The 288,358-nt window shown below is 45.5% G+C and overlaps 3 protein-coding genes, 2 long non-coding RNA genes and 2 other non-coding genes across 12 annotated transcripts; 1 reads left to right on the top strand and 6 right to left on the bottom strand.

Moving 5' to 3' along the window:
* Positions 1-19,285: 19,285 nt before the first annotated feature.
* On the bottom strand, positions 19,286-21,171 carry LOC128627906 (uncharacterized). Its single transcript, XR_008392201.1, has 3 exons — positions 21,058-21,171; positions 20,846-20,901; positions 19,286-19,891 (listed from the first exon to the last, which is right to left on the bottom strand). It is a non-coding gene; the product is annotated as an uncharacterized LOC128627906 (long non-coding RNA).
* A 567-nt stretch (positions 21,172-21,738) lies between these two features.
* Positions 21,739-28,309, bottom strand: LOC128627895 (uncharacterized). Its single transcript, XR_008392188.1, has 3 exons — positions 28,226-28,309; positions 26,421-26,532; positions 21,739-21,900 (listed from the first exon to the last, which is right to left on the bottom strand). It is a non-coding gene; the product is annotated as an uncharacterized LOC128627895 (long non-coding RNA).
* Positions 27,988-28,072, top strand: TRNAR-UCU (transfer RNA arginine (anticodon UCU)). Its single transcript is given in 2 exon segments — positions 27,988-28,024; positions 28,037-28,072. It is a non-coding gene; the product is annotated as a tRNA-Arg (tRNA).
* An 8,071-nt stretch (positions 28,310-36,380) lies between the features above and the next one.
* Positions 36,381-54,453, bottom strand: DNTTIP2 (deoxynucleotidyltransferase terminal interacting protein 2). Its single transcript, XM_037162052.2, has 7 exons — positions 54,321-54,453; positions 51,764-53,388; positions 49,956-50,094; positions 44,314-44,409; positions 43,102-43,266; positions 39,343-39,452; positions 36,381-36,565 (listed from the first exon to the last, which is right to left on the bottom strand). The coding sequence occupies exons 1-7, from the start codon at positions 54,390-54,392 to the stop codon at positions 36,472-36,474; spliced, it is 2,301 nt and encodes a 766-aa protein (XP_037017947.2). The 5' UTR covers positions 54,393-54,453; the 3' UTR covers positions 36,381-36,471.
* Positions 54,454-62,500: 8,047 nt separating this feature from the next.
* Positions 62,501-83,568, bottom strand: GCLM (glutamate-cysteine ligase modifier subunit). The gene is made up of 7 exons (XM_037162048.2): positions 83,043-83,568; positions 78,711-78,776; positions 77,129-77,213; positions 73,597-73,656; positions 72,378-72,580; positions 70,657-70,771; positions 62,501-66,401 (listed from the first exon to the last, which is right to left on the bottom strand). Exons 1-7 carry the CDS (start codon positions 83,166-83,168, stop codon positions 66,232-66,234), a joined length of 825 nt encoding a protein of 274 aa, XP_037017943.2. The 5' UTR covers positions 83,169-83,568; the 3' UTR covers positions 62,501-66,231.
* A 52,830-nt stretch (positions 83,569-136,398) lies between these two features.
* Positions 136,399-266,079, bottom strand: ABCA4 (ATP binding cassette subfamily A member 4). 6 transcript variants are annotated; one of them, XM_037162045.2, is made up of 50 exons: positions 265,941-266,079; positions 257,653-257,746; positions 256,496-256,637; positions 253,803-253,942; positions 247,478-247,605; positions 240,685-240,882; positions 227,378-227,467; positions 224,439-224,679; positions 223,292-223,431; positions 222,558-222,674; positions 221,686-221,883; positions 202,728-202,933; positions 201,937-202,113; positions 199,788-200,010; positions 196,001-196,222; positions 192,904-193,108; positions 188,811-188,876; positions 186,131-186,220; positions 184,227-184,401; positions 182,301-182,432; positions 181,266-181,405; positions 180,663-180,800; positions 179,525-179,718; positions 178,012-178,096; positions 175,323-175,528; positions 174,511-174,559; positions 170,983-171,254; positions 170,253-170,377; positions 169,692-169,790; positions 167,014-167,200; positions 162,939-163,033; positions 161,401-161,433; positions 159,520-159,625; positions 159,324-159,398; positions 158,904-159,073; positions 157,173-157,350; positions 153,157-153,272; positions 152,047-152,194; positions 150,820-150,943; positions 150,344-150,473; positions 149,008-149,131; positions 148,500-148,562; positions 147,380-147,486; positions 145,207-145,348; positions 142,763-142,897; positions 141,913-142,016; positions 141,738-141,830; positions 139,795-140,044; positions 138,408-138,494; positions 136,399-136,729 (listed from the first exon to the last, which is right to left on the bottom strand). In XM_037162045.2, the coding sequence occupies exons 1-50, from the start codon at positions 266,004-266,006 to the stop codon at positions 136,724-136,726; spliced, it is 6,831 nt and encodes a 2,276-aa protein (XP_037017940.2). In that variant the 5' UTR covers positions 266,007-266,079; the 3' UTR covers positions 136,399-136,723. The 6 variants fall into 6 exon arrangements, with proteins under 6 accessions (XP_037017940.2, XP_053524218.1, XP_037017941.2 ...); XM_053668243.1 differs by having other exon boundaries at positions 159,529-159,625; XM_037162046.2 differs by lacking the exon at positions 265,941-266,079 and adding an exon at positions 258,826-258,886.
* On the bottom strand, positions 255,962-256,063 carry LOC119061499 (U6 spliceosomal RNA). Its single transcript, XR_008392207.1, has one exon. It is a non-coding gene; the product is annotated as a U6 spliceosomal RNA (small nuclear RNA).
* Positions 266,080-288,358: the final 22,279 nt, after the last annotated feature.

Here is a 288,358-nt window from a genome sequence, read left to right as displayed (position 1 = left end):
CTATATTTTCAGAAATGGCTGCAATCATATCTCCCATCCCACATGGTATTTTTATTATGTAACCTTGACAGTCGTTCAAGTGGTGGACCTACTTTTCCTCTCCTTGAACCTGAGAAGGACTTTGCAACTTCCTGAACCAACAGGATGGTGGACTGCAGCTAGGTCATAACAATGTCATGCATTCCTGACTTGCTCTCTGGAGAGGCTCACTTCTGTAACCCAGCCTCCATCCTGCGAGAAGCCCAGGAGCCTGTGGAAAGGCCCATCCTGAGAAGAACCGAAGCGCCCAGCCCATACCCAGCTGGGCTCCTAGCCAACAGCAGGGAGCTCCAGCTCGCCAGTGATGTGAGCGAGCCATCAGGACAGCGGTTGAGCCATCAGTTGAGACCATACACAGCAGAGACAAACTGTTCCTACTTTGGCCTGCCCAACCAGCAGATCCATAAGCAAGATAGGTCGATGTTGTTGTTTTAAGTCGCTAAGCTTTGGATGGCTTTTTACACAGCAATAGATAACTAATAGCATCAAAAATCAAACTTTCAGCCACAGGCAGTCCTAGAAGAGTGACGAGAGAGACAAAAGTGACGAAAGGTCAATTCAGGACCTCCAACAGCACAGAAGCAATATTCTAGGTTAAAAGGAGAGGTATTTTTCTTCCAGCTTTCCGAGGCTGCGACAGAACTGGCTGAGACAAGTGTTGGAAAGGAACAGACTATCCGAGCCCTCACCCGATCCCAGACTCCGGCTGAGCATGGCCTTGTAACAAACACTTCCACACTGAGAGCTGCATCAGTCCGATCCTTCTCAAGTTTGAAGACTGAGCACTGTCAGTTACCATCCGTGTTCCTCAGAGTGGGACTGTCACACTACCTCCCACACCCACCCTCCTTAGCACGCGGCCTGGGGAGCTACCTCTTCAGCCACTTTCCAGATGATCCTTTTGTGCCAGTTTAGAAACCTATACTCTACCATCTTCCATGTAACCCTTTGAGACATTTTCTTGGGGTTTATTTCTTACAAAAAATGCTAATTTTTAAAAATGCTTACCACATAAGCAGCCTGTGGCTTTGTTAGGGAAAGGAGCTAGGGTCCCATTCCTCAGCCAGCAGAAGCCCCACACCGTTAGCAACCAGATGGATATGCTGGGCTTGGCGATCAGCTTGAACAGGTGGAGGGAAGAAGGCATCCAAGACAGATGATGGGTGACAACTTAACGTGCAATAAAGTCAGAGATGGCCGTGCGACCAGAGTCTTTTCCAGCTGGCAGAGACCGTTCCCATTCCCCCCACCACCCCCTCAGAACCACACTCTCTGGGCATCCAGCACCCTCACTGCCCACCAAGTCGCCTGCCCAGTGCCAGCCACCGCCTGGCACCCCAGTGAGACCCGCCTCCCTCTCAGTGATGGAAGGATTTAGGCTACAAGGACTTAGGCCAAAAATTTAGAGAGTATATGATTTTAATAAATATGATTGCTGAAAATGTTGTTCAAATATTTTCTCTTGAAGCAAGAGGCAATGTTTGCTAGTGAATGAAGACATGAACTCTAACATGTAAAGACCTATCATGTTCAGAACTCTTTGCTGGGCACTTGCTACAGGAGAAAGTATTTGGGCCCTTCATATCAGACAAAAGCCATAAAATGTTACATGTGAGATGCAAGAGTATGTATATAGTGTTACATTTTTGCAAACACTGTGTGTGCCGATACTCACTGGTGTGCTTATTAGATGATGGGGAAGAACAAGTGCCAAGCCGGTCATGGTGGCTGTGGCCTGGGTGTGGGGTAGGAGCAGGAGGCAGTGGGAAATTATGATGAAATTGCACTTTTTAAAATAAATTTCTCTGAAAACTTTCCTTTTTATGTTGACAGTAATGACAATGTATCAAGAAAATATAATAAGAAATATTAATAAGAAGTATAATAAAATTATTTTAAAATATACACTATTTTTACTTTAAAAACTATCTCGTGGGGTAAATTTGCATATAAAAATGCTATTTTAAGCATATACTTTGGTTGGATGAGTTTTGATAAAAATATATACCCTTACAATTACCACATTAATCAGAATATAGAACATTTACATCACCCCCCAAATATTTCTTGTCCCCTCGCCCCTGCCCAAGCTAACCATTAATCTACTTTCACTGTGGAATTTTGTGTCTGTTCTACATTTCATGCAAATGAGAATAATACGTTATGTCCTCTTTTGTGTTGAGCTTCTTTCACTCGGCATGTTTCCGTGATGCATTCATGTTGTTATGGTATCAGTAGTTTGTTCTCTTTTATTTATGAATGGTATTCTAGTGTATAAATATATGACAATTTGTTTATCCATTCATCACTTGATGGACACTTGGTGTGTTTCCCGTGGGGGCCCTTGTGCATAGAATAAAGTGGTTGTGAGCATCTGTGTACGAATGCTTGTGTGGGAAATGCTTCCATTCCTCTTCAGTAAACACCCAGGAGTGGAACTGCTAGGCTCTAAGCTAAGATTTGATTTCATTTTTTTAAAATGGCGCTTTCCGCCCTGGCTGGTGTAGCTCAGTGGATTGAGCACGGGCCTGCAAACCAGACAATCGCGGTTCGATTCCCAGTCGGGGCACATGCCAGGGTTGCAGGCAGGTTCCCTGCAGGCCAGTTCCCAGAAGGGGACGCATGAAAGGCAACCATACATTGATATTTCTCTCCTTCTCTCCTTCCCTTCCCCTCTAAAGATAAATAAATAAAATCTTAAAAAAAAAAACGGCGCTTCCATTTTGATGCAGCAGTTTTTCTCACAGTTTAGTCTAATAAGCAATCGCGAATACACATAAAGGCCTGGCTCCCCGGACCTCACTGCCGCATTGTTGATGCAAGTCCCACAGGCACAACCGGGCGGAGGAGGACCGCGTGGCTATTTCAACCTTCCAGTTTAGGTTAAGGATTTAGCATAAATGTCTTTTGAGACTCCTTTATTAAAATCACAACAAAGTGATTAAAATGGCACAACCCACGATAAAAAAGAAAATAGGAGAGAGACCTTCGACAGACAGAGATTCCCTCAAATTTCCCGGAGACACAAGGGGCGGGTGCGTGCTGACACGTGCGTTAGGTGCAGCAGCTGCAGCCAGCAGGGCTCAAGCCCGTGGAGGGCCAGACTGAGAGACGCCCCTGCCTGGCCGTGAACGGGATCCCAGAGAGCAGGCACCAGATGCAGCCGAACACCTCTGAAGTTCTACTTAGGCTGCAGCTGACACCTCTGCCCAGATTAGGTAGATGCCGATCACCTGCTCTAGGTTGACTATCGGAGGGCTCGTTTTTCAAAGAAATTGTACGGGACACCTGGGAAGAATTGGGGCAGCCAATATGGAGTCTGGAAGTTCAGAACCGAGCCTTTTACATTCCTGCCCCCTAAAGGGACCCTTAACAAGGACGAGGACAACAACAACAACAACAACAACAAAAACCTGGCTTCCCGCCAACTTCCTCTGGCAAGAAGCCTGAGAGAAAGTGGACAAGTTCTACCTATGCTCTTCAAACTTCCTGTCAGCCTCCTTATTGCCTCAATCTCACAAAAAAAGAAAAATGAAGAACCAAAGTAAACAGACATGGGAGGAAAGTTAGCAAGAGGAAAAAGTAAGGAGAAAATAAACCAATAGGCAAATTGATTCTACAAAAAACAGAAATAAATTCATAGAGCCCTGGCGGGTGTAGCTCAGTGGATTGAGCACGGGACTGTGAACCAAAGGGTCACCATTTCGATTCCCAGTCTGGGCACATGTCTGTGTTGTGGGCCAGGTCCCCAGTGGGGGCCACATGAGAAGCAACCACACATTGATGTTTTTCTCCCACTCTTTCTCCCTCCCTTCCCCTCTCTCTAAAGATAAATAAATAAAATTTAAAAAAAAAAAGCTGACTTCTGGCCAAGATGGAGGCATAGGTAGACACAATGTGCCTCTTTGCACAACCAAAATAAGCACAACAACAATTTAGAAACAAAATAACAACCAGAACTGACAGAAAATTGAACTGTATGGAAGTCGAACAACCAAGGAGATAAAATAGACACATTCATCCAGACCTGTAAGCCGGGCAGAGTCGGGCAGCTGGACGGAGAGGGGTGGTGGCACAAAAAGCAGTGGCACCAGCTTGAAAGGCACCTCAGGCTTGCAGGCAGCGGCTGGCAGACCCAGCGAGGCAGCGATTGTGAAGTGAGGCACTGCGAGCAAGGTGGCTGACCGGGTGGTCCCACATTCACACATAGATAAACCAGGCGAAACTGGTGAGTGAGACAGACCACGTAACCCAGAATCCCAGCACCGAGAAATAAAGCCTCAAAACACCTGTGGGGGTTGAGTTGCTGGGAGAGACTCCCAGCCTCACGGGAGAGTTCGTTTGAGAGACCTACAGGGCCCTTTAATGTACACAAGCCCGCCCACCTGGGAACCAGCACCAGAAGGGCCCGCTTTGCTTGGGGGAAGCAGTGGAAGGGATTGAGGCACAACAGAGAGTGGAGCAAAACACCATTGCTCCCTCTTAGACCTGCCCCCACATACAATGTCACAACCCAGAGATTGGGTTGCCCCACTCTGGTTAACACCTAAGGCTCTGCCCCTCACTATGTAACAGGCGCCACAAGACAAAAAAAAAAAAAAAAAAGGCCCAAATGGAAGAACAGCTGAAAGCTCCATAACAAATACAACTAAGCAATGAACAGATAGCCAACCTATCAGATGCACAGTTCAAAACACTGGTGATCAGTATGCTCACAGAACTGGTAGATTTTGGTCGCAAATTAGATGAAAAAATGAAGGCTACACTAAGTGAAATGAAGGAAAATGCACAGGGAACCAATAGTGATGGGAAGGAAACTGGGACTCAAATCAATGGAGTGGACCAGAAGGAAGAGAGAAACATTCGACTAGAACAGAATGAAAAAACAAGAATTCAAAAAAAATGAGGAGAGGCTTAGAAACCTTAAGGACATCTTTAAACTCTCCAACATCCAAATTACAGGGTTACCAGAAGAAGAGGAAGAGCAACAAGTGGAAAACTTATTTGAACAAATAATAAAGGAGAATTTTCCCAATCTGGCAAAGGAAATAGACTTCCAGGAAATGCAGGAAGCTCACAGAGTCCCAAAGTTGGACCCAAGAAGGAACACACCAAGGCACATCATCATTACATTAGCCAAGATTAAAATGAAGGACTAAATCCTAGAAGCAGCAAGAGATAAGGGGACAGTCACCTATAAAGGAGTTCCCATCAGACTGTCAGCTGATTTCCCAAAAGAGACCTTATAGGCAAGAAGGGGCTGGAAAGCAGTATTCCAAGTCATAGAAGGCAAGGACCTACATCCAAGATTGCTCTATCCAGCAAAGCTTTAATTTATAATGGAAGGGCAGATAAAGTGCTTCTCAGACAAGATCAAGTTAGAGGAGTTCATCATCTTCACCAAACCCTTATTATATGAAATGTTAAAGGGACTTATCTAAGAAAAAGAAGATAAAAACATGTATAGTAAAATGACAGCAAACTCCCAATTACTAACAACCACACCTAAAACAAAAACAGAAACAAACCAAGCCAACAAGTACAACAGGAGCAGAACCACAGAAATGGAGATCACATGGAGGGTTAGCAACAGGGGAGTGGGAGGAGGAGAGGAGGGGAAGGTACAGAGAATAAGTAGCATAGAAGATAAATAGAAAATAGACAAGGGGAGGGCAAGAATAGTATGGGAAGTGTAAAAGCTAGAGAATTAAGACACATGGACATGAACTAAGGGGGGGGAATTCGGGTGGAAGAGGGGGGTGCAGGGTTGAGGGGAATGAAGCAAGGGAAATGGGACAACTGTAATAGCATAATCAATAAAATATATATTTTTAAAAGCCAGAGAAGGGGGGAAAAAGAAAGAAAAACATGACAGAAAAGACAAAAGATATAAAAGGGTGATCTAGAGGTCTGAGATCTAAAGAAAAAGAATTCCAAAAAGAGAAAAAGTTAAAACAGTAGGAAGCTATAAAAGAAAAATAGTAATTGTCTCAGGTGGAGAAGGGCACATGTCTCTGCCTGCCAGGGCCCAGTGAATACCCAGCACAATGAATTTTAAACAATCCACACCTTGACATAATCAAGGTGACATAATCACCTTAGCTGAAAACGTTCAAACACCAAGAACAAGGAGTAGATGCTAACAGCTCCCAGAGAAAAAGAAACAGGCTTTTCTTGAAGGGATTTGATGTTTACCTAGAATTTTATATACAGCCAAGGTATTAATCAAGTGAAAACAGAATTAAGGTATTTGTATTAAGACTCTAAATTTTACCTCCTATATATTTTATCCTGGGCAATTACCAAGGATAGACTCCAGCAAAATGGGAGTGTAAACCAAGAAAGGAGAGAGGAGACAAGCTACAGGGTCTTAAATCACTGAAAGCAGTGATGGGAAACACGATGTGACCACCGAGCTGCAGACCCAGAGAAAACAAGGGCAGGACTGCAGGGCACACAGCTGCCCGGGGCAGAAAAGTAGCTTGAAAAATAGGTCGACAGCTTGGAGAACATAATATGGGGATAAAATAAAGGAAATTGGTGGAATGTAAAAAACATAACATAAATTTGTTCCAGAAACACTCTCTGTTGAGTAGGAACGTTGGTCTTACAAAGAAAGAAAGGTAATCTCAGTTCATGACTGTGCTCCTGTGACCTAATTTACATAGCCAAAACAAAGTGAAAGTCAATTCCTGGCCTTTAACTCTTACAATCAACCTTCAACAAACGTAAACAAACAACGAGGATTTCACAACAAAATGCAAAAGTACAGATCAGGCTGGCGGAGGTTGTGAGGTGGACAGAAGAGGTGAAGGGGAAGGTGGGCTTGCCTGGTCCTCATCTTACTGAGCAGCAGAGAGATAAGATCTATGGTTGGTTGGGGAACAGGAAGTGGGGGTTAAATTGTATTCTTGGAGGCTGAAGAGGAGACCAGGGAAAGCTCTGAGAACAGTGACTTAACTACTCTATTTAGGAAAGTTGGGGGAGGAGGTGAGGGTAGCACAGAAATGGGCCTGACCCCCTCTATCACGTTAGGAAGTCAATATGCTAAAGGTGCTGAAATAATAAATAGCATCTTACTCAGAATTATGGAGGTAACCGCCAAAGGAAGTCTAAATAGAAACGCTTAAAATTTGTCTCGGGGGAGCAGGACTATGGGGGCACAAGGGTGGGCCCGATGACTTGTTTTTCATTATGTCTGGTATTATTTGATCTTAAACCATTTGCACACATTACTAATTAAAATCTTCAACAAGGAACTTCTGAGATAAGGCTGTGTGGAACATATTGTATGCAAAAGTTACAGGGCTAGAAATCAAATTGGCGTTAGAAGTCATCTCTGGGTCTTTGAATAACAAAATGCTTCACTTGTTTATAATATATATATCTTCCATAGCAACTGATTTTTTACTCCTACAATTAAAAAATTATTTTGAAAGAATAACCCTTAAGCTCCTCCTGGGTCACAGGCCACCTGTCTCCAAGGCGAAGAAACAACTTAAGGTGGTCATGCCTGAGTTAAGGGTCCACCCTGCCCCAGTCCCACCTGTCTCTCAAGGCAACTGACCGAGGACAGCCCCATATGACGTCAGGGTCAGGAACCCTAGCATTTCCGTGCAACTTCAGAAACATTTATGAAAACCTCCCCTACCCACAGCAGCAGCCGTCTCCATGCCAGTGCCCCCCCACCCAGTTCAAAGCCCTCCCCAGTCCTCCACGAGTTCCAGGACCCTCCACGGCTGTGTGCTCATCTTCTGGGCCAACAGGACTGACTGCAGGGGGTGTCTAGCCTTCAGCATCTCTGGGCCACACTGAAGAAGAAGAGTTGTCTTGGGCCACACATTAAATACATTGTGACACATAATCACAAAAAAATCTCATAATGTTTTAAGTAAGTTTACAATTTTGTGTTGGGCTGCATTCACAGCCACCCTGAGCCTCGTGTGGCCCACAGGCCGCAGGTTGGACACCCCTGGCAGGGAGTTATTCAGCTCTGGTAGGAAGGTCTCTGGTCTCCCAAACAAACTCGTTCGTGACTAGTGGAGCAGAGTGGGCACTTCATTATAACACACTGCATGTTAGGTAAAGACACAGAGGGCGGAGCTGCACACTAGAGCTGGGATTCACTTATATGCATCTTGTTCATCTGTTCATTTTATAGATGAGAAACCAAGACCCAGAGAGCCACTTGCCCAAGTCTTTTGTCTATGCCAGAATTTTAAAAGGAAGATAACTAGGGAGTCTCAGGTTTGGGTAAGAAATAACCATCTCAACTTTAAATGAGAGGAAAAATGATCAGATAGCAGCACCTGAGGGCAGGAAGTGTAGCTCATGTGGGACTGAAGCAGTGTGAAGCTTCCCTCCCTCCGTGGCTGACTGGCAGGCATAGCTCCCAGGGTCCAGTCCCAGCGTGTGGGACAGTCCTCAGAGATGAGACGACTGGTCCTGCGGGGCAGATACAGGGTCTGAGCCAACATAAACCCAAGGGAGGGGTGATATTCGAAAGCTTTAGCAGGGGAGGGGCCAAAAGGGGAAGGATGAGCGAAGTTCTGACAAGGGTTGAATGCTTCTGGGCTACGCTTGCCGCTGGTTGGGGACATGCGTAGCAGTGTCCTCATTTCAAAAACAAGGGAGTCAGACTCAGGACAGTTTAGCACATGGCTATGAAGTGGTAGAGGCTCCTATCTGGGTCTCCTTCCTCTCAGCTTAAGACTCTTTCTTTTCTGCTTCTCTGTTTTGGGAAATCATTCTTGGGCATTGGGGGCCATGGAACAAAACCCACATCTCCCATGTGCCATTATTTGGGAAGAACTGCAGCTACATGATGCTTAAGTGCTTGCTGCTCAAAGCCAGCAGTCCCATGGACTTCTCTCTGGGTCCTTCGACCAATGCTGGGAAGCCACTTCTTGCCTAAGTGGCTCCAGCCACCTCCCTGGCCTTTGGTCTCCATCCAGGAGTGGGCTAGAGCCTGGCTCACACTGCCTCCCAAGGGCCAATAGTATACTTTTTGAATTGTACTAGCTCACTGATATCATGTTGGTAGCTTGCAATCAGCCATTGTGGGAGGGTCCGAAAGCATGGAAATTGATGAATACTAACAATCAGGGCTCTGCTCTTGTCCCCGCCTGCTGTTAAGTACTGGCTTGGCCAAAACTCTATTAGGTTTTTTCCATAAGATAAAAGAACACATTTTTCAATTTTACCAATAACTGTTGATTTGGGTATTTTGAGTATGTCAGCTCTCACTATTGGCTTCTAGTGGGTAGAGGCCAGGGGTGCTGCTAAACATCTTCCAGTGCATAAGACAGCCCCACAGCAGAGAATTACTTGGCCAAAATGTCAACAGTACCGAGAAACTTCACAAACACTTTTGACATGTTGGATCAGTCACAACCCCTTCTTTTTTTTTTTTTGCATTTCTTTTGGCATACACCACACAAATCTTTTTTGGCACTTCAGTTGTGCTTTTACCTTTCTTGAAATAATAAAGCATAATATGCTGAAAATGTTGCGTATCTTCTTCCAGCTTCAACATTTAAATGGCTGCACAAAAATTCATCAATTTTGATAAGTTTTTTTAAGGCATGCTGATATGACAGCTGTCACACTATGAACTCGCAAAACTGTTTTGAACGAAGTTAAAAACAACTAAGCGCTATTAGAACCACCGTACAGGAAAAACTAAACAAACTTTTTGGCCAACCCGACATTTACCAAGACATCACTAACTCCATCTGGCCACTTCCTGCCTGGAAGAGGACTGAAGATGTTCACATGAAAGCCCACACTGGATTTCAATTCTACACATCCTTTAAATATATTTAGTGGATTGGTCACTTTAAAAATATCTTTGCAAACCTGAATGCTTCGAACCAATTTCAGTGGTAAGTCTAGGCCAAAAGCCTAAGAGAACAAATGGATTCTGTGTGTGACTCAACGCCCCTACCCCACTTAACTGCAGCGCCTAACTGCCTGTTTTCCATGTGCACGGCCGTGCCCTTACTTCAGATGCATCTTCTGTGGGCCCTGTAGGAAGGGCCACCTATCATGTTTCTCTGCCTCTGGTCTTCCCGAAGCCCACCCTCCACCATCTCTCTGCCTGGTCAATCTTTTTGAAAACCTTTCCTCTGGTTATATCCCACATCAGAGGCTCTGCACCGTCTCCTAACTCAGCTCAAATGCCTTAACCTGACTCTCAGCCTCCCCCTTCCCCCACCTGCCTTTGGGCCACTGTTCCCCAGGGAATCTGAATGAGGAGCTTGTACTGAACTGGTCTTTGCCCATGTGAAGTCCTCTCTCTCTAGAAGGCCCTCCTCCACGCCATCTCTTCTGAAACTCAGTTTAGGAGGCAGTTTGTCCGTAATACTGTCTGTCCCTTATCACTATTACCCAGCCAGAGAACTCCAGTCACTGTTGGACCTCTTAGAACACTTCAGGTGAGGCTCTCTAGTGTCCCTTATACCTGTGAAGTTGGGCTGCAGACAACCATCTGCTACACTGATGCAACTCCAACTGTGCTACGACTGCAAGCAACCCCAGTGGGATGTTAGAATCATAAATTCCCAGTCCCATCCCAGGCCTGAGGGAATGGGAATCTAGGAGCAGGTGGCAGAGAGAGCCCTCTAGGCGATTCTAAAGCAAAAATGCTCCCGTGTGCCCAGCCCCCACTGAGATGAGACATATTGCCAGCTCCATTCTGCAATCAGTTAGACCCACTGCTCCTTTGCCCTGTATAGGTGTGAATTACATTCCCTCTTCTCAAAACATTTGCAGCAAAGGCCATCTTCTAGGGCAGGCAATTCTGTTACCAGGTAAGCTGTGTGTGCAGCCCCTCTGCCCAGCTCAGGGCAAAGGTCAGAGCTCCACAGTGGCTGAAGCCATTTTCACTGAGAAGAGGCCTCTCCACGCCCCCCACCCCGAAAGAGGGACCTCTGTCTGCCTAGAATCAGGTGTAGCTACAGGTCCAATCCCTGATGAACCAGAACAGCCTTTTTTTTTTTAATGGGGAGGGGGAGCAGGTGGGCAGTACCTTTTCATTTGGATATAATTCTAAAATTACAGAAAAACTGCAAGTATGGTATAAAAAAAATCTCATGTGCCTTTTACCTAGATTCACCCATCACTTACCTTTTGCTCCATTTCTTTTACATTATCATTCTCGTTCTGTATTTTTCTTAACTATTTAAAAGGAAATTGGAGATAGCATGTTTCTTTACTCCTAAGTATTTCTAAGAACAAGGACACTCTCTTGTGTAGACATAATTATTAACTTTAGTACAAACTTAACATTTATAAAATTTATTATCTGAACTACAGTCCAGCCCCTGGCTGATGTGGCTCAGTGGATTGAGCACCAGCCTGCGAACAAAAGGGTCGCAGGTTGGATTCCCTGGTCGCAGTCAGGGCACAGGCCTGGGCTGCAGGCCAGGTCCCCAGTGGGGGGCATGTGACAGGCAACCACACATTGATGTTTCCCTCCCTCTCCTTCTCCCTTCCTTCCCCTCTGTCTCTAAAAATACATTAATAAAATATTTTTTAAAATAAGCTACAGTCCAAATTAAATTTAATCAGTTGTCCCAACAATATTCTTTACATATGTTTTTTCACCAGCCAAGGACCCAATCAGAAAGCAATCATATATTGCATTTAGTTGTCATGTCTCTTTAGACTCCTTTAATCTGAAATACTTCCTCAGCCTTAACTGTGATATTTTTGACCTTGACATTTTTGAAAGGCACTATCCAGTTATTTGGTAGTGTTCCTGAATTTAAGTTTAGCCTGTGTTGCAGGATTAAATTTAGGTAAGCGTTTTGAGGCAAGAAAATCTCAGGAGACGACGTTCTATTATCTCTGTTTATTTTACCAGGGGGTCCCTGATGTCCGTGTTCCAACAATAGTAATCTGAGCTCTGATTTCTGTAAAGCCTTTTTCGTGAAGACTGCCCTCTACTGGCCACCTACAACATTGCAGTTGCTAAGCCTCTGCTGCAATGGCTGACAAAGGGCCCGAAGTACAGACTCTGACCTTTCACAACACTTTATTGGTTGTGAAACCTCAGGAAAGTCATTCAGCCTTATTTAAACTCCATTTCCTCATCTGTAAAATGAGCGTGGCAGTCTTTGCCGTGCTTCTCTCACAGGGGTGGTTGGGTGTTAAAGGGTCCTACAAAGGTGGTCATGGGGTGTGGTTTTAAACTAATGTCTGCACTGGCTGCTACGATGCCTCCTGAACGTCCCTGAATGCCAAAGCATCCTCTTCAGGACACATGTCCGCTCCCTGCGAAGCCTTCAATGGGTCCCCTGGCAGAGCTACCCTCCTGTGGACGCCATAACAGAGCTACCCTCCTTACCTGAGGCTTGCTTGAACAACAGGTTCCTTTAGGTAGTATTGTGAAGGAGCTCGTAAGGGTCCATCTGGGAGTCACCACTGGTCTGTGCACCAGCCCTCACAGCCACACCCCTTGTGGCTGGGGCCACACTGCAGCTCCCAGGCTGGGGGTCCTGAGAACACACCCTCTCTTCCGGAGCATGCGCTCTTGCCCTCCGACGGCCACAAAACTCAGCGAACTTGTGTTTCCACCCCATTTCGGCGCCACGCTTTCACCTGCGCTAGCCTAGGGGCTTCATGCAGATTCTGACCTAGTCTCTCACCCCATTTTCTTTGCGTCCTTCTCAGATGCTACCTGCCTGCCTGCCTTCTTTCCAACTTTCAATAAATATTTATTGAGCACCAACAAAACGTCAGGCTCTGCATTGGGAGAGCAAGATGCACACTTGCCCCACGGATCTTATAGTGCAGTGGTTAAAAGGGACAAGCAGTGCAGCAACTGCTTTATTGATAAGATTCCCTTGGCTTCTGAGGCGGGCTATTCATGCCCCACGTGACTTGGCCACACTTAGTACCTCCCGCCTAGCTCAGAGCCTCCTCAATATGACTTTATATTTGTGAAGTGCTCTCCCAGGTTGCCACAGTTAGATTTTTGCAGGACCTAAGGAGAAGGTCAGAGAAAGAGAATTACAAGAAATAAGTAGGCCAAGAAAGAGAGAGAGGAAAGAAATATTTTTCAGCATGAAATTATTTAGTCCTTTCTTTTCTTACTCAGGTTTCCTCTTTAGAGCAGCAGCATCTGGAGTAGTGAACTCAAGACATTCTCTGAAGCACCTGTGACGTCTTCATGTTTGGGGCTCTTGGGAGTCTCGAGAACTCAGTAAGTGGAGTTCTGAGGAAGTTCTGCTCAGAGGAAGGAGCATCACACAGACAGGGGCCCTGGCCCACAGCGAATGGCCAGCCTGCCCAGCTCCCCTCATCTACAGGACTGGAGGAAAGTGACATCTCACTCATGTGAGATGCACCACTGCCTGACTCATCTGTTTCACAGGCTGCTTCTGAGTGACAAATGAAATAAAACATGGAAAGGGCCGTGCACTATTTGTGTAGAGAATCCCTATATGCAACAAATGTCTAAGAAACCTGTTTGGGCCAGCAACTTGAGTAAGGAGTCACTTTGTAACATAATTTTGCAGTGGTTTGTTAGGGAGCAACCATGCTTGCCTCCAACTGGTTAAGAGCAGGTTAGAACAGAGTGCAGGTTCAGCAGCCATAGTCAGAGTCTGTGTTAGGTTTACAGTGGTTCAGTTCACACCTGCCCTGCTTCCTCGTTTATGTGTGCACTCCACGCACAAAAACATGCTGGGGAAGAATGTGAATGGAACATTCACGGCTTCATCATTACTTCTCAAAGAACAGGTAGGTGAATAATTGGGCATCCTGCTATACAAAGGGCTGAATGCTATCTGGGAAAGTAAAATAGAGAATTCCACAAGGGTAATGACTATGCCGTCTTCTTCACCACTTTATACCCAGAACCCAGGGCCACACCTGGCGCATAGTAAGCACATAAAAGTATTAGCTGCAGTGGAAGCCCAGCATGACCTTTTATTGTAGCGTAACTTCTGCTTGGGGATTGACAGGAGAATAGAGTTTATGTGTTTTTGTGACCATTTCTCCCAAGCAAAACTTTGAAACTATGCTGCAATGTCTACCTTTGCTTTAATTGGTGACTACTTAATAAAATATTTTAGAAATTAAAAGTCTGTTTAAACAAGTAATTAATGGTAGAGTTGAAGGCATTTAAGCTGTTGCCCATTGAGTCCTTGACTGACAATGTCAAAACAACCATCATGGCAAAGGCAAAAATATTCCGGAATGCAACAAAAATGAAGACAGAACAAAACAAACATCCTTTAAACTATCAACTATAATTATAAAAACGAGTGCAAACTTGTATTTTGCTGAAGTCCTGAAACTGCCTTCAGGGGCAAGAGAGCAAACATTACATTAAAAAACCAAAAGAAAAAAAGCAGCTATAATAATAGAACTAGTTTGTCTTGAGCCTAGGAGGGCGATACCTTCCTGGATTGTTCCACAGCGTTTACTCTTCAGCCATCTGTTTCCCTAGTCCCTCTGCATCCTGTTAAACCAGTGCTGTCCTGGGAACAGGAATCTCTGCTACGACTTCACAGCATTGCTTCAGCTTCCTGTCCTGGTTCTGCAGGGGCTTCGCTTAGCCTCGCGTGTGAGTGTGCACTTGCATATCGGAGGAAAGGGCATCAAGGCAGGGGTCGAAAAAAATCACCCCCAGGGCAGGCCAGCCTGGTCTGGACTTGCTTTCTGTTTTGGGGGGCCAAGAGCCAAGCATTCCTAGAGTGACTATTTCATGTTTGTTTGGTTTTCCTTTTTAAGTAACAGTTGACGTACAATATTAGATTAGTTTCAGGTGTAGAACATAGTGATTCGGCACTTACATAACTTATGAAGTGACCACCCCAACAAGGGGTTAATATCCAAAATAAATAATGAACCCATACAACTTAACACCAAAACAAACAAACAATCCAATTAAAAAATGGGTAGAGGACCTGAATAGATATTTCTCCAAAGAGGACATTTAGATGACCAATAGACATATGAAAAGATGCTCAACATCACTAATCATCAGGGCAATGCAAATTAAAACCCCAATGGGATATCACCTCGCACCTGTCAGAATGCTACCAACAACAACAACAATCAACAAACAAGCGCGGTGAGGATGCAGACATCAGGGCACCCTGCGCACTGTTGGCGGGGCTGCAAATTGGTGCAGGCTCTACGGAAAACAGTGTGAAGATTCCTCAAAAAATTAAACATAGAACTACCACATGACTTAGCAATTCCACTTCTGGGTAGGCAGCTGAAGAAAACAGAAACACTATCTTGAAAAGATCTATGAACCCTTCTGTTCACTGCAGCATTATTTACAATAGCGGAGATGGGAAGCAGCCCAAGTGTTCATCAGTAGACAAATGGGTAAAAAAGTGGTGGGACATACACAGGGTCCGGCACAAATAACGCCCCTGTTCTTATTACAGACTCTTTTATTACCAAACCATAAGCATGTAATTCTGTAATAGCGATATCACACTCAAGCACACCTTCTGACATTTTAGGTGAAATGTTCAAGTGAAAACTATAAATTATTACGCCTATATTATTACCCTACCAAACACACTTAAGCAGGCCCTACTTCTGATGGACTCCTGTATAATGGAATATTACTTACCCATAAAGAGAATAAAATCTTGCCATTTGCAACAACATGGATAGACTTAGAGGGCATTATGCTAAGTGAAATAAGTCAGAGAAAGACAAATGCCATATATTTCACTTATGTATGGAATCTAAAAACAAAGTAAGTAACAAAGAAAACAGAGAACAAACTCAGACACAGAGAACAATTTGATGGCTGCCAGATGTGATAGGGGTTGGGAAGATGACAAAAAAGATCATGGGATTGGGGGAAATCACCAGGTATAAAAACAGTCACAGGATGTAAAGTACAGCGTAGGGAATATAATTTTTTAAATCCATGGATTTTTCAAATATACTCACACGAGGATATGCTTACTGATTTTGGAGACAAGGGAAGGGAGGGGGAGAAGGTATCAGTTGGTACCAGATCTGCAACCTAGGCTTGCACCCTGACTGGGAATTGAACTCATGACACTTCAGTTTACAGGAAGATGCTCCAACTGAGCCATGTGGCCAGGGCTCCATAGATTTTTAAAAAGATTTTATTTATTTATTTTTAGAGAGAGGAAGGGAGGGAGAAAGAGAGGGGGAAAAATATCAATGTGTGGTTGCCTCCTGCCTGCCCCCTCCTGGGGACCTGGCCTGCAACCAAGACTTGTGCCCTGACTGGAATTCTAACAGGCAACCCTTTGGTTTGCAGACCTGCACTCAATCCACTGAGCTATACCAGCCAGGGCCATGGATTTTTTTAAAAGCTGCCAATTAGCATTGAGCACTGTGCTTAGTGTTTTATATATGTTACCATGTTATCTCAATAGATTGACCTCACAGCTACCAAGTGAGATGGCTTTTCTGTTCGTTTGTTTGTTTGTTTATGATTTTACAAATGAGCAAGTAGGTCTCGAAAAAGGTTGAGTGGCTTGGCCTTTTACAAGACTCAGAGGTGGCAGAGGTGGAACATGAACTCAGGCTGACTCTGTGCTCACAGCCCTTAGGTTCTTCAAGCTTCCCTTGGTCCCCCACATTCCCTCTGGCAGCTTTCTATTTCTTAAGAGTCAAAAGCAGCCCTGGCTGGTGTGGCTCAGTGGGTTGGGCATTGTCCTACACACAGAAAGGTCACCGGCACGTGTAAGAGTTAACCAATCGGTTTTTCTCTCCCTCTCTTTCTCCTTCCCTTCCCCTCTCTCATAAACAAACAAACAAAATCTTTTTTTAAAGGGATAGAGAGAGTCTAAAGTACCCCAGCAGATTTATCATTAAAATTTTTAAAGCTGGGAATCACAGGATGAGATCAGCATGTCTACAGGCTCCTCCCTGCGTGTAGGAAGACACTGATGGAGGGAATACCAGTGAGGGGGCCGCTGTCTTTCCTTCTGGAGGAGTCCGCCCTCAGAAGCCTTCCTCTCCCTCTTACCCTGAAAGGATTATTGACTATTTTAGAAATGCTGAAAGAAAAAAAAGACATAAAATGTGTAAGATGAAATTGTCACCCAAAAGACTGTGTTTCTGTTCTGCATTGTTGCCATCAGTGTTGAGAATACCTGGTCCCAAGCATCCTCAGTCTGGTTGAGCAGCAAAGACAACAACAACAAAAAACCCACGGGGCTTGCCTAACACACCTACAAAGTGTCTTACTGTTGTTCATTTGTCTGTCACCCATGACTAGAAGGTAAACTAGAATCCGAGAGACAGCACCTTGTCTTGTTCACTCTGTTCTAGCAGACATTCAACAAATGTTTGTTGAGTGAACAAATGAACTCTGGGCTGTCGGGCCAGGCCTGGTCCACATGGCCTGGCGCATGCGCTGCCCTAATCTTGCGGGCTGCCCCTGCCAGTCCATTTAGGGACCCCAAAGAATAAAACAGCATGAACAGACGCAACTTCTCTCCACATCTTTCTTCAGAATTCCCAGTGCTGCTGCCCCTCTGTAAAGGATGCTTGGCAGCTCTCCCAGTGAGTGAGGGGCCAGAAGTAGGGGCACATCCACAGCCAGCTGGCGGGTGGAGGCTGACTCCCACTAAGGGAGCCAGAAGGGGGCTGTCCTTTCTTCCGTGCAGGACAGTTTGTCTGAGAGGCTGCCCTGGAGCCCTCGGACACGGGCATTACATTCTGCCAGCACCTGAGGACAGCTCTCAGTGTCAGGAGAAATGCTGAGCAGGGGCCTGGCGGCCTTCCTTCCACCCCGGCCGCCCTTAGGCTGAGCATCACCCCCTCACCTCTGTTCCTTTCTTTGTGGCCCTTTTTCCCTCCTGCCCTGTTTCCCGGCTTTATTCCTCCCTGGCTTCCTGTCACACTCACCTCTTTGTCTCCTCTCTCTACTCCTCAAATGACATTTTTCTGGTGCCCTCTGTAAACCCAAAGATGCCTGCCAGGGCCTTTCCTCTTCCTCATTTCTTCCGTCTCATAAAAAAAATGTACTCAATCTGGATTTCAAGTCTCCTTCTGGCACCTGGTTCTGTGCGCCCAGGTGGCCTGAGGGGCAATCCCTCCCCATGGGGTTGCTCAGCTGCCCCGAGGAAGGTTCTGAGAGGCAGTTGTGTCAGACCTGGATTTTGTTCCACGCCATAACCCCTCCCTCCAGCAGTTCATCAAAACTCATGTACTGACTGTGACCCCTTAGTGGGTTTAGTCAGCTCTGGAATGGATTCTCTAGTAACATTTAAGTAGACGATGTTTTCTAAGCACCCAAGGTCAAATTAGGGAGCCGGTATCCACAAAGGTCACTCAATACAAGATAAAACATTTGAGTGAGAAACCTACGTCCCCAACTCGACTTCATGGCTCCAGTCTCCTCTCCAGAGGGCTGTCACCTCTGAGCCTCCCTCTTAGCCGATGGCTCCCCCAGCACACACATCAGCCAGCAGTTCACTCACCGAGGGCGGCCTGGCCTTTGGGACCCAGCCTGCCCCTCTGCTCCCTGGACACATTGTCCCTCCTACCTGCAGTGAGGTAGTGTGTTTTGCAGTTTAAGTTCCTCCCTGGTGTAGAAAAAGCAAGCGAGGCATTTAAAAGTCAAGTTCTCTTCAGAGAGAGAACCAAAAGTCACCTCAGCAGAAGATAGTTTTTTGTTTTTTCTGGAAAGCAAACATGGTCACACTCCCTGCCTTTCTGCATTCTCTGCCTGCCTCTTCCAGTGGGGATTCCAGATGCCCTCTATTCTCCAAGCTCAGTCTCTCTCCTTCCCCAGGGCCAAAGCTTTGGAGTCAGCTCCCACTGCCAGAGTATTTCAGACAGCCCCAGGCCCCAGGGAGCAGAAGAGAGAGTGACATTTAGAGGGCATGCAACATGAGAGAGGCTTGTTCTGCTTCCTTGCCCCATTTCTTTCTGGGCAACTCAGCTGACCTGGCCCCTCCGTATGTGTGCCTACTTCGGGATCCAGCCGAGTCCGTTTCTGCCGAGTCCGTCTGCTTACACACCAGCCCTCTGCTGCTGCCCCAGCCGTACACAGTTCCAGCCCAGTGGTTCCATTTCTGGTTTCTGGCTGGTTTCATCTTTCAAAGCTTCAAAGTGAGAAGAAAATTCTCTCTCCAACTCTTGACACAGAGAAACAGCTCAGGAAATATGAGTTGAATGTGGTGAAGAATAAAAGGAAGGGAGGGAGGGAGGGAAGGAGGGAGGGAGGGAGGGAGGGAGGGAGGGAGGGAGGGAGGGAGGGAGGGAGGGAGGGAGGGAGACTTGGGCTCTTGGGAATGGCCTGCCACCTCAGGACACCAGGCCCAGAGATTCCGAAAGCAAGAGCTTCTTAAGCAAGGTATTCGGGGTGAGTGGACGGTGGGTGGGGAGAGGCAGAGCAGAGGGGGTGAGTTGGCACGTGCTCCAGTGAAAAGGGAGGCCAAGGGCTAGGAGCTCACAGCTTCCCCTGCCAGCCCTGGACGCTCCAGGTCTGCCCCACTGCACTTCTCCCCATGCCCTGGGAATGCCAGAGGCCCCTGCCTCTTTATTTCATTTAGGCTGTTTCTTCTACCGGAGGCATCTTTCCTCTTCACTGCACTTTTCTTATTCCTGCTCCTCTAAGACCAGGTGCAAATTTCCTGCAGGGCCTTCCCACCCGTTCTTTCCCAGAGGCCAGGAGCTCTTTTTACTCTGCCAGCCTTTGCTCACCATCCTGGTTCAGCACTTGGCCGACCCTATTTGTCTGTATGTCTCTCCCTTTGACAGCTCCATTTGTCCATGTGTTCACTCACTCACGCTCCATTGCTGAGGGCCTACTGTGAGCCAGGAAGCGATCCAGCGGAGATGGGGAGAGACCTGGCTCCCAAGTGCTGCCAGGCAGTTCACAGCCCTGAGGGAGAAGGGGACTTCAGGAGTGGTTACCAGATGGTGAACATTCTGAAGAGGAAAGTCAAGGTGCTACGGGAGGTATATATGAGGGCAGCGTACTTTAACCCAGGGTCAGGGTGAGACAGAGAAGGGTTCCCTAAAGATGGAACATCTCAGCTGAAGCCTGGAGGAGGAGGAAGCCGCAGCCAGGAAGAGAGGTAGGGTGTGTGTGTGTGTGTGTGTGTGTGTGTGTGTGCGCGCGCGCGTGAGCGAGTGTGTGTGTGTGTTATGCCAGTGGGAGGAACCCAAGCAGAGTCAAGCAGCTGGTGGAGGGAAATAGCCTGGAGAGTCAGGAAAAGATCGGGGAAGACCAGGAGGGGCGTGTTCAGTACCAGCTCCTGAAAGGGAGGGTCTGTGACTTATTTGCTTTTGTATTCCTGGGGCCCTGCAGAGTAACAGGTGCTCAAGGAGTGTTTATTGAACAAATAAAGAAATGAAAACACATTAGTTTAAAGAAACTGAATTTAAACAGGACATGGGAATTTGAAAAATGAAACAGAACCACCTCTTAAGGCCAGCTGTGCCCCACAAGGGCTGTTTCAATGTTGGCTGCGAGCCGAGAAACAACAGACCCACTCGGCTGGCACCTTAAGGACAGACGTGGCATGAGCTGGTCAAATTTAGCCAGACAAGTGTGCCATGGATCCAAAGCAGACCTATCTGGGGCCAGTGAGGGGAATCTAAGTGATATCTGCCAGGCTGGGACCTTATACCGCAGGGGAGTCTAGCAGACAGTGACCCAGTCAGGGGCTGTCTTGACACCACTGATCAGAGAGGTGGCTCTCTGCTACTCCCACAGTCATGTGGACTTTGAAGACTCAAAGCTTCTCAGAGCCAGGGAGGAACCTAGGAATCATCTGTGTAGCCCTAATTCTACAGATGAAGACACTGAAGCCAAAGAGGTTGAGTGACTTACCCTAAGTTTGTGGTAGGACCAGGCCAGGTCTCGGGTCTCCTGATTCTACATTCGGTCTTCTTATTAGTACGTTTGAAGGGAAGAAAGGAAGAAGGGAGAGGAGAGAAGGAAGGGAAGAAACTGCACTGTGGTCATTTCATAGGGACTAAAGCAAAGAGAAGTCCACAGCCAAGAGTGATGGGAAATACAGTGCGTTGTAACAGACTCCTAACCTGAGTTAAGGCGACATGTTGACAGGGAATGAGTGAGAACGCAATCCTCATCTTTCTCAGCTGAGGGCTCAGTCTCCGGGAAGTTAGTTTCCACCTCATAGATCCAGGATGCCATTGTCTGCAGTTGGGATCACAGATATTCCTACATAAGCCTGTTTGATCCTTACCTGTAGCTAGGAGCTGGGATCTAAGACAAAATAGCCAAAGTCTGAGTCCTTGCTTTTGCATTATTTCCCAATCTCTCTTTTTACCTTCTTTCTAGTAAGAGAACTTATTTTTTTAGCTGGCCACGTGGCTGCCAAGAATAAAGATTTCATTTCCCAGCTCCTTGTGGCTAAGAGTTGCCTGCATGACTAAGTTCTGATCAAGGCATGTAAGCAGAGGGATCAGGTGCAGCTTGAGTTGGGAAGTCAACTCAAAGCAGTGGTTCTCTATCTGGGGAGATTTTGCTCCCCTGTCTGCCAACAAAGGGAACATCTGGCAATATTTCTGATGGTCATACCCGGGAAGGAGGAAGTTACACTGGTACCTAGCGGGTGGAGGCTAAGAATACTGCTAAACGTCCTACAGTGCACAGGACAGCCCCCAACAACAGTGAATTATCTGGTCCAAAATGCCCAAGTACCAAGACTGAGAAACCAAGCCTTAAAGGAAGAGTCATGCTCATCTTGCTCCTTCCTCCATGCAGCTGGCTGGAGTCTGAGCTGGCAACTTTGACCATGAGTTGGAAGCCACATGTTGAGCATGGTGAAGCAACAAGATAGAAGGAGTCTGGGATGTTGATGCTCCCGAAGCTGCCCCATCAGCTGCTTTATCAGATGGCTCACCTCCAGACTTTGTCACCTAAAACAGCATAAAGTTGTAGTTCATGTAAACCTATGTTGCTTTGAGTTTTCTGTCACTTATAGCTAAATCTAACTGATACAACTTCCTCCCTCTTAATCCCCCTCCATCCCCTCCAATTTCAGTGAGCCTCAGCCCATGCATTTCCAGCTCCTGGTCTTCGCATCCTTTTGTGCTCTCAGGTTTCACCTCCAGACTTACTGAAGAGCTATATTCACCATTTCTCACTTTGATCTACTTTAAATTCTGGTATTTGCTCCAAGATCCACCTTATTGCAGTTCTAAGACTATCAGGTCCCGCTCCTTGCAGTTCTAGCCAGTCAGGCTCTCACCAGTCCTAAGACTGTGCTGTGTCAGTTGGGTTCTAAACATTTCTTTGTAACCCATTTTGTGAGTGGAGCCATGTTCTCCCAAACTAGGTGCTGTCTCTAGTGCCTAGTGTACAGTGTGGGTACCAGCCCAGCAGAGTGGAGACTTGATCAGTGAGAGTGGACCCTGGGCCCTACAGGTGCTACCAGCTGGGTCCCAACCCTGGCCATACTGCCGCTGAAAAATCAGTCCATTCACCCATACGTCCATGCACTCTTTCAACACCTTGCATGAGTCATGTTCAAGGGCCTAACACGGAAACTGCTAGAACAATACCCTTTAGATCTTCCATTTCTCATTACTGTTTACCACAGGCTTAAAAATGACAACCACTTGGCTACCAAGTAGGATTTCCCAGTGAAACAGAGGGGAAGGACTAGCCCTCTCTTTACGCCTCTTCATTGTTTCCGATAGAGGACTTGATATTAACTAGGCCTTTCCTTTCTGGGGTTTTAAAGTCTGCTACTGGCAAGCTGAGTAAAAAGTCATAGTGACCCCACTATACAAATGACCTCACAGTTACACAATCACGCTATCAGGGATATATAAGTAAATCATTTGTATTCAAGGACAGATACTTCAGAACAAGAAGGGGAATTTTAATCAGCATATTTGCTACTGCTTGAGACTGTTGACCTGACATCTTGAAAATATAATGAAGTGCATATGATGGATCCCTTCAAGGGGGAAGTGGGCAAGAACCAAAGAACAGTAAAACAAAGAGCGTCCCTGCCGGCCTCCTTCAGACGGACCCTTTCAGACACTGCGCATCGGTCTGCTCAGCCTATACCATTTTCCAGTCTATCTTCTTTACGCCACCCAGGCTGTGTCCTAACCCCTTCTCATTACACTAGTGCATAAGTTGGCCCTAGGTTCAACAGTCCTTTCCAAATGCATCTTCCTCCCTAATTACCCTTCTCAGGATGCGATCTCTCTCTCTCTCTCTCCCTGGAAGTCCCATACTATTGTACCTATCTCACTTAGAAACCTTTTTTACCTTGCATCGCAGTTGGGTAGCTATCACATTTCTATTAGGCTGTAAGCCAGGCACATGGCTTTTTTCTTTGTATATCAACTAGACCCTCAATTGCTCCTTGCTGAAGAGATGAAGTCATAGGGAAACACCAAGTACAAACTCATTGGGATGGGATGAAACTGTCTCCCTAACCATCGGCCCCCATTTTATTTAGCCTGTGCACTGTCTTCTAAATTTATCATTCTACAGCACATCTACACCCATGCCAAAACAAACTAGGACCTCCCCACTGCCTATTGCATTAAATGCACTTTCCTCATCTTGAATCAAGCCTGCCCTTACCCCCTTTGCCAATCTGGCCTCAGTCCTTCCTGCCCAACCTTATCTTCCTCATCTCCAACTGTACTACCATAAGGACCCATCTGTCCCTCTTTTCTATCTTACTGTCTAAATTTCTTCATCCTGGAAACTTTCCTTTTCTTTCCCCTATTTCCACATTGCCATTTAGTATAGTTTGGTTATTGGATTGGCCAAAACTTGGCGTTAAGGGTTTTTTTTTGTTTTGTTTTTAGGATGAAAATGCCCATCATTTAAGTATGGCGAGTAGATTTTGTCTGACAAGAGATGAGTCTTTGTAGTCCTTTAGGGGTGGACTGCACCTTTGTTTTGGGAAACTATATACTGGAGGTAGATGAAAATAAGAGTCCACCTAAGGTTCTTGGGAGAGAACTGAGGAAATCATGAAGCTGAAGGTGGATGTTTTCAGTGTGAGAAACTGAGGGATCTGTTTGGTAGCACACATGGTGTCTATAGTCAAGCAGGAGTCAGGTATGGAGGTGGAGGATGTTTCTCGGGTTGCAACAAATTTAGCTCACACTGTACCTGAATTTTGGTTTGTTCCTGCAAGATGTGGAATTTCTGTATTGAGAGTTGCTTGCTAAGAGCACCAAAAAGTTGTTACATAATTACGATGTGCCAAGACTGAGATAGAACTTTATAAAGATTAATTCCTGTAATCCTCATTACTTCAGGGTTTTTCATATGAGGAAGAGAAGGCTCTGAGAATTTAAGAATTATGTCTTACAAATAAGAGGTAGAGCCAAGATGCCAACATCAGGAACTGGATTCCATCGCCTGCGCTCCTGACCTCTACTACTAGGGTCTTTATCTAATATTTATTTTTAAGAAAATTTATTTATTTATTTTTAGAGAGAGGGGAAAGGAGGGAGAAAGAGAGCAAGAGAAACACCATGTGACACTGATCATGCACCCTGACCAGGGACTGAACCCACAACCCAGGCTTGTGCCCTGACTGGGAATCGAACCAGGAAACTTTCACTTTGCAGGACAATACCCAACCCAGTCTCCCCGAGTAGGGCTCTTTGTTTTTTAAATCTCATCCTTTAAAAATTTCATTTTGGGCTATGTTGTATAATCAGCATATTTATTAAGTGCTTATTATTTGCGAGTGCAAACTCAAAAATATTTTATCTGTACTGTTGTCCAATCACATTTTACCACTTTTTCATATCTTGCATTATTTGCTTATTGCTTCATATTCATAGGTCACATGTCCCCCATGGAATTTGAAGTCTTCTTGAATTGTGTCTTAAACTTCCACTCTGTCTCCCACAATAGACTCAACTGTATCATCCTTAAATACTCACTGAATTGTATTAGACTGGTACTCCAATTACCTTCTCCCTTTGGAGCAAAGCTAGTAAAAATATATAACAATATTGTAAATTTCTAGATTTTTTAGGGAAGGCTGAAGCTGCTTCCAAGCACTGCAAATAGAAAAACATCATAACTTAATTCTGCTGTACAAACATGAAAAGTGTTATTGCAAACTCTCAGAGGTGTACAATGGATTTGAACTTGAAAACACCAAGATGAAGTTGTGTTTAATTTAGGGTTTTGCTGTTCAGGGAACTCAGACTGCAGTCGGGCAGAGATCAGCCTGTTTATAGGTGGTTATAGTCGTGCTTTGGCTCCCTCTGTTGGCAGGAAAGAAGTGGGTTTTTTGTTTGTTTGTTTTGTTTTTACTTGCATGAATGCTCGATTCCCATTGTATAATGGCCACTGTTTACTCTACGCATTGCCTGAGAATATTTAGCTCTCAGATTTGGCAAAGGGGAAGACATAAGGTACTGGATTTTCCCCCTTGGATGACAACTAAATACACATTTCCATTCCCTTTACAGGTTAACATTGCTGCTTCAGAAGCCAGACTCACTATAACCCTCTTATTGTCAGAGAACACATGCAGCCCTTGTTCTGCTGGAGCTTTCCCAATCTTCTAACTGTAGGGCGTGAAAAGTACAACCCAGATTGCTCATAGGGTTTGTCACATAACCCTGTTTTTCCCACACGGTCTGCTGACCATGTATTTTGCTAATGTTTTCCATGATATAAAGGGTGTGGTCTCAACTAGTGATAGGAACCATATATCTAAAATTCTGTTTGATTCATTAATTGGGATTAAGGACATACATACCTTTCCTTAACACAAGGTTTCTTTCAGAATTCCCCTTCCCGAAACTTTTATCTGCTTAAATCGTTATTTACGTCAATGGCTCATCATTGGAGAGTGGCTCCAACACCTCCAGGCCAAATTCCTCTGTACTTATTCCTGCAGGTATCGCCCCCCCCCCCCGCCCCCTTCTGCCTTGTGCAATTCCAAAGATCACTGAAGACTCTTAGATGGCACCAGTGCTTGACACATTACAGAGTTCAATAAAAATCTGTTTAAATATTTAAAGTCATATTCTGTTTTAATGGTCAATTTTGTGCATGTGAGATTTCCCCCATGCATCTGAAGGCATGAGTTTTATTTTCTTGATCTTAAAGCATAATAATGCGACACATAAAATGTTTTCAAGGAACTGTATTTGTATTATGGTGGAATGAAACAGGCCTGGCAGAAATCAGGTCCTTGCCACTTACCATTTGGAGAGGCAACCCACCAAGGGCCCTTCCCATCCTTGCACATTCTTGCAGTGACCAACCTTGAGGGATGAGGGAATAAAGAGCAGGCTTGCTTACTGCATGGTGTAAAATAGTGGGTTCCCCAAGTTTAGCATTTCTCTCTTGTAACGTAACCCATTTTGTGTGCAAGCATACATCTGGGCCTATCTAGTTGACTTCTGTGAGAAATAGGGTTCAGAGAACCTACACAAACATGTTGACAGGCAGGCTACTGCTTTTGCTTCAAGTCTTTCATCTCTGATCCAGCAGTCTTCTGTTCTGTCAGCATCCATGAAATTGTGGCAAGCAGACACGTTAGCCTGCAAGGAGGGTAAAATCTCAGATTCTTCACAGTTCTTAACACTAGCTAGTCCGAACACAGTATATTTAACCTGTTTTGGGGGAGGGTTCCCTTCTTTCTAAAGACAATAGTACCTGCTGACAGTATTGTTGTGGGGTTAAATAAAGTAAGAATGTAAAGATATCTATGGCAGTAGGTATCTTCCAGATACCTGGAAGTTCCCCTTTTTCCCTTTACAACACTGACTGAGACTGGCTGTCGATGTTACACAGGGAGGGCTGGCGTGGATCACACAGCGGGCTGTGACTGATCCTGGTTCAGTGCAGAAGTGGGTAGTGGACCAGGCTGCAGCATGCGCACCGCGGCAGCCCCGTAATATCTACGCAATCAGGCTCGGAACGCTGCAAACTGATTGGAGCTGGAGGCCTGGGTTCTGTCTTGCTGCAGTGGTTGCATAGCAACCACGCCGTTTTAATTTGGGTTATCTATTTCTAGTGGCTTTGGGTTTTACTGCTGGGGATTACTGGGGCACCGAGGAGCCCCCTCGCATCCCCACACCAGAAATAACTCCCCTGATTCGTGACGACCGCTCTGGCTCCGCCACTCGCCACCACCGGGAAACACCGCGGCTGCCCGCGCCTGCTCCCGGCGCCCCCACGCGAGCAGTCAGCTTCACGGGTGCCGCCCACGCAGCCGCGTGCTCCGGAAGCTCGGGCTCTGAGCGGCTGCGCGGCGCCCGCGGGGGCCACTCCCGGGGCTTGGAGGAGTTTTCAGAGGATGCTGCGACACGGGGCTTGTCGTGCCCCTCAGTCCACCAGAGCCCGGATGCCTCAGAAATTCGGCTCTGGGTCTGTGGGGTGCGAAATGCAACCCAAACGCCCGTTTACCGCACCCTGCGCAAATAAATACTCGCAAGCACGCACACAGACGTCTCCTCGGCCCGCGCTCGTAGCGGCGGGCCTTGGCCGCGGGCAGCCAGGGAAGAGCCCGGGACCCGCGCGGGGCCGCCGCTGGGGATCGGCCGCTAACAGGTGCGACGTAAGTGCCCGGCGTTACCGGCCCGGCTTAACGGCGCAACGGCTAGCATCGGGCCCGCGCCGGCCTGGACTGGAGACCCGGTAGGCGGGGCGCTCAGGCACGGAGGGAGCCCGAGGGGAAAAAAGCGGACGTGATTTGTCCTGCGCGGCCGGGTACGGCGGCTCCGGCGGCCCAGAGACTGGGCTGCGGCTGTCCGTCACATCAACCCATCGGGACTCCGCGGGCTCGCGGCGCCGTTTCGCTCGTGGGCCGCGCCGACGTCCTTGGGAGGCGGCCTCCGGGGGAGGACGGATGCTTGCGGCCCACGTTTGGGGGCGCCTGCTGTGCCTGGTGGTGGCCTGGCCTGCGCAGCAGGAACAGCCACAGGGGCGTTTGCCAGGGTGCGGAGTCGTTGCCTCTGGCTTAATGTAGCAGATGCGCGGAAACTCCAACAGGTGGCTCCGTGGCGCAATGGATAGCGCATTGGACTTCTAGAGGCTGAAGGCATTCAAAGGTTCCGGGTTCGAGTCCCGGCGGAGTCGTACCCTTTTCCCCTTGCATTTTTCCCCCCCACAGTGAGATCGTTTCTTTCCTCTCCTTTTCCTAAACCGTTTAACTCCCTACTTACTTATTCCGAGATCTACCTCCCCACCCCCGTCCACCACCACTGCATTCGGCTTCTGCAGCATTTTTACCTGTGGTTTATCGCGCGGCCCCGCAGCACCCGTGCTGCCCCGAGTCGGGTCTCAGGGCCTGCGAACAGCCGCCTCGGAATGCGCTCCGCGAACTGGGAACCGCGGCCCTGGGCGGCGGCGGAGCCCGGCCTCGCGCTTTGGCCTTGAGGAGGGGGCGCTGGGGAGGTGCGTTCTGGGAGCGCCGCTCCCACGCCTAGGTTGTTACTCCCCGGCCGGAAGCGCTGGGGTGGCAGCCCCGGTGCGGCGCGGGAGGACGCGGAGAGGAGTCTGCTCCCCGTGCTGCTCCGTGCGGGCCGACTGCCCCCTCCGCCCAGAAGGCCTCGCAGCGATTACCGACGGAATCCCCCGTGGGGTCCCTCTCCAAAATGCAGCTTTCTGGGCGTCACTCCGGGATTGTAACTCAGTCCGTTAAAGGCAGGGCTAAGGAATCTGTGTTTCTGGTAAGAATCCCCCTCCCCTCCCTAGGACTCCAGTGCAGAGGTCCGAGGTACAGTCTGCCTCTCAGCTCCTCCAGGCGGATATTACTGTCTGTACCTCGGCTGACAACTCAGAGCTTTGCACAAAATTAGGATTTCACCTCACTGAGTGTGAATTCATTCAGTGAATTAGCACTGAATGCGAATGAATGAGTGGAATTTTAAAAATTCATTTTAACAAACTCTAAGGCAAAAATACAAACCCCAAAATTGTCAAAAAAGGTACAGGGAAAAATAAACGTCCTTGTGGTTGCTATATTTCAGCCTTGCAATTCCATTTATAGGCCTTACTGAAAATAGTTTATTGAAAATATTTACAGATTTATGCATACCAGCATTTTTATATCTATAGTCTCACTGTGTATTTATTGACGTCAAGGACGTAGGTGGTACACACTTGGCAGTATACTATACTTGTTCTTTCACTTATTGAATAGGTAGAGCCGCCTTGTTCCACTGTACATATGTTTCACAGCTCCCAATTGTTTAGCATTTAGGTATCCAGTATTTTCCTGTTACAAACAATGCTTCAATGAACATCCATGTTTTCTGATTATTGTACACAAGTGCAAGTGTATTCCTAGAAGTTGAATTACTGGGTCAAATGTTTGTGCATTCTTTGATAGGTATTGCCAAATTGCTCTCGAGATTGTACCATTTTTTTTCTCACCAGCAATGTGTAAGAGTGCCCATTTCCCCACAGCCCAAATGTTATCCAGCAGGTAAAAAAAGATTTCTAGTTGTAGTTTCGTGTCTTTTATTATGAATGAAACTGAGCATCTTTATATCCATAGAATGACTTGTATTTCTTTTTTGTGATATATTTAAAAATTCATATCTTTTTTTAATGAAGATTTTATGTATTTATTATTAGAGAGGGGAAGGGAGGAGAAAGAGAGAGAAACATCAGTGCGATGACCCTCACTCGCCCTCAACTGGGGACTGGCTCCACAGTGGGGAATCAAACTGGCGACTCTTTGGTTCGCAGGCTGGTACTCAGTCTACTGAGCTACACCAGCCAGGGCTCATTTCAGTCTTTAAAAAAATTTTTTATTGTATTGATTTTAGAGCCCAATTTGTTGTTCCAATTATTTACACATTCATTGGTTGATTCTTGTGTCTTACTGGGAATCAAACCTGCAACCTCACTATCAGGGTGTTGCTCCAAAACAGCTGAGCCATTTGACTAGGGCTCTTTTTTGGGATTTATCTGCTGTGATTTTTCTTGAGTTTTGCTATTGCATCATAGGTCATTTTCTTCCTGATTTGTAGTTCTTTACATGTTAAGGAAACCAGCCCTTTGTGATTATAATTATTTTTTCCAGGTTATTTGTCTTTTGATTTCGTTTATGGTATTTTATATTTTGTCTTACAGAAATTCATATATTTGGATTTATCACTTTTATGGCTTCTAGGCATGAGAGTATACTGCCTTCAGATTATTAAATAATTTTGTCATGTTTCATTTTGGTGTTTTTACAGTTTTACTTTTATATGTAAATCCTTATTTCATCTGGAAAGTATTTTTTTTTATAAGGAGGGAGGTAAGTGTTTCACCCAAGAATCATTGATAATGACTGCTCCTCCTTTCCTACACTAAGTCGAAATGCCCCCTTTATCATTTTCTAAATTCCTATATGCACTTGGGTTTCTGGATCTTCTCTTCTATTCCATTGATCTGCCTGTCTTAATTCTGATTGACCAGAATGGTGCTACTTTAATAACACAGTAGGGCCAGTCCTCCCTTATAACTTTTTTTAAAGATTTTTTTAACCATCTATTCTTGAATTATTATTTTTTCCCACATAATGTCAATAATGAACACTTATTTAGTATTTGTTATATACCAGGTACTACTCTGAGTGCTTTATGCATTTTAATGCATTTAATCTTCCTGAAGAGCCCTGCCAGGTAGATATTGGCATCCCCTTTGGTGGAAGAGGCATGTGAGACTCAGTTACGTAACTTGTCTAAGGGTACGCAGCAAATAATGAACAGTGTAGCGGGAGGGGAACCCAGGGAGCCTGGGTCTGGGGGTGAAGTCACAGTCTGTATTGTCTTTTCGTGTGAGCTTTAGTTAAAGCTAGTCTGGTGTAATTTCTAATCTTGGGAGATATTTATGTTAGAGTCATGTTATTTACTGATTAATATAGGGAGAATTGAACTAATTATGATGTTGAGTCTTCCTATTTGAGTATTGGGAAATTTTTTTCTTTTTTAAAGAATACCCATTTCTTTCCATTTGTTCAGCACTTCTATGCTCTTAGGAAAGTGTCAAAGTTTTCTTTATATATATCTTGAGTTTTTAAAACTGTTTCTGGATGGTTTTTTTGTCGTTGTTTTGGTTGGGATCGTCCCTTATATTTTCTAGCTGGTTATGGTTCTGTATATTAACTTTTGATATTTTAAATAATTTAATATCCAGCCATCTTATTATTTTACTACTTACAATAGTTTTTCAGTTCAAAACCACAGTGAGATGCCACTTCACACACATTAGGATGGCCGAAATAAAAAAGATTGACATTAATAATGGTTGGCACAGATGCAGAAAAATTAGAACCCAATACATTGCCAGTGGGGATGTAAAATGGTGAGTTGCTGTGGAAAACTGTTCGGCAATTCCTCAAAAAGTTAAAGTTGCTGTGTAACCCAGCAGTTCCACTCAAAGGTATTATATATACCCAAGAGAATGGAAAACATGTCTACACAAAACGTGTACATCATTGTTCTCAGTAGCATTATTCTTAATGGTAAAAAAGTATAAACAACCCAAATGTCAGTTAACTGATGAATGCATAAGTGACATACCTACATCCATACAATGGAATGTTATTATATTATTTGGCAATAAAAAACAATGAAGTACTGATTCATGTTGCAACATGCATAAGCTTGGAAAATATTATTCCAGTGAGCTGGTTGTGAAAGGAGCCAGTCACAAGAAACTACATATAGTATGATTCCATTTACAGTTGGCCCTTGAGCAATGCAGGAGTTAGGGGTGCAAACCTCCCCTGGCTATACACACCTACAGTCGAAACTCCATATATAACTTTGACTTCCCCAAAACTTAAATTGTCCCCCCTCAGTATGTGTGGGGCTGTGGCTCAGTGCATCGAGTGCTGGCTTGCAAACTGAATTGCTGGTTTGATTCCCAGTTGGCACATGACTGGGTTGTGAGCCAGGTCCCTCTAGCACACTGACGCTTCTCTTCCTGTCTGTGTCCCTCCCCTCCCCTCTCTCTAGAAATGAATAAATAAAACTTTTATAAAATTGCAAAGATCAGTGTATGCAGTCAGCCATCCATATCCACAGACTTCCAACCATGGATTTAAACAGTACAGGTATTCATTGAAAAAAAATATGCATCTAAGTGGACCCGTGCAGTTCACACGAGTTGGTCAAGGGTCAGCTGTATAGTAGATATCCAAAACACAGAAGATACGTTAGTGGTCGTCAGGTGCTGGGATGTGAAGTGCCTGCTAATGGGTGTGGGTTTTTTCTAGGGGGGTGATGAAAATGTTCTGGAATTAGTGGTGATAATCGTACAACTCGTAATACATAAAAACCTACTAAACTGTACACTTAATTTTTTATTTTTAAAAGGTTTTATTTTTAGAGAGGAGAAGTGGAGGGATAAAGAGAAGGGGAGAATCATCAATGTGTGGTTGCCTTTCAAGTGCCCCCCACTGAGGACCTGGCCAGCAACCCAATGCCCTGGGCAATAATAGTGATAACACGTATTACTCTGACTGTGTGTGCATGGACAATATCCAGAAGGATATACAGATAACAGTCCTGGGGCAAGAGAGGCAGCAGTAATGTTTGAGTCTTCTTCATAATAAGCCTACCTTATCCTTGTAATACAGAGTTAGTTTTAAAAAGGTAAAGGTAAATTCCTGGGGAAAAAAAAGGTACAGGTTAAACACCCTAAATGCTAATGAGGAAGGGGGAAAAAAGCATTTTGTGCCTATTCTTAAATCACTTGTACATGGCAGCCCTGACAGTGCTTTTCCATTAAATATCTTCTAACTTGATTTAACATTTATTGACCCCTTACACTCTACTACATGCTGGATCTCAGCCATAAATACACCTCATATTAGCTCTTTGTGCTAAGAGTGGAGAAGCATGTGATCAAGATTTACAGAATGATCCCAGCAGGTATCATGTCCTGAAGGTCATATGCACCATGTTAAGGATGGAAAACCACTTTGTAGCTTTTAGGTGGGAAGCAGTGTGTGCATATGTATCTTGTACCATCCCTCTGGCTGCTGTGTGGATCCCTGCTGTGTGGAATAGGAAGACCAGAGCCTGGAATATACCAGCTCAGAGCAGCTGCAGCCACCTAGGTAAGAAAATGATGAGCACTGGAATTGGGAGGTGGTTTGAGGAGACATGAAGTGTACAAACTGGAGGCATAACAAAGGAGGTCGGATTGGTGGGACTTAATTGACGAACTAAGGGATATATGCCGGAGGGTGAGGGAGCAGCCAGAAAAGCTCCCATTTCTAATTAGGGCAGATAGGTGGATGCTAAAATAGTCACGGAGGCAGTGAAGAAGCGGGTTTGAGGGAAAACTGAGTACAAGTACAGATTTCCCTGGGTTGAGTTTGAGGTCTCTGTGGAACACCCTGGAGATGTACAGTGGCAGCTGGATATGCCATGCCAACGACAGAGCAAGCTCTCAATACATTTATTGAATGAAAGAACTAAAGGAAGGTAGGTATGTGGAAAGAGGGGAGGAACAGAAGGTCTGGAGCTCAGGAGACTGATCCAGGCTTGAGACTTAAAATTCATTATCCTGCAAAGACACTTAAGACTCTGGACATAGATGAGATCATGCAGGGAGTACAGAGTGAGAAGAGGTGAGTTGAAGACAGAAGCCCAGAGCAGACATCTGAATGACAGGCAAAGAATGAGGTCTTCAAAGACACCAAGAGTGCAGCCAGAGGGGTAGGAAGAACACCAGGACAGGGTTGCCTTTTCTGATGCAGCAGGTTTCCTGTAGAGAAGGGAGTCGAGAGGACAAAAGCAGCAGCTCACATTTTTCTAAACACCTACTTTATGCCAACAACTTTAACACTTGCCATTTAATTATCTCCCGAATCCTAAGTACAAATTACCCTCATTTTACAGATGAGAAAATTATGGTGCAAAGATGTTAGGGGAATAAAGTGAAAGGATTAGTTTAGGAATGATGGAAAAGTGCCTGCTGTTCTGAGGCAAGTAGGAAGAGGGAAGAGAAAAGCATGAAGGTGAAGGGAAAATTGAAGGAGCTGGTTTGAGGACCTGTTTTCTTTGTGCTCTTTTTACAGCTCTGCCACACATACCCAGGATCCCAGGAAGGTACTGACAAAGTGGGAGCTGCTACAAAGGGCGGAGACCTTTCATCTTATTGCCACTTGTGCCCAGTACAGACTCAAGACCAGTGGCCAGGAGTGGTTTCATTTCCATTTACTGCTGATCTGGGGCTTTCTAGATCCCATCAGGTGGTACTGAGTGGCATCTCAGGGATGCTGGCCTTGATTACTGGCCACTTCACCTGTAGCAGCCTGTGCCCAGTTCCCTGAGGTTCCTGGGTCAAGCTTTTGCCACTCCCAGCACCCACCCTACACCCAATGTCCCCACAGTTCTTGTGTACCAAATGCCTTTGGTTCACGTACTGCACAGTCAGAAATGTCCAGTCTTATTTTTGTTTCTGGTTTTTTGTTCTCCAGCTTTTGGTACCAAATGGGCTATGTTGAATTAGGTAGTGGGCAGTGCCCAGAAAATATTTCAATAAAAGCAAATATATATATATCTCCCCCCACAAATGTATATACATAGTATATGTATCATATCTTCATTCACCTTCAAATTGATACCTATTTTTTGAGAACTGTCTTTGTGCAAGGAACTATATCAGAAGGAAAAACTGAAATTGCATTTTCTTAAGAGTCTTTCATCCTGGTGAGGGACAGAGAGCCATGGATTGGTGAGTCCATTAGGACTGGCTCTGGCTTCGAGTGACAGGAAACTCAAAACAGGAGTGGATTTGGCTAGAGAGGTTTCTTTTCTCTCATGTGAAAGTGCAGGGAGTGACAGCTACTGGATCATGAGGATCCAGGCTCCTCCTCATCGTTTCTCCCTTAAAAATGCATCTCCTGCATCATGGTCCAAGATTGCTTTCGCCATCAGGTGGACACACCGGTCAGTGGGGAGAAGATAAAGGGACAGAGCCCCACTCTAAATTCATCCTTCTTTGAAGGGCACTTTCAGCCGCATCCGATGAAAGGTTGGGAGTCACAGCTTCCTGACAGAGGGCCACAGTCTCAGCTAAAAATCATGTTCTGTAAGTAAAGGGCCAAATTCAGCAATTTCTGATGGTGACGTAGAAAAAGGTGTGCAGACAGCTATAGTGCGAGGCCAAAATAAGTGACAGAAAACATCATACTTACTAGCTCTGACCTTGGCCAGGTCACTTAACCTGTGACCGTTCCTTCACTTAGAAAATGAGGATAACTGTAGCACCCACCTCACAGTTTACCTCGGGTTACCTAAACTGTGTAACAGGATGAGTTTTACAGTTTAGTCAGTCAGATGCTTGGGGAGTTTGTTACCTAAAAAGCATTTTTTTAAGCCTTACTAAAAACTTTCAATAAAATGTTACTGTTATTTGAAAAATAGTTATTGCTTGAAAGTTTGAATTATTTTTCATGAGCTTGTTTTCCTCCCATTTCTCATTCGAAGAGTGGGATCCCTAAATCACTCCAAAACGTGACTCAAAGTTTTCCTGAGCTTTTCTATATAGCCTCTGTCCCTACCCCTCTCTTCTTTTTCTTAAAAAACCTTGCCATTTATCCTCTGGACAGCTGAGTATTGCCTCACCTGACATCCCTGTTACGGGGAGGACCCAGGGGCATTTTGGCAGGTCTCAATATAAAATCTCTCTTAAGTAGTGTTACCTTATGGCAGAACACTGGCACGGAAGTAATTTTTGTGTCAGATGCTAGAAAACTTGGGGCCCACCTTTACCAACTGTTCAAGTCTCATAGAATTGTCTTATTAACTCTCACCCTGGCTTCATCTGATTTCCTCCATCCTCACTTTCCTTTTCCCAATTTCCTTACTTAAAAATACGCTGTCTTAAAAACATTTTGAAATAAGACATTTTTAGAAATCTCTCAAAAAGGGTTAGGGTATTTTGAAGGCCCTTCTTTTTTCATCAGCTTTAACCCAAACTTTCTGGGTAGTCTTCATTCTTTTTTAAGTCGTTTTGCACCATTCCTTTGGTTTCAACTGTAACTATGATACTGGCCACAAGCAGATCTCAGCACCTGCGTTTTCTGAATTCACAGCTGACAAAAGGACATTTCCTGTCTGCCATCTCTCTCTCTCTCTCTCTCTCACACACACACACACACACACACACTCCTATGCAAATCTTTATTTAAAATCTTGTTAATTACAATATTGGTATGTATATCTTTGATCACATTCGAGTTTTCTGAATGTTAGCAAACTTTACAGTTTCTGAATGTCATTTAATTCAATTTTTTAAATAACCGACATTAAAAACTTCACAAAAATGGCAATTAAATTTGTTTTCCAAATTTAATTTGGAAAATTAAATTTTTCTCTCAAACCAACTTTTCCAAACAGAAATTCCTATAAATAAATAGGGCCAGTCTACATTAATTTTTTGTGATGGAGTTAGTTTTCAAACACACCTTTAGTAAATAAATAAAGGGGAGATGTAGAATACTGTGGTTTGCTTGGTGAATCTTAATTGCGAAATTTCTTCTTCTTTCGAAACTTCTTTCCTGCTGCATTTGCTACTTTTTCAGCCATGATCTCTGAGTACTTCCTTCGGTTATATCTAAAAATAAAAACCAAACCTGTAAGTTCTAAAGTATGACACGTTGGGCAGTTATGTAACATTCTGGGGAGGCAGTGCCCGCTTTTAAATCTCATTTTTTCTTTTCATTTTTACCGTCCATTCATCGTTACTACACTAAGTTCCCATGTGTAGGGAGCCATACCAGGGGCTGATGACAGGGGAGTGAACCAGGCAGCCAAAGCCCCTGCCCTCATGAGGCTGATGGTCTAATGAGGAAAGACAACTGTACAGGGAAGCTTTTGTAAATTTTCAGTCACTAGAGATTCTGTACAAACATCCAGCTAATATCAAATGCTTTAAATACTTTGTGAGTTAAAAATGTTAAAACAGGACTAAGCAAAACAAAGTTTACAGTTACCTGAAAACACATAGTATCCTTTTTAGAACCTTAAAAATAGATCACAGACCGATGGTTTTCAAAGGGTGGCCTGGGAACGAGCCCCTTTCAGGTCCATTAGGTAACACTGTTCTACAAGAACATGACGATGCTGTTGCCCCCTTCACGCTCGCCATCCCGCCAGCGTGCGGCAGAGCTTTCCAGAGCACACTCACGCAGAAGCACATACGAGGCTTCAAGTTTAAGCCAGACATTAAAGAAACTTAAATTGTTATTTTTGTTTTGTTCATAAAAATATTAGTGTATAGTGGGTTTGTTATTATTTAAAAATGAATTAATGAACATTTTTAGTTTCTTAATTCTAATTTCTATTATGATAAATATTGATCAATGTAACCCACAGAAGTTCTTTAGGTCTTCAATAATTCTCCAGAGTTTTTTAAAAGCATCTTCTGACCAGAGAATTGCTGCTATAGACTATATCTCTCCATTGGGCTTTAGAAACACAAAAGCACAATTTATTGCAAAAAAATGCTGTAGTAGCTAGGAGCTTCAACAAAAGGGCTATTAGTCCATAGTTAATTACGAAACGTTAAAAAATTCTCTAACACGCGTAACTCCTCTGTTTAGCACATCCACTGTGTTACTTAAGTCTGATTCTCTTTAAAGCAGAAGTTATTTAAACCAGCGGTCCCCAACTTTTTGGCACCGATTTCAGGATGATTCAAGTGCACTGTATTCAAGCTCACCTCCTGCCGTGCGGCCCAGTTCCTGACAGGCCACAAACTGATACTGGTCGGTGGCCCCAGGGATGGGAAGCCCTGATTTCAACCTTTTAACTTCATAGCTCACTCAATCCTAAGAGCACAGTTTCCACAGACTTTCTAACAAATCTAAGGTTGGATTAAAAATGAGACAAAACCAAAAACCACATATAACACAGAAAAGCATTTTCTTCTGTCCCAGGGCATTCCTACTAATGAATATCTGATGCATTAAATACACTCGGAGAAGTTCCCTGTTCCAAAGTGGTCAGAGAAAACCTCGAGGCAGCTGCAGGGGGGACTGATTAAAATTTGCTGTGAAGACTTGGACGCGCAGTGTTTCACATATTTTGGCATGTAAATTTAGGACAATATTCTTTTTAAGTAATGTAGTTTATCTTAGTGTATTTAGGAAACTATTAACAAACTCACAGTAGCAATAAAGTCTCGCTCCCGTTAGAATAAAGTAGGCAGTATACAGGTAACTGCACAAGACTATGAAAGTGGTATTCAGTGACTGAGGTATGGGAAACGATGAACCCATACGACAACCTCTAACCTGCAAGTTTGAGTTTCATGCTACTACATTTCTAGTCTACCACCTCAACTTCCTCATTCTAAGATGTTTTTTAATGTTTTAACACTTACCTCAGTGTTAACCGCATGTTGTGGATAAAACTGACCTACATTTTGTAGTCTTGATGAAGGCAATCTCACGAATCAGAGCAATGTTGATAGTGCTTATTTCTAATTTTTTTACCCAGACTCATTTAATAGCTTATATAACATTTTGAGCTAAATTTGTTTTCTATACCTACAATCTATATTATTTTTAGAATCCTTGATAAATATTTTTAATTTTGATTTTAAACCAATCTGGAACTTTTAGCAGAGGTTTTTATATGAGGTATACTTTTAAATCTCCTATAATATATATGTAGCTGCTTCAAGGACATTTAAACTCACTCGGATTACTCCCATCTTAAAAAAATCCTCTAAGTCCTTACCTACTAGCCCTGCCTCTCCCTTCCTCCTCACAACAGAACTTCTTTAAAGAGTTGTGTCCATTGCTTCATTTTCAACTCATTCTCTGCTTGTTTTCTTTCCCATCACTCCCCTAAAACTCCTGCCAAAGTTACTGTAATTAAATCCCCAAGAAGTTTTTATTTCATTTGATCTCCCAGAGCATTTCTTGTTAACCATGCTCACTGGCTTATACCTGTTTAAAACATTCTCTTTCCTATGACATTGTGCTTTTCTGGTTTTCTCAATATCCCCCTGCTATTCTTTCCCAGTCTCTTCTGCAGGCTCATTCTCCTCTAGTCTGTCAAATATTTTTCAGCTTCTCTCTAAAGCAGTTGCTCTAAACTGGGAATGCTTACATCCTGCAGGGAACATCTGAAAATGACTGAAGACATTTTTGATTGTCATGAATGGGGGTTGTTACTGGCATATGGTGGGAATAAAGGCCAAGGATACCACTAAACAGCCTACCATGCCCATCAAAGTCTCCTGTAATAAGGAATTATCCCACCCAAAATGTAAGTAGTGCTGCTGTTGAGAAAGAGTGCTAAAGTATTTAAAAGTAATCTGGAATTTTTAAGCATATTCTAAAGGAAAGCATACATATTATAAAGTGAAACAAACTCCTTTACCTTCTGAACTCAGAATCAGCCAGCAGTTCTTCCACAATAGTTTTCTTTCTTTGTTTCTTGGGAATTCGTGAATGGTAGAAGTCAGCTGGATTGTCAACAATGGTTCCAATCTATGAACAGGTGATTGAAATAGGTCATTAATACCTGTGTGCCACATTACTTTCCTATTTCAGAGTAGCTCTAAGAAAGTGTATTTATTGAAAGGCATGAAAACTTAAGTGTGTATTATACCAATATTAATTTTGCCATTTTTAAAAGCAAAAATAACCTATTCAATCTGTAGGTCCTAAAAACATTTCTCCAGTAGTTTATAATAAATCCAAAATTCCTTTTATAAAATTTGGTGCCAGACAGTAAATTCTTAATGAACAATGTGACTTAGAGGGAAAAAGCAGGGGAGATAAACTCTTGTTTTAGCTTCCCAATTTAATGAAATTGACATAAAAATTCTACTATACACCTATTTGATCTCCTAGATTATAATAAATGCTGCCAGCTTAGAACCTTCGCATTGACCACTCTGCATTAGTACATACATTCAACCAAGTGAATTGCACTGAGTGTCTACCATGTGCCAGGCACTGTTCTAGGTATAGGAAAAATAAGATAATGATCCTTGGCAGTGAGTAGCCCATAGTCTTAAAGGGAAGATCCACAGACAGGTAACTAAACAATTAATACATGACATAGAGCCCTAGCTGGTATAGTTCAGCAGATTGAATACCAGCCTGCAAACAAAAGGATCGCTGGTTTGATTCCCAGTCAGGGCGCATGCCTGGGTTGCGGGCCAGGTCCCCAGCTGGAAGCACAACAAAGGCAACCCCACATTTATGTTTTTCTCCATCTCTTTCTCCCTCCCTTTCCCTGTCCAAAAAATAAATAAAATCTTTAAACAAACAAAGAAATGTATCATAGTATGATGCTGAACATTTCAGATGCTCTAAAAACTAAGTGACCAATTCTGTCTAAGACAGGTAAAGGTTTCACAAAAGATGACCTATTAGCTTGGGTTGTTATGAGTAAAATTCCACCAAGCACACATGGCAGGGCCAAGCATGTGGAAAGTCAAACGCCAACAACAGTCTGTGACAAAGCAGGGGTTGGTGACCCAGTTTGGGTGCAAACTGTGACTGTGAAGGCCCACATCAAGGGGTGAAGACTCTGGACTTCCAGCCAAGATGGAGGCGTAGGTGGAAACATTGTACCTCCTCACACAACCAAGTTTATGAACAAAAAATATTCAAAAACCAGAACGCAACCAGAACAGAGAGAAAATTAAGCTGTACCGAAGTCCGACAACAACAAACCATTCATCCAGATCAGTAAGAGAGGCAGAGTCGGAGGCTGGAAGAGCAGGGTCACGTAGGAAAAAGCAGCTGGACCAACCCAGGCACACAGGCAGCGGTTGGTAGATCCCAGGTGGGGGGTAGCAATGGGCGGACCCAGTGAGGGCGCAAGGCGGTTGGCTGACTGCGGTTACACATTCATGCACAGATAAACCAGGCAAAGGAATGAGCAGTGAGATAGACCATGCAAACCAAGGCCCCAGCGCTGGTAAATAAAGCCTAAAAGCACCAACTGGAAAAACTTTCTGGGGTCAAGGTGCTGGGAGAGGCTCCCAGGCTCACAGAGAGTTCAGGAGAGACCCAGGGCTTCTGGAGGGTGCACAAGCCCATACATCTGGGAACTAGCACCAGAAGGGCCCAATTTACTTGTGGGAAGCAGCAGAGGGAACCAAAATCCGAGAGCAGGAAAAAACACCATTGCCCCTCTCTGACCCCACTCCACATACAGCGTCACAACCCAGCGACCTGGGCTGCCCTGCCCCGGTGAACACATAAGGCTCCACGCCTCATATGTAACATGCGCAAACAGACCAAAACCTTATGGCTCAAGCAGAAGAACAGCTCAAAGCCCCAGAGCCAATACTTCTAAGCAACCGAGACAGCCTATCAGATGCACAGTTCAAAATACTGGTGACCAGGATGCTCACAGAACTGGTTGATTTTAGTCATAAATTAGAGGAACAAATGAAGGCTTCACTAAGTGAAATGAAGGAAAACGCACAGAGAACCTATAGTGATGGGAAGGAAACTGGGACTCAAATCAAGGGAGTAGACCAGAAGGAAGAAAAAAACCGAGCAAACAGAAAAGAATGAAGAAACAAGAATTAAAAAAAAAATGAGGAAAGGCTTAGGAACCTTTCCAGGACATCTTTAAACATTCCAACAACCAAATTATAGGGGCACCACAAGGGGAAGAGGAACAGCCACTAGTGGAAAACTTATTTGAACAAATAATAAAGGAAAACTTCACCAACCTGGCAAAGGTAATATCTTCCAGGAAGCTCAGAGAGTCCCTAAGAAGTTGGACCCAAGAAGGAACATACCAAGGCACATCATAATTACATTAGCCGAGATTAAAATGAAGGAGAGAATTCTAGAAGCAGCAAGAGATAAGGGGACAGTCACCTACAAAGGAGTTCCCATCAGACTGTCAGCTGATTTCTCAAAAGAGACCTTACAGGTAAGAAGGGGCTGGAAAGAAGTATTCCAAGTCACGAAATCCAAAGACCTACATCTAAGATTGCTCTATCTAGCAAAGCTTTCATTTAGAATGGAAGGACAGATAAAGTGCTTCTCAGATAAGGTCAAGTTAAAAAAGTTCATCATCACCAAGCCCTTATTATATGAAATGTTAAGAAATTTATCTAAGAAAAAGTAGATCAAAAACATGTACAGTAAAATGACAGCAAACTCGCAATTAACAACCACACCTAAAACAAAAACAAACTAAGCAAACAACTAGAATAGGAACAGAACCACAGAAATGGAGATTACATGGAGAGTTATCAACAGGACAGTGGGAAGAGAGAGGGGGAAAAGGTACAGAGAATAAGTAGCATAGATGGTAGGTAGAAAATAGACGGGGAGGGCAAGAGTAGTATGGGAAATATAGAATCTAAAGAACTTGTGACACATGAACATGAACTAAAGGGGGGAATGGGGGGAGTGGGTGTGCAGGGTGGAGGGAAATGAAGGGGGGAATGAGACGATTGTAATGGCATAATCGATAAAACATATTTTTAAAAAAGGGGTGAAGATACTACCCTATAGGTCACAAAGAACTGTTGAAAGTAACACTGAATGATATCTGTGATACCATTTAACAGAGGTGTATCCTGGACTGACTGCCCTCCCCACCCCTTTTAAAGAATAGATGCCTGGTTACGTGTAAAGAATGGACTTAGAAAGGAGAGCAGAACTGGATGCAAAGGACCATTACAATAACCCAGATGAGTGACAAGAAAGGTAGTCAAGAAGAACAAAATGAACTTGAGGGCTCCCAGAGGATGACTCCACTGGACTTCACCTGAAAACACTTTGAAAACCAATTTTTAACTTATTTCCAGAATTTGGCTGGGGATACCCCTCTACCCTGAAGAAGAGTTGGTGCAAATGAGTCCCGCTTTTGTTGTCCATTCTGTAAGAATCCTTGCTCTTAGGCTAGTAGTAGTGATAAATGGAACAGCCATCTTACAGGTTCCAAAACACTTAGAAAGCTGACCTATGAACCTAGTTACCATCTGCAACACTGTCTCTCTGTATGGAAAGTCATTACAAGTTGGTAGCTGCCTGAATTGGGGTCTGGCCATTACTGTACTGCCTGAGCAGATATAAGTATGTATCTATTTTAAGAGTAAACAGAAAGATCACAGCACAATGCTTCATCATCACCGTTATTCCATTTGCTTCATACCTGGAAGTACTTAGGGAAGCCATCCCTATCGTTTTTCTTGTAAAACCTTTTTGGGTCCATCCCAGCTCTCATCTTCAGTGCTTTGAGATCATTCTTCAGTTCATCTGTTAATTCTGGAGCTTTCATACCAAACCAGCCATTACCTGCTGTTTTTTGTCGTTCTTTCTAAAATTCAGATTTCAAAAACAAAGAGAAAATTGTAACTTCAATAAACAGTGTATAAACTATACTTATTTCCCCCAAAATTGTACATACGAAAATTTCATTAGTAACAAAGTTACTTTACAGAATGTATTAGTCTTCAGATTCATCTTTCATTAAGGAATGAAACAACAAAAAAGCGATTTCTCTGGTAAATTAGGTAAAGCACTAGGAGTTTCATAAATAAGGGATCCTTTAAATTCAACTTTGTATTTTAGTTAAGAATTGCTGACTTGTTGGGAGAATAACCCACAGCTTTTATTTCTATTGTCTAAAATAGCCTACACAAGAGATAACATGTAAAAACAGTTTCACTTCTGAAGCTGATATGTAAACATTAACACTTTCATGCAGTTCCCCAGGTATCTCAAAGTCATTCACTTCAACCGTCCAGAAATTTGCATTATTTTTTTTAAAAAATCTATTCTTTTAAAAACTCCTAGCAAGTAATTTGCTTGATTTTATATTCTGTTCCCTTGATACAACCAATGCTATGAAGTATCTACCATGTGCCAAGGTGCTTTATAATAGCGACATGACGTCATTAGAGTGCCTCTCTCAAATTTCCTTCAAACTTTCGATAACTTCTTTATGCTTACTAGCTGAAACACCAGATGGAAGCAACCCCTACGTTTTTCTAAAGAAAAGAGTTTCTATCCTCTCATTTGGCAGACTAAACAGACCAGATTTTGAGAATGCAACAGACAAGAGTACTGATAAGCCAAGCAGTATGGACAGTGACTTTAAATGGTGACTGTCACTATTTTTAAGGGGAAAAAAAGTTGTGTCTATGTGTACCACTCAGTGCACTTTCACTTTGTGAAAATCCATCCATACAAAACATGTTTATAGAACCCTATTTTATGGGCCCTTGGGTATCTGTGACAATTTTCTCGAAAATACATATACTTTTAAATTGTATTACCATTTGAGCTGAATTGTATATGAGCTGAACACAGCATATACACATACATCTAAAACACTGTCAATGATGAGAGTCACTGTACTTACTCTGCGTTTCTTCTGAAGTTGGTACTTTGACTCACGATATGGTGGGACACAGTAGTTTTTTTCAAAATCAGGAGTAATGATGGCTTTCTGCATTATCTATAAAAATATTAAATTGGTTTTAAAATTTCAGAATGTCATGCAACTTTTTCAACATTTTTTTGTCTAAGGAAACATCTCTCAGACTAAAGACTATTCCAAATATATTAACTCTCTTTATACACAAACACACTACTATGAAGTTTCCCGTCCTTAAATTTGTAAATTGGATTACAATAAAAATGTTTTAGGAGCTCTGACTGGTGTGGCTTAGTTGGTTGAGCCTTGTCCCACAAAGTAAAAGGTCGCCTGGCTCCATCCCCAGTCAGAGCACATGCCTGGGCTGCAGGCTCGGTCTCCAGTTGGGGTGCGTGTGACATGCAACCGATGGATGTTTCTCACACATTGATGTTTCTTTCCCTTTTTCTCCCTTTACCTGTCTCTAAAAATAAGTAAATAAAAATATTTTTAAAATGTTTTAGGAGGCAAACTAAAGGATTACTTTAGGAGATCTATAAAATCAATCATCAGCTCAAATTACTGGTGTGAATCTGCACACATCAGATTTACATCGTGTCCACTTGCACGAATGGGTTTGCAAACAGCCACCTGCAGCAAACAACTGGAATATAAAGGCGATGGGAATAATGCCACATAGCTCTTGAAATCCCTGAGAAAAACCTGACCAGATTTTAGTAAGTTTTCTTGATGTGGGTAAAACAGCTTATAATCTAAGCAGACTGTCAAGACTACTGATAAGTATAGCGATATAGCTTTTGACTCAACAACATATACTTTTTATGTCATACCAATGGGACAATCCTATGTAGACAAATCCACCTTTTGCAACTCAATGTATCTTGGATGATCTTTCAATGTCATTTTATACACAGATCAACAGCTTTCTTATTAACAGCTGTTATACACTGGTTTTTCTTCTGACATTTACTTTGTCCCCATTAAACTTTTTTCCATTAAATATTGTAAACATCACCTCTGCACATTTGTAATTATTTCTGTAAAATAGATTAAAAAATTGTCATTTAAAATTTTTATAGGCAGGACTTCTGGCCAAGATGGAGGCACAGGGTAGACACACTGTGCCTCCTCAAACAACCAAAAGAAGGGCAACAGTTTAAAAACAAGAAACAACCAGAACTGACAGAACACCGAACTGTATGGAAGCCTGACAACCAAGGAGTTAAAGAAGAAACACTCATCCAGACTGGTAGGAGGGGCAGAGAAAGGCAGCCAGGCGGAGAGGACTCGCAGCAAGGCAGTGGCTGGAGGACTGGGGCAGGCAAGGCAGCAGCGGGCAGACCCAGTGAAGTGGCAGTTTGTGGAATGGGGAGTGCAAGGCTGCAGCTGGCCAGCAAGGCAGCAGTGGGCAGACAGGCAAGACAGCAGACTGGGGACTAGGCAGTCCCACATTTGCATGCAAATAGACCAGGATAAACAACTGGGGAGCAGGACATACAACGCAACCCAGAGCCCCAGCCCGGGGGCCCCAGCGTGGGGAAATAGAGCCTCAAACCACTGACTGAGGACACCTGTGGGGGTTGAGGTGCCAGGGGAAACTCCCAGCCTCACGGAAGAGTTTGTTGGAGAGACCCATAGGGTCCTGGAATGTACACAAGCCCACACACCCAGGAATCAGCACCAGAAGGGCCCACTTTACTTGGGGGAAGTGGGCAAGTACCTGAAAGCCTGCAGAGAATGGAGCAAGTGCCATTGTTCCCACTTGGACCCCCCCCCCAATGTCACAAAGCAGGGACATGGGGTGACCCACCCTAGTGAACACCTAAGGCTCCGCCCCTCATACGTAACAGGCACATCAAGACAAAAAAAACATGTCCCAAATGAAAGAACAGATCAAAGCTCCAGAAAAAATACAACTAAGCGATGAAGAAATAGCCAACCTACCAGATGCACAGTTCAAAACACTGGTAATCAGGATGCTCACAGAATTGGTTGAATTTGGTTGCAAATTAGATTAAAAAAAAAAAAAAAAACGAAGGCTACGCTAAGTGAAGTAAAGAAAAAGGTAAAGGGAACCAATAGTGATGGAAAGAAATCTGGGACTCAAATCAATGGTGTGGACCAAAATCAAGAAACATCCAACCAGGAAAGAATGAAGAAACAAGAATTCAAAAAAATGAGGAGAGGCTTACGAAGATATACCTCCAGGACATCTTTAAACGCTCCAACATCCAAATTATAGGGGTACCAGAAGGAGAAGAGGAAGAACAAGTAGAAAAGTTATTTGAACAAATAATAAAGGAGAAATTCCCCAAGCTGGCAAAGAAAATAGACTTACAGGAAAATCAGAGAGTCCCAAAGAAGTTGGACCCAAGAAGGAACACACCAAGGCACATCATAATTACATTAGCCAAGATTAAAATGAAGGAGAGAATCCTAGAAGCAGCAAGAGATAAGGGGACAGTCACCTACAAAGGAGTTCCCATCAGACTGTCAGCTGATTTCTCAAGAGAGACCTTACAGGCAAGAAGGGGCTGGATAGAAGTATTCCAGGTCATGAAAGACAAGGACCTACAACCAAGATTGCTCTATCCAGCAAAGCTTTCATTTAGAATGGAAGGGCAGATAAAATGCTTCTCAGGTAAGGTCAAGTTCAAGGAGTTCATCATCACCAAGCCCTTACTATATGAAATGTTAAAGGGACTTATCTAAGAAAAAGAAGATAAAAAATATAAACAGTAAAATGAGAGCAAACTCACAATCATTAACTACACCTAAAACAAACATAGAAACAAACTAAGCAAACACCTAGAACAGAAGAACAGAACCACAGAAATGGAGATCACTTGGAGGGTTAGGAACAGGGGAGTGGGAGGAGGAGAAGGGGGAAAAAGGTACAGAGAATAAGTAGCATAGATGGTAGGTAGAAAATAGAAAGGGGGAGGGTAAGAATGGTATGGGAAATGTAAAGCCAAAGAACTTACATGTATGACCCATGGACATGAACTAAAAGGGAGGAATGGGTACTCGGGAGGGGAGTGAAGGGGGTAAGTGGGACAACTGTAATAGCATAATAAATATATTAAAATATTTTAAAAATTTTGTAGGTAATGGTAAATTGCCTTGCAAATAGTATAAACTCCTACTAACAGTTAATCACGGCCCTTTTCTCTATATTGCCACCAACACAGGGTGTTATCTTTTGTATGCTATCAGTGGTATCTCTTGGCTATTTTCATTTGCTGTCCACATCTCTATACACAAAGCCCTCTTCTGTGGGAATATTTGTACTTTTCTGGATACTTCTTCATTTTTAAATAGGGTTGTGTTATTAATTTGTAGAAATGTATTTTGTATCTTGCTTGATATTAATCTGTAGTCTTTTACTTGTCTTTGTTAAGGTGTTTTTAATTGCTTAAGTTTTTTAAAGATTTTATTTATTAGAGAGAAGGGAAGGGAGGGAGAAACAGAGGGAGAGAAACATGGACATAACAAACACCACTGGTTGCCTCCTGTATGCGCCCCAACCAGGAACCAAACCCACAACCCAGCCATGTACTCTAACCGGAATCGAACCAGCGACCTTTTGTTTTGCAGGCTGACACACAATTGAGCCACACCATTCTGGGCTTAACTGCTTAAGTTTGAGTTTGAAATTTGTGTTCAGTCAAATCTGTTCATCTTTTCCTAATTTACTTCAGCATATTTTGTTACTTGCTTTGAATGATTAAATATTATCATAATACCACTTCTGTGACTCAAGGAAGCCTCAGGGTAATAAGTCATTTCCCCCAGTGCAAGAAGTAAAGAAGACTACTGCTTAGTCCTCAAAATAATTCAACAGGAATACAGCAATATAAATTTGGTAAGTAACATTTGATGTTATCAACTGAGACATCCCCAGTTCAGGTTCAGACTTAGAAGTTTCTGGGTAGTACAGTAGTGATCTAGACTTTCCTATCACTCAGAAAAAAGAGCATGACATTTAACAGATTATTAAGAGTCTATTGTGTGTTAAGTACCATACTACAGTTTAGGACAGTGGTTCTCAATTGGGAGCAAATGGCAATATCTGAAGGCATTTTTGGTGTGTGTGTGTATGGGGAGGGTGGATGTTATTCCCATCCAGTGGGTAGAGGCCAGGGCTGCTGCTAAACATCCTACAACGTCCAGACCCCTCCCCCAAACAAAGAACTGTGCAGCTCCTAACATAAATATTGCTGAACTTGAAAAATCCTGTTTCAGGAATACAAAGATAAAATTCAGTAAAATAATCATTATACCATGATTAACAATGAATCTGACTGATACTGGGTGTTGCAGAAGCACAACGGAGGTTGGGGGAAGGACTAGGGTCAAAGACTGTTTTCCAAAGACAGTGACCTATGATCCCTGCATTGGCCTGGGAAAGGGCCAGCTATGCTCAGGTCTGTAGCAGTCTCAAGGGTGAGAACACAGCAGTTGGATAGAGCTGGAGGAACAGAGGCATTTTGAAGGCTTTGAGGAACCACTGAAGGACTTGAACAAGAAAATATGGTTGGGCCCTGGCTGATGTGGTTGAGTACTGAGTGCTGGCCTGTGAACCTAAAGATCACTGGTTTGACTCCCAGTCAGGGCACATGCCTGCGTTGTAGGCCAGGTCCCTAGTTGGGGGCGCACGAGAGGCAACCACACATTGGTATCTCTCCCCCTCTCTTTCTCCCTCCCTTCCCCTAAAAATCAGTAAGTAAAATCTTTAAAAAAAGAGTATCACAGTTGGATTATGTTTTTAGAAACTCTAGCAAGAGTGTGGAGAACAGCATGAAGAACAAAGAGTAAGGAGACTACTGTAGGAGTCTAGATGAAAAATACAGGCCTGCATGAGCCTGCAACAGTGGGTTTAAAAGGAGCAGAAAGTACGTAAGAAGCATTGTAGCCTAGGCTTAGTGACTGTAAAACAGAAAGACTTTGGCATCATTAACCAGGATAGAGAACACAAGAGGAAGAGCTGGTTCAGGCAGGGAACAGAAGTAGGGCAATTAGTGAGGTCAAGTGCCTGAGGACATATGAAGGAACAGAAAACAGGCGCCTGGATTTAAAAACCCAAAGAAAGACTCAAAGAGGGAGCAAGTCTAGAAAATACAGACGTGGGGAGAAGCTGTGTGAAGTGGCAGCTAAACCTGGGTGTTTGGATGAGTTGACCTCCCCTGTTAATTCCCTTCTGAAACTAAATGTACAAGTTTATGTCTGTGTGCACTTGTGCACTTTATCCTGGTGGGGGAGGCAGACACTCACAGCTTGCAGATTCTCTCCACAGATTTCAGATTCCTAACTATTCTGGTCTCACAATCCAGAACAGTTAAGAACTAAAAGTATGGTAAAAAAAAGAGGGAAAAGAATACAATCCCTGGGATCATAACTGGTGGGTGCAAGAACATTGGTCCTGTATTACTTTATTTTTTCAAGTGTTATCTTTTACAGCTAGGACTTTGTAAAAACAAGAAACAACTGTTGTGGAAAGCAGGGGAGTAAAGGATACAGGAAGCTGATGTGACTACAGAAAAATTAGTCTCTTATCAAGGTCTAATCATTTCTAGAAGTAACTGGCTAACTCCATCAAAGCCTCTAGGACACATCATACAACTTACCTCATTTTTCTTTTTCTCCTTGATCTGTGTTAGGGTTTTCTTGTTTGACTGTAGTTTGTCTGCATTAAAATTTATATACAAACCACCCAATTGCTTGATACTCAGACCAGTGTCTATGCTGCTGCTTGTCAACTTCAGACTGAAAGAGAAATGATCACTTAAGTATGAAGTAATCAAATCAAAATAAAAACAATTTAGACTGTTTTAAAATCAATTTTTTCTTTTCTTCCCTTTTACTGTCAATGACAAATAAAATCCTTGTTTTTATAATTAAGTTTTAAAAAACTAAATGGTTTTATCACAATTTTAATCTAGTAAAGTCGTTAAGAAAGAAATTCTGGGATGAACCCTGGCTGGTGTGGCTCAGTGGATTGTGGGCGGACTGTGAACTAAAAGACTGCTGGTTCAATTCCCAGTCAGGGCACATGCTTGGGTTGTGGACCAGGTCCTCAGTGTTGGCCACATGAGAGGCAACCACACACTAATGTTTCTCTCCTTCTCTTTCTCCCTCCCTTGCCCTCTCTCTAAAAATAAATAAATAAAATCTTTAGAAAAAAGAAATTCTGGGATGAATAATGAATTAAACAAAAAAAGCTTTTTGGGAGCACATCCAAATTTATTCTGATTTTCTTTAAGAGGATGAAGGCCATATAACATGTCAGTAGATATGTAACAGGACTTTTATTAAAAAATTACAGAAAAGAGAAGATGCATTTGGCAATTTGGCTCAACTTTATACATAAGTAGTGAGTTCCCAAATGTACACATTTCCATATCTAAAATCAACGAGAAAAATAGGTTCTTCTACTCTGAACTTCCAAGTTATCCAAACTTGGAATATTCTTCTGGGTAATCAGAAGTATTCGGTAGTGCCTCTAAATTAAGGAAGTTTTAAACAGTGATGAGCATCCATATTTCCCACTGGAGCTTCTTAAAAATACAAATGTCATATCCCAGACATAACAAATTAGACTCTTCTGCAGGTGGCCTGGACTCCTGATTTATGGAATAAAAATTTCTACTTTATATTACTGAAAGATCCTTTTTATAAGCAAGTACACTTGGCCTTACAGTCACTTTCTTCTCTAATTATTCACATAAACTAAAAAGCTGAAAGTTCTGATACCCAACCTCTACTGGAAAGTGGTATCATTTTATTGCAGTGCTTTGGCAGTGATCCTCAACCCTGAATGTACATGGGAATTATCCTAGGGACGAGGACTGTGGCTTTCAAAAAAATAAGAATGCCTGAGTCTAGCCTGAGATTGACTTCACTGGGCATCCAATTAATATATAGTTCCTTGCAAGGATGCCTGTATTTCATGGATACACTGCTGCCAGGGGCCTGTACTTGGGAAAGACAATTTACAACAGAGGAAAAGAAATTAAAGTAACCCCAAATACTAACGCTTTTCAACTGCGGACAGATGGGATTATAGGTTATTAGTTTTCTCAGGCTTTATTTTTCAATTTCTCTATAATCAACATAAAATTTAAAAAAAAACAAGCTATTTTCCTTCCCTTTTATATTGGTATTAACAATCACACAGGGTAATTCTGACAGAGGATTTTTAATATTATCACCAAAGAAGCACTTTTAGCTATCACTGGTGGGAAAATGTGAATAAAGGCAACCACAGAGATGAGGGAAATGCTGGATAAAAGAGCTCTCCCATACGGAGCCCAAGGCAATGCTTCTGTCAATTCCCATGCTTTATAATATTTTAAATTTTTACAGTAAATTAGCCATTTGAAGCCTTTTGATACACAAAGTATCAAAAACTTTTTAAAATAAAGGTAAAACTTACAGTTTAGACTTTGTGTCATTTAGTAAATCGTCTTCATCACTAAATTCATCTTTATTTTTATCTTCGTCTGATGGTTCGTCTTCACTTTTTTCATCCTCTTCCTCCCCTTCCTTTTCTTCCTCCACGGCACCCTCATTTGTCTTATCTTCCTCACCCAAGAAAAAATTTTTACCAGCACTTAACCCAGGAGTTGTGTCGATTACAAACAATGCATTGTCACCTGACTTATTTCCCAAATCTTCATTTAATGACCCCCTTTCTGCATCATTTTCAACAAAACACACAGTGTCCTCCTCTTCAATCTCGCTGTTTTCAGACTGCTGGCTTTCATCACTGCTGAGCAGTAATACAACAGAATCACCTGTATCCTGAGATGTGAGCTCAGACTTGTACAGTTCAGTATCACACTCAAAATCTACATCCCTTTCTTTATTCACGTCTTCGCTGGCAGCTCTAAGTGTGCACTCTTCTTCTTCACTACCATCACCATTACTAGATGTGAAGTCACTTGTTTTTATGGTGCTCTTTCTCTCTTCAGTCCATCTGTCTATTTCCACAACAGCAAATGTCTGAGCTAATGATTTCATAATAGCCTCACAGTTCTGATTTGAGGGCCTCGATGTGGTTTTGTTATTGTGGGGGGTTGAATGCCTTTGAGAAACTAACCGTGGAAGGCTTCTGTCCTGAAGTTCAGAAAAACTCACCTCAGAATTTTTCTCATTAATTTCTTTCCCCTTATCTATCATTTCTTTGTCTTCTTCATCTAAATTGTCACAACTCTGTTTTGTTATTTCTTTGAGAGGTGCAGCACTGACCTGTTTTTCCTCTGTTTTATTAACATGCTGGTGTTCTTCCACTGTTGGTTTTTTCCCTGATTTTTTGTGGAAGGAATCATCAAAGTCACTACAGACTTCACTATCAGAGACATCTGGCTTATTTATCTGAGGAAGCGATCTTGCTTGTAAATAAGAAGTTTGTCTGGTATCGGAATCCTCTGAACCAATAGGTGTATTTATCATTTGCTTTTCATTTCCTGGTTTAATCTTAGTATATTTCTCCTCCATTTGTGCCTGTAATTTCCTCTGCATAATCCTTGTTGTTCTCCTAGTTGCAATTCCGGAAAATGTAGAAATATCTGAGCACGTTGATTCAGCATCAGAAATAGCTTCTGCACGTGAATCTTGGCTTGGATCTATCAGGGATTTAGCCTTACTTCTGATTCTTGTAGAAGGCACAATTCTAGAAATACCTGAAACGTGTGATTCTGCTTCAGAGACTTCTTCTTCAGTATGAGACTCAATTACTGGAGTTACTTTCAGCCTTTTCTTAGCACTGGACAATGGGTCGCGTGCAACTAAGATTTGCCTTCTCCTAGTTACTCTTAAAATGGAATCCTGGAGCTCAAACACAGAACAATTTGACTCTGCTTCAGAGGTCTCTCCATCAGTACATGGTTTGTTCATTTCTGGTAATGAGCCTACAGTTCTGCTCTTTCTCTTTCCAGTTTTAGGAGTTTTAGGGATTAGACTTGGTTTCCTACTGCTCTGTGATCCAGCAGTATTTGAGTCATCAGATGGAGATTCCATCCTGCCTTTTAGATGCTCCTGAACTCTTTTAGCAGAAGTCTGCAAGCCAGAGAACACACTTAATTTAGGTAGGACTAGGACATGGGCAAAGTGAATGAGACACTCCTCTCAGGAGCAAATTTTAAGAGGGCACTAAAAAACTCAGTAAACAAGATGAACACAAAAAAAACCCCACCCATTATTTAAACAAATAAAGTTAAAAAACATATATAATGTACCTGCCCCTGAATGTGAAGGGCCCTGCTTCACTTGCCTCACCCAAGTCTCTGAATCTAATTTTAGTGAGGAAAAACTAATACTAATAATAATAACTGAAAAAAGAAAAAAATTTATACTAAAAAAGTCAAATATTCTACATTTCCACACATGTGGGGAAGAGGAAATAAGGAGAGTATTAACTCTAAGCAAAGATGTGTTTAAGAACACACGCCTACAGAATCCATCGTTGCTCTTACCTTTACATAGGTAAGTGAATTAACGCTCGTTTTCCTTCATCGCTGAATCAGAGGCAGCAGACGACTAGCATCACTGAAAGCCACCAGGCGTCATCACTATACACCTCCTCTACGCCAAAAGGAGGTGCTGTGCTCTACGACAAAAGGTGCCCTTCTCTCCAACCCCGCTAAATTAGGCTCACGTGTGGTGGTCGAAATTAATCCTTAGTACAGTGTTAACAGCAAAGTTAAAAAACTAGAGCTGTTTATCTGCATTACAGAGCTGAGCTACCCAAAACAAGTTACCTAATTTCTCTGTTCCATGCCAGAACTGCGTTAAAGACTAGTGAGGACCAAAGCGGAAGCGGCAGGCTCAGCTCCGGGTCTGATGCGCTGTAGGGCGCGCGGCAGGCCAGTCCGCACGCTCCTGGCCTGCTGCTCCCCCTAACGCTCCCGGGGTCTTTGCGCCGCCCCACCTCCCCGAGAGCGATTCTGCGCGGCAGCGAGCAGAAATGAGGTAGCCGTGCTGTTTCCTACCTTCTGCCCGGAGCTTTCAGCATTCGTAGCTCGGCCACGGGCCTGCGGCCCCGCAGACCTGGTAACCACCATCTCTCCAACGTTGGGCCACCACGGCCTGCCTCTGTTCCGGCGCCGCGGAAGTGCGTCAGAGAACGGCCTCGTGCACATTTTCTGCGCGGATTCGGGAACTCGCGAGAATCTCTTACCTACTTCCGCCCCACCTGTCTAGGCCCCAGCCTGCCGGCCTGGGGATAGGCGAGGGTGTCCGTGCACTCCGGGGAATGAGACAGATCACCTTTTTGCAGGGAGAGCACTTAGCTGGGGTGATGAAACTCACAGGGCAGAGGGCCTTCGTCACGCGAATTGTGTTAGGCAATTCTAAACGTTTAAATGTTGCCAAGGGTGTGGCCGAGGGAGATATTTGCATTATTTATACTTAAAAAAAATCATTACTCTTGTAATATTATAAAAAACAAAATTTAAATTTGGAGACTTGGTTGGGGTAAAGGTTTTTATGTTAAAAACCCCAGGAATGCAGAGGCTAGTTAGGAGCTCTATAATCTAAAGGTGAGATGGTGACTAAGGATTGTAAATAAGCAGAAAGGAAGAAATGTTATATTGTAAAGAATAGTGATAACGTTTTGCAGTGAAAGGAAGGAATAATCTGAATCAATAGAAGGTTTGTGTTTCTTTTAAGATGAAGGGTGGAGAGCTAGAATGAGGGAAATAGGAAGGGATTGAAAAAGTAGATGGACATTGGTGGAGGTGAGAAATGATAGGTGCCTCACTAAATGTATTTTTTACTTTATTACAGAAAACTTTTCCCCCCTTATTGTCGCAAAGCACAGAATTTTTCAGGGGGCGCACTGTCACCCAGCTAAATAACTTTTCATTGTTTCCCTTGCAGCCAGATGTGGCTAAATTTTGGGCCATTACATACAAATTGAGTATTGTGTGGTCTTAAGGGACATTTTAAAAGAGAGGGGATCCTCTCTTGCCTTCTTTAGCTTCATTTTACTACATGGAAAGTTGTGCTTTTTGGTTTTCAAGCAGCAAGTTGGTCCCAAGAGGACGAGAGCCACGTTGCAGGGATGGCAGAGGAGTGAGAGAGAAAAACACGTGGGTCCAAGACAGCTAGTGGAGCTGCCATATGAGCCCTACACAGCCTACTCCTAGATCTGTTCCACCTGAGAAAAACACCTGCCCTTTTTAAAGCCACTGTTATTTTGGGGTTGTCTGTTATTTGTAGTTAAACCCATTCCCCACTGCAGAATGGAATAAAAAAATAAAGATGGAGGGTGTGGCCAGAGAAGAATGCTCCTTCCTTTGAGGCAGGAGGAAAGACCTGATAGTTGAAGCAGAAAGGAGAATGTGAATTCAGGGAAATCAAAATGGAGAGAAGAAAATAGAGGATTTTGGAGAGGGAACCTTAATTTTCTCTAAGTAGAAAACTCATCTGCTCAGAAGAATGAAAAAAATTTAGGTTGGTTCATGTGGACAATGTGGTGAGGAGCAAAAAGGAATTTTGGTAGGGCCAAGTAGCTGTGAGACTATGTAAGAGGAAGAACAGAGAGAAAGGCTGGATTGAAGAGCAGTAGAGTGGTAGAGAAAGGAAAGAAAGTGAACCAATTGGAGGTCAAAACAGCATCGATCATAGTGATAGCATTGAGCACTTACTATATCCTGGGTATTAGGTGCCTTACATATGTTAACTAAGCTGTACAAAAACTTTAACGTGAGCAAATGCATGAAAATAGAAATTAAGATCACAGGAGTGGGTATAGGAAATTGGGAGGGTATTTGAAAATTAATTTGTAATATTCACTTGCAAGCATGACTCCGTTAAAGTAAAACAAACAAACAAAATCCCAAACATTACAATCCAAAAATGTCAAGAAACAAATACCCAAATTAAAGTGCCAGTGCACATTCATAATCTGAGAAGACTGAGCTGGTCTATCAACAGGTGGTCGGAAGTAGGCAAAACCGCAGTGTTCTGTTTTGTTTTATGTGGATTTACCAGGTCTGCCCCGTTTCCTTATTTTTACCTTCTCTGCCCACTCTCTTTGCCCAGAGTGGATTTGGGGCAAATACAGTATGCTCACTTTTAGGCAAGTACAGTATAAAAATATGGTAGTTATTCAGCTCTGAAGAAAAACTACCTTGATAGTCTATATTTTACTAATTAAACCCTTAAACCGAAGGCTTGAATCTCTCTCTGGAATTTTATGCATTAACCAAAGAATGAGAGTTTTAGTGCATGAGCCTTCTAATAATAAGTACTATCTATATTCATCATCATTTTGAATTATTATGTATAAAACATTACTTTTAAATTAGGTTTGACCTGTAAGAAGTTCCCCAATAATCTCTGGTTTCAAACCCTTGAATGTGGACTGGACCCAGTGACTTACAATGAAGAAATGACAAAAGTGATGGATGTCACTTCAAGATTAGTTACCTGACGCATGCGCAGGTGGAGTGCATTAACCCAGAGGCAATAGCCTCCAGCTCTCTGTGGGGCTTTAGGTGAATGCCTCTCTCAGCCTGCTTGGTCAATGGCTTCCGCCCCTGCGCCGGCGACTGCGGAACCCAGAAGGACCTGCGCAGCCTGCTTACATTCAACTTGGATGGCAACTCGCTGGGTCACGTGGCGTGTACAGGGTCCGCGGACCTGGCCCAGCTCGAGCTGCTCTACCTGGATTGCAACAGCATCGCCGGCCTGAACCTCTTGGGCCTCCTCGCTCTGCACCCTGATGGCAACTACTTCATCCTATTCACCTAGGCCGCCCTTTTCTCTTCCTCAACCCGGGGTACTGTGACTGTGGCCTGGACTGGCTGCGGGACTGGACAGACAGCTCCGACTCCGTGGACAGCCTGGATATTAGCCAGGTGGCCTTCGGGCTGTCCTCCGATGATCTCTGTGTGAACTCTGAGGAGCTGAATCTCACCGCGTCCAGCTCAGGTCCGTCCCCAGAGCCAGCAGCCGTCACCGTGGGCAGGTTCCGCAGCCTCCTCTCCAAGCTCTTGACCCCGGCGGGGGGGGGGGGGGTGGGGGGCTGTGGAGGAGGCTTCAACAGCTCTGTGAGGCCAGTCATGCTTCTGATAGCCTTTCTCCCTCCGGGCTGTGGAAGGCTGTGGGAGTGGGGGTGGGGCACAATACCGTTTCTCCTTAGCTCTAGTCTCCTCTTCAGCGTGGCCCAGCACTTGGTGTTTGTCCTACAGACATGGCACACTGGGGTGACCCAAATTACCTTGCCCACCATGGGAAATTTTACTTAATTGGGGTTGAAGGTGTTCGTGGTCCAGGGAGAGAGGAGAGCAGAATGGGAGCAGGTGGTAGAAATTCCAGTGCAAGCTGGAAGGTATAGTTTGCCTCCAGAGATGGTCTTAGGAAGAGGACAACATGGGGAAATGTCATGCCTGGGGTGGGTGTAGGGTCTGGATTTCTGCTCATGTCACATGGATCACCAGTCGGAAAAGAGTAGCAAGAATGAACATGGACCCTCCAACAAGAAGGCTAGGAATTGGAAGCTCCTAGGACCTCACAGGCTCCTAATTCCATCCCTTCTTCCCCACCTCTCATCCCCCCATCTTCCAGGAAACAGGGACTGCGATGCCTGAATTAGAGTCAGTCCATAGGCCAATTACTAAGAACTGTGCCAATTCTCATGGTGGGACAACCCGTTAGGCCCAATCCCTTTGTTTCCTCCCTCATTCCCTTCTGGGCCTGAGGGACACTAGGGTCCAGGAAGATGCTCAGACAGGAGAGAAGGGGGATAGGGAGAATTAGACCTAAGGGTGTGGTGGCAGTTTCTGGAGTCTGGGATGTGACAGAAGGAGGTTAAAACAAAGACTCATTTCGTTTACTCCACAATTATTCCCAGGGGTGGCCTTATGTATTAAGGAGCTCTATGGCAGGGTAGGGAAAAAAAGACAGAGGAAGTGTCTGTGGACAAATACATTTGTAAAATCTGAAGATTAAAAAAAAAGTTAACAGGTTTTTCTACTGCAGGACTTTTCAGTCTTTCACATGCAAACATGCATCGTGAATCTCCAGGAAGGCCACAAAATCTTTTCTTAGTGTTTGGTGGGGAGTGTCCAGAAGACACAGAAATGTGATATTGGCAGGACGGAGTTTCCAGCTTGGATGATTCTATTAGCTGTGGAGTTTATTATGGGCTGCACACTTTGGAGCTAATGGCCAAGAGGAAAGGAAGCAGCCAGTGGCTGGAGGAGGGGCTGAGATGTCCCAGGGAGGAAGTTGGCCAACTGTACATCCCAGGTCTGTGTGTCAGGGCAAAGGCTGTATGTCTGCTGAATCCTTGCTCAACATTTTGGAAATCCCTAATTTAATGTTCTGGGTTCCTCCCCTTCTTTTTGAAGAGGAGAGTTTTTCAAAGCCCACACAGACTCAGGGTGCATTGAGCTGTCTGTTCTCCGTGGTGAGAGTACTTTTGTGTCTGTAGGTAATACTCAATATTAGAAATGTTGCAGAAGCACCACTGAGAGCAGGTGTGTTCAAATAGGTTGTGACCATTAGTGGTCATCAACTTGATTTAATGGGTCATAACCGGCACTTAAAAAACTAGATAGAACAGAAGTCACAGAGCATCATGTGTAATATTATAAAAGTATTGTTTTGTGAAACTTTGCATGCATTTATGCAGATTATATATGAATATATGGGTCTGTCTGGACTGTTTCATATAATCTGTATTGTATTGTGGGTTACATTAAAAATGTCCACCTTGAATTTATTTTGGTGTATGGTGTAAGTTGGTGCTCAAGTTTCATTTTTTTGCACGTAGCTGTCCAGTTCTCCCAACACCATTTGTCGAAGAGGCTATCTTTACTCCATTTTATGTTACTGCCCCCTTTGTCAAATATTAATTGACTGTAGAGAGTTGGGTTGATTTCTGGGCTCTCAAAAAAACTGTGGTACATATACACAATGGAATTCTATGCAGCAGAGAGAAAGAAGGAGCTACTACCCTTTGCAACAACATGGATGGAACTGGAAAGCATTATGCTGAGCGAAATAGGCCAGGTGTTGAAAGACAAATACCATTTGATCTCACCTTTAACAGGAAGGTAAACAACAAAACAAACAAGCAAGCAGAATAAAAACAGACACTGAAATAGAGAACAAGGGGGCAGTGACCAGAGGGGAGAGGGAAGGGAATTTAAGGAGGAAAAAGGGGAGGGATTTGGAGGAACAAGTATGAAGGACACAGGGATGAGGACTGGGGGGGGGGGGGGGGGGGAGGAAATGGGAGGGAGGTGGGGAGTACGGGGGGGGGGCTGGGATGGGAGAAATAGACAAAACTGTACTTGAAAATAACTAAATAAAATTTAAAATAAATAAATAAAATAAAAACATCAAAAAAATGTTTGAAAATCACTTAAAAATGATTAGGTTACAAAAAAGGCTGGCTTCTATCTTGTACCGTCTCACTTGTTCACTTGCAGGAAGCTAGCCACACGAATGAGCTACCCCATGGAGAGGGCCATGTGGCAACAAAGTGATGGAGGCCTCTGGCTATACTTATCAAGGAACCAGGTCCAGGCAGCAACCACATGAGCAAGCTAAAACTGGCCTCAAACAAGCACACGGGTGAGAACTAATCTCACCTGAAACTTGGATTGCAACTGCTCGAGACACTTGAGGTACCCAAACACAGCAATATAGGGAACCGGTCTGAGTGGCAGTGGTGAATGCAGCTCAGCTCTGGTTTGGAAAACCAACAGACATGAGGTGGCACACAGGAGCCAGGCCCACAGATCAGCTTTACCAGGGGGAACCAGGCCTGCATTGTACCTAGGCTGCTTTGAGGCTTGCTTTTGTTAAACCTCCCTCATCCTGAGTTAAGGCAGAAATGTTTAATGCATATCTTTGAAGTAACTTTCTAAAGTCTGTGCTAAACCTCCCAAGGATGGGAGGGAGGGAGGTTCAACCACTTTTTCCTTTGCATTTGCAACATCCTTTTCTTTTTAATCTGTAAAAGGTAATCACCTAAAGCAAGCCTGTGCATAATGAATGAGGACCTTCCCTGATGTAATGCTCCCAGAAATGCAATAAAAGCCTGTCCAGACAAGGGTCGGGTGCTCTCTCACTCAGAGAGTAGCCGAGCCGTCCCTTTTTCTCCACAGGACTCTGCAGTCCCTGTGAGTTTGTTCATTGCATCCACAACATATGGGCCCCGCTGGACAGAGTCTGCATCACAGCAAAGTCACTATTAAATAGTTTTGTGTTTTAAATTTTAATGTAAAGGAAATACAATATGTACTCTTTCATGTCTAGCTCATGTATACCATACTTTATTTTTTTAGTTGGAGTAGTATTCCATTATATGATTATACTACAACTTATCTATGCATTCAACTGTTGATAGCATTTGGGATGTTTCCAGGTTACGAGTAAAGTACTATAAACATTTATACATGTTTTTATTCCTCTTGGGTGAATAGGAGTAGAAATGCTGGTCATATGGTAAGCATCCATTTAATTTTGTAAGAAATTTATTTTCCATAGTGATCATAGCATTTCACATTCCCACCAGCAGTATGAGTTCTGCTTGCTGCACACCCTCACCAACAGCTGGTACTGTTGGCCTTTAGTGGCATTTTATTGTAAAGTGCATTTCTCTGACGATTAAGATGTTGAGCATCTATTAATGTTCTTATTTGCTATTCATGTTATCATTGAAAAAAATCTGTTCTAACCTTTCACTATTTTTTATTGGGTTGTCTTATTGCTGAGTTAAAAGACACCTTTACACATTCCAGATACAAGATTCTTATCAGATATGAGATTTGTAAACATTTTTTCCCGTTCTGTAAGTGGTCTTTTCACTTTCTTGATGTTGTCCTCTGAAGTGCAATTTAAAAGTTATGTCTAATTCACTTTTTATCAGAAATATATATTGAAAATATTTCCTCAGTTGGATTGCATTTTTAAAAAAAATTTGCATATTTAGAGAGAGAAAGGGTAAAGAGAGGGAGAGAGACATTGATGTGAGAAACATCAGTTAGTTGCCTCTCACATGCGCCCAGACAGGTGCCAAACCTGCAACCCAGGCATGTCTCCCGACCAGGAATCAAACTGGGGACCGTTCATCTTGTGTGATGACACCCAACCAACGGAGCCATGCCAGCCAGGTCGATGGCCTGCATTTTCATTTTTTAAAAATATTTTATTTATTTATCTTTATAGGGGAAGGGAAGGAGAGAGGGAGAGAAAAATCAATGTGTGGTTGCCTCTCGCGTGTCCCCTGCTGGGAACTGGCCTGCAGCCCAGGCATGTGCCCTGACTGGGAATTGAACTGCGATCCTCTGGATCGCAGGCCTGTGCTCAATCCACTGAGCTATGCCAGCCAGGGCTCATTTTCTTAAGAGTGTCTTTTCAGACAGACACTTAAAAACAGAAGACTTAAATTTTAATTAAATTTAGTCATCAAAGTTTTCTTTTTAAAGATATTATTTAAGACAGAGGGGAAGAGAGAAAGAGAGGGAGAGAAACATCACTGTGCGGCTGCCCCTCACACACCTCCTACCAGGGACCTGGCCTGCAACCCAGGCACGTGACTGGAAATCAAACCAGTGGCCCTTTAATTTGCAGGCCAGCATTCAATCCACTGAGCCAAAACAGCCAGAGCTAATGTTTCTTTTATGATTAAGTGTTTTGCTATGAGAAAACTTTGCAGCCAGTTTTAATTTTCCTGCTTTCTTCTAATTCTGTACACATCAAAATAAGCTGAAAATTCAACTAAAAATTTAAAAAGCAAGGAGACAAGAAGACATTATTTCTAGGGAAGGAAATCCTTAGAAACACATTTCTAAGGAAATGCATCCAGAATTTCATTAGCAAAAGTATATATATTGTAAATCAATGAAATATTATCTTCAAGTTGCTGAAGGGAAGTATTTGGAAACTAGAATTCTATAGTGTCCAATGATCATTGAAAATTGAGAAGAAAATAAAGACATTTTCAGACAAACAGGACCTAAAAGTGTACTGCTCAAAGACCTTTGGTAATTACGAAGGGCACACTTAAGCAAGAAAAAAGCTAATGTAAATGGAGCAGTGTGCAAGAATCAACCATGAGCACAGAAACAGGGAAAACAGCTGAGTCAAAATAAGTAAAATGTATTGTGAAATACGAACCCTCTTAAAATAACGAATCAACACACAGAAATCTTGTACAACATTTTATACATTTATTCATTGCTGAGGAATACATATTAAGGTGACTTTCTGATAGTGAAACTACTTAAAGCTATATCCTGATAACACTTAGGAGATTTAGGCAAGCTTTAGTCTCTTTTATAAAATGTGACTTTTCCAACTTACCTACGCTTGTCTCAACAGAAGTCATTCCTTTCTATCTGGTAAGCACAAGCTCTTGAAGAAAGTGTTTTCTCTGAATTTTTAAAGTTTATATATATAAACTGTTCATCATTCAATAAAAGCATATTTACAAACCAGGCAAAAAGGGCCTCTGGGCCCACCCGCACTTCCTCCTCTGGTCCTGCCCTAAGGCTAATTTCTTCATCAGTCTTCTAGAATAGTACTTCCAAGCCCCATTTCCTTCCACATATCCCAACCCCTTCTCACCACAGCTACTGTTAATAGATGCAGCTTTTTATTGCCCTGGTTCTGTTACAGATCTCCCCCCCGCCAAATACACTACAAGCTCCTTGCAGATAGTTTGTCTTTTCATTTCCATGTCTATCTGCAAATACCTTGCACAGTGCCTGTCACACAGTAAGCATCTGATACATCTGTTGAATGAATGCATGAATAGCTTTATGGCTTTTTTATTTAAAGATTATTCGTAATTTATTTTCAAATTATACTCAGTTTGAGGTCAAACAGTTCAAAACCATAATGTTTCAGGATGCTTTGAACTGTTGAAACAACTTGAATATCCTCACACTTTAATTAAATTCATAAGTAAAATTTAAAATTTTATAAATGTTAATAATGCTTTATATATTTGCCTGTATTTTATAATGCATCACTACAGACACATACCAGTTGAATTATCTGGTAGGGAAAACTTATGCTACCTATTTTCAGAAATAAAACTGACATAACTCATCACTGACTTTATGGGAAAATGACAGGTACAAGTTCTGGTACACTAGGACATTAACTTTACAAAAATGGGTTTGGAATCATAATATATCAGTTGATATATTTGAGTATAAAAACACAAAGTTTAAATTCTCATGAAAACAACTTCAAATTTCTCTAAATGCACAACTGGCAGAAAGATGAACTGTCAGCCAATATATGATAAATATATCAGTCACATTTTCAAATATTGAAAATGCTGGGTGGAAATATTAGAAAATCTTTTCTGAAAAGACATATAATCAAACAAGTCTTAGACCTTTCATTACTGAAAATGGAGATTCTATTTCAGTTACTACTTGGCTCTGGCAGGGAAAAGTCTGAACCATTTGTTCAAAATAGAATGACTTCACTTCCTATTTCATACCTAGCTGTTTTATCTTTTTTGAGAATGGAAAAATTATTAGTTATTATTTGTGACTCAATCTCTAGCATAGGTGATCCCTAAATGAGTACTCTACTAGCTTACTGGCACAAGAGGGCTTCGGAATTTATACCACATGAACAGATTTTATAAGATGCCTTGGTCCTTCTGGAGACTGACTACAGTTTCCTGGTTGAGAATTCAAGATATACTTATCACAGAACAGATTCCAAGTTACAGTACATTTTGTTAAAGTAAGGCTCCAGTGTATTTTGGAAATGTAATAATCAGCTACAGGTTTTTTTCATGTTTTACTGAAAAAACAAACAATTATATAAACTCTTTCTAACTTGGTCCACCAGATATACATCTCCCTAAGAAACATCTGTAATAGACACTATTGATAAGTTAGCTTTCCGCTTTAAGCAATTATTTGGTAGTATTACTGTTCTTTATTTTATGGCTTCTTAAACATTAAGTTCTTAAAATCTGAACAGTATTTACTATTTTCTGATAGCTCATACACACACACAAAAAGATGTCGACATCAGCTTGGACATATATAAAGCCTTAAAAATAAGTTTTTAAAAAAATGGTTATTCAATAATAGAAATTAAAAGTACAGAAGTGAAATAATCAAAAACTAATTAAAAAATTCCATACATGATCCCCTACACAAAGCGAATCTATAATCTTCATCAAGGAAAAGAAGAACACAGAAGAGCTTCTTTTAAGGTTGGATACACTAGCAACATAAATGTTTTTCCCATTTCAAATAACACTTCAAACAATCTATTTTTTTAAGTTGAAGGCTTAAAAAACAACAATAAATGTGATATTAAAATTCCTTCTCAAAATATCTTGACCAACTCACTGTATAGAGGCTTAAATTAAAACAAGCATTTGTTTAAAGACTTATTTTATATGAAAAATGTACAGTTCCAAATAAAAAAGTTAACTCTATACATTTAATAACATTACTTGCAATTAATATAAAGGCTATCTAAGGCTTTAGGAAGCTTAAAGTCTAAACAAGTTTTAGCAGATAAGTCTCTGATTTAACATAATTCTAATGATCAAATTATCCAGCCACAAAGCCACAAAACCTGATTTATGACAGAAAAAGCATCTAGTGTATATACTTTGAATGTGTAACCACAGTTCTTTAGCCTAAGTTGAAAAAACTTGGGCAAATTAATTTTATATATTAGTTTATATATACATATAGTTTTATAAACCATATATTAAAATACATGGTTTAAAAAGGATTGATTGAGATACAAGAGATTTTTAAAGAACTTTTCAAATTTATGGAATTAAGGAGAGGTATAGTATATTTCAATGGGTCACAGATTATTTATTTGGTATTTTCTGGTTCTTAAACTAATGAGAAATTATACCAAATGATGTATAGTCTCTTCTAGCTCTAAAGTTTTGATTATATTGTTTTGCTTTTAAATAATTAAGACCATATCTCAAACAAACTAGTCTAAATAGACAACGCTGGCTGTAAATTAAAGACTTTTTCACCCCCTTCTGGCCTGTGGCCCCTCACAGTCAGTCATCAGTGTCACGTAGTTAACAACTAATCTTACCCCCCCCACCCCCCACGCTCTCCTCTGTCCAGAGCCCGCAGCACCCAGCACATGGCAAGTGCTCAACAATTATTAGATATTCTTGAGTGAATAGCAAAATGTCAAGGATGAATCAAGAATTAAAAAGAATCTGAAGGTGATTAATAGTTGCTGGTATAAAACCCCCAAACAATAATTTTGAAGTTTCTAGTCTCCTTTTTAGATTTACTTTGGTTTATCTTTCTAAATAATAGCAAGAGAAAGTATGGCACAAGAGTACAAGGTTAAATCATTATACGTAAACTGCAAGCAGGCTTGTTTTTATCCATATACTGAAGAAATGAATTTTATTTATACTACTAGTAGATCCCAGCTACTCCAGTTACTCTGAGATATAATCATCTTAACACAAGAAAAAATATCTTCCTCTATTTCAGTCTTAACAATTGTCACCAAATTGCTTAGTTTTGCTATCGAGTAGGAAGCCATGAATATTTTGGAAATAAAAAATACATATATACATTACCCTGATGCCTAGGCCAAAATATATCTAACAACACATTTTCTTGATTTCTGTTAGTCATAAAAATAAAGGAAAAATATATTGCAAATATTTTCTTTGTAGATAATTTCAATTAGAAAACAATAGTTTAATGAAAACAATACAGAGGTTCCTGTGAGTGAACTGATAAGAGGCAAGAGCAGTATTCAAAACTTGACAGGTAGATGTCAAATATATAACTAGAGGATGCCTGCATCAATGACGATGCGGTAATTGGATTTTTACATGTCTCAACTGTATCTTACATTCAAAGAAAATACAAGTCAGCAGGTTATCACCCTAAGTCATAGTTAAGAACCTCTCCTTTTAGCTTGTAAGATGTAGCCTTTGGATTTGATAATTCCTCTGCTTTTAACGATGACTGAATAGCGCAGCAGCCACAGTGGTACCCACTCATGTGCTTGAATGCCAGGGATGCTTTCCTGAAGAGCTTCTTGGAAACTTGCTTCAGAAAGCAGTTCTTAAAACAAACAAACAAACAACAATAAATAAAAACCCAGAGTTAAATTGGAAAACAAAAGCCCTTTACTATGGAGATAAGCATTTAAATACAACAAAATATCTCAAAACTGAATCTAATATATGGCTATCTAAGATATGCTTATCAACTGGAGACTGCCATGTATTTTCTGCCATGTATTTTCCCAACTTTTTCCCTACACCTATCTATTTCAGCATCTTAAAAACTAAAAATCATACTGCAGGTATAGCCTAATTTACTTATTTTTTCCACTTAAGTTATAAGTATTTCCCACGAAATTCAGTATTTCATGGAAGCATCATTTTTAATAATTTCCCCAACATTACATTATACAGATACCATAATTTATACATTTCTTTATTGATGGCCAAAAATTTAGGGTTTTTTCCTAGTATATTGCTAATAAAAATAATGCTATAATGAACATTCTTAAAATGCATTCCTGGCTATGGAATGACAAGGCCAACGTACAAGTACATTTTGAAGGCTAGCTACATAACACATTGCCAGCTGCTTTCCAGAAAGGCCATCCTTACACTTCCACCAGCAGCTGACAATGTTAAAATCTTACCCTCTCCTCAGGAACACCAGCAATCATTTAAAGAATCTTTGCTAATGGTGATCTTTTCGTTTGTGTCTCTTTGATGACATCACTATTTTCTAATTCCACATCCATATCTAAGCCCTCCACTGCTGCTCTGATGAACCAGCCCCTCCTCACTTCCTCTTCTCCAGCGACACAGAGCTGTACCCTGGAATCCCCAAGCACATTCACACCTGGGGGGCTTGCATCCGCTGCCCCCTTTCCTGAACACTGTTTCCAGACACTCACGGGGCTCTCTCCCTTCTTGCGGGCCTCTGATTACCATCGACTTCGTGGGGAGGCCTCCCTGACCACCTCATATAGAACAACAATCCCTAGTCTGGGCATTCTTCTCCCTCAGCCAACTTTTCTCCATAGCATATACCATTATTTATCACATTTAACGTTTATAGTATTGTTTGTCTCCTCCCATTAGAAAATGAATTCTGTGAGGGTTGGGATTTGTCTGATGGTTCTATACATCTAGTACTCAGAAACATTGCCTGGCACATAGAAGGTGTCTGTTGAATCAATCAATCAATCAATATGAAGAGATTCCGTGGGGTCAGAACCAACCATGCAGTTAGCTATCAGGTGACCACCATGACTCGGGGGCACTAAAGGACCTGCTGGCACCAACTGAACGGCTGTGATGTTTGAATAGCATCAGTAATAAACTCTCAGCAAATGTTACCTATTATTCTGCGCCAGGAGCTTTTCTGAGTACTTTACATACATTAACTCACTGACCACATGTTGACCCTATGAGATGGGTGATATTATCCCCCTTTACAGGGGGATACCAAGGCAGAGGTTGGATAACTTAACCAAGATCACCCAGCTAGTAAATATTTTCTTAAAAAACAGAATGCAAATGTCTCTTTGGAAAAGTAACATTAACACGGATTTGTTTATCAGATAGTCCTGAAGAGGATCTTGAGGGAAGAAGGCATAATACAGATTAGATTTCATGGGAGTGAGGGGCGGGGTAAAGCAAATAATGAAGGGAAAGAAAGATCCTACTTCATGATATTATCCTGACTGTAGTTAAACTACTACCACGACTTTTAAGGACAAAGAGTAATGGAAAACAAATGTTTTCTGAGGAATAAGGCTAGTTTAGAACAGAGGTAGGGTTTTAGAGGATTTACAAACAAAATCCTATTTTAGATGACAAGTACAGTTAAATGTTTTATAACTTGATGACTTAAAAAGCAAATCGTTGGACAGAGTGGACAACAAAGGGGCCCTATAATAAATCAAACTAAAGGTAACCTCACAGGGTGAGGTAAAAGCTCATTAATTCCTAACTAGGCAGGTCATGGTGGGTAGTCACATCCCAGGCATGTAACTTCTTTAGTAAAAAGTTTATTTTTGCCTTACGCAAGCCCTGTCCATTATATTTGTGCATCTAGGTTAACACACCTTTGAAATGCCTCTTTCTCAGACCCTTGGAAGCCTAACCACCCTCAAGAGGGCACATAATCTTGTCACCTATTCTGTACTCTGATCCCGACCTGGCTTTCTCCCACTGTGGTGCACTCTCTCATGTTCTCTCCCTAATTCCAAATGTGGAGGGGAAGCCGAAAACCATTGGTCTCAGGAGTATTTGAGATCTTGCTCCCTGGCATCCTCATAAGTTTTTCTCAAATAAACTTACAAAAGTTCTCTATGGGTTTGGATGTTTCTTGTATCAACAACCCAAAATCAAAGAGCTATGCTACTCATTAACTCCTTAGAATCAGTAAACACAACAAATCTTCTAAGAATTGCTTCATTTATAGGTCAAAGTGCATGAAAACTCAATGGCACATGCAGAATCAACCTGTACATTCTAATCAAAGGGTTTAGAATTAAAATTAAAACAACATCTAAGTGTTAAATTACATCAATACAACAAAAACATACAAAAAAGGATTAAATTCCTCATCTCATCTGCATATGCACCATATTTTGCTATTGGTTATGTGATGTATTAGCATATAATCCACATGCCAACATCTGGACAACATACTAGATGCATTAGCCTTTTGCTATTTTCTTTCCTACTAGAAAAAGTATGGAGTTTTTTTCCAAGTGGAGCGAGGTGGGTTATAGGCTCATCCGCCAGCAGCTGGTAACAACTGCTATCGGTAATGACCACTGTTGGAAGAGCTCCTAACCCACAGTAAACAGGGAAGTTGACAGAATATTACCAGAAGGTTCACGTTTAAAGGGTTTATATTACAGAATAAAAGGATTAGCATTAGCAATTAGCATTAGCAATTCATTACATTTTCACTAAAATGACTTAAAAATGAATCTCTACACTATGCTGGACTAATCAGAGAGACAGTACAGCACAGTGGGGAAAGGCTTCAAATTCAGCCAGTACCTTGGCCCCAGTTCAGACTCTGCCCTACGCCAGTTGAGAGGCCTTGGCTGGTTTCTTAAACTCTCAGGCTCTATTTCCTCCTCAATAAAATGCCTAGTTTCAGTTGTTCTGAAGACTACAGGTAATCTCTGAGGCATTTAACACATCTGGCATCTGAGGAACAAAACTATTAAAAGTCTTCCTCCTCCTCCTACAAAACAGTGAAAAATAAGAATGGGACTGATAGCTAACAGAACAGCATAAAACAGTGGTCCCCAACCTTTTTGGCACCAGAGACAGGTTTCGTGGAAGATGTGGAGGAGGGGGGAGTTGCGGCAGATGGATGAGGGGGAGATAGGAGGCAGGGCCCAAGTGAGCTTTGCTGGTGGCTGGGTTCCTAACACACGGGGCGCTGGTCTGTGGCCTGGGGGCTGGGGACCCCGGTATAAAGTCTGAAGAGGTTATCCATAAGCATCCTAAAGAAACTAAATCTAACCACTAATACAATGCTATCTTTTTAGATGGAAATAAAAGTTGAATTTTTTCTCCAGGAATCATCTGTAAAAGAAAATTTCCTCCAATATGGAGATTTAAAACTCACAAGACATTTCTCACTTAAAACTATACCAAAAATATTGCTTCACAGAGCCTGTGCATTTATGAAGTAAAATATCTCCTTCCCTCCCTATGAAACAGTGAAACAGCGAGAATGGAAAAGAGTAATAAACAGTATAAAGTGTAAACTCTCTTTTCAGCTTTCTTAGTCCTGTAAAAGTTGATAAAAATTACTCTATAGAAGGCAGACAGCCACTCTCATTAATAAAATTTTTCTGATTAGTACCAAACATAATGATTAATAAAATACCTATTCAACTACTAATCCTAAGATGCACAAGTTTCAAATTAAATTTTACCTGCCTCTATTTCCAGATATTTATCCCCTTTGATTACTGTACGTGGTTCTTTGGTGCAATCTTTGCTGTACTTGAGAAGATTATATATGATACTATTTAGAGTATCTTAAAAGATATTTTCTGTGCAACTTAATATTTGTAAACCTCAACAGGCTGTGTTCAGGAAACAACCCCTTCACTTCTCCCCCAGTGGCGTGAAGACAAATCTAAAGCTCTGTGAAACTAAAACAAAGGCATATATGTTCTGCACTAACGTTTAAGAATGATTCTAGGTAATAGCATTGTACATTTATCACTGTATACAACTAGAAATTCAATTTTAATAAGTACTTCTTGTAAGATAAAAGCTCATGATCAAATTCTATAAATAAGATTCTGTCTTACCTTTTGGATCATTATGAGTCAACAGCTGTATGTCAAATTGTTTAGCAAACGCAGTCAAATCGGGTGGCATCACACAGCAGGAGGCAAGATTAACTTGGTTACTATTTGGTTTTACCTAGAATTGGAAAAAAAATCATGGTATCTCCACTAAACTAAGAACTACTAAAAGTAGATAGTAATACAAGGCTCTATTTTAGAAAATACAAAATATCACGTTCTATATTGCTTAAAGTTTATAAAATAGTTTTTAACATGAGTATATTTATTAATGTATGCTTTTCTAACTCATGTTAGTAGTAACAGAGAAAGGAAAAATAGCTCTAGGAGGGGAAAATATAATACAGTACCACACTATTATAAAGCATCCTGCTAGCCCTGGCCAGTGTGGCTCAGTTGATTGGTGCAGCATCCTGTAAACCAAAAGGTGTGGGTTTGATTTCCGGTCCATGTGCTTAGGTTGTGGCTTCAGTCCCCAGTTGGGTACATACGAGACAACCAATTGATGTTTCTCCCCTTCCTGTCCCCTTTCTATATAATCAATAAGCATATTTTTCAGGGAGGGTGAAAAAAAAGGATCCTGCTAAAACCTTCAATCTAACACACCTGCCTCAAAACAAGCCCGATTCTAAGTGTGCTGGTTCCAACTACAGAAAGAATATGCCTTAAAGGCAGAGGATCAAATGCAAATGGTAAGTACATTTAATGTTAAAGCATAGACTATGGTTATTAATCAGACACATTTTGAAAACGAGAGGAAGAATAAGATAATTTCTAATAGCTCCTCTGGTTAATTTATAGGTTAATTACGGATCACCCAAGTCTCTCCAGCGGGATCTTAGCCACATTCCAACTACCACCATGTCGAAGGGAGAAGGGACACTTTCTCTGGGGTCTTCCTGTCCATAAGAAACGGAAAGCTCTGAAATGGGAAGGCTGCGGATGAAGTACAAGGAATAAGGAGGGACACAGAGAGTGAAAGGTAAAACACTAGTAGGCAACCTCCCTAATAATTTGTACATTATTAGGCCAGAGAGTAGTGGGGATTAATCTATGATGCCCACTCCATTATTGAGTTGTATGAACTAAATCTTATATATCTTTAAATAACAGTCAACAAAATATTTGTTATTGATGATATCTCCTTACTTAGGAAATTAGAACCATGGCTCAACAATATGTAAAGAAAAATGTAATATTTTTATCCCATAAGTAAAACTGAAGGAAACAGAAATAATTCATTTGGCTATGAATGCTTCTATACATATTTCCTAGTGTTTTTGTTACTCATTATAAATGAGATTAATAATAAGTTCAATTAGACATATATTTGAGGAAAAAACCCAATGCTGTAAATAAAGCCTGCCTCACACCTTCCTCATGCGGAACAGTCACCCCACGGTGAGTGCCCACTATGTGCGTCATGCTCAAAAGTGTACAGCAGCCCTGGCTGGTGTAGCTCAGTGGATAGAGTGCGGGCCTGTGAATCAAAGGACTGCGGTTTCATTCCCAGTCAGGGCACATGCCTGGGTTGCAGGCTGCTTCCCTGCAGGCCAGTTCCCAGCAGGGGATGCACAAAAGGCAACCATACATTGATGTTTCTCTCCCTCCTTCCTCTCTAAAGATAAATAAATAAATAAATAAAATCTTAAAAAAAAAAGTGTACAGCAAAGCCGGTAGAAGACGAGCCTCCCCAGAGCGCCCGAGACGCCGCGGTCCTTTACCTGGGCCCACTGATACAGCTGTTCCAGCTGTGTTTTGTCCAGATCCGAGGTACCTATGGCAACAATCTTTTTACTCTGAACTAAGTTTTCCAATTCCTCCCAATAAGGCTGCAAATGCTCCAAGGAAAGATTAACTCCATCTTCAGTAGGTGGTGAAGCAATAATCACAGAATCCAGCTGTGCGATGCCAAGGACTGAACAGGCTGATGCGGAAAAAAAAAACCCACCACAAAGAGCAGAGATGTTTGTTATATAATAAAAAATAAGCATTTCTAATGCCCTTCAAGCATCCCACTGAATTCTGTCCATACATTCACTAATTTCCTATATAGCAAATTATTTTACTGTTTCATAATTTATCTGTTACTAAGAATATTTCCATCTTTCAAAAAAGTGTGCGTCCATTCATCCGCTTGGTCTGTGTAGCAGGCAAGTTTCTCTGACCTGCCTCTTCTTGGAGAACCCACAGCTACTTCAGGTTCCTCTTCCTCAGGGAGCAGGCCTCCTTGTTTCCTAAGTCCCAGGATCTTTTGGTGGCTTCCTTATCTTCATAACATTGCCTTCTCTATTTCGACTAGTATCTCATATAGATGATCACAAGAATTCTGACCTAATATTCCAAAATTGGTAGTGATAGCAAAAAATAAGCTCGAGACTCTGAAAAACTGAATGTGTGGTCTTAATCTATATTTATGGAGCTGGGTAATTTCTTAGTTCCTATAAAAATAATTTCAGTGCATTCTAGTTATTATTGCTCATTCAACAGCTATATGAAAAAGCTAATTATTTAAGTGTTCAAAATATGTAAATACTGGAGGAATGTTTTAAAAGAAAAAAATACTGAATAGCTATTAATACTATAATAACTTAAACCAAGCACTGAAAATAGATAAAAATGTTTTGCTTGCTTGTTGCTATGGTTGTTTTGGTATTTTATCTGTAGTATTAAAAAATATAATTAAGGAGAATTTCTACCTCCAAACATACAGTTAACATTTAATTATGTTATACCTTTCACATCCCTCTTACATATCTAAACAGGACCTTATATAAGTTAATATGACTCTATAGAAGCCTTAGGAAATTAGGCCAAAACTCTAAAAGGTAAAATTGGAATAAGCCCATTTTCTTTTAATGTGGACCTGAATATAAGATATAACTAACATACCTACACTAATTTAAAGTCCACTATAAAGACAAAAGTCAATGTTTTACTTACCCATGTCAATTGCATTTCTAGTTGCTGATGAAGAGTTTGCTCCTACAATGAACAGTTTTGCTGGGAAACAAAGAAAACAGAACTGATTACCATGTTTGGGTAACGATCTACTATATGGTATTAACACTGCTAATACTCAGATGACAGGTAAGCCTCAATGAATTATTTTTTCTTTCCTAGTCACATAATTTTATAGTTTTCATTTTAAGACATAAAAGTTTATTTCCACTGTAATTTTTAAATTATATGCTAGTTGCCAACAAATATCTGTTTATCAAAACAAAAGGCAAATATTAATTACCCATTTGTTAGAAGACAGGTCAGATAAATATAAAAACTTATTACTCAAAAAGTACATTTTATAAACACTGATGGAACATATTATTTACTTTCTCCAATAAACTAAAAATCTCTATATAGACTAAATTAAAATTGCTCATAATGTGAAGAAAACTGGAAAAAAAACCCCACAATCCCACCTTCCAAATATAATCATTTAAAAAAATTTAGACATTACCTTCTAGTTCTTGGTCATATAAAACAGGTTCTAACACTGCTTCTACTTCTATTTGATTTACCTTTATGTAATATTTTTTATATCTCTATGCAGTGTTTAGTTAACTTTCATTGTAACAATAATGTATTTATTCTAGAAATAAGGAAAACCTACATATGAGTAGAAAGACCCCTTAAAAAAAAGCCAAGTCTCACCACCAAAAGCAAGTACTGTTTAAATTATTCTGTACCCTGTACTTTTAATGAATTAATTTTACATGATCATTTTTAAAATTTTTTATTGAATTTATTGGGATGACATTAGTAAAATTATATAGGTTTCAGGTATACAATTCTATAATATAGTATTTGTGTATTGTATTATGTGTTTACCACCCCATGTCAAGTCTCCTCCCATCACCAGTTATCCCCCTAACCCTCATTATTAAAGTTGAACATAATTCTCTAATTTCGATAGGGTATAATTTACTAAATGATTTCTTGCTTTCTGTACATTGTGATTAGTTCTAGGTTTATGTTATCATATATAATGCTAACATAAACATCTTGGTGACTTTTTGTTCAACATTATGCAAAAGCATTTCCCAAGGACAAATTGTCAGAAATGCAATTATGAGTCAAAAAATGTGATCTTTTTTGAGTTGTATTGTTCTATTTTACTTACCTCCTAAATTTTAAGACTACTGAAAGTTAAGAGTTGTTCTCCAAACAATATAGAATGTTATAAAAATGTTATTAATATATATATATATACATTGCTGTAGCTGGTGTGGCTCAGTGGATTGAGTGCCAGTCTGCAAACCTAATGGCTGCCAGTTCAGTCCCCAGTCAGGGCACATGCCTGCGTTGCAGGCCAGGTCCCCAGTAGGGGGCATGCCAGAGGCAACCATACATTGATGTTTTTTTCCCTCTCTCTCTCCCTCCCTTCCCCTTTCTCTAAAAATAAATAAATAAAATATTTAACAAATATGTATGTATTTTTTTTGTTATTTTAATAGGTACAATATGTACCTACCCAGGACCACATTAATTGACATTTCTTTCTTCAGCTTTAACCAGGAAAATTTTGAATAGTTTTCTAAATTTGTAAGATTTTGGTTTGGGCTTGATTTCAACTCAAATTTACATGTCTATATTTACTTTCTGTACATTTGCTATTCAAAAATCTAAATGTACTCAAACAGATAAATGGAGCAGTAGCAGAGCAGGAAGAGAGAAAATTCAAAAGGAGAATAGATAGAAAACAGGCTAATGAAATACCCTATATAAAGTGCCTGGCATTCAATATATACAATCCATTTTCCTTGCACATTTCTTTTATTTCTCCTTTCCTTTCTACTGCTAGACAATCTTCCGAAAATATTGCTTTCCCCACGTTACTTCTTTTAAGCCGGCACGGTTCTTCCACCAGGTGAGTCAATCTTCAGCTCCCATAATTATACTCTATAAAAAATCCTCCCCACCACAGTCCCTCTGGCCATGAATTTGTGCCATCTGAAATGTCCTCCTCTCCCTGAAAGAAGAGGCCTTTTTAGGTAAAGCAGAGAGAGGAAAGCTCTTCATATGGGGAGAATGTTGATCTTATCAAGCCCTCTGGGAACTGAGGGCTACTTGCAAGAGCTCTAAGATGAATCTAAACCATGATGAACTGCAATCAACCACAGAGAATAGGTTGCTTTTATTTCATTTTCAACACAAATAGCAATGTATAATTAATAGAAAGAAATGGGTTTGGAGTCAGGCATACCCTGATGGACTCCTGGTTCAACCACTTACTGGTGGCAACACAACTTTCTGGTTATTTAATGTCACCTGTGCGATGGGGATAGACCTACCTTGTAGAATTGTTTTGAGACTCATAAGAAACAAAATTTTAAAAATGCCAAGTACAGTGTCTTGTACAAAGACTCCACAATTGTGCTTATGATTGAGTCAAAAGACAACGTTCTATCTCATCTTACATGTCCGTCCTCCCTCCAAATAATGACAACCACAACACAACCACACATGGTAATAAATAATGGCTCACTAGCACTTAACTTTGTGCCAGGCACTGTGCTTCTTTTGTAATTTTGTCTCATTTACAAATAAGCCTTTGAAACAGAGGCAACCCCATTTTGTAGATAAAGAAATTGAGTTTCAGAGAGATTAAGTAACTTGTTAGCTCAAGATTGAACAAATCAGTATCTGCACACCCAGGAATTTCAGTCTAGTCAGGTTTAAGCCTTTAATCACTGTGCTATGCTGACTGTAAAGCCGAGTGCAGCAAGAACAGTGCACCTTTCTTTTTCATACCTTGAGTTTGGCATAATCTCTTGAAAGTAGTCACTTGATACATTTGTTGAATGGGGATATATGTATTTTATTTCTCTTCATGCAACTTATTGCCCAGACTTCTTTCTATACTGCAAGGCCCTCTCAGCCATTGTCTGGCAGGGTCCCAGCAGGAAGGGAGGCTTTGGGTAGACAATTTTCTTAAGACTTCCCTTTATTCTATCCATTTCCTCCAGCTTAATCTTCCCACTTCTCTGAAGTCCAAAATATAAATTAATAAAAATGGTCATGGCCCTGGCTGGTGAGGCTCAGTTGGTTGGAGCATTGTCCTGTAACCCAAAGGCTGCAGGTTCCATTCCTGGTCTGTACGTCCATGTTCCCGGGTTTGGGTGTGTATGAGAGGCAACCAATCAATGTTTACCTCTCTCCCCTCCTCTCTTTCTAAAAGCAATGGAAACAATGTCCTCGGGTAAGGATTAAAAAACGAAACAAAACAAAAAACTGGTTGTGAACACAGCAAGGTAGAGTTTTACTGTGACCCCACTGAAGTAGACAGCACTGACCTCCTATAACCCCAAGAGCTGACATTAAAATTACGTTCAAAGAATCTTCATATGCCCCACACTTAGTGACTAAATCATTCATTACCAGAAGCAAAGAAAGGCTTATTCTCATGCCTGACAAAACTTTACTATTACTTCTACTGTATAAAACATAATGAATTGGAAAAACTAGACTTTACCAGAAACTTTCATTTCTTCTCTTTCATCAGGACTTATCTTTTCTACTGCATGAGCTACAGTACATTCCAAGACATCAGGAAACTCCTATAGTAAACATATGACATTTACAATAAATATTAAAATATTTCAGATTAGCCATATATTTTCTACTGTCATTAACACCCTTTAGAAGAAGGGAACCCCCCAAATAACAAGGTTCTTTATCGGAGGTCCAGTAAAGAATGGGCTTCATAAGGTTTTTAAGGCCCTAAAACACAGGTAAGACACTGTGTGCGTGTATGTGTCAGTTTTCTGAGATGAAGTGTGTCATTTTGATCATGTACTCAGAGGGATGCATGATGTGAAAACAAACAAACAAACAAACAAAAAACAAATTAATGGGGGGCAGGAGGCCTGTAAGGAATTGGAACCACTAGTACAGTGGATAATTTTACTTAGGGAAAAACCCAATGAAAAATAATATACATTCTGGGTAATGACATGTTAAAAACTTTCTACATTAATCCAAACATTTTAAATCAAAACACTTTTTCTGAGTACAATAAAAAAATAAAATGCCCTAGCTGGTGGTGGCTCAGTGGATTGAGTTACAGCCTGTGAACCAAAGGGTCACCTGTTTGATTCCCAGTCAGGGCACATGTCTGGGTTGTGGGCCAGGTCCCCAGTAGAGGGCGCATGAGAGGCAACAACATGTTGTTTCTCTCCCTCTCTTCCCCTCTAAGAAATAAACTCAAAAAGAAAAAAGTAAAAGTCATTCCAATGCATAAGGAATAATTTATGAGAGAAATATAAAATTTAGCACATGTTAATCAGAAACATATTAACTCATATTTATAGTATTAAACAAAGTAAACAGTGAAGCCTTTCTCACAATTCTTGAGCATATTACTATGCCTGGCGCAGTGTTTGCTAGTCATGCAGAAATAGAGTAAATGGTCTTTTCAGAGAAATAGAGACAGACAGTAGACATTAATCAACAGATGTCTAATAGCTAGACTTATCACACTTGCAGTATGCCCAGGGGAACAAATATGTCCAGCACACAACTTCCATTCTTTTAAAATAGTCTATGCAATTTGTTAGATGCCTTTGGCTGAGTTGGCTCCCAAAGAGTAGTTTACAGAGAGGTATTCTATATATTCACATTTATGATAATAGCCATATACTGACATTTAATGAAACACAGTTTCTTAGTGCTTCTGTTGAAACTGACATTTTAGAAATTATTTCTAGTGACTATATTATTGGGGTGATATTCTATCAAAGCAATTTACCAACCAGAATTGTTTAATAATATTCTTTTGTCAGGCTAAATATAAACTGAACAAAATACACTGTGAGGAAACTCTGGTAGGAATTAAGCACAGAGAACCCTAGTTTCTTGTCCAGTTGAAGAGTCTAGATGGTCTCTTTTATGCTTAAGCCTACTGAGTCAGACTACCATCTCAGCCACAGTATCGACCACAGGGAATTTTATGCTAATTGTCTATTTGACTTCCCTATTAAAACTGAGGAAATTAATTTCCTGCTTACTTCCCTTCCCTTGGGACTATATGTTTTCCTGACCCATATTTTACTCACCCTGACCAAATCCGGGCTGATTTGGGAACTCCACTCATTCAATGTCTTTTGGATACAATCTCGAAGCTGCAAAAAGAATGCATTTTGAAACTGTTAATAAACTCTATACAGTTTTCTATATTTCTATGATAAGAATGTATTAGTTTGATATGTAGGAAAAATATGTCGATAGAAAATAACATACAAGCCAAAATTTTAGTTCTACAAGGTTTTCTTCCACAAAGATAAGTTTACATCTGTTTTTATCCTAAATTCTCAAATGTTAATGACCTAAAGCAGTAATCTAATTATTTTTAAAGTGTTTTGTACCAATAAAAATTTAAGCAAACTTTTGAGACATAAAAATATCCATAAAACAAAAAGAAAATCAAGAATAAAGTTTATAATACAGAAACATGGGCTCAAGTCCAGGCAGGCTGATTAGAATTAATATTAACCACCAAGTTATATTCCTCAAACAAATGATTCTGTAAATGTGGCCAGAGGAACACCTGTACCAGATTTATGGTATTTATTAAAAATTTAAATTACTGAACCCCATAATAGACCTGCTTAATCACTGCATAAGGGCAGAACTTTTATTTAACAAGCATTCATTCCAAGCAATTGATACATACTCCGAAGTCTGAAAACCACTCTCTAGTCTTACAGAAGTCAACGAGCACACCAGCTCATACGTTTCTTCCTAACCCCGGGTGCATCTATGGCCTGTCTTCCATGTTTTCTTATATAGACAAATAAAATTTTTACACTAACATTGTATTTTGTTATAAATTTATTCAGGTGTTTATATTCTTTTATTTCTTATGTCAGTGCATTTCAAACTTATTTGATAGTGGTCCAGAGTAACACAGACATTCATATAGTGAGGACTTCATGCATGTAACATAACAAAAATTTACAAAACAATATTTATGCTCACTACATGCGAGGCGTACTCTGATGGCTTTTAGAGAAAAATGTGCTGCTCCCTAAGTCACTGATTTTTGACTACAAATGGCCAACACTACAGGTTTGAAATCAATGCTTTATAAATATCCAAGGGCACAGTGCTCTGCATTCTGTAATCAATGAAAAAGCAAATGAGTAATCGGAAGCAAGGCCCTGAATTTCAAAGGCACTTTTCTACTAGCAATAACAGACTATACTTCTGAACTATCTGATCTATGACCACTTACGATAAAAACTGATATAAGTACTTTATTGCACAAATCTTAATACAAATATTAAGAAACATGCCCTTGTAATTACAAGGGGCAACTGGTTTATCAATTGAACAGCTTAGTCACCTAGGTTAAGATTTCCAATCCACAATGATACAATAACCCACACAAATTGTATTTACAAGGTCTATTGTAACTGAAATATATTTATAATCAAACTTAAGTCAGTAGATAAAAATTAGTTGATAATCATTCCAGACAGAATTACAAGCCAATATTCTTTTAAAAATTAGTCAAAGTTGAGGCAGCAGGATGGACTGCAAGTTAATGATTCTATCAGGAGTGCTTTGGCTCAAATCATGGAAGAATTCAATGAAATTTTCCTTTGAAAAGATGGCTCATTTGCATACTTAAGGCTTTCCTGGTTTTTGAGTATTCACCCCCTTCTAGAAACCATTTCTTTAATTAATATTGGATCCTGAAAAATTTCAGGAGAAATCATAGAACCATCCAATGTTACAATTGGATGAAATTCACTGTATTTCAGTGAATACACTGAAAGAGAAATTCACTGACTATATCACAAACCTAGTGATTTTTAATCTTTTACATGTTATCTGTATTGACTGAACATTAACCTTGTACTTTTTTGTTCTTTGCTTTCTTCATTCTTAACATACACAGTCACTGAAGGTAAGTATCATCGTAACATAGTGTATCATTAAATCTGCAGTTGTATAAGAGTTTTAAAAATAGCATGTTATTCAGCTGGTCAATTACCTGTATAACAAAGGACTGGGGAAAACAGTCCTATAATGGCACATTTAAAAAACAAAATCTGATTTCATAAAATTCCAGTGTAACCAAACATCTGGGCAGAGATCACAGAATAAAAACAAACCAGGAAATATTAAAACTAGAAGAAAACTTTTAGAAAAGTCAATTAAACTCTCTACTCAATGTGCAAATTGTTTCAATAATGAGTGATTTATTCAGTTTCTTTATTCAATAAGGTTAAACTGTTTCCCCAGCATATCCCACTTTGAAGCCCTGGTTACTACAAAGTTCTTTTTTACATGGAAACAAAACATGCATATTTTCCCTACAATATGCTGCCATAGCTCAAGTGTTCCTCAAATATTTTTAAATTTGTTTAGTTTTTTCCCTTTGATGCTGCACCTCCCCCAAATCACACAAACTAGATTTAGTCTTTTGAAAGATGTTTTTTAAAATGTGGGATGTTAGCCTTGGCTAGTACAGCTCAGTGGATTAAGTGCACGTCTGCGAACCAGAGGATCGAGGTTCAATTCCCAGTCAGGACATATGCCTGGGCTGCAAGCCAGTTCCCAGCAGGGGACGCAGTAGAGGCAACCATACATTGATGTTTCTCTCCCTCTCTCCTTCCCTTCCCCTCTAAAGATAAATTAATAAAGTCTTAAAAAAAACAATTTGATTTATCTAATTGTATGAAATTTAAAAAATGTGAGATGTTATACTCCTCAAACTGTATTAAGTCCATTAAGAAATAACTATCATAACTGCATTAAGAAATAAAGTTTTTAAAATTAAAATAGGATAGGAAAAAACCAGAATACATAGTATATAAGAACGGTTAGTATATATACATATTTATATTATACTTTTATGCAAGATCAATGCATTTTTTACTGGGTTTGCAGTGAAAATACTGAAAGTCACTACTCTAGAGTGTGTTATAGTGAGATAAGAGAAACCTTCACCCAATATTACCAATATATATGCAAAATGGTGTACTAAACCAGAAGTACTGGAGAAGAAAGGTCTAGAACTAAATTTAGAAACACTTATCTTTGGGAGAAACAGTCCAAGTGGAGTGGTTTGAATAAAACCAGACATACAAATTGAGCTGGAACCTGGACACAGAATATGGTACAGGATTCTGATTCCTATTAAAGTTACCACCAAGAGTTCCCATCTCTGGCTGGGTCCTCACGGCCAGCACCAGACCTAGCGCATGCGCAGACGGATGCCATGGGCTGCTGTATAATCACCAACATCTTATATAAAGAGCAGAAACTGCCTAGGAACACAGCTGATAATATCATGTTGTATAATTTAGGATGTTTTTTCTTTTCATCAAGATTTGTCTTTATCTGGATGGTGTCAGATGGGTACTAGAATTATCAGGGTGATCACTTCATTACACAAATGTCTAATCACTATGTTGTACACCTGAAACTAATATAATACTGTATGTCAACTATAACTAAAAAATAAAAAAAATACTGAAATAATCTTTCTGATTGAACCAGAAAATAAGGGAGATAAAAATGTCTTTATGGAGAACGTTTCCACATATATTTTAATACTCACAACGACCTGCTGATGAAGGCATTATCCAACTTTAAAGCTACAAAGTCAGTGTAACTTTCCCAAAGTCATGGAGCTCCTAATTTGAAGTTTTATTTATTATTATTTTTTTAATACTGAAATTGTCCTATATCATCAATATGCCTCCGCAATTAATTGTGCAGAGTCAAGGATTATACGCTCGGAAATGACTAGCTAGGTAATTAATGTATGATTCCATGTTAACCCCTGCCACTTTCAAACTAGTGATTAGTTTTTTGGCAAGTAAACTAAGATTAATCTGTGGCAAGAAAAATATATGAATATACTTTGTTTCAAAGCTGAATTTGAGTGTTTAGTCACTTGACTCACAACAGAGAAACTATTGTCAACATCCTAAAAGCCAAGTGGATTATTACCACTACCGTTACTTAATCTGAATTCTTCGAAAACTAATCTCTAAACTATTTTTCACCTGGACACGTTGTGGGAAGCAGGGCGGGACCGAGCGACTACTGGCCTTCTCTGACCCTCTAGCCAGGGAGAGGGATCTGAGACGTTTGAGAGTGTGGAGATCAACTATACGTATGGAGGCATCACTGGGGTGAAGCTGCACCTGTCAAGTTTTTAAAGACCCGCTGCCCCCAGTAGCAGCTCTGGATACCAAGTCGCCCGGACAGCGGCCCCAGCCTCCTCCCGCGGGCCGAGCCCAGGTGCGCGGCGAGCCCGCCCGCCCGCCCGCCGGCCCTGGCCTCTCGGAGCCGCTCGGAGCCGCCCGGCCCGCCCCGCGGCCTGGCCCGGGAGCTGCGCGTCTCCGCGGGCCACGCTCCTCCACCCTCACCTCCTCGCTGTGCGTGGACGGGCACTTCTTCCGCAGGCGGCCCCAGTTCAGCAGGTTCCCTGTCTGCAGGTGCAGGGTGCGGGCCCGCGCCAGGAGCGCCCTCGCCGCGCGGCTGTCGGTGCCCATGGCAGCGGCCGACGGAGGAGACTGAGCGGTGATGGGGCCGCAGGCGGGGAAGAAGGAACCCCGGCAGATAGAGTGCCCGAAGCCGAAAAGCTGGGCGCGAGGCTGCCCGCCCCACGCGGTGGGACCTCGGCCTGCGCTCGGGCCCGACAGAGGCCGGATAGCGGCGGCGGAGCGGTGGCCCGGGAAGGACGCGCTGGTGGATGCGGTTCCTGCTGCTGCGGCCGCCGAATGAGAGTTGACTCCCAAATGAGAGCCGTTTCCTGGAAGACAATGACTAAGCAGAAATCGCGGCGTGAAAGTGCTTCGTAACCGTTACCCGTCCCGCGGCGAAGCTTGGTGGGGCGGGGCGGCGAGTAAGCTGCGGGTCGGGAGCCCGCGGAGCACTGGCCTTCGGCTTCAGGCGGGCGGGGCGCCGGGAGGCGGGAGGACTCGCGGGGCGCGCGGGGCGGGGAGGGGCAGGGAGGGGCGGTGCTGGACAGAGCTCCCCCTGTCGGTCAGTGGACAGCGGGCAGGCCAGAGCCACCTCCACCTAGTCCTAGTGCTCCAGCTGCTCTCTCGGTCTTGACCCCCAGCTGATGGGCGGTCACACTGGTGAGTTCCTTACACACCTCTTAAAAAAAAAAAAAAAGGTGTCAATATCTTCCAAGGCTTTGAAATACTGGCTAATTGTAGTTCTCATAAACAGGTGTTAATGCATAGGCACCCCTTCTCCTTTGCTTTTCTCCCCTCATTTTCTTTCTCAGGAACATTCCTCCAAACTGCTCATTTTTCATGTTCATCAATTAAAGATCAACCTAAGGCTATATGCTGGGCAGTATGTAAAGTCAAAGAATAAGAATTAATCCTTGTCCTTGAGAAGCCTAAACTGTAGTTCAGGAGACAAGGCATAAGCATATTACATAAAATAGAAAGCAATATAGAGGGTTGGGCACAAATAACCCCCCTTTTATTACAAAATCATAAGCATGTAATTCAGTAACATAACAATATCACACTCAAGTATACCATATGACATTTCAGGTGAAATGTTCAAGTTAAAATGATAAATTATGAGACCCATATTATTACTCTACTAACCACACTCAAGCAGACCTTACTTCTGCCAGACCTTGTAAAAGGCAGTTTCCAGAGGAGTTCAGATTAAACAGAACACTTAAACTGGTGAGACCAGGGAATATATTATCATCCATTCCTTTAAATTATTTATTCCTATTAAATATCATATGTGGTAGACTTAGTGTTCACCTCAGATTAAACATTTATAGAGCTTTCTTCTAGAAACTTTTACTGTTGTTGAGAGTAACTGGATATATTAAAAGGCAAACTGCTATGAAAAAGAATGATGAGTTTCAGTTGGTAAGAAGTAAGGGAGGGGTAGAAAAGAAGCTCCTCCTTCTACTGGAGGTTAGAAATTGTGTCTCATCTTGAGTAAAATACTTGTTGTCTGAATGAAGGTGAGTATGGAAGGACAGTTAAAGTGCTTCTCAGATAAGGTCAAGTTCAAGGAGTTCATCATCACCAAGCCCTTATTATATGAAATATTAAAGGGACTTATCTGAGAAAAAGAAGATAAAAAAGATGAACAGTGAAAGGACAGCAAACTCACAGTTATTAAGAACCGCACCTAAAACGAAAGCAAACTAAGAGGACAGCCAGATCAGGAGTGGAGCCATAGAAATGGAGATCACATGGAGGGTTATCAACAGGGGAGTGGGAGAAGTAGAGGGGGGAGAAGGTACAGAAAATAAGTAGCATAGATGGTAGGTAGAAAATAGATAGTGGGAAGGGCAAGAATAGTAGGGGAAATACAGAATCTAAAGAACCTGAGACATGTGTTCATGAACTAAAGGGGGGAATGGTAGGGGAGGGGTGTGCAGGGTGGAGGGGAATGGAGGGGGGGAAATAGAACAAATGTAATGGCATAATCAATAAAATAAAAAAACATATTAAAAAAACAAACAAAAAAAAGAGTTCACTGAGGATTTTCCAGTCAAGGTGGTGGCATAGGTGAGTATGGCTTGCTCCCTCACACAACCACATGAAAATTACAACTAAATTATAGAACAGCCATCACTCAGAACCATCAGAAATTGAGTTCAATGAAAGTCTAACAACTATGAAATTTAAAAAACCCACATCCATCCAGACCGGTAGGAGTAGCGGAGAAATGTAACGGGCTGGTCTCACATCCACATGTGGTTATACATTTGGGAGGGATAAATCAGGGGTGAGGAGTCTCAGACTCAGCCCAGGGTTCCAGTGCTAGGAAGATAAGTCCTCATAACTACTGGTTGCAAAAACCAGTGGCGATTGAGTCAGTGGAGGAAAATTCTAGAGTCCCAAGCAGTTCCCCTGAAAGAACCCACACACAGACTCACTCCCTCTGAACTCTAAGTAACTTTGCAAACCACTTTTTACATATTCAATCAGTCACAGCAACTTCTCCATACAGTGCAGAAATCTTTTTTTGCATCTCAGTTGCATTTTTACCTTTCTTAAAATAATAAAGCATAATACACCAAAAATATTACTTGTATTTTTTTATCTTTGATATTTAAATGGCTACACAAAAATTCACCAGCTTTGGTGTTTTTTTAAGTGCATGTTTGTTTATATGACAGCTGTCACAATGCAATATAACAAAATTGTTTCAAATGAAGTTAAAGACAACAAAGCGCTACTAGAACCATCACACAGAAAAAAACTAACTGAACTTTTTGGCCAACCCAATACTAGATGTAGATGAGTAAGAACCTGAGCCATGGTGAATGAAGCCTGGGAGGGTACATCAGAAGACAAATCATAGCAGTTTGCCTCTCATGTATCATATCCAGCTTTTAGGTGTATGTGGGGGGTTGGCATCACTTTATGGTAATTATCAGCAGATTGAGGATTATAGGTTGTATCCAAAGGAATAATCTATTTGTTTATATAGACAGTATTCCTGAGAGCACAAATCAAGTGCTAGGTGCTTAATAAATATTTGTGGAATGAATGAATGAGTGCTATTTCTGATGCTTTGTTTTAGAGCTGGGATGAGTGTCTACATATTGGTTATTCTTTGAAGTCACAATCATCCAGATTAATCATCTGCACTCAGTCACTGCTAAACTGTTGCTACAGCTGGAGCCTAGGAAGGAAAGAAAAGGCTCCAAGCAGGTCCCCTTCCCCTTTCTCCAGCTGTGGCCCTATCTCCCCTGTCCCCTTGCACTGTGGAGTCGAGTCAAAGGAAGGGAAGAGAGAATGCCCTTTCTAAGAAAGCAGGCACTATGGGCAATCCCAAATGGGTTTTATGCCTGCTAAGAAAAGGGAAGTGAAATCAGTGATTCACAAGCATTATTAGGCATAGGACCACAGAAAACAAATCCCTGGAAAATAAATGGTATGGGTAGCATTTATTCAATCATTCACGAAGTCTTATTGAATATCTAATGTGTCACTAAAGGACTGTTCTAAGAAATTTAGATTGGCTTTTCAAGATGGAGCAATTCCTTACTTTTAGTACAGAAGGCATACAACAAATAAACTTTAAAATGATTTCAATGACTATTGAAGGCTTATGAAGAAAAGGCGAGGGAGCGTATGGGAGTGTGGCAAGCTTGATGACAATGCCTGTAACTTGTTCATTGCTGTGCCCAGGCGTTTTGCACTTGAGCTGCACCATTAACAGTCACATCTGGGAAGAGAAGAGCTGGGGTTGAGTTACTTCTCCCAAGGAAGGTGAGCAGATTTTTAATGAGGCCATGCCGAGTTCTTTCTCAAAAGGTAGCACTTCTCTGAGAGTCCCTCTCGCTCTTGGATAGGCCCGGCTCACCTTCACACAGCAGATCAGACCCATTCTCTTAACACCAGGCAACTTGACAAAAATTCTGGGCATCAGGCTCCTAAAATTCAAATATTTCACCCTGAGTAGGGCATGGTACCCACAGACCACCCAGGTAAAATGACCAACCATCTTCTGGATAATCCAACCGTGATGTTGAGAATAAGAATTCAGTGGAGTTCTGGGCTTTGGAGTTATTCAGAACTTGGTTTGATTTCCAGCTCTGTCTCTTCCCTGGGAGCCAGACTGAGTATTAAGTGAATTCATATCCATGAAGCTCTTACAGCAGTGCCTGGCACATAGTAAATTTTCCGCAAGTGTTATGTATTCGTGTGTGTATTTGACCTACATGTGAATATGCTGTTATTTTGTGCACTTTATTTCAAAATTTAATAATACATTATTTTTCCATAACAGAAAATATAGTACATAGATGTCTATCTCATCTATATTAAAAGCAACCTAGTATTTTATTATATGGGTATAATATAATTTATTTATTCTCTGTATTGCTGGCCAGGTAGGTCGTTTTCAGGTTTTTGTTGGAAGAAACAATGTGACCATTCACATTTTTAGTACTTGCCTCATTGTACATGGGGAAACATTTTTCTTGAATAGATAATTAAACATGAGTGTTACTGTCTTGAATGGTGTGCACATTTTCTGTTGTAATAGCTACCACGGAGCCAATTTCCACTCAAATCTAAATCTAAATTTCATTATTTCTGATTACTAGTAAGATTTTACTGTTTTGTCATGTATTGCAATCATACTCTGTGTAATTTTGCATCCTTTTAAAATTCATATGGTACATACACATTTTCCCCATATTATTATACCAAGTTATTTTCTAGTCTCTTTTAGCGTAGACAGAGTGTTACTAATTCTCATCTTATTCTTTGGGCCTGAAAACATGTTTAATCAAGGCAGCTGTCACATATCTATTGACAGCGTGTAATCCCTGAAGACAAACAAGCTTTTAGCGAAGGATAATTTGGCACATTTTACAAAGTTCACAAGGCAAATTTCTTCTCCCTTGGTTTCTGTCTCAGTAGCAATTTCAGTGAAGCAAATTAAACAACATTGTGTGAGGCACTGGAGATGGACCTCCAAGACGGACGTACCTCCAAGACGACGTCCAATTCCTGAGGTGGTGGTTTGCAGTGGGGCACTGACCACAGTGTCTCACAGCTGAGGAATTCCATGCTACGTTATTTAATGATGTGTTTTGTGGTGGAAGTCTCATACTGGCACTCAATCCCCAAATTCCTTCTAGAGTGTTTTCCTGTTCAACAGAGTCCGGAAGCTAAACATTGTAGTTCTCAGAATCTCTTACAGCTCTCACTCTAGTACAAATTAGAATATATCAATGCCATGTACCAGTTGTAGATTTCAAAGGTAAGAGTACAATGAAGAGCTTCTTTCTGTGTCTTCAGCTGTTGAATTTTGTTGCAGCCCTGGTCTGATGTCCGGTCCCCAGCTTCGCAGGTGTCAGGCAGTCTCGGCCACTTCCTGACCCCTAGATCACAGTGATGACTCTCAAACTCAGCGGATTCAATGGCAACCTCCTGATTGCCCACTGTCCTTACTGTGGCATGAAAGCAGCTCTCCTGGAAGGACAGTTGAGCAGTGTCCTTCTGGGAGTAATTTCTAGAGGCCCAGTCCAGAGCTCAGTTGTGTCTCCTTCAATTTTGTGAGCACTGAACCCCCAGTATTAAATACCCTCTGCTTAAAATAGAGTGGTTGCTCTTTTCTGCAAGTGAACCCTGACTGATACCGTTTCTGTTCTTGTAACTACATTTGAAATGCACTACTACATTGAAAATATAATATAATGTTTTAATCTCTGACAAATATTATAATTTTTAAATGTACATCTATACAAGTATTTACACATTTGTGCAAAGTGCTAACTATAGTTTGCCATTATATATACAAAAGAACACACATAATTATGACATACATACTTAAATTTTATTTTTTTAAAGATTCTATTTATTTATTTTCAGACAGAGGAAAAGGGAGGGAGAAAGAGATGTGTGATCGCCTCTTGTGCGCTTCTAAGTGAGGACCTGGCCTGCAACCCAGGCATGTGCCCTGACTGGGAATCGAACTGGCAACCCTTTGGTTCTGAGGCCAGCCTCAATCCACTGAGCCACACCAGCCAGGGCAAATTTTATTTTTATATACAAATTTTTAAAGTTTTAGGAAGATTAAAATAGGGAAAAACTCGTAATTCTGATGTGCATTTTTGAGGATTTTAGTCACAGCTATATGAGTGGTGATAGATGCCAGCTGGCCACTGGGCGTTGCAGTAGAACGGCGAGGAGAGCAAGGCCATCACATCAGACAACCTCAGTGCGAGTCCTGGCTCCACCACTTGCCAGCAGCCTTTTTTGGCTCAGTTTTTTATCCTTTCTGAGCCTTGGTTTTCTCATCTATAATATGAAGGTAATCCTAACACTCAACTCATACAGTTTTTATGTAAATGAGATGCCAAATAAAATATTTAGCATCATATATGGCACATATAACTTGATAAATGTGAGTTATCACAGGAACAGATACATATATATTACATTTTTTTACATGATTTATTCTGAAAATGAAAGACTTTAAGGATTATTAAAACTTACTGGCAAGGAAACTACTTATTGATTTCTAATTTTAGTTAGTTCTATGTATTATTTCAAGTAATATATGGTATGTTGGCTGTTTTCTTTAAAGACTCATCCAAAATCCCTAAGGAAATACTTCAGGGGGGTTCAACTGTGGCCCACAGGCTGCATGCAGCCCAGGATGGCTGGGAATTCAGCCCAATACAAAATCGTGAATTTACTTAAAACACTATGAGATTTTTTTGTGATTACCTGTCGCGATGTATTTAATGCACAGCCCAAGACAACTCTTCTCCCAGTGTGGCCCAGAGACGCCAATAGGTTGGACACCATGGAAGAAATTACCTTCAAATGTATTCAAAACTTGCTAATACTTGCTAATTCTGTACAGGTTGAATTTAAAATCTGGCTAGTGTTAAGACAGCTTTGGGCTTTCATTGAATTATGGGATGTTGTCTGGGTCCCATGCACTTTAGGACCAAGTCTGCAGTGCACACTGGAGTGAGGTAACCCGGATTCCGCCTTAACTGTCCCTGATGGTGACCCCATCCAAGATGAGCACAGACTAAAGACAGGATGTTTATCATTAAATGAAGAATTACCATAGAAAGAAGCAGAAAGGGTTAGAAACCTGCCCCTAGATCTGCTGGGGAATCAGGAGCCCAGGGCAGGGGCTCAAGTGATAAGTGATGGAGGGACCTAAGGCGAACTTGGAACTATCTCCAGTGTCAGAATCTCCTTTGTGAAGTGAAGGAGCTGAACTAGGTGATGCTCTTTCCCAATGACTGGCCCATTTGCCAGAAGGGACTTTTCTTAGCAACTGGCAACTGAAAATAGCAAAGGTTTATTATCACAAGGGTTGAAATTCAGAGACAAAAGAAGGAACAGTGTTGTCCTTATTAGAAGGTAGTGAGTTGATGGAGGAGCGCTCTGTTGGTTTTCTGCCATCGCTGTGAGATAAATATGTCCTGGCCGCCCTGCTGGACCCAACTTCCAGCCTGTGACAAGCCCAGCTGAGCCAATGCCCAAAAGACCATAGCTGGCCTGCACATCGGAAATGGGAATAAATGTTGCTTTACACCATTAAGTTGTGGGGCTACTTCTCCTTAATCATCTGTAGCAATAGCAAACTGAGATAACACCCCAGCCACCTTTCCATGCAGTGTTTTTTTCCTTGCTGGTGTGTAAGGACTAAAGATATAATCACCCAGTTAGTCTTATGTCACATATGAGTTCCCATTTAGCATTTTCTGCGCTTATTGATTACTGTGTTTATTGATTTACAGAAGCCTTTTATTTCTTTATGGACAAATCTGACAGTCTTTTCCTTTGTGGCTTCGGCCTGTGGTATTATGCTTAGAAATGGTTTTCTGCCTCAAGATAACATAAACGTATCCTTCTTTTTTATTTCATTTTAGTTGTTGTTCAAGTACAGTTTTCTGTCTTTTACTCCCATCCCACCCACCTAGCCCTCCCCCTCCCTCCCATTTCCACTCCCCTAGTTTTTGTCCATGTGCCCTTTATACTTGTTCCTGTAAACCCTTCCCCTTTTCCTTCTTTTTTTCTTTTGGTACTTACATTATTTCATTTTTTTTACACTAACAGACTCCATTTGGAATTTATTTTTGATAAAGGATATGAAATAGGTGTTATCGAATTTGTGTACATATATATGGGTCTGTTTTTAATCTTTTGATTATCTTACATTTTTCTGCCTTCTATTCAGTAGCACTCTCATATGATTTAATTTTATTTTGTTCATTTTAACCTCACAGTACGATTTTATTTACATTGCTAACGTGATGCTGTGCCATCTGAGGATGCATATGCAGGTATTAAAATAAAGAAAGGAAACAGCAGCCCCAAAATTCAGGAGCGTGGTCTCTTCAAAGAGTGAGGGCGGTCTTGGGCCTCGGAGGTGTGCGCAGCCGCGTCTGGGGCACTGCCCGAGGGAGTCACGCAGGCTCTCACCTTAAAATAAATTTTAAATAGCACCAATTTGTTTTACTTACTTTATTTGTAAAGATGATGTCCCACAGTTTAAAAATATTTTTAGAAGTCCTTACTGCATTCAGAGTGTCTTTTAAGTGTGTGCGTGTAAAGAGGATTTTAAAAATAGCCGGAGGGGCGGAGGGGTTCCTTGCTGTCAATATAAACATTATGCTGCAATGGTCCACAGTTGATGGAAGCGGAAGGTGTGTGAAGGTGTTCGTTCAACTCTCCAAACCTCGTCTACCACTGACGTTCAGACTCTAGGTCAGGCCCCACGCGTCTTTCACTCCCCTTCTGGCTGCTTCTCCCAGTCTCCCGGTGCCTACATTCCGAGCTAGGTAGGCAGTGCCTGTGCCTGGCTCCTTCCGCCCCTCTGCCCAGCCTCGGTAGCTTCCTCCGACCTCTCTCCACCATCCTTACTACCCAACTGAAATGCTGTGCATATCGCCACGTAGCGACAGTGGAGCTCTCCCTACCAAGTGCTCCTCACACAGGACTTCTGGTCCAGTAAGTCCTCTTACCACACCCACTGTCAGGGCTTCACGCTGCCTCTTGGGTAAAGTTCAAATTCCCTGCAGGCCAGCATTCCCCACTGCCATCTGCCTTTGGCCTCTCACCTTTGACTTCCTATACAAGCCTTATATTCAGGGTAACTGAACTGTGTGCCTTTCCTCTCTGTACCACCTTTCCAGTCTTCTGACTGTGCCCTCCCACCTCAGCATCTCACACGGGCCCAGCTCTTCAGGCCTAGCTCACATGGTGCTCTTCTTCACCCACACCTCTGCTCCGCTCCGCTCCTCTCGTGCCCTCATTCTTCTCCCCCTTGGATATGGTTAGCTAGCTGTCTCATCTGGCTCTCCCCCCACTGCCACCCCTCCAAGGCCCTGTGTCCTTTTGCGCTCAAGAGTCCCTTCCAGGATTGCCTATGACCTCATGATAAGGTCCAGCGGGGGTTAATCCCTCAGACCCCTCCAGGGCTCTCTCAGGTCACTCCCACGTGTGAAGCCTCTGCTCCAACCAGAATCTCCTCTCCTCCACGTCTGAAACACTTGGAGGCACCCAGGCCATACCTGCAGTCCATTCTCTCCTCCATCCCACCTGCCCTCTCCTTTATTTACTCGTCCTTTTACACTATGCTATGTCTCCTCCATGAAACCTTTCCTCATTATTCTGGTTAAACTTTCTATTTCCTACCTCTGAACTTTTGTGACATTTCATTTCTATTGACATTAGTCACAAAGTCCTTAAATTCTCCTTTTGGTACTTGTTTCTCTGGCCAATTTAATGATCCGTTCTTGCAGCTGGTGTGCCAGTCCTTGGGCTTCCGTTTTAGTTCCTCTCATGGTTTTGAGTGATGCAGTTCAGTGCCATAGGTCGCTTGGTGAAGGCATGTTGATGAGTGACCACCCTGGTACCCAACTCAATTCTGAGTAAGTACAGTGTCCCTGGCTTCGGAAACTGAACCTGTCTGTACCTTCTTCATATCTTACTTTTCATGGTTTCAAAATGGTGATGATTTTCTTCCACAAAAGAGTGGGACAAAGCTAAATTGGACAGAGACTCTAATCTTTTCAATGTCATGTATTTTTATTATCACTTCAAATAAATTTGCTTCTTAATTTGGAGGAAGCCGGTTTCTCTGGGGTTTGGCTACATTCCCCAGCTAACTTGTGGTAAAAGTTGATAGGGTTTAATTTCAGTGAATTAAAGGCCCTCGGAGCAGAGGACTAAACGAACTCCGTTCCCACGGGGGGAACAGGTGGTGCCCTTTCCTTCAGCAGCTAAAGCTGAGGCTCGCCCCCAGCCCTGTGCTGCGTGCACCATCGGACCCTATACCCAGCTCCCTGCTGGACATCTCCTCTTAGAGGGCCCACCAGCACCTCCGGCTCTTGGCAGCTTGGCAGCTAACGCCGGCTCCTTCTTTCCCCTCCTCAGCTGTTCCTTATCTCACGTGGCAGCACGCCCTGCAGCTGCTCCAAGGGAACCGTGGCAGCCAGCCCAGCCCTCCTGTTCTCCTCTATTGCTCCCACCACCCATACTCATTTCCTAATGAAAACCGCCACAGTTTCCCACCCCAACCCACGGTCCCCTCTGCTGGACCACTGCAGAAGCCTCCTCCTGCTGTGGACGCCCACAGTGCCCCCGACGGTGACCTGCCTAAACTGCACAGAAACAGGTGTTAAACAGAGGCAAAGGGTACTCGTTTGCAGTTTAGAAAGATCGCCTTTCACCTCCATTTAAAACCTGCTTCTGCTGTCTTCATATGAGACGATCCTCCTCTCCTGTTTGCCTGGTGACAAACTCATCCCCGAACCCCTCTGGGGGTGTCTGTATGGACTGTGGCTCACTCACTTTCGAGCTGCTGGACCCAGCATGCTGCCCAACACCTAACAGCAGATGCTCAGTTTTCTGCCGACTTGACTGTGCGAATAAATCATCACAGGCTGGTGATCCGGCAGGAAGATGGCATGTGCTGTCTTCTCATTTAAGTAGGCAGCTGGGAGCCCCCAGGCAGCTAGGGGCCACTGCATGACTTTGTCCTGCCCTGTCCTTCTGTGCACTTGTGGGGCAGTCCTCCTCCTCTCGTGTGCCATCTACTCCTCGTCAGCCACCCCCTCCGCCTCAGGAAGCCTATTTCCTCTGCTGTCCAGGTGGTGTAGTAAAAGGTCACAGAGTTTGGAGTAAGAAGACCTAGGAACTCATTGACCTTTGCCAGCAATTAGCTGTACGGCCTTGGACAAATGAAGTCTTTTTCTTTTTTTGTTTTCAACCTCAGGTTTTCCTTTTGTAAAATGGTAGGGGCAGTGGGTTAGGCTAAAATGAGTGATTTTAGAAGTTCTCAGGGGTAGAGGCACAACAACTGGAATTGGGGCCAGGACCGGGCCTTCGACCCAAGGAGCTCTGTCTTGATGTGTTTTATTTATTTATACACATTGGTAATATGGAGATTGAGCCAAGTGTTCCTCAGTCAAAACCTGTTTGAAAATCCCTGAATTTTAAAATCCCTCTTTTCCTATTATCTCGGGAACCATAGTTCTTCATATATTAATACAATTAGGCTTTGCTGATCTTCTGAAAAGATTTTGTTTTTTAAACTCCTGGGACAATTTCTCCCTATAGTTTCCTTAAAATCGAAATCTAATTTCAGACAGGTTCAGCTGGTTCCCTGGACTGACCTGACTTGTACAATCCTGGCTTGTTTGTATTTTTATTGTCTTTCCAACATTTGCTCTCAGTTCCTGCTGAGATTCGCTAGCTGGCCATATCACACAGCTCTGCAGTGAGTTCACCTGGGAGTCGGCTTGCCACTCGAAGACACCCAAGGCAGGCTCAAACTTGTATTCCGCAAGTTGAGTGGGAAGAAAACCAGAGGGCTTTGGTAGGATTCATTGTAACACTTACCATTGAAAAAGCATTAGTTTAAAATGAAATTAGGATGCAAACTAAAATTCAGTGTGTTAGAATATAAAAGGAAAAAGAAATAGGCATTTGCTGGGCACCTATTATGGGCAAGGTCCTGTGGGTGGGGGGCAGAGCAGGGAAAGCCAAAACGACACTGTGTTTTGTCGTAGGGAGTCTACAGATGAGGCGTCTTCCAAGAAACGATTCACTTAGCCTACAATGGGAGGTTCATACATGCTGATTTCCCACTGAACGTAGAAAGAGCCCTTGTGAGCCATTCCGACCTGGTTGGCGTCACTGTCAGAGATGAATTTAGCTTGAATTGGCTATTTGCTTCCTGGCCCTGAATCCTTGCGGTTTGTACGTGAATGGTTAATGGATAGAAGGCACATTACAAATTCTGTAATAGCTGTTATTAGTGACTGACTTACTGTTTGTTTTTTTTTTTAAAACGAGGCCAATTTGCCAAAGACAGCATGGACTTCTGCCTCCATGCCTTTGCATGTGCTGTGTGGCCACCCGGAACATTCTTTTCGCTGTCCTCACATCTATCTTATCACCACGGTTAACTGATTTTTAAGGCTCTGCTTAGAGCACGACGTCTTGTGGGCAGCCCTCGAAGTTCGGGTTAAGCACCCTTCTTGTGTCCTCCTAAAAGGTCTTGGATTTACCCTTGCAATGGAGAGCACTTGTATTTTATTGTATTAGTCTGTTTCATCAGAACTTATACGTAGGACTTACTGGGTACTAACTGTAAACACACTTAACGTATATGGATTCACTCAATCCTCTCCTTGCTATGAGGTGGGTACTGTTATCATTGCCATTGTAAACATGGGGATATACAAGGGGATAACTTGTCCAGTTAAGTGACTTGTCCAGGGTCACATCGCTGGCTGGGATTCAAATCCAGTTAGTCTAGCTCCAGGGTTTACACACTTAAGCAGATGCCTTTCCACTACCAGGACAGTCTTGCTCACAGGTGTAACCCAGGGACCCGCAGTTTGCCTGGCCCTTAGAAGGCATTAGGCCTACTTGTTGGAAGAGTGGCTGGAACGTCATTCTCACCCCCAGGAACTTCCTGCATGGGGCCTGGTCTCAGAGAAGTACAGTCTGAGGTCAGAGCCAGAGCTGAGGGCCTGAGGAGGAGGGGGAGACTCTTGCTGTCTGGGAGCCTGGGGGCTGCTGTGTGGGCTCCACGTTCTCCCGCACCAGCTGGGGTCTCGGCCGGACAGTGACTGCCCCCTCTGGTTGTGTCAGGTCAACCTGGAATGTGTCTTGTTGTGAGTCTCGAACTAGTGACCCAAATGACCTTAATTTTAAGAGAAATATTATGCATTTGATTTGTAAAAAATCTAGTGAAAACAAAAACCAAAAAAATGATAAGTGAGAAAAGTGAAGAAATTAAACTTGTACAGAACCATCTGTACAGTAGAATTTCCAAAGCACACATGCACAAAAGCTCAGCTTTCTTTTTAAAAGGATTTTGAGTCCAAAGAGCTTGTGTAGAAGAGGCTGTCCTGAGCCACCCCAGTCCTCAATGCCCCAGGCCACAGAGGCTGGCTGGGGACAGCTGCCAGGGAGGACACATCCTTGCCTGCCCTGCAGCTCTTTCACCCCGAGTGCTAGGGAGCGAGGCCTTTCCCAGAGCTGCTGAAATTAACTGGTGTTTTTACTGCACTCAGTCATCACGTTCAGGTAGGCTTTAATTTACAGGTTCCATACATCGCAGCAGGGATGTGAGATAATTGCACTGGAACAAAGTCTGTGCTCGGTCCTGCCCTGCCTCCTGAACATGCCTGACTCTCTCCCAGCATGTGGGTTCCTCGCCCTTCCCCTCCCCTGGCACCCAGCATATCCCTCCCCCCTTTCCACTGAGCCCTTCCAAGTAACTCCACTGCTCACTCATCCCCAATTTTTGGAAATACCACATTTGCAGTAAAATGGTAAAGGCAGTATAATATGATCTTCTTCCACATCAAGTTGTGGGATTTAAGACCTGTTCCTGCTGATTTCTTTGGCATGCCACTTAACCTCTCTAAGCCTTTATGCTAGTAACAGTTCCTGAAAATGGGATTATTATGAGGATTACCTGAGGAGATATATTTAAAATGGTTGGCATTGTGCTAAGTGTGTACCACACCCTCCCAGGCCAGTACCCTACAGCAGGGTCCGAGAAACCTCCCTTCGTCTCTGGGTCCTCTCAGGTCCTGGGGGTGCCCCAGAAGTGACTCTGGGGTTGGAGATGGTCTTGTCCCACACCACACACAGCAGACATAGACACAGGGACTAAAGTCTTTGTCCCTTGTAATGGGAAAGATTCCATCTGGGCTACGGAATAGAATGTGCTACAGCAGCTTAATCACTGGCTTATTTATTAACCAAGACAGGGAGGGTTTGGCTGAGGACCCTAACTGGCACTGGGAGTGCTAGTCTTTACTCACTCTATGGCCTGACTCATCATGATTCTTTGATTTTTACAATAGACCAGAAAGGTTCATTGGCCCAGAGCTGGCAGAGGCTCCTGGGGACCCGCTGGCAGAGTGGGAGGGAGGCTGAGGCTGGCTCACCCTGCCAGTGCCCCAGCTTCCTGGTGTGCCCTCCCCCACAGAGCAGGCCAAGGTGATTTTTCATGAGGTTAAAGAGTGACTATGCTCAAGGCCCCACTATGAGTAAGAGAAAGCTCCCAGGCTTGAAGTCGGTCGGTTGAATTTGGGCAGCCTGGTCTCGGGGCTGTGCTGCCAGGGCAGAGAGAAACCAGAGCTCTTGGCCTGGGTTCTGAGGTTGCTGCTGTGGGTGGGAACAGGCCAGTCTGAGCAGGGGCTTTTCATGTTTACAATTCTGGGGTCTCAGTTGTTTGACCCAAACTAGCTGGAGCTGTGGGGTGATGAGCAGATGTCATGAGAAGGCCCAGATACTGGGCTATGCGATCAGCATGCGGTTCTGACCATGATTCACAGAGAAATCCTTCCACAAACATAAACCCTGTTGCTCTGTTGACAGTTCTTTCATTCGCTAAGCACTCACGACTCTGCTCAGGCAGGCCCTGGGCTCTGTGTCTGACAGGTGTTGCTCCGTTTACTCCTCATAACAACCCTTCACAGCAGGCATCTACTCCCCATTCTACCGGTTCAAAGCTGAGGTGCAGAGTGGCTGGAAACTGGTCTAAAGTCAAATAATTAGAAAGCTGCAGAATTGACACTGGATCCCAAGTCTGACTGATGCCCAAGACTGTGCATTTAGTAAAATAGAAGACAAATATCTACAAACTCTCCCCTTTCCCCCAGCTCCGTGAAATCCATGGGAATAGACGCACTCCCCCCTTCCTGGTAACATAGTTGCCCAACTCCAACCCCTTGGAAAGGGGCTTGAATTTGCCTTCAGAGTTGCCTCAGGGAGGGAGGCTTGGGGTGTCACCACGGCCAGCACCGCGGGGCTGGTTGTTGCCTGGTCTTGGTGGAAATAAGGTCTGAGAAAAACATGCCCTTCTTTCAAAGGAAAGGTAGCAGTCCAGTCTGGATTTACTTCTTTGGAAAGCGCACCAACTGCAAAGGCCATGTTGAGATTTTTTGCCCTATGACCCAGACTGTGAGTGTTTGCTACAAACGGAGTTTGTTGAGGCAGGAGGATTTGGGTTGGGCTGTACCCAGGGCTGAGGTCAAAGCTCAGGGTAGAGCTCAACTGACGTGCTTTTTGGATTAGTCAGCTTCTCTCCTATCTCCCGTCCCAGGATCTTAGCCAGCACCTGGTCCAGCTTTTTACTTCACAGGACCCGGACAGACAGGCCTGGGAAGTGAAGGGATTTTCCCAAAGTCAGGGCAGTTAGTGTAGACTCAGAGCTAGACCTCCAGTCTCCAGACGGGCTTTCCTTGACTTCCAGGGTTCATAACTCCTTCTCGTTCCTGGTAAATGAACACACTGATGCTGAGAACTTTGTGTGGGAGGCCTGCTGTCCCAGTTACCTCTGTTGGCATTTAACTCTCTTTTTGTTTTGAAGTTCCTCTTCCAGGAAGAGATACTTCGGTATGTGCAGTTGTTTGTTGGAGTTTTGCAATGTCTTTCGTTTCCCCACAAAGCTGGAGGCTACTGTGGTAACATATTACCCTGCCAAAGAGCTATCTGTCCAGTGGCGGCCACACATGTGATCTGGTGACCAGCGATGTTTCAGAGGGTGACACAGCATGTTCCTGGATCCAAACCTATGGCATCTCACCTGGAAGGACCCTCTGCAGGGGGGTGGGGGTGGTAATGAAACAGTGGGGATGGAAGAATGAGCCGAGGAGCAGGTGAGGGGTTCCAGGTTAGAGAGAGGTGGCAGTCTGGGGACCACACCTATATAGTATGCAGATCAAGAGCTGGAAGAGGGGAGAGACAAGGATGGAGAGGAAGGCAGGGCCTTGTGAATCTTGGTGAAGACACTGGGCATTTTCATGAGAGCAGCAGGCAGGGCGTGAGACCTCATGTGCATCTCTTGTTTGGGACCTAAGCATGTGTGAGGGAAACCCTTTGAACTTGGCGGTGACTGTCCACAGAGGAGTGTGTTTTTCTAAGAACTCTGGAGGCAGAATAAGTCAGGACATCCAGGCCAGGGATATTAAGTAGAACTGTGCTCCACGCTGACCAGCAAACCAGCTTTTGCCCTTGGACGTGGTTTGGTTCCAGGCACTGAAGCCAGGGAAGCTGCACGCACCCCCACTGCTCTGTGCTTGATTTCCTGCCGTGGGCATTCACGGGGTGACGTCATTGAGGGCTTGTGCCATCGCCAGCACACTGCAGGGAAGGGCTCAGTCCTGAAAGGGCAAATGTCATTTCTTGTGTGTGTGTGTTTTCTAAATGGGACAATCTTCTCGCATGTTATTATTACGAAAGTAGCATGTTTCTTATTAAAAAATAAAAATTCCAGAAACATATATAACAGAAAGTAGAATTTCTTGCCTCCTTTTACAATTCCACTTCCCTAAGAAAACATTATTCTTCTAGACTTTGAAAGAAATGCATATATATATATATATGCCCAGATATTTTCTTTTGCAGTATCCCAAGTAAAGACAGGCATTCGGGACCCTCGAAATGTTCCTCAGCTCTTTCTGTGAGTCCCCAGACGGGTGCCTTGCATGTGTCTGTAAACCTGTCAGTTGGTTGTGGCTCCACAAGACAACTTCTCTGCTTGCTTCTCTCAGGCTTCTCTTGTACCCACTGCTCACAGAAACTTGGAGAACTTCGCAGAAGCCAGACACCAAAGGCCATGCCTTGGGGGCTGTCTCCAGATGTCTTCAAAGTTTCCAGTCTTTTGTTGGCGGAGTTGGGATGTGGAGTTTCAGGCAGAAATGGAAAAAGGGCCATCTGCTCACCAAGTGCCAACCACCCCATGTCAAAGGGGGATCCCAGGCTGCTCTGCCTAGATCCTGACTCTGGAGACACCGCTACTGAACAGTCCCATCCATGTCTGCCGCTCATGCTGCTTGTGGGGACCTCAGATCCAGGCTGGGGGTCAAGCAGCAGCAGGGGTGCTCTTCTCTCTCCCGTTGTTCTCTTCCCTCTTCTTTGCCTTTGCTCACACTGGTCTCTTCTCTCCTGTCCTTTGTCTTCAAACGGCTGGTGTTACTTTGTGGAAGCTCTTTGTATATGATCACTATTAACTGTTTTATTTCTCTATTTTGAAAAATATTTGTGTACGTTTGTCTTTAATATTGTTAGTACTTTGTTCTTCAAATACTTTGAAATTTATGTAGTCAAATCTGCCTAATGTTTCCTTTATCACCTCTGTGTTTTCTGTTCTGCTTCTAAAAGACTCTTCTGCCCCAGGGTTACCGTAATATTCCTTTCTAGAAATGTAGGAGTTACATATTTAGGTCGAAGGCCTTCGTCCCTCTGGAATTTGTTCTTGTGGAAGTTGTGTGGTAGGTGGATGGAATTTCTTTAAGATTTCCCAGAGTTGGGTGTAGAAGCTGGAAGCTGAGAGACGTGACAGACAGAGCGACACAGGAGGCTCTTGGGTGCCCAGTGGGGGGTGCGCTTTTCTGCCGACAACACAGAGGGCTGTGCTCTTGGCCGGCTGGGGGGTCCCCTCTGTCTGTAATTAAGGTAAGTCCAGTTTAAATGCCAGGTTTCTGAGAACTACACAAAATAATGTTAACGTTGATGTGGAAAAATAAATATCTGAAGGAATTGTCAAAGTAATAAAAAAAAATAAGGGGGGGACTTACCCACCAGATGTTCAGAGGTAGCCGAGTAAGGCCCTGGCCTCTGAGCAGCCCTGTGCTGCTGGGGGACACGGAGCAGTGAGATGCACGCTGGTGTTGGGGGCAGGTCTGGGCCAGGCGCCCCTGGGAGCAGGGGGAGTCAGGGAAGGTAGCCTTTCACTTTACGGGAAGGGCAACCTGGTGACCAATAGTCATGTTGGAATGGAATAACCTGAACTCCTATCTCAGTGGATAAGAAAATAAATTCAAGATGACTTGGAAATCAGAATATAAAAAAAGCAAATACAAATTATGAACCTAGCAAAGAATATGGAGGATATTTGTATAACCTTGAAATAAGAAGGACTTTTAAAAACTAGACAGTTTAAGAAGAGAATTGAGCTAATTCTCAGATGAAACTACTCTGGTAAGAATACAGCTTACCTCCACACAGATGAACTTGGGTTGTGATCTGTTTACTGTGGAGATAAATGAAATACATAAAAGAAATAGAAGTTGTTGATACTGAGCTTATCTCACACTAAATTCCAGCCAGTTTTTAGCCAATTTTGAGTACTGGTACCTCAGGGTCTCCTAGGTCCATGGAAACAACCTTGCTTGGCGACAGCGTGCACCCTTCCGGCTCTGGTGACCTGCGCACCTGTGTTTTCCCACTTCTCTTCTGTAAACAACTGGGAGTGGGATTGCTGGTTCATGTGCTTTCCAAGTGGCGTATTTTACTTTTCCACTAGCAATGTGTGATGCTTCCAATTTCCCTACAGCTTTGCCAACACTTGGAACTGTTGGTGCTTTTGATTTTAGCCTCTCCCATCTGTAGTGGTGTCTCCTGCTGTTCATCTGCACCCCCTGGTGGTGGAGGGGGGTGGAGCATCTTTTCACGTGCTTATTAGCCACCCACACGTCTACCTTGGTAAACAGTTTGTTTGAATCTTTTGATCATTTAACAAACCTGGTCATTTTTCTCATAACTGAGTTTAGAAATTCATGTATGTATTCTGGATACAAGTATATTATTTGTAACTATTTTACTTCTGTCTGTGGCTTCTATTTTCATTTTCTTAATGGTGACCTTTGAGGGGCAAGTGTGTGTCATGTTGGTGAGGAGCAGATCAAGCAGTGGACCCAACAGAGTCGGCCCTGCTGGCATGACCCCAGGCACAGTGAGTGTGGAAACGATGTAACACAAAGATGCACACCACACAGACTGACTCACACATGCACTGCATCACACACGTAGCGTGTGAATTTACACATACGCCGGACCGTGCCCACACAAAGGCAAAAAGCTTTGACAAAGTGGTCCCAGGCACAAGGAGACCTTGGGCCTTGTCCCAGCCCTGAATAAAGAGGAATGAGGCACGGGGACCTCTCTGCCTGTGGGAGTCCGTGTATTTGAAAGGACCTAGTTGTGTTCCTCGATGAGACACCTGACCTCTGTTGTCTGCAGCCCCATGTCGCATAATCGAATGTGTTCATCCTGTGTGACATTAAAAAGGAGAAAGAAGAAAGATCACACTTACAATCCATCCACTGTGTATACATTGCCCCAGGGTGTCAGGGGCTGGGTCCTAATCTAAAATGCTGGGGTGTTGCCGGATGGTAGCCCACCTGGCCTTGGGGCGGCAGCCAGCACCTCCTCATACTCACCTGAGGTCCGCTGTGCACCACCTGCATCCCTGGAGGGGCCGCCCTGCCTGCCTCAGAGCCCAGGAAGTAAGTGTGGGCCTGTGACTAGTGCCGTGCCCTGTGCTCCTTTTATTACGCTGAGACACCGGCTCCAGCCACGGCAGGAGCAGACACCTTGCGCTGCTCGCCCAGGTGGGGAAGCTCCATAAGCAGGACCAGGAGCGGTGTACCTAGCTAGTAGCAGGGACCAAGGACAACCTTTCTTACCCCCATTTCTCTTTCCAGGAAGGACAAAGCAAGATCCTGCTGCGGGGAGGCTTTCCATTTGGAGCCATGGCCCCGAAAAGGGCGAACAATTGTCACCAAAAGGTGTGGCTGCCACACACTTCCCTGAGGCAAAGACATGGGTGCACGGGTGGGCACCGAGCTGCACTCTGAAGGTTGTGTGATGGCGGGTAGCCAGCGCTGATGGACAGCAGGGTGGTCCAGATGGCTGGGTGGGACTTCCTCCTGGGCAGCGGGTGAGGCTGGGACTGGGCTGTGTAGCCCAGGCCCTTTGCTTCAGTGTTTAACCCGGCTTGCACACTGGACACCGCCAGCACTCGGCGCACAGCAGGGCTGAGTCGGCCCATCACTCGCAGGCCACCCAGGAATGGCCGCTGAGGGGAAGTTGGTCACATTTTCCCCAAGATGACCTGGCCATTCGCACTCAGCAACCTTCATTGTGAAACCAGGACAGACGCTGGCATTCATGCTGCCTGTCACGTGCCAAACCCAACAAGCAGAGACAGGACTGAACCTTTATGGGTGCTTTATTCAGTTGGCTGGCGATCTGAGAAGACAGCGGGTTCATACCCTTATGGACCATCTTACATTTTCTTTCAAACTAGCCTTTTATAACAGAGAACAAAGTGCTGCAAGGGGTTTTGAAATTCAGGGAAATGAGATTAAAGAACTGCAGTGTTCTCACCCTGGGCAGTTAGCTGTTCCCAGGGGTGGGAGGTCATCTCTCTCTCCCTGGAACACAACGGCCCGATGCCTCCACTTGTCCCCAGGTGGTGGTCTTCAGCAGTGCCCCCGGAGGTCAGCTGCCTCTCCCAGGAGCCACGATGGGCCTTAACTGTAGTTTCTGAAACAAAAGCTTTAATATATGCATTACTTACTAGGCTTATAACCCTTTACCTTAAACTAAAATTTTCCAACTCTCAGAGTCCCCTATCAACTGCGGGCAGGCTGAGACCCTGGAGAGGAACCGCCGTGTTGCAGCTGCCATACCCTCAAGTACCTGCGGTCACTTGCAGAAGCAATTTTATTTTAGGTTCAAGAGAATTATAAAGAGAAACAGGAAGGGGGCTGCTGGCCACACTTTCATCACAAATCAGGAGCCCTCTGACCAGCCCGAGGTTCTGCGGGAACTGTTCTGGGAACAGGCTGGAAGGTCCCGCTGCAACGACCCGTGCTGGCAGACAGTGCAGAACTTCCCAGGCCAGAACAGCCCTCCTCACACAATTAACCTCTCCTCTTGTTGGCAGCAGCAGGAGTCCGAGGGCGGGGCCCACTGCAGGGCCCTGGTCGCTGCCCAGTCACCTGCTCTCTCCCCTCCGTGGTGTCACCGGTGTGGGCGGGGCATGCCTAGGGTTGGAAAGTGGACCGACAGGTATGTTCCCAAGGCAGCCTGAACCCTGGGCAGCCAGGGAACCCGTCCTGTGTCGACCGCATAGGACTAGTGGGAGGGGCAGCACGGACAGGGAGCTGAGTTTCCCAGAGGTGGGAGATGACCAGGGCAGGTGTGGGCAGGAAGTGCAGGCGAGCCCAAACTCCTTGCTGCACCATAAAGCAAGTACAGGCTCAGTGTGATCACTGGACAAAGGCTTGGAGCTAAACAGGGCTGAGTTACGGGCCTAAACAGAATGAAGATAATGGTTATAATCCAGTGCATAGGCAAACCCACAGTTAGGAGCTGAACTGTGTCCCTCAAAAGATGCTGCAGTCCTCGCCCTGGACCTGCCAGTACGATCTTATTCAGAAACGGGGTCTTTGTGGGTGATCAAGGTGGGATGAGGTCCTTAGGGCAGGTCCTTATCCGTATGACTGGCGTCCTTTCAAGAAGAGATTAGAACAGAGGGCCAACCCTGCGAAGACACCCAGAAGGAAGTGGTCCTCAAGCCCAGAGACACCTGAGGCCACCAGGGCTAGGAGAGAGGAACAGGTCCTCCCCTGGAGCCTTCCGAGGGAGCGGGCCCTACCCACATGTTCATCTCAGACTTCTGGCACCAGAGCTGACGGAATAAACTGCTCCGTTTGAGCTGCCTGGTCTGTGTTACTTGTTACTGTAGCAGCCCAGGGAACTCATACACTGTCCACTGTGCTGCTGAGGGTGGTGGTGGGTGGGGGGTGCTGGCATTCACAGGACTAGCTTGTAAAACAGCTGATGTTGCAAGAGGATCAAACAAGACACACAAAGCCTCAAGCCGCCCTGGTCGTACCACTGAGGTGCAAAGGCAGATGCCTCCTTGGGCAACACGGAGCACAGCCACTTCTGGAGGACCCCAGATCTGCAACCGCGTCAGTGAGCCATGGGAGGGGTGACTGGAAGCTCTGTCATGGGGGGCAGGGCCCCAGAGCAAGCACCTGACAGGGGCTTGGGGTGAGCAAACTTGAGCTGTACTTTGTATAGGCTTTAGCATTTTTTAAGTCCTTACTAAAAGATCCTCATTCTTCTTCGTCAGACCACACAGATCGAACTTTGCTCAGCATTGTAAAAGCCGCGGTGGCCCAAGCCCCACCTCCTTCCAATCTCCACGGCTCTCTGCACCCCCCACCCTGCCTTGGGGGCCGCCTCGACGCCCCCTTGCAGCCAGGCACACGCACTCTCCTTGCACCAACCACAGGCGAGAGGCAGATGGTCCTGCGTAAGCATCTGCACTGTACCCGGGACACTAAGACGGGGAGCCTGACGGGGGAATAGAGGAGAGTGCTGTGTGGGGCTGGGTGGGGAGCGGCTTCGGGTACAACAGGAGAACGGGAGGTGCAGAGGGTCGGGAGTTGGGAGTGGGGGTTGACTAAGTGTAGAGGACAGAGCTCAAAGGGAGAGTGTCTCTGGTATGTATCTGGAGCCTGCTCTGGTGGAGGAATCATTTCAAATCCCCTCCCCACTCAAGACAACTGGCAGGCGCTGCCCTAGTGAAAGGATACTCTGTAGGCGATGTACCTCCACATACTAGGCATCATGGGAATAAAAAATTTTAAAGGCCAAGATCACAAACATGGACCAAAATATCACCTGGTAATTGTGGAAGGGCTTCCACCAGCTGTTCACTCTGGACAGCCCAGGTGGCGATGCCTGCTTCGCCCTGCTGGTCTCAGGTTCCGGGATGACCTGTCTCTGGCTCCTGCCACAGAAGTCTATCTACAAGACAAAAAGGGGAGCACGGCAGGCCCTGGGCCCCCTTCCCACAGCCAGTGTGGCCCTGCATTGTCTGGGACCACTGTGGGTAGCAGAGGTGGTGGGGCTGGGGCTGGGGCAGGCAGAGCATACCCTGCACAGGGGGATCGAGGGAACCCCTGCAGAGTCCAGCCAGGCCACAGCCACGGTGCAGCTGTTAGAGCAGCTCTTAGAGCATATATGGCCCACAGCACCCACCCAGACCCCAGGTGTGAGCAACAAGCAGTCCCTCGTGGCCAGGGGCAGCCTACAGAGATGCTGAAGGTGGCTAAGGCCGAGATCAGGAACACAGCCCAGAGTATCACCTTGGAGGAGGGGTTTGTAACCAACTCCAGGACTTGTTTATAAATGTGCATGGACTCATCAGATGCCCCATCAGTATGAGATGAAAACCCAGGTCAGCACGAGGCTCTCATCTCTCCAAAATTCGAGGGAAAATAAGAAAAGCAAACTCTGCTGGTGTGAGGTGGTGTTGCTTTTGTTCAATAGAAACCCTCCCTCAGAATTCTCCCGCAAGTTTCCCTTAAGCCAGAGACCAGAGCCTGAGCCAGAGACCACATTCCCAGAGAGTTTACTGTTGTTTCTTCTGCAGGGACAGAAGGGCCTGTGACTTCTGTGCATCTTGGTGTCTCCCAGACTGAGTGGCTGGAGGCAACTGCAGCCCCTTCTGGCCAGTCAGGTGGGCAGGGGCCGCAGGGAAACGAATAGATGTAATTTCAGAGAGACCACAGGACCTTTGAGGATGTGAGTGATTGGAATTTCACAGATGCTGCAAGTGGATTTTAGAGAATTTTGCCACATTACGCTGTGTAGAGCCCTTCATTGTCCCTTCAGAATCCAATGCACTGCAAACGTAGTTGATATGAATGTATTTATTTGGGAAGAGACAAAGATGTCAAAAATATTCTAAGAGTCTTTCTTATAAGTTGTGAGTTCCCTTGGGAATTTTCCTGAGAGCACGTTTTGGCTGCTGTCCACTGCCTGGGTCATCCACTCTTGTTCTCTGGGTGTGACAGGGGCCACGGTGGCCCTGAGCTTACTTGGGTTACATGACAATTTCTGGGAGACCTGAGAGAATATCACTTATAAAACAAGACCAAGGTAGTGGGGGATGGAGTGGGGAGAATACAGAAAGGTGACATTAGTATAAAAACACGATTCATACATAAAAACAACCTGCAGATAAAAGAGCCAACTAACAGGAAAAAATAGCCAAAAACCAAATTCTGTAATCTAGACATTGAAATCAAGAAATTATTGAAGCTCTTGGAAGAAAGAGGTGAAGAAGTGATAATTAAGAGAGAAAATTTAAATGATGCGGAGAACAAAAGCTGGAGACACAGTATTATCTTTTGGGATTTCCAGAAGAGGCATGGAGAGGATGGAGGAGAAGAAACAAAGAAAAACTATAAAGAAATTGTGTCTGTGCCTCAAGGAGATTTGAGATTTTGGACCCAAAGTATGCCCCAAGGGCCAGGCAGGAAGAGCGAAAAAGAGAAATAAGGTTTCCTACAATAGATGGACACCCAAAATTGGAACTGGCTTCGGATGTTGTAGACTTCAAAACACAGCAGTTCTTCAAGTTCTGAGCTGCTTTTGAACCTGAAATAGAAGCAGCCAGACTATCATTGAAATGTGAGAGCAAACGGAAACACCTTAAACTGCATGTGACTCAGAGTACACAGAAGAGGTGCATGCCGTCCAATCAGAAAATTACCCACAGTGGTGAGCCTGGGAATCTACAATTACGTTCGAAACAAATCTATAAGGACATCCAGTTGAAACAACGCCCAGTGACAGAACTCCGAGTGGGGGCAGAGTCTGAGTCTGAGGCTGTCAGCAGGCACCCTTGGTCAGAAGGCAGAGTGTCAGCAAGAGGCCATGTGCCCAAACTATGGCACCCAGCATGCACTTACTCCCAGATTCTTAGGACACGAGTTTGTAGGCAGTGACAAGTCCGAAGCTCTCGCAGGTGTTGAGCAGGGCTCTCCCAGGTACTGCGCAGCCCCACCCCCCACCGCGGCGTTGCAGGAAGCTCTTCCAGGCGCTCACTGCTCAGGGCCTTCCCAGGCGGTGTGTGGGGCTCTCCCAGGTGCTGCAGCGAGCTCCCCAAGGTGGGCCTGGGTTTCTGGCAAACGCTGCACAGAGTTCCCCAGGGTGTTGCGTGGAGCTCCCCTCACTTTCCTTTTAAAGAAGTAAAGACTAGTTTCAAAAGAAAAATATTCAGCCCAAGTGCCTACTGGTAGATGAGTGTGATGGGGGAACTCAAGAGTTGGGAAATTTTAGCTTTAGTTAATAGTTAGTAAGCTTAGTCGTTAATTCATGTTAAAAGCTATTATTTCAGGAACTGAAGCTATGGCCCACCCTGACTCCAGGAGACCACAGCCATCCCACCTTTGTGCTCAGGAGAATGCGAGCCATCAAGATGGTACCTGAGCCACTGTGTTCCAGGGAGAGACGCCTGCCACCCAGGACACAGATAAAGAAAATCACCCGGATGCAGGACAGAGGTTGTTAGGGAACGTGAGGACCGCAGCTTTCATCTGATTAACTTCTTTCCTGAATTCCAAATCCCTCACCTAACTTTTCCCTTTGTTGTAAAAAGGCTGGCTTGAAAGGAAATGTAAGATGGTCTGTGAAGGTACATAACCTGCTGTCTTCTCTCAGATCACCAGCCATCTGAATAAAGTGACTCTAAAGACCCCACCCTGTCTCTGCTTATTGGTTTTGGTAGTGACAGGCAGCATGAACGCCGACTTTTCTGGTTTCAAGTGAATTTTAAAAATGTGGTAGATTTACACAGTGGAATACTATGTGGCACTCTTACCCTCTGTGACAGCATGGATGGACCTGGAGATTATTATGCTAAGTGAAATAAGCCATTCAGAGAAAGACAAATACCATATGATCTCACTCATATGTGGAATGTAAAAAACAAAATAAACTGATGAACAAAATAAAACTAGAGGCATGGATGTGTGGAACAGACTGACATGTCTCAGAGGAGAAGGGGATGTGAGGGACTGGAAGAGATTAGCCAAAGAACATATATGCATATATGCATAGCCCGTGAACACAGACGACAATGTGTGAAGGCAGAGGAGGGGTGACGGCTGGGTGGAAGGAGGCAAAGAGGGGAAAATGGGGGACATCTAAAATAGTAAACAATAAAAAACAATAATATTCATAAAATGAGGACTATATTACAATCCATATATGGAATGATTTGTAGTTACACAAATCATGTTTTCCTTTTAACAGTGTTCAAAATATAGAGTTAAAGAAAAAAGATGTCTACAGGGCCCCTGCCTCCTGAGTGAGGCCGCCTGCAAAGACTCAGACACTGGGCCAGCACAGACCCTGTGATGGGCGGTGCTCACTCCAGAGCTTCCCACTAATGGTCAGACGACCTCGCTGCAGAAACCCAGGCATTGCTTTCAAGTCAAGACACTCCATTCAGCAGAGACAGAGCTCTCCTCTGGAGCTCCAGGGCTCCATACTGCGATTCCGCCCCCAGCACCTTGGATCTGCCAGGCACGTGGCACGAACCACTGGACTTGCTGAAGAGCTCTCTTCTGCTCTGGAACGTACCTAGAACTGGCTTGTAAATAGCATATACCAGACTTCAGAATTCCATTCCACCCGATTGTCAGCTGACTCAGAAGGTTGCAGAGGAGAGCTCCCAAGCTTTTGTTCTCAGTGGCAGGCAACAGAAGGTGCAAAAAACTGTTTCTTATAGTACAGGGGATATTTTGACTTGCCTCAGTCCATTGGACATACAAAACTTTATTATCCTGGCAAGATGGCAAGACACTGAATCGCCACAGGGTTTTTCTCCCAACAACTGGATAGAACTGATATCATGGGGTTGTCTCAACATAACACATAAAATAACAGTTTATGTTTTCTGACTCTGGATAGTGATTTGGAAATGCCACTGGAATTAAGCTTAGCATTCTAGATTTTTTTTTGTTCAAGCTACTGATATGTTTTCTTTTTGTTTGCACTGTTGTCCCGAGGCAAGCAAGAGGAGAAGCAAACTACTGCTTAGCCTTGAGTCATCTCCATTCTCTGCAAGAAAAGGATCCTTGAGACATACACGGAGGAGGCGCTGCTCTGGGGGCCTCTCTTCTCTGCAGTGATTTCTCTGATAATACGTGTTTTTAAAAAATCCTTTCCACTGGCACATCTACACATGGTGGGTTGTTTTGCATTTGTATCAGCAGCATAAACAACTCACACTGCAAATGCAGTTTCTACTAAAACACACATAATGTCAAGCAGATGGATTTGAGCAAATACAACATTGTTTTAAAAATGTTGGCATAGAGGAAAATGTATTATTCATTTCAACTTTTTCTGTTGCTTTGAACATGAAGATTATTTCAGTGGCCAGCTCTAAACAAATATGTGAGTTGGTGGCTTTGCGACCACGTTTTTCACCTGGCTTGATGAGAAAGGTGGAAATCTCATCTCACACTCAGTCTCCCCTCCTCTCCTCCAGCTCTTCCTGCTTTTTCTCCTGCCATTCCTCACATATGTACTTTTTGGAAGGAATGTCATACTCCATAAAGTTCTCCTTTATCTGCATGCTCCATAGAATCTTCCAGCATCAGGACAGGGATGTGTTCTGGCTTGACGGATGGACATGAGATTGAAGTGGTAGACGCTGTAAGTGAAATCATCTGAAGATCAAGTTTAAAGAGTTTCAGCCAAGATATGAAAACACCCTAAATGTCCTTTGGTGGATAATGGATAAAGGAAAGTGATATCTATCCAATGTGTAAAATGGAATATTATTCTTATATTTTTATTTTACAAAACGAATCACAAGCCATCTACCAAATTGGTACTTATAAGTTAAAAAATAAAATAAAATAAATAAAAGACTTCTAAAAGTTGTGCAATATGATTAAAATTTTGTACAGTACTATTTGTACAATATTATTTGTAGAATGCACAGACAAAACTATTGAAGAGGAAGACTCAGAAGACACGAAATGCCAGCAGTGGCAGCTGGTGGGTGAGGGAATATACATGAGGTTCATCGTTACAGTGGGAACTTTTGCAGTACCGAAATTTTCTGCAATGACTATGCATTGATTAGGCAGTTGGAAAAATATTAGGTGTTGGTTTGGTTTGGTTTCAGAGTGCAGTTCGATTCAGTTAGGTTTTTATTATTCTTGCCAGAAAAGGACAAAAGAAAAGTAGTTCTTAAATTTTATTTAAAGTACCATAGTTAGACAATACTTCAAAGTGAAATTAAAAATGCTTAGATTTTTGTAACAGTATTGCCAATCAGGTTTCTAAAGAATTAAATTTAGAAAAATAAAAATTGTAAGTTATTTGAAAGAAAATGATCTTTTCACACTAAACTACGATCCTCGATTATTAAACTGAAAAAAAAAAAAAAAAACCCCAACCCATCTGGGGTAATCCTCAGCCTTTGAGAAACTGGCTATTGGTGCACTTCCCCCAGGCCTCCCTTTCTGGCTCCTGGAGTGCCTTTGCCAGCTGGGCTGTAGGACCGGGTGACCTGAAGCTCCCCACCCCCAAGAACGCTGGCTCCATTTTCTCCGCCCAGGAATGCTCAGCTGCCCACTGCAGGGCGTGGCGTCCACGAAGGGGTGGAAGGAACTCCCAGTGCTCACCTCCGGGAGGGTGTGGCCAGCACCTCCCACTGCTTGATTGGCTAGAATGGACAGCCTGTCTGGGTCGATACTGTGCACAGATGTGAAGCTGTGATGGTCCCCCTTCCCCATGTAAAGCTGTATACAGTCACACCTTGGAGATATTGTGCTTTTGTTCCAGGGCCAAAATAAAGCAAACGTCACAATGAAGGAAGTCACATAAATGTTTCAGTTTCCCAGTGCATATAAAACTTATGTTTATAACACACTGTAGTCCATAAAGTGTGCAATATCTAAAGATGATGTATATACTTTAATTTAAATATACTTTATGATACACAGTGCAGCTGTGGCGGGGCAAAAAAAGATTTGGAATGGGGTCCAGAACTCAAGGTGTCTAGGAATATTGGAGAGACATATAAGATGTCCTCACCCCTTCCCCTACAGGTGTGAGTTGGGGGAAGGGACACATGGAGCAGGAACACGCAGGGCTGTTTTGTACAGCCACAGCCTTGCAGCTAATTCATGGCATGGTCATTTAACATATCTATAGCCTTTGGTGGGTCACTTGGATATGTTAAATGTCTGCAGCCAGGCTTGGAGCTAGGGGGATGGAAGTCACTCCCCCCAAGATGTAACTGGGGGCAGGTCCCCTGAGTTACAGTACCTGTGTGGGAGCTTGGAGAAGATTGGCTCTAGGACATGGGGTCATACCTGCCCAGATTCACGATGGCAGTCCCTTAAACTTGTAATAATACAGAAATACTGGCAGGTGTAACTGATTGTGGAAGGAGTTGGAAATAGGGGTACAGAGGAAGATTGGCATGGGGATTTAAGCCCAGACACGGCAGCCGTTGAACAAAAGCATGCGGTTTTAGCAGAGTGAGGACCCCCTTTTGCCCAGGTGGCAGGGGGAGCCACTTGGTTTTGCCAGAGTGGGGACCCTTGCAGCCAGGTGAAGAAGAAAGCCACACGCTTTTGGTGGAGTGTGGACACCTGCAGCTTTGATAGAAGAGGCCCACATGGCTTTGGGGTGCTCCCTTTGGCTGCTTGGCTTGGAAAGCAGGAGAGACTTTGCCTGGAAAAATGGGTATAAAGAACTCTTGCCAGTGAACCATGAGAAGGTGCCACATGACTTTGGATTAATTGGAGACCCTGGCCGGGTGGTGACACAGCTGATGGTACCAGTGGCCTGGAAAAAATGGACGTGTGCTCTTTTCCTGATTTACGGTACCTGGAGTTAGGGCAGGGGGAAAAGGGAGCGCTGTGTGTGTAGGTAGATATCCTAAAGGACTTTGATATTTTAATGAAGACGTTAGGTCTGTATAGCATTAAATAAACATTTTTTTCTCACAAATCTCTGGCATTGAGAGATGTCTTTCCAATTGGTGACTGATGATTGGGACCAGTAGGGGGTCCGGACAGTGTTAGTATACCATCCTCTAGAGTCTGGGCCCTGGCGTATCTGTTCTGTAATGGCTTTTTGGCATCCCTGGGTGGGCCAAATATTGCCCCACTTGGACCCCTGTTCAATAACATTTATTGCTACAAAATGCTAACTGTCATCTGAGCCTTCAGCAAGTTGTAATCTTGTTGCTGGTGGAGAGTCTTCCTCTGTGCCGATGGCTGCTGACTGATCCGGGTGCTAACCGCTGAGGGGCGGCGTGGCCGTGGAGATTTCTTAAAGAGAACAATAAAGTGTGTGCTGCATTCACTGACTTTTTCATGAACCGTTTCTCTGCAGCACATGATTCTGTTTGACAGTGTTTTACCCACAGTAGGACTTTTTTCAAAATAAGTCAATCCTCTCAAACCTGCTACTGCTTTATTAACTAAGTTTATGTAATATTCTAACTTCCTTGCTGTCATTTCAACAATCTGTACAGCATCTTCACCAGGAGTAGATTCCATCTCAAGAACAGAATCCCTGAAACACCAATTTAAAAGAACCTGTGCACCCTATTTTCATAGCAGCATTATTTACAATAGCAAAGTGCTGGAGATAGCCTAAGTGCCCATCAGTAAATGGGTGGATCAAAAAATTGTGGTACATTTACAGAATGGAATACCACGCAGCAGAAAGAGAAAAGGAGCTCCTACCCTTCGGGAAAGCATGGGTGGACCTGGAGAGCATAATGCTAAGTGAAGTAAGCCAGGTGTTGAAAGACAAATACCATGTGATCTCATCTATAAGTGGAACCTAATCAACAAAACAAACAAGCAAGCAAAATAGAACCAGAGGCATGGAAATAAGGAAACAGACTGACAGGGACCAGAGGGGAGTGAGGCAAAAAGGGGAAGGGCTTAGTTAAAGAGAAAGTATAAATGACCCATGGACATGGACAGCAGGGTGGGGATTGACTGTGGGAGCGGGGTGGGGAGCAGTGGGTGGGGCAGGAGAGAGTAAGGGGGGGAAATTGCGACAACTGTAATAGAACAACAATAAAAAACCCTCTTTTTGCTAATCTACAAGAAACAACTCCTCATCTGTTAAAGGTTTATCATAAAATTGCGGCGATTCAGTCACATTTTTCAATTCTAGTTCTTTTGCTGTTTTCACCACATCTGCAGTTACTTCCCCCACTGAACTGTTGAACCCCTCAAAGTCATTCTTGAGGGTTGGAATAAATTCTTCCAAACTTCTGTTCATGTTGGTGTTTTGACATTTTCTCATGAACCATGAATGTTCTTTTTTTTAAATAAATAAATAAATACATAAATAAATAAATATATTTAGAGAGAGGGGAGGGGAGGGAGAAGGAGAGGGAGAGAAACATTGACATGAGAGAGAAATATCAATTGGTTGCCTTTCGCATGCGCCCAGACCAGGGGACTAAACCTGCAACCCAGGCATGCGCCCTGACCAGGAATCAAACCCATGACCTTTTGCTGTATGGGTTGAAGTCCAATCAACTGAGCCACACCAGTCAGGGCCAAAATGTATTTCTTGAATAACAAGAGCTTGTAAATTGAAATTGCTCCTTGATCCATGGGTACAGAAGGGCGTTGTGTTAACAGAAATGAAAACAGCATTAATCAGAGCTCTTAGTAACAGGTGCATTGTCAATGAATAGTGATATTTTGAAAGAAAATCTTTTCTTTTGAGCATAAGTCTCAACAGTGGGTTTTAAATATGCCGTAAACCATGTTACAAACAGACGTGCTGCCACCCAGGCTTTGCTGTCCCGTGTAGAGAGCACAGGCAGAGGAGATGCAGCATCATTCTTAAGGGCCTAGGGTTTCCAGAATGGTAAGTGAGCAATGGCTTCAAATTGGAGTCATGGCTGCAGTAGCCCCTACCGGAGAGAGTCAGCCTGTGTTTTGAAGCTTTGAAGCCAGGCATTGACTTCTCCTCTTTAGCTCTAAGAGTCCCAGATGGCTTCCTCTTCCAATATGGAGCCGATTCTGCACGCACTGAAAATCTCTTGCTCAGTGAGTGCAGCCACCTTCATTAGTTACCTTAGCTGCATCTTCTAGAAAACTTACTACAGCTTCTAGCTCAGCAGTTGCTGCTTCGTCTTGCTCTTTGATGTTATGGAGAGGCTTGTTTTCTTAAACCTCATGCAGCAGCCTCTGCTGGCGTCTGCTTTTCTCCTGATGTTTCCTCGCCTCTGTCAGCCTTCACAGAATTGAAGTTAGGGCTTTGCTCTTGATGACGTTTCGGTTTAAGAGAGTGTTATGGCTGGTTGGATCTTCTATCTAGACCACTAAAACTTTCTCCATATCAGTAATAAGGTCGTTTTCTTTCTTACCATCTGCGTGTTCACTGGCTTAGTGCTTTTTATTTTCATCAAGAATGTTCCCTGTGCATAAACAGCTTGGCTAATCATTTGGTGCAAGAGGCCTGGCTTTCAGCCCGCCTTCCTTGCCAAGCTTAATCATTTCTCACTTTCGATTTAAAGTGAGAGACCTGTGACTCTTTCTTTCACTTGAACACATAGAAACCATTGTCAGGTTATTAACTGGTCTGATTTCAACATTGTTGTGTCTCGGGGAATAGGGAGGTCTGAGGAGAGGGAGAAAGACAGGGGCAGCAGGTGGAGCAGCCGAAACACGCACAGCATTTACCGACGAAGCGTGCGGTCTTGTGCCGGTGCAGTCTGTGGTGGACTGAACCCATTAGAACAGTCACCTCAAAGATGACTGCTCGCAGATTACAATAACAGATATAATAATCATGAAAACGTTTGAAATATCATGTGAATTACCAAAATGTGGCACAGAGACAAAAAGTGAGCAAATGCTGTTGGAAAAACAGTGCTGATAAACATGCTGGGTGCAGGTTTGCCACAAACCTGCAATTTATATATTGACACCCCCCCCCGCATTATCTGGGAAGTACAGCAAGGTGAAGCACAATAGAACCAGGTGTGCCCCTCTGCCGGGAATTACTCTCAAACCTTGGATCTTAAGCACAAGTCTTTCCCGCGTAGTTTTAGTCCAGACTCCAGAGGTTCAGAGGGTTGTGTTCCGAGCTGTGTTTTGCTGGGGCGGGTACAGGGGGAGGTGGGTGAGCTGAAGGATCGCTATGTATTGTGAGCACTGAGTTTACCAAGATCATCCTCTCTCTGAACATTGTCAGAGGTTTCAACCACAGAGTTGAGCTGTGGTTGAGCTGAGCTGAATTGAGCTGAGCTGTTCAGAGTTGAGCTGAATTGTTGGACACCAGTTAGTGATGCAGAGTTAGGGAATCGATTGTTAGAAAATGACACACTTTACTCCTAGAAAAGTGCCCAGCAAATAGTAGGCACTCAGTTAATACCTGCTGAATGAATGAGTACATGGATGGATGCCATCTGTCCCACATAAAACTGCCATTAAACTTCTCCTCTTTCAAACATCATCTTCTCAGGCAACCCTACTTCCTTCCATCTAACATCAAGAAATAAATATTTTTGAGGCCTCAACAAATGCCAGGCACCGAGGTACCATAACTGATGAAACTAAGGCAGGGAGTCTCGAGGATCTTAGGGTGTTAGAGCAGCTCAGAGCGTGTGGTTTCTTGCCCGCCCCCTCCAGGTTAGGGCCCAGCCTTGTGGGCAGGAGAGCCCTGGCTCTCTCTCAGACTTCCAGTGCCAACTGCGAACAGGGTCACACAGTTCTACCCGGCTGACTACACATTGGGGGTTTCCACAGGTTTGATCATTTGCTAGAATGACACACAGAACTCAGGATCTTATGATTGCTGTTTATTATACAACATGTAAGTGTACAGCTGGATAAAGAGGTACATAGGACGAGGTCCAGAAAAGCCTCAATAGTAGGAGCTGCTGTCCCAGGGGAGTCCCAGCTGGTTTCTCCAGCATGTAAACAAGCTCAACAACCCAGAAGCTCCCGAACACCGCTGTTTAGAATTTTTATATGAGGTTTCCTTACGGAGGAATGATTGATTAAACCATTGACCATTAGCAACTGAACACAATTTTCAGCCCTTCTCTCTTCCCCGGAGGATGAGGACACTGCTGAAATTCCACGGCTGTTCACTTGGTTGGTTCTCCGGGGACCAGCTCCGGTCCTGAAGCTGTCCAAGACCCGCACTCAGCCCCGAGCTAGTACAAACCCAGCTGTGGTCAGAAAGAGGTTCGTTGTGAATAACAAAAGATAATCCTATTACTCAGGAAATTCCAAGGGTTTTAGGAGCTTTATGCCAGGAACTGGTACAAAGGCCAAATCTCTATCTATTTTTTATTATACCACAACAAGCTCTTGTAAAATTTAGTCTGGTGGGAAACCACAATAAGAATTTACTTACAAATGTTGGAAGGGGTAGATGCTATGGGAAAATGAAAAGCAGAGCAGAGTAAGGGGGTTAGGAGTGCAGGTGGGTACAGGTGGCTACTGGGTTACAATTTTGAATGTGTTTCAAGCCAGAACTAATTTAGTTTTAGACAAGAACTCATGCCCTGTGGCTAGTGCAGAATAGCATCATTGAGAGAAGGGACCCGGAGGGCATGTGGTTGAAACACATTGCCCCGATTTGTTGCTCCTCTTCTGATGAGTTGCGTTCTATTTCGGTTGGTTAGCACTGACAGGGGTAATGCCAGCAGCACCAGCTCTGAATCAGGTTCAGAGTTCATTTGAAACAGGATTAAAATAAAATGCTGACTGGAAGTCACAGTAATGTGACATGGCAGTCATGTGGTCTGCTCAGTGCGCTGAGGACAAACAGCACATTAGGTGGGTTTGGGAGAAGTCACATGAGAAATGGGGTCTGTGAGGCCAGCCCCGGAAACCTAGAATCACCTCAGTGACACGTCCTCCCCTTTCCCCAGAGCTGGTTGTTGACATTCTTGAGACATCGCACTCATTATTTTGTAGAAAAAACTTCAAACAAATCCTGAGGCTCATCAAAACACGCACATTCCTCACATAGCTGTGTTAAAATCCCCTTGAAGTGATGGTTACACCAACCACTTTGAGGGCTTTAGAAGGCATTTGGTCCTCTGCTTCAAATCCTCTTTTTATAGGTGAAGAACCGCCCAAAGCCAGTGCAGAGAATTCACAGGAATCAGGTTTCTTGACTTCTTACATGGTGTTTTCCCCACCACATGGTGTTGTCTATACTATAATCTTACGCTTAGAATGAAGTTACTGTATACATTTTTGTGAATAAATATTTAGCAGTGACTTTTCTCTTTGCTAAAAACTGCCCTTCCTAGGGCGAATCCTGGAAGCCAAGTTTCTACCAGGTAACCCTGCTCCCAACAAGACCGAGCCCTTAAATGATTATTTTCATTCTGAGTTTTGGACTGAGTTTTGGAGTTGGGAACTGAGTCATGTAAGCTGCTTAAGCTGTAGAGGGAAGGTCTTCAGATTCCCTTACTGAGGCCCTAAAAGCTGTCTCGTCCTAGTTCTTCGATTTCATCCTTCCAATAAAACCCTGCTCACTCGGATTGGTTTCTGTTGTTTGCAGCTGAGGACGTCTTAACCAAGAACTTTGAAAGCCGAGGGGGACAAAGCACATCTGTTGCTTCCAGTTTTGAGTTGCAGTTGAGAATTGGATTTAAGAGATGGTTCTTCTTCCCTAGGTCATTGCATCATACCATGCAGGCAATGGTTATGCCACTGAAACATGAGGGCTACACGGAGCCTTAGTTTACCTGGAACTATAAGGACTTCCAGCACTCACAGTTTGGCGTTCGTCCTCAGGAGCTGATGTTCTACTGTGATCTGTTTGAGCTGAGTGTTCTAGAGGGCAAACCTTTTCAGAAGCAACGTCAGTTTATTCATCTGTAAAATAGGAATAATAATACCTTCATCTTAATGTGAGGAAGAACAAATTATATTAACTTGATATGAAATGCAATAAAACTAAAATGCGATAAAAATGAGCATGAGCTGTACAAATTTGGGAAATCACTCAATCTCCCAGAGCATGAGGTCAGCCTCACGTAAAAAGTGGGTTAAAATAACTACTTTACAAAACTATTTTGAAAGCTTCTGGCTTACAACAAGAACTTGACAAGTGATAGTGTCCCTCCCATTCCTGTCATGTCTTTTTCCCCTTCCTTGTTTGCCATGGGCGGGTTACAGAGCCTCGGCCTTTGTCACATGATTATTTCATCTTAGGAGAGTCAGAGTTTATAAACTGCAAAGATGATTTGAGAATGGGGAGGACTGAGTCCAACCATCTGAAATACAATGTCTGGAAGGCAGGGGCCAGGTGCACCGAGCCTTTGCACAGCTAAGGATGAAAGATCACCCAGCTGCGTGTGCGTGTGTGTGTGTAAATACTGATCTGAAACTCACGTTTGTCATTTCATGTCTGAAAACTAGTCCTGCTGAAAACCAGTCACGTGTTTTGAGTAGTGCCTCTGAGCTGAGGGCCCTCGGGAAGGTAGAGGTGTGGTAGTGGGGGCCTCCGACCTTTGGTTCTGCCTTTAATGGCACTGGTGGAATTACACTAGGAGATGTCCTCAGCCAGTGGGTCACATGTGACCGACAAGTGGAGACTTTGCTGTGATTTTTATTTATATCAGGGGGAAATTCTTGACCATAAAATCGAAAAATAGCTATGTCTTCTGCACAAGGCCGCACACCCAGGTATCTCAGGTGTGGTGGCGTGAAAAGCATATGGGAGGTGGGGCAGACAGATCTGCATGAGTCTCAACTCTACTAATTACCAGTTGTATGATCTTGAATCTCCCTGACCTCCAGGTTAATCTTCTGAATTAAAGTTGGGATAATAATGCCTAGAATTAAATGACATGAAATGAACTTCATGTATGTGAAAGTGCCTGACATACCATATCCTTACTTTTGACAAAATAGCTATAAAATAATATAAACATATCATCTGACTACTTAAAGGTCTATTTTTATTGAAACAAATAAATTCCTAGACTTTAACGTTCTTCTGAGATTTAAAGCACCTTCATCCCAGATCAGAATGGATGATAACAGCACCCGGCCAGCTGGGCCAGTTCCAACCTCATGTCCCCAGGTGTCAAGGCCAGAAAAAAGACCGTCATTCTGACTGTCCTCTGCAGCAGGCCATGCCGGTGCCTGGCCAGGTCTCACTAAGGACAACTGCTCAGCTCCTCATGTTAATGAATCGTAGTGACTTTAGGACGTTAGTTCTTTAAGGTAGAATAGCATCCTGATGGCCATTTCTTCCAGCTCTGACCATGGGATTGAAAATTAATTCCAAATGATTGCCTCTTGAGAAACTGGTTAATTATAAAAGTTTTTGATACCTATGTTAAAACTTACTCTTCAAGTAATAAGATTAAGTTGGTGTTTCTTAGATTTTTTTCTTAGGTATTGACTAAACACGCACCGATGTTGTTAGATTACACATACACACAAATGACTTTTAAGTGTTTATGGCTTATGTAAAAACAAGAGAATTTTACCCTTTGCAAAAGTGTGGATGGACCTGGAGGACATTATGCTAAGTGAAATAAGCCAGTCAGAGAAAGAAAAATACCATATGATTTCACTCATATGTGGAATCTAATGAACAAACTGAACTGACAAGCAAAACAGAGACAGATGACAGATAAGAACGGAGAGGAGATGACAGCTAGTTGGGGGAGGGAGGGGAGGGAGTAGAGGGACTGAGCAAAAGGAAAAAGGACTCAAGGACATGGACTTTGGTGTGGTGATTGCTGGGGGGAGCGGGGTGTACAGGGACTAAATGGTAATGGGTAAAAAATACAATAAAGATTAAATTTTAAAAAATATTTATGGCTTAGACACTGACTGACAAGTTAACATAGACAAGCCGAAATGTGTGAGCTGGGTCCCTTGTACCTGAATTAAATGGAATCATCTCCTAAAGGCTGTTCATAGTCCCTGAACATGACATTTGTCCATTTTCTTCTCTAGATCCTCAATGGTGTCAGATGGCCAATGAGACTGAATCCCAGCAAACCCCAGTCAGGACTCCTTGGGTGAAGGGACAATCCTGCTAAGCATAACCCCAGAAATAATCCGAGGAGTGTTTGGGAAACAAATGTCTCAGTTTGGAGGCTGGTGACTGGGCGGGTGCAGAGTTGGGCTGTCAGCACTTTGGTTGGGGATCTGGAAGACCAGCCCAGCCCACCCATACGGAGGCCTCTTGCCCATTTCAAACCTGTTCATCTGAGTAGGACATTAGTGTAGGGAGTCAGAAAGAAAACCCCAAGACATGGTTCTTGTCCTCTGAGATAAATATGAAACAGAACGTTACCAATGCTAGTGTTACAGAACAGGCAGGGGGCAATACTTGGCCCACCCAGGGATGCCAAAAACTGTTACAGAACAACAGGGCCCCCCCCCCCCCAAGGACAGTATACTAATACTGCCCTGACCACCTACTGGGCTCGTCTGTCCACCACCAGAGGAAAGACGTCTCTCAATGCCAGAGATTTGTAAAAAGGAAAGGAAAAGTTTATTTAAAGCTATACAGACTTAAAGTAGTGACCCAATGTCCCCATTAAAATATCAAGGAAAAGAAGCACACGTCTGTGTTTCAGGTTGCTGGCACTGTCAGCCGTATCGCCGTCCAGGCAGGATCTCTATTCCAAAGCCATGTGGCACCTTCTCATGGCCTATTGGCAAGAGTTCTTTCACCCTTTTTCCAGGCAAAGTCTCTCCTGCTTCCCAGGCCATGCGACCAAAGGGAGCACCCCAGTGCTGCGTGGGTCTCTTCTACCAAAGCTTCAGGGGTCTGCACTCTGGCCAAAACCGCGTGGTTCTTCTCTCCACCAGAGCTGTGGAAAGGGTAGGCTCACCACTCTGGCAAAGCCGAGTGGTGGTTCTCTGCTAAAGCCTCATGGTGGTTCTCTCTACCCCCAGCTGCTGGGGTCCCCACTCTGGCAAAGTTGCGTAGTACTCCTTCAATGGCTGCCATGTCTGGGTTTTAAATTCCCATGCTAGTCCTCCTTTGCAGCCCCATTTCTGACTCCTCCTACCATCGACTACACCTGCCAGAATTCCTGTATTATTCCAAGTTTACTGGGCTGCCAGCATGAGTCTGGGCAGGCGTGGCCCCATGGTGTGGAGACAATCATCTCCAAGCTTTTATGCAGGCGCTGTATGGGGGGGGGGGGCACTGGGAGTTGCTTCCCAGTTACATCTTGGATGGAAGTCACTCTCTTCTCCCTGGCTCAAAACTTGGCCACAGCTATTTAATATATCTATGAAACCAGTTAAAGGTTACAGACATGTTAAATGACCATTCTAGAGGTTATCTGCGAAACTGTTGCTATGCAAAACAGCTCTCAATGGCCCTGCTCCATTTGTCCCTTCCCCCAACTGACACCTGTGGGGAGGGTAAGGGGCAAGGACATCTTATTTGTCTTTATAATATTTCCTGGACACCCTGAGTTCTGGACCCCATTCCAAATCCCTTTTTGCCCCCCCCCTCCCCCCGCTGCACCCTGTTACTGTCCTAGCAGTTTCCAGCTCTGGGGGACATGTGGCCTTTGCTGTGGAGGGCATGGGAACGTGGGACAAGCGCTGGGCTCTGAAGGCTCATAGGGCCTGGATCCTGGGGTGGCGTGGGTGCTGAGCTCGGAGGTAGGGTGAGTGTCCCCTAGTCCTCTGTGCTGTCAGTCGGGGTCGGTCGGCCTGGGTTTCAGGCTCAGAATCACCAGGTTACAAGAAGGCAATTTCTGCCGAAATCCAGCTCAAACAATTAGACATTGCCAAGAAATGAGTGGACAAGGTTTTGGTTGTAATGTCATTGTCATGGCCACCAAAAAATACGTATCGATGTATTTATCACCGTTGGCTGCAAGAAAGTAGGCTATATTATTCAGGAGAGGTTCAGCTCTCTGAGATGCTGTCATTGGCATTTCAGGGGAGAACAGCTGATGCGGCCTATACCCAAATTCCTCTAGGGCCTTTGTTAACCAGATGAACTCTGGCTCCTCCTGTCAGGAGCTCATGTAGCCCTGGCTAGACTGCACACGGGTCTGCTCCAGGCTCCAGCCCCCAGCAGGGCCTGCGAACTCAGAATCCCAAAGTGCACCCACAGCGTGCGGCCCCAGGGCCTTCAAGCTTTCACCAGCAGCGCACCTTGTTGCCCTGAGTTTTGCATGACAAAATGTCCAATGCAGAACAGTCCAGGGTCACTCAGGCATGACCTTCACAGTGGGCTTTTTCCTCAGAAAACTATTTCAGAGCCAACTCTGAGCTTTGCAGTCCCTGGGCAACAGAATGCTACTGGGTGATTATCAGAGGACTGGAGGCCCTGCTGAGTGAGCAGTACGGAGTACTCTTTCTGCCAGAGTGATTTTTCTGAAATGAATCTGATCACACCCCCATGGCTGTGGCTGCACGTCTGTTGCATCTGTATTTGGAAGAATGTCACTCAATCATCCTCTGTGTTAAAGTCACCCAGCCAAGGAGGTAGTTGTTCAAATGCAGGTTTCTGGGGCCACTCCATGATCTATTGCATCTGAATTTCTGCACGGAGGGTTCAGGAACCTGCGGTTAAAACAGGCTTCCCCACTGATTCTCCTGTGCCCTCAAGTTTGAGGAGCAGAGTACGTTACAGAATAAACTCTAAATGGCTGAGCCTGGAGTACGCGGCTGACCAGGGTGTGGATCTGCCCGTCTTCATCTTCTCATCCCCCCGGAAGAACATGCCCGCCTGTGGCTCCCACTTCTACCCAAACTGACGCACCTCACAGAATTAAGATCTCTCACCCTCGTGTTGCTCCCATTACCTAGGACACCCTCCCACTGTCTCCCTTTCTCCCCTTCCCCTTGTTATTCTTTGATTTTTCTGAATGATTAGCTCAGTCATCGTCTCATTTGGACGAGGCATGCCTCATCTACTGACCTCTCAGTATTATGCCCACTGAATCACAACCATCTGGGTAGTGGTCCTTCTCCCCACTGGACCATGAGCTCCAGGAGAAAGGGAACCGTGTCTTGTTCTTGGTGTCCCGGGGCACACGATGCGTTCTGGCCCTTCGTAGCAGCTCAGAATGATTGGGAAGGAATCGAGTCCTTAACTTAGAGGCCCCGGAGACTTGACCTACTTGGACTGAGCACATCTTCTCAATAAAACCCCAGCAGTGGCTGTGGTAGTTGTTTCTAAATTCTGATTTCTGAGGGACAACAGAGAGATTAAGAAAGAAGAAACAGACCCGGGCTGTGAGATTAACCATGCACACTTTGAGGTTGTTAGGAAAATTGTAATTTGTAACAAATTACACGTGAGGGTACAGCCACAGCGTGACTCCGTCCCGAGTGCCCAACCATGCTCATGGGGCTGAAGTCAGAGGGCGGGGGTGTTGGGTGGGTGGGCTACAGGTGGGAGTTGGGGAACCCTGGGGCTGAAACTGGGACAGAGGTTCTGTCCCAGGACCTCCAGGGCGAAGGCAGTCAGAGGGCTGAGCCAGTGCTGGCAGAGGCACCAAGTCGGCATTGCGAGGATGGAGAGCCTCGCCAAATCTTGAAGGCAACAGCTGAGGTATGAGGCAGGAATGACCATCAGAAGTCAGGAGCTGTACAAAAACTGGGCCAAGAGCTATGAAGACTGGAAAAGGCGAAGCCAGCACTGCTCTCCAGGAGCTCCTGGGATGGCGTGGCCGTCTCCACAATGAGGTTTCCCAATGAAGGTCTTGCTGTGGGTGGTCAGCTGGAGGGTAGTTGCAGGCCCCAGCGGTGTGTTGCTGGGAACATGACGCCTACAGAATGTAGGCGTCCGGGCGCTTGAGAAAAGTCTTAACCACCTCTTGTCTCTATCTTAAAAAAAAAAACACAGCAGAATTTCTTTCTCACGGTTCTGGAGCCTGGAGGTCCGAGATCAGGGTGTCAGCATGGCCGAGTTCTGGGAACACAGACTGCTGACTTCTTGCCATGTCCTGACATGGCCAAGGGCTGAGAGAGGAAGCAAGCCCTCTTGTTTCAGCCTCTCTCTCTGACTGTGCTGCCCACTGTGGCTTTTGTGGCTTTGGAAGGCCGCCATCTCTCTTTCTGCACTGGCCAATTATAAATCACCTGTCTCATCAATTGTCGTCACCCCACACCCCCCTCCCCCGGAAAATTAAGTCAGATCCTGAAATAGCAAGCCTGTGAACTGTCATGTGGGAACTTTAGTAAACTCCTAAAGCTGTGACCTTTTCGTTTTGCATTTGTCTCTCATAGGACATGCAGCTTCCTAAACACTCGCCACCTGCAAAACCTCTGCGTGCCCTTTTCACCCTGGGCCGGACCGGAAGCTTCTGTCTGTCCTTCTTGCACGAACTGAGTCTGTTTCCGGATTCCCGTGGGGTGTCAGGACCAGGATGTTTATTCCAAATGTCTCACCACTCATGTTTCTTTAGCTCTCTTAATTTTCTTTTCTGTCTTTTTATTTCCAGTTAGGCCAGTAGCTGCCATTCTTTTCACTTCATGAAAAGATTGAATAAAACAGTGTTTGTTCATCAGACTTTCCATGGAACCAGGCTGTTGGTGAGTCTCATAAAGGCAAACGGCCCCTGTGTCCCCCAGCCTCTGTCCTGGACCCTGTGTGTATGACCTTGGGTGCCTGCCTGCCTTCCGGGGGGTAGGCAGCTGGCCCATCATCTCCCTGAACACAGTTTCAGCCCCTTTTCAACCCCCTTCTCCATCCTGCGCTGCCGTTCCATTCCCAAGGTGCATTTCTCACTGGCATTTTAAGCCCTGGGATGTATCCTTTCCTTCTCTGCGGAAACACTGTGCTTTTGAGAAGAGGGTCTGACGAGTACACACACGCAGTTTTGACCTTCGCTTGATACAAGTCTGTTTCTCCACTGTTTTTTCCTAACTCCCTTGCTTCCTTCCTTTATTTATTTTTGAAAAGATTTAGTGAGAGGGAGAAGGGAAGGAGGAAGAGAATGAGAGGTACACTGATTGGTTGCCCCTCGAACATCCCCAACTGGGGGACTGGCCAGCAATCCAGGCATGTGCTCTGGGAATCAAACCAGCAGCCTTTTGATTTGCAGGCCTGAATTCAATCTGCTGAGCCACACCAGCCAGGGCATTCATTGTTCTTTTTAATTAAAAGGGAGAACATGAATGTGGGCTGAAGACAGGACTGGGGCTGTTAAGACTTGACCCTGATCTTGGCTGTGACATCGAGTTTCCCTCTGGCCTTGGACAAGTTCCTTAAATCTTCTCTTTTTTACTGTCTCTAATGAAGAGTCCAGGCTGTTTCCTGGAGACATGCTAACTATTGTTAAAAATGTTAATTACAGAAGGTCCCTTCTCGGCTGCACAGTGGTGTGCTTTGGCTGATTCCATGTCCCTTCCTGTGAGGCCCAGGGTCAGACACCCTGGTTTCTCTCTGCCTGAGCATCTTCAAATGGCTGGCCCATTTCTCACTGACATAAAAACACCAGGCATGGATATTAATTAATAGTAGCTATTTTTTAAAAAAGAAGAAACCACCCAAACTCCTGAGCAAATTTAAGTAGAATGTGGTAATAAAAGCCAAGGCCTTTTGCCAAAGAAAGATGTGTGTGTGTGCGTGTGTGTGCGTGTTTTCCTGGTGTGGGTTGCCTGTTGTGCTAATGTAACATCCGGTCCTCGACACCTGGATGTTATTTGGTGAGTAGCTGGTTGGATCTGGGGCTTCACATGCCTTGGGATCTGATCTAGTTCCCGATCTGCTGGGAACTAGATGACTCTTTGGGTTTCAGTCCAGCTGATAAACAATGTCTTTCCCTGGTTCCTCTGACTCAGCCCAGCTGGTTTTCAGGTCCAGCAAGCTTGTTTACTCTGAGTCCTAGAGAAAGAGTCCCTGACGGTGAGGATCCACCACTGAGTTCACGGCAGCCCTTGCCAGGCTTGCAGGAAAGGCTCCGGGTGCCCCGAGGACATCTGGGCTTCTGTGCAGGGGGTTCCCCACTCGCTCTGTTGAGGAGCTTTTGCATCCGAAGGAGATGCTTGAGTTTATTTGTAGGGAGCATGTGTGCTTCCACCTAGAATGGATGGTGCAATTTATTTCCCCTCTAAGCCCAGCCCCTTCCCTGGGCTGGCTCAGGGCCTGTTGCTGCCAGTGCACAGGGCGTAGGGGCCTGTTACAGCATCAGCCTCCGTTGGAAGGGCTTATTTTTGGCCTCTGGGTGAATCAAAAAGGATATCACATCATTTAAGTCAACCAAGCTAGATGCTGTAACCAGAGACGCAGTAATTTGGGCCACCTAACGGTCTGTGGGGAGTGGGCGGTATTGCACACACACACACACCACACTCAGGGGCCCGGAGTCCTTCCACCCTGAGGCTCTGCCACCCTTAGTCCCTGCCGCTGTTTCCGTGGCTGAAGACGGGTCACCGCGAAATGGAGTTCCAGTTGGCAGGGCCTGGGAAGAGAGCGTGGAGGGCACTCCTGCTCCTACGTCATACATGATTCGTCCACTTCACTCTGCCCAAGGGAGCTTGGTGATGAGACCACGCCACACCACAAAGCTTGAAGAATGCAGTCCCTACCCGGGCAGCTCCGCACCAAGCCATTACGCCGCTGTTCTGGGCGAAGAAGCCAGCAACCTCCCCACATCGTAGCCTCTGAAATCCTTCAGAGTCTGTTTTTCTATTAGAAGTGTGATATCATCTTTTTTAGTTTTTAAATTACAGTTGACATTCAATATTTTAATAGTTTCAGGTGCACAGCACAGTGGTGAGACATTTATATAACTTCCGCAGTGCCCCCCTCCCCCATACCTCCTGAGGCCTGCATTCCACACCTGCCCTCAGGGCCTCGTGGGTGTGAGGCCTGTCGGTGCAGTTGCACAGGATTCCACACTCAGAGGGCCTGGCACTTGATTTAATGTTCTGCTATTGCCATCTTGAAATTCTAAATAATTTTCTAACAAGACACCCACATTTTCATTTTGCACTGGTCTCCCAAAAGTATGTAGCCAGTTCAGCTCAGCCTGCTATTTCCAAAATTAGCATTTTTATTCCATGAAATTCAGTATTTACTGAAAATCCATTTTGCAGTAAGACACCATAAAGACCATGTGAGGGGCATCAGGGGCCCTGTGACTCCGTGGGGGTGAGGGAAATGGAGTGAGTCCTCCTCCGGAAGAGCTGCCCTCGCAGCGCGGTGATACCCAGGGGAGTGAGGGACAGCCCCCGACCGTGGGGGTGAGACAGTAGCTGTGGGCAGGATCTTTTTAAACACGGAAAATACGGAGAGTAATCTTACAAACGTCTCTATACCTGCCACCTAGTGTCGTCACTTTGAATGTGTTGCCAGGTCCCCGTCAGATATTTTTAAGGGATTTGAACGCCACACACAGCGCTGAGCCTCCTTTGCGTTGCTCCCTGGTCTCGGTCCCCCTCCTCCCCACCCAGACGCAATCACTTCCTGCACTCCAGTATTTACAATCCCCAGGCAAGCCATAGTGGTTTTTACTGCATAAACAGGTGTCTATAAATAATCCTTTTTACTTTTACATGTTTTAAATTTCATTAAAAAGAGCATCATACTTTGCTCTTTCATTAACTTAACAAATACTTACTGAGCAGCTTACCATGGCCAGGCACTGGTTTCCTCCCTAGAGGAGGGGCTATGCTGACCAACTCCGCTGAGCTGGTGCTCCGCAGTCTGTCACCGAGTGTGTCGTCAGATCTGCCCGACAATGCTGGAGATGCTCTCTCCAGCTCCCAAGGGACAGTGATGCCACTCCACAGCAGCGCACTCTGGTCAGCTCTCCAGCCGTCTGCAAGAGTGGCCAAGATTAGCGCAGTGATGCTGTGGGCTACCTCCATACCACCCAGGGCCCAGAGGGACCGCCCTTAGATACCTGCTCAATTCAAGGACAACACACCATTTCCCACTAACTCTGGCCAAGGCGCCAACACCAATTAATGAGATCTGCCAGATGTCTAGGGCCCACATCAAAACTGCCAAGCCAGTAGAAGGTGCTTCTGGTGGGCAGGTTACTGTCACCGGTTCTGCTGTTGGTATTAGTCTGGCCCAATATCTAATCAGCGTCAGGCTTTCCTCTGAGAAGGGTGCAGAGTGCAGCCGGAACAGCGTAGGTTCACTCAGAATCGCTCCCGTTGTTCTCCGTGATACAACCGTGTAACTTCTGGCTGGTCATTCCAGCTTTTAAATAATTTGCAAGGGTTCGGTTTCTACACAACTTTATCATTTGCTGAGAATTTAAAATCACGTTTTCTGTTCAGCTGTTAATGCTGAGATCCATATTTAGTTTTATAAGCTTTTTCTGCTTTTTTTGTTTTGGGGTTTTTCTTGCTGATGAATTTTATTTCTATTTGGTGAGAAATGTAAGATTGGAATGTTAATATATTTTAGTTTAGTTCTGTAATGTCAAAAATTTTTAAATGGCCGTGGCTAATGTGGCTCAGCGGACTGAGTGCTGGTCTGCAAACCAAAGGGTCGCTGGTTGGATTTCCGGTCAGGGCACATGCCTGGGTTGCAGGCCAGGTCCCTGGTGAGGAGCGTGCAAGAGGCAACCACACATTGATGTTTCTCTTCCTTTCATTCTCCCTCACTTCTCCTCTCTAAAAAAAAATAAATATTTTTTTAAATTTTAAAAATGGATTGGTGAATAACAACAAAAAAGTACAGAAATTAAACAAAAATTTCTGCCCTCATGAAGTTTTTATTCTACAGGGGCAGAGGGATAATAACCAAGAAAAGTAAGTAAAAATATATACCCTCACAGACTTTTGTTAACCATTATGTGTTGAAACCTGTGTCTCTAATGCATTCATTTCCACTGCTATATAACATTTATTGCATGAATAGGCCACATTTCATTTTCCATGATGTTGCTCAATATTCAGTTTTTTATTTGCTGTTTTGCTACTAGAAGCAAGGCCTCAAGGAGCGCACCCGCACATGCCCCCGTGCTCACACGTACAAAGTTTCTCTCAGGCAGACTAGACTAGGAGGAGACTTAGCTCAGCTCTATCAGGCGTTGCCAGATTGCTGTTCAAACTGGTCGCATCCATGTATAGGGTCTGCAGAAGAGGGCTAACATGGGGCTCCTCAAGCCGCTGTCTTCAGAAGGGCCTGCTTGCGAGGTTAGCCCTTGGCCGGGTTCTGGGAATTGGGATTTCTGGAGTGTTCTCAGTGTTCTTTAACTGATGATGGAGAGTGTCCTATGCCTAGACTTGTGTGAACACTGGTTTCTGCTTAACATTTGCTTTCTTTCTGGGAGTCTGGAGTTTAGAATATGCTAGTTAGAATGCACTTATGTGATACAATAAGATTTTGGGGTTCTGAGTCTTTAATGGGCTTGCCAAGGCAGAAACACCACATACATGTTGCTGTGTTTTCACTGCTGGGAGATGAATAGACTCTGTGTGTGAACCCACCCAGGCTCTGCCCATGTCTTTTCCCTTATGATCTGTCTGTGCAGTCTTTCTACATTGCTGTAATAAATCTTAGCCTTGAGAACAGCTACATGCTGAATCCTGTAAGTCTTCCTAGACAATCTCTGAACGTGGGAGTGGTTGTGGTGGCCTCTATCACATACTCACCAGCAGTGAGCATTCCCACTGCCCCACGACCTTGTCCAATTTGGTATTTCTTAGGGGCTAAATGTTTGTGTGCCCCCCAATGTGATGGCATTAGGAGGTGAAACCTTTGGGAGGTGATGAGGTCATAAGGGTGGAGCCCTCATGAATGGGATTAGTGCCGTCCTAAGAAAGAAGAGGCCAGAGAGCTAGCTCGCTCCTTCCACTATGTGAGGACACAAAGAAAAGTCAGCGCTCTGAAACCGGGAAGAGGGCTCCCACCGGAGCCTGACTGTACCGACACCCCGGTCACCAACCTCCAGCCTTCGGTTCTGTGAAAAGCACATTCGTCGTGCGTAAGCCACCTGCCTGGTCTGTGGTGCTTTTCTACAGCATCCCAAATGGATGAAGACAATTTTACTTTCTAATTTTTGCCAAGCTGGTATATAAAAGAGTATCCTGTTGGATTTTCACTTCCTTCACTGAGGAAACCTAATGAGATGACCAGTTGAATTTCCTTTTCTGTGAAGTGCTTATTCATATCTTTGCTCATTTTCCTTTTGGTTGTCTTATCTCATTGAATCACAGAAGTTCTTCATATCCCATACTATTTCATTGTTCATTATGTGTATTTTTTATAAAGATTTTAATTTATTTTTGGAGACAGGGGAAGGGAGAGAAAAAGGAAGGGAGAGAAACATCAATATGCAAGAGAAACATCGATTGGTTAACTCTCTCATGCCCCTCAACCAAGGACCTGGCCAGAAATCCAGGCATGTGCCCTGACAGGAAATTGAACCAGCTACCTTTTGATTCATGGGATGGCACTCAACCCACTGAGCAACATTAGTCAGGGCTGTTTATTATGTATATTAAAAATAACTTCTTCTTGCTTATAGCCAGTCTTTATATTTTAGAGTACATTTTGTTTTCTCTATGAGGTGCGTGTGTATTATGTACACACGTGTGTTTGTCCTGTATGTATGGGGTAGACTTCATGGGTTTAAATCCCAGCTCCACCACCTACTGTCCAATTTAGTTTAAGTTAACTTCTCTGGGTCTCAGTTCACTCATCTGTAAAGTGGACCTAGTCACACTTCTTGTTTATTAGGTGGTTGTAAGGACTATGCAATTAAACATGTAAAGTGCTCAAAACAGTGCCTGGCACATAGTTGGTGCTTAGTGAGTGTGAGTAACCAACATTATTGTTTTAGAAAACTTTTCTCCCTCTGGTTGGGGGGCTAAGTTGGTTGGGGCATTGGCCGGTACACCAAAAGTTTGTGAGTTCTATCCCCAGTCAAGACACATACCTAGGTTGTGGGTTCGATCTCCGGTCGGCAGAGTACATAAGGGAGGCAACTGATCAATGTTTCTCTCTCACATCTCTCTCCCTCTCTCTCTCTCTCCCTAAAATCAATAAACATATCCTTGGGTGAGGATTTTAAAATTTTTTTAAAGAAAACTTTTCTTATCTCAACATGATGAAGACGGTGTCTTATATTTTCCTCCTAAATTTTTCAAGTTCGGCTTTTCAAAGGTACCCTCCAGTTTCTGTCCTTTCCCTTTCCTGTTCCTGTCCTTTGCTGAACAAATTATTTGTAAGTTCTTTAAGTGGGTAGAACAGGGTAGATGTCCACATGGGGCTGAACGGGGGGCCTCAGTGGCCTGAGTCGGGTAGAAGAGACGAGTGTGGTGAGCAGGGCAAGCCTGTCGGACGTCGCACTGAGTCAGACCGCTCGGGGTGAGGAGCGCGTCCGTGTGGCGGTGGGAGTGGCCCAGTGAGAGGCTGGAGTCGGAGCCTGGGCAGGACTGAGAGGAAAGGGCGGGTGTCAGAGCCCTTGTCCTGCGAGGTGGGATCCATGTGGAGATGGGAATGGTGACAGAAATGGGAGGTGAGTTACATCTGTGGGGATCGATCAGATAAATAAATATGTATGTAATATAGTAGAGATAGTGAGGGGCCAACCTGTCAAAGAAGGGAGTTAAAAATATAAAATGAGAGAAAACTGAAGTGACTCCTATGTTGCTGGATTAGAATCGGAAGTATTGGTGTGAACTCACAATCGTCAGTACATACAGTAATATATATAGAAATAAACATAGATAAATGACTATCTGTTTATCTGCCTGTTTATCTATCTACATATGCATACACATATAAGCTCCATCTGTCCACTGAGAGAATCTAGGTGTTGGCTTCTCAGTAACCTTCTCCCTGAAAGAAACCAGGGCTCCTTGGGAAATGGTTGATTTCAGCTGCGGAAATGACAACATAAACCTGAAACGTCTTGTTCTGCCAGAAAGCAAGGAAGTGCTCAAAGAATGATGGGAAATGTAACAAGGACACAGAAGTCAGCTTGATGGATTTCCATTGTGTAAATCACAGGCAAATTGAGCATTAAAATAAATAACACAGTAAATCCATTGCATAAAACAGGAAACCTTGCAGACGTGAAAAAACAAATGATTATATTGTGTGTGAAGGGAAATGGCATCATTTATATAGTCTCAAAAGTGCATCTCTACAAAATACCTATTAGTTGCAAAGGGAGAAAGTATTTTACAGTGGAGCAGTCTGACAGATATCTGTATAATGAAGTCATCAAAGTTAATGTTATTAGTAATGGGTCAAATGAAAATTCTGTGCCATCCAATGGGTGCGGAACCAGCTATCGCATGGCTCACCCTTTTCATCCCTCTTGTGGTTTTCCAAGGGGCCTCACGTGTCATGTGTAGACATGAACCTGCAAGAGCAAGGGCCAACTTTCACCCAAGAAAGAGGCTAACACGGGCCCAGAAAGCAGGCTGTAGACGATTTCGGCAGGGAATTTCTGAGTCCTGGGTCTGGTGGGCATGTCTCTTTGGTCTTGGGAGTGAAGAAATCGGAGGAGGACTAGCTTGAGGCTGCAGGAAAGGCTAAATGGACAGCCAAGTAAATGAATCTTTCTGAGACTCAGTTTCTTTTTCCATTAAAGCAATGCAAAGCAAATATATATGAGCTTAGTATTTTTAAAATTGAGATATTTTCTAGCTGTACAAGCCTGTGGTTTTGTGAATCTGAAACTTCTAGTACTTAAGATTTTCCAGACTTGACAACCACCTGAAACAAAATGTGGTAGCAATTCTGCCCTGTGAACTGAGTAGACTCAAACTGTTCATCTCGGATGACTTATTGAGGCCTTGAAGTACCACACTGAGGAAACCAAGCCCGAATAATCTGGGCGCAGTGGGCTGAGTCCTTCTGGTGCCTGAAGCAGCAATCCCCTGAGGGTGATGGTGCCCTATTTCTGGAGGAAACCTTCTTTTCTACAAGATCCCCAAAGGCCTGCTGGTGCAGGACTTCCTTTTCATCAGTGACCCCAGTGCAAGTACCCAGGGTATCACAGAGACCCTGTCTCCCAAGCCCAGAGCTTTGATGACCTGTTGTCTGTCCATACTTTTCTCTTCATCTGTCCTAAGCCATAGCAGCAGGCACAAATGAAGGTCTCTGTGAGCTTTTAATCATAGTAAAAGAGATTCTCTCTCTTTTTAAATCTCTGCCTGAGGACATTTTTTTCACTGCTTTTTACAGATAGAGGAAAGAATAGAGAGAAACATGGATGTGAGAGAGAAGCATCGGGTTGCCTCTTGTGCACACCTGGACTGGGGATCAAACCTGCAACCCAAGTAGGCGCCCCCACCAGGAATTGACCCTGCAACCTTTTGGTTGCAGGACGATGCTCCATCTGAGCCACATCGGTCACAGCAAGAAATTCTCTTTTGATCCCAGCTATTCCAAAACCTTGAGCTCCCCAAAGAACAACTAGAAGCTTAGAAAATCTAACAGCAAGCCATATTTCTGGAATATCCTCTGAGGGGTCTTTTTCTGAATTGACTCCTTTTTTTTCCTCCTCTTCTTTGTGAATCTCCATTATTAAACTATATTGAGAGGTCTTTCAATAGACTAGCACATTCTGAGGAGATTTGGGCCAAGATTCCAGCTTGAATGCCCCTCAGACCCAAATGGCCTCCTCCTCCTCCTCGATTTTTCCCCTGCTTATGCTTTGGACTGTGATTTTTTAAAGCACGACTTTGCTGAGGCTCCACTTGCAGTTTGCCGCTGTCTTTAGCTTTTTGAAGGCATCATTTTCTTGGACCTACTTCTTTTCTGTGTATTTTTTGCTGGATTTTTACAGTACTGAACTTGGTAAGTATTTGTTGAGTGTTTTCTGTGTGGCAGGAGCTGGGGAAATGACAAAAAAAGGACACAGGCCTTGCTATTGGAGAGCTCAGGTGCAGTGGGGACAGACGGCGAAACCAAGCTTCCCTCCCAAAGCCATCGTGAGACGTCAACCGTACCCGACGCTTTCCAGTCCACAACGTCCTCTCTAAAACCCTCACAACCGACCGCACCAAGAAGAACAGGGGCCCCCGCTCTCTGCTTTGCCTGTGTCCCTGTGATGTTGTAGTTACAAATTTAAATTCCAAACCAGCCAGGATGTAATAGCATTATGCTGAGTATCGGCAGTACACTCCTGAGATTTCCTAAACCTGCTATTAAAATGGTTTTGGTCACTGGTAGGTATTTTTTTAAGTCAAAACCAAATTAAGCTCTGAGGCTACTAGTTTTGCATACCCTGTAGTTATTTACAAAGCAGCCAGCCACTAGCTGTGCGGGATTAAAAACTGTGTAGCCCTGGCCTTCCATCTGCCCCTGGGGAAAGACAGGACTCTCCCTCCTCGGGGAAAATGCCAGCACCTGGCACTCGCTTTCTTCCATGCCCCCTTCTCGGGTACAAGTATGGGGTCTCTGCGTCTCCCTCTCCCCTCTCCTGCCCTGCCCCGGCCCCCGGATCCTGGAGTACAGCCGTGGTAATAAAGCACTTTGAGAGGCACTGCTCCAGAAGGTGTTGGAACTAGGAAGCCCGTCTACGGCTCATGGAGAGGGGACTGCCTTGCTCAGGGAGTCCATTTGTTCTTGTCCATGAGCCATTTGAAATGGTGTGGTTCAAAACTATTGTTTTCTCACAGCTTATATGTGAACAATGAGCTATCCCGTCAACCCCTGCTCCATATTGTCACTGCAGAAGGTGCACGCGTCAGCACTGTGGGGAGGGCACGGCTCTGTATGAATGAGGCCTTGTGTCTTTAAAGAGTTACAGAGACGCATTGGATCTCATACCCAATCAAAGACCCACTCTCACCTTTCCTCGCCTCTTCTCCTGTCCTAATTATACCCTATGAGGTAGGCACTCAAATAAGCTGAGCAAACAGAAGTGAAACCTAGGTCCAAATAACACCCAGTTAACAATGGACAGTGTTCACATGTGGTGCCAACTGGGTGTTTTCTTCAGACCCTATAAAGCAGACCTGGCACGCAGCATCAAGACTAGTCCATTCACTTCTCCCCCAGGGGGGCAGAATATTGCCGTGACTGGCACCCCTGTGGCAATCACTCTCACGGGAGCTCACGCAAGGACAGGAAGCCGCACAGGCACAGATCATGTCTGAAACAGTACCAGATGGTCCACACTGGCTAGTGTGTGATAGATATGTTTGCATGTTACTTTCTCCTTAACAATAAAACAGACACACACACACACACAGAGAAAAGCAGATCCACTCGAGCGAGAATGATATTGAGAGCAAAGCTACTGGCAGGATGAACGGGGACTTCTCCTTCTGTGGTCTGGACGAAAAGGGCTTTGCATTCGTTTGGTTGGCCAGTTTCACCATCAGGTGTCCCGGGTGAGGCAGTCAGCTTCGGCTTTCTGCTGGAAAAGCACCCCTTGGCATTCTCCGGATGCCCCACGTGTGGATGACTCTGCCGCCAGGGCCTTACTTATGTGGGCTGCTTGGACTGGATGACCGCCTGGCAGAGGCTCCTGCACTGCCCACCGCCCCGAGTTCACTTCCGGCCGTAGCGAGCGAACAGTAGGAAGATCAGACCTGTGCAGAGAGAACAGGTAGACTTTTGTCATCTCGGTTTTCTGAAGAGATGGTGGGATGGCTTCTAGATTTTAAAAGTTAAATAGCCATTAATTAATCACTGGAAGAAGCTCAGCCAAGGGCACTGTGATTTGTCAGATCCCCAAGGTTATGGGCTATGCTTGTTTGCATGTCTGCGAAAACTTTGGGCCAGATGACCTCTCAGGTCTCTCTGGCTCTATGGTGCAGACGTCATGAGGACTCACAGCCTCTTACACCTTGGAGGGAAGCCAACTGCACCCTCTGGGTGCTTTCCAAAGGCTGCCATGGGGTCTATAGGTTTGCCTTGCAGTCCAGGAAAGTTACTAGGCTCTTTCTGTCTTAAAAGTCAAGAAAGCAGGTTTGCAACTAACCACTATATAGATCTTAGACCATCAGCCCCCTTGCCTGGCCCAGAGATGGCTTGGTACTGTTTGAGAGATTCGTGGGTGTATTTTTAACTTGCAACCTCAGAATGTATTAAAGTAATACATTTAATACATTAAATGCATAACTTATAACTGAGTTATAAAAACATTCATAACTACAAATGGCTTTCAAAGAATAATTTCCCATAGGTGTAAACAAAATCAAGACCTATATATGAGAAAGAGCGGCGGAAAATCTTAGCGGAAGTAACTTTCCCTGGAAAGGCACCTTTACTCAGACATGTCTGGGCCCTCTGGAGAGACAGAGGGCCAAGTCAGCCTTACCAATTAGCCATTAGGTCTCTCCTAGTCAACAGGAAGGGGGGAAACCTGTCATAAGCATGACCTTAGAATGTGGTGTTTCGGTCATTAGCGGTATTTGGTTTTTCTTGCAGTTAAGAAACTGATGAAAGGAATGAGAATTTTATGAGAAATAAAGTTTTGCACATTTTTGCTGATTGAAAAAGTGCTTTGATTTTATTTGATTTACTTTACACCTCATGGTAAGTCTAGAGAGAATGGATGAGTTAATTTGTCCCTTTGTAATCCCAGGCTTAAACCAAGGCACCTGGACCCTGGTGCCTCCTGCACTACTTACTCCAGCTTTCTCTCTCTCTCCCTCCCTCCGCCCCCAAAAGGGGTGGGTGGGGGTGCTCCGTACAAGGGGCTGGGCCACCATGCCAGGGCAGGAATCTGGAAGCACCTATCCCGTGAGTTATCACGGGCCAGGTACATACCTTCTATTGCTTCTTCCTCCATCACCTTGATAGTTTTATAGAGAACAAAGAGCCCTCATCCTAAAACAGACAGTAACCCTCAGGGCTCTAACCAAATGTGTCCACCATTAACATGAGGTGCCAGTTAATCCCTCTCCTTTGAAACTCAAGCGCATGACCAGACATAGATGTCAAATAGCCCAACAATCAAGATGTTTTTATATGCTCTCCTATTTCCCTGCTTCTCATTCCCAAAATCTGAATTCCTTTTGCTGTAAGCAAAATCATGGGGGAAAACCCTTTTTAAAAATGCTCTCCCATGCCATCTGAATGGTTTCCTGGTTATAAAAGGAACCCACACCACTACAGATTGAAAAGTCCTTTAGCACAGAACTGGGGGGAAGGACAGGTGGCAACCAGGAGTGCTGTGGTTGGGTGGAGCGTTCTGCAGGAAGCCGGTCAGAGTGGCCCAGGGCCAGTGGTCTGAGCAGACGACTGTGAAAGAGAGGCCAGTACCTTGGCTTGTCTGCTGGCTCCGGCAGCGCGGGGGTGCAAAGGGACATCGTGAGTTTCAGTCTGCTGTTTAGCAAAGTTCACAAATACCTGAGGGCAAGAAAAGAGCAAGAATAGGTATGTTTCCAGAAAAAATGGTAGCCTCCACACCCACCCACTTTGCTTTCTCTTTTCCAGAGTTAATATACAGCCCTGCTGGAGACTTCGCATCCCGCAGAGGGTTGGCTGGCCCACCTGAGGAAGCCTGGCACCAGTGTCCAGGACAGGGCTTGTTAGGATTCTGGGCTAGGCCAGCGGAGCTCCTATGGGGTGGGCAAGGCCAGGCCGATCTCAAGTGGCAGCACCTTCTAAATCTCTGAAGAAGGAACTAAAATCAAAACAGGAGTTTGACCTCATCTCTCCTCTGTTCTTTATTCAGTGTGCAGTGTGGCTGTAACTCCTGCTCCTTCCTTCATCTGCTTAAGGCGGAGAAGAAGGTGCTGGTGGGCCAGCTCCTCAGAGGATAAATGGAGGCTCGCCTATTTCTGCTGCTGTACTGAACAGGCTTTAAGGATGTCTATTCAAAACAAACACACAGCAACAACCACCCCCCGAAACAAGTCAAATGTCTGAGTAGATGAATGCATAAATAAAACTTGGTATATATTACCATGGAATATTAACCAGCCTTTAAAAGGAGGATATTCTGACATGTGGAACCTGGAGGACATAATATCAAGTAAAATAAGCCAGACAAAAGGGACAAAATACTGTATAATGCCACGTACATGGGCTATGGAGTAGCCCACGTCGAGTAGAACAGTGGTGACGAGTGGCAGGGGGTGGGGGAGACTGTTTCATTGTTGGCACAGAGTTTTAATTGGGGAAGATGAACAGTTTTCTGGAGATGGGTGGTGGTGATGGTCACGCAACAAAGTGAATGTGTTTAATGCCACTCAACTGGACACTTAAAACAGGTCATTATGTCAGCTATATGTTACCACAATAAAAAGCGACCACATTTTAAAACCTGACACACGGCATACAAGTACCTGTTTATCAAAACTCACCTAAATGTATGCCTTAAATGAGTGCGTTTTATTGTATATAAGTTAAGCATTGATAAGTTGATTTGAAAAAGAAAAAAGTCACCGCCACAAACCAGGAAGGGTAAAATAAAGTCATACAGAGTGGAGAAGGATGATATAAAGTGAATGAAATGTGCTGATGATTAAAATAGTGTTAGGCAGCGCTTTCTGATAGGCAGAGGTTTACCCTCATGGAAAAACGGCCCAGAGGGTCACACCCGGGTCTGTCCTGCCTCCCTGTGGTGGGGGTCCCAGCCCAGGTCGGGTGGTCCAGCCCAGTCTCTGCACAGCCCTGCTCTGTGCCTGGCCCTTCGGGGACTTGCCTGGTCCAGCGTGGTCTGTGTGACCGAATATTCCTCGATGAGCAGGCTGTCCTTGTGGGAGATGAGCAGCCGGAAGATCCTGGCCAGGGAGGAGGAGGGGACTTGGAACTGGAGCATGTTGTAGTGCCGCTCCCTCTGCACGCTGCCGGGGAAGTTCCCCTGGAAGAACTGCTCCACCGGGTTCAGGTCTGGAAGCAAGTCGTCCTTCGGGGACTTGATCTTCATTGTGACGATGTAGCCATCTCCAAACCTAGGGGACAGGGGTGGAACAGGCCTGTTAGTAGCTGGGTCTAAGGCGATCCCAAAATAAGGAACAGACTCATCGAAAATATTGAGGATTGAAAGCCACACTATAAACCTCTTGGGCATGTTTAAAACTGGAGGAAAACCCACGAGAGTTCCTGGAGAAACAGTGTGATCATGGTTTTTAGAATGTCTGCGTGTGGCGACGTGGCTCAGCAGACCCATCACAGCTTCCTGCGTGCATGTTGCTTGTGCCTTTGCCTCTCACATACTTCCCGAAGGCAAAGGTGGGCTTAGCTCCCTGCAGAGATCACAGACTTGCCCATGAAGGCGGGTGGGGCCCTTGCTCACTCAGTGGTGGAAAGGCTGCCTGGCCCTTTAAGTGTCTGGCCAGGTGGGAGCAAAGGCTTGGAAAGGCAGCACTTCCCTGTGGAAGCTTCCAAAACAAACGGAGCTGCCAGGGCCAGGTGTTCCCCTCCTCCCCTCACCAGGTGAAGAAAAGATGGTCCTCCACAGCGTGTGGGCAGGGCCAGCTGGCTTCCCTGTGCTCGTCCGTCCCTGTGTAACAGTGTCAGTTATAACTTACTTCAGTGGTCCCGCCACAGTCAAGGGGCAGTCACTCCCCTCTACAATACAACGCCTCTGCCTTCCAGCCCTGGCAAACTACCTCTCGCACGGGGAACAGTTCCCTCTCACCTGCTCTCCATGGGGACACTGAAGAGTGAAAGGGAAAGGAGGAGGAACGGCTGTGTCTCCAGCAGCTGACACAGGAGGTGGCTGGCACAGCTCTGGTGACATGCAGAAGTCCCCCTAGATACGTGTGCAGCGTCGGAGCTGTAATTGCTCAAGAAACCATGGGTCAAATATTCACACGCAGCTAATCTACTGGACCTTTCTCTCAACCACGAATCGGCTCTGATGCGCGACAGAATGACGCATGTGCGCACCACTCTCCCCTGGGCACCTCATGTGGGCTGGGCTATGTGCGGGTCCTTTCACCCACTAGCATGGTGACTCTTCTCTTCCATGCCCTCAAAAAGCATTTGTTAAACAAATAAGTGATCATTATAAATCCACCCTTCCTAGCTTATAATGCATACCAGAATGCAAGGGAGCATGGTGTTGTTGTCATAATCTTATTTTAACAGTTAGCTTCGGCAGAGAAACCATTATCAATACCATATATTTACAGCAGCTTACAATTTATAATATACTGGCCTTTCTGGTTCATTTTATAACACATGGTCATTTCCCAAACTCAAAAGCATACAACATGCCAGAAAGGAAAACTAATTCTCAGCTTCTTTGGTTTCCTAGTCATTCCTAAGCTGGTTGTGAGCTCTTACTGAGCAGATCATCAGTCCTTGATTTGTTGGGATAAGTGGTAGGATAACAAGGCAGTGGTAGTGACCCTCCCCAGCCCCAGCCAGGCTCCGCAATGCCTCAATCAGAATGTTCCGTCTGGAGACTCGGGGAGCCTTCAACCTCAGGCACTTAGCCCAACATAGAGAGTTTCTTCCAGCACAATGGCTTTCTCCACTTGCTGCTACAGAATGAGGCCGGGCCACCACCTGCTTCTGCCCATGTGGTAAGGGGGCAGCAGGACCCTCTCAAGTTCAGTAGAGAGCACAGGGCCTGGTTGGCCACCCCTTCCCCTCCCAGAAGGGTAACAAGGCACCCTCTGCCCACCACCTCCTTACTTGTACTTGAGGTGCTGAATGGTGCCCAGACACTGAAAGGCGCCCTTCACCATGATGGCCAGCCGGGTACACAGGGCCTCACATTCTTCCATGCTGCGGGGTAGGAGAGAGAAGGTGAGGGGTGGGGACTCCCACCTGCCTGCCAGCCCCACCCCAGCCCCTGGGAATCTCTTGCCTGTGGGATGTGAGGACCACTGCCCTCCCTTCTCTGATGATGCTCATGATGGTGTTCCACAGCATGCGGCGTGCCTGGGGGTCCATGCCTGTGGTGGGCTCATCCTGTGGGAGGCAGAGAGGGCAGGGGCCTGGCTTACTCTAGCCTCCATGGTTGGCTTCCTCTGAGCACTATCTCTGGCAAGCGATGCACAAAGTCACTCCCCAGTGGAGTGAGACTCGGGGTACCCTGGTACAGAGTATGGAAGGCAGGTGGCAGATCAGGAGAGTTAAGGCAGATCACGCACACCTCTAGACCCATTTCAGCTCAGACATGGCTAAGGCAAGGGCAGAATTACCTTTAAAAACAAACAGGCAAACCAAAAAAATCCCTAAATGTCATACATTCCAAGGAGGCAAGGATATAGTTAGGTGACTTTTCTGCTTCCCTCCAAGTCCTGTGACCCAGGGATTCATGAACCCTGGATGTATGAGCACAGGGGTCTCAGCTCTGAGTGAGAGTCACATGAGCCTTTGATCCAGGCAAACGCTCCTGTCCACTACAGATTCCACAGAGACCTTCTCCGGCAGTAGCAATTTCTGAGCAGACGCCGATGTTCCGCAGAGGGGCTGAATTTCCCTGCTGTGAGCCTGTGGCCCCACAAGAGACTTCCCAGGAACTCAGAGTGAGAATGTGTTATGAATCCAGTACCCCCAAGAGCTAGGCTGGTTTCCTCAAAATGAGCACTATGTGGAACAGTCCAGATGAAAAGAGACTGCATTTTCCAAATCTGCTGGCCCACCCACAGAGACGCATCTCTTGGTTCCAACCCCTGGGCCCGCCTGTCCCCACAGGTCACTGGGCTCCTCACCAGCAGCACCAGTGGTGGGCAGCCGATCAGGGCAATGGCTGTGGAGAGTTTCCGCTTATTGCCCCCACTGTAGGTGCTAGCCAGGCGATCTGCGTAGAGAGACAGGCCCAGGCTCTGAATACTCCAGTTTGCCACCTAGAGAAGAGAAAGGAATCCCATTTTGGAAAGACAAGCAAACACCGAGTCTCCACCAATTCAAAGCCTTGAGTGCCCAGATCCCACACAGCTAGGGTGACAGAAGCTCAGCAGAAGCAGCGCCACCTGATGGCTCGTGCTCTCTGGCACATGCCAGGAGGACCAGATGCCTCCTTTCCACTCTGTGCCTTAGATCCCAGCCTTGGTCAGCTCAGCACCCAGTGGGTGCAGCCCCCTGAGAAATGGGCCTCAGCCTTACAAAGAGCAGGACAGAGTTTCCTCCCCAGGGTGCTGGATGATGGCTTAGAGAGGAGGAAGAGGCCTAGGGTTTGTTTGTGAAGATGGTGGGTCTAGTTGATTCCACCCCTCAACACTTGAGGGGTCACACTTGAGGTCTTATGCATTAAATGAATACTTACTGGGCACCCGCTGTGAGCCAGGCTCTGTACTAGGCACTGGAGAATAATGTAAACATAGCCACTGACCTTGTACTCACAGGTGGGGGTGGTGGGACAATCAAAACAAACAGAATAATAACAGATTATAAGAGTGCTTTGAGGAAGCTCAACAGGGAACTACGATGGAGAATAACAGGTGCGTGTGTGCATGCAAATGCACACACACGTGCTTAGCAATAAAACTAGGGAAGTTGCTGGAGATAAATGTTTCAGCCTTGCACAGTTGGGCCTCTGCCTGGAATGTTCCTCCCCTCGATCCACACGGCCCCTCTCTCAGCTCCTTCATGTCTCCACTCAGATTCACTCTCTGTGTGCGGTTTTCCCTGGGCTACCCCGCCTAAAGGTACAGACCCCGCCCCAACAATTCTCCCCTGGTTTATCTTTCCCCTGAGATGTTTTGCTCACAAGTACACTGTATAGCTACGTATTGCCTGTCCCTCCCGTTATAATGTAAGCTCCACTTTTTAACTTTTTACTTGGAATAGTTTGCAAATGACAGAAATGTGTAAAAATAAGAATAGCAAAAAAGAACACTCATAAAACCTTTACTCTCTTTTTCTCTCTCCTGTTCCTACACACAATTTTTTCAGACCCAAAGATGCATCATGGCCCCTTCATGCCTCAATACTTGGGTCTATTTTCTAAAAATAAGGTTATTCTCATATATAACACAACAGAGTTATACACGTCAGTAAATTCAGCATTGCTACTATACTGTTATCGGATCTCCTGTTCATAGTCCAGTTTTGTTGATGGGCCCAATAATGTCCTCTGCTGCATTATTTTCTTTCCAGTGCAGGATGCAGTCCAGGGCCCACTGTTCTGTCGCTGTGTCTACTTAGCCTTCGATGATCAGAAACATTTCCATAGCCTTTCTTTGCTTTCTTTGTTATTTTGTGACTTTGATTCTTTTGAAAAATATAGCCCCCATATTTTTTCCTTCTACTGCTCTGGGGACTGAAGAGACACAGTCAAGTCTTATGACATCAGTTTTTTGTATTAGCTCTTTTCCTCCCCTTCTGCAAATAATATTTATTTGAAATAAAATTGAATTTATTTGTTTCAGTTTGCTTTCAGTGTTAGGATTTTCTTTTTGTTTTCATTCTCACCCCCTCTCCATTCTTACTTAGTTTTATTTTTTGAATATGTAGAATATTAACATGCTATCAAAAGTCAAAACTGCACAAAAAGATATACTCAGAGAAGTCTCACTCCTTTCCACTTCCCTTTACCCATTTCCCTCTTGTTCATGGTGAAATTTATTTGTTTTCTGCCTTATCTTTTCTATGTGTAAAGATAAGCAGACAAGTATTTTTTCTTATTTTCCTAGTTTCTTACATGACAAGTGTCATCATGTTCTTCTTTCCACTTCACTTTTTTTTTTACTTGAAAATATCTCTTGGAAATAACCCTGTATCAATTCACAGCAATTTAAGGCATTATTGTATGCATGAAATATAAGTTACTGAAAATCTTATTCTTGAACATTAGCTTCCAATATTTTGCAGCTAAAACGCAAGGACTAAGTCTGTGCTTCTGCATTTTGTCCTGCAGGAGGCCTAGCTGCAGGGTCAATTCCCAGAAGTGGGATTCTGGGGGAAGGGGCAAAGACTGGGTGTTGTTCTTTGGGATATGAGGGCGGGGATATTTTCGTCTGTTTTGTTCACTGCTATACCCCCACTTTTAGAACAGTCCTTAGCACACAGTAAGCACCCAGTAAGCATTTACTGAATGAATGAATGATTGAATGAATAGCATTCTACAGACTTCCCATCTCTAAATAACTGCACTGTTATGAAACAGCCTCTGGTTTACCAAATTCCCAAGTTGCCACAACGAACCACTTTTTACCCTCTCGATTTCCTCTGCTGGTACACCTCGAAGCCGGGCATAGAGGTAAAGATGTTCTCGCCCTGTGAGCAGCTCGTCGATGGCATCAAACTGAGGACAGTAGCCCATGTTTTGATGGACTTCAGAAATATTGGTTAAAATACTGCAACAAGAAAGAGCAATTAGTAAGTTTCCTTCAGAGAGGGGGTGACCAGAGAGCTGGGGCTGGGGGAGCTTAGGCCAACAGGACATGGAAGCCTCCTCTTCTCTTCGCCGGCTTTGCTTCGGAAACGTGCACGACATTGAGCCATCAGGGCTGGGCCTCTGACCAGAAAGCGGTGGCCTTCAGGAGTCCAATCCGAGCTCTAATCCTGTCAGATTCCCTACAGTTTCCCTGGTTAGGAAAACTGAATACCTGTTACCCAAATTAGCTTTGGTTTTGGGTTGGATCACCTCACATATTAGTTTAAAAACAAAGGGAAGATCAGGTTTAAGAAATTGAACAGTGAGTTTTTGATCCCTTTCAGACATTTGGGAAGTAGCTAGAGAAGAAGCATGCTTCCCAATGATGGTAAACTGTCTCCGTCTGTATTTATTGGCAGAGATATAGTCAATGAAAAAGGAACCAAACGGATCACCCCCCTGCCAGAGCAAGAGGTTGGCAGGGGGAAGAGATGAAGTAAAATGAGTTCTCCCAAGTCCGTTTGACTAACACATCCGCTCCCACGAGGAAATACACTGCCTTGAGGAAAAAATAAACTGTCCACAAACTGGCATCTTTCCCCTTTCCCTTATAACTTGGGATCTACGAGTAAAGGGTGGATGCAATGGGGTGGGACAGAGAGAGGCCATCCACCATGACGGTCACTATAACAAAAATGACTTCAATTATGGCTGGGCCAATTAAAACCACCCAGGGAAGGAGGGAGTATTCTTTGTGAAATTCGCATGAGCTTCCGAACCAAAGAACCCCAATCCTGTGTCTTAAACCTATAGTTTATTTCTAGCTTCCATCTTGGTCTTACTTTCCAAGCATCAGACAGTGTCTCGCTTGGACTATCACTTGATACTCCATTACAAATCCCATTGCATCCCCCTGTCCTCTGTACCTACCTCCTAAGACTCCTTTTGTTGCCACTGTGAAGTTGTTTGCTTGATCGTAAGCTGAGCTGGATCTGCAGATAAGATGGGCCCAGCCACGGTCTCGCTCCACCCCTGCCAGTCCCTTTGCTCTGGACCCGACAGGGATGACTGGAGAAGGCACCAGAACCAGACTCATCCTGTCTGAGCCAGTGAAGGATGCTCAAGACTCCTCCTGCCCAGCGGGCATTGGACCGTGTTGAGTGAGGATGGCTCTTAGCTGATGAGGCCCCAGTCAGGCAAATGCTGGGCGGACAGAGGCAGTGCCTAACTCTGCGTATAAACCAGGGTGTAGGTTTCCTCTGGGCATGTTTAATGGGTGTGAATTCTGCTACTCAAGGAGCCTCTGGAAAGAGGTGAACAAGTGTGAGCTCCTGTTCTCCATCCTGTGCCTGTAGAGGACCAGTCTGTTTACTCACACCTTATTAAAAAGAGCAGAGGTACCCTCCAGAATCCAAGGGCACATGCCTGGTTTTCTTCCATAAAGGTTCTGTGGCCTGGCAGCAAGCAGTAGCACAGATACAGGCAACGCAGGCCCCCACAGGCCCGGGAACCTAGCCCCATCTAGAAGCTCAGAGACAGGATGCTTCATAACGGGGTTCTCAACCAGGGGCCCAGGGGACCTGCAGGGCCATAAATATGCTTCATGACTCAGTAAATCCCCCAAAACTCTGCAAAAGTATGTGGAGGGAGGCGATGAGGGACAATGGTGTGTTTTTTTATAGAAAGAAGGTACAAGTGTTCACCAAATGCTTAGAGGAGTCCATGATACCAAAAGAGTGAAAACCACTCACTTAGCACATCCCAGACTTTCTGAGAATCCATGCAAACAGAGGACTATCTTAACAATCACAGTTCCATTCACTTTTCCAGAAAGTCTGTATCTTAGACTTTGTGGACCGTGAGCACTGGGAGGTCCACCGCTCTGCACAGACCTTCATGCTCTCAGTCACCCTCAGACACAGGGCCCGATGCTCGCCCTCCCTGTGCTGGGACGGGGGCACGGCCCAGCCCTATGAGAGACACCCTGAGGCAGGACGAGCAGGACACTTACCTCTTGCCTGCTACAGTTGCATCGCCTGAGGTTACTGTGGTGTCCCCAGTGAGCATCCGGAAAGTGGTTGTTTTGCCAGCTCCGTTCACTCCCAGGAGCCCGAAGCACTGCGGGGGAACACACAGAATTGGCCTGGTCCTGGAGCACAAGAGGGTCTGGAGTATGAGGCCTTAGAGCAAAGTGTGTGTGCTTCCATTACGTGGCCACTGGCTCCGTGTGGTGCCGGGCAGCGGGATGGGCTACCCCAAATACGCCACTTTGGCATAAGGATGATTTTTGAGCTGAAGGCAATTGAGAAGATGCAGATACAAGAAAAGCTCTCTGCCCTCCCCTCTTTGCTTGAAAGCAGGACACAGATTTACAAGGTGTTTTCTCTCCCCTCTCTGCCAGGGAAGGCAGAGGTTAGTTAATCACTGCAGACAACTTTGGACCCCTATCAGCATGGAGATGGCACCAGAGGAACCTACACAACAGATATGTCTAACTGGCCATTATTTGCCATGAGTTCCCCAAATATTTGCTGCCCTGGTAACTCAAAGTCCTTTCTTCTGCCTTGTCACTTTCTGACAGTCTAATGTGCCTTTGCTAAGATGCTGTGCAAGCCCACATTGTAACCAACTGATTGCATCATTTGTTTCCTTGAGTGCACGAGATGCATGTGATAACAAACTTCTCATTGTTTCTCTCTTGTTCATCTGTGTTTTGTCAGAACAATTTAGAGCCTGAGAACCCGGGAGGGTAGTGGGAAAGGGGACTTTCCTCACCTGCAGTGGCTACTGAGCACTAACGAAGCACCTAGTCTGAACTGGTATGTGCTGTAAGTGCAAAACGCACTGGGTTTTGAACACTTAGAACAAAAGAATGTAAAATACATGGTAAACGAAGCTTTCTATGAATTATATGTTGAAGTGATAATATTTCAGATATATTGGATAAAATAAGTAATTACGATTAATTTCACTTGTTTCTACCTTTTCCCTGTGGCCACTAGAAAAGTTGAAATAACCTATGGTGACTTGTGTGTTATATCTCTTTGGTAGCTCGGCTTCAGAGGGAGAAGAGGTGCGTGCAGGAGCTGATGTTCTGCAGCCCTTCCCTGCGGGCCCCGTGGCGTACGCACCTCTCCAGGACGGACTCCCACACACAGCCTGTCCACCGCTGGGCTGGAGGTGCCTGAATACACCTGCAAGGTCAGAGACACTGGGCTGAGGACTGAGAGAGGGATAGAGCAGGGAAGGTACGAGAGAGCAGAGGATGGTGTAAGCGAAAACTACCATCATGAAGAGGTTACAAATTAACAAGGGCATTCAGAGAGACACCATGAGCCCCAGAAATCTTGAAACTGGCCCTGTGCAGAAAGTGACCAGAGAAAGGTCAGTGAGGCTCCGTCCTAGCGGCTCTGGCCGAGGCCCTGTGTCAGTACCAAAGATGCATACTAGGAAAGTGCACTGGAATTCTGTGCTTTGGAAGACAAGTTCAACACAAACATGACAGGCCCGCATAAAATTAGAAAAACAATTTCTCATACAGGCATAGCATTTATTCTGCACAAGGCAACTCACAACACTGCGCCATCTCTGGGTCCCACTGGCGCTGCCGAATGAACATGCCCACACCTACTTTCTTACCTTGGTTAGTTCATTTAGACTTAGGATAGCAGTTTTATTTCCCCCACTAGCAATTCTTTGTCTTTCTTCAGCCACATCATCATCTTCATCCATGATGGGCAGCTCCCTAGTGGGCTCGGCCATCCTGGAAGAGGGAAAGGGGACAGTTTGGGCTGGTGCACAGCGTCCTCAGTACTGGCCTCCTCTTCCCAGCTTGTTCCCATGCCTCACTGCTGCTCCCGTCCGGCTGCCTAACCCCTGAGACTTGAATTCTCCAAAGGACTCCCAAGAGGAGAGGCATTCGGCAGAAAGGGCAAGTGCTCAAGCCCAGAGTCCAGTCCCTACTTTGTTCAATTCTCACAACCCTCTGAGTAGGATGGCAGATTTAGTTCTAATAACTCAATTCCCTCTGGATCAAAACCTAAAAACAAGTTCTCCAAATCTTTATTTACATGTGACCAGACTCAGACTGAGATGTTGAAAGGATAAGAAATAAGACACTACTCAGGCCCCAGCTGGTGTGGCTCAGTGGATTGAGTGACAGCCTGTGAGGTAAAGGGTCGGTGGTTCAATTCCCAGTCAGGGTACATTCCTGGGTTGTGGGCCAAGTACCCAGTAGGGGGTGTGTGAGAAGCAACCACACATTGACGTTTTTCTCCCTCTGCTTCTCCCTTTCTTTTCTTCTCTTCTGTCTAAATAAATAAATGAAATGCTTCAAAATTTTTGCAAACAAACAAAGAGGGGCCCCGTAAACGTCAGTGGCAACTTGGATTGCGGAGGGGCTGCCTCTTCTGGAAACCTGAGTACCCACCTTAGGATGAGGCAGGGTCTGGGGGGAAGAACAGCTGGGTTGGCAGCTGCCCCACCACCACCCTGGAGAGGGGCCCCATCACCCCCGATCCCACACATTGCTCCTGGCTGCACACATCACTGCACTCACCTCATATCATCCCCATATTGCTCCCTTCCTCCCCCCTCTACTTTCCCATCTTTAATTGGCAATGGGTCCTCCTTTGTCTATTTTATGTGAATGCACACAGCCATACTTCGAATACTTCTCAACCATTATTATTTGCAGTACTATCATCCAATTTAAAATGGGTATCTGTTAATTAAAGGATGGATTCAATACTAGTGATTAAAACTAATAGCATTATATTTTAAATACTTTAAAGTGCAGATTCTTCAAAGATTCTTTTGTGCTGATTCTGTGTCTCTTCTTGTGTTATTGTGAGCAAGCCAGCTTTTGAGACCATAAAAACCATTGCAGTGTGGGGCTCATGAAGGAAAAGACAACTGTGTGGATGTAAAGCCACATCCCCGGCTTGACACCCTCAGGGCACCGTCACAGACGTACCATCGAGTGAGGAGGAAATGGTGCTGGACGAGGAGTGTCAGGAGGAAGTACACCACCCCTTCTGCTGCCATGGCAACCAGGTTCTTCCCAATAAGGTCCCATTGAAATGGATTTGAAGAGTTCTCCTCACCTGGAGACAGAGGCCACCGGAAAGAGATAGGGATTAAGTTCACTTTGCTGCCCAGCTGCCCCAAAGACCTAGTTTCAACACTTGGCTCAGCTAGACCAGACCTTATGCAAGGAATTAAGCACAAGCTGAACACAAGTCTCATCTTGGCTCCTCAGGTCAGAGTAGGGAAGAGCAGAACCTTCCCTCAACCCCAAACAGGCACCCAGAGCTCTGTAGTCAGCAGGACAACCCACACCAACAGGTGCCCCCAGCCCAGGCCGCAGCTCTGGCCTAGGAACTCCTGCTTCAGCCCTCCCAGCCTCAGAGCATCCAGGGCCATGCTCGACTGGCCTCGACTGCCACCCACCAAACCGGGCATAGACATCTGTCACAGCCTGGCTCAGCGCCAGGTCGATGAGGCCTCGGCCCAGGCAGAAGTGGGGGAAGACAATGAGCAGCTTCCTCAGCATGGCATTGAATCTGAGCAGCGTCTGAAACACAGAGAAGGGGGGGGTCAGGAGTGGGGCCCAGTCCACTGTGCCTTCCTGAGCAGGGTGGGGCCTGGATGCTCTCCCAGGAAAGGACCAGGGGAAAGACTGTAGACAGAGCGGCCTAGCAGCCAGACTGTCCACCGGAGAGATTTGTCACAAAGTAGGAAAGCTCTGAAACACTCATAGGGGGTGCCTCCTGGAGAGCCTCACAGGCAGTCCCTTGGGAGTGCGCTGTAGATTCTGAAATTACCCACAAGCCCTCCAAGTCACTGGTTTCCAGGAGATGCGGCAGCAGCTGGGAACGTGACCCAGGCTCTCTGTGCTTTGGTACAGCTGTGAGCCATCACTGTCACCCGGCTTTGACCCAAGGGAAGAGGGTCCCTGGAGCACACCCCAGCTCTATTGCTTGACTCCCACAGGACAGCCCTGAGCCGTGTGCAAGAAGGCAGAGACTCTGTGTGTTGTGTGCGTTAAGTTGGGGGGGCTTGTTTTCAGGTGCCTGGACTGTGCTTGCTGCCTTAACCTTGAAGTGTCAGGCAGAGCCTCCCCCAAGAAGGCAGAGGGGACATGGTGGAGATGAGGCTGAAGAGGCCACTGGTGTCCACAACCCGGTCCATCCCCACAGCACAGCCTCCCTTGCTTCCCCACTGTCCCCTAAAAGGCACTCTGCTCTTCGCCTCTGGGCATTTGTACTTGCAGCTTCTGTTAACCCTTGCTATCAGCAGGAAAGAACTCTCACAACGCTGGCTCCCGTGACCCCTTCCTGCATAAGCCTCTCCAGATCCCCATGGTAAAACACCTACTCCTCTCTTAGAATACTTCCCACATTGCCAGGTGACTCATTTTTTACCTGCCTACTTTCTCCCACAGTAAGTCGTCCCTGTGGGACGGGGACTGGGTCCTAATCATTTGGTGTCTTCCCTAAATTCCTTGAACAATGATTAATTCATAGTAGATACTTCATTGCTTATTAAATGGGGAAACAAAGTTCTGCTTGTCCAAGACCAGGCTTAAATTGAATTTCTTCCGCAGCTCTGCTTTGCCAGGACCCATTCTCCAGTGTCCTGGTACGCAAACAAGGATGCCGAAAGCATCATGCTCACCTGGTTATTCTCAAATAATTCCAAGATGAAGGTGATGGCACTGCTGTTGATGCCGATGAACAGATTAGCACAAGACAAGGCCACGTAGGCTGTGCTGGGGACGTCGAACAGGAAGGATGCGGGGTACATCATGGGGATGACTGCCCATCTGTGTGAAATGGCACAACTCAGTGGCACGGGGCGCCGATTTCTATTCCAGCTGCTGTCCTTCTAGATATAATGCACTTCCCTTACACATGAGCTGAAATGTTTAAACTGCCGAGAGTACCAGGAAGACCAAAAAGATACTCTACCCGTTGCTCATTGTTCCCCATCTTTGAATCGAGATAATTATGCCTTCCCTGACCATCTTATGGGGCTTTTGTGAGGAGCAAATGCGATAGCAACTGTGAATGAACGTAAATTGTAAAGCTTTGTATGGTACATAGGGGCACGGTCTGCCCTGCAACGCTTTCCACTCTAGTCTGGCTCAGCAAAGCTGAGGTCCCAACAGACTCATTCACAGTTCCCTGGGGCTGATGCACCAGAGTCACGCTGGTCCCCGAATTCTCTTTTCACTAGAGATAAATGGAGACCAGTGCTCTGGTAAGAGTACTGGCCCACCCAGGAAGGGCCAGAAAAGAAATCAGACACCTAGACTTGACCATGGTACACAGGTAGGATGTGTAAGCCTGGACATGAAGCTGCATGCGTTGCTCTATAGTTCCACTGAATTTAATCTCTGTGACATCTCCGCCCTGACTCAGGAATAGCTCTTCAGCTGGAGTCTTCTGCTGTGTGCATATAACTCTTGGCCAGTATAGATGGGGACACCAAGATGGATGGGCTGGCCACAGCGAATCGGAATCACAGCTGGGTGAGAGACAGATTCCCAGGTGTTGGCTGGGCCACGCGGGGCATCTCCATCGTTCCTGAGAGCACCAAGCCTGAGGGCGTGTCTGCACATGGACTCAGGAACAGGAGCCAGCCAGGTTTCTGGCCAGGCTGGAGAGCTGTTGGGGGCTGGAAGCCAACCTTGCCACCAGAAACCCTGGTTTTCTGTCAGAAGAGCATGCCCCCGCCCTCTGGCTTCCCTGTCGATGGCCTTAGCTCAAGGCCCAAACGACTCACCCGTACAGCATGAGCAATGCGACAAGGGCGGGAAGGTTGTTTGGAGAAGTGTAGGCTTTCTTCTGAAACCCGATGAAGATGCCCACCACCAGGGCCGCGCTCACAGCATAATTCATCTTAAAGAGAGAAGAGGAGACCTCTGTTTCCTGTCTGTCGAAAAGGACTGGGTCAGTCCTAGCTGGCATAGCTCAGTCAACTGAGTGTGGATTGTGAACAGGTCCAATTCCCAGTCAGGGCACATGCCTGTGTTGTGGGCTAGGTCCCCAGTGGGGGTCACATGAGAGGCAACCACACATTGATGTTTCTCTCTCTCTCTCTCTCCCTCCCTTTCCCTCTCTAAAAAATAAATAAATCTTAAAAAAAAAAAAAACTCTCTTAAAAAAAAAGGACTGGATCAGTTCCTCCAGCGCATACAGTCTGGGATGCTGATTCTATTTGTCTAAATAGTGCTTGGTTGGTAAACATACGTTAAGTTTTGAGTCCTCCTACTCCACCTACCTGCCTGTGCAGGGGACCTTCAGTCTGCATCTTTTAAAGGAATGAGTTATACAATTCTACCTCTTCTCCCATTCTCTCTTTCTAATTAACTGGTCATGAAGTCCTGCAGCCTCTACTAAATAAGTCTCCGGAACTCAGAAAACTTAAGATCTGGTTCTTGGCCTCACGAAGCTCAAATATATGACACCTATTTCCTCACTTTCCCCCTTCTCTTTATTTCCTATACAATTCAGTCCTAAAGACATTAGGATGAACAGGGAATGATGGGCAGTCATGGTGGGGTCAGGGGTGGAGTCACTGTGGTCCCAAACGGGATGAGACCCCGAGAAGTGTGAGAGGATATCTCACAGAGGGTGACGGGTCCTGGAGCCCCGGTGGGGTGAGGGGTGTTGGTCTGGTGGAGGACACCAGGGCCAGAGCAGAACGAAAAGGACCTCCTCGTGCAGTCGGCTGGAGCAGGGAGGGGAGGGTGTGCACACAATGGAGGGGAGGGGGGCAGAGATGGGGACTTTCTATATGTGGGTGTATTGCTCAGGTAGTTAAATGAATTCAGGGTGATAGAAGCTGGTGTCCCACTCTTGGAGAAGGGAGTTACAAATGTGGAAACCTGGAAAGCCATATGAGCCTATGGTGTTGGATTGGAACTATAGGTTTTAGTGAGCTCATCATGTTTGGTGTGTGGACAAATAAATATAAATGTAAATGTGTCTTGGTCTATGTATATATATTCATATCTCCCCTAGTTCTCCCCACTGAGAAGGCCTGGGACCATGAGACCCCAGCAACATAGAGCATATCCAGCAGCCTGCTCTTGGTTTTGAGGGCCATTTCCCATGGAAAGGAACCAGGTTTCCTTGGGGACACAGTGCATTCCAGGTGGGGCGGGGGGGAAGTGGGGTGAACCTGGAACATCTCGCGTGCCAGAGAGCAAGGAGGTGCTCAAGGGCAGTGGGGACTGATGTCAAGAGGGGGCAGAAGTCAGCTCAGCGGGCTCTCCCTGGCCAGACTGGGGGTAACAAGCATCGGGATAAATAATAATGGTACCTGACTATAATCCATGGACTAACACAGGAAAGATGACATAGTTATAAATAAAATAAATGAATCAATGGAAAGTTTGATTACAAACAGGATTTTGCACAACTTTAAAGTACCTCTTCCCAAAATGTTTGCAAATTATAAAAACCCAAAAAGTAGCTTTACTGTGGAGAAACTCAGCAAACAACACCTCGGTCAAGTGACCAAAGGGGCCTCCACCAGAAACAGACAAACTGAGAGCAGCAGCTACCTGATGGGACGCGGTGAGCAGAACAGAGCACCCCTAGGTGACGCTGCTGTCGTGACCTGAACCTACTCATAAGGACACGCCGGGCAAATCCAGACTGAAGGACATTCTGCCAAATAACTGGCCTGCGGTTGTCAAAAATGTCGAGGTCATGCGTGTCAAAGAAAAGCTGATGCAACGCTCCAGGGCGGGGGAGCCTGGAGGGACGGGACGACTGCACTCAAGGCCGGCCACTGAGACATTCGCGGATGCTTTTCTGTGAAAGGCATTATTCAGGCAACTGACGAAACCTGAGTGGGGTCTGGGGATTAGATGGCGGCGAAGCAGGAGCACTGGTCACACCAGAGGTGCTGGTGTGTGTGCGTGAGTGTGTGTCTGCACCCACACGTGCACCTGTGTGAAGCGGCATCTTATTGGGAAGTTACTCTCCAATGACTCTGAAAAACAGTTTTGCACTGTCCCTGGAACATTTCTGTAAGTTTGCTATAGTTTCAAAATTTCACTGAAAAAACATGATATCAATAAAAAGAATATAAGATATCACATATGTGCTGAGTGAATGATAGATAGAAACGGTTACTGTTCATTCATTCAGTAACAACCCTGAGGCATGTGCTGCCTTTTTGCCACTGACTAACGAGGGTGCTGCCCCCATTGTTGTTGGGATCAACACTGTAGATCCCAGAGTCTGAGTTCCAGGCTAGACGCTGAGCATCGGGAAGGCTGCTAAGGCCAGATTGCCATTTTCTGACCCTTCCTTGGGGGGTCTGCTTTGCTAGTGTCACCTCCCCCCAGAGACAGGGCTCTGTCCTCTCCATCTGCATTTGTCTCCTTAGGCTCACCCATCTGTTTGTAGCCAGGCACATGCATGGGTCAGCCCCGAGTGTAAATTCTATTTGTCATCTTTTAAACAAAGTAGAATGAAAAAAACTAGCATGTTAATGTCTTTTCAGTGCAGGTGAGCCTAGCTCTCTCCACGTTCAGAGCATGAGCTCAACGTGGGCTTCTCGAAGTGATGTTTTTGTCCAGAGTGAGGCTTGTAGAGTCTGACCTCCTCCCACCTGGCCATGTGTAGAGTCTGACCTCCTCCCACCTGGCCATGAGTGTTTTTCAGGAACAGAGAGAAAAGAGAGAAAGGAATTCAGGTGCTACTGATAATTTTTGGTTTTGTATTGTTAAGTGATGGCTTCTTAACAGGTCAAGTAAAATAAAATAAATTATGTCTTTAGGAATCCTGGCATTTGCCATCGTTATTAAAAGTCATAGTGCAGCAGGTTGTTTGTGTTGGTCTCCATCATAATGAAACTTACCATCACATGAAGTGGGACTCAGGTGAGTGAGTCTTAGAACGTGGGACAAAGAAAACAGAGGGTCTCACTACCCAAGACACCCAGAGCAGGCCGGCCGTCGTGGTGACCTCCGCTGCATTATAACTAGGCTTTGCTGCCAGCTCGACCCTGTGGCTTGTCGTGAAGTAGCCCCCACCCCCCTGCCTCCTCCAATGCTGCCTGTGAAAGGGGGGTAGTCTGCTGTCGAGTTACTAAATATACATATTTTTCATTTTCTCTAGCTTGGTGGCTTAACTGATACAGCAAAGGTCAGGCTACTTTGGGGAGAAATAATACCACTGAGTAGGGTTAACAAATTTAGCAAATAAAAATACAGTATGCCTAGTTAAATTTGAATTTCAGATAAACAAAAAATATTTTTAGTATATCTGTCTATGCAATATTCGGGGGTGAAACACTAAAAATTCGTTGTTTATCTGAAATTCAAATGTAGCTGGGTGTCCTATATTTATCTGGTGACTCTGCCTCAGGGGAAGTTCCATCCTTATCCGTTCGGGGGCGGAGCAGGATTTAAGAAGAGGATTGGGGTGAAGGTCTGCTTGATATTACTGCTTCAGCTCCAGATCACCCTCGGGAAGGCCGGCCGCATCCCTGCAGTGCGGTAATCATTGGATGGCTCAGAAAGCCCCTTGGGGCAGCGCACACGGAGCCCACACTCTGCAATTCTTGAGCTGAGCCTTCCATTCCTCTCTAGCTTGAAGCTCCTCCTTCTGTGCCTTTCTAAGATGTCAACACACAGCAGACACTCAAGGCCCTTGGGCAGCACCATCTGACAATCCTGGCAGTACGAGAGCCCCACCCTGCTTGTCCCTCAGTCATAGTAGACACAAGGGCCCACTCCCTAGGCCAGTGGAGGTGAGAGAGCACCATGACCTGACACTTACGATGTCCCAGAGGAAGTTGGTCAGCCAGTAAGTGGTAGGGCTCACTCCACTGACAAACTGGAGGTGCTTGGCTTTGTTCACTCTCTCTTGGATCAAGTAAAGGACAAAGCTGGCTGGGACGAAGGACATGGCGAAAATAACGCAGATAGCAACCACGGCATCCACAGAAGAGGTCAGCCTGCAGCCAGACAGGAGACACAGGGAGACAGAGGTGAAGAAGAGGGAGCAGATGGAGGAAAAGACAGAGTCGGGCTCTGGGGAGGCTCACCCAGTGCTGGGTCTCAGCCTCCAGAACCCCCTTCCCTGGCCTGACGCTTGTCATTTCATTCAATTGCCTTAAAGTGGGTCAAGGTTAAGTGGATATTCTTGGATTTTCTGTTTCATGTTAATGTTGAATAGTGCTCCATTTTAATATGAAAGTCTAGATAACCTTTCTCTTCATTACATATTCAAATTATTTATCCATGGCTATAGAAATGGATTTTCATACTAATGTCTTATATTACAATGCTCTTATCAGTTCTAATAATTTGCCTATAGATTCTCTTCAGTTTTCTAGGTAGATAGTCATATGGTCTATGAAATTTATTTTTGTTAAAAGAAGTAAATTATCTTAGAAGATGAACTACATTGTAGCACGAAAAAATGTTCATAACAATAAGTTTAAGGAAAAAGAGGATGAGCCGAGTGTACAGGACTTGTCTCTGTCCTTTCCTGGGTCAAGAAGGAAGCATCTGGCTAAGAGGCCAAGTGTGGGCTGAAACCCAACCTGACCTTCACATCCAAGCCACGACCCCCTGCCGGGGACAGTGCCCAGCTAGAGAAAGAAGCACCTTTAATTCCCTCAAAGGCGCCACATGTGCTCATCAGTGTCCTTATGAAATCGGAAATAGCATGACCCACACGTGCAGGAAGAGTAGAACAAATAACAGGAAACACAAAAATGTTTTGAGGAAATACCCTCAACTGTGTAGGATGATAGATGATAAGTTCTTAAAACTCTATATTCCATAAACTTTATTTAATGAACTTGTAATCACAGAAGACCTCTATGTCATATTTCAGATGCAGGAGACCTGGCAGGGCTGCGTGAGAACAGACACAGCCCAGGCCGCCGTCCCCCAGCGGAGGGCCCCGGGCCGTCGGGAGGAGCGACTGGGGCCCCTGAGCCAGTGACACTCGGCACGCGGGGGGCGGTGTTCAGGGCACTCGGGATTCTGGGACAGGAACGCGAGGACCCTACAGCTTATCAGACGAAGTTCGCCCTAATGAAGGCTAAAAACATACTAAAGACTGCACAAGACAGATGCTTTTATTCCTGAAGCTTGAGGAAGGCAAGGTTCTGTCGCCATCTCCAAAGCCTGACCATCAGATGCAAGCGCCGGAATCGGAGATAATCGCTGCTGGGGAGACGAAAGATCCACCGAACCTGCCCGGTTCCCAGCCGTCATGTTACACCCTGGCCTGGAGAGTGTTGGTGTAAACTCCGGGAGCAGCTTCTCATCAAGAGCCAGAAGGGAGTGGAACCAAACACACGCCCCCTTCCCTAATAAATATGAGGGGAAAGACCGGCCAAGCTTTGCAGTAGACACAGCGGCCTGTGCTCGCGTCCACCCGGTTAGACGACCTCGCCACCGGTCCGCAGCAGCTCGCGTTAGTGGGAACCCTCCTGGGTCTCCCAGGGGGGGAGAGGTGGACGGGGAGTGGCGAGGCCGGGCCGGGGTGGCTTACACCGTGATCTCGGAGAGCTGCTCCTTGGTCAGGTTCAGGGGCTGGCTTATGACGGTGATGCCGTACTCCTCCGGGCTCCTGCCCCCGGGCAGGCTGCCTCGCAGGACGGCGTTGTGGGCCACGTTGAGGAAGCCGACCAGGGCGTGCCAGCCCTTGTTGTTAAACCACACCTGGGGGGCGGAGACGGCCGTGTGAGGCTGTGCGGTGGGCACCGCAGGCCCTGCGCTAACAACAGCTGTGTCAAGAACAAATAGGCTGCGGGAAAAGGAATGTGAGGAGGAGGAAGGGTTTGGCAGCTGGAAGACATTCCACACTAGATTTCAACGGGAGATGCGGTGGAATTTAATTAATCTGGGAAAATAAAAATAACCAGCTCACATGATTTTTCAGCTCTAGGGCAGATTAACGCAGGGCCAGTACCTTAAGGTTGTCTTCGGTTTCTAGATGTTGAAGGAAAGCAGACATTTCTTTAGAGGCCTCTCTGGTGATGGGGCCCTAGAAAACCATCATTAATGAACAAGCAAGAGGGTTTTTAGTTTTGCTGTTAGCACTCATGATAATTTCTGTTTCAACTGGCATTGAAAGGCCTACCCAAATCTCCAGGCTGTTTACATACCCCGCTCACATTCGTTATCTGGCCAAGGTCACTCAAAAATTCCACAAGCGCTTCCCCAGCGATGGGGAGAACTGGGAGCTTTCCTCCGATGGAAATTCCGCCGTATCTGACAAGGGAACAAGAAGGCCTCAGATCAGTGCCACGACCCACGTCTGTGGTGCTCGCCAGCGGCCCTCTCAGTTTCCACAGGGAAATGTGTACTTTTGGGGGAATTGTCTGTACTAGTGAGCAACAGGGCTCCACTTTACAAACCAACTTTGCTTTTCTTTCTTTTTCTTAAATTATATTTTATTGGTTCAAGTTGCCCCCAATTTTCCCCCTTTGTCCCCCTCCAGCCAGCTCCTCCCCACTTCCTCAGGCAACCCCCACACCATTGTCCACGCCCATGGGTCCTGTACATATGTTTTGTCTACTTTATTCCCTGTGCTCTACCTTACATCCCCACGACTGTTCTGTAACAACCGATACGTACTTCTCACTCCCTCGCCTTTGTACGCATCCCCCCCATGCCCCTCCCAGCCGGCAACCATCAAAACATTCTCTGTATCTATGAATCTGTTTCTGTTCTGTTTATTTTGCTTTTTAGATTCAATTGGTGATAGATATGTATTTACTGCCATTTTTCTGTTCATATTTTAACCAACTTTTAATGCTCCCTCATTGCCTTCAGATGAGTTCTGATCCTTTCTGAGCTTGGTCTCTGCACTGATCCACCCTCTGCAACCCCTCCTCCTGCCTTCCCTGCACTGGCCTACCCCGGCCATGCCCAGTCACTTCCAGAGCTGCCCTTGAGCTGGTTGCCTCCCCCGGACCGGCCAGCTTCCCAGCGGTGCCTTTCCCTTTCTTGAGCATCAGGCCAGCTCTGACTCCTAGGTGTATGTCATCCTCTCTTCGAAGTCCTCCCTGACTCTGCCCCCATCCCAGCCATGATTCCTCCCCTGTGCCAGTTCCGTGCTTTGCCAGTACTTCTGACAGCCCTGGACCCCCTTAACCTAATGAATTTGTGCTCTCTCTGCCTGTGCTTCTCAGCCCCGCCCTCCCTGGGGCAGCCCCTCACTGTCTCCTGCCTCCACTGGAGCTCCAGCTCCTTAACGGAGACCCTAGCCTTGGGGCTTTCCTGCCCCCGACCACCTTCCACACTGTTCTGGGAGGCTCCGGTGATCCTGCCCAAATGCAGGTCTGGGCGTGTCGCTCTGGCTTAAAACCTTTAATGGTAGGATCCACAAAATTGATTTGCTGAACTTTATTTCTTGGGGACTCAGATTGCACTCCCCCTGCCCCCAACTCTGCTTCAGCTGAGGATCCATACTTCCCTCTAGGGAGCAACTCTAAGAGCTGGATTTCATTTTGTGGTCTGGAATCAAGTCAACGTCAGCTCTGCATTCATTCTAGAGGCCCATCTCCGAGGGAGCCTGAGAAGCCAGCTCATTCCTGGAATATCCCTGGAGGATTCTCCAAACCTCTGGAATCATTTGAGTCTCCAGGATGCCTCAGGCATGAGGTGAGCGTGGGACTGGGCCAGACTCCCTAAGGCTTAAAAGGAGAGGCCAAGAAGTGCCGGGGCTTAGTCCCCTGTCCTCTCCTTAGTATTGTGAACTACTATTCCCTTGGAGCTTGTAGAACCTCCCTTGAGTGAGAACGCTCTAGACCGGCTCTTCCTGGGATGTCACTTCACATCTACGTCCTTCCAGGAGACCTAGAGCACTGGGCATCTTCTGGGTCCAGGGTGTCTCCAGCCACACATCCTTCAGGACATGGCTTGTGACTTCCTGAGCACGTACAGAACATTCCATCTACATGGCTTCAAGGTGTGGCTCTGTTTATAGGGGAGTATTTTAAATCAACTTGAGATTTTAATTTCTTATAAAAATAGTTTCTTACCTCTGTTCGTTGACCCAGAATTTGTTCTTTAAGCTAAAAGTGAAAAAAAAAAAAAAAAGTCATCTAGTGAATATACCACAAGCATGACAGGGGAGTTTACTTTCCTCCCCAGACGCTCCCTGGCGTTTCTCGGTCTTCAGGGGCATTCTTGCATTTCCTGATAGTCAAGCTACACGGAAGCCTCCCAGCCTAGGAGTCCAGTGGAATGCACATGCAGAAAAAGCACTGCTGTTTTCCACTGCTGGCTCTTCAAGTCACATCCTACATGCTGGGCCTTCTGGGTGGCCCTGTCGTTAGGTCATTTGTCAGACCTTCTGGAACCAGATAGTGTGGCAACTATCTTACCAGCGTGAAGTCTGCAGCCCTCCCCTCTCCCACCTGCACAAATAAGGCCCTAGCAACCACCTGCACACCTGGGGCAAGTTCTGACTTACTCCAAGCCCAAAGTCAGAGACTGACTTCCAGCCAATCAAGGGCAGAATGACAAGACAGAAGACGACCAGATGCAACCGTAGACCTCACAGGCCCATGAACTACCACTGTCATCAAGCACAAAATCCAAAATTCCGTATTGCAACCTTGCTGCTGAGAACAAAGTCTGGGATGGTTGTTGTTTATTCCATTATTGCATAAATTCCATGCGCTCTGCTTTTATTTTGGGGCTTGGTTGGTGTTCTCTGTTTTGCTCCCTGCCCTCTCAGCTGTTGCTTTCACCACCTGCAGTGTGTTCTAAGTTAATTGAGCCCATTTTTTTTTTGCGCTTGGCTCTGGTAGGGGAGGCAACTGAAAGCACTACTAAAATTAGACAGTTGTTTTATTTTAAAGCCCCAGAGCACGCGGGCCTGGATCAGGGTTCCCCATGGTGCTCTCTCGGCAGCATGCTCTCGTTCAGCTGCTGGCTCTCACACGGGCGGCTGGAGCCAGCCCCTCCCCTGCTGGGGCTGTGAGAACGGCTGCAGAGCTGGGGGAAATAGACACTCCCCCAAAGAGCTCCCTGCACGTTAAAGGGAAGCGCCACAGGGGATCATTTTCAGGTAGTGAGGCAGGGGCGGTTAACCGGGCAGCCAGCCTGTGGGCTCCCTGGGACCCTGCCACTGCCTCTGTCCTCTCTTGGTCTAAATTTTTTCCTTTCTGCTTTTTACTTCTTATTTTTCCATCTTGTTTCTTTTCCCTCTACCTTTCCCCCTTTATTCTCATTCATCCCTCCCTCCAAACTTTGTCTCTCTTTCTTAACTTGTTAAAATATGAGGCTGCATTATTAGATAAGTTCTATACTTTAAAATTTTACTCTTAGTAGTGTACAGGTTCATTTTAAGACTGCTTAATCTAACCAAAACAAAAACAAAATTAAACTTAAGTTGCATTTTACTTGCATATGTCTCAATTGCTTTTTGTGTTGGATGAGGCCCTCAAATTAGGAAAAAGAAAAAATTCCACTGCCCTGATTGTCGATAAATCATGAGAATAAGTTATCTTCTGTCCTTTGTTACTAGTTTCTACAGGGACCCAGGATGGAAAGCATAAAGGGCCCCTCTTACCTGCTTCGTATTAGCGCAGGATACGTTTTCACTAGGAAGTCGGAGATGTTCCGGTCTGTGAGGTCTTGCAGAATTTCGCTGCTGCTCTGCACTCTCTGAGGCAATGAGACACTAGTGTTAATTTCTGTGGAATTTGAGACTTTACAGTTCTTGAAACTGCTTGTTCTTCACTGACAGTTATTTACGAACTCAGCTGCTGGGAAGTGAAGGAGCGAAGCACTGGCGTCTCCCTGGTTGCCACGTGAGTGATACGAGAGTCATCCTTGATCCCTCTCTTTTCTGCAGTCGATAGGATAGGACAGCTCTGGCTCCCACATAAATCTCCGACACATATGCATCGCTCCATTTCCACTACTACCACCCCAGCCCAAGCCCCTGCCTGCATTTTACCTGAGCCACTACAGAAGCTTCCAAACGGGTCTCCCTAATTCCACCTTTGACCTCTGCAATCCACTCTCCACCCAGAAGCCAGAACTTTAAAAATGTAAATCAAATACCCTAGTCACCGGGCTTACCACACTCCAGATAAACCCTGGGACCTGATCCGAATTCATTACCAAGGCTGGTGCAGCCCAGGTGAGCTCGCCCCACCTTGCCTTCTGAGCCCACCTGCTGCCACTCTTCCTCCTCATCCTCCCCACCTATTCTGACTGTTTCTCACATGCCCACCTCTCACCCCTAAAGTAGCCTTGCACTTGCCAGTACCCTGTGCTTGGGATGCTTGGCCTGGACACCTCACAGAGCTGGCTTGTCACTGTTCGAGCCTCAGCCCAAGTTTTGTTCCTCAGAGAGGTACGTTCTAGTCCCACTCATTCTGGATCATGACATAGTGTTGTGTCGTCTTCACGTCTTCATCTTCACCTGAAATTTTCTTCCCAGTTGATCTGTTTACTTGTTTTTGTCTGTTACACCCCCTACCTACGTGATACAAATTCTATGGGAACTGGAATTTTCGCTGACTTGTTAGCTGCTGTGTCCCCAGAACCCAGAAAAGTACCTGATATATAGTTGAAATAATAAATCTGTGACATGAGTGAAAGAATTCAAACAGCACCTTACAATTTACACATCACTTTTCAAATACATCCAAGACCGGAAGCTAGTTCATCAAAAGATTCTGGAGAATTCAAAGAAGCATAGGTTTGGCCACCAGGTGGCAGTATTACTTTAAATTTGGGAATAAATAATGTTTAGTTTCTGGTCAGGAGCCTTGGGTGTCAAGGGTGGCATCCAAAGGTAGCCCGGGGAATTTTCAGTGGCCTTAAAACCTGTCATCACTCACCGTCCTTCTCATTTTTATACATTTCCTATCTCCTCTTCTCCCTTTCCCATTTTGTTGTACTTCCTTCTCCAGCTCACTTTCTTCAGTTCCTCGCTCTAATGCTAGAAGAACCAGCACCTGCAGAGCGCGGAGTGCTGCACAGCGTGTGGAATGCTCTGCATTCATTATAATATATCCCTCAACCGTCGTACCCTTATGACAGACAAATTATTACTCTGACTTGCAGACAGAGAAGGTGGGGTTCGGAAAGGTTTGCTAACTTGCACCAGGTTGCAGAACTTGCAGGTGGTTGACCTAGGATTTGAACCTACGTCTGTCTGACTCCACAGCCCTCGCGCTTTTCACTCCATCGCCTGCTTCTCAAGCTGAGACTGGCTCCCAGGGGAACCGCCAAACTCCCCAGGTGCAGTCTAGGCTGGATCGGTTGCTGGTGCCTGGGAAGTTTATGATGTTTTCAAACACGTCTCTTAAAGAAAAATAGTCCTGTAACTTTAACTCTTTGTGACTAGAAGTCAGGGGTGGAACATGCCCACCTCAGGACCCACCACCTCATAAAGAATGCGGGAGCAGGATGCGTCCCTGTAGGAGACTGCATCCCCTGGCCGCTTTTCCAGATGAGGGCGATTCACTGCCTCTACGCCAAGCCTGCACCCGGACCTCTGGCTTAATTCTAGGCTGAATTGGAGAGTGTGAGTGGCTAGGTATAAATTGATGTACAGATTGATGACGTTCAATTTTGCTCCAAGGAGAGACATGAATAATAATGAGGAAATGCAGGAGTGAAAGAAAAATCACAGGAACCAATTCATCTGTTTCCAGGACTTTGGCCACAGTGGCCTGTTAAATTTTCCCCCCAAGGATCAAGGACTAACCACTGAAAGGAAGTTTCTATAAGCTAGACAGGCAGCCTAGAAGTGAGGATTCACTGGGGAAATGAATGTCCACGTAGCCACTCTTGGCCTTCTGTCCTGGCCTGGGCAAGGCCCTGGTGTGAGAACTCGAGGTCCCAGTCCTGCATACATTAGGGCAGAGGGAGCCAGAGGGGCCCTTGGCAAACCCAGCAGAAGTACAGCTTTCTCTCCGGGCGCGGAGAATTGGGACAAACTCCCTGAGTTCCTCTTTGGGGGTCCCTGTGATGCTGAGGTGGCTGAGTTATGATTCGAGGGGAAAAGCATATTGCTTGAGAAATATGGTGGCTTTAAAAGCCATACACTTCTAAAGGCATACACGTTTAGCATATAAGAAAGAGAAAGACAGGATGCTCATCAACAGCACATTATTTACAAGCCAGCAACTATGACTGATGTGGCAAAATTCAGTTGCACCTCATACCTGCTCTGCCCTTCTGCCACGTGCCACCCTAATGGACTTTTGTGTCTGGTGCAAGGCCATCCAGATTAGAGACTCTAGTTCTCAGGCTCCCTTGACTTCTGGTTCTGGCCAATGATGTGTGACAGAAAGTGCTACGTGGTAGCTTCTTGAACTCTCCCTAGAAGACAGTGTATTTGCACACTTGGCCCTCACTTTTTATCCATCCCCTCTTCCATTCTGCTGCCTGGAAAGTAGATTCTGCTGCCTGGGCCAGTGAGGCTGAGACCTCTTTACCACAGGGGGGCACCTGCATGAACTTTCACATAAGAGAGAAACACAGTGTGTCTTATTTTATCCACTGTCCGTTTAGGGTTGTCCTCAGCTGAATGTAGTTCTGAGTGACCCAGTTTCCCTACCCACATTATTTCCTTGACTTCTCATATCCCGCTATAGAATAAATCACAGTTACCCCCAGTTTATAGGTGAGGATATTAAGGCTCAGAGAGGCCAAGGAACCAACTTGTGGCTCTCTGATGCCAGTGCCCGTGCCCTTGCCACTGTGCCACACTGCCCCTGGGGGGTCATGCACTCATCGGAGGCTCACCGGAGGTGCCCACAGAATGCTCCACCCTTTGCAAGTCAGCCGGGAGGACTGTTATCAACCCGGAACAGAGTGAAAGTCCCGGAGAGGTTTGCTGTGATACATCCTAGAGTTCACACCATCCGACAGAGGATGCTGCTAAGAGCCAAGGCTGCAGATGTCCCTGCGAAGCATAGGCTGTTGGCTGTGTGTGTGTGTGTGTGTATGCATGTTAGTTACACAACATACGGTGCGCTTCTTAAGATTGTTAATAAGTGTGCAAATACATATGCATTTGAATGGACACTGCGACACTGGCTCTAATGTTATATAAATTGAAAACCGATAGGTCCAACAATGAGAGATACGTCAAGTAAAGTAAATCAAAACCGGGGACAGTGCGCAGGCGCTAGAAGCGCTGATGCAGACGCACGTGAACGTGGGCCTGTGCTCATAACGCGAGGGAGTGCGGACGGCGGGCGTCTGGACGGCGCTCTGAATAGCAATGCAGTTTGACTGGGTGAAACCCGAAGGTATTACTGGTGGTTACTTCCAAGTGACAGAATGATCGTTTTTCTCCTGCCTTATCTGTATTTTCTAATTTTTCCATAATGAACATGCACGACATGTGTAGTTTTTCAGTGATTAAAGGCACGCTCTGACTACGCTGCACAGGGAGTATTTGGGGGAGACGAAGCTCTTGGTCAGCGACGTCCCCCGAGTGGCAGGACAGGGCACCGTGGGGACCCGCTGGGAGGGCCCGGAGACCCTTGTGTAGTTCCGCCCACAACCGTCGGTCTAAAATGTCGTTTGGCCAGAAACTCAGGGGGCACGACGTATCTTCCCCAGGCCCTGCCGTCGCAGGCCGGCTGGGCCCTGGTTTCCCGGGGAAGGGCCGGTACCTGAGGGGGCGGGAGCCCCCCGGCGCCCTCGGGGCACTCGGGGAGCATGGTGAGCTTCTCCCTAGTGCTGCATCTGCAGGCAGGCGAGGGGTGGTCTGGGGTCCACCTCTGCTTCTGGAACAGGTGGGTGACGTTCGGTGACACAGAGGGAATCTTCCAGGGGGTTGAGTTGCCACAGGGGTACTCCCTCAGGGAAGACAAGAAAATATTTTACAGTCAGCTCCAAAGTTGATAAAAATCTGCAGAAATGAGAAACAGAGCCCAACCTTCTCCGTCTGAGCCTTCCCTCCCTGTCTTCAGGGCTACACCCTTCTCTTCGGAAACTCTTAGAGTTTAGTTTCTGCTCAAGAAAAATCAAGCTTAGTGGTTTGTTTGTTTGTTTGTTTTTAATTGACTTAATGTGGGGCTAGTTTCCACATCTAGTTTGTGGACAGTTTTATCTCTCCTTTTTTCTTCTGGTGGCTCTATCTGTTGAGACACAACAAATAAAAGAGGAATTTGAAAGTAGTCTATGTTGACTTCCAGCCAAGATGGAGGCATAGGTGAAAAATACTGTACCTCCTTGAAAAACCAAATTTAAGGACAACAAAGATTTAGAAACAAAAACACACCCCAAACAGACAGGAAATTGAACTGTACAGAAGTTCCACAACAAGGAACCATTCAGCCAGACTGGTAAGAGGGTCAGAGTCGGTGGCTGGTGGGGAGGCGTCTGAGCAGGAAGAGGCGGTGGTTAGCAGACCCAGGAGGGTGCAGAGAGGGAACAAGCAAACTCAGTGAGGCACACAAGGCAGCTGGCTGACCGTGGACACACATTCACGCGCAGATAAACCAGGCAGGTTTGAAAAACAGTCTTTGAGACAGACCGCGCAACCCAGGGCCCCACTGATAAGAAATAAAGCCTGAAAGCACCAACTGGTAAAACTTTCAGGGGTTCAGGTGCTGGGAAAGGTGCCCAGCCTCACAGGAGAGTTTGTTGGGGAGACCCATAGGGTTCTAGAATGTACACAAACCCACATACCCGGGAACCAGCATCAGGAGGGCCCACTTTGCTTGTGGGAAGCAGCAGAGGGGACCGAAATCCGAGAGGGAGACCAACAAATGCCATTCCTCCCTCTTTGACCCCACCCCCAGTCACAACACAGCAACTGGGTGGACCCACCCTGGTGAACACCTAAGCCTCCACCCCTCATACATAATAGGTATGAACAGACCAAACCATTATGGCTCAAGCAGAAGAACAGCTCAAAGCCCCAAAGCCAATACTTCTAAGCAACAAAGAGATAGCCAACCTATCAGATGATCACCAGTTCAAAACACTGGTGATCAGGATGCTCACAGAATTGGTTGATTTTAGTCACAAATTAGATGAAAAAAATGAAGGCTACACTAAGTGAAATGAAGCAAAATGCACAGGGAACCAATAGTGATGGAAAGAAAACTGGGACTCAAATCCAGTTTGAAGGATCCTTAAAATGAAGGAGAGAATCCTAGAAGCAGCAAGAGATAAGGGGACAGTCACCTACAAAGGAGTTCCCATCAGACTGTCAGCAGATTTCTCAAAAGAGACCTTATAGGCAAGAAGGGGCTGGAAAGAAGTATTCCAAGTCATGAAAGGCAAGGGCCTACATCCATGATTGCTCTATCCAGCAAAGCTTTCATTTAGAATGGAAGGGCAGATCAAGTGCTTCCCAGATAAGGTCAAGTTCAAAGAGTTCATCATCACCAAGCCCTTATTATACAAAATGTTAAAGGGACTTATCTAAGAAAAAGAAGATTAAAAAAATATGAACAGTGAAAGGACAGCAAACTCATAGTTATTAACAACCATGCCTAAAACAAAAGCAAACTAAGAGGACAGCTAGATCAGGAGTGAACCATAGAAATGAAGATCTCATGGAGGGTTAGCAACAGGGGAGTCGGAGGAGGAGAAGGGGGAGAAGGTACAGAAAATAAGTAGCATAGATGGTAGGTAGAAAATAGACAGGGGGAAGGGCAAGAGTAGTGTGGGAAATGTAGAAGCTAAAGAACTTATGACACATGGACATAAACTAAAGGGGGGGAATGAGGGGACGGTTGTCCAGGGTGGAGGGGAATGAAGGGGGGAAATGGGACAAGTATAATGGCATAATCAATAAAATATATTTTTTAAAAAAGAAAGTAGTCTATTTTGGTCCTTATCAATAGCTCTGAAAAAGACTAAATGAGAGAAGCAGTTAAAATTATATTGAACTGCTAGGATTCTTGATGGCTTAAATGCCCTCTAAAACTCCCTTCTGTATACTTGTAGCAATAATTGAAAGTGGGCCATGTACGTAATTAATGCCATTCTTGGTCCGAGTATACAGTTGACAATCCCTATCTCCCTCCTTCCTGTATTCAGATTCCCTTCCAATAGGTTGTGGGAAGCATAAATTAACGTAGCATAGAACTTCTGATATCAGGAATTATAGACATGAAGAGCTGTCTGATGATGCAGGGGCTTCCAGAGATGCAGTGAGTGCATTTGCACATGGGTGTGCACAGGAAGCTGGGCAAGCACTGGTCACGGACAGCTGCATCCGTGGAGCACACAGCAGGACTGAGATGGACCAATCCCACCCTGCCGTCTCGGTGCCCCATCACCTCCCTCTCCCAGGACAGCTGTTGGTGCTAGGGCGGGGTGCTCAGGGACTTACGGGAGCCGCTCTTCCTTTAGGCAGCGGTTGCCAAAGCCCGGCTTGTTCAGGAGGACGTCTGCAAGTGCCGCGAGCCGCTCGCTGCCAGGCTGGTCCATGCTAGACAACATGAGGGGGCTCACTCAGTGGGCACATGACTGGGACAGAGGGATGAAGTAGCTGACTTGCAACTCAACAATGTTTTTTGGGTGGCTGCTGCATGCCAGGCCTGTCCACAGGGCACAGGATGCTGTGGGGGTGGTTGTGGGTTTTCTGGAATGAGGGCAGCCCTCCAAGCACACCCAGTGATCGGATGGCGTATCTCATCTGGGCCCCACAAGGATAAAGCTCCAGCCACTCTCCTAACCTGTACTTCCTCTTTCCTTATTCCTGGCCATCCTGGTTGTCCACTTGGAATCACCTTTCCCAAGTGGCAGGTGATTTCCTTTCTGGTGGTAGCCTGAGCACCCTGCCACGTTGGTGACTATCCTGGGGTGGGGGGTGGCCACCAAGCAGCATGTGACCCAGGAGCCCCACACCCCATGGAGGCCAATGATGACCTCCAGGGACGAGTCTACGCACCTGAAGAAGGTGTACTGCTGCCCGTACATCCAGGGCTGAAGGGTCAAAGCAGGATATTCACCAAAAGGAGGGATGATGATGGAGAGCATCAGGGCCAAAAACACAAAAGTGGCTGGGAGCACAATCTGTGGGAAAATAAACATGGCAACGTGGGCTGTGGGCTGTGGTGTGCAAAAGACACAAATACACACACAGCCATATACGTTCACTTTTTAAACATTTATCCTGCAGTCTCATAACTGGGCCCTGGTGGGAGGGAGGTCAGGCTTCTGGGGAACATTGTGGGCAGCATGTGTGAAGGCAAGGCACGCGGGAGAAGATGGAATGTTCTGGCAATCACAGGAGAACGGGTGAAATCGGCCGACACTGCACACTGAAGTGGGCCAGAGGTGAACCAGTTTCTTTTTCTGAATAAAATACATACAAAGAAAAAAAGAGGGCAATGACCTTGATATGTAAGGTCATTGTGGAAATGAAGAAAAACATGACATTCCCCTTTATTGGAATGTAATAATAATATTAACACACTCACTATTATTCTATTTTCTCTGCTTAGTAAGGTTGAATACTTACAGAGAAGCTTTGTGTTAGCCAAGAATTAAAATACAGTTTGGCAAAGAGGAGCCAAAAGAACCCGAAAAGGGTGCTCGGCCAGGCCGGAGAGGCCGGGAGAGGGTAAGCAGGCCCCGGCCAGGCACCACGGGGCACAGCCGGAGGCCCACAGTGATACCTGGGCCAGGAAGTCCTTGCGGCTGCGGACGGTGTGGTGGAATCTCTTGACCAGCAGCGCCTGCACATGCTGGGTGAGGAGGCGCGCTCCCGTGTTGAGCTGGCTGCCCTGCTCCACTGGTGAAGGCCGGCCCTCCGCAGGAGGGGCCCGCGGCACAGAGCCACTGTGGGAGCCCTGGGGAGTCTGTATGACCTCCTTGCTAGCACCCTCCTTGCTAGGACCCAAGCAGGCGTGTCGCAGGCTGACGGTTTCTCTTCTCTGCTGAGTGCTGCCTGAGAATGAATTAATAATTAGAACCCCTCTCCCCCACAAAGTCCAGATCTCATATGCTGTATTTTTCTTATTGCATGAGTTTTCCCTTCACTTAAATCAAGAACGAAATCTCAAACCAGGTAGGTTAATAAACTTTAAAAAATTCTATTTTTTAGTGTGAATGATTTATAGACAGAATAACCTGAAATCACTTAAGTATACTCTATAGTAGTCGCAAGGAATGAGATGGCTCTAAATGCACTGAGAGAGGTCGGAAACGTGTGACTAAGTAGCAGAACGATATGTGGAATGAGATCATGTTTACAGCAGAGAGCACGCACATTATATGCAAAGAAGCGTGATATTTTCTACACACGCATAACCACCGAGCTTTGGAGGACTGCCCACCGACTGCCGACAGGTCACCCCGGCAGGCAGAGCTGCATACGGCGGGAGGGATGAGGTGGGAAGGATGATTTTAGCCTCCTTCTGTATTATTTGAATTTTTTTAAACAAAAAGTGTGTTCATGTGTAACCTGTGTATTTAAAAATGTAAAAGGCAGAGCTGACTTGGTTCTTCCTAAATCTTAGCAGCCACTGTGAAGTGGCGGAAAGACAAGTGAGCTAGAATTTAGGAGACCCGGCTTGAACCTGACTCTTGCTAGATGAATTTGGCTGAGTGGCTCAGCCCGCCTGAATTCGAGTTTTCTCTTCTGTAGACAGAAAATGAGAACATTTCACAGGGTTTTCATAAAGGTGAGATGAGCTATCACATGTAAATGTGCCGTATGAACTATTGCAAATTATTAGCCACATTGAAGCTTTAGTTTATCGTCATCGTTCAATGTTCATTCGCAGAACATGTTGTTAGACATAACGGACCTCTGGTTGGCCCCAGCTGCTCTCTTCACCCTCCTCACGTGCCCCAGGCTGAGGGCAGTGCAAAGGTCGCCCATTCAGCATTCTCAGACACCTGCAACGCAGCAGGCCTGGCTACGCAGGGCAGAAAGGACTTTCTCAAGCTCATTGACTTCGGGGTGCTGGAGTCCTAGTTCTCCAGTCTCTTTTCTTCTGATCTGGACTCAACTTGGTGTGTTCTGTGGCCACCCCTCCCTTTGGACATCTGCTGCCTCTCTGCATGTCTATTCCTGATGCCCCATCCAGCCCCAGCCCACTTTCCCAGCCAGAGCCAAGTTCATAATTAAAATTGTAGGTTGTCCCTGGCTCTGCTGCCCTCTAGTGGTAACTGCCTATGTGGCACTGAAGGTCAGTGCCCTTCAGAAGTGGCACTGACCTTCTTGGTACCATGCAAGGAAGGGGGTATCTCCAATGGACAAGCTACTGATTCCTTTAGACTTTTCAAACTAGATCTGAAAATGTCCTCTAAAATGGAGCTGATCCAAAACAAATGCTATTTGTTCATCTGAAAAATGGGAAGCAGTGAGAGTTTGGCATTGAGGGTCCTAGATTTAAAACTAAAACCAGAAAACAAGACTCAGAATCTTGTGCGACTTTAGGCAAGTTGTCCAAATGGTGTGAGCTCAGCTTCCCCAGAAAGGCTAATCCCTGCCTTACCCGTCCATGTGACCTTGGTAGTTAACAAACACTGGATGCTACGTGTCCCCTGAAGTACCGAAGGCTATGCTACACAAGTTGAGGTCAGAGAGGACTTGTCAGTGTTGAGATTAGAGTGCTGCTAAATGCTAATCAGAAACTGCATACTGTGTTAAGACTTGGCAGGTATCAACTCACTTAATTCTCTCAATAACATTAGAAGGTCGATACCATTATTATTCCTATCTCACAGATGAGGAAACTGAAGTACAAAGAAGCAAGTATTTACCTGAAACCACTCAGTTAGCAAATTGTGGAGCTCAGGTCTGAGCTCATTCTAGAGGCTTCACTCTTAACCTCTCTCCTTGACTATCTCTTTGGAACATTCCATTCTGTGCCCAGGCTGACCAGTCTTCTGATGTGTAATTTGTTCTTTTGAGAGGGACTAACTTATTCTCTGCAGATAAAAGGCCCCAACTCTGGAATCCAGCATGGCTTCTGCTATAAATGAGCATATTTTCATTCTGGTCTTGGTTAATGTAAGTTTTTGACTTTGGCTGAGCTAAGAGAATTCCATTTCTGTGTCTGCAAAGCTGGAAAGAAAGCCTGGGGCCCTGTGGGGAGCTGCTTCCACTGGCTCCAGAGGTCTGCCCTTCACTCCTAGTCTGCCGGGGTGCCCACCTCTTCTGGCTACCACATGACCTACCTGGGTCCAGGAGCACATTTGGGCTGGAAAGTTTGACCGTTGGATGTTCTGGGCAGAGCTGATAAATAAACTTCTGGGGTCACTTACAAAGCAAGATGAAAACCATATCACCTTAAGAACTAGCACCAAAACCCCACAGGGAGGAAGCAGTTTTTGTATAGAGAAAACACCATCCTGTGCTCTGCTGTGTGGAAGGAGGTAACCAGTGGCAGGAGCCCAAGGCAGCAAAGAAGAGCTGCCACACAGCTTTGCAGAAGAGAGGACAATGAAGGGGAGAGAGGGACCAGGGAGGTTTTATCAGTGTGGGTGGATGCTAGCGTTCTTTGTTCTATCAAAAGTAGCCTGTGTAGTGTGGCAGGTAACTCCTCTTGCATTCCCCCCCCCCCACCCCAATCTCCACGGTAAAGTCTACTTGTTGCTTTGTGAGCCTTAGGGGTTTGGGTAGAAATCATGGAAAGGGCTTGCTGATGCCGAGGCTCACATATATAAAAGAGAAGCCCCCAGAATTTGCAGGAATTATGGTCCCCACAGTTTCAAATCTCCACAGGGTGCTAAATGAGGGCTCAGATCATATCATTTTGGTCTCAGAGAAGGCAGAGGATCCTAGCCAGCATCTGGGTTTTTACTGTCACCAGTATTGCTAAGGACTCTGCGGGCTACAACTCTCACAGATGAGAGCTGATCAGAGGTCTGGTCACGATAAGAGAGGAGATAAGGATGGTGACCTGGCAGAAACAAGAGATCCCAAGAGACCCGGGAGGGGGGTGAGAGGCTCAGGTACAGGGAGGCTACCGGCCTGATTCATCCAGCATTCCCACCCAGACCTAACTCGATTTGTCCTTTCTTTGTCCTTCAAAGGAACCAAGAATGCAAACCTTGTTATTCAGATGTCAGATAAATATTATGGAGAGTGTTTGCCTGCTTTCATGTTTTGTGATTTTTTTCCTTAGATTTTTAAGATAGAGTTTAGGCAAGGGGTGCAGTGAGGGAAACGGCTACGGACTTCAGCACCATACCAGTGAATAGAGGTCCTGAATCAGAGTCCTCTGTGACCTTCAGAAACACCTGTTAAGAGTGAAAAAAAGAGAATTTGGTTTAGACATTCCACTGTCAGAAAAATCTAAGCCAAGATCAATGTTTTAAAACTTTATTTATTGATTGTGGAGAGAGAGAGGAAGGGAGAGAGAGAGAAACATTGATTTGTTCTTCCACTTATTTATACATTCATTGGTTGTCTCTTCTTTTTTTTAAAAAAGATTCTATTTATTTTTAAGGAGAGGAGAAGGGAGAGAGAAAGAGAGAAACATCAGTGTGTGGTTGCTTCTCACATGCCCTCTACTAGGGACCTGGCCCGCAACTGAGGCATGTGCCCTGACTGGAAATCAAACCAGTGACCCTGTCGTTTGCAAGCCAGCACTCAGTCCACTGAGACACACCAGCCAGGGCCATTGTTTGCTTCCTGCATGTGCCCTGACTTGGAATTGAACCTACAACCTTGACATACCAGGACGACACTCTAACCAACTGAACTGCCAAGCCAGGGCTTAAGCCAAGATCCATTTTGTTGGGTATTACTTTACAAGGGGAAGAAAATACACTATGACTCCTTATCTAAGAATACAGTCTTCTATAAACACAGGGTTGTATGCACAGGGTGACCACCACTACATAAAACATGCGTGCACATGGACAAAGGCAGGAGGAAGTGTGCTGAAAAATGAAGACAGCTGCTGCGCTTGGGTGGGGATGTATGGCTTTCTGCATCCCCAGAATTTCCCTCTAATGTGAGACTTTGCACGCCTTCTGGCATCTGTGATCTCTGCCTTACCTCTTCCAGGGGAGTGTCAGAAACTCCAAAACTGCTGAGCCCCAGGTCAGGCAGCGACTCCTCCAGCTCTCTGAAAAGGCTGGCATATGCCCTCTGCTTGAAGTTCTTATTTGGAAGAAGGAAGATCAGTTCTTGACCAATGCATTCCACCAGCTTTGCCTCTGGAACATGGTGGCGAACCACATCCATCAGTTCATTCACGTCTCCTAGGGCAAGAAAAAGATACTGAGAGCAACTGTTTTCCAGAACCCGTAAAGGCTGTGAGCTTGCCCAGGTCCCCACTTTGTTCCCGTTTGAGGAAGGGGCATTTCATTCCTCAGGAGTAAATTTTGGAGGAGTAACACTCTTTGATGTCCTTGTTTAGCTTTGTTGGCCTCCTGATGGGCACTAAGAGGGAGGGGGAGGAGGAAAAAAAGTGCCCCTGCTAACTAGCTCTGCAACCTTGAGAGGTCATGCCCCCAGGGCCCAGTACATGACCTCTAGCCGTTGTTCCTCAGCCTTTGTCCAATCAAATGTTCTGTCCCCCACAAGTTACATAACATTGTGCGGGTCATATCCTAGTCTTTTCATCTGTGCAGAGAGGAAAATAATGACATCAACTTAATTGTTATTTGTGAGGATTGGATGAGTTAATTAACATATGTAAGAAGCTTAGATCAATGTGCTTGGTGAGCAGATGAGTCTTAGCTGCTGTTATCACGAACAGCATCTCGAGTAGGAAAGCACTTGTCATTATTGTTGCTTTATTTATTTATTTTACTTTACTATTTTATTTTATTCCTCACCCAAGGTTATGCTTACCAATTTTTAAGGGGAGGGAGGAATTGAGGGGATGGGGAGTGGAGAGAAACATTATCGTATGCTCCTTGAGCAGGAATCAAACACACAACCCAGGCATATGCCCTGACCAGGAATTGAACCTGCCACCTTTCAGTTTTGGGGATGACATTTGGGGACCACAGGAATTTGGGGAACCCATAACCCAGCTCTTGTGCATTTCCACAAACAGTCCTCTCAGGTCCGGATGTCCAGTGGGCTCTTTTCTTTCCTTGTTGTAGAAATGACCAACATTGAGGGATTTCATGGCTTTCAACCCAAATTCTTCTGCCTAGCCGGACTGAAAAGCTCATTTTCTGTCAAATCTGCAAGTCAGACTCAATTGTCCTTGGTTCAGGGATGACTTCATACGCAGGCTGGAGGGCTCCTTGATGAGGAAGCTGCTCCGCCCTAACAGCTCTCAGGAGGTCACGTTCATTGTTCTCTTAGGAAGGAAATCCAGCCCGAAGCTGCTGGATTCCCAGGAACTGTGTCTCAGATGTGTGTGTGTCCGCCTCTCCAGACGTGGTCCTCTGGGGCAGCGGGGAGGCGTGGGGGTGGGGGTGTGGTGCGTGGTGTGCATGAGGGGAAAGCCTTCCGAGGCGTGAATCTGGCATAAGTACTTACTGGGCTTCTCATTGCTCGTGGCATCCCTGTTCTAGTAGAAGAAAATGGACCTTTAGAAATCAAGGAATATTTTTTAAAAATTACCCAGTCAACAGGCTCTCTTTCCAACTTGATTTTGGTGCACCACAGTAATTAGTACTCATTAAAAAAAATTATCAGTTTGTTGACCCAGATTCCTCCTGGGAGGGAACCCGAGAAAGCAGGAAGAGCCCTCAGCAAAGCCAGCTAGAGACAGACAGACAAATGTCACCCAGCAGGACATGTGTGTTCACCATGAGTCCTGTCAGTGCAAAGAGGGGCGAACGGGTAAATATGAGGGGACTCTAGGCAGTTTCCCATAAATGTTAAGCTTAGTACAGAAATATTGTCTAGTTTTCTTATTTTACCAAATGTTAGTTTATAATTTCCTCAGATTTAGAAAAAAATTGTGGTAAGTAGGAAACTTTGTCTTTTTTTTGATAAGCAGACACTTTCCCCCTTCAGTAACCTGGGTCAGTCCATAGGTTTAGTTTTGCTCCTACTTAGGGACGTGGGTGTGTGGGATTCCATCTGCAAAGACACCCCGGGGGAGGGGCGGGAGGTGGGCATAATGGAGAAATGGAAAGAGTTGTTGGCAAACAGTGTGTTCCTAAGATCAGAGCCTGTGGGGTGGGTGCTTCTACAGTGACAGTCTTTCTCCTGCATCACCCTCGAGGTGGGGGCACCTCTTATGAGGTTTAATGCACCCTAACGCAAAGGACAATTGCTGGACTGGTAAACTGAGGAAAAAGTTAGGAGTGTAAAAGGGATGTGCAATTTTCCACAGACGTGGCATCTACACAGTGCAATGTGACTCTAGAAAAGGTTGTTAGGAGAGCTGTGTGTCACCATGGTCCCACCAGGGGGCTTCACCTGCCACCCTCAGAAGCCCAGCTCTCTGGGTGCTCAGGCATGTGCCCTGGAGCCAGGGCAGGACGCCCCCAGGGATGGAGGCTTGATTTTGGGCAAGGGCACAGAGTGAACAAAGACTGAATCCCCATTAAAGGGAGAGAGCCCTTAGGCTCATGACTTTTAAAATCCTTTGGGGAATGGAGGAAGAGAAAGAAGCTCAAAGAAAAAATGAAGCAATTGCATGCCATGGACTTGAGAAGTACACCAAGTATTCTCTTCGCTCCCATTAAAATGCATGACAGCAGGTGACACACCCAACAATACTGAGACATGATCACCAGACAAGAACCAAGACATGGCCTGCCCCAGTCCTTACCGTCCAGGACTTGTTCTGGAGTTATCTCATCTACAGGGGCTGGACGCCTGGTGGAGAAATCCTGAGATACACAGCTGCAGGTCCCCTACAACAGAGGGACATTGGTCACGTTAATGATGGCATCTCCCTGGTGTTGACTGTTGTCACCACCGTGCCTTATTTCTCAACACCAAGTGTGGTCAACACATTTTTCTGCATGTTTTTAACTATTACTTCATCCGAGCATTGTGAAGGTGTGGTTATGTGATTTTATCCTGTGACTCAGGCACAGAGAGTAAGCAGAACCTCAAAGGACCCCTTGGCTTGTCATTACTTATGTGATAGCGGTAGGGCTGACTGTGCAAGACGTTCTGCTCCTCCCGCCCCCTGGATGCAGGCTGGGCTGTGAGAATACACCCAGGACAGGAAAACCCAGAAGCAGCCAGACATTTAAACTACAGGGACCAGAGGCATATACGAGGCTACAGTATAGTAAGTGTGACAACCTGAATGTTGTTCATCATACTTTATCTCACTTATTTTCATCATATCCCTAGAACACAAAATCAGAGATTATTAGTTTCGTTTTCTCTGTGAAAAAAACAAAAACCAATGATAACAAAGAGTTAAGTCATTTGCCCGAGATGGCACAATGTGTCCATCTGTGGCCCACACCTGAACCTGGGTCTCCTGACATGCTGGAGGGGAGGGGGTCTCTGCTGGATGGTATTTTTTTGCTTCATTGTTTTTAGGTTATAGTTGCCAAGGAAGCCTTTTCTTAGCTTTTATTTATAAGGGGAATTAGGGTTTAATTAGGGAACATAAATGTTGGAATGAAAAAAGGAAGCCTAAATAACTACTGTCCTTAAAAGAGTACAACTTTGCAAAATAAGACATAACTTGCATGTTGCAGCACACACATGTGTGGTTTAGAATTCATGAGTATGAGAGTCTCAGGTCATATGTGCCTGGCTCACAGACAGCAGTGTGGTTAATGGCCAGAGGGAAGGGGGCTGGGGCTGGGCCTGGGTGGAGGTGGCTGAAGAGGGGGGAATGGGACATCTGTAATAATGTCAACAATAAAAAGAAAGAAAAGCCCTGGCTGGTGTGGCTCATTGGATTGAGCACTGGCCTGCAAATCAAAGGGTTGCTGGTTCGATTCCCAGTCAGGGCACATGCCTGGGTTGTGAGCTTGGTCCCCAACAGACAGCATGAAAGAGGCAACCACATACTGATGTTTCTCTCCCTCTCCTTCTCCCTCTCTTTCCCTCTCTCTAAAAATTAGTGAATAAAATCTTTTAAAAAATAAAAATAAGGAAAAAACAACTAGTTGTTTTGTTTAGGGTAAAGCATTTCCGTATATGCTGTAAGAGGTTTCAGAATGTCAGTTCATCAAAATCTCCAAGTGGCCCCAGAAACAAAGAGGGCAACTCTGACGGCCAGAACCCGATTTGGATAGAAATGTCCAAAAGAGCAGCACCACACTGTGTTCCTGCTCACCCAGGACAGGCTCTTTCCCTGGGCAGACACGTACCTCACAGCCTGACCTCTGGCTCTGGGCGTTCTTCATCTTGCGCACCACGGTTAAGTAGAAGCCGGAGCCAAAGCAGCTCTTCAGGAAGAGTGGGGTGCCCGAGCAGTAGAGCCTGCCCTGGGAAATGATGGCGATGCGGTCCCCGAGGAGGTCGGCCTCGTCCATGTGGTGCGTGGACATGATGATGGTCCTGCCTGCAAGGGCAGGGGCAAGGGACTCAGCAGGCAGGCCCGGGCCGATGTGCATGGGAGAGGATGCACAGCGACCTCCCCACTCCCCGGGGCCAGACACAAGCATTCTGCAGCAGTCCACAGTAACTAGAATAGCCATGACAACAGCTAGCATTGTACAGCAGGCTGCATGTTGTAAAGCACCACTCATCGGGCACAGGGCCTGATTCAAACAAATCCTCGTACATGGGGCACATTAGTTATTGTCGGTCAGCGTCTACCGAGTTCTATGCACATAGCGTCTGGGTCATTAAGCACTGCATTTACATCTCTATGAAGCGCACAGAGACACACACTCTCTTTTACACTAGCTGGAGATGTCATTTTATAAAAAAGGTAATGAGGATTCCAGGGCTGCAAATCAACCATTAGCTTGAACAACACCATCCCTTTTACAGGCACTCAGCTCTGCCTGCTCTTGCTTCTGGGCCTGCACCTGCTGGTTGCAGGTGCTGTGATAGAGGAGGAGTGTCCCATTTCGACACATTTCCAACTGCAGAAGTCGTCTGGAGCACCACAGTGGCATGCCACCTTCCCACCTGGTCCTGAATGGCAATCATCCAACAGCTCTGGAGCTTGTCAGGATGTTTGCAGGGGACTTGGGTCCCCTTACTCAAAGGGCAATTTCACCTAGAGCTGCACCCATTGTTTGCGACAGAAGGGTTGAGAGAATTTTATAGAATATTTTGAAATGTAGGCTGCTCCCTTAGTTATTCTCTGCTTATATCTGTGAAACTCTCAGGAAGCGTCCACTGGAACTTAGGTTCATCCAAGTCACTGATGAGGCCCTCATGTAAGTGTAGTTGTGGCTGCTACTATTGCTCAGTTGCAGAATGAAAGGCGTGGGAGAGTAGGTACCCCAGATGAAGCCTCAGTGAGAGCACAGGGCACTGAGCAGTGGCCATTACCTGAGCGATACTTCAGGAGCAGGTCCCAGATGGAGCGTCTTGAGTAGGGGTCTACCCCAGAGGTGGGCTCATCCAGAATGACCACCTTGGCATCTCCCACGAAGGCAATGGCAACAGACAGCTTCCTCTGCATGCCACCTGGAGGTACAAGGTGGGGTAGGGTGGTCTCAGGGGCCGTGGAGAAGGACAAGGTGAGAAAGGCCCAGGGCTGGTGGCGTGAGTGGGGGAACCTTAACTCTGGTGGTGGTTTCGATGCTGCCCCTTAGATGTTTATACAGCATTCAAACCAGTGGTGTACAGGCCTCTTTAAATGCAGAAAAGGCAATCTCTGCCTCTTATGCTTAGATCTTTGGAAGGCTGTCCTCACATTTTAGTTCAAACACATAAAATTTTTTTTCCAGAATATAATCCAGGCTGCTTTGTCCCACGTGGAAAATGATCCAGAGGAGCTGCTCTTCGATGCTCAGAATAACTCTGTAGAAGGGTTCCAGCTGTTTGGGTGGCTCCTGTTATAAGGCTGAGACCACACACGCACGCACACATGTCCTGTGCACTGGGGAGCAACAGGGACCTGCAGCCCTGTCTTTTTCCCACACCAAGCACCTGACAGATCCTGAGCCTCTTCATTCCTCTTGTGGTGGAGGCCTGTGTCCTCCAGCATGGCCTCCGCCTCCAGCTGGGCCTCGTCCCAGGACCTCCCCTTCAGCTGGGCGTAGAACAGGATGTGCTCGGCCACTGTGAGGCTGGGGGTGGGGCAACGAGAAAGGCCACGGGCTCAGCAATTCGACTGGCAGCAATTCATCTCACAGAAATAGCCAAGGGCAGGCACGAAGATGTAGGGATTGGGGGTTTTGTCACAGTGTCGTTCATAATACCAAACCAAAGCAAAAAAGCAGACCCTGCTGAATATACATAAGAAGAGGGGACAGCTTAAATAGTACCTTATACAACAGTATAGTATGTAAACATTAGAAAGTATTTGAAGAAGAATATGTAATGACATGAAAAGATGTTCATGATTTCCTAGAATAAGAGAAATAGATCACATTTTAAAAATGGTAGTTTACAAAATTGTATGCAGAGTTTTACTCTCCTTTATAATTTTAAAGTATATATGTACACCTACATGCACAGGGGAAAGTCCTAAACAATTATATACCAAGGTATTATCAGTGGTTGTCGAGGGGCGGTGAAATTATAGGTGACTATTATTTTCTCCTTTTAATTATATTTCCTTCTTTCCTTTCTTCAATGACTATGTATAACTCTTTAGATAAGAAATACAAGTTTGGGGAAAAAGCAACTAAAAAGTCCATTTCTTGTACCTGGTTTAAGAGGGAGAAGGGGGTGCTGGTCTCCCTTGGTAGCAGGAGAACTTCAGGGCTGAGCAAGGGGTTCCTGACCAGCCACCCGAGTCACTCTTATGAGGGAGGGATCTCAGCTCTGAGTGCCATGGGGATGCCTGAGGGACACCACTCACTGCTAGCAAGACAAAGGACCTTGAACTTGGGGAAACCAAACAGGGGTATTGCCTCCAACCTCCAGAGCTGGCGTGCCTGAGCCAGGCTATAGGAACATGTGTACTGGGGGCAGGGCTAGAATCAGACAGGGGAGGGACTGAACGCCCGTCCTACTCACTGGTGGAACAGGATGTTGTGCTGGGGACACATGCCAAGGCTCTGCCGGACTGCATCCAGGCTGGTTTCTATGTCCTTCCCCCCAATGAGCACGGTCCCTGAGGTTGGCGGCAGCAGACCCGTCAGGATGGACCTGCCAAACAGAGAGTCAGTGGCAGAAAGAATGGCCTTTAGCAGTACCTTGGGACGGCAGCTCAACCCCAGGCCACTGAGGACTCTCATGGTGACTTCTGTCCATGGCTCTCAGTCAACCCCAAGCCATCCTTAACTGTGGGGACCAACAGCTTCCCACACAGGGCTTAGCTCCAACATGTACGTCCAGGCCTGCATGCTATGACCACGTCCTCCTTCCTCCTCTGCTCCTACTTACTTCCTAGTGCTTCCGGGCAGGCACCCACGGGCTCCAGGATGCCCAGCTGCAGAAGGGTCACTTACAACTGATGGTCCCTCCCCAACTCAGCCGTCATACTCCAGGTGCCCTACATACTCCTGTTGCCCTCGGTAACAGGTACTCGGTGCACAGGTCCTGCTTTGCCCAATGTCACCATTACAAAGCTCAGAGGAAGGGTCTTCATGAGGAGCCCAGGCATTCAATGTGTATTTGCTGATTAATCGATTCGAGCCAGGCATGGGAATCACCACCAGCCACAGTCTTTGGATCCAAAACATAAAGAGCCCAATAGCAATGTTAGTCATTTTGGGAAAATGAGAAGAGAAATAATGACGCCCACCTCATGAAGTTGTTGTGAAAATTGAATGAGTTAATACCTATAAAGCACTTCGAAGAGTGCCAACACGAAGTCAAACTCAAAAACATTATTCTTGTTAAACACTGTGTCTCACCCCCCAGGGGAAGTGGCGTTCCAGCCCTTGATGAGGTCATGGGTTTGGCTGGGGGAGGCACTGGGGTCCTGGGTGGAGTTTTCTGACCACATTAGTTTGCAAGGAGGGCGGTGGGAGGGGATCTCATGCTGCCCACAGCGCTGGTCCTGAGTTCAGATACAGTTTCAACCTATCTGAAATTGTCCTTAGAAGCAGAAATCTCAGTTGATCAACCACTAGAGGGAAACAGAACCAAATATAATGGCACCAGCCCCACATTCCATTCACACTGAACCACCCTCAGAGAACATTCCAGCGTAGGGTGTACACTGCTGTTCCTTTCTGGGGCTCTAAAAGAAGCCAAAGGACTTGAAGACTGTGTGTCACGGGTTCCCAGCCCCTGGAGAGGGCCGCCTCCCCGCAGCTTGGGAACACTTGGCAGTACCTCTTCTCCTGGGCAGATGGCGCTCAGGTCCCTGAGAAAAGTGAGGGAAGTGTCCTGAGCTGAGCGCTCTGTACTGAGCCTTCATTTTCCCTGAACTTGGCCTTCAGTCAGTAGGCCATTACCCCTCTAGAAACTGCATCCTTTTTACTTGCACCAGAACTGCCACCAATCCTGAAAGGCAGAAAAAGGAATGCTCTTTGAAAGTAAGCAGAACTCTACTGACTGAGGGTATATGATAGTGACAACTGGGACCTTGTCATCACTGTGGAAGGTAGTAACAGTGATGTGGGGGGTAGGCTTGCACTGTCAGAGACAAGAGACGATTGTGAGAGGCCTTGGCTCTTGCCCACACTGCACCATCAGGACCCGGTGGCCTTGGGAAGTCACTTCAGTCCTGGATGTCTGCTTCTTTGGCCTCCTACAAAGGGGGCAATACTCCACCTCCCTCTCTAACTTCTTGTGAGGAGCAAATGAAACAATATGTGCCAGCGAGCACTGAATACTGCAGTGTGCTTTACAGATTCCTGGGACACAAATGCAGAGCACATTTTTGTCACTTAAATTCTGTGGGAAAGAGCAGACTGAAGCTAAGAGGCGGGGAAAGAGAGCCAGAAAATGACAGGATGAATGGCAATCCAGTGTCTGGGCTCAAACACTCACAAGGTGGTGGTTTTCCCTGCGCCGTTGTGGCCGAGGAAGGCGGTGATCTGGTTCTCGTAGAAGGTAATGTTGAGACAGTCCACGGCTGGCCTGCCGTGGGGCTCAAAGGTCTTTACCAGGTTCTTCACACACACCCCAGGGACCGAGCCTGGCAGCTCACGTTCAAAGAAGGAGTCTTGGAGGAAAAAGTCAACATGAAGTAAAAATGATGTCTGAATGTACAAGTTCCCCAAATTCTTTCTCCAGGCCATGGCTTCTGCCTATAATTTCACCTGCCCCCGTGGCTGTAGCTGTGACCTTGGTAAGGGTGACTTCAGAATAATGATGGTTATAATAACACCTAACATTTGCTGAACAGTTACTATGTGCCCGGCACTGTTTCAAATGCTTTATATAGGGTATCTCATTTTACCTTTTTCATAGCCCTTATATGATACTCATTTCTATAGATGAGGAAGCCTACACAGAGAGACACCAAGAGTCCAATCAAGGTCACCAAGTTCATGAGCGGCAGAGCTGGGGTTCGAACTCGGAGTGCACTTATGACCTATATCAGGAGTTGGCCCTGAGCTCAATCTTCAATCCTAGGCCCTTGTTTCCAACAGTCTGTGAGGCATGATCGTGTGGATTTCTGGTGGCCACTCAGCCTCCTCATCTTCTCCCCAAAACAGCACTGTCCTTCACTCTCCCATGTCCATTCCCGGAGACTCCGTTCTCCTAGTCACCGTGGCTCAAATCTCTGAGTCAGTTTTGACTAAGCTGACTTCTTGTTCCTCACAAGTCCAGAGTTTCTCCAATCAACTGGATAGGACAGTCTGCTCTTCCACATTCCTGTCCTTAAACTCATCCTCCGCTTTTCTACTCCACAGGGCCCTCCCCTGCAGACCCCCATCACTGGGGTATTTGTCCACCTTGCCCTGGCCTCCAGTCTCTCCCTGCTCCAGTTCACCCTAGAAGGCACTACTTAATTTGCCATTTTCACATTTAGTTCTGGGCATTTACTCCTCTGGCAGAAACATCCCAGTTCTTCCTCTTTCTGTAGCTCTGGGCCTCGCCTAGGCCTGAGATGGAACTGGCAGCCTCCAGCCCCTTGACTTCAGCCTTGGAATTCCACTCTGGGAGGAGGGTCTTCCCAGGGCTGCTATTGACTGCAAGCCACCTCTCTGAGAGCAGCGGTCACTGACCACTGACCTGGAGTGGGCCAGAGACGTGGAGGCAGGACCCTGTCGTGTAATGGCAGGCAAAGTCCAGAGGCCAGGCTGCCTCTCTAAACCCAGGGCGAGAATAGCAAGAGCATTTTAGCATCCTCAGAGAAAGACATGCGCTTAGGGAATGGAGAACACTGGGAGAAGTACAGGACTCGTTCAAGGGGGAAGGTGAGGGAGGCAAAGGCCAGGGAAACACTTATATCCTAGTTCATCATTAGGTAACCTCTATGGTCAGGAAAGGCTTTTGATGGCTTGCATGAATGGCCTTCTAGATTTATAAACCGTGAGTGAAGGCAGCATCACTACACTCTTTCCACCCCCCGCCCCCCCATGCCTGTGCATAGAAGTATTTTTGTCTTTCCTTATAGCTCATATCCGCCTTAAGTCTCAGTGACCCAAGTTATTGTTCTTGCAAAATCCTCGGAAGTCAGCACATTTGTGCAACTCACTTGGGATTCGCCTAACAAGGGCACAGACGCACCACATGCTTGGTATTTGCTTTCTCCAGGAAACATGCGTTAATGTCTGGCCGGGCCATTCATTCCCCAAATGTGCAGCTGGACCCTGGAGAAGCTGTCAGGTTTAACCCTTGTCAACAGAGACAGTTCTGGGGTTCCCTTGCACCCTAGTTCTGAGGTGGTCTGCTCGGGGCCCTCTTCCTTGCCTCTGCTCTGCATTCTTTGCTGAGGGTTTTACCATTTATTCCTTCTGGGTGTTCCGGGTCCTCCATTTCCTCTGTTATGGGTTCCGTCCTTTCCAAGGCCCTTTCTTCTCTGGTTGAACACCCTGCACCAACCAGAAGCCACTGTCACTCTCCTGGTGAGCTGCGAATCAGTAAGTCAGGGAAGGAGGGAAGAAGGGCAGGGCCGGGGGTGGGGTGGGGGGCAGAGTTTTCTGCCATAACTGGGAAACCCAGTTCCCTCAAAAGGACAAGTCAGCATTCCCCGGAACCAGCCCTGAGCACGGCCCTGCCAACCTCTGACCGGTGGGTCTGCGAGGTTCTGAAAGTGGCCAGCGGTGACCCCACAGCCCACACTGTGTGGCCTTTGCCAAGCCCGGAGGGAGGTTGTTTTTTTTTTTTAAAACAAGAGTTTCACCTCATTCTCTTAACATGCCTGGAGAAGCCCATAATGTCAGAGAGTGTGATTAAAGATATATATTAACAAAGCTGGACTGAATGAGAAGTGAGTTATTTTCTAATCTCACTAACGGCACTTTCCACTCCAGTCCCAAACAAGTTGAAGTCACGGTGCACCTTGAGGAGAGTCCACTCCAGGTGACAGGATGGGTGGCCAGCTTAATTTGCAGACTGATGAATCATTCACAGAGAAATCTGCTTTTATGGACATTAAATATTTTGGGATTAACTCCAGGGTTGAGCCTGGTTGAGGTACAGGCTCACATAAATAGTGAAGAAGGATGTAAATACACACTCGCACACATACACACACACACCTATGCATGTCATGCACACACACATTCTCTCATTCACACATACGCTCACATAACACACCCCCCATCCACACACACACACACACACACAGGCATTTTTTAAACCTTGGCATTTGGTTTAAAAGGACATCAGAACATCCTGGAAGGGGAAGAGAAGCGGCAGAGTGAGCCAGCCAGAGAGGACGGCACCGTGGCCAGGCAGCTAAAGGCACCAGCCCCGGGCGAACCTGTGAGAGCAGGTGCGTTTTCGGGCAGCAGCCAGCAGCCAGGGCCAGCCAGGGCCCCTCTCCATCCCCGGCCCTCTGTGGGTCTGCAGGGTGCAGTGGCAAGTAGTGGGCCTCCAGCACTTCCATGTCTGCTTCCTGAAGGGTTTTTAAATCTATTGTCCACAGTTCCTTTTAGTCATTTTATTAGCTATGATACTGTACTAACGTGTAATAAGAGGGCAGGAGGAAACAGTCTTCTAATTAGTTTAGTCTTTGGAGTGAGTTCCTTGTCAGGAAATGTGGGTCCCTGTTCCAGATTTTGTCCCAAGTGACCGATGGGAACTTGGGCAAGACACTGGATGTCTTGTGGGCCCTGCTTCGTCTGTGAAAGGAGGGGTGTAGGTGGAGAGGCTCAGTTCTCTCCTGATGTCAGAGGGATTTAGGAATCTATTTCCATCTAGCCTGTGAGACAGGTGAAAGTATTTGGCTTCTGTCAGCAAAAATATGTGGTTCATTTTTGAAGGAGAACATTTGTCTTAAGATTTTTTTTTGAGAGGCAGATTATCTGCTGGGATTGTAGAGGAAAAAAAATGTCCACAGATCATGATATTCACTGATATTAGAAACATTCCAGGAACATACTCCTGTGTTAAAAATTCCCATTACAAGAGTGCAGAAATGTAAGTTTATAGATAGACAAGATAGGCAAACCAACATAATGGAAAAGTACTGAGCTGTGGAAATGCTGTTTGTTTGAATCATAAAAGAAAGAAAGAAAGAAAGAAAGAAAGAAAGAAAGAAAGAAAGAAAGAAAGAAAGAAAGAAAGAAAGAAAGGCCCAAGCCTTTTAAAGGTCCTATGCTAATCCCCTAGAGAAAACAAACACCTATATTAGTGCTTAAAGGATACATCCTGGGTCAGGCCCAAGAGCATAAAGTTAAAAGCAGGGAGATGAGGAACAGATTGGAAAATACTTCTTTGTTTCCAGAACCTCCCAGTGCCAGGGGGGTCCCCAGCTCTCTGGTCAGAAATTTCAGGGCCATCTCATACCTCACAAAAGAATCTGTGGTTTCCCCCATCTCTAGAACTCTCCTTGGAGCCTCCTGTCCTGTTAAGTAGGTAAATTTTATTGAAGAGGAATTCTGGGCAAATGCCCTTCTGGCCCTCTTCCCTACCACCGTAAAGATCAGCTCTAGGAGAGCCTGCGGGGCTTTGCCTTGAAGATCGCAGCTCCAGCCCAGCCTCTGGTTGGGTCCTTACCTTAAAACAATGAATCAGTTCATATTTTGGAAAAGGGATGAGAAATACAAACAGCGGCAGGGAAGGCGGCAGAAGATGAATGCAAAAAAAGTTCCTTCGTGACTCTGTGAATCTCTGCTTTAAATTGAGAAGCAGCAAAAGTCATGTGTACCCTGCCTGAAGTGGTTTGGCCTTCTTTTACTAGGACAGTTTAATCCACTGGGCACAAGCTGTCCGGGACACAGGGCTTTTCAATGCTCAGCCACTTGCCTGACCCAGTGACTCACAGAAGGTGGGCTCCCAGAGGCAGTGTGGTGGCTGAGCCCCCAGGAGGCTGCAAAGTAATCCATCAGGAATTACACGCTTGATAGAAGAGCGACCTCCAGAACCTATGCATATCCCATGCATGGCCAAAGAGTTAGTTTCACATGTTAAAGTGTTTGTTTTTTTAAAAAAATTTTTTTAATTAAAAAAACTCACCTTCACCACCAAGCCAATAGGACTCTTGTAGAAAGAAGTACCAAGGAAGTGGGGTTCCATAGTCCCCTAAAGTAGACAGGGAAATAAAGAAAGCCCAAGTTACCCTACCTTACCACAGTTCTGTAAGATTTAGAATTGATCCATCTCAACCTCAAGTAGTCACTACAGATATTTACAGTGCATAAGCCACAGCACAGCTATCCATGGGATGCCACAAAGACTACTCATTCCCACCTGTTTTAGTTCGAAAGGTCATGTTTTCTGGATGGAACCAGCAACACTAAGACTGATGATCTTGGCTGACATTAGTTTTCTAAGAAAACATTTTATTGAAGAATTTAATCTTGCTCTTTTCAATAATCACCATATAATAACGATGATGATCACTGACATTTGTTAGATGCTCTTTCTGTGTCAGGCATTACCTAAGCATTTTCCATATGTTAAATAATTTAATCCTCAGAGCAACCCCAGGAGACAGTGGTGTCCTTATGGGTAAGGAAAGGGAGGCCTGCTGGGTGCGACTCGTCTGCCCCAGGCCACAGCTGGCTGAGCAGGGCTGCGGGCATTCTAACACCGCCCAGCTGCTCCTGACCCACGGACTTCACCAGCCCACCCTGCTTGGACCAGCTGGGTTTCAAGGAAAAGATTCCCAAATTCCTAGTCCAGTTCTCTTAACAAGCTTTGATCCCTGTAAAATGTTGGTTTTGCGAGAATACTATCTTCGCTTATTTAATAGTTATACCATATTTTATGGTCATTGCCAAACTCTAAGCTCCTATAGGGCAGGCCTGGGTCTGTTTTTTCCACCACTCTTTCCCCAGAACCTGGTGGTGGAGCTCACAGCTATAGGTGCTGCTCGGTCAATAGTTGTTAAACAAATTAAAGCTTTAGCTTGGCTAAAGTAAAGCTCTTGAATTATGCACAAATTTCATTCTCGTTACAACTAATTTTCACTTATCACCTTCTAATGGCCCAGGGAGACAGAAACAAACTGCAGCTGAGCAAGGTTAAGTGCATTGCTCAAAGTCACTGTGATGGGTTGAATTGTGTAGACTCCCGCATCCTGCACCAAAACAATGGTATGCTGAGGCCTGTGGTAGAACACAAAATACACTCGGTCTTCATTCCCAGTTTCTGGCAGAGCGTGTGGAGCCCTTGGATTTTCCCGAATGGGAGGAGTGCATTTTGTTATTCATATGAGCCAGGTTGTCAACCACACTTGACTTCATGCTGATGAGGTAACTCTGTGGGGGCCACTCAATCACTCTATGATGGGGCCCCACCAGAAAAATCAAACATGTAGAAAGAGGACAGGAACTTTCGGCCTCTCTTCCCACCTCTAGAGAGGGAAGAGGGACTGGAGATGGAATGTAAAAACTTGGACAGTTAAATTCAGGGAGCTTCCAGGTTGGTGGGCACATTGAGGTGCTTGGAAGGTAATGCACGTGGCCAGAGAAGGGAAGCTCTCTGCACCATTGCTCCTGTACCTCGCCCTGCTCATGTCTTCCATGTGTCTGTTTCTGCTATGGAGAGAGAATGTGTGAATGAATGGGTGAGTGCACATGATACCAAGCAAGAGAAAGAGAGAGAGCTTTGTTAAGCTGATTATATTGTCTAGAGTTCAGGAAGAATCGGGTGCTTTTCCAAAGTAACCAATCGATTTCACAATCCTCATGGGCTGATGTTGGACCCTCCCCTTCAAAAACCCATTTCCTAGATCTTCTGGGGCTTTTCCTCTCTATGGTCAGCATCTTAGTTCCTACTGCACATACCTTATAGTAGGAGCATTTACTATACCCCCTGTACCATCTTGGCTTTCACTGGGCATGTGCCCAGCAGAGGAATTTCTCCTGCTGTCTTATTACTTCCCTGGTAGTGACGGTAACAACACTTCCTGTCCACTCTGGGGATTAGTGCTGAGGGCAGAGGATGTACTGGCCCCCTGAGGAATGTGTGAAGCTGCAGCTTCCTAAGGAAGTAAGCTTATTGTCTGATTCAGCTCCCTAGTGTATTATGCTTCATAAACGTTTGATTTTCTTTTCTCCATTCCATTATTATTAGTATCTAGCTATGCTAACAGGAGCAGTCTTGAGGGACTGAACCTGTGGGTCTGCACTAATTCTGGGTAGTTACTATCAGAATTGAGTTGAATTGTTGAACACCCAGGTAATATTGGAGAATTGTTTGATGTTGGTAAAAATGACACATTTGGTATCAGAAGTGGTATCAGAAAAAATGACACTAGAGTCCTCAGAATTGCGGCCTTGTTTGGAAAGAGTCATTGCAGGTGTGATTAGTTGAGGTTAGGTCACACTGGAATAGGGTAGGGTCCTAATCCAGGATGACAGGTGTCCTTATAAGAGGATGACCACTCGAAAACAGACATACACAGAGAGAACAACATGTGAAGAAGGAGGATCTGAGTGATGCATCTGCAACCCAAGGAATGCCAAAGACTGCTGAGGAACCACTGGGAGCAAAAAGGAGGCAAGGTGTCATCCTTCCCACACAGGTTTCAGAGAGCATGGCCTTGCCAACATCTTGACTTTGGACTTCTAGCCTCCAAAGCTGTGAAATAATAAATGTTTGTTGTTCTAAGCTACCCAGTTTGTGGCACTTTGTTATGACAAGCCACAGAAAACTAACATAGTCACACAGTTAGGATCCAAACCCAGGCCTCCTGGCTCAGTCCAGTGATCTTTTTCCTACTTCAGGCTTGCTGCCTCATATTTCTGCCAGCAAGTGCTGCCCTCAGATGATCTGAGAGCTGTGAGGACATCCCTTCTCAGGGCCAGGCCCAGCCTCTCTCTCCACTGCAGCTCGTGGCCACAGTGTCGAGCGCCAGCTGCAGATGCCAGAGCACGAGGTGGCTGCTGGTTGGCTTGGAGACCTCAGACCACTCAAATCATGGCAGGACTTCTCTAGCTACTAGGAAAGATTAATTTGAAGTAAAATCTGATTTATACAAAGCCAATACAAAAGCATGCAAACAGCCAATTTTGATTCGGGAATTGATTTTTCATGATGCAAATGAATCAGATATTTATGCACCCAAAGTAGGGTACTATTTTAGGTACTGAAAAATACAGACCATGGATCTGTTCTCATGGGCCCATAGTCTACTGGGAGAGGTCAATACACAAATACATACAGGAATATCATGTCAGATGGTGATTTTTTAAACAAATAAAGTAGGATAAGGAGCCCTGGCTGGTGTAACTCAGTGGATTGAGTGAGGGCTGCAAACCAAAGAGTTGCCGGTTTGATTCCCAGTCAGGGCACATGCCTGGGTTGCAGGCCAGGTCCCCAATGGGGGTGTGTGAGAGGCAATCACACACTGATGTTTCTCTCCCTTTCTTTCTCCCTCCCCCTCTCTCTAAATAAATGAAATAAAATCTTTTTAAAAATAAAAATAAATCTTTACTGAGACAAAAAGTAGGATAAGGGACATTAGCACTAAAGGATTATTATTTACATAGGGATAGATATTTGGATAGTTTCAGCCCGGAAAGATCTCAACGATAGGATGACATGGGAACAGAGACCTGAGCAGAGTGAGGAAGCCAGCCTGCAGCTCTGAGTGTGTGAGTGCAGAAACACGTTCCAGGCAGTGGGAGCAGCACATGCAAAGGTCTCGAGAAGAAGATGAACTCAGTGTATTGAGGCTGGTAATGAAGCATCTTGTAGGCCAGAGTTGGAACATTGGATTTGACTCTGAACATGAGGAAAAGCCACTGGAGGTAGTTGAACAGAAGGCTGATACTGCCTGACCTAGATTCTGAGAGGATCCCTGAATACAGTGAGGAGAACAGACTGGTAGGAAGTGCTAGTGGAAGAAGGAGGCCTGGACGGGGAACCTGGTGCAGAGGTCGGGACAAGGGATCGGATTCCAGATCTATTAGCACATTAGCAGCCAACAGCATTCATTTGCTAAAGAACTTTTGACTCCTGGATTTCAGTTTCAAATGCTGATTCTGAGAGCCCAGATTTAAAAAGCTTAGAAAGAATGATATTTAAATTAGAGCAAAGAGGGAGAGCTGGGGGATCCAAAGAGCCCAATCACTTTTACCCTGTGAACAGGAATACTTACCTGGAAACACCTGGTCAAGATACCAGGCAAGCAAACCATACAGAGCAGCATCGAGGAGCATCATCTTCATGGACATCAGGAAACTGAATTCATCCCCTTCCACGGGACTGTTCCCGATATTGCTCCACTGCAGCCCCAGGCCCTGCTCCTCAAAGCGGGCCAGGTACTCAGTGCCAAACCCGAATGCCACAGGAGACAGCAGGCTCTGCAGGGGGGCAAAGGGGGTATACCGGTGAGCAGGTTTTTTTTACCCAACCCAACAGCACCCAGATGCTCATAGGTAGGGAGGAGGGCCAAAAAAATGGTCTTCATTGTGTCCAGGTGAAAAGCCACCCTAGGGATGTGTTAAGGCAGCTTTCCCGCAGGACAAGAATTATATGAATGCCTCTCAGGTCTCAGAGACCCCTGCCTACTACCCACTGGGCCACCTCTCACCTGTTCAATGGAACATAGTTGTGTAATGGGGAAGACAAACACAGCACAGCATAACACAATGAAAGACCCAAAGGTCCTCATGTTCACTTACCTACCTTTCCCCCTTCTTTCTACCTCTTTCTTAAGATCACAGTTCTTGGTAGAACAAAGAAACTAACTTGAGTGGCTTTGTGAGAATCCCACTGGAAGGGTCCACAAAGTCATCAGTTTCCTAGGGCAGCAAGGGGGCCATGCAGGGAGGGTCTCATGACCTCCTGGGGTCTGTCACAGTCCAGAACTGCCTCAGACAACATCAACTGTCTTACCTTTTCCCATCTCCAGACTAAGGACACTCATTCTTTTAGGTTCTCTGGGGAGTACTAGTCAACTGACTGGGTAGTGTGCAGAGCAGGCTTTCTGAAGAGGAAGTTCCCCAGCCAAGTCCTCACAGCTGGCCCTGACCTGACAGAAGGCATATAAACACAGGCAGAGGGACTAGCTATTCCCACTTCCTCTGCTCAGAGGCCTCCCCATAGTTTAGAGGACTTAGGGTGGGGTTCAGAATGTCTCTCTGCAAAGAAAGGGTTATTTAGCTGTATGTTCAGCCCAGCCCTAACCTACAGAGTTGCCAGAACTATAGCTTCCTGGTGGATCCACACATCCCAGAATCTAGCTGTGGTCTCAGAACACTGACTATCTAACCAGTATGCCAAGGTCAGAATCCAGCTTTACCCCTGGGCAGAATCCAAAGAATATCTTTCTACTAACCCATTGTGATCATTTTAGAAAATTGGGTCTTATGGCTAAAGAAAGTATCATTAAAATGACAAGGGAACTGACTATATGGGAGAACATATTTGCCAATGATACACTGGACAAGGGTCTCATCTCCAAAATATACAAAGAACTCATACAATTCAACACCAGAAAGACAAACAATCTAATTTAAAAATGGGCAAAGGATCTGAATAGAAATTTCTCCAAGGACAGACAGAGGGCCCATAGACATGAAAAGGTGCTCAACATCACTATCCATCAGAGAGATGCAAATTAAAAACACAATGAGATATGACCTCACACTGGTCAGAATGGCCATCATTAATAAATCAACAAAAAAGTGCTGGCAAGGATGTGAAGAGAAGGGAACCCTAGTGCACTGTTGATGGGAATGCAATCCCTGTGAAAAACAGCATGGAATTTCCTCAAAAAACTAAAAATGGAACTGCCTTTTGACCCAGTGATTCCAGTCTGGGATTATATCCTAATCCTAAAACACCAATTCAAAAGAAACTATGCACCCCTATGTTCATAGCAGCACTATTTACAATAGCCAAGTCCTGGAAACAGCCTAAGTGCCCATCAGTAAATGAGCAAGCGAAAAAAAACCAAACTGTGGTACGTTTACACAATGAAATACTACACAGCAGAAAGAAACTCCTACCCTTCACAACAGCATGGATGGAACTGGAGAATATTATTCTAAATGAAATAAGCCAATTGTGAAAGACAAATACTACATGATCTCACATAAGAGGAATCTAATGAATGAAAATAAACTAACAAACAAAATAGAACCAGAAGCATGGAAACATGGAACAGATTGACAATGGCCAGAGGGAAGGCGGGAGGGGGAAAATGGTGGAAAGAAGGGGAAGGGACTAGTCAGAGAACATGTATGAATGACCCATGGGCACGGACAACAGTGTGGGGATTGACTGTGGGAGTGGGGGGTGGGCTGGGTGGAGGAGGGCAAAGGGGGAAAAATTGGGATAACTGTAATAGAATAACAATAAAAAAATTTTAATAAGAAAATTGGGTGCTACAGATAGCAGCAATGAGTTTCTTATTTAGCATGAGAAATAAAAGGCAGATGCCCTGGCAGCTCTGGAACCAACTAAGTTTGCATTGTGAGAACTACTTAGACCTTAGATCTTTCCCCAGCAAGAAGCGGGTGGTAGTTCTTTCCCGACTCTACCGCACAGTGAGCTGTGGACAGGGAGATTCTGGAAGACTCTGGAAGATAAGGAAAACTGCACCTTACAGGGCCCAGGAGCTCTTCAGCCTGGTGATAAGGTGGAAACGACCTATTTGAGAATGATTAGAGAAAAGGACAGTGGTGTTTGGGAATCATGAGCTAAGAGGTCTCTCAGGCAACTGCAAGTCCAATTTCTGGAGGTGTCTCCTGGCGAGAGGGTCTGACTCTGGACTGGCTCATTTCTGCACCCCTTCCTGTGAGCAGTGGTAGAGCGTGATGAAGACACTTGGAGAGCTGCCCTAGTTGAAGTTCTTCTGGCAAGAAATAAAACCTTTAAGTCATGGAAACATTGTTCTGCACAGGACAGCTAGGGAGGCAAGCTCCCTTCCTTCTGAATCTTGTCAAACACTAGGAAGAGAAAATGGAGTGAAATGGGCTTGGCTCTCTCCCCCTCCTTGTGGACACACAAAGGGACCTGAGTTGAACTGGTTTTCATTTACTTCCCAGGGCAGACTAATTAAGCAGGTTTGGTGAGCAGGAGCTGTCAGGTCACTCCCATTTTTACCCAGTGCCCTTAAACTTTACCGTACCCCTTTAAGCCCGAATGCAAAGTGGATCCCCTGAAAGGGCAGGCCAGTCCTCTTGGATGGCTACAGGCCCCTCAGAGGAATCATAGCATATGCCAGGAGTGAGCCCAAGGTCCCTCACCACAGCCATCTTCAGGTCGGCCGTCATCCGGTCCTGCCAGGCGAAGCAGAGGATGTGAGGCAGGTAGAGGGTGAAGTAGATGACCCCACTACAGGCTGCGGCCAGGCTGGCCCTGGAGAAGAAGGTGCTGAGCAGGAAGCACTGCATGATCGTCGCCGTGGAGAAAGCCGACAGGAACAGGAAGAGGATGAATGGATCGCTGTAATGCAGGATCCTTCCATGCTGAAACCAGAGACCTCTTGAGTCAGTAATTTCCACCCGCATCCAGGGGCACTGTCCCTGTCAAGGGTGATCTCTATGCAGTAATCCAGGCCCTTCAGATGCCCTCTGCATCAGGGGGCTCTCTCCTACCAGCCTATTGCTGGTACCTAGATTTCCACATGTAAGACTCAATGTATCAAGCCCTGTCTGGTGTAGCTCAGTGGACTGAGTGCGGGCTGTGAACCAAAGGGTCACTGGTTTGATTTCCAGTCTAGGACACATGCCTGGGTTGTGAGTGGGTCTCTGTGGGGGGCACTTGAGAGGCAACCACACATTGATGTTTCTCTCCCTCTCTTTCTTCCTCCCTTCCTGTCTCTCTGAAGGCAAATAAATAAAATATTTAAAAAAAAGACTCGATGTATTGAGTTCCTTAAATGCTGAGTGCCGTTTCCTTAGAAGGGTAACATGTTGTTGGTATCAACTAATCACTGTGTGTTAATTAAGCAAATCCTTGGTTGGATGTGAACAGGAGGAAGATCTCCATAGGGGGACTTGGAGCATCGGTATCTCTGGGATAGACTGAAAGGATGAAGAACAGAAGAGGCAGGTGGAATTAGCCAAGAAACTCATTTTATAGCATATAAAGGCAGCAATGTTTCCATGCTAAGATTTAAAAATTAAAAAGAGGGAGATAGGAGACCACCTGGCAAGCTTTTAAATTTTGCCTGGGGCCTGGCCTGCTGACTGCATAGTTTGTACTTGTATTATGAGATTTGCCACTCATATAGGTGGAAATATCAGTAATTAATCCATAGCACTTTGAAGTAGATTGATACCCCATCCATAATGTCATACAAATATATTTCATAGGATCTATGAATAATACTCAGTATCTTTCACATTAACTAATGATTTGATCACTTTAGCTTTATATAGAAAACAGCTCCAAACTAGCTATTTTCAATAAGTGAGGTGCTGACAAATTACTCCAGAATAAATTGAAATGTTCAAATTGATTAGGCCTTCTTCGTTCTCCTGTGCTGTGGCATCCTATGAGTATTTTTATCCTTTGCACGTTAACTCCAAATATAGGTCACCCTGTTCTTGAGAACATAAATATACTAAGAAGGCCCATCTCCTGAATTGGATTTGATGAGCTGGCAGGGGTGCCCTGCAGCACTGGGCTCCTCCCGGTGAAAGGAGAGACCAATCAGCAAGATCTGTAATGAGAACCTCAGAGTTGAGCAGAACAAATGTGCTACTTATCTGCTGTTGCCACCATTTCTCCTCTACTCATGCTCTCATGCCAGCTGGGCTTTGATAGACCAGATTTTTTAAAAGTAGAATAAAATGAGAGGCAAAGAGAGGAGGAAGAGAGCCATGCTTAACTATAATCTAACTTTGAGGAAATCTAAATAAAAGTGAAGACTAGGACTCCGAGCTCCTGATTTGGTGTCAGAGAGGACCCCACATCATGCTAGAGAGCTCACTCCTTTTCCTTAATTTCCCTGATCATACACAGTGCAATAAAAGCAAGTCCACCGCTCAACCTGTGGCTTTTGGCTGGAAGAATTTTAAGACAGTTGTTACTGTCCTCAGAGGAATGAAATCCACTTCTTATTCCAGCTCAAAGCAAAGTACTACCAACTTCTAGGGCAATAGAATTTCTCACTGATTTAAGGCAGAGGTGAAATTCACTTGGCTGACCCAACAATTTCATTGGCCTTGGCTTCCTTTAAGGACCACTTTTCTTTTTTGTTCTCAATAGTTAGAATAAGAAGGGAAGCCTCCCATTGTACCAGCTTCCAGCTTCTTTCCTGCCTAGCTGACTTGGGAAGGAAGAACAAAGGAAAGATGGCAGTGACATTAAAAGGAAAATCCTCTTCTGGTGTGGAAAGCTCTGTTTCCATCACTACTGGAACAATATTCTGGTTCCCACAAGGTGAAACCTTGTACAAGAAACTCCTGGTGAACATTTTTTACCTCACATCATAAATGCTTTGACGTCCTGCGCTCATTCTTAGGAAGGCAGATCTCAAGGTCAATTACCAACAACAAGTCAATGGCCACTGCGTGATGTCGTGCAGGTTTACACATTTTGTGTAAATCAGATACACAAAATGGAGCAGACTGAAGGATGAGAAGGAACAAGGGAACCCCTAGAAGCAAACAAGGTGCTCGGCTTCTCCCTCATCTCTGTGGAGCTCCAGGATCCTTTGCATATTTAAAGCCACATCTGGGTTGGGTTATGTTGAGCAGAATGACCTCTACAGCAAACCATGGCTAGTGTGGCTCAGTGGATTAAGTGCTGGCCTGTGAATCAAAGGGTCTCTGGTTCAATTCCAAGTCAGGGCACATGCCTTGGTTGCAGGCCAGGTCCCCAGGTGGTATGCAAGAGGCAACCACACACTGCTGTTTCTCTCCCTCTCTTTCTCCCTTCCTTCCCCTCTGTCTAAAATTAAATAAACAAAATCTAAAAAAAGAAGAAGAACTTCTACATCAGCACTGGTTTTGATAGCTCTTTAGCACAGGGTTTGGCTAAGGCCACAGCTCACTGGATCTCAGTGCAACACTGAAATCAAAACCCCTCAGAGCTAGCATATTTTACTGCAAAGAGAAGGGGCAGGGTTTAGTTTAAATGGGTATGTGCTGGTCGGACAGGATATGTAACCGAACATTTCTAAGTCAGGTGGTTACCAGGTATGATCCAGCATGGACGGCACCACCCAATGAGAGTCTATGGGTCAGCACACACATTGCCTGGTGCAAAGGGTCACTGAATACAATTGTGGTAAAGAGGCAGAACAAGCTTGGTGACACTATACCAGGAGCTTGCAGAGCCTGAGGTCTGAAACTTATATCAAATCTCATCAAATAAATAGCCAAAACTACCTACAAAATCATCTATTCTGGAGGAACTCAAGATGAAGGATAGCAGTATGAAACAATACAAAATAATTGTGAAATGATAAGTTAGTGTTTTATTTCCAAGTCTAGCTCGTGAGGGAGCTGCAAGTTTGCAGAGGATGGACCTCTGCATGCTATCTGGGACTATAAAAACTCCTATCACTGAGGAAGGATAGACTCTAAATTCCATCCTTTGAAACAGGTCTTGAAGATTCTGCAGGCAGCACGGATGGTGGGACCATGAAGACAATAAACAGTCCAGGTCTCTGCACCTAATACACTGAGAAGGCTCTCCACACTCCCACTCCAGCTGGCAGCTGGGACAGGAAGCCTAAGAAAGCACTCCTTGTATTAATTTCTTCTGTGTTTTGAAAGAGAGAACACTTTGCCTTAGAATCACCCTGTGCTGCGCCCTACAAATAGCAACTTCTCCAGACAGTCCATGAAAATGGACTAGTAATCCATGTAGACTGTGGTTCCCTGGGCAGGAGGTGGGAGCAGGGAAGATGCTGTGATACAGTGGCTTCTTGGGGGAGACTTGGCTAAAATGGCTGGGCAGTTACATGTCATGCTATCCTTGGTGATCAGATGACTAATCTAGACACAAGTTCATTAACAGGAGGAAAGGTAGGAAGAACAAACTATTCAAGATTTTCTGGGCCTTCTCCATCTGGCTTACCGTGATGAATATTGTCAGGAGGAAGATGCTCATTGACATGATAGAGAAGCTGTCCAGGAACCAGGTACACCAGATCACCATGTTGGAGACACCCTGATTTTTCAAGGTTTCCTTCAGTCTCAACTCCTTCTCCAAGACGATGCTTTTTACAGTCATCGAAACAGAATAGACCCAGGCCAGCACCATGAAGATAGGGAAACAGCGGTTCAGGATGACCATGAAACTGAAATGGGAGGGGAGAAGCAGAATAGTAGAACTCCCTGTACCTGGTAGAGGTGGAGTAAATGTTTTTGAATGAATGTGTTGAGAACGAGTCCCTGGTGAAGGGAAGGGTGGGAAACTCTCCACCGGGCACCCAATGGGCTTGAATCTTTTAATACACCGCACTTTTCCTGAAGGATCACTTTTTCTTTAGAGTAAGATGGTAGTAGCTTTTTGGTCAGCCCGGACAAATGCTCTGTGAGTAAAATGTGTAAATAAACTCGCACTGTGTGTGTCACACAGTATACATACACCTACTTGTAAGATCTTGCAGGAAAGACTACAGACTAGATGATGTGGCATGTGACCAGAGTAGGCAGATGTGTGTCGATTGGCACTGAAGCCCAAGGACTTGGACCACAAACAAAGAGAACTGGTGGTGATGAGATCCATACTTGGGCTCCCCAAGGGGGCAGCACTATCTACCCTGGAGGACCAAACCCCAGTTATGCAGGAAGAACACAAAATAACTAAGCAGCACGGCACTTCCAGAAGGCCATTAATAAATCAGTCAGTGACCTCATAGCCACTGACTCCCTCAGCCATGAACCTGTGGAGTAAATCTATGGATACCCATTCCAGGAAGCAGGGTAAATTTGATAATCTAGAATTACTTTATTGTGAACTTCACACACATTTTTATGTGCTTTATATGCTAGTAGATCCCTTGGAATTATCTATTGAAAATTGCTGGGTGTCACAGGAAGGGCCCAATTACAGCTTGGGAGGGCTTCACTCAAGATGGCCCTAGGAAGAGAATGATGAACTCATAAAATCTGCACTTCTAGGACCTGCCAACAGAGGGCTCTCACCCACCAAATGCCTGGAGACCTTATCTCCTCAATCTACCCCACTTCTCTGCCAGACACTCCCATTCTGATCCTAAAAGTGGAACTGGACTTTTGCCCCTGACTCCACTTCCCATCTCTGACTATTGTCCAAACACAAGCTGACTACAGAATGGCCACTGTTATCTCTTTAGTTTTCTGTAGAGCCGAGGAAGAAGAAAGGATTGGACTAGGATGTTGAAAGAGGGTTTCCTGTACCCATACTGGCTTTATTTTACTGCTTTGCCAGCTGGCAACTTGACTCTTCTTTTCTTCAGGCTGTGCATGTCTCTTTCCTCCCTGAACCCCACAGACATGCTTGTACACTCTGGTGACATTCCCAGTTTTTTGGTAGGAATTGAATCCCTAAGCCAGTTGTAGGTCTCTGCCTCTGTCCTGGGAGTATTTCTGCCCCCATTCACCACGGGAAATGAGCCCTCCCAGTTCTCTCTGTCTCTCTGGCCCTCTCTTTACCATCCCCCAAGTGCATGGTCGGAAAACACTAGGCCATTCGCTTAGCTTGTTACTGGACAACAAATGTGCAGGCCTGGAGAGGGGGGTGGCAGGCAGGGAGGACCTGAGCTCATCCAACACATTCCTCTACCTTTCATTAAGCATACATCCTGGGAATGCTAATTAGGGAAAGAGCTGCATTATTACGAGGCTCCTAGGAACCGGATCTGCTTGCAATGCAGAGTCCTCGTTTGTTGATTTGGCAGTCACTGGGCAAACACTCTGACCAGAACCCTTCCACATACCAAACACACTATGTAGTGGAAATTTTAAATACCTTTCTCCCCTCCCTCAACCTCACTCCTCTTGATTTAATTTTTACCTTCCCTTTTCCACCCACAACGCCAGCTCCTTTCTCCCTGCACTTCACTTGCCCCTCCTGCCTGGAGCCCGGAGACGCCAACTCCCCAGTCAGACCTCCATTCTCTCCGAGCTGGCCTCAGTCCCCGGGGTTTCTCTCCAAAGAGACTGAAGCCTGGGGAGCACCCCACCCCACCTAACAACCCGATTTGCTTGTCCAGGAGTGGGACTGGGAGGCTCCCACTCACGAGTCATCCACGAAGCATGGGTAAGGCATCTGCTGCAGGTAGATTCCAATTGGAACCTCGGCCTGGGCCTGACTCCTTGTGATACCCCGTTCAATCATGTCCTGCAGATAGGCAAATCCTCCCCAGATGTATCGCAAATCTTCCACAGGATCTGCTCTGGGACCAGAATCCCAGTACCTAAGGAAAAACCGGAGGTGGGGAGGGATGAGGGCTGGGAGTGGGAACGGACACTCCTGCACAATTCACAAGCGCCAGGTGACTCAGAACTCTCTCTAGGACTATTTCCCCTAAGCTTTCCCAAGCCACCCAATTCTATTTTCTGGTTCATAATTTAGATCTCAGTTATGACTATTAGCCAATGACTTGCGATTGCTTTCATTCAAGGGCTCTACTTTGAGTTTTCTAAAATTTCTTATTTCCTCTCATGTAACTTCACTGATTTGGAGACTGTGTCCAGTCTCAACCCCTTACTCTGTACCAAATGTAATTTCTCAGTGACTTCGAAGAAACCCCATCTGCAGGATCTTTATAGGAAGATGATTCCGTTCCTAGAGGTTTCTCTCTCCAAGTTGCACAAAGGCCAGCCAAGGAGAAGTGCCGAGTTGGGGATATGAAGACGAGGTGGCTGAGCTCTCCTGGTCCCACCAACTGGTTAGTTTAGTTCTTTGATACCAAAGTGTTTCCTTGATACCAAACTGTTTCTCTGTCTTTCCAAGTGACTCCTGCCCCTCTCCTAGCCTCATACGGCCCTGGGGATGCCCAGGGCTTTCTGGGATTTTCTGAAACATCACCTGTCTTTGATCTTATTGGTTTTCTCCACCACGTCTATGTCCATCCGGATCTTGTACTTCACGTGGGGTGGTGGGGAGCTGGTCCAGGGCTGCATGTCCGGGAACACCACGCCAGCCCAGAACCTGTTTTCCTCCAGCAGAGACAGGGCTTGTTTTGTGAGCTGATTTTCATCATCGTAGCTTTCAAACTTGTCCAGGACTAAGCACTACAGATAATCACAAAGGTTGAGAGAGTTGGAGGAACACCAACTGCATACTCAGATGAAATAAAGGGCAGAGAGGAGAAGGGCTGCTGCCCCCAGGGGGTGGGTCAAATGCAAGGGGACCTATAAACTTACTGTTTGCTTAACTCTGGAGTCTGGTGTCAATTTTTCAATGTGTCTAGATTTAGGGGTGGAAGAGGGCTAGGAAATGCTGACTTGCTTTAAATCCTGCAGATTTAGTGAGGTCTGTACTCTCAGGCTATCCAAGGCTGTCCAAATATGCAAGCTGTCAAAATGACAACAATACTCCCAGCTCTCACTCCCCAGCATGGGGAGTCCAGGGAGTGGGGTCACACTGAACACAGGCTGCTTTGAAGATCAGAAAGCCTGCCGATGAAAGAGTTTTAAAGACAGAAACAGTGAACCTTCCTGCCTCTCTGCAAACATGCAAGGATGGCCAGCTGAGGAGAAGGAGGAAGAAAAAAAAAAAAAAAAAACAACAGAGGGCTAAAATGAGTCCATCAGAGAATCATTTCCAATCACCACTTTACGGCAGGTAATGCTGGTAATGGAGGAATTTCCTAACATATCTTTTTTTCTCTCCCTGGAACAGAAAAAAATTATTACCCCCAAAAGAGCAAAACTAAGAATTTCTTTTAACTTGAATATTAGGGGTCATTCATAAGTTTGTTAAAGTATTTACTCGGATCTGTTTTTCCTTAACCCCTTGTTCCTATCGTGCACTAGGGTTATTGTATTGATGTTTCTTTCTTAGAATGTAACTCACAAGAGGTCAGATGGCCTTGTCTTGATCAACGTGCTCCTCGAACACTTACTGAGAGCCTGCCGTGTGCCAGAGCCTGCTTGGCTCCAGGGATACAAGAAGGAAAGATTAAATCTCTTCCTGAAGGAAACCCAAGCCCTAATAAAGGAGAGGGTTGGAGTAAACTAACAATTGTGATGCAGAATGATCAGTTCTGATGAAAGCAAGCCCAGGGGAGCCTGGGAGCCCAGTGGAGGGAGGTAGCTAAGCCTCCTGGAGAGCTCTGGGAGGGCTGCCTGGAGAAAGGGGCTCCCGAGTAGGAGGAAGATGAGCAGGAACTGGCCAGAGGGAGGACTGCGGGGGAAAGGCAGCCCACTCAGCACATGGGGTGTGTGGGGATCTGCAGGAACAGAGCATGGCCCTCGTCCTTGCCTGAGCCTTGGAGCCACTGAGGAGCCTTAAAAAGAGACCCACACCCAGGCCCCACTCTAAACAAAGAAATCAGGTTCTCGAGAGGAAGGCCTGGGCATCAGCATTTTGTCAACCACTCTCCAGTCATTCCGATGCGCATGGAATTATGTAGGCAAAGACAGACAGACGTTTGGTGAGAGATTGGCACTAGGAAGCTGGGTGGGAACAAGATCATTTGCTCTGCTAGATTCTAGAGTGGGACCAACTTACAGAGAAGTTTCCTGGGACATGAAGTTCTCTATGCTAAAACCAGGAATGTTCCAGACAAACCTGAAAAGCCCCAAGGAGCCACTGCTAGGCTGTAAGCAGGGACAAGATTTGGGATCAGATCCTGTTTTCAAAAGATCACTGGTGGGGGAAGAGAGGAAACAGGAAGAGTGGTTAGGAAGCTGTTGACGTAAGGCAGGCTTAAAAGGACAAACTCATTCTCACAGAGCCTGAGTTACCTGGAATCCTCATTTTACTAAGAGAAACTGAACACAGGAGACCTGCCAGAGGTCGGACAGCTAGAACATGGCAGCGCCTGAATTCCCTCCCCCTCTCCAACCCCAGGACTAGACTTCTTCCCCCACCTCAGGAGTCACAGGTATTACTGGGTCCACAGGCCTTCTATGTGCTCATGACCAGCTGGGAAAGAAGGAGAGCAGTTATCATTTATCCTCACTTTGCAGCCCAGGAAACTTAGGCTCAGAGAGGCTGAGTAACTTCTCCAAAGCGGTAGAGTAGGTATCAAACTCCAGTTTAGTGGTTCCCACAACAATTACCGGGAAAAATGAAGTGAGACAGGTGGGCTGATCCTAGAGACCTGACCAGAGACCCAAGCTCCTGTGGTTAGAAACAAGTAAACCGAACTCACTGACCAAAGACCCCCTCACTACTGAATCCCACCCAGGGCGTCAGAGGGTGAACCAGAACGCTTCACTGAGGAGCTGGATGAGAAAAACAAGGTGCAGCCAGTCAACCCTCCGTGGGCCTTCTCAACTGGATGTCCCGCCCCAGACTCCACATCCTGGGAGCAGGTCCCCTGTCATGTTAGTCTTCTAGATAAAAAGAAAGAAAACGAAGGATGCTATTAGTGTTCCAGCTGATACAGGAAAGAGGAATACAGGTACATGAGAAAATCGAGAGGCCTAAGGCTTAAGGGACACCACAATGAGAAAATAGGTTTTAAAAAATGAAATAGAATTGATATTTCTTTAAGAAATACCAGTAAGTGTAGGCACACATCACAGAGTTAAGGGAAATGGAAATTTTTCTTTAGCGAGCTATTCTTTGTGAACAAGCATTGCTCAGCCTAACATTGCCCAGTCCCTTAAGTGAGATGAAGGATTTAAGTTCCTCATGACATAGAAGGGCCTCAGTAAATGTTCACTTTTTCTAGGTAGAAATCACGTTCTACCTATTATTGTGGGTAGCCCCATTGTGGGGCTTGCTACTTGATGGTTTTTGTGGGGCGAGGGGAGACCTGGTATGTAGATGTGCATCACAGCCCGAGGCCAAGCTCCCTCAATAATTCTCTCCCCCAGTTGAGAGAATCGGCAGTCTGCTGCTTGGGGGTGGAACTATCAGAGTGTATTTTAAAAAATGAATTTAAGTTTCTTTTAGGGAGACCTTGACATTCTACAAAGATGAATAATAAAATAATCTCACTTTAAAAATCAGTTTGGTAAGTTTAGGACTGCATATATAAAATTTTAGAATAGAAATTAGAATGAATCTGCAAAAAAAAATCTAAAATGAAAACGAAATTATTTTGGGAGATGGATTTTTTCTTTGTAGTTCTTTTAGCTGTGGTACACACACCACATGTTGTTCTACTAACTCACTCACAGCCTCTCAGGATATTTGGATGCAAGGAGTAGTAGAAATCTTGTGGTCTCGTGTCCTTGATGTACCTGTGAGGGAACTGGCATTGAGAGGTGAGCGGTAAAGGGCTTTGCCCAAGGTCACTGTAGGTCAGAAGCAGAATCTGCATCGATGTCTTCTTGTGGAGCCTGAGGGTGGTGCTGTTCCCCGCACACCGCTCTACGGTAAGCCACGCTCCAACCACAAAGTCTGGGCAGCATATTTTCTGAGCTGGAAGATCTCTCGACCTAGACAGCACTGACCAGTAGAACTTTCTGGAATGTAGAAATGCTCTATATTGATGCCCACCCCATATTGGAGTCAGTAACCACATCGGGCCATTGAGCACTTGAAATGTGACCAGTGCCTCTGAGGCACTGAATTTTTCACTTGAATTAATTTAGATTTAAAAAGTCTCAGCTGGGGACTCTGTTGGCTGGAGTGTCATCCCTATGCGCCGTGGTTGTGGGTTCAATCAGTGGTCAGGGCACACATACAAGAAGCAACCAAGGAATGCATAAATAAGTGGAAAAACAAATCAGTGTTTTTCTCTTTCTGTCTTTCCCTCCCTTCCTTCTGTCTAAAATCAATAAATAAAAAAAGTTTTTAAAAGACTTTATTTATTTATTGTCAGAGAGAGGAAAGGGAGGAATGGAGGGAGAGAAACATCGCTGTGTGAGAGAAACACCAATCAGTCGCCTCTCACAGGTGCCCTGACGGGGGACCTGGCCCACAACCCAGGCATGTGCCCTGACCGGGAATCAAACCAGCGACTTTTCAGTTGGCAGGCCAGCAGTCAACCCACTGAGGCACACCAGCCAAGGGCAATAAATAAAAAAACTTTTCTGAAAAAGCCGCCTGTGGCCCTGGTTACCGCACAGGTCAGCACAGCTCCAGCTGCAGTAAATCCTTGAGATCAGTGGCCCTGTCTTGCTCACTGCGGTCTCTGGAATAGTATTTTCTCATGAGAGGGACTCCATAAGTGTTTACCGAGTTGAATTCAATTTACAAGTCCTGAATGCTATAAGAAATATAGCTTCACTACTGTGTTTTGAAAATAATCCTGTATACCCAAAATTCATACGTAAACTAGAAGAAATCAGTAAAAAGCGAGTTTTTGCTATGATGTTAATGAGAGTTCAACTCTCAGTGAAACAAAACAAAACAACAACAACAAAAAACCCAATAAAGACAAACGCACTTTAAAGCAGCCAGTGTTTGCAGTGACATTGCTGGGTCCTGCAGTGACGTGGACTCCATCCCAGCTCTCTTATCAGGCAGTTGATACAGTCATGTTTCCTGCTCTGCCCCCCCAGATTGGTACCCTGATACTCTCTGGAAAAACAAAACTTAAAAGGCCTGCAAACACTCATTTCTACCCTGAAACACATCGGACCCATTTTCAAAGTTGGATTATCTCCTCCTCTTGGAAAGTGGTGTAACGTAGTATTTAAGAGACAAATGGCCCTGAACACCGCCCCCACCCTGTTGTTTCCTATCTGTGTGGCCTCTGTTTCCCTCTGTAGGACTGAGATGCGCCCTACCTCAGCACCGGGTTCTGAGGACTGCGTGGCAGTGTGTGTGAAGGGCCAGCCAGCACCTCCTGGTGAGGATAAAAACTGATGCTTATCCTTACTGCTGCCCCAAACCGGCCCAAGGGCTTTGCTTGTATTAATGCTCTGAAGCCACACGACTGCCTTAGGAAGTCGGTTACCATGGTCCCTCCCAACTCACTCACAAGGCACGATGGGTCACAGTGAACATCCTCTGGATAGGGTCCAGTTAGCCACATAGTTAAGCTGTTTCAATAAATGCTGTTTTTATTAGTTTTTGAAAAATATCTTAAAAGTCAACAGAGTCTAGTGGATTTTAAACCCCTGCCAGAGTACCTTTCATTCATGACAGCTGTCTATCTGGGGCGGAAGGCAGTTATTTTTTTAAACAATGTGTCTGGGAACACAACTGGTCCTGAACTGACCACAGCACCTCATCTGGTCAGAACAATGCCGTGGACAAAGCCAAAGCCCCACACCCCACCTGAGCAATGAGGGAGGGGCGGAGGTGGGTCCTGACCCACTGCTGCTCACTGGCCACTCTTTGGCCATTAGGTGAAACTCAGACAATTCTACCCATAGGATGGTCTGATGAAGTTAATTCTGCATATCATTTGCACCAAATCTTCCTGAGGTCAAGGCTGAGCAATTGTGAAAGCAGCTCTGGACACTAATCAGAAGTCCCTGGGTCATCCTCTGAGGTATAACTCATGCTATACACTTGAATTTTCACATTGAGGCCATGAGGCCTGCCTCATTCCCTGTTGGTATTTGCTCTGGTCTCTGAAGTTAAAATCTTGGCTAATGAGCCTGTCTATTTATGTGAGTGTGTACACGAGTGTTTTGGGGAGGCAAAGATTAATGACTAAACCCTTGGCCAAGGCCATTAATTTCTACATACATATTTGCTCTGGTCTCATTAGCTTGTAAGTCAAAATATAATAGGTTCGCCTTTTGACCCAGCAATTCCACTGCTGGGATTGTACCCTAAGAACCCTGAAACACCAATTCAAAAGAACCTATGCCCCCATGTTCATAGCAGTGTTATTTACAATAGCCAAGTGCTGGAAACAGCCTAAGTGGCCATCAGCAAATGAGTGGGTCAAAAAACTGTGGTACATTTACACAATGGAATACTATGCAGCAGAAAGAAACAAGGAGCCCATACCCTTTGCGACAGCATGGATGGAGCTGGAGAGCATTATGCTAAGTGAAATAAGCCAGGTGCTGAAAGACAAATACCATATGATCTCACCTATAAGTGGAACTTAATTACCAAAACAAACAAGCAAGTAGAATAGAACCAGAGGTATGGAAATAAAGTAACCAGAGGGAAGGGGCGAGGGGGATATCAGGGGAAAGAAAGGGAAGTGTCATAAAGGAACATGTATAAAGGACCGTGGACAAAGACAACCAGGGCAGGGAGAAGACTGAATATGGAAGGTGGAGGTGGGTAGGACAGGGGACAGTAATGGGGAACAATAGGGACAACTGTAACTGAACAACAATAAAATTTTTTTAAAGAAAAAAAATAATAGGTTCTAATGAGGCTGAAGCCATGGAGTCTATCTATAAAAGTTGTCTGGGGCCTGACTTGTGCGGCTCAGTGGATTAAGCACCGGTCTGTGGACCAAAAGGTCACCAGCTTGATTCCTGGTCAAGGCACATGCCTGGGTGGCAGGTCATGTCCCCAGTTGGGGGCCTGCGAGAGGCAACTAATGTTTCTCTCCCTTTCTCTCTTTCTCCCTCCTCTCCCCTCTCTCTAAAAATATACAAATAAAATCTTAAAAGCTATTTGGCTCTACACAAACAGAAATTGTGCAGTTATGGATGGTAGGGAAGAATGAGCTAGAATAAGGACTGGCCAGTGTAAGAAGCAAATATAAAGACAGCACTACTACTAGAAAAAGAATTCAAAGAGCATTGTCAGTGAATAAAGAGACGGTGTCTTATAGTCTCGGGCAGATTCTGGGTGAATTTTGCAACCAGGAGTTCAGCATCTCAGCCCTACAATGCCCAAGGGGTTTCCATGTCTCCTTCAGTTCCCCACTGCTGTAGCAAAACCCAGGTGGCAGGGCCACCACTCTTTGATGTCCACACAAGCCCTATGATTCGGCTGTTTTGCTGAAAGTCCCCAGGAAGCAGAGTTCATCCTGGCGGAAGAGGCCGGAGCTCTCTCCAGGGCAGGCAGCTGTGCTGGAGACCTCTGCAGAGTGCAGTCATCTGTTTACACAGCTAAATCAAACACCACCTCGGGAGGAGAAGCTGCAGTAGCAGCAGGCTCCCTTCTTCGGCCTTGACCTCTCCGGCTCCAACTCAAACACATTAAGTAATAGATAAATTAAATTATTTATTAAGTGGGAAACACTGTCCAGTGGAAGAACAGAAATAAAACCTTTTGTTTGAACTTGATAGGCAAAGGGGACGGGAACCCTGCACTGACATATTTCGCACACCCCTAACACACCGAGGACTTGGGGCGGGGAGCCAGTTCTCAGGGATAAGGGAGGCACTGCACCCCCACTTAGAGACGTTGGCTCTATTATCCTGCCTCTTACACCTTTAATTTCCAACTCAGACTGACCACAAAGCGGCTGATGGTTGCCAGTGGAGGCCCAAAGTGGTCCTGCTGGTGTTAATGTAGACACCTGGGGTTCCTTTTGAAAAATGCCAGTGGGTGTGGGCAGACATCCCAGAATAAATTTCCTGGCAGATCTAGACTGTTACCCTTAAGATTCATCTCACACCACATGGAAAATGTCACTGGCTAACATAGCTTTGGGCTGTGTGCTTGGTTGGGATGGTGAGATAGAGTCCAAGGCAGTGCAACAAATTTCATCTAACACATTGGGCTGGTGAACAGACCTCTGAAACGGGTCAACCACAAAGAGTGAGGAAATGCACCGTGACTGGAAAACAAAGGGACAGGAAATGCACCGCTGTCAAAAAATGCCTGTTTCTAAAACAAATAAATACAATAGTGGAGCAAATAAAAAGGCCGCGTTGGAGCAGGAAGCCTCACACTGGGGCAAAGCTACTAGGTAATGCTTGCTATTTAGTTGGGTCCCAGGGAAAATGACCAATAACCTGGTTGACAACTGCAGGGGTATTACCATGTTTAAAATATTGAGTGGTCCATAGAGCTGGTCCCTGACCAGTCTGAGCGTATTCTGGTTCAGCCACCTTGGGGAGCACCACCGAACTGCAGCCTCAGTGTCACCCTCGTTTCTCAGGCAGTGAGACACTGCTGTGGCCCAAACTCACAGAGCCAGGTAATAAGTGCTGGAGACGATGTCCTATCCCCTATAGGATGAAGCTGCCTACAGACTGATACAAGGTATAGCCAAGAGGGGGGCCCCCCAAAAGGGATTTAGAATGAGGTCCAGAACTCAAGGTGTATAGGAATATTGGAGAGACATATAAGATGTCCTCACCCCTTCCCCCCACAGGTGTGAGTTGGGGGAAGGGACACATGGAGCAGAAACATGCAGGGCTGTTTTGTACAGCCACAGCCTTGCAGCTAATCCATGGCATGGTCATTTAACTTATCTACAGCCTTTGGCAGGTCACTTAAATATGTTAAAGAGCTGTGGCCAGGCTTGGAGCCAGGGGGATGGAAGTCACTCCCCCAAGGATGTAACTGGGGGGCAGGTCCCCGGAGTTACAGTGCCTGCATGGGAGCTTGGAGAAGATTGGCTCCAGGACAGGGGACCATACTTGCCCAGACTCACGATGGCAGCCCAGTAAATTTGGAATAATACAGGAATGCTGGCAGGTGTAACTGATTTTAGGAGGAGTCAGGAATGGGGGTACAGAGGAAAATTGGCACGGAGATTTAAACCCAGACACGGCAGCCATTAGGAGAAGTACCACATAGCTTAGCCAGAGTGGGGACCCCCACAGGGTGAGAAGGAAAAAAGGTGAGAAGAAAAAGAGAGAGCCACGTGCTTTTGGCAGAGTGAGGACCCCCTCTTGGCTCTGGTGGAAGAGGGGAGAACCACGAGGCTTAGCCAGAGTGCAGACCCCTACAGCTTTGGTAGAAGAAGCCCTTGAGGCTTTGGGGTGCTCCCTTTGGTCACGTGGCCTGGGAAGCAGGAGAAACTTTGCCTGGAAAATGGGAACAAAGAACTCTTGCCAGTGGACCATGAGAAGGTGCCACTGGCTTTGGATTAATTAGAGATCCTGCCTGGACAGCGACACAGCTGATGGTGCCAGCAGCCTGGAAACATGGACATGTGCTCTTTCCCTGAGTTACGGTACCCTGAATTAGGGCAGAGGGAGAAGGAAAGACTGTGTGCATCTGTGGGTGTCCTAAAGGACTTTGCTATTTTAGTGAAGACATTAGGTCACTACTTTAAGTCTGTATAGCATTAAATAAACATTTCCTTTTCTTTTCACAAATCTCTGGCATTGAGAGCCGTCTTTCCAATTGGTGGTGGACAATGGAGCCCGGTAGGTGGTCCGAATGATATTAGTATACCATCCTCTGGAGTCCGGGCCCCTGTGTGTCTGTTCTGTAACAAGGCCAGGCCAGCTGACCTTTCTAGTCCTGTCTCTGGACACTGCTGCTGCTCCCCATGCCCACCACGCCCCTGATGCACAGCCACACCCCTACCCAGACTATTTGCTTCTCTTGAACTTGTGTTGCAGGTTCTTCCTCTATACTTTGCTAATGGTCTTCCTTCTACCCGAGATTGTCTTTCTGCCTTGCTTAGCCAGCAAATTAAAAATTTAGGGCTCAGCTTTAAATGTATTTTCAGTTTTAATTTGGCATTAATGAATGTCTACTTTATGCCATGGCAGCTCCGCTGAGGTAAATTGGGAAATAAAAAGATAAATAAGACCTGGCCAAGTGGTTCAGTTGGTTGGAACATTGTCCTGTACACCAAAAGGTTGCAGGTTCGATCCCTGGTCAGGGTGCATAGCTAGGTTGTGAGTTCAATCTGTGGTCAGGGCATGTAGGGGAAGCAACCAATCGATGTTCTCTTGCTCTCTCTCTTACTTTCTCATACCCTCTCTCTGGCTCTAAAATCAATAAACATATCCTTGGGTGAGGATTAAGAAAAATAAGACAATATGGAGCCTTAAGGGATTCGGGTTTATGGGTGTGGGGAAGGATACAAAGGAGGGAATATGGTTTCAGGACATAGAAGCCCTGAAATACAGGAGCTGGGTCCTGAAGGGGGGTGTGGGCATTGAGACACTGTGGGGTCAGCCACTCAGTGTGCTGTCCATTCTATATAATGTGGAAGAGTCATGAGGGGGCCAGGGCACAGTGGGCTTCACCATTATGGCAATAAGGGGGCACCAAGGAGCTTTAGGAAGGCACACCATGGCATGGCTAGGGTTTCAGAAGGATCTCACTGGAGGCAATGTGGGAACTTGATGGAAGGAGTGAGAGACTGGAGGCCCCAGACCAGCTAACACAGATGGCCCAGGCCTCTGTAAACAGATGCCATGCATGCAGAAGGGAAGGAGGGACTTCAGAGATAACTGGGAGGAAGAATTGGCAATCCTTGAAGGATCTGTGACATTTCGAGTTTGGAGTTGTGCAACCTGCTCCTACCCCATCAGACTGAATTATTGTTCTGGCCATTCTCTGAGATTCCACTGCCATGACATTATCTAATCACATGCTTCTCTCTCCCCATAGAATGTGAGCTTTTGGGACTCTGGGTGGGTCGTGTTTATTCAGATGTTTATTCTGTGTGGGTCAGTTCAATAGATGCAAATATATGAATGATGGAATGAGCTCAAATCTTTTTGGTTTTCTACCATAAACCTAGGTATTTTCAAGCAGAAAAGCCCCACTCAGAATAGTGCCTGTTATCCTCAATACTATAAAATAATTGGTGCCTTCATCTGACTCATTACATAATTTACCCAAACAATTCTTACTGAGCCCTCACTTGTGTGCCCCTCATTATATAGGACAAAGAACATCCTTTTCGGAGTCAGGCAGGTCTGGATCGGAATTCCGCATTCCCGCTCTCTGCTGCGGCATGCCAGGAATGCCATTTTTTCAATTCTATAAAATGACAGTCGTCATGCCTGCCAGGCAGGTAGTTAAGAGCTGTGTATAAGATGACATGTAAAAGTGCCCCAGACTCAAGTGCAAGCCCCTTGCCTCCACCCATGAGTGCAGGCCACCCCCAGCCTGTGTTCTCCTTGGTCATCTCGGTTCTGTTTCTGAGAGACCGATGAAGCGTGAAGTGAGGTCGCTGCCCATGAGCCAGTTGCTTATGATCCAGTTTGTGACTCGTGAAATAGTACTGCCCTCATGGTATAGACGTCTGTACCCTCCTCTCCTGCAACCTCACCCCAGCCTCCCGATGCACATTTGGGAGCTAATGAATCAACAGAAGAAAGCAATAGGACAGATATTCTGCAAACATCTACATATTTGTATCTAAATTCTGTTAGATGATCGGTAGTTTAATCTTCCTAATTGTGTTTTTCTTAGGTTAGCTTGAAAAATTCACCCCCGAGCACCATCTGGTTGGGTGGTGGTGGCTTGTGGCCAACAGCGTGCGAGGCACAGAGGAAAGGCAGTCCAGCAAAGCCTCACGTGCCAATCCATCCACAAGGTCGCCACTGTGCAGACAGAAAGAGCTACGCACCTGTAGCGGCTGTGTTGACAGCAGAGGAAAAGGCAATTAACGAAGACACACTTTTTTCAAGGTTTAGGGACAGGCAGTTGGAACTGGCTGAAGTACAGTTTTACACACTGCTTAGAGGTATTTTCATGTTAAAGTGGGGCTGAATTCAGCTTCCTGATGTGACATTTGAGATCTGAAATTCGAATATACTATGAAATTAAAATACGCTCTGAACTCTATAAATAGTGTTTCATCTGTGCCAGGCCTGACCATTCCCTAAACAAAGAAATCAAAGGGGAGGGCTGTATATGTTTTTTTTTTTTTTTTTAAATTTATTTATTACTTAAGTAATTTTTTCCCCCCCGGTCTCCCCCCTCCCTCCCATTCCCCCCCCACCCCCAGTCCTCAACTCTGTGTCTTTCATACTTGTTCCTCAATGTATATGTTTGTTTTAACTAAAGGGTAATCAGGGGAATAAATTACTAATTTCTCTAACTGTGCTTTTCTCCAGAAGAAAAAATATGTGAATAAGACACATAAATTACGAGCATAAAGGTAGAAACATTCTAGTCTAAGATGCTGACCTAAAATGAAGACTCACTTACCCTCGGTCCCCTGAGATGTGGCACACAGTGTGACCAGAAGGTCTGTATAAATGCATCTCTCCACATCATCATCCCTTCCCCTGGTCCTGGTGCATACCTGCTGCCCGGGAAGTCTGCCTTCCATTAATTTGTTGTTACCACCCCCCCCCACCTCGCTGAGGGCAGAGCATCATGGGGAAGACAAAATATGGTTATAGGATGAATGAGGTCATAGAAACCCCCAACTGAGAACAAGAAAAGTCCCGGAGCCGCTGGGCCATCTCCACAGAGGTGCCAGGATGTGCCCAGGGCCATCCTGCTGGCTCTGCAGGAACAGCCTGACATTCCTGATTCTAAGCCAATTCACTAAGGTTAATATGAAGAATAGCTTCACAGTCCCTGGGTAATGTTTACACCGAGTTTGGAATCTGAGAAAAAGGTACATTCCTTACTTGGTCTGTGGTTCAGGGGTAGACATTCATGTGGCTCACAGCAAGAGCTGCCACGCATCGAAAGTTTCTGCTATGCACCCAGCCCTCTCCCATTTCATCCTCACAGCTACCTGAGAAGGCACTATCGCCCCCACCCCACCCCACCTAATGAACGAGGAACTCAAAGGCAGAGAATTCACACTTGTGCCTAAGTGACCAACGCCACTGGTATTCTGAGTGCTCTGCACACATCTCTCATTTTGTCAGCAACAAGCCTATAAGGTTCGCTGTGTTACTCTCCAGACGTATAGGTAAGACGGTTAAACCTTAGAAGGTAAGTGACTTTTTTAGAGTGACACAGCTCATATGAGGCAGAGGTCCAGGCCCTCGCTGGATGGGTGAGAGTCGTCCATAAGCTGTAGCCTAACATCATGTGCTTGCTCCCCAGGAGCGAGGTGGCTCCAGGCCACTCAGTGGAAAGTTCAGTAGCCAAGACCTCTCACCTCAAGCAGAAAGGAAGGGGATTTAGCCTTTCTATTAGTTAAAGAGAAAAACCCACTGGATCCCTCCCTTCCCCATAACAATAAAAGGCTTAAAGGTCTTTGCTCTTAGTTTGGTTCTATTGTTCGATGTCATACCTGAGTGCCCACTGACCTAGATTGATATCATTCTCATTTTAAAAATTGGTTTTTGCTTAATTTCTCTTAAGGGATTTTTTTTTTCTTTTTGGGGAGTAAGCTTGGAGGCTGGCCCAGGAAGTTCTCACAGCGCTTTAGTACCAGTCGCATTACTGACAAGGAAAGCCTCAGCCAAACTGTAAACAGTCTGGGAAGGTACACCCTGTCCTTGCCACCCTGTCCCAGACAGACCCTGTGAATGGGAGCTGGGGTCTCCATGGCTCCTCTGGAGTTCCCCAAACACAAGAACAACAGCCGGAAAACCCAGGACCAATCACAATGATCGGTTTCTCCCTCACTGCGCATGTCCCCCTCCTGCCTTCTCCTTTCAGGCCCTTCCCTCCTCCTGGCTTTCCTCCCCCATCTCCCCACAGGCAGAAGATCAGAAACCTCTTCATAATCACCTGCCGAGCTTCTGCACCATCAAAACCCCTCTTAGGGACCCCTGGGGAGGCCACTGACCTGTGGCCGCCTGGCCTCTGCCTAGGAGCTCTTCGGCAGGCTAATGGGAGTATGAAGCCCTCGGGAAGTGTTGGTGGTGGAGACTGGGCGTAATTAGGGGCTTTGTAATTCCTGGAGGAAGAAGGGGGGGGGGTTTAGTGGTTGGACCTGATTTCACCATTGCCACTTTTCTCCTCCTAAGCAGTATTTTTTTGTTTGTTTGTATTTTGTTTAAAAGATAATATTTACTAAGTGTTTATTATATGCCAGGAACTGTTCTAGGTGCTTGGCATGAATTAATTCGATTCTCATAACACGCCTACTAGGTAAGAACTACTAATATCCCTATTTTATAGATGGGGAAACTGAGGCACAACTAGCAGGGATTTAAACCCAGGCACACTGGCACCAGAGGCTGGATTCTTAAAGTTTCTGTTGGGTGTCTGGTTCTACATTAAGCACAAGCTACCCAGAAAAAATAATGCTTCAAGAAAACGAGACCTTTATGTCAAATCAGACAAGGCGAGAAATATTCTTCATCACTGCCCCTTTTGGCTCTCTGAGCAGCACCATGGCAGTCGGCAAGAACAAGAGCCTAATGAAGGTGTTAAAAGGGAGCCAAGAAGAAAATAGCTGATCCATTTCCTAAGTAAGACTGGTGTGATAGGAAAGCACCAGCTATGTTCAATGTAAGAAATATTGAAAAACACTGGTCACGAGGATGCAAGGTAACAAAATGACATCTCATGGTCTCAAAGGTTGTGTTTTTGAAGGGAGCCTAGCTGATCTGCAGAATGATGAAGTTGCATTTAGAAAATTCAAGCTAATTACTGAGGATGTTCAGGGGAAAACCTGCCTAACTTCCACGGCATGGATCTCACCCGTGACGAAATGTGCTTTGTGGCCAAAAAATGGCAGACCATGACTGAAGCCCATGTTGACGTCAAGACTATCCAAATCCTATTTGCTTTGTCTATTCTGTGCTGCTTTTACTAAAAACACAACAGTCGGATTTGGAGGATCTTCTACGCTCTGTATCAACAGGTCAGCCAAATACAGAAGATGACAATGGAAATCATGACCTGAGAGATGCAGACACATGACTGGAAAGAAGTGGTCAGTAAACTGGCTTTAGATAGCACCAGAAAAGACACAGAGAAGGCTTGCCAATCTATTTCTGTGCTCCATGATGTCTTTGTTAGAAAAGCCAAAATGCCAAAGAAGCCCAGTTTGAACTGGGAAATCTCATGGAGCTTCGCAGTGAAGGTAGCAGTTCTGGAAAAGCTACTTGGGATCTGAAGTTGAGTGAGCTGATGGATATGAACCCCTAGTCCAAGAATCTGTTTAAAATCCAGACATTTAATGGTGACAAATAGAAAAAAAATCCTATTTGTGATATATTTATTACTGATAGTACCTCACCAAAACGTTGTAAAAAACCCTGAACTCCATTCTGAGAGAATAAAGGAATAGAACCCCTCTCTTCTATCCATTCTCCCTCCGAGAGTTCTGTCTATATTGTAATCACAGTGGTAGATGGTGGTAGGCACAGCCAGGCACAGAGACTTAGTTGGTAGAGGAACTGTGAGAGGATGGTGATGTCAACTGAGTAATTACACAAGGCGATTTGAAGTTCCCACCAATCTAATAGGTGTGTGAATATACAAATTCCCAGGCCTCATCCCTGGAATTCTGGGTCTGTTGACCTGAGTAGATATTCAGGAATCTGTTTTGTAAAAGGCGCTCAAGGTCATTCTTGCTTTTGGACAAGTTGGGAATCACTTAGTAACCTAAAGTTTGGTGCTATTGCTGTCACACTGGCCTATTCTGAAAGGCCACCCAGGGAGCCTCTGCTGCCCCTTCCATGGTTCGAGAGGGAAGGTCCCAGTCTGGGGAAATTCTGGTGGTACCAGGGCAGCAGGGAGTCCTCAAAAGCAGATAAAGCTGGGCTTTTCCTCACTATTTAGTTACTGTCAGGAAGCAGGAGTCTGGGGGAGGGGGCCTGCTCTTGGGGGCCCTCACCTTAATTCCCTCTCCTATTGCCCAGAGCATCTACTACCTTCTAGTGGTTTCAGTTGACACGAGGCTCAGACCTGGCCCTGACCTGGCCCTTTGGCAGGTGCGACAGTCCCTTGGCTGGAGAGGTTCCCTGGGAATTTGAGGCCAAGAATTCAGAAATACCTAGGATGTGCTCACTGACCCTAGCTAATTCCAGTCTTGTCATTCAGCCAGAAATGGACATGGTAGCAGGTAATTCAAATCTGATATAGAAAGGGTCTAAGAGAAGTGTGAAGAGAAGGCCAGGGAAACAGAGAGGAGTGAATGGCTAAACCTATGTGGAAGCAGAAGTGACATTTGAGGGCTGAGTCCCAAAGAATGAACAAATGGGAGCTAAACAGATGGGGAAGGAAAAGTCATTTCAGGCTTTTCTGCCTTATGGTTCTTCTTTCAAGGAAGTACCCTTCCCCACTTTACAGCAATCCTGCCCAGTCCGTGAGATGCAGATGAAGCTAACTCTGCTTCCCTTTCTCCTGATGGGCATTTGACCCAGACCCCCACCACAGTACACAGTCCTCACTCCCTCCACGCCCCGAAGGACAGGTAGAGCAGCCAGGTCAATCAGAGAACTGCAAAGCAGTAATACTTACATTCTGGGAAAGCTACTCCCACTTCCTGCAGAATTTTTGGTGTGAAGATGACCACAGAGGGCCGTAAGCCACTGACTTGTAATGTGTCACTAACGGAAGAGGACCTGGCCGAGACTGAGAGGTTGGAGACAAGCTGCAAGGTGAGATGGAAGGACAGGAGGGCCTCATGGTGGCGTCAATTCCTAGATGCCCTGAGCTTCCAAATTATATCAGTCTATAAAGTCTTGATCCCTGTTTCTCTCTTTTTTTTTTTTTTTTTTAAGCAAAAAGACCCTAGTAAACAGGCAGACAAACAGCATTTGCAAAGGTGGCAATCAGGAGAGGTTGGGGTATGGGGAGGGTGGAGAAAGGACCAGAGCAGAGCGGAAGCCAGGGAGTGAGCCGTGGCTGGGAAGGTGGGCGGGGTGAGTTTGGAAGGACTTGTGCTCTTCAGGGACTGAGTCACCAAGATTTTAACATGAAAATGATGCTGCCAGATGTGTGCTTGGAATGTAGATCTGGTGTCACTGAGGACAAATGCCTGAGTCAAAAGAGATTGGACCCCGGAGTCCAGCAGTTAGAACAGGCTGGTGGGCAGAAGACAAAGCCTCTGGGCCTCAAGGGAACCAGGAAGGTAAGAGGCAGAGTTGACATTTACGAGACAGAGTAGACAAAGCTGAGCATGACACTGATTTGTAATGAGAAATATGTATTTGGCTTTCATCCCTGTCCCCTGCACAGAGCTCCTGAAGCCCTTAGAACTTTCCTCTGAGTTGAGCAGAAGAAAGCTGTCTTTGTTATGTTAATGGTGACTTTAGGAAAGCACCTAAGAAAGGGGGCTGGTTGCCAGGAAAACCAGATGATAAGAGGGTTGGAAATCTCAGTACCACCATCCCCTGCCTGCCATCCCCACTCCTGGGAGGGGAGAGGCGTTGGAGATTGAATCAGTCACCAAAGCCCCGTGCTTTAGTCAATCATGCCTATGTAATGAAGCCTCCAGATGGATGGATTTGCAACCTTAATCCAAAAGGATGTGGTTCCAGGAGCCTCCAGGTTGGTGAACACACCCCTTCCCACATGTCTTGCCCTATGCCTCTCTTCCATCTGGCTGTCCCTGAGTTGTATCCTAGTAATAACCCAGTAACCCAGTAAGTAAGTTGTTTATCTGAGTTCTGTGAGCTGCTTTAGCAAATTAATCGAACCCATGAAGGGGATCATGGAAACTTCCGATTCATAGCCAGTTGGATAACCTAGATTTGTGATCGGTGTTTGAATTTGTGGGGCCATAATATGGGACTAAGCTCTGAATCCATGGGGTGTGATGCAGTCTTCAGGTAGACAGTGTCAGAAGTGCACTGAAGCATAGGACACCCAGCTGGTATTGGAGAATTGCTTGGTGGTGTAGAAAAAAATCCCCATGCATTGGAATTGGGTGCAGAATTGTCCCTGGAGACTAGATGTGATAGAGACAGTAAAAAGGTCAGAAGAGCAGGGCCCTGTCTAACAGCTGTGGCATGGGACCTTCTTTAACCTCTTTAAACCTCAGCTTCTACATCTGTAAAGTGGGGACAATGATAGTGTACACTTGAAGGAGTTGTTGTGAGGATTACATGAGCTAATGTGTGGACCCAAAAAGAAAGATTCGCTTGATAAGAATGCCTGAGGAGGAAATTATCTGCTGAGGTGGATTCCCTATGGTCAACTGAGGGCCCAGATTTTATAAATAATAAGATCCTGGCAGTCATTTACTGACAGGGCCTTCTCACATACTCTCTACACAGGGAAGAACCTCAGATTGAACTCTTGACTTCCCATACTGTGCCCTGCTTGCTAAGCAGGCTGAGTCAACTATTATAGGTGAGGGAGTTCCTGGTTTCAGCTTTCTACTAGTGAACAAAGACCTGCCCTGTCCAATCAGAACAAATAGTGCTGACCAATCAGGACTATGTATTTTGGTCCAATCAGAAGTGTACAGATTTCAATACCTCATTTACATAAAAGGGACCTAACTAGGAACTTGGGTGGGAACTTTTGCTGGAAAAAAAAGCCTCCCCTTTTTCTGTGTGTAACACAATTTAGATTGCTACCTCATTTGTGTATCCTGGGATGCAACTCTTTTTGTCCAAACAAATGCTTAAAAAAATTTTTTTATTACAACCTATAGTTAATTTTGGTTTACATATGTAAAAGCACTTAACCAGGGCTTGGCACAAGGTAACACTTGATAAGTGATAGCTGTGGTGTGGAAGGGGAAGAAGAATGATAATTGAGAGAGGCACTAAAATCTCTAGCTTGAGAATTTGGAAAAATGCCAAGGACGGTAATCAGAATAGAAGACAAATTTGGTGTTGGACCTGTGGAGTCTGACGTGCCTGAAGAACCCAGAGGTGGAGGGTCCAGCAAGCAGTGGGCCCTCAGACTTGAGGTTTGGTAGACAGTGGCCAACGCCGGTCACCGAAGCAATGACCAACAGGAGAAGGTTGAGGACAGACTCAGACACTTCAGGGGCTGCCATGAAGGAGGAGCCAGGGAGGAGTTGTTAGGAGACAGAAGATGGGAAGGGGGAACTGCTTTTAAGAGTAGATAAGCTGTTAGAGAACAGGACCCATCTCTGTTTGGGGGCTGTGGGAATTCTTATTGCTTCAGTGGGGAAAATGAGAGCTGAAACCCAAGACCACGTGACTTGCTGAGAGATCTCTGGCCCATCCACAGGGCTGTCTTCAAGGGGCCAAGTGCAGCCCTTTGGTGGCTTGCTGTTTCTTACCTCCAGGTACTGATTAGCCATGCGCAGGGCACGATCCGTGACGTTAAATATGTCTCTCCAGTTGAAGTTGGCCACATCGTCAGCCTGGCTGTCTGGAGCACCCTTGTGAAGGAAGTTCAGCACAGCTTCGACAGTGACACCTTCTTCACCAAACTGCTTATTCAAAAAGCCTTTTACTGTTGGGTGCGCCAGGGTGTCCTTGGGAAGAAGCAAAGTGGTCACAACATCTAGAAAGTTCCACAGGATCTTTGGTCTTGTTCTTGGGTCATTTCCAATTTTTAATAAATAGAGATAGAGATTCTGGGGCACGCTAAAAATCTCGTGGGTTTTCCTCTATTATAGGTGTACCTATCTAGATCTCATTCCCCCCCCCACACACACACACACATGCAATCTCTCTAATAGAGGGAGGATGCGCATGTCGAGGTGGGGGAGAGGGGCGGGGGAAGTGGTACCCAGGAAACTTTCTTTTTCTTAGGAATCTTTTTATTCTCTTTTAATTATCCCTGCAATATTGAACCCTTGTCTTCTGGCTTTGCAAAGCTGGAAATTAGAACCACTTTTGCAATTACAGAGGTGGCAGCTCCTTGAGGAGACCCCTCTTGTAACCTGAGGCCCACAAGTGAATTCATAGAAGCAAGAAACTTCAGGAAGCCCCTGGCCTTGTAGCAGGCTTTTCATTTCCCCAGAAATGAAGAAACGGATTTCCCATCCAAAGTCAGTGACTCCACTGGGTGACAGCTTCTGGAACTAGTGCCTTTGGGCCCTGCTTGCTATATTTTGATCTAATGCCAGTCGTGATTAGCCTTTTACTGGGAAAAGGAAACTAGTGGCACTTTCCTGGCCCCTCCCTCTGCCCCCACCGTCCTTACTCGGATCATGGCCATCTGGGTGCTCTCCTCAAAGAAGTACCAGACCTGGGGCCCCACTTCTTCCCAGGCTTTGACCAACTTCCTAAGGCGCTCCAGCTCTTCAAATGTTGAGTTGGCCTAAAATCAGACACAGATGGACAAAGGCCGGAGAGGAAAATGAGAGAGAACCTTTAGATATGCCTTTCCTGCTGTGTCAGAAACCCTCAATGTTTAGGAAACACTTTTCTAGGCTGTGTCTTAATTTTCTCAGTCTACTGACATTTTCCAGAACAATCTGCGATTTCCCAGCCTCCCAGATTGACAGAATCTAATGTTTTAGTGTCTCAGAGGTACATGTAATATTGATCATGTTATTACTTCAGAATGTAACTAAAGCTAGATTGGGACTCCCTGTGAGCCGATGCTCTTCCTGCCACCCTCCCTGTATTTATTTCAGGCAGCAGGATTCCGAGAACCCTCCCATTAGGGATATAATGCACGTGCTGGGAAAGAAAACCTCATAGGAGTCTGGGTAGAGAGGGGAGGGCCTAGGCAGGGGGTGCTAGTGCAAAGCATTTTGATGATGGGGGAGAAACTCAAGAGTCTACTTAGCAAAAACAAACAGGAGCCTCACTACCAGGAGGGCACAGTCTCTCTCCACCCCCCCTCCCTCTCCTCTCTCCCCTTCTTTCTCCCTCTCTCTCATCCTTCTGGGTGGTCCAAGGTAGAAGGGACAAGACCAGGTGGAAACTTACGTTCTTCAGGATCCTGCGTGCAGCAGGAGAATCCGGAGTGAAGAGGATTTTCCCCATCAGCAGTGGCTTTGCTGCCCTCCAAGCTATTTTGGTTAGAGGGTCGGACTCCAGGCTCTGGATCAGTGCATTGCAAAAGCTCGCTGACAGGACAGAAGGGACAGATTTTATAGAAACTGCTGCTGCTCATAGCTAAACATGGACATTGGTGTGTTCAAATCACATGTCTTATTCAACTCTATGCTGGAGGATTTTACAAATAACCTAAATTAATAAATAGGCTGTACCCTACCAGTAACCAGCTCATCATTAGAAAGTAACCAAATGCCACGGTTCATCTCAGTAAGGGCCTCATCAGAGAAACAAAGGATGGGGCTTGCCCTGTGGCTTCTTCTGCTTTAGAAGAAGGAGGCTGAGGAGCCCTCTTGTGATTATTGCAAGGAACAGAGGCCATTCTCAGATGAAAGGGACGGAGAGGCCACACAAGGCCTCCCCTTGGAATCTCAGCTTTAGTCTCAATGATTTTCCTTCAATTAGCTGCTTGACTTCTTGGTTGTGTGTGGCTACTTTAGGGCCCAGTGACGTTTGGTGCAGGCTTCAATTGCCTCTTTAATGTTTAACGGGAGGGTCACTCAGTTGCACTTCTCCACTCCTTTACTCTGTAAGAGCCAAAAAAAATACTGAAAGGTGGGAAAGTGGACTTGCCAGGGACTTGCCACTGGAACACAATTCAGTACTACACACACAGATTTTCAGCGCATTGTGTTTGTAAAAACACCCCACAGCCATGTTTACTTGCCAGGGCCCTTCTGACCTGAGCTTGGCTCGCAGTTCTGGGCTGCCTCCTCATTTGTCTTTCTTCTCTTCCTCTAGAATGTAACCCTAGTTCAATCAGATCAGTGGGAAATGTCCTCTCTGTTCCCTTTCCAAGTGGGTCTCAGTTCCTTCCATGGCTCACATCCAGAACTCTATGCACACCACCCGCTTCCTATAAGGACAAATGCTCTTCTGGGAGGAGAAGCTCTTTGCCCAGACCCCGCAACAAGAGCAAGGGAGAGTCAACCCTGGGAGTGGTTTCACCTGAAAGTCTCAAACCTTCAGGATAACTGATGCCAGAGCCTGAATTATACACAGGGCACAGAAAACTTACTTGTTCTTTTGTCATAAGAATAGATAGGATCTTTCCTCGTAGAGTCAATCCCCAGGAAGGCCTTATAATTATTGTCTTCATACCAGTTGAAAGAAAACACCCGAGAGCCTCCTCCCTCTGGGTAGCCACACAAGAGGTCAGACAGGACATTTGTCAGCTGAGTGAAGGTCTCTGGACCACCAGTCTGCGTGAGGGGCCTGGTCACCCACAGCAAGTCTTGAACACTCGGTCGATGGATGAACTAGGGCAAGGCAAACGTTTCGGGTTGTTTTAAGGCAGTCAGAGTCATAATCTACTGTGAAATCAAGTTCCAAAGTATTGGGGAGACCTCCACATATGTATTTGACTTCCATATTTAAAAGAAAAACATCCATCTTCTCAGCAATCATGAACTCTATTGCCATTCACTCAGGACCTAAGAGGAAACTAAGGTGCCAGGGGTAGGTGGAGGTGGACAAAGGGAAGAGAAAGAGGGATGGAAAGAGACTTTGCTTGGGACGATGGATGCACGATGCAACGTGCAGATGATGTTTTGTTGAGTTGTGCACTGGAAACCTGGACGGTTTTGCAAACCAATGTCAACCCAACAAGTTCGATTAAAAAGAAACTAAGATAAGTCTTAAAGAACATCAAAGATGTTCATTTTAATATCACTTAGTCCATTTCACCACCCAGTTTATTTTAATATCACTTGTCTCTTCCAGTCCCCTTTACTTGAATTCCTTGGGACTATGTCTTTGGGGAAATGTAGAAAACACTTCTCTGTAAACTAATTCTTGGGTTTTGTTATTCTACCAAGATGGAGTTATTGGAAAAAACTAAGAAATAAAATGATGGAGGAATGGCGCTGCCCTAGAAAAGCAAGATCTGAGCAAATTTCTTTGGGCAAATAATAATTTAGAATTTAGCTTCTTTTTTTTTTAAGATTTTATTTGTTTATCTTTAGAGGGGAAGGGAAGGAGAGAGGGAGAGAAACATCAATGTATGGTTGCCTTCATGCGTCCCCTGCTGGGAACTGGCCTGCAGGGAACCGGCCTGCAACCCAGGCATGTGCCCTGACTGGGAATCGAACCGTGATTGTCTGGTTTGCAGGCCTGTGCTCAATCCACTGAGCTACACCAGCCAGGGCTAGAATTTAGTTTCTTAATATAATTGGAAAATTATCTTCATATTAGCTTAATTTTACCAAATGTGAACTTTCTTTTTCTGAAATATGTGGTTTGTGATTTCTGTGTGTGTGTGTGTGTGTGTGTGTGTGTGTTTTAAGGTCCAAGCCAATATAGAACAGATGAAGTCTCAATACTTGGAAAAACATTTAAAAAATTCTGCACCCAACTAACTAGAGGCTGGTGGTCTCCTCTCCCTTTGGGTACCAGTTGCACTGTCGGTCTCATCCTTTGAAGGTAGGTCTGAAATGCTTAGAACTAAGTGCAGGGCTTTCAGAGTGGCCAGGGGCTCGGCTCCCACAATGCCATGTGACTTTGCTTTAAGGAAAAATACAAAAAAACAATGCCGCTTTTATTCCCCTAATACACATTACTACCCATTTTCAAAGGCACGTGGGCATTTAAAAAACCACTAGGACTCAGTCAGGTGAGACTGAGAGCAGTTTCTGTGCCGCAATAAGTGATGTTTACCTGTTGTCCCCTCTCTTTGTCCACATGCCAACGCTTGCCCTCTGAAACTACTGAGTACCAGGTAGAACCCGCACAGTGAGTCATGCCTGTAATCACAGTCTGGGCTTCAATAATAAAGTCAAAATCTCAAATTGCTTCAATGGCAGTAAGTCTTAGGACGGTGTTGTAAGGGGTGATTATTACGCTGCTCATTTAATCGAGGCACTCAGAGATGAAAGGGCTGTTTCAGGGTCAAATGGTCCAGTATCAGTTAATATAAATGGGGCCATCTGCTCCAGCCTATCTGGACAGGCAGGAATCCTTCTGGAACTCCCACACAGAATTAAGAGTGTTGATATGCTTTGGGAATTTTGTTTTTTTTACATTCTCAATCAACTTGAGACCTATTGTACTGATATGAATTTTTTAAATGCTTATAAATAAAAGAATGTTAAGTGGAGACTCCCGGAGCAGCAGGTGGCCTCCAGTACCACGGGCCCTTCTCTAACTTTCTCTGCACAGCACTCTGCCCTTTCTCTGCTCACACTTTGCCCAGGTTGAGTTTAGCTTTATGAAAACAGATTCCAACCATGCTATTTTCCAGCTTGTCTAAGCCCAAGTCAGCTGGAGGGGGAAAACATTTGGGGAAAGTTGTTTCACTTGTGCCTCCTTTGTTACACTCATCACACTTGGAAGTAATTGTTCACCTCTCTCTCCCCATTGGACTGTATGTTTCACAAGGACAGTGACCATGTCTGTGCATCATTATGCCCCCAGCACCGCTCATCTGCTGAGTGGAAGATCAGTTTCTACACAGGCAAAGGTTTGTGCAAACGGATGCTCATTAAAATGCACCCATCTTTTACAAAACAACACACACAAAAAATCAACCACTTTCATTGCAATGAAATAAGTCAAAATATGTAATACACTAGTCCTGCAAGGACCCTATACCTGTGTTCTCCTACTGCTGTGGAATAGACTTATGTGGATTTTATGAGCATAATAGAATAATGGACCACTTTGGTACTGGAAACACTTAGATTCCATTGTGAGTCCACTGATAATTTGTGCCACACCAGACAAGGTCGAGTTTCTCCCCAGGTGTGAAACTAGGAGGATGGTTCCCTTCCTTTGCCTTCAACTCAGGAGCACAGATAATTTAGGATATGAACAAATGCTTTGAAATTGCTAGATGGAAAGATCAAATCTATTTCTCCATGAACAGGTTTGAGGTACAATTAAGTTGTTTGACATCATAAGTGTAGTAAGCTGGTGGAAAGACAAAATTAAACTGTAATGAACTCTCATCAGGTCACTTACCTCTTGAACTCTTGATGACATATCAGATAGTATTTTTCCCCAGGATCTCAGATCGACACCCTGAGAACTGCTATCTAGGAGTGTAGGGAGCTGTAATTGGTAGGAAAAATAGTTTATAAAACATTTTTGTACATACATAATAGGCATGAAACATTTGTATACATAGACATACACACATAGGCATTATCTGAGAGGAAGAGAGGAAGAGAAACATCTATGTGAGAGTGACATGGATTGGTTGCCTCTTGTACACACTCCACACCCCAACAGGGGACCCAACCATCAACCCCGGTATGTGCCCTGACCAGGAATCGAACCGACAACTCTTCACTTTGTGGGACTATGCCCAACCACCTGAGCCACACCAGCCGGGGCATTTCCTCCCTTCTTTCTAATGCAAGACTGCTTTCAGAAACAAACTCCTTTTATCTAATTGAGAAAATCAAAGGCTCTTATTCCAAGTCACCTGGCTGAGCTAGTTGACCACAAATAGTTTCATGGTGACACGAAATACGCCAAGTGATTCTGATTGCTAGTTTAGTGACACCGAACAAGACTCGTGAAGGAAGGAAAACGGAGTGTAAAGGAGGCTGCCTGTGGTGATGCCCATCTCTTCCCCTTGGGCTTTGTGTACATGCTTAGGCTTCCTCGTCATTGTTCAAGTCTTTGCTCCCCGTGTCCATTAAGGCAGGTTTGTGGCTTCCTCTGCTCAGCACTACTTCCTTAGGCAAATGATTCAGCCAGTTACATCACCTTTCTTTCAGGCCGCTGCTGGCAGCTTGAAAGAGAAAGAAGTTCCTCTGCCACCCAACAGTGACCACAGAGTTCTGGTGACTCCAGATCCATGGGACATGACAGAACTGTCCGTGCCTTTTCCACAGCGGTGGGGAACGTGGAAGTCCACTTGCTGGTTCTAAGTCCCAGAGCCCATTGTGAACACCTTGTTTTCCGGAAATCAAGGTCCAGTCCTGAGTGAATGACTTCATTCTTCATAGTTTCAAAACTGCTTGCATCACTATGTCTTTCGGAAGGGAAGTCTAAGTTTTAAAACAGTGGTTTTTAAGCTCACATGTGCATTCTGACTGTGCCCAAAGGGGATCTGTCTTTTAACAAGCTTAACAAGTAATTCTGATTCAAACACTTGTGACCACAAGCCACAACCTCAGCTTTTCATTTGCCAGCGGTTCCCCTAAATGTTGGGTGCAGGAATCCGGCTGCAGCAAAGCAGAGAAGCAGGTGGAGTTAGGCTTTGGCTCCCATTTCTAGTGAGACGTCCTGCTCCCCTTTCTCCCAGCTACAATGCTGTAGGCATTCTCTCTCACCCTGAGACTGAAGAATAAATGTCACACACTCAGGCGGCATTTCAGGCTTATTTTTTAACTCTGAAATGAAAGGCTTTCTTATGCATGACAGCTGCAGAGCAGACAGAAGAATTTTCCAGACATAGGAGGGGCAAAGCCACCACTGAAACCATACCACTGAGAAGTATCCTTTCTCCTTAACCCTAACACCGGGCCAAGGCATTGGTCTTGCCACAAGTTCTTTCAAATGGCTTCGGTGTATGCTGGGAAAAGCACTTTAATTCCTGTTTTTCCCTAGGAGGGTGGGGCTGAGAAGAATTGGTAGAAGAGACAAAGCAAGCAGATAAACAATGTTTGCCGTTGACAAGTCATCGCCCAGTCCTGTCAGTGCTTCTTCAAACTTTCTGTATTAAAATCTAGGGGTCATCCACTGGCTCATTAGACTGCAGCACCTGTCTCACCCCCAGCAGCGTTTGCAGAGCTGCTCCCTGCACCATGAAGCTCCAGGAGTTTGATCTGAAGAAGCTGGCTGAACCAGTCTGAGGAAAAGTGAACCTAACCGAGAATTAGATACTATTAAGGGTTTTTGTTGATTTTGTTTGGTGTGATTATGGCATGGTGATTTTGTTAAAAGAAGTGGGTTTTTATGTGGTAGAGACACATAAGGGAGTATGTAAGGGTGGAATGACTTGTCTGATTCACTTTGAAGACCTCAGAGGAAAAAGTGAGGAACAGATAAAGCAAGATCAGTCAAATGCTGGTAACAGTTGAAGCTGGGTGATGAGTATGTCAGAGTACATTATAATACTGTCTCTATTTTTATACTTATTTCTAAAAGGCAGTTTTAAAATAAAGGTTTCTTGCATACAGAAACAAATAAATTGCTAAATGCTAAGTAAAAACTCTCTCTATTTTTCTTCTTCACTTGGACTGCCTTTGCTCAGGCTCTCTTTGCTTCTCTCCCAGAACATTATGTCAGAACAGCCTTCTTGCTGGTCTCTTGCCTCAAGTCTCCTCCCTTCTAATGCACCCCTACACACAGCCTGAGTTACCTCGCTGGCCAATCCAATCATGTCACTTCTCTTGCTCAGAAATCTTCCATGGCTCCACACTGCCTCTGGGACAGGTCAATAGCAGTGCCAGACACACATGGCCTCATGAGCTGGTACGTGGCTCCTTCTCTAACCTTCTCTCTTGCTTCTCCTTCAAGAGGCTGAGCTTCTTCTACATTCCCTAATGCATCAGTCTCTTTCTCATTCCCCTGCCCTGCCCACCATTCCCCTGCCCTTCTCTGCCTGGCAAACTTCCCATCCTTCAAGTCTTCGTCCTAACACGACTATATATAGGAGACAGTTGTCCTCACAGAAGATTGAGATGATACCCTTTTCTCTGTGCTCCTTGGTTTGCCCTTGCCCTGTTCTGCTCTTCTGAGGCACCTTGTTTCTTTGCACTCTTCACCATTGGTCATTCTCCTGTCATTTACTTGTCATCTGTCTCTTATTGGGTGTTAAGTTCCATGTAGACAAGAACCATGCTATACACACATGTATGTGTATATGCATATATATATATACATGTGTCTATATATAAAATGTGATGAGTGAATGCTCTTATTACAGCAACAGGCACACTGACTATAATAGTTTATATGTATAATGCTCCATAAAATGACATGCTCATTTAGGGCAGTGTATTAGTCAGGGTTCTCCTGAGAAATAGATCCAATAGGATGCATATATTTTATATATTGTATGTATATATATTATATATATATTATACATAGCAGGGCCTTGAATAACTTTTCATTCAACCTTGTTTCATTAAATATCATTTTGTTACATTGATGAAATGCTATAGGAACTTAACTTTTTCATATCAGTCCACGGTAAAATTGGTTCTGTTATACGTTGTTTGGTTTAAAGTCACTGAACCTATCAATGATGGTAAGTGAGGACTTACTGTATATCATATATACATATTTATGTGTGTATTTGTATATGAACAGATTTATTATAAAGAATTGCCGTATGCGATTGTGGAGGCTAGCAAATCGCGAGATGTGCCGGGGGAGTCGGTGGGTTGGACACCCAGGAAGAGCTGGTGTCTCGGTTTGAGTCTGAAGGCAGAAAAGAAGCCAGTGTCCCCGTGCAGGGCCATCAGGCAGGAAGCTTTCCTTCTTACTTGCAGGAGGGTCAGCCCTTTTGGCATGTTCAGACCTTCACCTGACTGGCTGAGGCCCACTCACATTAGGGAGGGCAATATGCTTTACTCAGTCTATTGATTTAAATGTTAATATCCATCAAAAGCGCCCACATGGAAACACCCAGGATGACTTCTGGTCAAATACCTGGAGCCTCCTGAATGACCCACCACAGGACTCTGCTTCAGAGTTACTTACAGCCAGTTGCAGTTTCTAAATGACATAGTTATACATTTTAACAAATACGTGTTTTCTGCTGTGTGGCAGGTGCTAGGGGTACAGCAATGAGCAAAGCAAAGTCTTCCGTTTCTGAAGTTTGCCTTCAAGATTCTCACTGGTGGATCTTCAGCCTTCCCTTCATTATTATCATGTATATGTGCTCAGGATTCTCACAAATGAAAGAAAGAACTTCCGATGGTCTCCCATCCCCCTGTAGCTGCAGTCTAACTTCCCTCCCCCACCCTGTGTTTCCACACTTCTTAGAACAGCAGCCTACGTTCAGGGACTTCACTCTCTCACCAACACTTCGCTATCTTCCACCTCACCTTGCTATTAAGGAGCTTTCACTAGAACCCCCAGTTTCCACCTCGACACTTTGGGTTCTTATCTTTTCAGAGCTCTCTGCTTTTCTTGACACTTTTGATTCTGTCTTCTTCCTTCCTTGTCATGTGTGTCATTGCTCTCATCTGGCTTGCTCTCTTCCTTCTCTGCCTCTCCCACGAGCCCCTCTGCCTCCACCTTCCCCTTCAGTGCTGACAGGTCTCCAGACCATCCTCCCCCCACTCTGCATACTCTAGCTGGGTAGTCTCATCCCCTCCATCATTTAATCTGCTACGTTTTGCTGGTGACTTCCAAGTTGGCATCTCCAATCCAGACCTCTCCCTACATCTCCAGGCTTAAACATCCAACTGTCTGCTGGACATTTGCCCAGATCCGACTTGTCCTAAACAGATCACACACCTTCTGTGTGCCCTTGCCCAGATGGTGGCACCACCTTCTGCTCAGTCACCAAAGCTAGGAGTCTGGATGTCACCACGGATTTTTCCCTATTCCAATTCCACTGCCCAAATCCCCAGCCTGGGGATCTAGAAACTGATGGTGGGGCTGAGTGTGGGGCAACGCGAGCCCCCTGGAGTCCAAAAACAGCTGTGCAGGAAGATAACAACCAGGTTCCAGATGAGAAGGCACCTACCAGAAACTAGGAGCTCAGAGGCATAGAAAATAAGGAACTGTCTCATTCATGTCTCCGCAGAGATTGGGCATCACTCATTTGGTGACCTGCTCTATTACTATCAATTACTTTCCCTTCCCTGTGGGTTCCTTGTCTGTTTGCCTCACTTTACTGTGGGCTGGAGATGATCTGTGGCTGTGTTTTGCTAAAGAGGGCACTTCTCTCCGTTCCCCCTCCTTTACCTCCATCGGCTCTTTGCACACGGGTCTTAAAACTCCATCCTGCATCAAATCCAACTCACTGAAAAGCATCTGCTCTCTATCCATCCCTTTATGTATGGATATTTAGCCACTAATATAGATAGATATCTATATCTATACCTGTATGTACATTTTAAGGCTCTTAATTTTGTTTTTGAAATTAATTGGCCTTATTCATTTAATAAATAATCTGGTGTGATTCTCAGCAATCATAGCAAATAGTTAGGACTGTAAAGTGGGAAAACCTGAACTATAAACTAGTTTCTAAACTTCCAGTTTTATAAATGGTAAATTTAATAATAAAGTTTAATAACATTACCTTCTTTAAACATTAAATTTAATGTTTATTCATTTCGATTCTAAGGTTTTTTTTAAATTTTCAGAACCATAATTTTTTTTTGAGCCTCAAAGATTTTTGTAGGCCTCTTGAAGCTCTTAGACACCGCACCTATCACTTCAGGGCCCAGCAGATTAAATGCCAACCCCCGCCTTCCATCCATCCTCACGCTGCCACTAGTAGCCTGAGTCAGCTCATCTTCTCCACCTGACCTTCTCCGGAAGGTCTTCTTCTCACCGCCATGCTCTTCCTGCTTTCCTTCCTCCCGGTTAGGTGGCCCTCTTAGCAGCTCCTAGCATTCTCAGTGTACTTGATTATGACTTTTATATTGGCTTGCGGTGACTTTATATGCATCCGTCCACTACACTGTAAACTCATTAAGCATTGGAATAGGCTTTATTTTGTTTTTATAGTCTCAGGGGATGCTGCATAGTAGGTGCTCAATAAATATGCATTGTACTAATTAATGAGTAAATTAACTATAATCTAGTGAAAAAGAGATAGTCTATTGAGGTTTTAGGATCCATGAGGTATGTCTCTACAGGTATAATGGTGACTTACAGGATGGGAATGAGGTCAATTCCACTTGGGGACAGAGAAGGTAACAGTTGAGCTGATGTTTCAAAGACCAGGGAAGGTAATACTTGAGTCGATATTTCAATAGTGAAGGTGAGGGTAGTGTTTGTACGTGGACGGGAAGGGCCAGACACTCTCCATGGAGAGAGGCACATGGGGAGGGTCAGCAGGAGACAGTGACCACAGCGGTGGTCAGGTGAGAAAGAAAAAGACCTGGAATTAGATAGAGAGGGAACCAGAGGAACAAGAGCTTGAGATGCATTTTATTACTCTTTCTGATCTTGTTAATAATTTGATAATATTCATCATTCAATTTTTACTGAGCTCCAGCTGAGTGCCTGGTACTACAGCTGCAATTTCTTTGCCACCTCTTTCCAGTGGATATGGTAGATAACAAGAGTTGGAACTCATCCCTTCGTTTTAGACACAACTGAGGTCTCACGCCAGGGCCTGTGCTCCCCTGTCCCTCCCCTCTCCCCGGCAGCCCTCCACATAACCTGGTCACCGATTGTCTGAATGATGTTGACATAGTTTATAAAATAACTTTCCCAGGACTCTCCTCTTCCTTTGGTTCCCCCATTATCTATTCAAATTCTCATGGATTGTTCTGTCACAAGAACTGGAAGAGAATGTAAGTTTATTTGAGTGGAAATTTGAAAACATTTCTAGAAAAAAGGTCATAGACTAAATGACAAGTATCACACATACACACACCGGCACATCCCCCACTGCTTCCTTGCCAAACGAGTTCTCTTAATTTCCAAAATAACAAGTAACACTTGCACATCAAGTGGGGCTCAGCACCACGAACCCAAGTTCAAGGTCTGGTCTGACCTCCTAAGGGAGCTAGATATACAAATAGGGCTTTGGAAAGGTTATGTCCCTATCACCTCCCATCAGCAGTGGCTGGCCTGAGGGGTCCTTGGGCCTTGATCAGGCGCCTAAGAAATGGATGCAAGAAGATTCTGGTTAGTTCAGGCGTCTCTTTGGGTTTTCCAGGGACAAGAAACATGCCTGTCCTTACGGACTGTGTAATACTTTTTCTGAAGGCAGAACAAAGCATATTAGCTACTAGAAATCTTGTTTGTGCAGTATCTGCTGATGCTTTGGATCCAGTGGGCTAATTAAACAGATACCATGTTGCCAGCACACAAAGGGAACGTTTTATGAGTTTTTTTGTTTTACCCTGTTTCAAAGAAGAGCATCTGAAAAATAGCACCGATTTCTAGATTGAGGATCTACCTAATGCAAAGATACATAGGTAGCCATAGGTTACAAGTGTCTTTTCAAAGATGACATGGTGTGTGAGAGCCAGTGGAAGGTTCTGGAGTAAAAGATGAGCTGCCGTCTTGAAAGCACCCAGACTGAGGTGAAAAGCAGATGAAGCACTGGGCCGACAGTGTAGTCCCCTGTTCAGTCCTGGAGCAGCAGCTACAGGAAATCCAGATTTATCCGCGAGGGAAGTTGTTGCTAGGCAACTAGGAGGTTGTAGATTTAAAGCATGTTTGTTACAATCCGTCAGTTGTTAAGCATCAGATGAAAAGAGAGGAAGCTGGCTTTGGTGGTGAGGGGACAACCAGAGGGGACACTCTGAGTACCAGGAAATGTGTCATGAGTGGAGAATTCAGACTAAATCTCTCAGGGATGGGGGGTGGGGTAGAAATGCCAGACTGTCTCTGATGCGAGAGGTCCTGGAAACATGCTGTCTCCCAGGACTGGCAAGGACGGGTGTCTGATGAGATGATGGGCTCTGGGGTATGTGAACAGACAAGTTATGGGACCCGCTTTGGCTTGACAGAAACTAGGCCTTTTTCTCCCCATTGTGACTTCAGTCCCGGGGTTTATGGTTGATGAAAGCAAAACTGAATTTGGAATCTAGGGGCAGTCAAAAGGTCACTCTATGAGACAGATTTCTTGCTAGTCTGAGGAGTCCAAGGAAGGAAAGTGTTGCACCTAAGTGTCTGAGGAGGCCATTTCTGGGAGCAGCACAGTGGAATGATAGAGCCCTCTGCAAAGTGGCTGTAATCTTGCTTTGGCAAGAGCAAAAATGCTTTTTATTTCAAAGAGCTTTTCCATCTCTTCTGTAATGTGAATGTCACTACCACCCCATGCAGTATGGAACACCGGCCTCACAAATGGGGTGGCTGAGATCCATTTCAATGACAGCAAGCTAGGGCCCAACCCAGAGCCGGGCCCCAGTCTCCTGGCCGCCGGGAGGTCCTTGTGTGCTCCACTGTGCTGCCCGCTTTCTGACCCTCTCACCACTGGTGACATGCTCAGGGGAGAAGCTGACGAGCTCCTAAAGAGAGTTAAGGAAGAATCATCTGTGGGTCTGTTGAGACCCTTTAGAAAAGGATGTATATTAAGAGTAGACAGGAAAGAAATTTTAGTGTTGAAGCTCTTAACCTGGTGTCTGGCTTCATAAGTTCCATGAGCCCCCTCCCGACGCATGTCTGTGCCTGTATTTATCTACAGAGAAGGTTTAGAGCTGTTGTCAGATTTACAAAGGCAGTCCTAATCTATAAAAAAGTTAAGAACTACGGTTCTGTAGAGATAAGAAATATGAGGACGAAATCCTTCTTTAAACCAGTTTGCCCTGGAGAGAACCTGACGCCTCCTAATACATCAGTGCTCAATCTGTGTGCACTGACCATGGCCAGCGCCTGGGCCCCGTTAACCTCAGAGCAGCCTTCACAGGGGCTTGCTCGTGTCCTAAGTGACTTGAGTTTTGACCTTTGGTACTTTTAAAAAAGTCATAAAAACAACATTTGATCTGTCATGAAAAGAAGCCCTGGCCCACTGTAGTCCTGGAGCCTAAAAGAAATCAAGTCGGGCCAATGGCCACCAAGCCTGGAGGCCTAATGTGCATTTACTGATACTGACGTTCTTCTCTCTGGGTGCCTTTCTATTTCTTCTTTATTGAAATCTGTTGACCCAGGGGAGATTTTGGCTATAATAGACACAGTTTTGTAGGTGTAAGCAGAAAAAAAATACTAATGCTATCAATAAAATATATTTGCTGTGGCTTAATAATTTTCAAAGAACCAAAAACATATTTTCTGAATTTGCTTCGTTTTTGCCTAACAGCTATGCTGCCCACCCCCTCCTCCCCACACTGCTGGCCCTGGGCATCACTCCTTTCTCTTCTTCCCTCCCAAACCCTCACCCAGAAGTGGGAGGAAGTTGACCATCCAAAGATTCAGAAAACAGAAGGGAGTGGAAATCATGAAGTTAAGTCACTAAGGGGACCTCATTATAAAATCCTGGAGATGTGGGTCTTTCCGGAGAATTCTGACATAGCAGTACCACCTGAAAACTGGAAGGCGTGGTGAACATTGAGCAACCCCGGACGCATGATGACAGAGAGCAGAAACCATGGCCCGCTCACACTGGGCAGCACGCAATCCACCCACATTTACTCCCCACGATTCAGGAATTTAGGGAGCAGAGCCAAGAACAAAGCAGGACACTGAAAGGAGCATAGAGTCTGGCCCCCCAAGACTGGGTCCTTTCTTTCCCGGAACGCAGTGTTCAGACACTTCGTAGTCTAAGAGACGTGGATAAAATGAAGTCAGAAAAATGAAAAACTGGGACAAAGTAATAGTTGAGGGGAAGGAAAGAAAGCTGAATCACGCCACACTGGAAGCGACTACGGAGGGGAAAACCGTGGGCCAAAAGCTGGGGAGGCCAGATTTCCTCTAGCAACATCCATTGAAAGGGGGAAGGGAGGGAAACCATTTCCCAGCAGTGTGGCAGGTCTTGGCACCCGCCTCAGTTCCCCTGCTGAACTCCCACGAATAAACATCAGAGCAGAAGGGACAGATCTGCTTCTCAGCAAGATTTCAAAGCTGTGCACGGGAGTGGAGAGAAAACAGGAAGGATCGAGAGGGAGGAGAGGGCGGAGGCGGGGCATGCTCACCTCTGGCCAAATCAGATGGGAAACATCCCAACCGCTCACCCGAAACCGACGCAGCGTTTTTTATGAGGTGCGAAACGTTGCAGGTAGTGTGGGCAGTCACGGTACTGCGGGCCCGGGTCTGAGCTGCTGGGTTGCAGGCTGGGGGCCGTAAGCCCGAAAGACCACAGGTGAAAACACGCTCTTTTAAGCTCTCAACCGAGGTGAAACCAAGAGGGGATAAATCTTCCTGGAGAAAACCCCTCCGCCTGGCTGCTTACTTCTTTCCCAGCCCACTTGAGTCTCTGGGCATCCAAAGTGCGTTCAAGTGTGCATTTGTCCGCAGGGGGACGGGTGGGGTGAGGTAAGGCCGTGGTCCTGCGTTTGGATTATTTGAAGATGACAACACTCACTTCTGACTCCAAGGGGCCAAGGAAAAACACAGCTGGCCGCAGTTGGTGCTAACCCCCAAAGCCCCTCTCCAATTCTCTCCGCTCTCACTCCCGGGGTTTCAGGGGCTGGAGGCTGCGCTCCTCCCCGCTGTCCCAACTGCCCAGGCCACACACACCCAGCTCCTTACAGCAAGGGCAGGTGCCGTCACAGTGGTTTACTGGGATTGTCCCTCGTTCTGTGTTAATAAGCACTGACTTGGCATTTAATAAAACCTTATTTGTACGCTGGCGTACGTGCCTATGAAAAATAGCCCGAGAGCAGAGCGGGCCCAGCATCCCCCGCCCTGTCTCCCGTCCCCCACCCCCAACACACACACTGAAACTCAGAGTGGCTGGGAGCCAACCAGCTGCAATAACAGCCTCGTCCCTGAGAGGCCCCCACCCCGGGCTTCAGGGCAGCCCGTGCCTCCCCAGTGCCCCTCTCAAAGGGTTGCAGGGTCTGCCTTCATCTTTCCTGTGCCCCCTCAGGGTGGTTTTTCTGAAAACACTGTTAGGGTGGGTACAGGAGCAATAAAAGCAAAAATCCTATTTTAATGCCTGTAATTTCTTATAGATTTTCTTACTAGTAATTTAAAAAAAAAAGTTTAGCCTCTCTGCCCATTTGTTGAATGAAAAAGCACATTTGAAGGGCACCAGCCAGGGTGTTTGTCCTCTGCTTGAGACCTGTGTGTCCTGGCTTGGTCTGGTCTCTCCCCCATAGACCAGCGGAGCAAGAAGACAGATAGCTGGTAGGAGGAGTCCTCCAATCCCCTCTTCTGCCTCCCGGTTTCTCCTCTAGGTGGTCTCGGGCCACTCCATGGCTTCATAAAGAGAATGGCAGAGGCTCCACGGCACCCCAGTCTTATGGTTGATCCAGTGAAGGTGCTTCGAAGCCTTAGAGGCATGTGAGGTACTGTAATTATTACACTTGCTCTATAGAAATTGAGACTGTAAATCAAACTCCTATGTTTTAGGACAGTAATTCTCAGCCCTGGCTGGACATTAGAATGACTTAGGAAACTCTGAAAAATACTAAAGCCAACTGAATTAGAATCTCAGGGCCTATGTAGGTGCTGGGCACTCATAGTTTTTAGAAGCTCCTCAGGCGACTTGATGAGCAGCCCGGCTGGAACTCACTGCTCGAGGGCCCGCCTGTCGGCAGCGCTGGCCTTTCCAGGCTGTGCTGCTGTGACGTGGCCTGTGTGCTTGTCTGGGGGCTGACAGAGAGTTCAGTGAGGGCGGGAGTGGCATGTGGCGAGCCCTGGCCTCACTGGCACCCAGACCAGGTTCGAGTGTGTGGACAGGTGGGTGCCAGTGCCATCTCAGGTCAGTAAGGGTGATCGGCCAAAATTCTTTGGCTTCTGAACTGGAGTAGCATGTAAGGGCAGGAAGATTTTCTGGTCTTTCTTGTCTGATAAAGCAATGTTCTGAAGCCAGTGGCCTGAGTTTTGGTGTTGTCCCTAATGGAGTTTGCTCAGATTCCCCTTTATCCTTCTACTTCTAGAACTGTCCCCCAGAATTGCTGGTCATGGCCCAAAGGTACCTTTACCTATACCAGCAGCCACGGTCCTTCAAAGAGAGGCGCCAGACCCTGCCCCTTTTCTAGTGACCAGAGGACTGCATGACCCTTGGTGCCCAGGGAAGCTCAACAGCTCTGCAAACCCAGGGCCGGGTCTCCTGGCTGCGCCGGGGCCCGCTGCCCAGAACAAACCATTGTTTCTGCCTTGCTCTGCGGTCTGATTCTGAAAGCAAACCTAGGAGCGTGTCTGAAATTAGCTTCCTGTGTCACTTCGGACAGAGAAGTTTAAACCACATGGCTTTTTATTCTTCATGCAGTGTGGGGAGCTGAGAGACCCTTTGGGGGGCCCTGGGCTGTCAGTGGTGGTAGCCTCCATGGGTCCCGAGGCCTCTCGTCACTCTGGGAGTCCACCTCGATGGGCTGGGAACAGTGTGGCGTTCCACCAGAAAGTCACACTTGAAAAGGGATAAAGTGTGAACTCGACCAGAAACTGTGTGGTCTTGTATTTTGTTTCATTTTTAGAAGCCTTCATCTTACTTTTTAAGAAATCTGAGTGGCTTTTTGGGACTTGAGAGACAGCAACTATTAAAAAGACAAAAAAAGGTAACTTTTTCAACCAAGTTCTCAGTGACTGACACTCCTCCCAACACAGTTCTGGAAATTAAAACGTAGGCACAAGGAAAAAAAAACAATTAAATGATAGAAGCATTATATATGTTCCGTTCTCTGAAGGATTCTAATTTTGTGTGTTCCTTAAAGTGTGGGCTACAGTGAGTTCCTAAGGTAACAGGCCAGATTCTGAGCCCGGCCCAGATCCCCTGAATCAGTCTCTGGGGGTAGGAATTTGGAAGCTGCATCTTTTACCAGCTTCCCTGATGATGTTCACACGCTCTGAAGTAGGAAATGCTGCTCTCCACCTCCTTTCCAGACATAATTCCCTCCCATCTGACCCTTTTGGCAAAAGAGGGGATATTAGCAGGTCCCGAGAAGGGTGTCCGACATGCAGTTCCGGAATACAGGGTTCAGCTAGATCAAGGCTTTCCAACATTTTGAGACTATGAAATTTTCTATTATTATTTTTTTCTTCTCAGACACAGCAACCTTTGGGGTCAAGAGCAGACCCAGAACAGGAAGCTTGAAGCTCTCATTTTCTGAAGTGAATTAAATGTTTTGCATATTTTTTCATTTATATTTTCCTATTTATAAAGTGTTGTATTTGCCTGATAGATGAGTGAGTGATGAGGCCAGGGAAAGCCAGCTATCTTGCCCATGATCACCTGGCTAGGAAGTGGTAGGACAGGGAGTCGAACCCGGCCTCCGTCTCCCTCCCACGCTGTTAAAGGTGGTGCAGAGGACTTACCCTGCTTTTGGGTGCACTCACAGCTGCCGCAACCACATACCAAATGGTGACTCCCAGGAGCCTGGGCCAATACTCCAGAAATGCTACCAACCGATATTCCTTGGCCTTTGGAGCCTGGAACTTCCTCAGGGACTGTCTTGAAGCCCAGGCTCTCACCCTTCCTGCCTATCAATTCATGGGTCTCCAATGTCCTGCAACCAGGCCCTGCTGCCCAGGAATTACCTTCCAAGGGGCGAGGAGCTAAATACGTCTCTTACCACACGGAAGAGTTTGAAGAAGTCCACGTTGGCGTAGAATGTGTCTTCCATCCACTGTAGGATGCCCTGGGAGAGGGAGCACGTGGCCGCACTGACCGTCTGCGCCCCTCCGCGCTGGCTGAAGATCAGGAACCGCTGCAGGAGGGCTTCGCTGCAGGCCACATCCTTCAGCGCCAGGTCTGGGACTCCGTGAGCAAACTGCAGGGAGGTGAAGTGACGCTGAAAAACTGCCTGTGGTGGGAGAACACCTCCCCACCAGAGACGCTCTGTCCTCATCCACAGAACCTGTGACAACATTATTTTGCATGCTGAGGGGGATTAAGATCACAGATAAAACTAAGGTTGCTCATCGGCTGACTTTATTTTTGGATTATCTGGGTGGGCCCAATGTAATCACAAGGGTCTTTTAAATGTGGAAGAGGGAAGTAGGAGGCACACGGGGAATGTGATGTGAGAAAGACATGATAGGTCGCTGCCGGCCTTGGCGATGAAAGGAGGCCGCCACCAAGGGAGGTGGACTGGAAACTGGAAACTGGATTTCCCTCTAGACAACCCCCCGCCCTCTGCAACCCCGAAAGGAGTACAGCCTTGCTAACACCTTGACTTTCAGACTCCTGACCTCTGGAACCATAAGATAATAACTTTGCATTGTTTTAAGCCATTAAGTTTATGGTGACTTGTTAGAGCAGCTACAGGAAACTAATATACTCCCAAGGCTCATTTTACTAGTGAGCCATTCAGACTTTGAGGGATCCCTTCTCAGTACAGTGGGGCTTGGGGTACCATCAGGGCCTGCTCCTTGGAGCTCAGGTGTGGGGCGGCCAGAATGCATTTGGAGTGATGGATGGCAAATGGCCACCCCCCTTTTCTTGCCAGATTTAGCAAATAAAAATAATGAATGCCCAATTAATTATGAATTTCAGATAAACAATAAACAACTTTTAGAACAGTACATCCCAAACAGTGTCCAAATGGGCCGTACTTAGGTTAAAAAATTATTTGTTGCTTCTCTGAACCTCAAATTAAACTATGTATCTTGTACTTTATCTGACAACCTTAACCCCCAACTAGGCCACATCCTTCAGCTTCTGCGGAGCCCCTTGGCAGTGGTGACTGAAGCACAGTTCCCCAAATTACCTCAGTCCTGGCCGGGATACTTGACCACCCAGCACAGAAACCAGCCTCTTGGAGTCCTGGACTCCCAGCAGAGGACCCCCAGCAGAGGTACCCTCTTGGGTACCGTGAACAGGTTCCTGAGCTTCCCAGGTCTCTGCAGTCTTCCCATGGCTTCCAATTAATTACACAGTCCTCTGGGCTGGAGAGCAGAGCAAGCCCGGGCTCTGCTACCCCCTGCGTGGAGAGTGTCCAGAGCACAGATGGAAGCCTGGCCCTGAAATGAGGCACTGGTCACAGATGACAGAGGGTTGGTGTGGACTCCATCAATCCCAAGGGACTGTCAGGGGGCACAAAAATTCCAGCAGAGCCTTCCTGTTGGAAGGAAGACTCTGCTGGAGCCTATACTTTTGCCTACACTTTACTTCTTCACCCCCAGGGAAAATCTTAATCCCAGAGTATAAGATATTTTGAGGTGGAGGGAATGAATGAGCTCATTTTGTCCAAACCTCTAATATTCCAGGGGAAAAAAGTGATGGTGAAGAGGATGGGGGCCTTGAAAAGGTTACACAGAAGGCCAGTGGGAAAGCTGGGACACTGCAGAAGTCCCCCACTCATTTTGTCCCTCAGTCACTCGTTCATTCAGTGCTCATTCACTGAGTCCCCATTCTGCAGCAACGAGACTAGTTACTGATGAATCAGAGACAACAAGGTATACCCTGCCTGTGTAGCTTAGTTGGTTAGAGTGTTGTCCCCGTATGCCAGAGTTTCGGGTTTGATACCCAGTCAGGGCACATATAAAAAACAACCAAGGGGAGCCCTGGCTGGTGTAGCTCAGTAGATTGAGCGCAGGCCTGCGAACCAGACAATCGCAGTTCGACTCCCAGTCAGGGCACATACCAGGGTTGCAGGCCGGTTCCCTGCAGGCCAGTTCCCAGCAGGGGATGTACGAAAGGCAACTGTACATTGATGTTTCTCTCCCTCTCTCCTTCCCTTCCCCTCAAAGATAAATAAATAAAATCTAAAAAAAAAAAAAAAAAACACCAAGGGGGAAAAAACAACCAAGGATGTGTAAAAAGTGGAACAACAAATCAATATATTTTTATCCTCTCTCTCCCTTCCTCTGTCTCTAAAATCAATAATTGTTGTTTTTTTTTAAAGGAAAGAAAGAGAAATCAGGTGAACTTTCTGCTTTCTCAGGAGCTCACTCGCTGTACTTAGGTAAGTACAGGCATTTAAAGAGTAACAAGTGGAGGGAGGAGCCATTGAGACTTCCGCCAAGAGACGCCGTGTTTCCTCACACAACCAAGTTTAGAGACTAAATATTAGCAACAGAAAACACAGCCAGAACACAGAAAATTGAACTTTTTGGAAGTCTGATAACAACAAATTCTTCAGCCTGACCGGTAAGAGGGGTGAAACCAGCAGCTGTAGGAGCGGGGTTGCACAGGAAAACTCGGTCAGACGGACTCAGGTGCGCGGAATCCAGGCACAGGGTTGGAACAGGTGGGCAACTCAGCAAGTGACCGAGGGGGTTAAAAGCGAGGGAGCAGGGCTGCGGGTTGACTGTGGTCTCGCATTCGTGTGTGGATAGACAAGCGAGGGAGTGGGAAATTGGACGAGAGCCAGCAGCCCCAACTGCGAGCAGCGGAGGATGCCGCCATTTCCCCGCTCTGACCACGCCCCCACATAAGCGTCACAACCCAGCGACCTGGGAGTCCAAGGCTCCGCTCCCCACACTTAAAGGGCGCAAACAGACCAAAAATGGCTCAAGAAGATCTCAAAGCCCCAGAGCCTATAAATCTAAGCGATGAAGAAATAGCAAAACTCTCAGACGCACAGTTTAAAACACTGGTGATCGGGATCCTCACAGAACTGGTTGATTATAGCCACAAATTAGACAAACATATGAAGGCGAAACTAATTGAAATGAATGGAATTGCACAGGAAACCAATAGTGGTGAAAAGGAAACTGGGACTCAAATCAATGGAGTGGACCAGAAGAAAGCAAATAATGGCCAAACAGAAAAGAGTGAAGAAGCAAGAATTCAAAAAAATGAGGAGAGGCTTAGGAACCTCCAGGACATCTTTAAACGCTCCAACATCCGAATTATAGGGGTACCAGAAGGGGGAAAGGAACAGCCACCAATGGAAAACTTATTTGAACAAATAATAAAGGAGAATTTCCCCAATCTGGCAAAGGAAACAGACTTCCAGGAAATCCAGGAAGCTCAGAGAGTCCCAAAGAAGTTGGACCCAAGAAGAAACACACCAAGGCACATCATCATTACATTAGCCAAGATTAAAATGAAGGAGAGAATCCTAGAAGCAGCAAGAGCTAAGGGGACAGTAACCTACAAAGGAGTCCCCATCAGACTGTCAGCAGATTTCTCAAAAGAGACCTCACAGGCAAGAAGGGGCTGGAAAGAGGTATTCCAAGTCATGAAATCCAAAGACCTACACCCAAGATTGCTCTATCCAGCAAAACTTTCATTTAGAATGGAAGGACAGATAAAGTGCTTCTCAGATAAGATCAAATTCAAGGAGTTCATTATCACCAAGCCTTTATTATATGAAATGTTAAAGGGACTTACCTAAGAAAAAGAAGTTAGAAAAACATGAACAGTGAAAAGACAGCAAACTCACAGTTATTAATAATCACACCTAAAATGAAAGCAAACTAAAAGGACAGCTAGATCAGGAGTGGAAACATAGAAATGAAGATCTCAAGGAGGGTTAGCAACAGGGGAGTGGGAGGAGGAGAAGGGGGGAGAAGGTACAGAAAATAAGTAGCATAGATGGTAGAAAATAGATAGGGGGCAAGAATAGTATGGGAAATATAGAATCTAAAGAACTTGAGACACATGGTCATAAACTAAAGGGGGGTATTGGTCGGGACGGGGGGGTAGGGTGGAGGGGAATGAAGGGGGGAATAGAACAACTGTAATGGCATAATCAATAAAAAATAAATTAAAAAATATATATTTCCTAAAAAAAAAAAAAGAGTAGCAAGTGCTAGATTGAATGTAGTAAAGCCAGAGCACAGAAGAGGGAGCATTAAGAATAGTGAGTAAAAATAGCTAGTATGTATTGTTTATTGTGTGCCAGGCACTGTTCTAAGGGTTTTACATATATTCATTCTTTTAACTCCCACAGCAACCACATATGGTAGGCACTTTTATTATCTGCACTTTACAAATGAGGAAACAGAGGCACAGAGTCATTAATTAGCTTGCCAGAGGTCACACAGTTAACCATGCGGCCTTGCTGGGATTTGAACCTACAGCTACCCATTACCTGGTAGCTCTTTGTTGAGTAGGGAAGAGGGAGGGGGCAGGACAAAGAGTGGAGGGTTAACGACCAGTTTCACTGAAGAGACAACCTTTGAGCTGGGCCTTGAAGCAAGTCTAGGAGCTTACAGGGCTGGGGTGGGGTGAGGGCCGACCAGAACTGTACCACTCTCATCCTCTAGTAACTCCCTAGATGGGGGAGCTGTGCTCAGACAACAGGCTGTGCTCAGACAACAGGCAGAAAGGACCAGGCGGGGTAGCCAGTCCTGATGGCAACAAACAAAATTCCATGTTTGATGAGGATGATCAATTAGAGTTGTAAACCACATGTGGCTGTTAAAGTTTAAAATCATTGTTCCGCAAACTGAAAGGTCACCAGTTCAGTTCCTGGTTAGGTCACAAGCACGAGTTGCAGGCCAGGTCCCTGGCTGGGGCTGTGCAACAGACAACTGATTGATGTTTCTCTCCTTCCCTTTCTCCCTCCCTTCCCCTCTCTCTCTTAAAAAAAAAAAAAAGGAAGAAAGAAAGAAAGACAATCTTTAACATTAAATAACATTTAAAGTTCAGTTCCTCAGCCACACTAGCTCTATTTCAGGTACCTAGCTGCCTCGTGTGGCTAGTGGCTGCTGTGATGGACAGCACAGAGGGAAAACATTGCCTTTGTGGGAAAAGGTTCTAGTGGACGGTGCTGAGCTGGACACAGACCGAGACTGAGGCAGAGGAGAGGAGGCAGGTGTACGAGGCAAGCAGGCAGAGAAGCAGGGCAGGCACAGGGTGCAGAGGGTCCCAGGAGTGGTCTCTGCCAGTGCAGGAGCTCAGGGCTCCCCCTCAGGCCCTGGGGTTTGCTGGCCAGGGAAGCATCAGCAACTCAGAGCCAGTAATACTGAACAAGGTCACAACCTGGTGACCCAGGACCCTTCCTCTCCCCACATGACAGGCCTCTGCCCTGAGGACAGCAGCACAGCAACTGGAGGTCCAAATACCATATCAGTGAGGCACTGGAAAGACATTTCCCCTCAATGCCTGCCTTTATCTCCACCGCCCTTTTATTACCAACTGGAAGTCATCAGAGGCATTTCCAGGACTTGAGTTTTATGAGTTGAATGGCAAGCAGAGGGGAAAGTGACCAATTGATAGTGCTGCCCCCACCCCCTGGGGTTGGGTGGAGGGAACTCGGAGCAGGGCAGCCAGGCCTGATGCCAGGAGCCCACTGCCCCAGGACGCTGGGCCAGGACCTCGAGGCCCTGAACTAAAGTAGTGGCTTTCCCCACTGAGCCTGCCAGAATCACCTGGAGGGCTGGTTAAACCGTGGATTGCTGATTGGTCTACGGCTGGGGCCTACGAATTGGAGTTGCTAACAAGCTCCGGGTACTTATGGGTGCTACTGGTCTGGGACTCTGAAAACCACCAAACCTGACTGAGGAAGACTGGGCTCGGAATGAGAAAACCTGGATTCTGCGGCAACTTTGAGCTCTATATCCTCCTGCAAACCACTCAGTCGCCAGCCGCCTCTCTCCCTGTCTGTCTGAGCCATCTCATAATTCACGTGAAGAGCGTGTAGCTAAAGGGTGTGAAAGTCATGTGTTCATGGTAAAAATGCTCTGAATGAATACAAGAGAGAGTGGACGTGGACGAACTAGGTTTGGGGGTGGGGTGGCATGATTAGGTCAGATTATAGGAAGGGAATAAAGGAAGGAGTGTGCCTGGCATGGAGAGGAAACTGCAGGAAATCAGAGGCCGCTCGGCATGCTGCCATCATCAGTCTGTAACCTGGGAGTTACCCCAGCGCAGCTCAGGACTCTGCACTGCTGGCTCTCAGCCTGGGACTCTCCTCACAGTTATTTGTGTGGCCGCCTTCTCAGTGGTTAGGTTTGCTGAAACACCACCTCCTCAGGAAGGCCTTCCCTGGCCACCCCATCTGAAAATGCCCCATCCCACACCCACAGCCCTTCCCTGACTCCTGACCCTGCTGGATTTTCCTCCCAGCACCCACCTCCACCTGCAAATGCATGGCTTCCTTTGCCTACTTTGTATTGCCTGTGGCCCCCAAGTAAGCCCCCGGAGTGAGGGGCTTGCCCATATTGCTCACACTGTATTCTAGTACCTCAAATGCCCCTAAATATTGAATGAGTACATGAACAAACTTCACTTTCCTCAACTAGAAGAGGAGGGGGGGCCACGTGGCCTCTAAGGTTCTTTCCAGCTGTAAAACGCTGAGATGTTATGTTGCCAGGTTTGGCGCCGTCTCAGAATCCTATGAGGGCAACGCTTATCAGTGCAAGTAGCCCTCAGGAATTCTTCTGAACGTGTAGCATGGAGTATCCTTGCCTTTCTCAGGTTTGTGCTCACCCCTCCCTTCCAGGGACCACTGACCAAGGACATGAACCTACCTGCTCCGGTCGGACCAGGGAGTTGACCAGAAGGTGGACAACAGAGTCAGACAGGCCAATGTTTTTCGTGAGAAATAGTGTCAGTGTTTCTTCTTCTTTGAGGACATCCCGAATTCGTATTCCTCTGCCTGTATTTGAATGAGAGAAAGACCAGGGTGCTGAAGGGGAGGGAGGTGGGTCAAAACAGAAGAAAAATCTAGAATTCATTGGAAATATTTCTAACTGTATTCTTGGGGCCCCTAGGAGCTGTTGGAGGGCAAGCTTCCTGCCAGTCAGCTGTCCCCCAACACAGTCACAGAATTGACTGCTGAGGGTTGGTGTAGGACAATGGCTTTCAGTGAGATAGGCGCAAGGAGCTGGAGCAGGGAGATTTTGTCCCTGGAGAATATTGGGCACCATCTGGAGACAGGTTTGGTTGCCACAACTGGGGAGGCACTAATGGGTAGAGAACAGGGATGCTGTCAAACACCCCAAAATACATGGGACAGACCCCCTGCCTCCCCCCCCCCCCAAACAAAGGCCTAGCTGGTCCAAAATGCCAGGAGTGCTAAGGGAGAAAATTGCTGATCCAGGACTGGAGCAGACACACGCTCTGTCCACAATGCGGCTGTCATGCAGTGGAGGATCCTTCTTGGCCTTTCTGCAATCTCAGGTCTACGCTCAGGGCACTGACGTGGGCTAAGAAAGATGGGGCTGTTTTGGTCAAGAAAAATTTCAAGTGGAGAAGAGGGGATGGCCGTTGCCCGGGCTTGCAGTTTCATGCCCGAATCATCCTGGTCACATTCTTTCTGGCTCCACTCAGAATCTACTAGAAGCAGAATTTTTTTTTTTATGGGGAGGCATAAAGGACTCTTAACAGTTTAGGTAACCTTGGGGCAAGTGATTGAACCTCTTCCGAGCCTGTACTTTCCACATCTACCCCTCAGGGTTGTTGTGCAGTGACGAAAGACAAGGAATGCAAAGTGCTTAGCTCCCGGGCCTGAAAACAGCCTGCATGCAATGAATGCTTATTCTGATTGCGGTCACACTATTCTTACTCCTCTCAGGGGAGTCCCACTCAGGGTGCCCACCTCCTCTGCCTGTGTCCAGGGCCAGCACTCTGTCTGAAGCTGGCCTCTGTCACAGTTCAGGAGGTGCTGGTCAGAGAAGAAGGTTAAAGGCCCGGATATTTGTGAAATCGTTTCGACATTCTGGGAAGGTCCTTGGGTTGCAGGAAAATGTCTCTGCATTCCAAATTCCCTGGGAGCCTGCTGGCCTGCTTATCTCACATAGTTCTCCTTCCACTAGATTTAATCATCAAACGCCCCTGCTCCTTCCAGAGCCCATCTCCTCCCTCCCCAAATTCTTCCCTCACCAGGGAGCCAAGAGGCAGAGGGCCTGAATACGTGACAGCCGTCCCTTCTGTTTTCAGGACGTGACTCGCCCTGCACAGTGCCTGGTCCAGATAGACTGGCTGCTCATTTCCTTTTGAAAGGGGATAAGTCAGCCAGGGGCCTGGCTGTGCAGTGAGCTCAGGGAAACCTGTGGTGAGGTTCCACTTCCCTGTCACCGGCACCTCTCTCTCCAGGGTGGGGGCCCTTCAGAGTCCTGCCCCTGGGGAGCCCAGTGTCACTCCCCTTTGCATGAGAAAAGCCCAAAGGGCCACCTGACACAGGAGGGGGCCTACGGAAGGAGAAGGGTTTGAAGAGGGGCTGTTCTATTTTATTCTTGCCTTCCCTCCTTTTCAACAAGGTAATTGTGTCATCTTCAAAACTCATGTCCTGCTTCCTGTTTCCTTGCCCTGTGGCAAGAGCTCAGTTGTTTTTCTCCCAGTCACTTCTTTATGTACAGTGTTATGTTACACACACACACACCCCTCCTGAAAGTAGGGGGCTGTGCATTCTACTTTCATCAGCACCCCTCATCACACCTGGCGATGCTGAGCACCCAGGTGTGAGCCCAGGAAGTCACCTTTCTCTGCCATCCAGCACTGGAGTCCGGACATGGCATTGGAGCCTTGGTAAAATGGAATGGGCCAGGTAGGTGCCCAGTAAATGCCTGTTGTCTGGCCCTGAAAGTCATGACCCCATTGGACTGTTTATCTCTTTGTTATTCTTTAACTCACTCACCTGACCTTACATAAAAATACCTTCGCCGGGGAGAGGGACAGAATGAGGGAGACTGTATCCCACCCAGGAGACTGGGCGGCTGTGGCCCTAGAGAGCAGGGGCAGGAGCATTCTGGGCCCCCACACCTGAGGAAGGGTGGGGGCCGCCCTGCAGGGGACGTGTGGGGCCCAGCATGTACGAGGTGGCTGATACCAGACAGAGGTTTCACTAGACTCTCGTGGGAGAAATGTGAACTGGGGGCCTGAGGAAAGAAAAATAAATTTAGTTTAGAATGTGGTTCTGCTTGTTCTCTTCCCCACGAAGATTAGAGGCTGGGGAGGGGCAGCTGAGGCCCGTGGAGGTGAGGAGAGCTGAGGTGGGAGGGGGGCCAGGAGAATGCTTGAGGCTCGTGGGAAAAAGGTGTTTCAAGGTGATTGAGAGACTGCAGAGCTTCCTCGGGGGCGAGAGGGGAGGGGGCTTCATGTCTGCCTTTGACCACTCATCTTCCCCTGTAGAGAATGCTGTACTACAGGTTTGCTGGAAGGGAAATGCCACCTGCTCAACCATCAGCACACTTTCCCAGGTGACTGGGGAGCTGACTGGCAAAAGCACACCAGCGACAGCCGCCACCTCGCTTTCAAAGACTTAACGCTGCACCGTAGCTTCGGGCTGAGGATTCAACATTCCCAGGGAGCAGTGTCCCCAGGTGACTGTGGGACAGATTTTGAAATAGTCTGCAGTGCTGGTGGTGTACTTCAGTCCCCAGCCTGGAATTCCTGCAGAGATGGTGTCCCAAACTTTACTTGGGGATGGTCTCCTGTCTCCACGAAGGGCCACTAAGGCCAGGTGTTCCCAGCCCCCAAATTCTTTGGGGGCTTTGGCTGGCCGTTCCTGGCCCAGCCTGTGCAGCCCTCTGAAGCTGCTGTCCTTTTAGCAATTTCCCCCCAAAGCCTGCAGGTGTGCAGAAGGAACCACCCGCGTGCCAGTTTAAAGCGCGACCCGCTCTGGGGTTAGGAGGTAGTGGGTTTTGGTCCTCATACACGCATTGTAAAGGCCACAGAGAAGCTGAGGTTTGAAGTGACTTCCTTCACCGCTTCCTCCCAGCCAGACTCCAGGTGAGGACCAAACACTGAAATGGAGTTTCTGCTGGACGAACAAGGCAGGCTCGGACAGCCATTTTCTCTTCCGCTGTTTAACTTCAGGGGGAAAAGTGCTTTCCGGAGCGGCGTCCCCCACTCTGTTTCTCTTACTATTAAAATGCTGATTGTGCTCAGAGGACTATATGCGTAGTCCTGTAAGCTCCAGCTAAGTAAGTTCTTCTACCCAAAGCAGCAAAAGACACAGCATCTGTAGTCCAGTTTTACTACATAAAGTATACTCGTTACTATTTTTGAAACAACTACAACATAATGAAGTAATCTGCTAGTCCCGACTGAGCAGACTCCCATCCTTTATTTCTCCAATGGGGAGTGAAGAGAGAAAGTGGCTGATGGGAGGAGGATCAGACCTTCCTTGGAGAACTTTCCCCTCCCAACTCCCCTGAACTCTTGAAGTTCCACCTTCTCTCTGCTCTACACAGGCCGTCACTGTTCACTCAGTCCTTTCGCTTCTGCCCCAGAAGCCAGCGAACACTCGGTCTGACCCATCTCCACTACCAGGGACCAGCACCGGGCCAGGCTCGATGGGTGCTTGCCAAACGTCTGTGGCATATTGGCTGGGCTGCGCAGTGAGGCCCCCAGGACCGACCTGTTCCAGTCCTCCTCCTTTCTCATTTGGAACCGAATAGGAGCTGTGCCACCAGCCCCTCCAGTCCCCATGGTAGGCCCCTTCCTCATCCTTGTCATTCTCTAAGATCATCTCGAGGCTATCGCCTCTCACCCTTACTCCCGTCCTTGGAGCAGACATCACCTCCCAGATCCACACTGTTTCCTTCTCAGGCTCTCCGCTCCACCCCCCAAACCATCTTCCGGAACCAGCAGCCTTTGCTCTCCACCCCTGGACTGCGGTGAGTCCAGGGTTCCTGCGGGCCTGGCTCCCTGCCTGTGGTTCCACGGTTCCTGCTCGGCCCAGGCTGTTGCCACTCCAGTCCCTTGGGCCGTCTGCAGTGGAGCCTCCTGCAAACACATCATCTACACAACATCCACCTGTGCTTTGAGGAGACCTGTCAGAGTGGTTGTGTTACAGAACAACAGGGGCCCCTCCCAAGGAGGGTATACTAATACTGTCCTGACCACCTACTGGGCTCGTCTGTCCGCTGCCAGAGGAAAGACATCTCTCAATGCCAGAGCTTTGTGAAAAGGAAAGGAAAGCTTTATTTAAAGCTATACAGACTTAAAGTAGTGACCCAATGTCCCCATTACAATATCAAAGTCCTTTAGGAAAACCACAGACACCCACAGCGCTTCCTTTTCCCCTGCCCTAGTTCAGGGTACCGTATCTCAGGAAAAGAAGCACCCATCTGTGTTTCAGGTTGCTGGCACTATCAGCTATGTCGCCATCCAGGCAGGATCTCTAATTACTCCAAAGCCATGTAGCACCTTCTCATTACCTATTGGCAAAGAGTTTTTACCCTTTTTCTCCTGCCTTTCAGGCCATGTGGCCAAAGGGAGCACCCTAAAGCTGCGTGGGCCTCTTCTACCAAAGCTGCAGGGGTCTGCACTCTGGCCAAAACCTCATGGTTCTTTTCTTTACCAGAGCTGTGGAGAGGATAGGGTCACCACTCTGGCAAAGCCGCATGGTACTCCTCTGATTGCTGCCGGGTCTGGGTTTTAAATCCCCGTGCAGTCCTCCTTCGCAGCCCCATTTCTGACTCCTCCTACAATTGGCTACACTTGTCAGGACTCCTGTATCCTTCTAGCTTTACTGGGCTGCCATTGTGAGTCTGCACAGGTGTAGCCCCTTGTCGTGGAGCCAATCTTCTCCAAGCTCTCATGCAGTCGCTGTAACTTCAGGGGACCTGCCCCAGTTACATCTTGGGTGGAAGTCACTTCCATCCCTCTGGCTCAGAGCATGGCCACAGCTATTTAACATATCTATGCAGCCAGTTAAAGGTTATAGATAAGTTAAATGACCATGCCAAAGGTTAGCTGCAAAGCCTTTGCCGTACAAAACAGCTCTCAATGGCCCTGCCCCATTTGTCCCTTCCCCAACTCACACCTGGAGGGGGAAGGGGGGAGAACATCTAATTTGTCTTTCTAATTATTTCCTGGACACCCTGAATCTGGACCTCATTCTAAATTCCTTTTTGGGGCCCCACTCTTGGCTGCGCCCTGTTACAGTTGCCGGGGTTGGGTGGGTTTGTTCCTGTTTTTCTCCGGGGAGGAGGGGCTGGGGAGGGAGCTCCTCCACTTATCTGCTCACTGTTCCTGACTCCAAAAGGCTCTCCTACCCACCCAGTCTGGACTCTCATTTCCTTCACCTGCTCGTCAACCAAACTGTCACCTCTGTTCTGCTTCAACCACCATGGCCACACCTGGGGGCTTGTTCTCACCTGTCCTGCCTGCCTGCGAAATCTTGAATTCACATACTTCATTTTCTGACTACAACCGTCAATCCTTCCATCCCGCTCATTTTCTCAGCCCTTAAACAGGATCATGAACCCCCCTGAGACCTCTAGTTCCTGGCCCCTCCTCCCATTATCCCCCGGCCCATTTCAGCACTTCTGTCTTCTTGTCCATCCTTATGCATCTTGGACCTGACGTGTAGTTCAACACCACCCTCAACCCCCTTCTCTCCTGGACTTTCTATGCCCCCCTCAAACCTCTGGCTCTGTATCCCCCAACTATGCACCTTCTCTGCCTCAGGGCTTGGGGTGCTGAATATCAATAGATGAAGTCAAATGATTATACGTATTTATCTCATGATAAACACATGCTCTCTGGCCCCCCGAGTCCTTCATGCAACTTGGCACTGGGACACGTGTTTCTGCTTAGCTTGCTCTCTAGGCCTCTGGAAGCTGTCCCACCCCTTTACCTCACTCGGAAAATCCCTCTTCCCTGCTTCTACCACTCAGCCTAGCCTCCTACTTTCAGAGCACAAGCTGTCCTGGCGAGCTCCTTCCTGTCTCTGGACTTACCTGGGTAAGAGCTTGCTGGCCCTTCTCAACCTCCTACTGTCTAGGCAGGTGGGAAGAGCAATCTTCACCACATCTCCCCACTCTTTCCTGTATCTTGAGTCTCTCTGATGTATAAGACAGGTGAGAGGAGATTGATGGCTGAGAACATCGAAGCCCACCTTACCTGCAATTTTCTCAGGGTGAGTTCGGAGGGTGTCCATGAGTTGGGATAAGGTGCGAAGGTCTGTCCAAACATGGCCAAGCCGCTGGCTCTCTGGCGCATCCATGAAGAGTTTGTGAAAATCGCAATACACCCTTGCCAAGCTGGGAGAAAAACAAGGCCTCATCAGTAAAGACATAGCTGCCATTCTCATAATAATAATACCACCTTGTGCAATTTTTAAAGATACCATCTGCTTGACCTAGCTACCACATTATGTATTTTTATGATAGTGCCTCAGCAAAAGGAGAATAATATTTTTATTTCTTTGTATTGAATTCATATAACATAGCAGACAGGGGCAGTGAGCAATTCATTCAGTCCTCCAACTTTGGCAGGGCCAGGTCATCTCTTAAGCTCACTTTCTAGGTGTCTTCTGTCCCAAGAGGCTTTAAGAAGAATATTAGTAGCTATTACTGGAGGTTCTTTCCAACTATCACCCACTTCACTGAGACCTGCCCTTCCAGCCATTTACAGGGGGAGGGTCTGACAGCCTCACTTAATCCACAAGTTCCTCCCTGCATGTGTACACACACGCACACCTCTGCCAAGGCTGATTGGATGAGGAGAATGAAGCCAGGCCAACCAGATTTGTCCCCAGGAATTTAAATAATATTCAATGATGCTCTTCCCATTGCCTGAGGCAAGGGGCTGTGAACTGAACAGCCAGCACCAGCCCGGGCATTGGGAAGCAGGAGACACTGGTTCATGAAGAGGCAAATGACGTGGATGCCCAGGGAGAGACGAGGAGACCAGACCTCACAGGCCCAGATGGCAGACGGCAGCTCTGACGGCCCTTCAGTTCTCGTCCTGCCCCTCCTGATACCTGACTCCAGCACCTTGGCTTGTGAGAAGGTCTAGTGTCCAAATCATATATTTTCCTCTGGGACTTCAACATGTTTAAAGGGGTTTCTGTGCCTTGCAAGCAAAAGACCCTTGAATAAGCCAACATTTCATCTGTAATGTATGCGTGAAACGTGAAACCCAGATTTCCTGGTTCACATGCTGAGCACACACTGGCGTCTGAAGCCTCCCTTCCCCAGCTCTCACCCTTCAGTCCACAGACGCTGCCAGGTCCAGCCCCACTGGAGCTCCATCCGGCCTCACTGGGAAGTCTCCAGCGCTCCCTGATCCCACCGTGTGACCCATGGGATCTCTCAACATGGGCAGGCATTTCTTCTCAGGCCCCTCAAAGAGACTCAGGCTGAATGTGTAGATTGTGAATTACAGACTCCTGGCAGTCTTCGCGGCCATGGGAACCCAGCTAAAATGGCACCTCCTGGCTGTCCTAGAGAGACATGTGTCCCTTCTTCTACCCTTCTGTGATCCAGGGGTCAGCGAACAGTAACAGGCTCCTGAGCCACGATTTTGTCACAACCAGTCAACTCTGCCATTGTAGGGCGAAGGCAGCTACAGATTGTTTCCAGTGGGGAGGGCCGCCTCTGAGCATTAGGCTGGCTTACTAAATGTTCTTTTTTTTTTTCCAGTCAAAATACAGTTTTGTCCTGGAGGAATTATATCCAGAGGAAAAACTGAAGTAACAACATACCTCAGTTTCCATCTGCCCTTGGGATTTGGTTGAAGTCCACTCTACAGTAAGCCCTTGTGGGTGACTCTCCGGTGTGAGCCTCACGGGCTGCAGCTCGGGGCCAGCCCCGTGGGTGGAGGCCAGCCCCGTGCTCGCCCCTGAGCCTCTGTCTAGAGGACACGCTCACCTCATGTCCTCTCACCCGACGGGGATCCCAAAGGTAGACTTTCTTCCTATGGAGTGGACTTGAAATGCGACTCCAGACCAGAAGTCGTTAACCTGAAGTCCACAAGTCCCCTGACATCAATGTCATGTTTTGTGTCTGTGTGTTCATTCTTCCTGGAAGAAGGGCCATCAGTTCCCATCAGTTTCTTGGAACGGTCTGCGGACCCACAGGTTCAGAGCCGCCGCCCCGCAGCCACAGCCGCGGATTCTGCCGCCCGAGGGAGCTGATGGCATCTATGAGAGAGGACTTGGAATTTGGCCTTTTCTCCCAGGGAGCAAACTTCATCTCGTAAATCTTACTTAATTCGTCCTTAAAATATTCTCTGACATTTTTCTTAACCTTTAGATTTCCAAGAAAGCTTTTTTTTTTTAAAGGAGTGCTTCGTGAATTTGCCTGTCCTCCTTGCACATGGGCTATGTTAATCTTCTCTGTGTCGTTCCTGTGTTAGAGTGTGTGTTGCCTGATGGACACTGACCAAGGAGGTTTTTGGAGAAACAGGTGTGCCAGGACGGCCAGGGGGGCAGTGATTTAAGGCAAGAGAAGGAAAACTAGGTTTTCCTTGTTCTATGACTTCACCCAGGCAGACAGATGACCCAGAGGCAGTGGACACATCTTAGCAGGCTCCTGCCATCAGACTTCTGGTCACATCTTGGGAACAGAAGGACCGAGAAATTGTGTCCTGTGGTGTTAGTTTGAAGCTTTCTCCCCAAGTGCCCTGACAGCTAATAGAATGCTCCAGAGAGGAAACATGCCCTGCTCCTATGAGCTAAGGCTTCAGCAAGCCATGAAAACCTTCATTCAGCATGACAGCCTCTGTGTGTGTGCACGCGTGTGCTCCGGCGTGTGACGGGATGAAGGGGTGTGCAGCTTCTTCCTCCTTAAGGTGGAAATCGCAGCACTTACATGGAGTTGTTATAGTTTGACACAATTCCGGGAGATTCTCCTGGGGTGGGACTTTTAAAACAAGGATTGTTCACATTGCAGAAAATTCCCTGGAGCCATGGCAACATTCCTGCTGAGGGCATCGCCTTGTTGGGAAAATGGCCTGTAAGACAGGAAATGAAGACAAGAAGTTAGTCCTCCAGACCCAGTGGGATGAAGGTCTGGGGGAGGGGGCTGGGGCCTCTGCAGGAAGGAGTCTGCCCCTCTGGGGCTTTGCTTCTTCCGTTGACATTTAAAAAGCAGGAGTGACTGCATGGCAGGCCCTGCACTGTGTCCCGGAGGCAGGGCCGCTTCTCTCAAGCCATCAGTATAGTAGAAGACAGACCAATGTTCTAACAGAGGCATAGATGGAAGCGCAGCAGGGGGACAGAAACGAGTGCATCATTTTATGGTGGAAGGGGCAAAGGGATGTTTGCTCAAAAGGCCTCCGCAAGTTGCTGACCCTCGAGGAGAAGAGGTTCACCTGTTTCTTCTTATGAGCACCTGCCTCTGAGCAGGCAGGAAACTTGCAGATTGTAGGCTCCTTGAGAAGGGGATGGAGGGGGACGAGGAAATAGGGCAAAATTTCGGTCTTAGGACTCAGGAAGAAGAGAGTGAGGAGCAAGAAAAGGGGACTGAGCCCTTTGCATTACTCCTGAGGCCTCACACCAGCTGCCTAGGGGGCAAAGATGTCCCCCTGCCCGGAAACCAGAGGGACGTGGTATAGATAAGAGAGGCACTCACAGGCTCACCCTAGAGCCCAGGACACTTCGGGGCCCAAGAAATAACATTTCATTAAGCATGATTGTTATAGCATCCCTTTTCCTTATTTTTCTCTAGCACTGTGTATGACATATCCCTAAATTGGTCTATACTCTGCTCCCTTTAAATACTAGTTACAGTTTAGGACTAGAAAACAAAAGCAAAAAATCACATTCATCAGGAACCACGTACAAGTATTTGCATAGAATGTGTAAGAATAAATGATTACCTTAGGTAACACTGACCAATCTCTGTTTTCCGCATGGTAGGCAGGAAACGATAACAAGCAGCTATGATCCTGGCACCCCTCCCCCAAGACCTGCCTGAACAAAAGGGTGGGGCCCCCGGGGCTGCCGAGGTGGCCCCGCTGTGCTTACATTCATGTTTTCCGTAGAGTGGGTTCACATTCCTTAACCAGATCAAGACGAGAAATAAAGATAAAGGCCACGTGAGTTCCACCACAAAGCGAACCTGGATAAACAGAACAAAAAGAGAGAGACCAGTGATGCTAAGAGGTTATAGGAAGCACACCCAGAAAAGACACACCTCATCTCAGCACCTGTCTATGCAATGAGCCTTTGGGTATTTCCTAAAGGATTTCCTTTTCTTATCCCTTCTCCCATACTACCTCTACCACGATGTGTTAGACCAGCAGGACATGGTGTCCACCAGGGCTCCATGTTGCCTCTGTTTTATTTTGAAGATTTTATTTATTTATTTTGAGAGAGCAGAAGGGAGGGAGAAAGAGAGGGGGAGACACATCACTGTGTGGGTGCCTCTCACCCCCCCCCACCCCCCGCACTGGGGACCTGGCCCGCAACCCAGGCATGTGCCCTGACTGGGAATCAAACCAGTCACCCTTTGGTTCACAGGCCTGCACTCAATCCAATGAGCCACACCAGCCAGAGCTGAATGCAGTTTTCTAGAATAGAGGTAACCTGGCTGGTGTGGCTCAGTGGATTGAGTGCTGGCCTATGAATCAAAGGGTCGCTGGTTCAACTCCCAGTCAGGGCACATGCCTGGGTTGCGGGCCAGGTCCCCAGTGGGGGGTGTGTGAGAGGCACCCACACAGTGATGTGTCTCCCCCTCTCTTTCTCCCTCCCTTCTGCTCTCTCAAAATAAATAAATAATCTTTTAAAAATAAAAAAGAGAACTCAGGACTTTGATGAAGGATCATCAAGATGCGCGCTCCCGTGCTTTTTGGATGTTGCTGTGCAGGTGAGCAGATCCTGGTGCAGTGGGGCTCCACCGGGTTTCACCTGTAATGCTGATGCTGCAGGTAGTGAAGATCTCAGCATAAGCTCTCCTGTGGATACCAAAACAGAGGCCCGGGGAAGGCAGGCTACGGGGCAGCGTCCCATCAGCAGTGACGGCATCAGAACCAAAATCCAGCCTCCTGTCTCCAGGTCAGTGCCCTGCTCCTGCCCGCCGCCCTGCCTTCTAACGCACATTAGACTCTGCGTCTGTGGTCACCAGTAAGCGAATGAGTATGCAAGCGATTCTATGAAATACTGTGATCCACAGCAAAGTCAGCAGGAATCTAGGTTTACCGGTATTTCTCCTTCAGCCATTCCTCACTGCTCAGAGAAACAAAGCAGGGCATGCTGTTGTGGGTTTTTTAAATAGACATTGCTGCTACAAGCATATGGTTGAAAGTCGGCATTTGAGTTTAGGTTCAGTCTTGAGTTTGAGGACTCTTGACTGCAGAGGAAGAAGAACTTGCTGGTGGTCGCAGCCCACACTCTGAGCATGGCACACGGGGATGGGATTGAGCAGGAGGAAGGGGGCGTGGACTGGTGTCATAGCTCTTCAACCTAATCCCTGATCCAGAGACCTTAGGAAGAAAAGGCATAAGACTGAAAAATCTTAAGCAGGTGGCTAAGAATAGACTTAAGTATGTATAGATCAGGTAGAGGCTATTAGCAAGGCCATTTAACCATTTGTTGTTCCTTCCAAACAACGTACTCAAACTCTCAGCAGAACTGTGGAAGCCATACCGGGCGCTCATAAGTGTTTGTTCTTTCCCCTCTGTAAGGTCTGTCGGCAGCAAAGTTACCACTGCACAAATTATAACATAAGCCGATGAGGAAAAAAGGAAAAATGCATTGAAGAAAACAAAGCAAAAACTGTTCAGGGCAGGTGGTGATTATGGTGTTGCAACTTATTACAAAATGTTTTACTCAAAATATGTCTAGGGAGGATGGTGTTAGAGGAAACAGGAGATATTATGGGAAGAAGAAAGAATAATAGACTTTCCTGAAGGCACTCATTTTTCAGGGTCCCCCTACACATTCTCCCACACGAAGGCAAAACACCAAGGTTGAACAATTCCCATCCAGTGTTAAAGGGACTGACCCCAAGCACACTTGAAAGCCATTGGAATGTGGCAGTTCCTTCTGGGTATGCAAATCAGGGGAAGAGGGACGGAGCCTCCTCCCTGGTGACCCCATCTCACTGCTCACACTCTGCTCTCCCCAGACCAGACCAGCTGTTCCCACGGCAGCCCACACTTCCCGTCTTATCGCTCGTCATGTGCCAGGGCCACTCATGCTCCTTCAGGTACGGGCTCCTCTCACTGGCTGTAAGCCTCCCGAGGGCAGGGACCACGTCTGTCCTTGTCACTGCTGTGATTCTAGCACCCAGCACAGGGCCGAGCTCATAGTAGGTGTCCGATAAATATGGAATGAGTGACCCTTTTCCACGGCTGGTCTAGGAGGCTCCTCTGGGAAAGCTGGAGGTGACACAGAGGCTCAGGGTCACCGACGGTGTTCAGATTTAACAAACTGCACCGGCTTCACATCTTCTGTTCTAGATCCTCCCTGTTGCTAAGGTTGGAAAACAAGTCTGGCAAATTAGCCTCGTGAGTAACAGGTGCAAACAATGACACCGAAGTTGTTCCTGCTGTCTTTACCAAGAAAATGAGACAACCGGTCTAGGTTCTGCACATCTGACTGTTCCTAAGACAACTGCCTGCAACCTTGGCTTTCCATGGAGTCAGGCCGCCTCTTTCCGTGGAGCCAGTCTATCTGGGAGGAGTCTGCTTTGTTAGACATTGACGCTGGTTTGGGAATGGGCATATCTGGGTTAAAAATCACTTTTGCACTTGCTTAATATCTGCATCTCAGTTTTCTCATCTGTGGAATGGGACCATTTTGTCCTCCAGTTTACACCGAAGGTTAAGAGTGTGACAGTACTGAGGTTCATACCTGGCTTTGCTCCCTGGTAGCTGTAGGACATTACAGCTAACTTCTTGGTGCCTCCGGGTCTCATCTGTAACATGAACGGTGATGCCAGGACCTGCCCCCCAGAGCAGCTGAGAGGGTGAAATGAATTCACCGTATGAAACCCCTACGGCAGAATCTGACCCGAGGTAACGTGCAATAAACACGAGTCATTTGTTATTGACTCTTACCTCTCACAAGGGCCACAGGGACAACTGTAGGTGACGACATGTTGCAAAGGCTGAAGAGCCAGGAGATATAATTAAAATCATCTGCAAGCTCTTAGGCCTCCACTCATGCTCATGTTTTTTCCCTTTTTCCCTTTCTGGGTTCAGAGCAACTCGTTTGCCAGTTTGGAAGCATGGGGTCTCCTGATAAACTGACCACCAGCTGTCCTCCGCTCCATATGCTGGGGGGCTTGAACCAGGGCAGGGGTCAGCCAGCCTGGCCTACCTTTCCCAGGGATAAAGTTCCCAGGCCCGAGCTCCTGCATCTCAGCTCTCTCTGCAATTTTAGTCACACACTCTCATCCACTCACTCCCTTGCTCCCTCACTCCCTCACCGCTGCTTGTGTTTTTGAAGTATCTGGTCTTTGCAAGGCATTGTGTTTTGAAGTCTTCCCCTCAGTGGGGGTCCAGATCAGGACTCTCCATTCCTCCTTCATTCTTCGCTTGGCCCTACTGGCAAGTGGGGCTTGGCAGGTGCTCCTCTTCTCCTTATCTCACTCTCAGGGCTGCTGTTCTCTGCCTGCATCCCTGCCCCTCTGTGCCCCGCCTCCTTGACCTAGGTCTGCGGTTCTCATGTGGCTGTGTCCCGGAATCCTGTGGGGAGCTTAGGAAGTTGGCCCAGATTAATTCCACCAGCACCTCTGACTGGGGGACATCAGTGTGGTTTCTCACACCTCTCAGGTAGTTCCAATGTGCAGCCGGGGCTGAGGGCCACTGGCATAGGAAGTGGTTGGGAATCTTTGAAAAACATTTGTGGGGATGTCATTGTTATTGTTCTAACTCTGGGAACATTTGTTTTGGAGGGGCTGCATTTCACACTTCACTCCCTGCAAAAAGACCACTGGCAATTTTTTCCCCCGCCTGGCAGGTCCTCACAACAACTGCTTCTCCCCCCGCCCCAGAATCATGCTCATCACCGCCCAGAGCGGCATCCTGGTCCTTGATGCTGGACTGTGCGGGGCATACCCTGGGGAGAAATTCCGCAGCGTAATTAAAAGCATGTTTTCAGAGCAGCTCTGGCTACCCCCAACCCTTCCCTTTAAACATGTCTGTAACTTTAATTAAGCCCAGCCGAACTCTGAAGGGGCTGGTGGAAGTCTTTTCCCCCCAAACTGGTATTTCCTTGTTCTCTTTTTTGCTTCCCCTCCCCCTCTCTCCACCACTCAACCTACATGGGGGAGGAGGGGTCCCAGAGAAGGGCAGAGTTGTTCTTGTAGTTCTAAATCTTGGCTGGTTGGATTTTTTCCCTCCTACTCTGTTTTCAATTTAAAAGTGGGTAAGCAAATCTTGGAATGAGCCGTGTGATTCGCCTGCTGCACCCAGAGCCCAGACAGGATTCTTAGCCTGGACGAATTTGACCCCGGACCTGGGTGCACTCGGAGCTGGCTGCCCAGCATTCCCGACCCTGCCGGGTTCTTCTTGCCTAGTGCTGGGCCTGAGACCAAGAGCCATAGCTGTACCCATTCCTGGAAATGAGAAGCTCCCTACTTTCAAGAGTCCTCAGGCCTCCCCCAACACCCTTCACTGGCACGGAAGCTGGGACTGGGCAACCCAAAGGGGGCCTTAGGCGGTGAGCTCTCAGGAGCTGGAGACAAATCTAATGAGTTTTATAAAACCTCCCTGCCAGTGCCTGGCCTGTCGCAGATATGGGGGGATGTGCATTTGTCCTGGACGGTCGGTGCAAAGATCTCTTGTCGTTGAAAGTGTATGTTCGAGGGATAAATTCTTCGAGAAGTCTTCTCTCACCTGGGCCAACCCCACTTGCCCCTCCGAGATCCCAGAGCTCATCCTCACGCCCCACCCTGGGCTTCATTCTGCTCCACTGTTGCTCACATTATTTTGCTTAGCGGTTGCGCCTGGCTCCGAATTCTATGAGAGCAGGGGCGATGTCTAACTCACCTAAGCACACAGGAGGTGTAGGGCGACCACACAGCCCAGTGTGCCAGTCCAGTGCTGGTTTACATTTGTCATTCTGGTGCAACTGTAAGTAGGTTCATGGTGCCCCCTTTCACTCTCATATGGGCCCTGGCTGGGGTGAAAAATGAGGGTTTATATTTGTGGTCTCCATGGCCGGCCTATTGAAAGGACTTAGTAGGTGGGCACAGTGTGGGGTAACAACCAGGCCTGCCTGGCCTGGAGTCCCAGGTCCCATCCGCCTGTCAACAACATCCTCTGAAGCCTCAATGACCTCATCAGTGCCCATGGGGACAACAGTGGTGTCTCGCTCATGGAAATGAGGTAACAGTACAGTGCCAGGCACTTAGTAATATTGCACTTGATAAATGTTAACAGAGGAAGAAAAAAAGGGAAGGAGAAATATCTGAAGATTTCTATCTTATGTCCTCAGGGACTGGGAGAGGAGGAATGGGGAAATTTGGTATCTGTTTTTGCTCATAACAGTAAACACCCAAAACCATGGAAGTTTGAGAAATTAACCTAGGAGCTGAGTTATGGGCAGAGTGTTGTACTTTTTCTTTTTTTTCCTCAGAGCCACCATTTTGTGGAGGCAGAAGCTTCCAGAAGAACCAAAAGCTGAGGGCAGGACCACCCCTGTCAGGGATACCAAGGGCCGTGGCGGATGCCCATCCTTATCCAGGCGTCCTATAAATTCCTGCAATGTGCTGGCAGTGGGGACACGACAGACAAGGCACATCAGACAAGGGATTTCAGTTACCAGGCCATCTCGATGGCATCAAAGGAATGTCAGCCCAGACGAGGTGCATCCTGGGAGATTCCCCCAGCCCAGGTCCTCGACCAGGCAGGCCCCATCTCACTGGAGAAGGGTTGTCAGTGTGCTCCTCTGAGAAGAGCGGAGAGGACAGAGTCCCCGAAGGGGGGCACCCACCAACACTAGGGAGAGGGAACAGAGACTGTGAGGAGATCCTAGCCAAATCCTGCTTTGAAAATAGGGTTCATCTCTGCAACAGCAACAGGTTTGCCAAGGGCATGGACGCATTGCAGGCCAGCAGCCATAGTCTTCGGGTATGTTTTTTGTTGGCCACAAAGAGCACATCGAGAATAAAATTAAGCAAGAACCTTAATTTCTCATGGAAAAGAGAGAGAGGAGGGAACACAGTGGCAGCACGTTGGCGTCCCTCGTTTTGTCCCATGGGCTCTCGTGCAGGCAGGGGCTGTGGGCTGATTTTCTTGGCTGCCATTGTGTACCCAGAACCTGGCACAGTGCCTGCCAATTATTAAGTACTTGTTGATTGAAGGAACACATGAATGAATTTAAGAATAGGTCTTGTTTAAGTTTTGTCCATACTCATTCTAGAAGGGAAACTTCTAGAAGCAAGGGGTTGGGTCTCTGACTACTGTTGCCTGGGGGCAACAAAAAACTGAAACAGGAATTTGAAGACTCACACCAGTTTTGACAAAGGAAAGCAGCCTGAGGACAGTGGCGTTTCCCACAGATGAGCAGGTTCTAACTTGGCTTCCCCCTCCAGGCTCCCTAAATCCTGTCTAAGCCACACATAGAAAAAGACCATCTGTGCATGTGGTTGGATTGTGTCTCTTGCTCCCTGCTGTGTTTGTTATTAAGCAGTTAGCCCTCAGCCCAAACCCACCAGTCAGCCCGGGCTCCCTCCCCACGGGTCCGGATCTGAGACCTGGCACTGAGACCCTGGCAGCAGCCTCATGCACCCCTTCCTTGTAGGTCTGAGTCTCAACCCCACCAGCCTCTCTTCTGTGTTTTCAGGTCTCTCTTTTTTTTTCTGTCCTCACCCAAGGATATTTTTTATTCATTTCAGAGAGATGGAGAGAGAGAGAGAGAAACACGAATGAGAGAGAAACATCGGTTGGTTGCCTCCTGTACTCGCCCTGACTGGGGATTGAACTCACAACCCTTGTAGTGTACAGGAGATGCTCCGACCAACTGAGCCACCAGGACAGGGCTGTTTCCAAGTCTTAATTCCGTGTTTTCTGCTTGGTTCTCTCAGCTGTAACTGTGTCTTACCATTGCTACCTCCATGATACCTTGGAGTTCTCTTTTACCCTTTCGGCTCGATATTTAGCAAAGACATTTTTATATCAAATTCTCTCTGACGGAGACACTCTAGATATTCCGCAGTTGGATCCTTTCTTCTCGCATTTTCTTCCAACACCTAGGAAAATCCTGTCCTGCCTATGTAAATCCCTCTTGAATCAGGGCTGGAACAAACCCATTGTCTTCTTCCCCGCAGCAAGGGTTCCTCCCAGTCCTCCTCCTTGTCTGGCACCTGTTTTTCTAAGCTCAGCCCTGCCCATTCCTCGCCCCCTCCCACCTTCCTCTTTCAGCTCCTTTACTCATTTTTTAGTCATTTGACATTGGCATGACTCCGCAAGCCTGTGGCAAAGTGCATCTCTCCTTAGAGTTACAGATTCACTCTTTATCCCTTTCCAGAAACAACTTAGAAGCCTATTCAGTGCTCTGATTTCCTGGGGCTCTTGCCTGTACTTCTCAGAGGATATTTGGCCTAAGCCTCTTTTATTGCTTTTGGTCTCAAAACATACTTTGTGTTCTCCCAGCTAAGCTGGAAGTGAGTCCAGGGTGGAGTCTGCGTCTTATGCTTCTAGCTCCTAGTCCAGCCCAGTCCCGGCTGCTCCCTGAAGAGGCTCAGTGAGTGTCTGTGATGGTTTGTTGAGGTGTTGTGTTTCACTGGATCTAAAACACCATCAATTATAAGATGTACTGTAATTTTTTTTGCACACTATGAAAGAAGCAAATGTGTTGGTTAAACTGTCACTGGGTTGTAGAAATGTGAAGATGTGAAAAGCCAGTGTGGCCTGTAGAACCGATGAAATACAGTGTTATTGGGCTGGGGTGCTCTCAGAGTGTGGTTTTCTGTTGAGCCTGTTCTTCAGGACTTAGGTTCTTCCCACTGCACAGCATGGATGCTCAAGGGTGTGGGGACTGGACTGGCATGTTTAAAAACCAGGGTACAGGGGACGGATGGAGGGGCAATGTACTCATAGGCAGGGAGAGCAAAAGAAGACTTGAATGTGACCGTGCTGATCTGTGGGTGGAAAATGTCCACCTCAGGACAGAGAGCCATGTCTCTCTGCACCAGACACTTGTCTGAGAGGCTCACAGTGCAGCCAGACGGTTAACCACTGCTTCGGTGCTAAGTGGCAACAAGCCCATCAACTGCTCATTCTCCCTGCTCCCACCCACCCCACTCTCTTCACCTGTGAATTTGCTCCACACCTCACTTGGAGACCCCAGGCTGCACTTGTTACCTTTTGCCTTTTCCGTAGGGTCCAGTTCTTCCAGAGCAAAAGCTGGATCTGCCTCACAAAGCCCATGCTGGTGACCACAGGAGACCAGATCGCTCAGAGCCCTCCGTAGGTGGCTGAAGCTCACGGGAAGCAATGGACGTAAACGTCGCCAGAGCACCTCCAGTTAGGGTGCTGTGCCCTTCTCTGGATGATTAGAGGCTACTCTCCCCTGTGAAAGCATAATCTCTTTTAATTACATATAAGCCCTCTGTTGAGGAGAGGAAGCTGACATTTTAGGAAGAGAAAGAGAAACCTAAAGACACATGTGGCTGGGCACTAAGCCAACTGAGGTGGGGACATCTCACAGGAAACCAAGACCCTTAGGGTCCCGCCTCCACCGAAGGAATCTCTGACCTTAAAATTCAGGAGAAAATCTTTTTACACAAACACGGGCTGGGCTCTGGCCTCCACAGCAGCCTGCCCTGAGCTGGCACCCAGGGTTTGATGGCCCCTCTCAACCCCAACAACCCACTTGCCAGATCTGAGGTCTCTCCCTTTTTTAAAACCATTTATTTTGCTCTGTAGTAACTCTAGGCCAGCTATTTGGGGGCATCTCTGAGCTTAGAGGATGGTAAGTGATTTTTTATCACTTGTGCTAAAATTGATCCATAAGTCATGGGCTGTACCAGACTGGACTGGAAAAGTCCTTGGCACTGTCCAGGCTCAGAGGGACGAAGTCCATGACTGACCAGCCGCATCTGACACAGGCCATGCTTGAGGAGAGGCAGCTGTGAGCCAACTGCTGTCATCCCATTTTCCAGCGGCGTGTTGCTGGTTGGATGCATCCCTCTGGAGTTGCTCCATGGTCCTGAGGGGCACCTCAAATAGAATACACCCCGGCACTTCACCCCTGGGAACTCTGCATCTCTACCTCCTCAAAGCAGAAGTTGCTTCTCTTTGAAAGACTCTAAACCCTTGACCTACCTGGGATGGAGGGAGAGCCATAGAGAAGGAATGGGTGTGGGCTTCATGTGATCTGGCTGCAGACATGAGATGTGAACTTAGATAAATTAAGCCACAAGGGCCTACAGGATGTGCAGTGGAGGTGGGGGTCCCAAGAGGAGGTCGATGGTTTCCACTTAGGCAAACAAAAAGGCGTTTTGCAGGTGTGGCCTCAAAGACAGGCTTTGATGAATCACAAAATAATATTTTATGGTACTTTTATGGTTTACAAACCACTTTTGCATGTATTATCTCATTATATCCTCCGTCTACTTTTGTGAGGCAGATGGTCACCCTGTTTGATAGACAAGGAGCCTGAAGCCCCGTGGGATTAAACATCTGGCTCAGGGTCTCACGTGATGATGCTGGGTTCCAGTCATTTAAATCCCACACTAAGAAGGGAGACAGGAATAACTTATCCTGCCCAGAGAAACCACAAGAAGTGAAGCATGGCTGGAGTGCAGTGTGTGGAGGGAGTGCTGAGAAAAGAGGCTAGAATGGAGAAATAGGGACCAGATTCAAGAACTGATGATTATTATTGACTTGTTTGAGATTTCCTGAGCATGTGCAAAGTGATCTCTGAGTGGCCCACAGGTGCACTGTGCAGAGCTGTGCAGAATCATTGAGTTCTCATTACGTGCTAAGGAGTCTGGGTGTTATCTTGCAAGAGGCTATGGCAGATTTCAATCCAGTGGCTGCCAGGAGGAGTAGGTTCCTCCTGGCAGCAGCATGAGATGGATGGGGGAAGCAGAGAGCCTGAGCAGAGGTAGTAATAGGAGAGGGACTGAGTAATAGAAGGAAGGAGATACAATACCTTACTGGAATTGGATGATAAGAAAGAGGAAGAAGACAGCTGGAATGATTGGGGTTTAGGGCTTGGTTGGCTGAGTAGTGACATGGTGGTGCTCATAACTGAGGAGAGTGCCATGGAGGGCCCTGGAGAGGAGGAGGAAGGAGAGAAGATGGGTTTGCTTTTCACATATTGATTTTGAGGTCCCTATGATGATCTCTGAGTGGAGATATTCAGTGGGAGTTCTGAGAGGGAGACACAGATTTGGGAACGATCGACGTATAGAGTAAGCCCTGGGAGTGATTAGGCAGATTCTCGAGGATGATGAACTTGGAGGGTACGAGGGGTCTCCGTGGGGGAACTACAGCTGCTGCAGGAACATGCCTCCCTCCAAATTACCAAAGGGGAAAAAGTTGTCATCCGCAGATACCAGCTGTATGGATTGTGTTCTGTCACAGCTTTAAAAACAATCCACTTCTCACTGAGTTACAAAACAAAAACAAACTTTATGAGCACTTTGTTATAATTTAATTGATGATACTGCAATAGCATTATACCCATTTAATTGATGTTTTTGCCTGAACAAATATTTGTGGATACTGACCTCTTTTATTGTGGTAAAATATACATAACAGAAAATTAACCATGTCAGCATGCAGCTCAGTAGTGCTGAGTACACTCATCCACACAGTTGCCCAGTCGTCACCACCATCCATCATCAGAACTGCGTCATCCTCCAGCACTGAAACCACACACCCGCTGAACGGCAGCTCCCTGTCTCCTCCTCCCTGTGTCCCTGGCAACTGCCACTCTGCTTCCTGTCTCTATGAATTAAACTACCGGAAATATCCACATAACTCAAATGTGATTATTTGTTCTTTCGCATCTAACTGCTTTCATTTAGCATACTCCTATAATCCTCACGATTCATCCATGTGGTAGCATGTGTCAGAAATTCTTCCTTTTCAAGAAAAAACAATAGTTCATTGTGTGTAGACACCACATTTTGTTGACCCATTCACTATCCATAGTCATCTGGGCTGGTTTTACCTTTTCGCTACGTCAGTATGGCTGCTCTGAAAATGGGCTTTCAATGTTTTAGGATACAGAGGTGGAATTGCTGCATTAAATGGTAATTCTTCTTTTTTAGTCCTCACCCTGAGGGTATATTTATCATTTCCAGAGAGAGAAAAGGAGAGAGAGAAAGAGACATCGATGTGAGAGAATATCATTGTGTCTCCTGTATACGTCCCAGCCGGGATTGAACCTGCAACCCAGGCATGTGCCCTGACTAGGGATTGAACCTACAACCTTTTGGTTTAATTATGCTCCAACCAACTGAGACACACCTGCCAGAGCTCAAATGATAATTCTATATTTTATTATTTTAGGAACTATCATACTGTTTTTTCAATAACAGGGATACCATTTCACATTCCCATCTGCGGTGCACAAGGTTTCCACTTTCTTCACATCCTCATCAACACTTATTTTCTGGTTTTTGATTTGTTTTATAATAGGCATCCTAATGAGTATAGAGTGGTATCTCACTGTAATTTTTTAAAGATTTTATTTATTTATCTTTAGAGGGGAAAGGAAGGAGAGAGGGAGAGAAATATCAATGTGTGGTTGGTTGTCTCTCGTGCATCCCCTGCTGGGAACTGGCCTGCAACCCAGGCACGTGCCCTGACTGGGAATTGAACCGTGGTTGTTTGGTTTGCAGGCCCGTGCTCAGTCCACTGAGCTACACCAGCCAGGGGCTGGTTTAAGCTTATTCCTACAAATTCAAAACTAAATCATTGTAATTTTGATTTGCATTTCCCTAATGATTTGTGATGTTGAAGACACTCTTTAAATATCATAGCTTAATTTACGTGTGAATTTTTTCTCCTACATAACCACAGTTGTTTAAAAATTTACATCAAAACAAAAGCCCATGTACACAGTTATCTCAAATATTTCTGAGAAGATTCCATTAGTCAAGAATTGTGCTGATAACTGCATATTTTGTTCTTATGGTTAGTACCAGTGACACTAATTCAGAAATTTTGAACCAGTCTGCCTCAAGAATTTTTAAAACATGCAGTACCTGACTATTTAGTCGGGGGCACTAGCCTCTTTTTCCTTAGGTTGTCAAATGAAAAAATGACAGCAGCCAACACAACAATAGCCATCCAGTGGGACTGAATCAAAATTATACCTATTTTTATGTTAGATTGACAAAAAATATTATATCTATATATAATGTGTGTGCGTGCCACAGAATTTTAGTAGTTAGTTTATGTGTGCCATGAGGAGAAGAAAGTGAAAAATCGCTGCTCTAACTCCCTGGGGTGAGTCTGAAATTGATGTAGGTGCAGAGAATGTGGTGGTTCGGCTCGACCCCCACACGTGGACTGGGAACTGTGAAGTTCAGCGGTGAACCATGTCAGCCCCTGTGTCTTTATAAGTACAAAGAAGTCAGGACAAACGGTGATGGTTTAAGATTTTGTCATTCCTGCTTCTGAGGGTTGGAATGCAGTGTTATCAAGGAAGAGACATTTTGTTACTTGTACTATCTATTCTGCCAACAAAAATTCAGTAGTGGTAAAAAAATATATATAGTTAAAAATTGTATTTGGGTGAAGGCTCTGGCAAATGTATAAGTTAAATGAGTTACAATAACTGTAATTTTGGAGTGTAGATAAATTTGATAAGGAAACTAATACCAATAGATAGCCCCACTGGTTCACTTGCAACAAGCGGAGGAAAATAGAATATCCCCCACATACATTATTGAACATATTATATTTCTTTGGAAACAGTGAGGATAGGTGAGTAGAAAGCATTATGAATCTTTGTAATAAGCATAAAGATCATTCTGAGACATCATAACTAAGATAATGAAAAAATATCTTGATTTCTAAAGTTAAGTTTATTCCTACAAATTCAAAACTAAATCATTGGATAATTAAAATGTGAAACTCCTTCAATCATTAAGAGTAACATAAACATTTCCTCTACTTAATAATATTTGATTAGGTAGTAGAACAATAAATGAATAAACATTAGCTTATGAAAGTTATTCATTGAAAATAAGTTCAAGGCTGGGCAGAAGAAGCCACTAATAGGCCCTCTGTCTGGCTCACAAAGGTTGGTTCTTCTCTGAGTGTGACCCCAATGCCAAGGGCAGGTCTCTGGTGGACTTGTGAATGCGGTGAGTCCCTGCACCCTGGCCATAGCTGATTGGTTATATTCACGATCTTAGCTGGGCCAATCAGAACCTCTTCACAGAGTTTTTGACCATGGACCTGAGAGAAAGATGAGTTTATTGTTACAGAAGTTCAAAAGCTATAAGAAATCAGAGCCCATGCTTAGTCACTAGATTCAGTTTGTACTCCATACAAAGGTACCAGGAGAAGAGCAGGATTTGGGCTGAAATCTCAGTTGCTTTTGCTGGCCAAACCTTGGGTCCTGGGATAGGGCTGCATCCAAGAAAATGAAGGGCCCTTTTCTTTTCACAAAGGTGCCTTCTGCTCACCAAACTTTGCAACTGTGAGACTGCCTCTGGGGTGGGGGTAGGAGGGTGGTAAGGGGTGACGGGGCGGGGGTGGGGGGTGCGCACGGGGCTGCCTTTTCTAATTTGTGCAGAAGTGCCATGTAGGCTAGCCGAGGTCCTAAGGCTGTGCACCCACCGCAGGGAGAAATTTGATCTGCAGTTAAGAGGGAATGAAGGGAATGCACAGAGAGAGGTGCAGCAGAAGTCGCAGCTGCAGCTGTGCCTGCTTCCAGCTGTCCTTGGGACACAGCTGCTGCCCTGATTTTCTTTCAGGCGATTTAGATGTAAGACACCCCAATCCTTCCAATAAAATTCCCTTTTGCCTAACTTGGCTCAAGTTAGGCTTCCATTCATTGCAACCAAATGACTCCTGACTAATGTGAGTTATACTGATCAAAGAGAGGATATCACCTGGACCAACTGACATAAGGCACAAAAAATTATTTGCGGCCTATTGGAATGTATCTGAATGAAGCTCCTGAGTAGGTACATACTTGTAATATTAACACAAGCAGAAAACTGAGGAGAGCCGCGGCAAAGTTTAACAAGGAGCTATACTGTTGTATCTTTTAAGAAAGTAAAAAAACTCCGAAAGATTCAATATTGTCAATTCCTGTATCTATTAGGAAAAGGTCAATGTTTTAAAGACATGCTGAGCAGTATGAAGGCATAACAAGTAGGATAAGGTGTCACGGGTTCAGAACACATCAGTCATTGTGTATATCAGCTGGGAGGGAGGCACTTTCCCAATTCATCAGAACACTAAACATTATACCAACTGATTCTTCAAATACTTTGGTGGCCAATGAATCAAGTGCGATATTTATATTTGTCTCTGTTTTTGAGCCAACTTTTTGTTTAAAATTTATTAATAACTAAATGGTACAAGAATTCTTTGTAAAGCGCCTCAGAGCGATACTAAACACATTTTTTCTTTGTTTTTTAAAAGTAGAAGCAGTACCACATAATTTATCATCAGAGAGAAATGATGAATATTGCAAAACCATTTGGCACAGAGTAGCAGGAATTTCTCTAGAAAAATAATCCCTAAAAGTTTCATATTTAAAACTATCTTTAGATGAGAGGAAATTAGAAATTATGAGAATTTGGGTAGTGCCTTTTTCCTACTTCCTCAGGATAATATAAAATTAATATCTATTATCATGAATTACTAACCATGTTACTAGATTAAATTTACATTTTTCCTGAGCATATTACCGAAATAAAAATAATTTCTCAATTAAGTAAAGCAATATTGAAATACATACAACATTTCTTCACCAACTTCATGCAAGTGCAATCCCAGAACTTTGCTTTTCCCGGAGAGAGGTACAGCTCCATTTCATCTTTTAATCAGTCTTGACTTTCACTTGACGCGGTGTCATCAGTGAGTCCTGTGGCTTGGAGCTACTGCACATCGCTTTGACTCGCCTGGTCATGGCAGCAGGAACGGCAGGCCCATTCTCTTCTTTGCCTCAGCAGGGACGCTTACTCAGTGCCATACAAGAGTCTGGGCCCCATCATGCACTGTGACGCAGTAGAAATGGATGACCAAACTGATAGAACTTAAGCATTCAGTTGTTTTATGAAATTAGTGACCCCATATACCAGGAAGTGTTATATTTTATTAATTTAACCTCTCTTATGAGAATCTTGCATATTAGCTGGCACTAATTTAATCTTTCCTGTAAGAATTTTGAACTTTAAGTTGCTGTTATGGTTGGGTTAATGTGCAGATACTAAATTTTAGCTTATGAAAATAGTACTATTTGAAAAAGTGCTCATCTGAAACATTTCCACCAATTTCATTCTTTTTTCTTTTAAATTAGTTTTTAAAACTGTTTATTGATTGGGAGAGAGAGGGAGTGAGACAAAGAAAGAGAGAGAGAAACATTACTTTGTTGTTCCAGTTATTTATGCATTCATCGGTTGATTCTTGCATGTGCCCTGATCAGGAATCAAACCCACAACCTTGGTGCATCAAGATGACACTCTAACCAACTGAGCTACCTGGTCAGGGCCTCCAGGACCTTCATTTTTGCTTAGTGAGAGCAGACACTGCTCTCACGTCTAAGTGATCTTTGCCCATCTATCTCCTAAATGTTCTAGAGCCACCCTGGGGAACTGTATAGGGAGAGAGGTCTAGGGTGAAGATCCCAGGAGTTCACCACTTAAAGAGCAGATATAAGTGTTTTATCAAACCACACCTTCAAGTAGCAAAGCTTGGAAACTCACCAAATGTTCTTAATAGAAAGGTGGATAAGTGAATGTGGTGTATTCTCTCAGTCGAAACTCATACGACAACGAGCATGAACAAATTATACCTACAAAAATGTGGTTAATTCTCTGTCCGCAGTGCTGAGCAAAACGAGCCTGACACAAAGCATCCATAGTCCACGTTTACCTGAAGTTCAAGCACAAGCAACACTCACTTCTTCTGTTCAAAGTCAGGGTGATGGTTACTCTTTGGTGGGACAGGGTGCCTGGAATGGGGTCTAAGGTGTTTCCAAGAGTGCTGGAAACAGTCTGCCTTTTGATCTGGGTGCTAGTTACTTGGGTGTGTTCACTTTGTGAAAATTATCAGCCTGTGAGCATGTGATTTGTACACTTCTCTGTACATATGTTACACTTCAATAATAACCATTTTTAAAAAGCAGGTGAAGAAAAAGAACACAGTGAAAAAGCCTGATCAGAATGAGCTAGAGATGATGAGGAAAAGTTGGGAAGAGGGGTGCCCTGAAAGTCACAAAAAGAGGATGATGTTTCAAGAAAGAGCAACCAGTCCTTTGTACCAAATATCTTAAGAAAGTCAAGTAGGACCAAGACCAAAAGCAGCCCCTTGGGCTTGGTGACTGACCTCAGAGAAGGGTTTCCATGGGAGGCACATACCAGACAGCAGAGGGCTGAGGAGAGAGACACGGGGAATGCAGCTGCTCTTTAAGTAGCTTGGCTGTGCTGGGAGAGAGAATGACGAAGACAGTAGCTAGAGGGAGCATCCGGTCAAGCAGACCTTCATTTCCCTGAGGACAGGAGAGATCTGAACATATTAGTATGTAGGAAAGAGCCTGTTGAAAGAAAGATGCTGAAGTTTGTGAGGAAAGATTGATAGGGTCCCAAGGAGCGGGAGGAGATGGAATTAGCCTCGGGCAGGTGAAGGGGCCCTTTGCATTCCACAGACACTGTGGAGAAAGAAGCCAGGGAGGCCCAAGTGCAATCTCATTCAGGAAGCAAGGGCAGGAGATGAGGGCACTCACCTTAGCAGCACCTCTCTTAAATAGGGCATTGGATAAATAAAATTAAGTGAGATGATGTGAATAATTAATTGGTAACAAATGCAAATTTATAGTCTCATCTTGATTTTGCTCTTCTTTAACCCTTTGTTAAGCAAAGTACATGTTTGGTAAATAATCTAAAATGGTAGAGTAATTATATATATAGTGTGTATAGATCTTAGGGGCCAAATTATTCCTACACAATCCCTCTCCCACCACACACACATGCACACACTCACTATTATATTCATCTAATTAGTTGGCAAATTATAGGTAGTTTTGTTATTTAATTCAGATACACAGTTCAAACCAATAATCAACACCGACAAAAAGTGTTTCCTGGGATTCCATTCCCAGTTATTATTCCTGCTCTGGGAGAACTGGACCCTTTCGACAGTCTACTGCCCCCAGGAAAACAAGGTTCTAGGTTCTGGTCCTCATCCTTCACCTTAACCTATGCTGCAGCCCACCAGGCCCCTTCTCAGTTTCCCTAACCCGAGAGACACCCAGCCCAGGAATATCTCTGGGGTTCATCCAACTTTTTCTCATTCTTCAGACTGAATGGAATATCTCCTATACCCTAATCTTCATCAAAGCCTTTTGGAGAAATTACTCATGTGGAAATGGAAGATCTGCAAATGTACCCATGTATAATCGGAATGTGTTCCTGGACTTTCGGAAGTAGTGGGGAGTGCGGAGTCTGCGTACCTGAGTATGAGGAGCTCTGCTCTAACAGAATAAAACTATATCAAGCTCTACTTCTGGCCAAGATGGAGGCGTAGGTGGAAACACTGCCTCCTCACACAACCAAAATTAGGGACAACAAAGATTTAGAAACAAAAACACAACCAGAGCAGACAGAAAATTGAACTGTACGGAAGTCTGACAACCATTCATCTAGACTGGTAAGAAGGGTGGAGAGGGGTCACGGCAGGAAAAACTGATGGCAGCCAGACCCGAGAGTGCAGGTGGTGTGGGGCTGACCGAAGTCACACATTTGCACCCAGATAAACTAGGCAAAAATGGGCAGCAAGACAGACTGTGCAACCCAGGGCCCCAGTGACGGGAAATAAAGCCTAAAAGCACCGATTGAAAAGGTGCTGGCTTGTGGGAAGCGGCAGAGGGGATGGAAATCCAAGAGAACTTGAAACAAGTGCCATTGCTCCCTCTTGGACCCCGCCCCCACGTACAGCATCACAACCCAGCAACTAGGTTGCCCCACCCTGGTGAACACCTAAGGCTCCGCCCCTCATACATAACAGGCGCAAACAGACCAAAACATGGCTCAAACAGAAGAACAGCTCAAAGTCCCAGAGCCAATGCTTTTAAGCGACCAAGAGATAGCCAACCTATCAGATACATAGTTCAAAACACTGGTGATCAGGATGCTCACAGAACTGGTTAATTTTGGTTGCCAATTAGGTAAAAAAATGAAGACTACACTAAGTGAAATGAAGGAAAATGCTCAGGGATGCAATAGTGATGGAAAGAAAACGGGGACTCAAATCAATGGAGTGGACCAGAAGGAAGAAAGAAACAACCAAACAGAAAAGAATGAAGAAACTAGAATTCAAAAAAATGAGGAGAGACTTACACACCTCCAAGACATCTTTAAATGTTGCAACATCTGAATTATAGGGGTATCAGAAGGGGAAGAGGAAGAGCAACAAGTAGAAAACTTATCTGAATGAATAATAAAGGAGAACTTCCCCAATCTGGCAAAGGAAATAGACTTCCAGGAAATCCAGGAAGCTCAGAGAATCCCAAAGAAGTTGGACCCAAGAAGGAACACACCAAGGCACATCATAATAATATTAGCCAAGATTAAGATGGAGAGAATCCTAGAAGCAGCAAGAGATAAGGGGACAGTCACCTACAAAGGAGTTCCCATCAGACTGTCAGCAGATTTCTCAAAAGAGACCTTACAGGCAAGAAGGGGCTGGAAAGAAGTATTCCAAGTCAGGAAAGTCAAGGACCTACATCCAAGATTGCTCTATCCAGCAAAGCTTTCATTTAAAATGGAAAGGCAGATAAAGTGCTTCTCAGATAAGGTCAAATTCAAGGAGTTCATCATCACCAAGCCCTTATTACATGAAATGTTAAAGGGACTTATCTAAGAAAAAGGAGTTCAAAATATGAACAGTGAAATGGATAGCAACTCACAGTTATTAGCAACCACACCTAAAACTAAAGCAAATTAAGTGGCCACCTAAAACAGGAATGGAGCCACAGAAATGGAGATCACATGGAGGGTTAGCAACAGGGGAGTGGGAGGAGGAGAAGGATGGAGGAGGTACAGAAAATAAGTAGCATAGACAGTGGGGAGAAAATAGACAAGGGGAGGTCAAGAGTAGTGTGGGAAATGTAGAAGCTAAAGAACTTGTGACACATGAACATGAACTAAAAGAGGGGAGTATGGGGGGAGGGGGTGTGTAGGGGGAGGGGAATGAAGGGGGGAAATGGGAAAACTGTAATGGCATAATCAATAAAATATATTAAAAAAACTAAATCAAGCTGTTGTCAAAAGTGAGGAGACAGGTTGCTATTCCAAGCACATTTTACACATGCACTTCAAAAGCTGTTTAGAGTTTTGCTGACTGGACATTCAGAAAACCCACCAGAGCCCAGGGATTTTACATTTTCTGGGTATTAAGTGCAAAAGACTTTGGCCAGATAACAGTTTGGGGGGATGCAGAGGAGTGTTTCCTAGCAGCCATTAGTCTGAGCTGTTATCACACAGGCCGAAGCGGAGTTCTGAGCTCCTGGCCATGCACAGAGCCTGATAACACCTGAGTCACCCCACTCCCTGGCCAGACCTGCCACTCCGCGGTCCCAGGGCTCGGCTGGCTCAGCTTCAAGGCTCAGACATTCTAAAGGGCTCTGGTGAAGTCAAGCAACCAAGTGACAAACCTGAAAAACAGAGAAAAAGGGACATGCTGGTGCCAAGAAACTATTTTTGAGAATCAAAGACCTGGAGTAATTCAGAGTAAGTTCTTTATGGTGATTCTCTTAATAAGATACATAACGGCACTAGTTTGCGTACCTGTGTGGAAGGTGTGTGCCTCCCCACAAGGCCAGGGAAGACTTGGAGCCTGCCCTCCAAAACTCGTGCAGAGGTGGCTGGCAGCTGAAACCTCCACAGCCCCGGGCAGAGAGCATCGGCTCGACTTCCAGCCACGGGTGCAGGGCTGGCCAGAGGGTGCCACCCCGCAAGGAACAAGTGATCAGGAGCAGCTCACTTCTGATTTCCCTGCCAAATGGGCAAAACTACCTAAGGACCAAAGACGATGTCAGTTCTTCAGTTACTGTTTGGCCTTGAGCATGGGGAAAGCAGAAGAAAATGGAAACTGCTTAGGCAGCATTCTGTGAGGCGGCAGAAGTGGTGTGGGAAGATATTTCACGTGGTTGTTGCGTGCTCAGCCACACAAAGAAAGCTGTGGTGGATTGTCAGACTCCTTCAGCTACATTTGTCAGAGGGACAAACACCTTGGGTGAGGGAAATCTCTGTGCACCACTCTGAATCACCCCTGTCCTTCATGACTCATAGAGAACCCTGGCCGTCTTATCTGCCTCCTCCAGTCTTCACACCCTCTGGGGCACGGGAAGTTGGAATGGGAAAGAGGCCCAGGGGCTTAGCTACAAATGGTGGGTCAGCGTTCATCCCTGTCCTGGACTCATCTCTGCCTCAACCCCGGTGGCAACGTTATTCGGTCACTCTAGCGGCACAGAGACGTCTTGGGCACACGCGGTCCAAGCAGGGCCCCTCGGCAGTCATCCAGGAGCCCGCATGCATGGTGTGCAAGAAGCTTCTGCCATCGTCGCTCAGCCAAATTCTTAATAAAAAGAACTTCTTTTAAGTGTGCTGTTTTTCAGTATTGATCCCTAAAGATTCGAGTGTGAGTACTGTGGAAAATTATGGTTTTTGAAACCAGACGTAATGGAGTTATTGTCTCAAATCTGCCCCTTAGCTGTGTGACAGCTGGTGACTTGCCAAACCTCTCTATGCTTTAAAAATAAGATGCTGCTATTAAATTAATGAGAGAAAACGCCTGCTTTAAACCAAGGACTCCTTAAGAAAATACCTATAGGTTTTTGAAAGAATGATGATTTTCCTCCAACATCTATTTAAGTTTGTTAGATTAGATTTGGAGAAAGATTGAACGTGGTCCACCCAAGTCCCTTATACAGAAGACTGTGATGCTTTTTAAAGAGGTCACACCAGGTCCATATTGGCTTCTCACTGTCAGCCTGGAGAAGCCATTGTCAGCGAAAACCCTGTCATCAAAGACAAAGCAAACCATGTAGTAAAATAGTTATCACTGGCTGTCAACCATTAGTAGGATAGCAGCTTGAGAATGGCAAACACTCAGGGCCTGAACTGAGAAATGAATTCCAGCCAAGGACAGAACCCCAGAAGGGGTGCTGCAGACCTTATCCAGAGCACTTGGGGTTTCCCTCAGAAAGATGTTGCATCAGGACTGTAAGATACCAAAAATAAAGTCTTGCTTTTCAAACTAGGGACGCGTGCCCTGTGTAGCAGCTGTGTCCATTGTTTGCACCCTCTGTATGATGCAGGTTAAAAAGCATCCTTCTTAGACAAGGAACAAAACCACCCTTTGACTCAAGCTGAGAGCATTCAACCAGAGTAGGGGAGATGGGGCCTGGGCTGAGTTTTGGGCAGATGCAACGGACATCTTCACTGTTGGGATTACTGTTGTGGAAGCTGTGAAGAGACAAGATCCTCTGAGATAAGTCTGTTTTCAAACAGAGCAAGCTTTTGTCAGTGCTTCCTAAGGTCAATTCCTTTCTACTTCACTGTTTGCCAGACCCATTAACACCTGTACTTTATTATATTTAATTGATTTTAAATTGGCTCATTTTTCACACTTGGTTGAATCTTCAACAATACTCTGGGTAATCACAGGGCTTTTATGTTATATTTTCTAGAGCACTTTAGAGCCCAGAACTACTAAAATATGTTGTTCGTGGACCTCTTAAAGTAATCCTGTGTCCCACCAGTAGGCACTGTGTTCTTTGAAAGGCACTTCTGTAGATGGGCAACTATATCATGAAGGGAGTGACTGTTATAGGCACAAGACTAATGGGTCTTTTTCCTATATTACTTACCAAATGTCCCCCAACCTCTCTGTGGTTAAAGAAACTCTTAAATATATAAGAATATTTTCACATACACCATCTCAGTGCATCCCCGAAAGTCCCTGTAAGGTGGGCAAGATAAACACCACAACCTCCACTTACAGAGGAAATTAGGGCTCAGAGTTTGAACTACTTACTCAAGAACACACACCTGGTCCCTATGAAGGCAGAAATAAGAACTTACACTTTCCGACACTTTGTCAGTTACCTCACACTTCTTCATAGCAAGTTCATGGTTGACAGGGGCCAGCTGTGTGTAAGTGCGTTTTAGCTACTCCCATCATCCTGTACCAATTTCAAAGACTGAAACTTAAGTCAAGGTCACCTTGTCACAGAGACAAGACTTCTGTTCCAAATCGATGGTAAATAGTGCATCTCCAAGGTTTGGGTGGTCAAGCATCATCCACGTTAGAGACAGACACACCGGAGTTTGAAACTTATTAGGTGTATGATGCTGGGAAAGTTTTTAAAGTTTTAATTTTGATCAATTCCATCACCTGTGAAGTAGGAATAATAATACCTGCTGCAGAGAGTTGGTGCTAGTGGCTACTGAGAAGCCCTGCCTCTCAGGGCCGTGTCTCACTGAATGGTCTGAAGAGTTTACCCCTGTGCTCAGTGTACAGCAGGGGTGTCCAGCCTTTCAGTATCTCTGGGCCGCACTGGAAGAAGAAGAGTTGTCTTAAGCCTCACATTAAATGTGCAAACACTGACGAAAACTGATGAGCAAATAAAAGGTTTTAAGTAAATGTATGATTTTGTGTTGGGACGCATTCATAGCCATCCCGGGTTGCATGCTGCCCACGGGACGTGGGTTGGACACCCCTGGAAAGGAGCAATAAGTGATGGCTGTTATTACTTTCAGAAGAAATGTGTACTGTTGACCATTCGCTACATAATACTTTGAAATCAATAATAACACGATTAAACTTATAAAATGTAGGTCTATCATCACACATATAAAAATATGCCTGTGATAATGAGAGTCCATTCATACTTTACTCATTTTTGTCTAAATGTGTTAACTCTCCTCTCATCCCACTTTGTGACCCAGGAACCACCACCATCTCTCCAAATACCCTCCCAGCAGTGAACACGCCTCACAGTTTTGTGGGGCTTAGAATGAACACTGATTCAGGTTTTCTAGCTCAAGTCACCGTCCTTTGCAACTGCCCTCTGATGTGGACATTATTCTCATTGCACAGATGAGGAAACATTTTCAAAAAGGACGGCTTGCCAAGGTCACATAGTGTGTAAGTAGAAAAATTGGGACAGAAACATAGGCCTTCTCATTTTTTCCCATCACATGAGTCTGACAAAGCAGGAAATAAGTACATAGTTGAATCTTCCTTTGACTTACATCTCTTCTTCCTGGCACTTTATGCCGTAGCTTCTGTGAAAAGTACCCAGAGCATCAATGAGCTTCGGGAAGCCTCCCTTTGGCGACTGGCACCAATGCAGGAAGCAGTTGTTACTGCCCACGGTCAGTCGTGGTTTTGTCCCTTTCATTTCAATGGGGAAATCAGGCGGCTAAAATCGAGCATTTTCTAAAAAGGAAAACTGAGTCATTTGTTTTTCCACAGATTCCATTCTAGCCTGCTACTGTGCTGATAGATGGCAAACAACTCGGAGACCTTTGGGTGACTCAGCCACACATTGGCAGCTTGTCTGGAGTTCCAATTCAGTTTCAGGATACTGACTTCCCATTTCCTCCCCGTTTCAGAAATCATCACAATAGACTTTAATTACCACTGTGAGCATCCAAAAGGAGGAGAAGGTGGGTTGGTTTTACACACTGTTATGCCCTTTCAGTCTTGAAGGTGAGACCTTCCATGGAGAACCTGCCAGTAACTGTATCACCCAGCCATCTTTCTAAAAGGGCCAACAACCCCCTTCAAAGGGCTCTGGGCCTCAGACTTCACTCACACCTCTGAGAAAAAGTAAGAGAAAGCAAAAATGGACAGCACTGGAGAGAAGAAGAAAAAGACTAGAAAAGTTAAGAGGGGACCTCCGGTCCCTCTCGGGACACATTAGCCCAAAGCTGGGAAGATGCAGCGCTCCCGAAGCAGTTGGCGAGAGTCGTCAGTGCTCCCTTCCCTCTCTGCCCCTCACTCACAGAGGCTTCACCCCCGGTCGCCAAGTTTACTGAACAGGATCACAGGGTCAGGTGCACACCGACTGCTCCCCACTAAGAAGAACTGCTGTTGTGTCAAGATGATTTAGTAGTATTCTCTCTGGATTAGATTATGAATTCTATTTGAAGTTGTTTTAGTGGAGTCGGTATTCTATTTTCACTCAGATTAAAGGGTAAGGCTTGTAACACACTCCCAAGAGCGTTGGTAAAACACTTTAACTCACTGGGTTTGAAAATACTGGCTCCAAGACTGAATTCCACCTAGGAATAAATGTCTCCAAGGATAATAAGTTCTGTGGTGGACAGGCTTAATAAAAACAGTACCATACACCTAGCACAGGAAATCTGCACGATGGCCTAGGCTGTTAAGCACTTGCATAGGTTTCCTCTGGCTACTGGTCATGAAACAAAGAAAGTATAACCTGGAGCATCTTTTTGCAGGTGTCACATCCACTGCATCAGAATCAGTCTGGAGTGGCTGTTAAACACGCAGATTCCTGGGCTTGGTGGCCAAGCTGCTCAATCAGGACATCTGGGGATGAGGCCCTGGACTCCATATGTTTAATAAGCTTTCCAGGTGATTGTGATGTACTTGCATTTGAGAAGCAGCCCAGGGATTAGAAAGACAGGCCGGTGTTCCACGAGAGTGCTGGGGTTTGCCTTTGGGCTCTGTCATTCGATTTCAGTTAATTCTCACAGCTTTCGGATGATTAAACACTGACCACAGTTGTAGAAACCAGCAGGAGTGGAATTGGTTTATGCTAAGAAAATTACTGACTTCCATTATTACATCACCTGCAAATCTTTGGGAATTTTAACTTATTGAATCATATAACTCAGGTTTGGAATCTTTCATGTGAAACTTATTTGAAGGCATGGTTATTTATTCATTTTTAATTCAAGGCAAAGGACTCCATAACTCAAAATAATGTTTTATGACAACCAAGGCATATTGTTTGTGCAATCTTAGATTGCTAGCAACCAGAATCTCCTTACCAATTTTTTCTTTAATTACAAAAGAGGTTGGGCCTGTCTGGGTTAAACTGATAATTTGGTGGGCTCATGTGACAACTACAAACGGGCGCAGTGTTTTATTTACTTAGAGTCACCACCTCTCCAAAAAGCCTCCCATCCATCGGGCTTGCAACGGCTGTCAGGGTCCCCTCAAGTGCAGCTCGACCTCAGTCTGCCTCACCAACATGCAAGGAGTTTTTGAGGGCTGTCTCTGTGCCAGGCAACTACTCTGGGTACTGTGGGTAGAATTAGGTGTAATTTAAATATATATATATATATATATATATATATATATATTTTTATTTTTAGAGAGAGGGGAAGGGAGAGAGACAGAGAGGGAGAGAAACATCAGTTGCCTCTGGAGCGCCCCCAACCAGGGATCTGGCCCACAACCCAGGCCTGTGCCCTGACTGGGAATCAAACCAGCGACCTTTCAGTTCACAGGCTGGTACTCAATCCATTGAGCCACACCAGCCAGGGCGAATTAGGTGTAATTTTATAAAAAGCACCTCTCAACTCTTCTCAACTCCCAGCCATGCGTCAGAATTACCTGTAAAGCTTTTAAAAAATATCGAAGTGCCCTGGCTGGGTAGCTCAGTTGGTTAGAGTGTTGTCCCGGTAGCCAAGGTTGTGGGCTCCGTCCCCAGTCTGGGCAGAGGTAAGAACCAACCAATGCTTGTATAGATAAGTGCAACAACAGATTGATGTTTCTCGCTTTCTGTCTCTCTTTTTTGAAGAAATCAATTAAAAATGTTTTTAAAAATAATGAAGTATGGGCCCATCCTACTACATCTATTGAATTGAAACCCTTAGGGGCGACATTCACACAACTGAATGTACAAATGCACCCCAGCTGGTCTTAATGCAGAGCCAACGTTCAAAACCATAGTGTTAAAAATTCTACCTTCTTAGAATTTCTAGTCTATGATAGATAATGCTGATGTAAATACATTCGTCATAGGACACATAATAAAAACACATGTTAGACAAAACACAGATAACAACAGATCCAACATAGAAACAAATATACAGACAAGGATAAATGCAAAATCGGCAGAGATTAGGCAAAGCACAGAGATATTTCTGGGCGGATTCTATGGCATCTCGTTGATGGGGAGAAGAATTGACTGCATTTGTTTTCTTGGAATTTCAAAGTAAAGGCTTAGAGTCAGAAAAACTGGCTGTAGTTTAAAAGGCAATGCTTTAACTTTCTGACAATTCTGATGTTTTTGAAGTTGTGTAAAAATTATGCAAAAGAAAATATCTAGCCTGTATAAAGTTTACATTAAAATTATATGACCTCTAATTTCTATTTTAGTGTAAAGCTACAAACAACTAAGTTCCACATAGGACTATATGTCACCCAGGAAACATGAAAGACTAACTGAATATGTTGTGACCATATATGAACATATAGTACATGCATGTTTCAATGAATTCCAGGTGGTCATATATCAAGTGAAAAGAAATCAAAGTTTTGCAGTCTAGCTAATGAGGGGTTCTCTGAAGGGCATTCCATGGAATGTATTTCTCTTGGCAGTTGCTCTAGTGGACGCAATTAAATTCTAAGCAGATTTCTTTAATCCTTAGCTCTAACTGGGTCAGCATCATCTGATTTGAAGTGTTATTACAGGAGACATGTGTACAATGAGTATTGAAATAGCTGTAACAACCTAGCCTGGAAAGCTGCCTTTTCTTTGAAAATGCTCAAAAGACGCAATTCACATAAACTGAAAAGTCTCACTCAGGTAGGACCACCACCGTTACAGGGGAGAGAGCAAACTGAGGTGGTCCTGATGACAAACATGCCAAAAATTCCTTGGGTTTTTTTTTTAATAGGTTGCTTAGGAAACATGCTTAATTAGCTTACCTTATTCTCCATATTGGTTCAGAAAGATTCTGTTGGACAATTTGAGGCCATGGACTTGAAGACTTTTCAGAGTTGGAAAAATATATTGCCTTTAAATAAAAAACCTAAACAAGAGTCAGCTGTGCCCTTTACTGGAGACAATTATCAACAGGTGTGACCGTGACACTGCATCACGGTAGCCGTTAGGTTCTGCTCATTAATTTAGGATCCTTATCCTGCACCCTATCATCTCATTAAATTCTCTTGTTGTTTGTAGTTTGCTAGGGTTCTCTTTAAGGCTTTATGTTTGCAATTATATTTATCTACTAACAATGATCACTTTATCTTGTCCAAGTTTCTTGCCTCTACACTCTTTCTCTTGCTTAATTATAGTGACTGATATTTCTACTACAATGTTAACTAGTAGTGGGGTAACAGTAGTGACAGGCATTTTTGTTATGTTTCTCTCTGTATCAGAATGTCTCTTGTGTTGTTCGTCCATTAAGTACGACGCTGACATTTGAGGTTGCCACTCCACGCCACCCCCAGATAAAATTACTTTAGCAGGTTTTTATGTTACAGGACCATCCGTGCCTACCTGGAAGAAACTCCAGGTTACAAACCTAAGAGGCTCTATACTGGCTGTGCCTAAGGAAGCCATAGTACCATCTGTCAAGTATCTGAACTAAGAAAGAGCAGATCTTAATTCTGTTTGTCTTTGAGGTCTCTAGATTGAAAATGTATCCTAGGAAACATGCTTTGTCCATCGCCGTGTTTATAAATAAATACTCGCTGCCCAAACGTGCATTATAAGGAACATTTAAAACGCCGTCCCATCTTTGTCCTGAATCTGTGAGTCATGACGCCAGCCCGCCCGGAGCAGCTCTCCAGTGGCTCAGCAGGCCGCTCTCACAGGCCGCTCCCACGCCAGCCGCCGACCAGGACTTCCGGCAGGCAGTGGGCTTATAAACTGCACACTATTGCCCTTCTGCATCCGTCAGATCTGCCTATTTGTGATTTCTGCAATAAAAATAGAAGCATCTTTTCTTGTTTCATGGCCTTCAGAAGTTAGCATGTGTCTACATGTTGGGAATTAGCAATAAGATGAGATGCCAGAAACCCTGAAGGCAGGATTCCCCAGCTCATCTCAGAGTAGGCAATGCAGGTTTGGGGTGGGGGCGTCCGGTGGGGGGGAAGGGAAAGGGAGACTGGGCAGGAAGGAAGGAATGACAGCAGAGAATGGCACTCCCATTGGGGTTTGCCAGTGACCAGAAACAGAGATGTCGACTGACTAGGTAATTCCCTTATGTTCTCCAGTTTGGTTGTCTTAACATGTTGAAGGACATGGGCAGCTATTTTATTTTTATTTTTATATGGTTTTTAAAAATATTTTATTTATTTTTAGAGAGAGGGGAAGGGAGACAGAAAGAGAGAGAGAAACATCAATGTGTAGTTGCCTCTCACGCAGCCCCCAGTGGGGACCTGACCCGTAACTCGGGCAGGTGCCCTGACTGGCAATCGAACTGGTGACTCCTGGGTTCGCAGCCCATTCTCAATCCACTGAGCTACACCAACCAGGACTGAGAAGCCATTTTAAAATGCATAAAACACTAACACTATTATTTAATAGTAAGATTAAGAGCACAGACTTTGTAATCTGACAATTCTGTGTGTGAGTCCTGGCTCTGTCAATTCCTCGTTGTGCGATTTTGGTCAAGCATCTTCTTTTTTTGAGGGTTTATTTTATTCTCATTCAAGAAAGAGGGGACAAAGATCAAATCCGAGGCCTAGGTATGTCCCTGACTGGGAATCGAACTGGTGACCTTTCAGTGTATGAGACAATATTCCTGAGCCAGGGCTTGGGCAAGTCTCTTAATGGAGACTTAGTTTTCTGGTTTGTGAAACAGGGATAATACACCAACCTATTTCTTCAGCTTGTGTGGATGGAATGAGAGAATGCGTGTAGAGTAGCCGGTGCCTGGCACACAGTGGAGGCTCATGAGTATTCGCTACCATGATTTTCTTCCTGGGTTTCCAAAAGTGACACGATTCTTTTATATTTTACACAGTGAGGACTAAAAACAAGGCTCCAGGGCAGAGTGAGCTATTCATTTCTCTCTAGTTCTCAGTGCTGTTTATTTATTTGATCTTGAGAGAGAAACACCAATTTGTTGTTTCACGTATTCATGGGTTGATTCTTATATGTGCCCTGACTGGGGATTGAACTGGCACCCTTCACATATCGGGACGGCACTCTAACCAACTGAGCTACCCAGCCAGGGCTTTCTTAGTGCCATTTAGAACATCTCATGAAAAAGATCTACATTATCTCACAGCCAAAGAAATATGATTCAAAATGTTGACAACCAAGAGTACGGTTCACAAACATGCATAAAGTCTGAGACACCATTATTCAGAGGAGCAAGTCCTTAAGAGAGGTTGCAAAAAATGAGTTTACATATATATTCAGCAGATACAGCAAAGCCGTAAAAAAACATGTACTACAGGTAAATTTAAAGGCAGATACTAATGTGGACATTTAGGCTATTTTGGCCTGTCTTATGTTCCATTTTAGATGCATTAGTCAAAACCCAGAGGAGGGAATTTCTGTACGTAAAACAAATACTTATTGGAATATCGAGAGAAATATTTAGCTCACAGTCTGACTCATTCGTCAGATCCAGGGGTCAGTAAACTTTTTTCTGTAAAGGGACAAACAGTAAATATTTCAGGCTTTGCAGGCTGTAGGGTCTTTGTCCCAACTACTCAGCTCTGACACTGCACAAGGAGAGCAGGCACAGACACTGTGGGAATGACTGGGTGTGGCTCTGCTCCAATACAGCTTACCTCCAAAAGCAGATGGTGGGTCAGATATGGCGGGGGGTCAGATGTGGTGGGCGGGCCATGGCCCGCTGCCCTGCTCTGCACCAGGTGCCCCACTCGGATAATGTGACTTACTTGACTACTCAGACACAAATTCAGCATTATCTCTGTGCTAGTTACTTAGCACTCTGTACTGTTCACATATGGAAATAGGTCATTGTGTATTATATACACTTGTAAGTAATTGATATGTATGTTTATGTAAAATTGATGTAAATGTATACAATTTTTAAATGTTTTACATAATTGTAAGAAAGCTTAAGACTGTACTGTATTTATTTTATACCCATACTTCAGTTGTTGAGTTTTATAATGTGTCCTTTTACATTAAAAAATACACTTAAGTTGGTCATTAAATTGTGAGATTCAAAGAAGTCATATTTTTAGACTATGTCTTTAAAACTCGAATAGTTCATCTTTCTTCTAATATTTCTGCTTTGTTGTATGTACACTTTGATTTTTTAAATTTATTTTTAATTCCAATTGACTTACAGTATTATGTGAGTTTCAGGTACACAACATAGTGCTCCAACACTGATACACTCACAAAGGATTGTCACGATGGCCTAGTGACCGCCTGTCACCACCACACACAGGTGTCGCGCTGCTGTTGGCTCTGTTCCCTCTGCTGTACTTCACGTCCCTGTGACTTACTTTATAACCGACCGCCTGTAGCGCTTAATCCCCCGCTTTTCCTCCCGGGCACCCACCTACTGTCTCCTCTGACAACCACGAGTTTGTTCTCTCATCTATAAGTTTGTTTCTGGTTCCTTTAATTCCTTCATTTTTTTTGTTTTTCAGAT

Source organism: Artibeus jamaicensis, unplaced genomic scaffold, assembly GCF_021234435.1.
Source record: "Artibeus jamaicensis isolate MK-2021 breed Jamaican fruit bat unplaced genomic scaffold, CSHL_Jam_final contig_482, whole genome shotgun sequence".
Classification (NCBI taxonomy): domain Eukaryota; kingdom Metazoa; phylum Chordata; class Mammalia; order Chiroptera; family Phyllostomidae; genus Artibeus; species Artibeus jamaicensis.
The sequence above is the reverse complement of the archived record's forward strand: the minus strand, read 5'-3'. Positions and strand labels throughout refer to the sequence as shown.

What these genes read in the sequence shown, in the direction of transcription:
- GCLM (XM_037162048.2), bottom strand. Translation starts at nt 83,168, where the DNA reads ATGGGCACCGACAGCCGCGCGGCGAGGGCGCTCCTGGCGCGGGCCCGC. An exon ending in TCAGCCCGGATTTGGTCAGG is followed by an intron (nt 77,214 to 78,710) that starts GTGAGTAAAATA and finishes TGTTTACTATAG; the next exon opens with GAGTTTCCTGATGTCTTGGA. An exon ending in AGCTGTATCAGTGGGCCCAG is followed by an intron (nt 70,772 to 72,377) that starts GTAAAGGACCGC and finishes TTCCAATTCTAG; the next exon opens with GTAAAACCAAATAGTAACCA.
- DNTTIP2 (XM_037162052.2), bottom strand. Translation starts at nt 54,392, where the DNA reads ATGGTGGTTACCAGGTCTGCGGGGCCGCAGGCCCGTGGCCGAGCTACG. An exon ending in CTGAAAGCTCCGGGCAGAAG is followed by an intron (nt 53,389 to 54,320) that starts GTAGGAAACAGC and finishes TCTGGCTTGCAG; the next exon opens with ACTTCTGCTAAAAGAGTTCA. An exon ending in AGGAGAAAAAGAAAAATGAG is followed by an intron (nt 44,410 to 49,955) that starts GTAAGTTGTATG and finishes ATATTTTTATAG; the next exon opens with ATAATGCAGAAAGCCATCAT.
- ABCA4 (XM_037162045.2), bottom strand. Translation starts at nt 266,006, where the DNA reads ATGGGCTTTGTGAGGCAGATCCAGCTTTTGCTCTGGAAGAACTGGACC. An exon ending in ACTCTACGGAAAACATGAAT is followed by an intron (nt 256,638 to 257,652) that starts GTAAGCACAGCG and finishes CCTGTCTTACAG; the next exon opens with GCCATTTTCCCAACAAGGCG. An exon ending in TGGCTAATCAGTACCTGGAG is followed by an intron (nt 202,934 to 221,685) that starts GTAAGAAACAGC and finishes GATTATCTGTAG; the next exon opens with TGCTTAGTCCTGGACAAGTT.